The 243,793-nt window shown below is 44.7% G+C and overlaps 8 protein-coding genes, 18 long non-coding RNA genes and 2 other non-coding genes across 48 annotated transcripts; 14 read left to right on the top strand and 14 right to left on the bottom strand.

The window, feature by feature from the left end:
- Window positions 1-517: 517 nt before the first annotated feature.
- LOC148644737 (NADPH oxidase organizer 1-like) lies at window positions 518-5,268 on the top strand. Of its 2 annotated transcripts, XM_088612769.1 has the most exons (9): window positions 518-663; window positions 952-1,032; window positions 1,130-1,202; window positions 1,677-1,860; window positions 2,285-2,490; window positions 2,828-2,938; window positions 3,250-3,367; window positions 4,077-4,155; window positions 4,189-5,268. In XM_088612769.1, the coding sequence occupies exons 1-9, from the start codon at window positions 598-600 to the stop codon at window positions 4,729-4,731; spliced, it is 1,461 nt and encodes a 486-aa protein (XP_088468895.1). In that variant the 5' UTR covers window positions 518-597; the 3' UTR covers window positions 4,732-5,268. The 2 variants fall into 2 exon arrangements, with proteins under 2 accessions (XP_088468895.1, XP_088468894.1); XM_088612768.1 differs by having other exon boundaries at window positions 4,077-5,268.
- Window positions 1,428-4,077, bottom strand: LOC148644738 (uncharacterized). The gene is made up of 3 exons (XR_015928458.1): window positions 3,506-4,077; window positions 2,685-2,883; window positions 1,428-2,591 (listed from the first exon to the last, which is right to left on the bottom strand). It is a non-coding gene; the product is annotated as an uncharacterized LOC148644738 (long non-coding RNA).
- Window positions 5,269-10,081: 4,813 nt separating the features above from the next.
- Window positions 10,082-26,277, bottom strand: tbl3 (transducin beta like 3). Its single transcript, XM_088612526.1, has 23 exons — window positions 26,094-26,277; window positions 25,930-25,981; window positions 25,550-25,645; window positions 25,416-25,463; window positions 24,921-25,062; window positions 24,631-24,715; window positions 24,042-24,212; window positions 23,263-23,338; window positions 22,894-22,990; window positions 22,492-22,706; window positions 21,867-22,008; window positions 20,837-20,895; window positions 19,908-20,014; window positions 19,555-19,693; window positions 17,347-17,577; window positions 16,904-16,974; window positions 16,326-16,482; window positions 16,003-16,061; window positions 14,539-14,642; window positions 13,444-13,515; window positions 12,740-12,898; window positions 12,127-12,217; window positions 10,082-11,630 (listed from the first exon to the last, which is right to left on the bottom strand). Exons 1-23 carry the CDS (start codon window positions 26,123-26,125, stop codon window positions 11,108-11,110), a joined length of 2,928 nt encoding a protein of 975 aa, XP_088468652.1. The 5' UTR covers window positions 26,126-26,277; the 3' UTR covers window positions 10,082-11,107.
- A 1,414-nt stretch (window positions 26,278-27,691) lies between these two features.
- rnf151 (ring finger protein 151) lies at window positions 27,692-30,708 on the top strand. Of its 2 annotated transcripts, none has more exons than XM_088612481.1 (4): window positions 27,692-28,046; window positions 28,917-29,062; window positions 29,207-29,303; window positions 29,742-30,708. In XM_088612481.1, exons 1-4 carry the CDS (start codon window positions 27,996-27,998, stop codon window positions 30,171-30,173), a joined length of 726 nt encoding a protein of 241 aa, XP_088468607.1. In that variant the 5' UTR covers window positions 27,692-27,995; the 3' UTR covers window positions 30,174-30,708. The 2 variants fall into 2 exon arrangements, with proteins under 2 accessions (XP_088468607.1, XP_088468608.1); XM_088612482.1 differs by lacking the exon at window positions 27,692-28,046 and adding an exon at window positions 28,686-28,795.
- Window positions 30,709-30,848: 140 nt separating this feature from the next.
- On the bottom strand, window positions 30,849-34,452 carry LOC148644731 (uncharacterized). 3 transcript variants are annotated; one of them, XR_015928338.1, is made up of 4 exons: window positions 34,321-34,452; window positions 33,245-33,604; window positions 32,960-33,073; window positions 30,849-32,070 (listed from the first exon to the last, which is right to left on the bottom strand). It is a non-coding gene; the product is annotated as an uncharacterized LOC148644731 (long non-coding RNA). The 3 variants fall into 3 exon arrangements; XR_015928337.1 differs by having other exon boundaries at window positions 33,473-33,604; window positions 34,321-34,451; XR_015928336.1 differs by having other exon boundaries at window positions 32,960-33,604.
- LOC148644733 (uncharacterized) lies at window positions 32,151-32,953 on the bottom strand. The gene is made up of 2 exons (XR_015928339.1): window positions 32,615-32,953; window positions 32,151-32,401 (listed from the first exon to the last, which is right to left on the bottom strand). It is a non-coding gene; the product is annotated as an uncharacterized LOC148644733 (long non-coding RNA).
- Window positions 32,152-32,278, bottom strand: LOC148644734 (small nucleolar RNA ACA64). The gene has a single exon (XR_015928613.1). It is a non-coding gene; the product is annotated as a small nucleolar RNA ACA64 (small nucleolar RNA).
- On the bottom strand, window positions 33,156-33,283 carry LOC148644732 (small nucleolar RNA ACA64). The gene has a single exon (XR_015928614.1). It is a non-coding gene; the product is annotated as a small nucleolar RNA ACA64 (small nucleolar RNA).
- Window positions 34,453-35,583: 1,131 nt separating the features above from the next.
- rps2 (ribosomal protein S2) lies at window positions 35,584-38,442 on the top strand. The gene is made up of 7 exons (XM_088612479.1): window positions 35,584-35,721; window positions 36,151-36,240; window positions 36,600-36,707; window positions 36,951-37,124; window positions 37,346-37,505; window positions 38,006-38,097; window positions 38,323-38,442. The coding sequence occupies exons 1-7, from the start codon at window positions 35,587-35,589 to the stop codon at window positions 38,401-38,403; spliced, it is 840 nt and encodes a 279-aa protein (XP_088468605.1). The 5' UTR covers window positions 35,584-35,586; the 3' UTR covers window positions 38,404-38,442.
- Window positions 38,443-39,187: 745 nt separating this feature from the next.
- On the bottom strand, window positions 39,188-42,377 carry ndufb10 (NADH:ubiquinone oxidoreductase subunit B10). Its single transcript, XM_088612712.1, has 4 exons — window positions 42,125-42,377; window positions 41,166-41,304; window positions 40,161-40,300; window positions 39,188-39,383 (listed from the first exon to the last, which is right to left on the bottom strand). The coding sequence occupies exons 1-4, from the start codon at window positions 42,270-42,272 to the stop codon at window positions 39,286-39,288; spliced, it is 525 nt and encodes a 174-aa protein (XP_088468838.1). The 5' UTR covers window positions 42,273-42,377; the 3' UTR covers window positions 39,188-39,285.
- A 199-nt stretch (window positions 42,378-42,576) lies between these two features.
- Window positions 42,577-52,284, top strand: LOC148644728 (large ribosomal subunit protein uL3-like). 3 transcript variants are annotated; one of them, XM_088612720.1, is made up of 10 exons: window positions 42,577-42,634; window positions 45,263-45,455; window positions 45,838-46,006; window positions 46,620-46,755; window positions 48,730-48,916; window positions 49,621-49,781; window positions 50,649-50,750; window positions 50,856-50,951; window positions 51,385-51,504; window positions 52,077-52,284. In XM_088612720.1, exons 1-10 carry the CDS (start codon window positions 42,602-42,604, stop codon window positions 52,140-52,142), a joined length of 1,263 nt encoding a protein of 420 aa, XP_088468846.1. In that variant the 5' UTR covers window positions 42,577-42,601; the 3' UTR covers window positions 52,143-52,284. The 3 variants fall into 3 exon arrangements, with proteins under 3 accessions (XP_088468846.1, XP_088468849.1, XP_088468848.1); XM_088612722.1 differs by lacking the exon at window positions 42,577-42,634 and adding an exon at window positions 44,127-44,270; XM_088612723.1 differs by lacking the exons at window positions 51,385-51,504; window positions 52,077-52,284 and adding an exon at window positions 51,056-51,190.
- Window positions 48,280-78,044, bottom strand: tex2l (testis expressed 2, like). Of its 11 annotated transcripts, XR_015928440.1 has the most exons (14): window positions 77,066-78,042; window positions 66,120-67,565; window positions 62,839-63,039; window positions 61,930-62,269; window positions 60,406-60,638; window positions 58,766-58,915; window positions 57,584-57,683; window positions 56,609-56,741; window positions 55,789-55,926; window positions 55,106-55,318; window positions 54,284-54,404; window positions 52,043-53,636; window positions 50,368-50,421; window positions 48,280-48,977 (listed from the first exon to the last, which is right to left on the bottom strand). XR_015928440.1 is itself a non-coding variant. In XM_088612715.1 (13 exons), exons 3-13 carry the CDS (start codon window positions 67,485-67,487, stop codon window positions 53,502-53,504), a joined length of 3,132 nt encoding a protein of 1,043 aa, XP_088468841.1. In that variant the 5' UTR covers window positions 67,488-67,565; window positions 68,224-68,250; window positions 77,066-78,042; the 3' UTR covers window positions 48,280-53,501. The 11 variants fall into 11 exon arrangements, 5 of the variants coding, with proteins under 5 accessions (XP_088468841.1, XP_088468843.1, XP_088468844.1 ...); XR_015928437.1 differs by having other exon boundaries at window positions 49,469-53,636; XR_015928438.1 differs by having other exon boundaries at window positions 49,529-53,636.
- LOC148644726 (uncharacterized) lies at window positions 70,853-82,341 on the top strand. The gene is made up of 2 exons (XR_015928446.1): window positions 70,853-71,127; window positions 79,850-82,341. It is a non-coding gene; the product is annotated as an uncharacterized LOC148644726 (long non-coding RNA).
- Window positions 82,342-83,374: 1,033 nt separating this feature from the next.
- msrb1b (methionine sulfoxide reductase B1b) lies at window positions 83,375-108,812 on the top strand. The gene is made up of 5 exons (XM_088612724.1): window positions 83,375-83,544; window positions 84,133-84,275; window positions 84,563-84,677; window positions 85,159-89,854; window positions 108,145-108,812. The coding sequence occupies exons 1-4, from the start codon at window positions 83,490-83,492 to the stop codon at window positions 85,188-85,190; spliced, it is 345 nt and encodes a 114-aa protein (XP_088468850.1). The 5' UTR covers window positions 83,375-83,489; the 3' UTR covers window positions 85,191-89,854; window positions 108,145-108,812.
- LOC148644725 (uncharacterized) lies at window positions 102,312-105,669 on the bottom strand. The gene is made up of 2 exons (XR_015928444.1): window positions 105,549-105,669; window positions 102,312-102,841 (listed from the first exon to the last, which is right to left on the bottom strand). It is a non-coding gene; the product is annotated as an uncharacterized LOC148644725 (long non-coding RNA).
- A 4,238-nt stretch (window positions 108,813-113,050) lies between the features above and the next one.
- Window positions 113,051-121,345, top strand: LOC148644723 (uncharacterized). The gene is made up of 5 exons (XR_015928443.1): window positions 113,051-113,176; window positions 118,085-118,188; window positions 118,482-118,549; window positions 119,671-119,772; window positions 121,244-121,345. It is a non-coding gene; the product is annotated as an uncharacterized LOC148644723 (long non-coding RNA).
- Window positions 121,346-122,439: 1,094 nt separating this feature from the next.
- LOC148644722 (uncharacterized) lies at window positions 122,440-125,813 on the bottom strand. Its single transcript, XR_015928442.1, has 2 exons — window positions 125,679-125,813; window positions 122,440-122,969 (listed from the first exon to the last, which is right to left on the bottom strand). It is a non-coding gene; the product is annotated as an uncharacterized LOC148644722 (long non-coding RNA).
- Window positions 125,814-126,237: 424 nt separating this feature from the next.
- LOC148644721 (uncharacterized) lies at window positions 126,238-128,994 on the top strand. Its single transcript, XR_015928445.1, has 2 exons — window positions 126,238-127,765; window positions 128,327-128,994. It is a non-coding gene; the product is annotated as an uncharacterized LOC148644721 (long non-coding RNA).
- A 7,827-nt stretch (window positions 128,995-136,821) lies between these two features.
- LOC148644720 (uncharacterized) lies at window positions 136,822-139,962 on the top strand. The gene is made up of 3 exons (XR_015928333.1): window positions 136,822-137,166; window positions 138,288-138,389; window positions 139,861-139,962. It is a non-coding gene; the product is annotated as an uncharacterized LOC148644720 (long non-coding RNA).
- A 1,094-nt stretch (window positions 139,963-141,056) lies between these two features.
- LOC148644719 (uncharacterized) lies at window positions 141,057-144,429 on the bottom strand. The gene is made up of 2 exons (XR_015928332.1): window positions 144,298-144,429; window positions 141,057-141,586 (listed from the first exon to the last, which is right to left on the bottom strand). It is a non-coding gene; the product is annotated as an uncharacterized LOC148644719 (long non-coding RNA).
- Window positions 144,430-144,438: 9 nt separating this feature from the next.
- Window positions 144,439-147,614, top strand: LOC148644718 (uncharacterized). Its single transcript, XR_015928334.1, has 2 exons — window positions 144,439-146,385; window positions 146,947-147,614. It is a non-coding gene; the product is annotated as an uncharacterized LOC148644718 (long non-coding RNA).
- A 7,836-nt stretch (window positions 147,615-155,450) lies between these two features.
- LOC148644717 (uncharacterized) lies at window positions 155,451-158,591 on the top strand. Its single transcript, XR_015928341.1, has 3 exons — window positions 155,451-155,795; window positions 156,917-157,018; window positions 158,490-158,591. It is a non-coding gene; the product is annotated as an uncharacterized LOC148644717 (long non-coding RNA).
- Window positions 158,592-159,685: 1,094 nt separating this feature from the next.
- LOC148644716 (uncharacterized) lies at window positions 159,686-163,060 on the bottom strand. The gene is made up of 2 exons (XR_015928340.1): window positions 162,927-163,060; window positions 159,686-160,215 (listed from the first exon to the last, which is right to left on the bottom strand). It is a non-coding gene; the product is annotated as an uncharacterized LOC148644716 (long non-coding RNA).
- Window positions 163,061-163,239: 179 nt separating this feature from the next.
- On the top strand, window positions 163,240-166,292 carry LOC148644715 (uncharacterized). The gene is made up of 2 exons (XR_015928342.1): window positions 163,240-165,063; window positions 165,625-166,292. It is a non-coding gene; the product is annotated as an uncharacterized LOC148644715 (long non-coding RNA).
- Window positions 166,293-174,188: 7,896 nt separating this feature from the next.
- Window positions 174,189-177,329, top strand: LOC148644714 (uncharacterized). Its single transcript, XR_015928589.1, has 3 exons — window positions 174,189-174,533; window positions 175,655-175,756; window positions 177,228-177,329. It is a non-coding gene; the product is annotated as an uncharacterized LOC148644714 (long non-coding RNA).
- Window positions 177,330-178,423: 1,094 nt separating this feature from the next.
- On the bottom strand, window positions 178,424-181,796 carry LOC148644713 (uncharacterized). Its single transcript, XR_015928588.1, has 2 exons — window positions 181,665-181,796; window positions 178,424-178,953 (listed from the first exon to the last, which is right to left on the bottom strand). It is a non-coding gene; the product is annotated as an uncharacterized LOC148644713 (long non-coding RNA).
- A 9-nt stretch (window positions 181,797-181,805) lies between these two features.
- LOC148644711 (uncharacterized) lies at window positions 181,806-226,255 on the top strand. Of its 3 annotated transcripts, XR_015928585.1 has the most exons (15): window positions 181,806-183,313; window positions 194,557-194,691; window positions 194,901-195,004; window positions 206,410-206,527; window positions 208,119-208,250; window positions 208,365-208,784; window positions 213,226-213,354; window positions 214,107-214,271; window positions 214,682-214,769; window positions 215,005-217,609; window positions 218,274-218,629; window positions 218,716-218,818; window positions 218,914-223,119; window positions 223,800-223,974; window positions 224,627-226,255. It is a non-coding gene; the product is annotated as an uncharacterized LOC148644711 (long non-coding RNA). The 3 variants fall into 3 exon arrangements; XR_015928586.1 differs by lacking the exons at window positions 181,806-183,313; window positions 194,557-194,691; window positions 194,901-195,004; window positions 206,410-206,527 and adding an exon at window positions 207,774-207,876; XR_015928587.1 differs by lacking the exons at window positions 181,806-183,313; window positions 194,557-194,691; window positions 194,901-195,004; ... (2 more) ...; window positions 208,365-208,784; window positions 213,226-213,354 and adding an exon at window positions 213,369-213,445.
- LOC148644712 (uncharacterized) lies at window positions 202,352-206,845 on the bottom strand. 3 transcript variants are annotated; one of them, XR_015928584.1, is made up of 6 exons: window positions 206,806-206,845; window positions 206,470-206,520; window positions 205,187-205,313; window positions 204,513-204,573; window positions 204,184-204,276; window positions 202,352-202,562 (listed from the first exon to the last, which is right to left on the bottom strand). It is a non-coding gene; the product is annotated as an uncharacterized LOC148644712 (long non-coding RNA). The 3 variants fall into 3 exon arrangements; XR_015928582.1 differs by lacking the exons at window positions 206,470-206,520; window positions 206,806-206,845 and adding an exon at window positions 205,440-205,530; XR_015928583.1 differs by lacking the exons at window positions 202,352-202,562; window positions 206,470-206,520; window positions 206,806-206,845 and adding exons at window positions 203,257-203,507; window positions 205,440-205,530.
- Window positions 226,256-243,793: the final 17,538 nt, after the last annotated feature.

Raw genomic sequence — 243,793 nt, 5'->3', positions numbered from 1 at the left:
TTGCCCCGTAGTAATGTTTTTATATTTTGTTTTTATATTAATTTGTATATTAATGTTTTATAACTATATATCAATGTTAGTTTGACCTGCTGGGGTTCCTGTCGAAGACGATCATATGAAACACTGTCCAGCAGCAAGAAGACTTGAGTAAATCTTAATACAGGCAGTAATTATAGCTGAAACACAGCTGCAAATACCAGTTATTATTGAATTTTTCCCAATGGGAATAAACTAAAATTCGCCTCAAAAGTAACACCTAAATGAAGCAGGACAATGACCAATGATCAGATCTTCGTTGCTGTAAATCCGCAAATTAAATTATGACCTATCAATGACACTTCAACAGTCACTTATAATTTTTTTTTACTGTTAGAAAATAGTCGTCAATCCCTTTGTTGTCCGGTAGAAAAGAATCAAATCTTTCAAACCCATTATGCAAGAGTGGAATTCTGAGAGAAGGAAGGCCAGTGTGTTTTTTTTTCTTTCGACAGGGAAGTTAAAAGACACACTTCCACGCCTCCCCCCGTCTAGTCTGCCCGCGTCCATATATACCTGAACTCAGATCCTCTGGCGAGACGCGTCTCTGCCCGAGCAGCCATGAGTGTCCCGCGCTACCCCGTTGACGTGAGACTTATCGGAGTAATGCACAAGAACGGGAGTAATGTAAGGAGAAAATCTTGAAATTATTGCTTAATATATTAAATATAATATATTCATTTAATATATTAAATCACTGCAGTGATTTTCTCTTGTGGGCTTTATGGTTTATTCTGCATTGACGGATGTAATCGTGGCATATACAAAAACAAACATTTTAGCACTTATATTAGCTCTACTGTTGAAATTCTATTCATAAACAGCCTGGATAGGTTATTTCCACGATATTTTAAAAATACACGATGCAAAAATACAAAGCTTTATAGTTTTCTCTTCTTTCTTGCTCTTTTTCAGATGTTCATGACTTCGGTGTTTTGGTCAGATCAGAGTGACATCGTTGTGTACCGGTCGTTCGGGGAATTCAGAAAACTGCATGTAAGGCAAACACTTTGTGTAAATGAAAATGGCACAGTTTCTATGTGTTTAAGCCAATGTGTGTGTTCTAAAAAACTTCTACCTTCTGCACCAATAGAAACAACTTAAAAAGAAGTTTCCTCCAGAAAACATGATTCGCAAGTCGGACAGTGTACTTCCCAAATTCAAAGGTATGTTAGGGTGTGATACTGGACGAGATCAAACCTTTCCGAATTAATCTAAAATAACGTTAAAATAAGGCTTTAGACTGACAGTCTGATTGGGAAAATGGTTAAAGTCTTCCAGGTCTAGAAGTTATTTCTAAAACCTGATTAAGTCACCAAATATAAGTTTTCCAAATAAATCGCCTAAAATGCATTGTGTGTCCATTTGTATATGGTGATTGAACACAGAAGTGGAACAAACAGCATTTATTGCACTTTAAATGATTCCAAGTATAATTAGTCAGATTACAAACATACCAGAAATTCTGGTCCATATTTGTCCTTTAAAGGATTAATGACATCAGTTGAATGAATGACAGAGCACATGAAGAAAGAATACACCCAGATGTTACTGGCATTGCCAGATTTTTTTTTACTTTTCCTGTTTATTTTTCTCGGTCAAAAACACTGGAGCATGTTTCCTTTCGTCCTTTTTCCCAGCGAGACACTTGAAGACCTTGTTCCAGGCGAAGGGTCCCGGCCGGTCCGTGATCCGGCTCAAGTGCGTGGAGAAGTACTGCGGGGAGCTTCTCAGATGCGATCCCGAGATCTCGCAGAGCGCCGAAGTGATCAGGTTCTTCCTGCCGCAGAGCCAGGACCTGCAGCCGGAGTTTCCCAAGAACAGGTAATCCGGTCCGCAGCCCCAGCGCTCTGGGGTTAAATTCCCATTTGATCCCTCTTCGGGAAAACCCTGTGGATCTTGTTGGATAGCAGTGCAGCGAGGGCGAGCGCCGGGGAGAGGAAGAGCACGCTGGGACATTGCAGGGAGAGGAAGAGCATGCTGGTACATTGCAGGGAGAGGAAGAGCATGCTGGTACATTGCAGGGAGAGGAAGAGCACGCTGGGACATTGCAGGGAGAGGAAGAGCACGCTGGGACATTGCAGGGAGAGGAAGAGCACGTTGGGACATTGCAGGGAGAGGAAGAGCACGCTGGGACATTGCAGGGAGAGGAAGGGATGATGTTTGCAGAGCGCGCAGCAGGACAGTGGCTATTCCAGCTCTGAAGCCCCGGCGCTGCCTGATGCATCTGTCCTGTCCCCCGGAGCAGCTTTGTGATCATGCCCCCGGAGGACCCGGAGGACAGCCCGAGGGCTGGCGTGGACGGCAAGCGCATGAGCGAGGGCAACGTGACCCACCCCTTCGTCACGGAGACGTACCAGTGCGTGGCCCCCTACGAGACCAAGGACACCAAGAACCAGCCCTTCCGGGTGGCCGTGGATGAGGTGGTGGACGTGCTCATCAAGGACCCCGCGGGTGAGTGTGGGCGGGACAGCTGCCATCTCTTCTAGTTGCGGGGGGCGGGTTCTCACCATTTCAGGGGGGTGGGGTTAGGGTAAGGGTTAGGGTTCGGTTGCCTAGGAAACGAAGTGTGTGTATTTCAGCCAGAACTGACTGGGTACCGAAAAGAGAAATGACTGTCCTGCACTTTTGGGTTCTTTTTGACTTACCTGTTGGGTTTGGGAGTAGCTCTTTCTGCACTGCAGAAGGGCCTTTTCTCTGGCCATCACGGTGTGAAGTCGGGGCTCGCTGCCCGAGCGCCCCGCGCTGTGGCAGGGGGCTGGTCGGTCTCACGCTGTCCCGCTGTCCGCAGGCTGGTGGCTGGTGGAGAACGAGGACAAGCAGCTGGCTTGGTTCCCGGCGCCCTACCTGAGGAGGAACGAGGACGAGGCAGAGGAGGAGCTGCTGGACGCACATGAGGAAGGTGAGCAGAGAGGGTTCATTGGCCACAGTGGCGGGGCCATACTGGGAACCCCCAGGACCCCCCGAGTGAGCATCATCCCCACCTCCCCAGTAAAATATAAACAGTCACGGGAGAACCAGCACTTCATGAAGTGAGGACAGTTCATCTGAATACACTGACATCTGAAATATTTTTGGGACATTTTGTACTGAGCTAGCTTTCCTAAAAAAGACACCTACAGAGTCCTGCTGCAGGAATCTCCCCACTGTTTAACAGCAGTAAACACAGCGACAGACACAGTGACGCAGTCTCTCTCTCCCTCACGCGTGCAGGTGGGCTGTACTGCGCAGTACGAACATTTGAAGCCAAAAACGCAGACGAGCTATCGGTGAACATCGGCTCCGTGGTGCAGGTGATACAGACCTCGGACGACGGCTGGTGGCTGAGCAGGTACTGCTCGATGACACGACTGGGAATGAGGCCAACCGGAAGGCTCACACTTGCAATGTGGAACATGTACCCTGTGAGCTCGCAGGGGTCAGCGAGTGTCAGTAATGCATGGAATACAAAAACAAGTGTCTTTCTTACCTGAGACAATTGGGCCATAACAATAAGGGAGGGGTTTTGAGATGTGTGTGTGAGAAGTTCCTTTAGCCCCCATTTCCTGTCTGTTAAAGTTGACTCTGAATGTTGTTCGAGAAGCTTTTCGTCAACGGCCGTCCTCCCGCACAGCGTGTGGAGCAAAAGTGCTCTCTCAGCTCGTAGAAACTATGCAGATCAAATTACAGAAGAGCGCAAAAGAGGAAGCCAGTCGTGTCGGCCAAGACTTTGCGCGAAAAACAGAATCTTTGTAAACCTAAAACTAAGAGCGAGACAAGACAGTTGATAGGGCAGGTAGAAGGCCTGTTGCAAAGCAACACTGATTGTAGGCAGGTATTATGTTTATACTGTATATATATAGTTTTATATTATATAGCAAAAACCAAAAAGAAAGCATGCACGGAAGAAAAAAGCTGAGTGAGACCTCCAGAACCTGAGTAGGCGGGTCGGGTTGTTTTGAGAGCAGTGGTACTTCCGATTCTTGTAGCTCCTGCTTTTCTCCTCATTTGTGCGAACTACAGCTGTGGCTGACCGTGTCGTTCCTCCGTTTCCTTGGCAGCTACAAGGGCAGAGCTGGTTACGTCCCATCCATGTACCTGCAGCCCTACAGGAGCCCCCCGCTGGGGTTCCGGAGCCTGCAGAGGGAGCTGTGCGTCTCGGCGCTCAATCTGGCGCCGGCGCACAGGCAGGGGCTCAGCCGGTCCCAGGAGCTCCTGCGGCCGGCCCAGTCCGCGGCCGCGGTGCCTCCGATGGGGACAGCGGACAGGAAGAAGTGGTGCTCTCTGGACGTGCTGTCTGACCCCAGGCCCGGCCCTGTCCCCACCATCACCGTGGAGGCGGAGCGGGAAGAGCCGGGGAGCCGGAAGGACAGCCTGAGCGGGGAAAGCGAGCTCGGCTGCAGCAGCGAGTCCTTCTCCTCGAGCAGCGAGTTCCTGGGGGCCAGCCTGTCGGACGCGCCGGGGCCGCTGGGCCGGAGCCGCACTCCCCAAGCCCTGGTGGCGGACCGGCAGAGTCCCGACAGCGGCGCCCCCGAGCAGAGCCTCTCCTTAAGCAGCTCCGAGCCCAACCTCTACAAGCCTCCCTCCGCCCCCAGGGTGCCCCCCCGGCCGAAAGCGCAGGAGATCCTCACTCGTTGCACCACCATTACCTGCAAAGCCGCGCTGGCGTCCAAGTGCCGCCTGTCCCCGGAGACGGAGGAGATTCAGACTCGCTAGGTGGGGATCAGGCGCCCCTCCTGGCGGTCTAATCCGGTCTCCTCACTGCCTTGTTTGTCCCCGAGCCGATGAAGGTTTCTTTTTGTTTACACGTCCATTAAAAACGCAGTGTATGATTCTGTGGCATGTGTTTCTCGAAAACAAATCCAGGAACGTTGCAGCATAAAAATTGCAAGGAAGAGTAGTAGAATTGTATCTACTTAACATCCCCTCTTGTGTGGGTTCCAGGGCAGGTCTGGGTATCTTGTGCTAAGAAAGTTCTCGATCTAGTTCTTGGGAAAGGGACTTTAGTTATATCTGTTTTAATGGCTGTGTCCTCATTTCAGAATCCCTTATTCTCTCTTCCTAATTCTTAGAAGTATCCATACTGTATATTCCATACTGGAAAAAGCTACTGTGCCTTGTATGCATAATGTTTTTTTTATCTTTGGTTGGGTGTCATTTTAATACTATCATTAAATAGAATGTTCATATCGCATAAGTATTGAATTGTTCTTTGGAAAACTGAAAAATAAAGATCTTCTGAGTATAAAATTACATGGTGCACCCCTTTTTTTGTCTGCATAGTCTCTCACTGAAGAGCCAGTCTCAAAATATTCACATTGCTTTTCACAATCAGCTCTGCATCCTGCAATGCAGCTGCATCTAAGGAGTGGAAAGATGACAGGACACAATAGATCTTGCTTAGATTCTAAAACACCATTTATTAAACGGCTGTGCATGACTGTTCATGCTCCCAGTGGCTGCTGTTTAAAACATCAACACATTTACAATCAGACTGCTTTTACAATGGCTTAGAACAAGGCTCCACATAGTGCACATCAATCAGCAACACGACTAGCCTGGATTTCCGTCACACTGGGGCCCTATGTTCAATTCTGGACCTCTGTGTGGAGTCTGTATGTTCTCCTCATGTTTGCATGGGTTTCATCCAGGTGCAAAACACATACTTGCAAGCCAACAGGCTTTTGGGAACATTTGGGGGAAATTGGGCCTGGGGTGAGTGTGTGTGTCCGTGTGTGCCCTCTGACGGACTGGCGTCCTGTCCAGGGTGTACCCCGGATTTCTTGATCCCACCTGCTGCTTGTTGGATAGGATCCGGCTCTCCTGCCAACGGGAGCGGGAAGGAGGGGTGAGAATGTGGACGGATGAGCGGCCCCACGCAACACAGGCCGAGGAATGTCTGAAAGCTGGAATGGGATCGAGCAAGGATAGAAGTATTTACAACAACCGTAGTCAAAATCTTTAAAAAAGGATATCAAAAGGATAAGGAAGTGAACAGCAAGCAAGCAATCCGTTGATTTTACTGTGGTGACAACATTCTGGAAATACACAGGCAGCTGTGCATAGCTTAACCTCTCAGTTGAAAGAGACATCTAGCAGACAGGAGAATTTAAAAATGGACCATCGTCATCTGGACCGTGTCGGCAAAAAATCGGATAGATCCACAGTAATTGGACCACTTTTCAATTTTGAAGAAAATCTGTTGTTCATGCCTTTCCCCCGCGACACTGTGCTGGACAAGCGGTAACGACACGGATGGACGGATTATTGTAATTATACGTTACGTTCCCAAACAGATTTAAACATTTCCTGCATGGGCAATCAAAAAGTGTCGCCGTTCTCATAAGGAAGTTGCATACGTGCGAAGGTTATGGGAATCACAATTACTGGTCCCACGTGACAGAGAGTTTAGCACGTCAAACAATGCAAACAGCTCAGGTTAAAGCTGTGGAATAGCCAAATGTTAACTATCTTGTTAAGAATCTAGCAACTTTATAAAAAAAACAAGAATATGAAAGAACATGCTTGTCGCTAATTACAATGTGTAAAATACTACAGTAACGTTTTGGACAAGTTACAGATGTTTACGATTAATAAACTTAAAGAACGAGCGCAAACTAATTCTGGCAGGGAAAACTGTCAGGACAGAGCTTTACAGGACCAATGAGTAGAACTAAGAAATAATAATAATAATAATAATAATAATAATAATAATAATAATAATAATAATAATAGAGCATATTAATAATGAGTGTGGTATCTGTTCCTATAAGTTTTTTTTCTGGGCACAAGAGAAATGTTCTGTAAGTGAATCCCGCGATTAAAACTGGATGGATGGAAGTCATTTTTGTGTTTTAAGGTTAAGAAAATCATTAAGGTTCCGGGACAAGGAGGTCCGGAAAAAGTTTAGATTTTGCAGATTAGACCTCTACTTAGCAGACCGATTATCATCATTAAGCAAAATAACAAAAATATTTGTTCCTTATGTAACGGCATGTAATGCATCCAGAATAAAAGAAATGTCAAAGAAATCAGAAAATCTGCGAGGAAAAACCCTTACAGTTTGCATCTACAGATACTAATTAGCTATGTTCAATTGTTCCATTGCACACATTTATAAAATTGTTGAAAGAACAGATGGGGAGAGGGCATTACTGAGTTGGACATAACGAGGTAGTCCCTTTGTATTGAGAAATGAGACAGCACAACTGTTGTGACAAAACTCTTATCTGTCTAAACGAGCGTGTGGCACCGAACTGCACAGTGACCCACGGCGGCCCTACAGACTGAAGCCGGGTAGAGGACCCCCAGTCCCCCGTGCCTTGGGGAAGGCAGTCATTCGTCAGACAAAAACCAAGCAGCAAAAGACAAAGTACAAATTACATCCACCCCCCTTTCCCTCGCAGGATCTCCACAAAAGTATTTTTCTTCTAAACAAAGCGAGTTTCCTTCTGTCCCATTTTAGCTGGTGGTTAAACACGTACAAAATCAAGCTGAGTGACAACCTAGCAGATAAGAAGCATGTTTTCGTGTTCGTGTTTCGTGTTGAAGATCTTCAACGAGATAAATCGCAAAGCAAAAATGTAAGGAATTTGTCCAATGAAAAAAAATCAAGCTTAACCTACTTTCTTCTGTCTTAAACTCGTTAGTCACTGTCTTCCTGTTATACCTCCAGAAACTGCAATAACAGCTAAATTCTAAAATATTGAAGGACAACAAAGAAAACTAGAATCAGAGCAACTTGATTTTTTTAGGAAATAATATACTAACCACTTCGAATAAAAAGATGAAACAGGATATTCCCTGCAAAGGTTTCTCATCATTTCCTTTCTATATAATCATTACCTAAAGAATACATTACATCATACTGGCCCCACTCATTTTTTAGCCCTTGAGTTGAAACTTCCATCATAACATTTCTGGAAGCTGAAGTTCACAGAGGAAGGACTTGTAGAACCTGCTGTCCAACCTGCATGTGTGAGCAATTTAAACTCTGGCTGCATGTCTGCAGTTACTCGAGTGCTTCAAAACAAACTGGTTGAGCTGGTTATCTGTGTGCAGGAAAAAAAAATCCTTTTCCAAATGTACCTTCTTTTTCACCATGCGATAGTGCACCTGCAAAAATGGCACATTTTCACCTCAATTTTCTGCTATAGTAAGTTATCCTGTGCGGCTCACATCTGGTTTGATTCTGCCATATGTCTGCGTCTTGGGGCATGTAGTGTGAAGGGCAACCAGCTTTGTATTCATATTTAAGACAAAAAAGACATAACTGAGTAACATCAAGGTGATCTCAATTCCACAATTCAATGCTTTTATCATTAATGATCAAAATGCAGGTCTCCGGTTCAATTTTTGTCATTTAAATGAAGGTTAGATCTGAAATGCAAAAATACAAAATGATTAGACAGGGAATGGTCTAGTTATCCCCAAATAAACACCGCAAGTTTATTCACAAAGGATCAGATTTCAGATGATACCAGAGGGTAATTAAAGTCATAATTGTTCTCATAGACATCAAGCTTATAAACTGTCATTGCAAGCTGAGAGCAGTTCAACTGGACACACAAATAATTATTGTTAATATGCTAAAGCATATTAGGATTTTTACTCCTGGTTCTTAATAGACTCAGTCCAGTAGTATTTATCGATCACCAATTTGTAAAGGTTTGGAAAGATTAAAATGATGTTAAATTCATTCAGAGACCATTTGAGAACCAAAATCCCTCAGTAGCCTTTAGACCTTAAATGACAAGTTTTCATAAATAAATGGATTAATGGCTTAAGTGATCAGTTCAATTCAAGCTACTTCATCATCCCCAAGGGAGAATTTGCTTTTGAGTCCAACACAAAACAATATTAAGAAAAAAGAAACATCACTTCAGTGCAATAATATTAAAGAAAAAAATAATTTTATATTATTTAAGAATGAGGAGGGGAAGAATGATTTGCAAAGTCTAGTACTATTACCACCCCTACACTGCTGGGAGCACTGTAAATTCACAGAGGAGGAGGTTTGCCACATAGCCCATGATGCTGAACGCTGTGCTGGTGGAGTGCAAAGTCTCACAGTGATCCCACCTCCATCACTGCAAACCATGCATCCCTCTGGGTGGGAGGAGGAATGACTTGCAAAGCACCTGCATATTTAGTCGGGAGAAACAGATTCCAGAAATGTGCTGAACTGAATTAGACTCTAGCGATGACTCCTGTACCGCCAGAGGAGAATACATGCACATGTGTTCCTCTGACATGCCCAACAGGAGATCTGTTTGGCGCTGTCAAGTCAAGGCAAGCCAAGGGAGTTGCTGTTTTGCCTGAGATCTGAGAAGACCTTGGCTGACTAATACCTAACCTGCACACATATAGCACCGGCAGCTGTGTCACTGCTTGGGGAATTCCAGTTATAGTCAGCTAGTAACATGTCCATGTTTGATACCCCCGATTCTTTCAATTGTGTAACCCCCAGCTTTTAAGAGCTGCTTGTGGTCTACATTCCAGAATGCAGGACACTGACTCCTCTTGCATTGCTCCTGTCCTGTGTCTTAGTAATTATGCACACATGATCATGTCTTCTCTTTCTGGAAGCAGGGTTCCTAAAATTAACAACACATTTGGGAAAAATAATTTGAAAAAGTCATAAGTCCTGTGTAGTGTGCAATTGCTATTTAAAGTAATAAACGATTTCTCAAAAGCACCTTCACCCATTTATTCATTTTAAAAATGTAACCACTCAGACATGTAACCAAAATGGATTTCTTTCAGAAAAGAATCTTTCCTGCGGCGGCTTGGGAGTCATGCTAACTCACTCCTCAGCCACTGGGCCAGGTTTCCAGATATCCAGAAGGGTTTTTGTCCCAGATAGTCCTGAAAGCCAACTCTGGGATCCTCCCCAAGACATTAAACACACTTTCAGCTACAACAGGCAATAGTTTCATATCACAGAAATATCCAAGAACAACCACCTGGAAAACATACATTCTCCTTCATTCTTTTCAAATAAAAATCAAATGCACGAACATACATATATACAGTACACACACACCAAAAAAACTTCCCAAGACAATTAAGGATTCCAATACAAGGTTTTATTACAACATGAGATTTAGCCTATGGAGAATGAATTTGTAATTTTTTTAATTTCTGATCTCCGATTACTTATACTTGCATCAGTTTGGAATTGATAGCTACAAATGAATTTGGTGTCCCACTTCATCTTTGAACACCCACCTTGCAGCAAGAGAACACCTTATTGAGCTCAGCAGCACCGTGCAACAGAGGTAGTCTACACTGGTGGATTGACGCTGTACTTGTAATACAAGCTCATGGGTGCCCAGCAAGTCAAAACAAGCTTAAAACATAGGAAAATTCAAGTCTGGTGCAAAAGTGCACCACATAGTGGGGGCATTGCAGCCACGCAGTCACTAATAAAACAGGAAACAGGAAACATTCTAGTTTCACCAGTCCCAAAGAATGATCTGGAAAAGCAGTGATTTGTATTATCATACAGTTTTCACACATTCCAAGTAAAATACCAATTATGTAATTAAAGCCCTAGGAATAGTAAAAATTAAAACAAACAGATGAAATGTCTGAGGTACCCCCAGCAGGAAGCTACTGAAAAACAAATGGTCATTGAAACGTAAAAACCTCAGGACTTGACTATATTTTTTCGGCACCTGTAAACGTTTGGAATAAGAATGTGTTCAGTACTATTACAACTGGTCATCAGGGCTAAACGTCTAGTATACGATTTAATCCAGTACGTTCAGGGACTAAAGCTAGATTCATCCGAATCCTTCTGCACCTGAGCTGTTTGTGTCATCATGACCAACGGTTTTTAGTGAGCCAATCTCTCACAAGGTATAGGACAGCAGAATGTCTGAACTGGATTAACTCTGAGCCCACTTACATGTATAATGTTAATCACCACATGAACAACATCCTGGTGTTTTAGACACATCAGGATTAAAAAAAAACAGAGCTTTTCAAGAAACGGAACCGGATCTGAAGAGGGCGAGAGATCTGGAAACGGGCCGCGCTGAGGGAGCCCTGGGGTGACCTGGGGGTCAGTCCCTGCCGCTTGACCAGGTCACCTCCTCCGTCTGGAGGCCCTGGTCTGACGAGGGGCTGGCCGAGTGTCCACCTCACCGGTCTTGCACTTCCTGGGTCTCCTGTCCCTCCTCACACGCTGCTGCTCTTCCTCCCCCTCCTCCTCCTCCTCACTGGCAGGGGATGGCTGGACATTCTCTTTCTGCTCTTCCTCCTTCTCCTCCTCTTCCTCCTCACTGTCCTCTGGCTGGCGTGCGCCATCAGCACCTCCCACCCTTGCTTTGTTAGCGGCGCTGACGTCACTGTCGTCATCTTCCATCTCCTCGGGGTCCTCCTCTTCTTCCTCCTGGGCGTCCTTTGCGCCTCGAGAGACGCCGACAGTCCCCATGCTGGCTTTCTTGGCAGAGCCGACGCCGTGGTCAACTGAGGCACCATCCTCTTCCTCTCCCATGGTGTCCTCAGTGCCCTCCTCCTCTTCCATCACCGCCTGGCTGTAGCTTGGCTGCTTGTCGACAACGAAGAGAGGAAGGCCTCCGTCCATCTCCTCGTCCTGCACTGCCACGCTGCAGTCAGAGAGGAGACCCCGACACACAGGGTGAAAACTAATCAGAAAACTGTCCTCTACTACAGCGACAGAAACAAAATCATTCCGCTATGAGAGACGCAGAGGCTCGGAGAAATAAAAGCACACACAACAAACAATTCATGCTTTGCTGGCTTCCTTCAGCAGAATAATGAAATCACTGATGAAGAATAATAAACCCTTACCAAAAAAATGTAAAAAAAAGTAGTCTTGTGGCAGTTTAGGAGAAATCTGTTCCAATTTCTTGGAACATCTTCCTCAATCACAAACCCTAAAAAAAGCTTTTGCTTTCTGGTCTGGATTTCTTCTCACCACAGTAAAACTCCAGAACCCGAATCAATGTTAATTCATGGGGCTACTTCCCGGTATTTCATTCTGACAGTAGAGCAGAAGAAAACCGGGACCTCTGGAAAGGGGGGGGGATCGAGAGAAGAGAGCGTGAGGGGATGAGAGGGAGAGACGATACCCCGCCTCACCTGTCCTGGCCGGTCACACGCATGTGCTGCCACATGTAGTCCAAAAACATGGAGGCCTGAAGCAGACGCCCAATCCTCTGGAAGTGCCGCTCTGCGAGCAAACGATCACAGCACGGTTACAACCTGCTCACAGCTCTGGGGCGCTGCCATGGGTGAGCCGCAGCACACTGGTCAGCACACACAATCACAGCTCACGAGCTGCCAGGCACCTTACTGACACCTCCTCTGTCAAGAAGAAAACCCTGCAGGTGACCGTAAACACTGCCTTTCAGCACTGCTCGCTGGATCACTGGAACACTGTTGTGCACTACAATGATGTACCAAAAGGTACACATGAACAAACAACAGACAAGTCATCAACAGACAAGTTTTAAAGCCCGTCACATGTGAGACACTGACGAGGACTGCAGGAACAATCTGAGGACACGAGAAGGGCTACAAACAAGAGGAGACATTCGGTCCATCAAGTCCGTTTGGTAGTTAGTAGTTAATTGATCCATGGATCTCATCCACCCTCTTGTTGAAAGAAGACAGGCTTTCAACATGTCTGTTGTTATAGTTTTGAATAAAAGGTTTATGTGGGCAGGGTTTCCTCAGTCTCGGCGGGGCCTACCTGTGTAGGGCAGGAGTCCCTCCAGTGCGCTGCGGAGCCCCTTGCACTGCAGGAGCTGCTCGGGGCTCAGGTGTCTCAGCAGCGCCTGGATCACCGCCTGGGCCTCCTGGCAGTTCCGGGCGTTGGTGTTCCATACCACGCAGTAGCCCAGCAGGGCCTCTGCGAGAGGGAACAGACATGAGTGCCACGCTCAGGGAGGTCACTGCCATCGCCAGGCAGTCGTCTCAGAACCACTGCACCTCCTTGAGCAAACACCACGAATGCCTGAGCCCAATACTCCTCTGAAAGTGGACTCATTCCAGCTGAGATTACACACACACGGAAATATGGATAAAGTACGGCGAGAACCGGACATTTGGTTAAATAACTCATAAAAACATTCCAGAGGATTAACAGCATACCTATCTATTTCAGCTATAAAAAGATCTTGCTTTTTTCTCCGCAATGTACCTTATTTCATTGGCAGTGTTATGTAAGAGTTCTCTAGTACTTAGGCTGTTCCCAAGAGGAAGAGCGATCTAAAAAAACATCAGAGCTGTCTTTTATTAAATATTTTTTAAAGAAAACAAAAAGATGAAATATCCTGGTGTTGCAACAGTGAAGCGATGAATTCTGCAAGAAGACACAGGCGCTTGCGATGCGGCAGACTGTGTCCAAACTCTGCTTCCGTTGTTCGAAAAAGGGTCTCCCTGCAGGTCTCGTACCTTTCTGGTCCTGACGCAGCTTCAGCACGGTTCTGTCCAGCTGCTCTTGTCCCTCTTCCTCTCCACGAATCTCTGCAGAGAGCAGCCAAGACAATAAGCATCACTGCAGGGCTTCCACCTCCTGTGACCTGACCGGGTGAGCAGCTTTCCTCTCACACAGAGCTGCAGACACGGTGCCGTGATCCCAATCTGCTCGTGCAGGAACTGTGATAACAAGCTGAGAACTTATCACTCCTCTCCCCCATTTTCGTTTTTTTATTTCTTGTATTATCATGCTATAATCAGAATCTTAAATTAATAACAGTATATATACACCTGGGCAACGCGAGGCAGCCATTCTGTGCCAGCAGAGCCAAACTCACTGCACAGCAGATCAGGGGGAGGAAGAGGAAACTGCTTCACCATTGGAATTGAACTCATTACGTCAGTAAATTAATGGGTTTAGGGAGGCCAGCTTGTACTAGTCCAGAGTGCAATGGAGGCAGGCCATGAGGGTGAATGCCCCCTACCCTTTTGAACAATGCCATAGGATCTCTGATGACTGAGAAGGCTCAACTGAAGGATGGCACCCCCTGCAGGAGTCTCTCTCTGCTTGTGTGTGTTCTTTCACTAATGAGCCCTGACAAAGCCATGGGTTTTAACATGCTGCTGGTTTTCGTGACTGCAGGTGGGCTCTTACTGACCTGAAGTACACCTTCACAAACCTATATTTCCGCATGCTGAGGTTTCTAAATTCAAGTGGCATGCTTGCTCTGAGCACACACAGGGCGTAGGTGGAAGTTTGCTTTCAGAGCACCTGCTGTCACAGGCCATTTCTCTGAGAGACCTCCCGGGCTGTGCAGGCATCTGACCCTGGGTTTAGAGCTGTCACGGGCCTCATTAAGTTCACAATCAAGATCAGACCACAACAGAAGCAGTTTTATGGGGGTAAAACAGGTGCGTTTTCAATTATGCTTACCTTGCGCTGATGAAGAGAGAATAAAGAAACACTCCTATTTAGAAACTGATCCCAGAACAGCGAAAGTGGTCATTGATTCCACAGCCCGTGTTTGAGGAACGGAACCTTGAGCTCGACATTCGGAGACGATATCGTACCTTTAATGACACGCAGCACAGTGTGGGGCTGATTGAGAGAGATGGCCAAGCCCAGGGCTCGTAGGTATTTCTTCTCGTGGAGCAAGTTGGAGAGCTCCTGCTGTCTGTAACACAAGCAAGAGTTCATTCCCTGAACACCCTGCACCCTACACAGTTCATTTCCCCTGCCCTCCAGCACTGACAAAGGGCTCCCAGAGCAGACAGCCAAGGTCCCTTCGGTACCGGCAAACAACTGAGTTTATTTTAAGCTATGAAACTGCATGTTGAGAACAATAAAGGCTTCAGGCAAAAAAATGCAATATTCCTCTTGGCAGCACCTTCTGAAGGATTAATCTGAGTGGGCCTGTGCCTCGGTGCCTGGGAGATCGCAGGTGTACGCAGTGTCAACATCTGAAGGGGATTCAGAGGGAAATGTCAGATAACTAGAGGCCAGTCTGGCAGGATAGGACGGTGGTGGCAGACTGGCTGGTATGACTCATTTATGAGTGCACAGGCAGTAACACAGCGGCACTCACGCAGATTGAAATAAAGAAAATCTTCATTCTAACCCTTAGATGCTGTTTTTTTCCACTTTCCAAGTTTCCTAAGTGCCTGCCACCTTCTATCTCATTTTAGCAAACTACAGCCATGCTGTGAACTGAGGTAGGAATACCCCTCCTCTCACAGGAACTCCCAGGACTGGCTAGGGCTCTTCGAGTCATGGGTTACTTTTAATAACTTTAAACCTTTTAATAAACTTTTTTGACGACCTTGAAAAAATCTCTGCTCTCTTTTGCCCTTTAAAAGAAGCACCAATCAATTCAGTTTCCCAGTGAAAAAAAATAGAAAACCCTGCGGATTGCTAGACAAGGCAAACAGCGTTTCACTTGAATACCTGTCCAGATAACTTTGCTGAGAAAATATTTGTTTGGACAACTCTTTCAGCTGCAGGTGAAATTAAACTGGCAAGCATAAAGAAACTGCGCTTGACCAAACTGTGAAAAATAAGCTTTGGCTCATTTTAAACATCTGCTTAATATTGCTTTTCAACAATATTACGTTGTTTGCAATAATCACAACTTCAATGTTCGGAATCATTAAGAGTTAACAATAAATTGTCCTAGTTTCCAAGGGCAACGAACTTCCCTGAACTGGGACCTACTGATGACTGAATGAGTGCTGATCACTGTGTAACAGGGATGTTGGCAGCTACAGTTAAACCCTGAGTCCTGGACAAGGGGTTTCCTAGGAAAACAAGGGGCCTCAGTTTGTGGAATGTCAGAAACCTTTCCATAAATGAGAAAAGATGATTATGGTCCTAAACAGTAAAAACTTTCAAAGCACATTTCATTCATTCATTCACTTTGTGTGTCTTCTTGGGTGTACTCTGGAAACTGGCCTTTCTCGTTACAAACTGAAAGTGCTTTCAAACCTTAGTGAACACCTCTGTGAACATGTGGTGCGGTCAGTACAAGCAGGACTTACTTCAATATCTGATCCTCCTGCTTGGCCTGCTCCTCTTCTAGTTCAGCGTCTGTGACGTCCTGCAGACAGGGAGTAAAAGACACATGAGGATGTGACACAAGAGGGACCATGGACAGAAGACCATGAAATGCAGGAGCAGTACATGCTGACTGAAGTGTGTCAATCAGATTAGACCTACACCTTATGCTTACCAAAACCATTGTTTTAATTAGTGGAGGACCTGTAAGCACTAAATGCCAAACTGTCATTTTGGAGAGCAGAGCAACGCTGTGCTTCCTGTTCCCAGTTTCAGGAGCGCTGGAGCAGCCCGGAGCAGCACTGACCTTCCAGATCGTGATGCAGGAGTCGGCCGAGCCCGTCACCATCAGGTCATCCTTCCGGCTGCTGTGGAGACCCCACACCTTGTCCTGGTGGGCTTCCAACGTCTTGACGCACTCGTTGGTCTTGATGGTCCAGAGCTTCACGAGCCCGTCAGAGCCGCTGGAGGGGAGACGAGCAGCGAAGGTGAGGCTCAGCAGCACCTGGGCCGCCAGCTTTCCGTTACCCCCTCCCACCGCCCTGACAGTGCTTGCGCAGCTGGCAGCTCTCTGGATCGCAGTCCCTGCCTGCGCAGGTGCCGAAAGCCTGCGTGCCTTACTGACAGGCCTCAGTGGGGCATGACAACATCTCGGTTTCCAAACAAAAACAATTCATGCCGACACGGGACTCAGTGCTGCTGTGACCCAAGAGCTTGTGGTACAGCTGCTCGTTGGAAAAAAAAGCACATCAACTAAACCAAATATCAGACCATTTGCACCAGCATCACACTATAAGCAAACTGATTTGTTGCTGGGACATTTACCATCATAAGTCAATAGCAACCTTGCTGTATGTTAATCATTTATCTACGTGTTGCAGCTACCTTGACAGCAGTTGTGTTCCACGGTTCACGAAGATGACCTTCAACACTGAGGCGTCGTGACCTTCAAACGTCTGCAACACAGAAACAGCCATTAGCGCAGCCTCAGGCCTCCCCATCTCCCCTGGCTCGGTCTCGTACCCTCATCCTAATGTTCCCACTCTGTCTCACCACTAAGTGACCAGCGCCAGAGACTCTGATAACATCAGGAAACAGGGAAGGGCACAAAGGAGAAGCTATTCACAGCACCTGGCTCTTTGGATGCTACATCTAAATGGTTTAAGGATCTGACTCCCCCTTTTTTACAAAGAAGCCAGGGAGTCAGTTTCCACAACACAGCGGGGCAGCCTTCCCGGACTCCCACAGCCCTGTATTTTACAACATGCTTCTGGGTCAACTGAAAGAAAAAAGGCTGGAGCTGGCGGAGGTGGCCTGGAAGAGCTTACCTTGAGGCAGCTGAAGTCCTGCAGGCCCCAGAGCTTGACGGAGCCGTCTGCGGAGGAGGTGGCCAGGACCTGGTCCACAGGCGAGAACTGCACACACCACACCCCTCTGCGGTGGCCGCGGAACACCCCCAGCAGGGACAGGTCCGCCAGGGCCCACAGCTTGGTCGTGCGGTCTTGGGAGCCCGAGGCCAGCAGCTTGTCATTGGGGGAGACTGCAACACTGTTCACATCCTGCACACGAGCAGAGAGAGGAGGGCTCAGACACTCTGAGCAACAGGCGGCTCACTCTCTGCCCCTCGACAGAATGTCGCAAGGCCGCTTCACTTCTGATTTATCATACGATCTACCGTGTTCTTTTGTGCCACAGTCCTTAATAAGCACATGAACACCTTATACTTTAATGCTTATGGCCAACCATGCTGCTTTCAGATGACTATGGGGTAACTCAGCAGCATCAGAGACGGCCTGTGAAGGAACCTCTTCATCAGTTTTTAGGAGAGCAGCTCTTCCAAGCCACTGACGGGAGTTCACTGGACCAGACTGTGAAGTGAAGGAAAGACATCAAGACCAGGCTGTAGAAAGGTCTAGAGAGACTTTGCTATGTCTGTCAGGTCTATTGCATTATTCTCTTATACATCTCCACATCTGTCTCCCTGAAGGCTTCAGCTCTTTGGAACAGTTTATTGATGGTGCCTTGCCCCCCCAGACAGATGAATCATTCCAACATCAGGTTTCTGCATGACTGACTTTTTCTTATCTGCATTATACAAACAGCTCGCATGATTGTTCCAATACCGCAATGATTGAAATTATTGATATCAGCCCTCAGCATCCTCATTCCTTGCCTGTTGAATGTTAAAGGAAGTGTGTGCAGGTATGTCTCTCTTCACTTGCAAGGATTCTGCAGACACAATAAACACTTTGTTATCCAGTTACAATGGGGTTTTTCAAAAGCAGGATAATGGAAATAACCAGTAAAAGAGCACATACACGTGTATCCTAAATGTTTCCTATATTTCAAAAAAACATTTTACCATGAAACTCACCATGCACAGCAAATCTTCAGGAAAGCTGAGTGATACAAAACTAAGGGAGGCAGCTTGCCCTACAGTAACTGAGAATTTTAATGTAGTATAAAAATATTTCACATTACACTAAAGGAGGTAAGGGCAGTGCTAGGTGTACACCCATTTATGGAAAACATATGCAATGCACTACTTTAACACAGCATGTCTTTTTGCATTTCCTTATTCTCAAATTTATTTAGTTTCTGACGCTGTAGCAAACTGCAATGACTCAGCCTTCAATTCAGCAAACAACAACAGTGTATCCTCTCGTGATCTCTCCTCTGCTTTGCCATCGTTCCACTCTGCGTGGCTTTCATCTTTCTGCTCTACAGATAATAGTCTCCTCTTTCCTTTCTTTGTTGGTACAATTCTTTCTTGGTAGTTTCAGCAGTGATCATAAAACTGGTCAAAAGCCACAAGACACCTGACTGGGAATAAACAACAGATATTGAATGGAATAGAACAAGACATGTCTGGAGGTGTCCCAAGATTTCACCGGTGAGTGAAAAACGGATTATGCTGGTTTACTAGTCACTTTCTAAAGAATTCCAGATGTTCAAAAACAAGGAGAACTTCGAGCTCAAGAAAGCTATCCCAAAATGAAGCTTGAGTTAATGTAAGAGCATGTGTTGGCTCTTCTGGGACAAAGGCCACACAGAGGGGAATGGATCTCCTGTGCAGGCTTTTCGTAGCTCTGCAGTATTGCAAGTCATGTCAAATACAAAAAGGCTTTCCTGTGCACTGAATCAAGATTTCATATCTAAGTTGGTCTGGAAAGGAGACTTCACACACTTGCACAGGATGCCTGGTGCTTGCCACCAAGTTTTCTGGTTCATGCCCAGGTGTTGCCGCTGAGTCACTGTGTTTCCCTGAATAAGTCACTGGTCTTCCCTGGGATCTGTCCTTTGGGTCAGACACAAAGCCACTGTCCTGCTGTGAGTGACCTCTTAACCCTTAGCTCACCTCCTAGTCTCTGGAAGTCCCACTAGCTAAAAGCGTGAGGTAAAGACCCAAAGGTTAATGATCAAACTTTCAAATAACAAAAGTCTGACACACTGAGACAGGCAAAGGCAGAGGCTTATGTGAGGCTCTCCTCCCCAGGAGGTGTGCTGGCTACTGGGAAGTAACGTCACTCTCTCACCTTGTCGTGCCCCTTCTCTGTGACTCGTGCGGTCAGGGCCTCCACTCCACCACCTTCCTTAGACCGCAGGGATTCTGGGAGCTCCCACACCTTGACCGTGTAGTCCTGAGAGCCAGACGCCACAAAGCTCTCCTTCATCCTGCAGGGTTAGGGGCACAGGTGACGTAGTTATTACAACCCTGGCAAACACTTTTGCGCTAACAGTGCACTTAATAAGATAAGCTCTACCAAAGAGTTGGCACTGTCTACAAGACTTCCAAAAGTGATTTTCCCTGGCTTCACAAAGACTGATCGTAGCAGTTTAGAAACAAAACATAAGTTTAGAACACAATTATGAAGGTACACTTCCCCACCTTGAGCAGGAGATACTCCCCACGGCGTTGACGTGCCCAAGGCCTTGTGCCACACAGCACACCTGCCCCGTCGCCGGGCTCAGCCGCCACACCCTGATGGAGTTGTCCTGCAGGGAAACAGAAGACACACCTCACAGGTTTCACAGGAAGAGTGCATGCAGAATCATGGTCTCCAACAAAAAATCATTTCCAATCTTTTCTTGTTTTACTTAACTAAAGTACCTTTTCTTAAAGTAACAGTCAAACAGAAATGGAGACTTCTTGAAGGGAGCCAGGTAAACAGCTTCAACAACATGAGTAACTTGTTCCAGACTCCCACAACCCTCTGATTAATGAAGAGCCTGCTGTTCTCAATACTGAACAGTAATTCTACATGATTGAATGTAAAGCCTGTGTAAGTAAAGCAGGACTACTTTCAGAACCATCCATCCATTTTCGAACCGCTTTATTGAGCACAGTGTTGCAGGGGAGCCAGAGCCTATCCTGGCAAGCAATGGGCGCAAGGCGGGGTACAACCCGGGTGGGACACTAGTCGCACAGCACACACAGACACACACTCACACCAGGACCAGTTGTCGCAGAAGCCAATGAACTGACCAGTATGTCTTTAGATTGTGGGAGAGAACTGGTGCACTCAGAGGAGACCCACGTGCATGAGGAGAACATGCAAACTCCACACAGATAGTAGCCCAGGTCTGGAATTGAACCCAGGGCACCAGCGCTGTAAGGCAGCAATGCTGACCACTGCGCCACCCGTACTTTCAGAGCCTCAGTTACAACAGGCCTTGAAAACAAACTGATGAAAAGAAGGAGAGAGGCGCCGGGGCACAGCCTCACTCTCACCCAGCACCTCTTAAACAGTGACACTCTCTTTCTTTCTTTTTTGTTTATAATAAAAAATCTTATTTAGGTTCTGGTCCAACACTTACCTTTGCACAACTCGCAAACATGCAACCTTTTCGGAACACGTCCAACGACAACACAGTGTCTAAAAAATAAAGATACACAGGTGTTCGTAAACATCCAAATGACTGAAATTTCTTTTGCTCCACCTGAACATTGTGCTTGGGTACTAATAGCTATTCTGACAAGTTTAGTTGGTCCAGGATTTTAAATTAAGGGGCCTTCAGCCCTGGTTCATTCGAACCCTGATTCCGTCACAGAGCTTACTTGCATTCTGCCCTCCAGATGAGTCACGAAGATTAAAACCTAATTTAGCGGACTAAATCAAATGTCCACTTTCTTGCCTTTGGACAGTGCTTACTAAATGACCAGCTGTTGTGCTGATGTTAATTATTAATAGAAATCATCTATTTAAATAGAACCCTTCATGACACCACCTCAATACCAAGCCAAGACAAAGGCAAAACCAACAGAGAAACATATAACTTATAAATTAAAGATTAGTCAAATTCACAATGCAGTGACCTCAACATACACACCCGCAGAATCAAAAAATGCTCCCACCACACACACAAACACAGCTGTACCAGTTAAAATGAACTCTGTGGAATTTCTGAACCTTTCTCACAAATCACTCCTTCACCAAACTCATACACACACTCCCTGCAGATCATATCACAACCAGAATACTGTATCATATATCATGTATGCAGGAGATAAGGCCCAGCAGTGACAGACAGCGCTCTAGACTGATGAACAGGCCATTATTCAGAGGAAATTTCAGCCACCAGACATGAAGTCATAATTCAAAATCAAGGCTGCCACCTAATGTACAGAAATGTAGCAACCCTAAACCGGTAAGGAAAAAGAGCACGGGTATTCAGGACTGAACAACATCAAAATGCCTCTTTCAATGTGTTTGCTCCATTTTTTTATTACTAATTTTATCATTTGTAATTTCAAATAAAATCATGTTAAGCAGTCTGTGTGTTTTGCATTGAAATATACAGCCGTTCCTGATCTACATATAGTGTCCGTTCTGGACCTGTGACTGACCTGTGTGTCCGTACAAGATCTGGCAGCTGGAAGAGGCCAGCTCAAACACCTTCAGCTGAGGGCTGTTTGTTGCCACAACGATGTGAGAGTCCTCTGGGCCCAGGAACTTTACATCCAGAATATCATCACTGTATCCCACAAACTGCCACAGTGGAGGGAAAGGGAGAGACGAGAGTGAGAGGAGGATAAATGTGAAACATTTCATCTGTAAAGTGGGCTGCAAAGGTTACGTGTTCAAACTCTGAACGCATCGGTAATAACATCAGGAGCCTCCGTAAAACTGAACAAATGAGTCTTAAGTGTCGAAGTCTTGCTCTCACTGTTACAGCATTATTCTGCTGGTAGAAGGATGGACTTATTGTAAAAAAATAAAAAAAACACAGAAGAGGTAATAATGCATAAGACTGTGCAAAGATACAGAATGTGATCATTGGTGGCTGTCAAGGGCTTTCTAAATTTGCCACATGTTCTGCAGTGCAGTGGGCCTTCTGGTGGAAGTGCAGTGCTGTCTGTCACGCAGGTGGTGGACGAACTGGGCCCCCTTCTTCACGTGTAGTGTTTTGGGGTATCCTTGGGGATGGCACAGTGAGATGTGATGTGCCATCCCAGCCCCAGCGAGACACACCTGCTGCTGCAGAGTCAGAGATGGCAGGTCGTACAGCAGGAAGTTGTGCTCAGCGGTCACCGCAGCGACGCGGGAGGAAGAGGGCAGCGGATGGCAGCAGGTGAAGCTGTGCTCGTCACCATCATCGCTTTCTGCCTTCCCCGTCGGGTGCCCGGTGGGCAGCGTCTGGGTGAAGATGCAGCGGCCAGAGCTCGCCTCCCACACCCGCAACACGCCTGCAAAGAATGAGCAACAGTCACACAGAGACGCGGCACCGACGTCCTCGCGTGTGGGAGAGCAACTGTACCTGCAGTTCCTACACAGGAACCCCCACAAAGCCATGGGCAGCACAGAGTGGAGTCACGTTAAGTCAGAAGAACCGTGAATGTCCTGAAACTAGACAAAGCTGACCACAGTCCTCACCTCTGCTTCCTGCAGTAATGAAGTGCAGCCCTTCATTCTTGACCCCTATCCTGGAGACATCAGCTCCCTGGGGCAGCAACACCACGGCCTCCACTGCCTGGCAGGGACACACACATGGACACAGATGTACCTCACCTAATACAGGATGACTCAAAAGCATATGGAATTATCCTAGCACGCTTGAGCAGCTGCATCACTGTTTTTAGCCAAAGTCTACAGCACTGTGCATGCTTTGCTAAAGCATTCCAGATGCTTTATACTAAAACTATGAAGAAAACTCCATGCACCAAGAAATATGACAGTAGGATAGAAACAGGACAATTCTGTCCGTGCAAAGGCACCAGGACGTGTGCAGGAACACCGCCTCACCTCAAACACCGGCACAGTTCTAGTGGGAGTCTTGGATTTCAGGTCCCAGACCGTGCAGATCTTGTCACGCCCCGAGCTGTGGGTACACATTGATCAATGAAACAACCTTCCTCCGAGACAAGGCAACGAACAGGAAAACAAGAAAGAAGGCGGAGCGCTGGCCAACCAAGACAAGAGGATTTTAGGCAGGAAGGAACACATTGCCCGGCTCTCCCGTTCAACATGAACATGAAAATCAAGATGACAGAATGTGTTTTGTCTCACCTGCAATATCATGACCATGTCTGGTCACCACCTTACAAAAAAGATACTGATGTTCCTGAGCAGGCCTCTCTAGCCCTTGGAAAACCCCAGTCCAGCATGCTCCAGAGGTAACATTTAACTGGCAGATTTATAAAAGCTTGCAACAATTCAACTGAGATCAATTAAACAGGTGATTTGCTATATATTTTCGGCACTTCAGATATTAAGATACACTAGCTATTTTATTTGAGACCAACATCCGGGACCCTTCAGCTCTAAGATCCTTTTTAAGTAAATGTTCCTAACCGTTAAGGATTGGTGAATGACACTGAGACTAATTCAGCTGAGGATCTCTAGATGTACTGTTAAAAATTAATTTTACTTCAGCGACTAATTCACTGATAACCCTAGAACAAGATGGACTGAATGGCCGCCTCTCATTTGTTTCCTGCCTTGTGTCTTCATGTTTCCCACTGCTGCAGAACCAAAGCACCAGTAAAGTAATGAAGCAGCAGGAGGGACAGCCAGGGAGGTACCTGACGAGTGTGCTGCCGTCAGGGGTGAAGGCGAGCGAGGTCACTGCACTGTAGTGGCTCTCCAGCACACACAGGCACTGGCTGGTGCGCAGGTCCCACACGCGGATCCTACAGTCCATGGAGGAGGAGAAGAGCTGCAGAAGAGCGCTGTCAGGGTGGAACTGCACCAGGCTGGGGGAAGGCATGGGGAAACACAGCTGGTCAGCGACCTGACCCAACACTTCTTCCCAAAGGATGAAGCGACGGCATAGCCTCAACTCATCCCACTTCACAAAGACCGGTCGCAGGTACTGCTGTGACTTCCGAAAAAAGAAAGCTAAACTAAGTTTCATCAAAACTGTCAGTCATTGTATGCAAGTCGTCAGGTCGTGCTTTTCACCACCAAATTCACACATTTCACTAAACAACGTCGCCCACCCTTCAGGTTCTAACACTGCAGCACTTTGACAAACTATTTTGAGCCACATGTACATCAAATACATCCAGCAGAAAAGAAAATGGGAATGTTAGCGATAAATTTCATAGGGCTGTCAGAAGCAAGCTGAGCCTGCTGTGGAAAACGAAAAAGGAATGAAAGCAAAGGCCTTACTGTACGACTCCAGGAGAACCCTTGAGGTTGTGGGTGCAGTACTGCTTCACCACGTCCCACAGTTTGATGGTGCCATCACAGCCCCCTGGCAACAGACAAACAGGCACACCATGTCAGAACACCTGCGATCTGCGGACAGGCCGGCAGTGCCATCCGCCTGATTCAGAGAGCACGACAACACACCAGGAGACAGAAAGAGAGAGAGCTCAGAGCAAGTTGTGCATTCTGACACTCTGCTGGAAGAAGGCCCCGTGCCAGTTCAAGCTCAGCTCAGCCGCGCAGTGCCGTACCTGTGGCCAGGAGTGTGGACGTGGGGTCGAAGGTCATGCTGGCCACAGGGCTGGTGTGGATGGCCCTCCAGGTGCGCACGCAGCGGCTCTCCCTCCAGTCCCACTGCTTCAGCAGCAGAGCGCGGCTCGCCGTCACAAGCACCTGCAACACAGGGCCACTCAACACAGAGAACAGCACCTCCAGCCCTCCCTGCAGGGCACGTTCACCGAGAGCAGACTCTCATGATACATCACATCTTCTTACATTATTCACAGGATGAGACAGATGGAAAACAACATTTCTTCAGTTGCTCCGTCACTCTTACTGAAATACCTGTTTCTTAAAAACATGTCAACACAAGGCCTTGTGAGTTGCTCAACAGGTAAAGGTGCTCGTGATCATCAGTAATTCTTTTCTGGATGTGCAGTGTAACAGTTATAAACACCATACTCATTTTTAAAGGCTGAAAAGTGTTCCAGATACCAGTAATCAGTAAGTTTCACTCTGTACCATACCTCGTCATCAGGGCTTAAGGTGAAAGAAGTAATGTCTTCCTGGTCATCCTGTGAAAACAGTATATATATTTATTTACAGAAGAAAAAGTCTTAAAAACAAGAACAGGAAACAACAGCTGCAACAGAGCTCCTACCTGCTCAATTCTCTGGGTGACTTTCCCTGTGGCAATCTCCAGGACATTAACTCTTGTCCCACAGGTGCAAAAAATGTAATTCTCATCGGTACTGATCTGGATCAAAAAGAATCAGCAACAGACAGCATAAGCCTGTGAAAATGCAGTTTACTTTCATCGTTCTCATAAGGATCGAGCAACACTGAACGCCGATTAAAACATCTGTGAGTAGGGCAAGACACGCCGCAAGGTTTTTGGACCAGGAAAGAAAATGTGCACGTCTGTAACTGCTAGTTTACGAAGATCTCATTTTACAGGACCTGGTTTTTGATTAACACAGTATCGCGCCAGAAGAAAACACGTTTGCGCACCACCTTCTCCCAATCTCCATGCAAACCTACCTGCACTTTGCCTCCTTTATAAAACGGTTCGATTTTGTCCAAAACAGCATAGCTACGACAGAAAAAAAAGAAAAAAATAATAGTTTTAAAGTTGTGAAGCTCGTTAGTCTATCAGTTTAACTTTTTCCGCGCTGACTCTCAAGGTCTCACTTTAACACACTTACTTGGTTTTAAGTTGTAAGGTGCTGGTAGCCATTGTCCTCAGCTCTCATGGGAATGATCTTAAATGCAGCACTGGGGTGATTTTGATCACTTCTGGAACTCCGAATGCCAGGTTTACTCAGTGCCTGCCATGTGTTTCCACACAACGCCACTGCCGTAATCCGCCCGTCGCATAGATTGCACGTCATCACTGGCGCGGAGTCAAGCAGGGGAAGAATTTGACATGTGCTTTCAAAGTGACCTGCGTCTTGCACTCACAGGGGTATGCAGATTGACCGTTATGAATCAAAAGAAGTAACATCCCATTAAATTCAACAAGGACTTATTTCTTAATCTAAAAAATAATGAAAATGACCCCATGATCACTGTTTCATTTTCCTCCATTGTACAAGAAACTATAATCTGAATGGCATACAGCTCCTTTCTATCGCAGTAAAATAAAATATTTGAGTGTAATTTTCAGAAGCCTGTTTCATATTTACTGGGGTAGTGATGATAGTAGATTCATATGTGTATTTAATTCACTAACATTTTCTTCCTAAAGTTCAGGTGGCAATCTGTGGAATAATAAAAATAATCGTTATTGTTAATTATAATAGTATTGTAAGGCGAGGATAGACACAGGAAGCCAGACTCTTTTTAACTGAGAACACGGCGCTTTATTAATCGGACGTGCGATCAGCACAGCAACCACAACAGAGGGAGAGAGAGGCAAACACGTTATAACACACTGGGGTCAATTCGGGGACAGTTACACAGGTGGAGTGTGGTAATTGGGTACACGTGTAAAAGTGGTGGAAAACCAGGGAAACTATTTGCATGAGTCCGGGCGATCTCGCGACTGTGTACACCAGTTCCGCCACTGGTCAGCCGCACTGGTCAGTGGCTCTCCTACTGCCCGTCCTGGCCACCACTACTCCAGTCCTGCCCTTCGGCATTATTATTATAATAATAATTGCTTACACTTATATAGCTGGACACTCCACTCAAAGCGCTTTACAGGTAATGGGGATCACCAGCCCCACCTGGATGATGCGACGGCAGCCATAGTGCACCAGAACACTCACCACACACTAGCTCTCAGTGGGGAGGAGAGCAGAGTAATGTAGCCAATTCATAGAGGGGAATTATTAGGAGGCCATGATGGGGTAAAGGCCAGGGGGGAAATTTGGCCAGGACACCGGGGTACACCCCTACTCTTTTCGAGAAGCACCCTGGGATTTTTAATGACCACAGAGAGTCAGGACCTCGGTTTTACGTCTCATCCGAAGGACGGCGCCTGTTTACAGTATAGTGTCCCCGTCACTATACTGGAGCATTAGGACCCACATGGACTGCAGGGTGAGCGCCCCCTGCTGGCCCCACTAACACCTCTTCCAGCAGCAACCTTAGCTTGTCCCAGGAGGTCTCCCATCCAGGTACTGGCCAGGCTCACACCTGCTTAGCTTCAGTGGGTTGCCAGTTGTGAGTTGCAGGGTGATATGGCTGCTGGTAGTAGCTGCTGCAGTGATGTTAGTAGTTGTTATCAGTAGTAGGATCAGCTGCAGTATTATTAGCAGTAGGAGCAGTATTGGTACACTCCGGACTGGGCTCTGGATTTAGAATCGCCTGTTCACCTATTCATCATCATCATCATCGTCATCATCATCTTTATTTTATACAGCGAAATCCGATGCGTCCGGCCGCCGCAGTGGGAGACCGAGATCTTGGGGTCACTGTTGGCACATTCAACACCCACACGACCCCGACACGCTGAATAGCCACGACAGGTGACAATGAAATGTGTTTTTTCATTGAAACGTCTGGTCGGTTCTGGGGGGTGCTAGCGCTGGCTATTGGTCGGGGGGTCGCTTTTATTGAACCCGGACCGCACGGACTCCGGCTGCGAGCGCTGGGTCGGTTTAATGGCCAAGGGAGGAGCCGAGCTGAGCTTCATCACCAGGACAGAAAGCATGGTGAGTTCGCTCGTCTCTGTGTCTTTGCCTCGTCGTCATTGTCATCGCTAGAGTGCAGCTGTTGTTTTTCGTAGAAGCGGTGGCTTGCCGTTACAGTGTAAAAACGTAGGAAAATAACAATGGATTATTATTATTAATAATAATTAAACGACCTCTTTTTCACAGCATATGACATCGTTTTCAATTTTTAATAAGCGCGAATCGGTGCGTGATTACAAGACGACAAAATCAATGAGTGGGCCTTTGAGACGTGTGAACTGATTTCTGGCTAAAAACGAATTATAATCGGTAATAGCTGAGACAGATGTTTAAGTAGGAGATGGAAATGGGAAAGAGTTTTATCCACTGGTGCGGCGTGTCCCTAAGAGGTCAGGCGAGCGTCGGGCCATTGCATAGTCACGTGACCAGCGAGCCGGCGTTCCAGAACCGGACAGAACCGCGCGCGGCCGTTCTCGCGCTGCGCCCGGGGTCCGCGCGAGGCGCATTGTGCCGCAGCGCCAGTGCTGACCAGCGCAATAGCTCGTGTTCAGGAAGGGCCTCTTCCCAAACAGGGCAGATAAAAGCGAGCCCTGTTTCCAGAGCGTACAAGACAAAGCTGTATGCATCCTTTAAACTGACACACCAACAGTATCAGGGAAAGAAATGACATTTAAAAGCTGCTTTGGTTGCAGCGTAATGACATGTACCCACGTCTGTTATTTAATAACACGTTTTCTGCATGTCTAGGATTATAATAAATTTCCCTCATGGTATGGTTCTTAAAATACATTTAAAAAATTTTCCTTCATACCACATTTCCATAAGAACCCAGCAGCCCGGTCACTCTCTGCAGGGTGTGTCTGAACGCTACGCCTGTCCCATGTTTTACAGAGCGGGGGCTACGATGTCGAGCAGTTCGTCGAGACCCCAGACCCCGACCTGGTCTGCACCATCTGCCGCGGGGTCCTGCGCTGTCCGGTCAGAGTGGCGTGTAACCACGTGTTCTGCAAGAGCTGCATCCTGCAGTGGCTGAAGAGGTAAGACGTCCAGCTGGACAGCGGTCACACAGCAAAAGCCACGCTTCACACGCCGCTGGCCGAGACCGGCCGCCAACCTGCTCTGACCGCAGTTTCACTATCTGACCGCCCCCTGGTAGCCGGGTGTAACCGTGTCCTCTGCAGGCAGGAGAGCTGTCCGTGCTGCAGGAAGCCGGTCACCGCCAGCATGATGTTCGTGATGTACAAGCTGAGCAAGTCCATCAGCCGCTTGAGAGTGAAGGTAAGGAGCTACAGCTGAGAACCTCCTGCTTTACTCCAGCCTCCCCTGTCAGACACCCTGACCTCACGGGTCAGACGTGACACTCCGAGCGTCTCCAGCGTCATCCGTGAGCCACAGACTCGAGGACACTGTCTGTCCTGTGGTGAAGGGCACTTTCAACTGCATGCAGGAGGGCAGGAGGGCAGGAGGCACGTCTTTACATGAATGGTTGTAGGGGTCAGGAACAAGTCGCCCAGCTAGGAAGCAGGGGGATGAGACACCACCGCTAGTCTTTGAGATCAGATTTTTGAATTTTGATTTTAACAAGGCACCTCAGGGTAAACAAGGCGTTCGGACCAGAATTCTGCGCCGAACCGTATGACCCAAATCAAAGCCGCTGTTCTGTAGCCCGAGCGCTCGGCTCTGCCCTCGGTCACCCCGCTGTCTCTCCGCCCGCAGTGTGGCAACGAGGCCAGCGGCTGCGCGGCCACCTTCCCCCTGGCGGACCAGCACTGCCACCGCTCCAGCTGCCCCTTCGAGCCGGCTGCCTGCCCGCACGAGGGCTGCGGCGCCCAGCTCCCGCGCCGCGACCTGCCGGCCCACGCCCTGCGCTGTCGGCACCGGCAGGAGCCCTGCCCGCTGGGCTGCGGCGAGGTGCTGTCGCGCCAGAGCCAGGCCGGGCACAACTGCTACCAGCAGCTGCGGCGGGCGTGCGCGGCCCAGCGCCAGGCGCACCGCGCCATCGTGGCCACGCTGCAGAGGAAGATGAGGAAGATGCAGAGCACCATGGAGCAGATGAAGAGGCAGGTGGCCCTGATCTGCGAGAGCCTGGAGGTCGCGGACGACGGCGAGGAGCCCGCAGGAGAGGGCAGCAGCAGCGCCGGCTCTTAGGACTCGCCGCCGGGCTCGCTGGGGGAAATGCCTCTTCTGGGCGGTGTGGTCGCTTAGCGACCAGCATCGCTGCCCCGCAGCTACGGGGGCCTGCGCTCAGTTCCAGGCCTGGGGTGCTGTCTGTATGCTCTCCCTTTATTCAAATGGGCTTCCTGCCACAGCCTACACTCAGGTTAACTGGCTCTGGGGTGAGTGTGCTTGTGTCTGTGTGTGCCCGGCGATGGAGTGGCATCCCGTGCTGGTTGAACCTTGTGCCTGCCATCTGCAGAGATGGGGTCGGGCTCTCCTGCCACCCTGCACTGGAAGAAGCAGTCAGAAAATGGATGGGCGGATTTTTCTTACTGAACTGGGGGGATTAGTGGGCGTGAGACTAGAGACTATGGCTCTTAGAGATGATCAGAAATCACCCAATTGCCAGTCAGGGGACAGCTACTTCCTTCTGAGTTTAGAAATCAGATCGAGACACTGTACACGAGATTTACTTTGGTGCCGTCTAAGGAAACAAGATTTAAGACTTGAGCCTTGAGTGCCGACTCAGTCGCAGGTCAAAACCCCTCCTACACAGTTGACCACAAGACAAGGTCAGGGTTCGAGTCACCCACCGAGGACTGCTGTAAGAATCCCACCTGTCTTCCTCTGCAGAACCCTTCACACAGTCACAAAGTTCAATCAATATACGTTTTAAAACAAGTTTTATTGGTACAAATCACAGTATTACATAAAATCCCAAAATGAAACAGTATCCTTATATTAATCCCTCCTTAGATTATCATCATTCAGCAGGATTAAATTATAATTAGAATTGTGATTAAATGTTTACATCATTGTTTCTGGAATTTTTTTAATGAAAAAGACCCATGAAGAATAGCATTTGAGTGCACAAATTAACACGCAAAATATCAAGATAAAGTGCTTGAAGATGTGAATATTAAATAGAAAAAATATAAATAACACCAATGAATGTTTTCAATGTGGATTTACTCTGTACCATGCGTGAATTAAAGAATGGTTTTGCAAGGTAATAAATGGTTTTTAAACACACTTCTGTGTGTACTTGTCATCAAGTCACCCTGAGTCAAAGCTGCGATAATGTTCTACTGGGATCACTGTATTGCAAGTGTGCTGCATCTCTGACCACGATCTTGGCCTGATGTCTCCAATCAAAGCCCTGGGGGCCATGATGTCTCTAGGTCTTCATCCATACTTCGCTCTTAACAAGCAAAATCATCTGGTTTCCCATCTGGGTGGAAAGCAACAGGATTTGTCGGGAGCAAGGTCTGGCTACGGAGTGGATCAGGCAGTGCTCAGGAATCACAGTTCCTCTTGGCCCCCTGCCCTTGGTGGTCTCGGAGGAAGGAAGGACTGTTGGGAAGAACTGCACCTCTTACTCAGGGAGACCACACCCTCCCCAGAAGCAGCTCGTTTGCCTGGTGACTAGTCGAACAGGCGCAGGTCCCCCCAACCCCCCCCAGTGTGGCACTTCTGATCTTGCCACCCACAGGGGACAGCAGGACCCCCATTTTCAGAGACTCCTGTCAGGTCCCAGCTTGTCAGGAACAGCACAGAACGTGCGGGCTCGCCCGACACAGTCCAGCAGGTGGGCTTGGGCTGCACCTTGCACGGAAACTGTCTCGCCTTTTAAAGCGCTTGGACTTCAGCTTCGCCTGCAAATACTGGGAAATAAGACCCTCTGTAAGATCACAGGTCACCTCTGACCCACTCCCTGCCTTCTTCAGCAAATTCCCAAGCGATGGTGCTCCTCTGCTTCTCCTGGACCGCTGTCAGGGAGTGAGAAAAGCCTGGTTCCAACACAGCCCGACAGCTCCTCGTCAGAACACGTGTGGGGGTTCCCCGTTGTCACAAAGGACAGAGAAGATGCTGTGGCAGAACGCAGCCCCTACAGTTCAGAAAACAACTACAATTACACGGTTACCAGCCTTTGGCCTTACTAAAGCTCTCCCACCTCCATGCTGGGCGTCACTGTAGGCACATGGGTTTATTTGTCCCGCTACAAAAGCGGGCAAAAAGCTTTATGTACCACCTTCCTGTCGGCACAGTAATCTTACCTGTGACAACTGATACATCACAGGTAATTTTCAGTCTGTGCCAAAAGCTGAAACCTCACTCATGGAAAAACAGCCTGCATTAAAAAGGGCTTAGAAACTTGGGCCTGTTACAGATCTATACCCCTCCCCACGCCTTCACCTGAACTACCAGGCTTGTGAATTCTTTCTTAATTGCACTTGAATGGCGTTTTCTGCCCCAAGTGCTCTGCACATCACAGAGGATCTACTGCATCCATCAGGGAAGAGCAGCACCTGCCTGGGTGACAAGTGGCTCCACTGCACTGCAGATCAGGTGGAGAGGAGAGAAAGTGCCTCACCGACCGAGTTCATGCAGAAGTTAAGAAAGGCCAGACTGCACAAACCCAGAGAGGAAACGAGGGCTCACAACCCTGCTCTTACAAACAATGCACCGGGATCACTAATGGTCAAGCAGTCAGGAACGTGGCTTAACATCCCCTCTGAATAACAGCACAGTGTCTCGTGTCACCATACCAGGGCAGTAAAGGAACAAGTAAAGGTTTATTCCAGGCTGAAAAGAAGAGTGACATTCTGACTGTGAAGCCCTCATCGGGTGTGTTGCCTGGCTCTTTTGTTGTCAGCATGGAATAAACCTTTACAGCTCGTGCATGCTGACACAGCTCCCTACGGGATTTGATACTGGGGCAGGGACTGGGAATTCTGACCCACAGCGCAGCCTGCTGGTCTACCAACACCACTTACAGCATCAGCCCCATTTCTCCCAGGCTTCCCTTCCCAGAAACCGCCGAGAGCGACACAGCTGTAACCGGTTTTCTTCTGTCAGCGACGGAGACAACGAGCCTGGGCCGTTTCCATCTGCCAACAAAGGTAAAGCGAAAACGGTCACACTCAAACCTTCGGCTTTCTGTGGGGCTTCCTCTCTCACTTTGCAGCAAACGTCTGTAGGCACATGGGTTTAATTGCACCACCACATCAGCAGGCAATGAGCTTAAATGTGCCACCTCCCTGTGTGCACAGTTATCTTACCCAGGACGACGGACACGTCCCGGATAATTTTCCGACTGTGCCAAAGTCCAAACTAGTCAAAAGTTTTCTTGAATAAGGGCCTTTGTAACTCGTTTCTAAACATGAACATCCCCCTCATCACGATGTGCCAACGAGAAAAGAAAAAGGCTCAGGTCGGACATTGGTCAGACATTTTTAACACGGCGGGTTTATTCATTAGCAGGCTGCATCATGCACAGCTTCACTTGCCTCGATTACTGGCAGAGGGGAACAGGCCCGTCCCGATCTGCGGCCTGAGCGTATCGGGACACTCCAATCCCTCTCAAGAGGATAAGACGACCGCTTCTTGCGCTTAGACATTTAGCTGCGAACCGTTCGTCTCTGCAAATGAAAAGAGCAACATAACGACAAAGCGGGTAAGTAAAAACAGCGGAAGCGGTTTCATTTCGGTCACCCCCTGCAGAAACAATCATGAAACACTTTCCCTCCGTCTGTTAAATTAGCCAAAAGACAAAACAACAGTGAAAACCAACGACTACAGTAAACCGATGCACTCAATGATTAAGCTTCATTCAAAAGGATCATCAGTCCCTTCACCCCACCACCACGTGGCGATACAGGAACAGAACCAACCTCCATCTTTTAATCCGTGATTTGTGTACCATGCGCACGTAAATGTCTAAATATTTAACGGTCTCGTGTAAGAGTAATTTGTAACCTATCAGAGATGCGCGCAAAAGCCAGTTTTCCTCTAACAAATATTTCTTTGAATTTGCAATCAGGAACACGAAGACTTACGATTTAAGCGCATTTTAACCTCAAATACGGCCTCCCTGTCAGAAAGCGACACTGTATTGACCGAATAATAATAGACCTTTTTCATAAGAATGTAATATTGCAGCAGAACTAAAAAAATAAAAAGAACTAAAACTGATTCACCCACAATTGCCCCGTATTGCAATCAAATGACTTAAAGGACAAATTTCAATGTACATACACACCGTCTTAAAAAAACACGTGCTCTATAAGAAATCCAGGTACAGCGGACAAGGACGAAGAAATTAGAAACTCCAAACGGTGAAGATGACAAACCTTACCCACTGAAAACAACCTGTCCTCCTTCCTTTTCTTAACTGACCGATCTGGCTACCAGTTCACCTCCGCATGGTCCGGGCGGAAGTGGAGCTGTTCCCTCCCCGAAACGTGAATGGACATAACTCCCCATTGGCTGCGGCGCGAGAAGAATGAGTTATACAGGGTCCCGGGGCGCCCGAACTCTCGCGAGCCCCGGACTGCCATATAACGCCCGTGAGCCCAGCGCCCTTCCTTCTTCCTGTTACAGATATCACGTAAGTAGAGTTATCAGCTAGCGGTGCTGGCGAATTCCCCTTTTAATCCTTCACAAATCTCTCACATCCTTGTGTCTATGGCATATACGTTTATAAATCTGTAATAGTTATACGATAATAGGCCGCATTATGCGAATATTGCCGGTATTTGCTCGATAGAGCAGGCTTGACTCTGGAGTAGCCCCTGTGTGCGGTACCAGCCGGCTCCCAGCTGCACAGGCCGCGGTGGCTCGGGTGTCCACACGACCCGTTGCGCTATTTCATGGCAGGTTCAGTTTTCCCTTTCCGGGGTTCGTGTGTGCTGTGAAGGCTACTGCAGGGCTGCGCTGGATCGTGTGGGGATGGTACACATACTCCTTGCAGACCGTAGTGGTTAGTGGTCAAAGGTTAGGCTGCCCCCGAGTAAGTGTCCAGCTTCAGTCTTTTGTAAAACACTTTTTGTAAGACAGTTTGTAACGCTGTCACCGTGGATATGTTACCTAAAGAGTTAAAGCTTGAATTCCCCGTGGAGAAAAGGGGAGATCATTTGAGCTGATCTTTCTGCGTTTTTCAGCGGTTGAGAAATTGCGAGATTAATTTGGTTAGCAAGCTTTACTTTCGAGTCGTGTTATGCGAGTTTCCCCTTTGGCCTGTACCAGCCGTGGGCTGTCAGCGGAGTGTCCAGCATAAATAAGGGCTCGTGTGTGTCCCGTGCTGTTCCTTTGGGGCAGCAGGAGTTGGCATCACTGGTGAGACGAGACCAGCCTCCTGGTCGCTATGCTGTTGGATAATTCATTGATTAGGAGTCTGTTTGACAAGGTGCCGGTGATCCAATACAGGTGGAAACGTGTGCAGGAGATACTGTACCTGGCTGCGTGTTCGGAGATGCGGCTTTTTACATTTTAAACCTTTTCCAAGCATCTTTGACTAACGAGCAGTTTCTTTCCTGACTTACTGAAATCAACACAGCTGTCCTGTTGTTCGGCATCTTTCCGTGTGCGGCCTTGACGGTCATTCTGCTCTTCTCCACAGCAAATGGCGGACGACGCCGGTGGTAGAGGAGGTTTTCGCGGGGGCTTTGGCACTGGGGGCCGGGGGCGCGGCCGGGGTCGTGGCCGGGGCCGTGGAAGAGGTCGGGGCGCCAGGGGTGGCAAGGCCGACGACAAGGAGGTGAGTACAGAGGGGTACCCCACTTCTGTTGCTCCTGGGTTCTGGGCCACTGTCTGTAAAACATTATGAAGTCCAGGACGAAGTTCAGTTACTTAGAATGGGCTTGTTAGTGTTCATTGTGTTTTGAAGGGTGTAAAGTGTAAACTGATTGAATACATTGGAAACTGCACTGGATCTGTGCTGATCGGCAGTCTGAACCAGTTTTAGTGGTTCTGCCCTGAATCTGCATGATAGAAAATCACTCCTGCAGGTCACTTTACAAGAGGAATGTGGTTTTTACTTAAGGTTTCCTAATTAAAACTTGATATGCTAATGTAGTACTTCAATGTGTCTGAGATGAAGCTTTCCATGCAGAGGTGGCATGGTAAGTGTGTGGCCTGTGTGAGGTGCTCTGCCCTGCTAGTGTCTAAGTTGCCACTGTTTCTCCAGTGGGTGCCCGTGACCAAGCTCGGTCGTCTTGTCAAGGATATGAAGATCAAATCCCTGGAGGAGATCTATCTGTACTCCCTTCCCATCAAGGTAAAGCCAGTCTGCTCTGATGCTGAACTCTGCTTAATTCTTTACTGTAAACTGGTGTTTGGTGTGGGTGAGTTTCAGGGGTTTGGGTTACCCCTTTCAGCATTTTAGTCTTGGGGTGATCTTGATTATTCCCCAATTGAAAAAAACAATCAAGTGTCTAGCCCACTTCCTAGGTGTGCATTATGCTAAGCTCTACACTCCCCCTGTCTCCACTGTTCAGTTGGAAAAGTACCGTTTTCTTTGGAAGGACTCTTAACTGATAAGTCTACTTTGGCCTGTCTAGTGTATTTCCAAACCCTGTAGGTGGCAACTAGTTAAATTTGCATTCTTGTTCCTAATGATTGGATTTGTGGTCTCAGGAGTCGGAGATCATTGACTTTTTCCTGGGGTCCTCGCTGAAGGATGAGGTACTGAAAATCATGCCTGTCCAGAAGCAGACAAGAGCTGGTCAGCGAACCAGGTTCAAGGTATGTGGCTCGTGTACATCCAGCCTTTTCTGTGGGTTAGGCAGCAGGTTCCAGGCAGTAGTAAAGGATGCAGTGCCTCTAGTTTTCCACAAAGTTATGTTCTGATCTGTAAGTATGATTTTGAGTTCTGTGGAGTCTATTTTTTTCTAATGTTTCTGCAGAGCTAGTTTTCAGGATTGATGCTGTCGAGGCCAGAAGCAAGAGTATGTAAAATGTATGTTTTCTCTTTCCCCCCCTTAACAGGCCTTTGTTGCTATTGGGGACTACAATGGCCACGTTGGACTGGGAGTGAAATGCTCCAAGGAAGTGGCAACAGCTATCCGCGGTGCCATCATCCTGGCCAAGCTGTCCATTGTCCCTGTAAGGAGAGGCTACTGGGGTAACAAGATCGGAAAGCCCCACACTGTCCCTTGCAAGGTTGGTGTCCCTGGTCCTTAAGCATTTTCTTGTGGGGGGGGGGGGAGGGGGAGCGCATGGGTTCCCTGTTCATTCTGGTGACACTTGGCAATTCCTGCGCTTTAGGCACCAGATAGTGAAGCAGGGAATGAACCCACAGTCCCCTCCCCCTGGTATGCTGACACATGGCGTGCGCTGTGTGCGTTGCCCGTCTGCTCAGTGCTCTTGTTGGGGTTGCCTAGGTGACTGGCCGCTGCGGCTCTGTCCTGGTGCGCCTCATCCCGGCGCCTCGCGGCACTGGCATCGTGTCCGCCCCTGTGCCGAAGAAGCTGCTCATGATGGCCGGCATTGATGACTGCTACACCTCCGCCCGGGGATGCACAGCCACACTGGGCAACTTCGGTGAGTTTGTCAGCACGCCATGCAGACGCCTGAATCCCGTCTCAACATTCACAAAGGTTTTATAGGCACTGGAGGCTGTATCCGAAACTAGTCTGAAACCTTCTACACTAGAAATCTTCCCTTGGTGGATTAAAATGTTGCAGTTGAATTTTGCACAACTTCCTGGCTATTCAAGAAATTGTGGGGGGATTCCCCTGGAGGCTACGTTCTCTTTTAGAGAGCTGGTTTAAGTTCAGCCTTGCTTTTTGGGGTTGAGCAAGATCAATTGTGATGGTGATCTTCACTAAGGAAACTGTTCTCTCAGCTCTGCTCAGTTTTACCTTCTCTGTGGTATTATGGGCATTAATTGGGAGATAAAGTAAATGAGTAATGCACGGCAGATTAACCCCTCCTGTGGTTTTTTCTGTTCCTTATTCTGTGCTCAACATGTTAGATTTTATTATCTCCTTTCCGTCCAGTGATCTGACGATCAATAACTTGGCATTTTGTCTCTTCTGCAGCCAAGGCCACATTCGACGCCATCTCCAAGACCTACAGCTACCTGACTCCTGACCTCTGGAAGGAGACTGTGTTCACCAAGTCCCCATACCAGGTGAGCTCACCTCATTGGGTTGTCATCTCTTTGGTACCGAACTGAAACGGATGTAAAAACGTTGCTCAAGATAAACCTAACCAGCTTTGAAATAACGACATGAGCTTTGTGTTCAGTGGAAAGACCCCACGCTGGTAGGGTTACAAATGCATGGGGGGGTACAAAAGCTAGCTTGTAACTTCTAAAAGCTTTCCTGTTTTAATGTTTTTTTTCCTCCCTTTTCAGGAATTTACTGATCATCTGGCCAAGACCCATACCAGAGTGTCTGTGCAGAGAGCCCAGTCTACTGTTCCAGCATCCTCCTAAACTGTTTCTTTTTTAAGAAAAATAAAAACATCCCAAGTATCAATGTGTCTGTTTTCAAATACTTTTCTTTGGGCCAGCCATGCTATTCTCGGGCAGGATCATTGTTGTGCTGAGAAGGGGAAAGGAAGGAACGGGGCAAGGTTCTGCCTTGTAAAACTTGGTTTTCAATAGCACCTTGAAAAAATAACCTGGATCGGAACTGAAAGAAATTAAAGCAGGTCAACATACACTGACATCTCCATCCAGGGCCTGGATAGAACCAATTTAGCTTGTCCTAGAGATTTGTTTCTATATAGACAAATTCCTCTGTGATCCATTGAACACTTAAAAGGATTCAATTTAAGAAATTCCTTGGTGATAAATTGAACAGATTCCTTGGTGATCATAGTTAATTAAACAGATTACTTACATTTGGTTGGGCATTCTTACAGGTGTTGATCTTCAGGAACAAGTGGCTTCTCTGGGTCTGTATGACCTCCAACATCCCCTATTGTGCTACTGTAGGAATGTTGAGCTATTCAGTGTTTCATGTAGTGATGCAGTTCATTGAACTTAATTGACTATAGATACTGACCTACCTTGTAATTCTAAATTAAGTCTAAGGGGGTGGGTGGGGCATCTGCCAACTGTAACAGTTGTCAGGACAGTCAGGAACACTGCAGTTCTACATTATGCAATGCTTTCCACTAGTGTGTAGCAAATCATAAATTAATCAGGGCTATGTTTGCAAACTTTCCTATGAAACCATTTCTAGCAAGAAAAGATACTTAAGTAGAAACCCAAGTCCAGTTTTTACAACCATTTTATTTTACAGGTTAACACATAGTGGAGGTGATGCAGTAGGAGAGGCTTCAGCCGACAGCTGTCCACTGCTGTCTGGTCTCAGACTTCAGTTGCTTGTTTCCGACGCTCCTCAATCATCTTGTGTTTCTGCTTCATCAGGCATTTCCGAGCATTGCCGTAGGCACCCAGGTCCCCATCTTAATCACACAGAACAGAACAGCATCAGGCAGAAGAAATCTGAACTCAAGCAGGCTGCTTCTGCTATTGCAGCTCGGAAGGCATTGCACATCTCAAACCTGGCCAAACGAAGGAACCAAGCTTCCAGAACCTAAAATATAACCCAGCCAAACCAAACAGACAAGGAACAGAGCAGTCTCAGGGCCTGTACTCCTACACTCAGAATTTAATGCTCTTGTAAGGCTGTTTTTATGTTTGAAAAAGTATGCTGAAGTGCTTCTACGTGTAAATGAAGGTATAATCAAATAAAACTAAAAACAGCTTAAAGAGCAGCTATTAATGTAGCGACCTGTATCCTCTGTTCTGGATCACGTCTGCAGAGATAAGGAAGGGTACCAGCGGTATCGAGGCTCTGCCGCGACCCTGAACTGGAAGAGAACAGGTGGATTTTTTTAGAGCAAGGGTGTTAGTGTCAGCCTGTGGCACAGCCCACCACTGGTAAGAAGTGGAACCAAAGCCGGTCTTTGTAATCTGGGGGTATGGGGACAAGCCTTAGGAACATGAAGATAGCTGGTAGCCTCACCATGAGAAATGAACGCCCATAGGCACCAACTCCAAATTCTAACACGAACTGCAAGAAAGAGCTGACTTGGAACTTTTTACACTGAAATCTAGAAGGACTCAAATGGCTTGCTTCTGTTATTTTAAAATACCTAGGGATGGTGCCATGAGAGGCACATATAGCTATGCCTGGAGCTCGGTGACACGGAGCAGGCCGAGACGCCGTTGGCACTCACATCGGGACTGGAAGGCATTGGCCACCTCTGTGAACTGCTGCAGCTGCTTGGCGCAGTTCTGCCGGTAGCTCTTCCCCTCCCACTGCTGGCAGGCGGACAGCCTCTCCTGCATCACCTTCACGATCTCCTCATCCACCATACTGCGCAGAGCAGAGAGAAGCAGCGGCGATTCAGATCAAGCGCAGGCTGTAGGCCAAACCACCGCTGTCTAAACACACACTGAGGGACAGGCACCACTAAGTGCCTGAAGACCAAACACACACACGGGAAAACTGGGAAGGATTGGAGGGCATGTTACTGTGAAAACCTCTGCCTTTGCATACTTCACATCAGGCTTGCTACTCACTCATCTACCACTCTCTCTTTAGCTATTTTACGGCTTAAACAGCGTTCGGGTGTTTAGATTAGGCACCTGTAAAATCCCTGAAAGGAACTCCACTAACTATCAAACTAGTCATCTTAATCAGCTGGAACAGCCACACAGAGGAAGAGCCCCACTGGGAGTCAGCTTGCTTCTGCTCGGCTGGGGTACAAGGGATGGGAGACAGAGGGCTCAGTTATTTATTTTCCGTTCAGAGGAACTGTAACAGTAGCCCAATTTACTGCGTGAGATAACAGGATCTCTTCATATTTCTGCATGGCGGCCTCCCTCACCCTTCAACAGGGATGACTAGGTCAAGCTCACAGCTAAGCTAGGTTGCAGTATTTCCCAATGGCAAAACACACAACAATGTTACAGGTAAAGGGTCATTCCATGCTGAAACACTGTTTCTTTTCAGTTCCTGTTCCTCTGCAGACTACACATGCTGATGCAGCTCCCTACATTAGTACTACACTACATGCAACAGATACAACGGAGTCAGGTCTGGGCACTTCCTCTGATGAATACAAAACATTACTGACTGATGCGCGTTTCCCACAAGATGAAACAACACAAGGCTTAGGCAAGAGGACACCCAGAATCACTCAGGCCCCCATTTAAAACCGACAGCTGTAGGTACATACCAGTCTCTCTTCCACTGCATGTCCGCTTCGTAGTAGCACAGGTAGTCTCCCTGCTGGCATTCGGTCATGTCCGGGACCCGGCGGTACTGCCGGTGGTAATAATAGAATGTCTGCCTCGTGTGCAGGTGATCCATCCATTCTGCAAGGACACGGCAGCAGAGCTCAGTGTTGCAGGGCTGCCATGCCCACTCAGCCCCCTGCTCTTCACAGGACAGGCAACCACAACCTCAGGTGCTTCAACACTCCACAGGGCTCTACATGGACTGGTGTCAGAGCTCCGGTGTGCTCCCCTGCTCCTCAGTTATAAAATGTTGTACTTTTAAATGGAGAAGGCTTAGCACAGGTGTTCGAGGTCTCCTTTAAGCACCAGCACCTGTAGGCTGGAGAGGCTGTTGAACTAATCCTAGCTCTCCTCTAAAGCGAAATCATACAGACACTGACCCTCCAGGACCAGGTCTGGGGACCTCAGGGTTACTACAACGCTAATATACACCTTTTCACCGCAGTCTGTGGCAGTACAGAATCGTTAGTTGTGAGATACTAAGATTTAGTAACACATCCAGGTCTATAGCCTCTAGGATCACGGCTTGGAATTTAAACAGGCGTCCTGTATCTTAATAAATCGTAGCGTGCTGGAGGTTGTGGAGAAGCCTAGCACGTTTAGCTGGCGTGAAAGTAACGTGCAAGCGTCAGTCTGTTAGCTAGTCAGGATGCATTGTCCGCGCTGTATACGAAATATCATCCCCTTCCGCCGACACTGTACTGGTGTAGCTAATACTATACTGGTGTAGCTGACACTATACTGGTTTAGCGAATACTATACAGTAAAAATAAAGACAGAAGCGAACAAAATGAGATCACATGCACACCCGCTGCACGGTCCCAAGACCTCAACTTCAGCTTCTGGATAACATGACGACGTTTAAACAAGCGACAGATCGACCTTCGTGGTCTTTTACCTCTTAAAACGGTGATCGGCTTGTCAACGGCGTAGTAGAATATCTTCATCGCATAGTCCAAAGGGTTTGGAAGAATCGTCTGTTTGTTCACTACCGGGGTCCGTCGAGGCGGCTGGGGGTACACATCTTTATCCCAGTCATCCGGCATTTTTCTTTTATTATTTGGAGCAAATTTTAAAAAACAAACTAGAATCCTCCTCCTCGACCTCAACCCCTCTCACCACACGCAACAGAGGCTGCGCGACTCCACTACCCGACCAACATGGCGGAATAAAGGTCAAAGACGCCGAGAGTAATCCCAGTGTGAAAAAGCGCATATTACAGAGCATAAGTGTGAATTAATACATATGATTTCGATTTACAGTAAAATATATATTTTTATATGTCACTAGCGTTTTCGCAAATTCCCACGGGTCAAAGGTCAAAGGTGTTGTGAGCGACGATGTAATACTTTTACTCAGCGCCAGGTGGACCCAGATGCCTCTCAGAGATTGTCTCTGTTTTTTTAAGGTGAATTTCCCTGGAGTTGGTAGTTCGTGTACTTTTTAAAAAATAATCGCTTGATAGGCGTAATCAGTATGTGTACAAACGAAATGGGTTTTTAGGGCAAGAATACTGCGTGTCGAGGTTACATAAACTTTATGCATGTGGTGCTAAATTTGTTTGAAGATGTTAACCAGAACCTACGGTGTTAATTATGCAACAGCGATTAGCCTGCATAGCTAAATAATCCTGGTGTTAATTACGGTACATTAGAAATATTATTTAATTATATTAATAAATATTATTTATTAGTCCCAGGGGCAAGTACATTTGTTACACATATTGGGACCGATTGTTTTTTCCTCCTTGAAAACTATACTGAGCAAACGTAGCTCTTATAACTGAAATTCACGAAGTTCTACCGGGAAAATTAAAAAAATATATTTTCATAGCAGATGCATTGTAGTGTACGATTTTACTGTCATGCATGACAGTAATTATTCTGATTAATGTGTCTCACTAACGTGGCTGCACTGAAAGTCACAGGTTATTTCTGTTCACCTACAATGTCCACCATGTTGTTCCCTCCCACTATCACAACAACATGTAGATTAAAAAAAATACTTTAAAAATACCCTCACTGCCACGACACTCAGTGGGACTAACTGGCTTAAAAGTGACGAATGTAAATACTTTTTTTGATTAAGATGCTCATGATCAAGAATTCTGGGTGAAGTCAGGTGATTTTAAGAGCCACTGCTAAGCCATTGAATTGGCAAGTGCTTTGTAGACGTTTGCTCCAGAATGTGCCTCTCCTCTGCCCTGGCCTGGCTGAGAACGCTGACTGACAGGAACCCACTGTCGCTCTCTTCAGGAAAGAGCCTGAACACGTCACTCACACAGGGCTCTGCCAGTGCGCAGGATTTGGCCACACAGCCGTGAGCAGAGGAGCTCAGAGGAAATGGCCGCTATTTCCAGGCTGTGAACAACCTGCGCAATTGTTTAGCATGAAAGTCCTATATGCTGTCTGACCATATCAACCCACATGAAAAAAAATAAAGGTTTTACAATTTCAAGTTCAGTTAGTTATGGACAAAATACCAGTGTAATAAGTTTAGTGAACATGTCAGTTCTAATTTTGCATGGCTACATTTTCTGGGCGAGTATTGTCTTAAAGTGTTGCATACTCTTAGGGCGCAAGGGTACAGTGTAAATGCCTTGTACCTGCACAATGTAAAATAGGTTTCATTAGCAAAAGCTTGTTAAGGTAAGCTATCAATTCTGGGATTTTTTCTGAAAGGAATAAAGACAATCTGATTAAAAAATCTTTAATGAATTCCAGCTACTGCATGAAGTAATTGAAAATATTACAACAAGCCCATTTCCTGAAAAAGGGTGTTCCTGTTGTTTCCCCTCTAACAGCGTCAGACACCTCTCTGACTGCCTCAGCCTTTTGAGTTCGTTTAGTCAGAATCACCTGACTGCTGTCTGTGTGCTGTTATAGTCTGGCAGCCTTCCCTCCAGATTGAAATCGATACTGCACCGGACTGGGCCAGCAACTAAATTTGAGTCTTTAGATTGAGCAACATCTTGAGTATGAGCTTAAATCAGCACTTGATCTCTGTCTCTTTGGTCCCCGCTGTCGACGCTGTGCAGAGCCATGGTCAGTACCCTGCCTGTGTTGTTCTAAAACAGAGACTTTATCCCTGTGTTGTGAGTGTCTGATTCCCTTGTGGAACGTAGATGTTTTCTGTGGACTAACTCTCTGCCTGGTGTGTTTTCCCACCTGGACCGCGTTGATCAGTGTGTGGGACACAGGACTGCTCGTTCAACTATGTTGTGCCAGCAGACATGTTGTAGGAGAATAATGGCGTCTCAGGTTTTAACATGCTGTTATTGCAGAGGACTGTTTGGTTTCTAACTCACCCATTTAAAACTCCATTTAGTTTTATGGCCAAGATATACTTTCTGTGTAGTTTCTAAGATGCTTGTGACCTTTTTTAATACATACCAAACTTTGTGCACTGTTGCCAATAAAACACAGCGTGATTCACTGGGATACAAATGCAGCTCTGCTGTCTGCTTTATAGGGGTTTGACACTCAGTGGCTATATAAAAAATAAGCTTTATTGACATGACAAATTTATATAAATGGCCAATGCAATAAAATCTGATAAAATAAAAAATATACTATATGATAAAATATGCTATACTATATAATCAACACAAATAGCAGACAACTTGCAAAGATTGTACATATGTAGTGCAAAGAATTACAGAGCTCTCACCCTGGTCACTGTGTCTCTGTCCTCTTCCAGGAGTGGACTGGTCACTGTGCTGAGGGATGTCAGGGACAAACTGTTTTGAAAACTACTACTGTATATAAGTGTAAGCAATTATTGAGTCTTGAAAGGGCTGGCATGCCCAGCATACTGTGGTCACTTGGCACTTTCCTTTAATTGATGCAAAAGGAAGCCAGATGATCTATTGGACCCGTTTTAAGCATTAGTTTAGGCAGAGTTTAATTCACCCGTGCTGCGTCTTGTGCTACCCAGGTAGGGGGTGTGGTCCTTGCATTACTTCTGGAGCAGGCTGTTGCTGAAATGCTTCTGGACTCAGTTGTTGGTCTTCAGTGTTTTTGCTTGATGCGTGCAGTCTCACCGCAAGTTCTCCGCGCCACGCCATGGGCACCTGGGCTTTCTGCCCCACAAGAGGAGCAGGCGCCACAGGGGCAAAGTGCGCAGCTGGCCCAGGGATGACCCCAGCAAGCCCGTCCACCTCACCGCCTTCCTGGGCTACAAGGCGGGGATGACCCACACCCTGAGAGAGGTGCACCGCCCGGGGCTCAGTACGTACTGGGGTGACAAGGGGGGTGCACGCGGGGTCCCCTGTGCCAAAGCCAAGTCTGTGTGTGGCTCTGCGTTCATGACGCTATTTCCCAGCATTATTTTTGCCATTGCTGTTACAATATGGGTCAATCGGTCTCCTGGTCAGCTACATGAGTGCAGATATAAAGAAAACATCTATTTAGTCAGGAATCAACGCTAACAGTGCCACTCTTCTTAAGTAATTTTGAAAACAACAGGAGTAAGGTGTCAAGAATGGAGGAGGCCCGGCTCAGAGTTTCCACCTGGTTCCTAGAGGATTAATCCTTCAGCGATGCAGTCAGGAGTGGATGAGCGAGGAGCAGGAGTGAGCGAAAAGCCCTGATCAGGTCTTGCTCTCCCCAGAGGTGTCCAAGAGGGAGGAGGTGGAAGCGGTGACCATCATCGAGACGCCCCCTGTGGTGGTGGTGGGGATTGTGGGATACATTGAGACACCACGCGGGCTGCGCTGTTTCAAGACGGTTTTTGCAGAGCACCTCAGTGACGAATGCAAACGCCGGTTCTACAGGAACTGGTAGGTGAGGAAACTGGAAGGAATTTGTTTTTGGGAAATGGGGGGTGGGGAATTGGTATGGAGGAGAAACTGAGCTTTGTACCGCATCTTTATCAGTTTTAATTGTAGATTGCTACCCTTCTAAAATAACATTCAGTTCAAACTTGGGTCAGCTCAGCAGCAGACTGTGACCAGAACTCAAATCAAATGGTGGCACATGATTGGCACAGTGCCAGCTGGGATGGTGTTGGGATTAGTCAGGTGGGGGCTCAGCAGCGACCCCTGGAATTCACCAGGACCCTGCAGGATTGCAGTGACATCAGCCAGGGCTGTCCACTGAACTTCCTGTACATCATGATGTGTCAGATGGTGATTGGTTCGATGGGTGGGCGGGTCAACAGAACTTGTCCACATCCTCTCCCAGAGCAGGTACAGGGGATCACAGTCCCTTATGAGGTGTGACGCGATGAGTCAAGACATCGAGGCACAACTGGTGACTCGCAATCGGGTGTCCATACAATCAAAAAACAAGTGTCAATACTGAGTTTATATTAAATAAGAAAAAGGCTGCAGTTTCATAAGATTTAAAATTATCTTGATGATCTTTTCTTTCTAAACCCAAGATGTCTTCCAGGTACAAGAGTAAAAAGAAGGCCTTCAGCAAGTTTTCCAAGAAGTGGCAGGATGAGGCTGGCAAGAAGCAGCTGGAGAAGGATTTTGACGCCATGAAGAAATTCTGCAAAGTGATTCGGGTCATCGTGCACACTCAGGTAGAGCTATGACTTCCCAGAACCCCTCTGCAATGAGCAGGTAGCAGCCACAGCAGTGTCTGCAGTCCTGACCAAAACCCCATTTTCATTTCTTCCAGTGACGTTTCAGAAGTGATTGCATATTGGAAGTTTTTTTAAAATCATTGTTATACATAAGTGGCCATAAATCCACGATTCGTTGATCTGACGTGAATAAATACTTCAAGAGTGTTATTTTGAATGTTCACAGGAACTGTTTTTTATGGATGTGACCTATTGTTTGATAGGTTTGTTGCAGATGAATTAGAACCCTTCCATCTTATAATGAAAGCTGCTGCAGTGCTAATGGCAGCGAGCTCTATCCTGACCATGGGTATGCAGTTTAAAATAGCAGTTTAAAAATAATCCCCATCAATTTATGTGCTGCCATCTGAGCCAAAATTCATTCAGAAATCAGCCTGGGGAGCATTTACAGCTTAATAAAAGTCCTCTGCACACTACATTAAAATAAAATCTTTCTGGTGTCAAGCTGCTGGCTTGGGAGAAGCAGTGGACTACTAATTAACACTGTTTATGTGCTGGAATTTTCAAAATAATACAAACATGTAAGATAATTACAAAGGGTGCTTAATCGTAGCCCTGAGCAAATGTTGATTTTAGTGTGAGTCATAAAAGCACCACTGAAGCACATAATGCAGAATTATTTTTGGTTCAGATGTAATAAGCCAGAAGAAGCAAAACTGAAACAGAATACTATATAAGAGTGTATCTGTTTCACCTTCAAGATGTGATTTATAATGCTATTCTGATTATATCTGTTATTCATTTATTATCTCCCTAGATTTGTTGTAATGGTGTCTTTTTCTGCTTGTTGTTGCATTGCAAATGCCACTTTATTTTAAAGAATAAATAAGTAAAGTAAAAGCAAAAGAATAAGTAAGTTAGGTGGCCTGGCAATTAGTCCTGTTGCCTCACAGATCTTGAGGCCTGGGTTTGATCTCTGACAGGGGTGCTTGGGTGTGGAGCTTGCATGTTCTCCCCAGGTCCATTTACTGTTTCTCTGATGCATCGGTTTCCTCTGGGATTCAAAGACATGATGTCCAGGTGTCTTTGGTGTTTTCACCCCTGTTATCTGTGGTTTTAGGGTTGTGTGGGTGCCCTAGGTGTAGCCCGCCTCATGCTTTTGGTATACTAGGCATAAGTGGCTTTCTTACTGAAAAGGAATTGACAAGTTAAAAAGATTAAGGACAAAGGAAGGAAACAAGGATCACAATTCCAGACCTGGGTCAGTTCTCTAGTCATTTCTGAGGTTAATCTGCCATGGCTGTGTTTGTTAACATGGATAACATGGAATGGATGATCTTGGGAACTCCTGGGCTTGTACAGAAAAAGATGAACTGATAGAGACAGTGTTTTTGAAACTAAGTAGTGGTGTGTTTTAAAATTCAACATATTTTTTGGCCTTCAGAATTATACAAATAACAGGAAACAGCTGTGCCACTGTGTCCCTTTAACAAACATGGAAAAGGTAATACACTTAGAATATGAAGTGAACAAGTGATAGGTTTATTCCCTGCTGAAAAGAGAAGAAAGAAAACACATTGTTTCGGCTGTGGAGCCTTCTTCAGGTGTGAGTAAGACAGGCAGTATTGCTGATTCAGCTTGGTTCTGTGTGCAGGGAGAGGAGCACCGGGCTGCTGGTGTGTGTGTGTGTCGATGTGTGTGAGTTTATGTGTATGTTGATGTGTGTGTGTCTGTGTGTGTTGATACTGTATGTGTTGATGTGTGTCTGTGAGTTGGTGTGTGTGTCTGTCTGAGTTAATGTGTGTTGACATGTGTGTGTGTTGACGTGTGTGTGTGCTGATGTGTGTTGATGTGTGTGTGTGAGGTAATGTGTGTGTTTGTGTGAGTTAATGTGTGTTGACATGTGTGAGGTGATGTGTGTGTCTGTGTGAGTTAATGTGTGTTGACGTGTGTGTGTGCTCATGTGTGCAGATGCGCCTCCTGCCTCTGGCCCAGAAGAAGGCCCATGTGATGGAGGTGCAGCTGAATGGCGGTTCGGTGTTGGAGAAGGTGGACTGGGCCCGCGAGCGCCTGGAGAAGACCGTCCCCGTCTCCGCCGTCTTCACGCAGAACGAGATGATTGACGTCATCGGAGTCACCAAGGGCCACGGTTTTAAAGGTCTCAGCACAGCCTAGGGCACTGGTCTCATACCGGCCAGGGAGAGATCTGCGCTGCTTTCCTGTCGTGGGCGAGAAATACGTGAGAGGGCTGCCCAGGGCCTCCAGCCCTGAATCTGACTTCATACACTGTTCTCTGTCCTTTTTCAAAACACATTTACATGCATTAACGGAAAGTTTCCTTACATGTCTTTTTTAATTGCAAATTGCCAGTTATTTTCATTACTTCACATGCAATTTAGAACATTTGTTTCTACTGTTCCAACTGGGAGAGCTGACTCCCAGTTGATGTGTGGGCTGACTCTTTTGAAATGCCCACCTTCAAGCCACACCCCTTCTCACACATCACAAGCAGCTCCGCCCCCTGCAGGGGGATTAGCTCTGATTGGAGGAGAGGTGTGTCCCTCCCTGACAGCACCGCAAGCCTGCAAGCTTCCAGGAAGCTGAGGGGGTCGCTGTGTCGCTGAGACACGAGGCGGGGCTCAGCCAGTTATGCAGTACCCTTTTGGTAATCCCAGTCACTGTCAGCTTGTGACATGACCCGGGCTCAAACCTGCAATTGTAGAACGCACTCTGCATTCAGTTGAGCACCTTCCCCTGTTGAGCCACTCACGGGCCCCCCTTGCTTGTTCCTGATCTTCTCTCCGTTCTGTTTTGGGATCCTGAGCTGTGATCCCATGCCCTGCACTCTTTGCTCTTTGGTAGGGGTGACGAGCCGCTGGCACACCAAGAAGCTGCCCAGGAAGACGCACAAGGGTCTGCGGAAGGTCGCGTGTATTGGAGCCTGGCACCCTGCCCGCGTGGCATACTCCATTGCCCGTGCCGGGCAGAAGGGCTACCACCACCGCACTGAGATCAACAAGAAGGTGTGAGGAGCTGAGATGGCTGGGGAGAGACACTGTGTTTAGACCATCCCCAGAGAGCAGCAATAAGCCTCCAGCACAACTGTCTGGTGTAAATACTGCAATGTCTAAGACATCAGACACTGTTCTACTTCTTACACTCAATGCTTTCCCTTCTTTATACAGAAACACAATTTAATGAAAGTTTATTACAGTCTGCTGAAGGAAAGCAGGATTGACTGGTCAAAGATAACACTCAATCCTCATGGAGCTGTGTTGTGCAGTTCAATGGAAATAATGACACTCAAATTTCTCCTGAGAAATAGATGTGTTTGAGGATTTTAATTAAGTATTAGGTATAGTGAGATTTGGGTTGAGCTGCTAAGCTAAGTGGGTTTGCTCCAGGTGCTCTGGTTTCCTCCCACAGTCCAGAAAAGACTTACTGGCAGGTTAATTGGTTTCTGGCAAGACTGGCCTTGCTGTGACTGTGTGTGTTTGTGTCTGTAAGTGTGCCCTGCATTTCTCTAGCTGCTCTTTGGGAAAGGCTGTGGCTCTGCAGCATCTCTGAATGGGAAGAAGAGGCTAGAAAACAGATGGATGTATAGATTACCTCGAGCCGTGATCCAGAATCTGATAAGCCTGGCATCTTCTTGTGCAAAGTGAGCTGTAGTAATAACACAGTTGGAATGATCAAATAAAACTCTAGTGGAGGAGTTTATTTTACCAGCTTTAGATTTTCTTTTGTAAGGGGAGTGATTCATAAGCTCAATCTGATATAACACCATCTGAGAACCAGCAGATGAAGGTGCCAGAGGAAGAGATCAGGTTCTGGGGGACAAGAGATGAACAAGAGTACAGCAGCTGTTCTGTTGTGTTTTATTCCCAATGCAGATCTACCGCATCGGGCAGGGAGCTCACATCAAGGACGGCAAAGCGATCAGGAGCAACGCCTCCACCAGCTACGACACCACTGAGAAGAGCATCACGCCTATGGTACTGTACCCTTCCTGACACCACTGGCTGGCCTGTCCCGGCTCTGCTGTCTGCTCGCCTGGCTCTCCTCTACGGCTGTGCTAACTCTCGTCTCCTGTGCCCCAGGGGGGGTTTCCCCATTATGGCGAGGTGAACAGTGACTTCATCATGCTGAAGGGCTGTGTGGTGGGCACCAGGAAGCGCGTCCTCACCCTCAGGAAGGTAAGGTAACCCCTTCCCCCATCCCTCCAGCAGGTGAGAGTCACCTTCATTATTACCTCTCATTTTTTTTCTTCTACTTTTTGTTCCAACTTTTTTTGTTTCAGTTGAGCTTCTTTGTTGGGGTTTACCTTTTCATGCAGTAATTGAATGTCCCTCTTGAGGACAAAGACGTGATCAAAGTGTCACTGGCCAGCCTCTGGACTATGGCCTGTGTAGGCAGTAATCTCAACAAGTCAAGGTCCATAGTACTGCTGATGTGAGGAAGCATAGTAACCAGTGACCACCCTATCACAATGTCCATAAAGCAGTGACAGTAACCAGTGACCACCCTATCACAATGTCCATAAGGCAGTGACAATGACCAGTGACCACCCTATCACAATGTCCATAAGGCAGTGACAGTGACCAGTGACCAGTGTGTCTGTGGTTGCAGTCCCTGTTGGTGCACACCAGCCGCAAGGCCTTGGAGCCCATCGAGCTCAAGTTCATCGACACCACGTCCAAATTCGGCTACGGGCACTTCCAGACAGCGCAGGAGAAGAGAGCCTTCATGGTATGTGAGGGGAGAGCGCGAAGCTGGGGTGCCTCCTTCCAAATACAGAGAGCGAGCAGTGCTGCTCTCTTTACACTTGAAAACGTACACAGCTGAAATAACTGATATTTATTTTGACATATCATTGATTAGACATCACTTATATCTACTAGCCAACACGGAAAAGCAGTTAAAAAGGTACAAAAATGGTAGAATATGTCAATGGAAGCATTGTATTTTAATCCAGTGATGTTATGTTAAAATTGCAGAATATTGTATAATTCATGCATTACGTATAAACATCATGGTAACTATATTAATCATAATTTAGAATATTGTGCATAATTGGAGATTAAAGGCATGTCATACACTGACAAGCTGAAGGAACTGAACCTGTTTAGTCTTGAACAGGGAAACCTGATACAACCACTCACAATCCTCAAAGATATTGAGAAAGTCAATCTAGTGGACATCTTCAGAATCTATAGTGAAACACAAACCAGAGGAAACAAATAGAAAACAGTCTATAAATGTGTGAACCAGGAATGGTTTGACATACCTCTGTATGTTTGTCTCTCTCTCTTCTGCTAAAGGGACCCCTGAAGAAAGATCTGCTGAAGAAACTTCCCGTGCCACAAGAGGAGGAGGAGGGGATGTAGAGGATCAGGGAGGAGCTAGGAGCGACTAATCTCAGGCGAACTTGAAATCAAGACTCCCATCCCAGAATGTGTATAAAGTATTCCTCCTGAGCCTTTATGCTTTTGAGAACTGTAATACAACACAAATATCTTAAGCAAAACAGTAATGCAATCAGTGTCTCCTTTATTCTTTAATAGTAAAACACAAAATACAATCAGAGTCATGATTGTTCAGGTACCTAAAAAAACAAATGTGGTTGGCCTTGAGCTATGACTGAGCTGGCTGTTCCAGGAGCATGAGAGATTACAAAAGAGCAGGGATGAAAGAAACACCCTCTCTCCCACAGCAGATGAGCACAACTGCCAGTACAGAAGTTCAATGTGCTCCTCCTTTATATCTGGCAAATTCATTGAAAAGATGCTGTAAATGCAAAGCAAGAACTTTACAACATAACCAGTGAGCAAAAATACATTGCCTGGCATCCCAAGATGCAATGCTTTGCCTGTGGTTTTCAGTTCCTGTAGTATTGGTTCAATGCAGGAGAAAGTAAGAGAAATTAAAGCCTTTGAAGTTACCAAGACATAAAAGGAGTCTATTGATACTTACAAGATTTTCCCTGGACAGTTTTAGTGCAACAGATCCATCTCTACAATCCATCTCCATCTCCAGTTGTCACTTGCTTTCCATGCTCTTGATAAGGGGAACATTTCACACTTTTCTGTTAAAATGCATGAGTATCATACAGTAGATGCAAAAATAACCATGCAGCCCAATATCCTTATTGCACTCATACAGGACTGTGTCACCTGTGAAGGTGATCTTTTGCCGATTTTGGAGGAGAGCTTGTCGAAGCTATTTCCAGGACGTTGAGCCCTCTGCCCTTACAGCAGTGCTCTCTAGGTTTCAGTAGCTGCGCAGGTCTGTGTATTTCACTAAAGGGAAAAGTGCATGTACATCATCTGTTACCTGGGCCAGAGTAACTGTCTCATCACTGTTGACCTTGTTGAGCAGCTGACAAACAAGAGAGTGTAAAGGTTGCAGGAAGAAATGAGGGCCCATTTTTTAAAAATTAGTTCAGGTAAATTCTTGATCCTGGAAACTCATCCGGCTTATTCTCCACAAGAGAGGCATATCCATGTGCTTACCCATGTTCCCTACAAGATGTCTAAGCAGCAGATTCCATATACAATGGTATTATGTTTCACCTGCAAACCAAATTTCTCACACACACTCAGACACCATATCAGGGCTGTTAGAGGTTAGAGGGAAAGGGGCTCCTAGTTCACATCAGGAACAGTTTCATTTGGGAACTTAGACCTCCTTTCCCTAAACTGGCCTCTGCGGATCCTGGTGTGTGTGCAACGCTCCAGAAGGGGGCACTATTCTTCAGCGTTGGCAATTTCTGCTCTTGTCATCTCCTCTGGCTGGGCTGGCTGAGAACCGGGAGGGTAGGCAAGGCCAGAGTGCATAAGGGGAAGGTAGAGGTCATCCATGTTTGGCATCACGAGAACTTTCTGGAAGGAGAAACATCTCTCTTTCAGTCAGGAGAAGAATGAAGCAGCAGACAACAGCAACCTTCCTCAACCCCTACTCCTCCACAGGGAGCTGATTCTCCAGTCAAGCTCTTCATTGCCTAACTGAACTAACTACTTGCTCTTAATTGAGCCAGATGAACTCTTGTCCTGAGTCTAAAGGAGGAAATGATGCAATCATTGTAAACCCAACTTCAACGTCTAAAATCTGACAGACCACAACCCTTGCACAAAGGAATATTTAATAAAGCAAGAAAAATGCAGCCTGCCTTTCAAACTTGCAAGGAACAGGAGATTGTCTGATAGTCTAGAAGTTTTTCAAACAGTTCCAGATGTACATCAGTGAAAGATAAGTGAATTCATACCTAAACTCCAGGTGGTGACATTCAGCCTTCACTGTAATTTAAGACATTCTAGTTACCAATTTAAGGACAAAACATTTTACGGGGGTGCTGCCTAAGATTAGATTTGGACTTTTTTTAATAAGTTTCCAATGAAAATTAATTTTAGGTCCATAAACTGAAGCTTAATTTTATTGGAACAGGCAAAGTGCATTTGAACTATGCGCACAGCTCAGCATGAGGTGAAGGGGTGAAACAAAACCACAGTTTGCCAGAAGGTGAGCGGACCTGGAACTCGTGCTGCAGTTTCCTCTCGATCCACTCGGTGACGTGAGTGAAGGTCACCTCCCTCTCGCCCAGCTTGGGCCTCACCCTTAGGTCCAGTCGTGGGGGAACACAAAAACTGTACCTGAGGGTAAAAGCACAAACAGTGAGACACATCCCAGTCAGAGCTGAAACACTTCTGGGGGAAATATCTGTGATTCTCTGATGTGATGGTTCACCAAAGTCAACTTGCCTTTCCCTTAGGTCAATTCCAAAACAGCAATCTTTCCTTCAGAGCAGACAGAGCAGAGTTAATTTGCATTGGAGCATCTTCTAAAGCAAGCTTCTGTCCCTCAGCTCTATCCCTTACCCTGATGATAATAATCAATGGAAGCAAAGAAGGGACTGTGATCCTGGTCCTGGAGGGCCTGGGTGAGTGTCTACAGGTTCTTAATAACCTCAGTCAGCTCATTACTGGTTAGACTGGACCAGTTTATCAGCTTCTCCCAGCTCTTCAGGTGCTGCTGCTTAAGAGACATAGAAAACCTGTGGAGGCCCAAAGATCAGGGACCCCAGCTGTAAAGCCTTATCAATAACAATATAACAAATATTGGAACATAACAATAGAGAAAATTCAAAGCACTTGTGAATCAGAAAAAGAAAAATATTTTTTTTCTCTGTATGTGTGTGAAGACATAAAAGGAGTAATAGATGAATGAAAGTTTCCAGCAGTTAAAGACAATCAGGAGAAAGAAGCAACAGGCTCTGCCTGGGATATGGGGAAGATATGTCAGGTGGGAGAGGCATGGCTCTGGTCAGGTGGGAGGAGCATGGCTCTGGTCATACCATATTCGGTCAGTAGGAGGCGGAGGTATATTGACAGCGAGGAGCCCAGAGAGCTCCTGGACCTCCACAGTGAGCAGCAGGGGCGTGTTGGACACCTCCTCGATCTTCTTCTTGATGTACTCATTCTCTGTGGCCTTCTGGAAGTATTTCGACTTGGCAATTTTATCCACAAAACGCAGGATTTTCCTGCTGGTGCTACCGCCGGCAACGTGGCTGAAGGACAAAAAAAAAAACCAGGCCAGGAGAGAAACTGTTGCACTCAGTCAGCATGTTAAGAAAAAGCAGATTCATGCACTTCCTGGCACACAATCATCTAAGCATTTAGCAGGCTGAGTTTGTCAGGTAATTAAAGTATATGTTGTAGCAGCCTGATAGCACTAAAAGACTGTAAAGAAAGGTGCTGTTAACAATGGTCAGATTCAATCCAATAGTTTGAATTATTATGTACAATAATATTTTGTTAAATATGTTCGTTGACTAGAAAAACAATATGCTGAGAGAGAAAAGGGAGACTAAGATAGAGGGAAAGCACTACAGAATGAGAGAGTAGAGGGAATAAGAATTGTCTGAGCTACAGCGAACATAAAAGCAGGATTCAGTTGTATCTGGATTCAGAGCAGGTAATGGAGGAACTGGGAGAGTGGCGGTAGTGAGCAAGGCAGAGAGTGAGAGGTGCCTTTTACCCCTCAGCACCAGGGGGAGTGGCCCTCTCTCCCAGAATGCCCTGTGGTTCAGAAGGCAGGACTTCCTCTTCATCAGATGAGCCTGCGCTGGAAGACTCCTCATCACTGTCAGCTAAAACACACAACCTGGGTCTGGACCTGCAGACAGTAACACACATGCTGACTGTCAATTCCTGCACAAGTACGCACACTGATTGTCAAAGATAGAGCAAATATCAAACATAAATACCCCTAAGGTCCTGCCCAGCAACGGGTGTGCATGCATTTAGCATTTCTATTCAATGTGATGGGGACACACACCCCGTGCTATAAAATTCACTCTGGGAGTGCATAATTACAGAGCTTAACATTGAGTGACAAAACACACACTCAGATACCAGCCCATCTAATGCCCTAAATTAAATTAAAGAGCTCTTTTTTGCACCCATGGCTCAGGTTACACGGAGGTCAGGTTGGGCTTAAACAAGGCCAGTAGCTCCATCAGTAAATCATTACAGGAGGGCATTAGCAGTTTTTGGAGTAAGGTTAAGTAGACGTCTGTAGCAGATTAGTGAAACTGCTGGTCCTGTCAGTCCAAGGCCTCAGAGCAGGAAGAAAATGTTTTGCCTAGAAAGAAAAAAGCCTTCCCACAAAAGATAAAAAATGCAAATAAACTAGTCCGATTTCACAGTAAACCAGTTCTGAATCTCTGGTGTTTAATCATTAGAATCCCCAAGGAGAGGGGTTTTTACCAGGGTCTGGATGTATATTGTGTCCTCAACAAGTAAGTCCTGGGGATACAGGGATAGCAACAAAGAACAGAAGTTGCATTGTGACCTACCCCTCTCTGCTGGGCTCCAGCACACTGTCCAGCTCGCCCCCTATCTCCTTGCCCAGTTTGCACAGGTTCATCTTGGTCTCCAGGGTCATCTGTAGACAGCCTGTGTACATGATTTCCAGCTCCAGCCACAGCCCTGCGCCAGGATCAGCAAGACCACAGCATACAGATTCATGCACAGAGACTGCTACAGTGTACAGATTCACACACAGAAACTGGTACAATGTACAGATTCACACACAGAGACTGTTACAGTGTACAGATTCCCGCACAGAGACTGGAACACTGCTGAACTCACAAAGCTTTAAAGAATGGAATGACAGGGTGCAATAACCTTTCCTGACCACTCAATAATTGAAATAGCTTTAATAAAGTCATCTTCGAGACTGTATTCAATTAAGAAGCACGATTAGCTATTTTTTTAACAACATTGAGTAGGTTTCATACAAATATGAAATTTGGCTTTTATGTTTGGTATGATCTGTAGTACATCTGTTAATTATTACAGCTTGATGAAATGAACTCAGAGATCCATGTACACTTCAGCACACTTTAACCATTTCTTAATGGAGAAAGAGAACTGATTCTATAACAGCTTCTGCATATCAATTTCACCAACAAATAAGAAATAATGCAGTTTCTAAAATGGTCTTGCTGGGGTGTGCAGTTCCACCGCTTCAACAGGTTGCCAGTAGGGGGCGCACACGGTAGCAATGCCATAGGCAGCCACATTATCTCTGCTGCTGCGTTATCCTCAACAAGTCTCAGCAGAGCACACACACATAGCAGAAAGAGGAATTGAAGAGAGATGCTTCATAAAATGCCCCTGACAGAGGATTACAAAAGGATAAAAAGGTCTCATCTGAAGTGAGCAGAATCACTATGTCGCCATGCTGTTGCCTTGAAGCTATGATTTTTTAAATTTAATTTTATTCTTTTTTCCCATCTTCTCCCCTGCAGTGCAGTTCCCTGTCTCACCTCTGTAGTTGACCGAGGGCTTGGAAGTGCTGATCACCTGAGGCATAGAGCTCCCCATGTCCAGCTCTGTGAGAGTCAGCTCGTTCATGAAGTAAGGCAACTGCAAGCAGACACAAGCAGAGATCAGACAGTGGAGATCCCCTTCTTAGGTATGAGTTTCAGTCTGTCGGATCAGGGTCATTCCTGGCAATGGAAATTCATCAACGTTTTCTGTTGGGGCTTATCTGGCAGCTGTCCATGTGAAGGTTAAGCAATGAACATCACAAAATCAAATGTATCTTTTTGCAATCTTCATTACAAAATTGTACATTGCTTTAGCCAATTAACCAGTTTATTAATTAATTGGCTTTATGGAGCATTTAATTAATGGGTAAACAGAAGAGAAAATCTACCACTAGAAGAACCAGAAATGATTCCTAAACAGCTCTGAAATGCCATTGTTGAATGAAATGCCTCAGAATGACATCTGGTTTTGCGTTAAGGGGAAACCCCTCCCAAGAATTTAGATTAATGTCTCAGAGAGGACTGAGGCAGCGTGACAGTTTGGTTAGGACAGTGGCCCCAGCCAGTGATCCCAAAGGGAACTCCAGATATGATCCTGCCATGCCAGCTGTCAGGAAGCATTGTTGCACAGAGACAACCAAGGCACCTTGTTAAACAGACTGTCAGATTACTATAAAACTGACAGGGTTTGTAGAACCACACTATACATTTCTGCTTGTGACCTTGAGCAGAAGTGTATCTGCACTAACTTTACTCACTCGGAACAGCAACAGCCTGCACAGTGTGAAGAGACGTCCTGCAATTTACAGACGTCCCATTTCCTGTCTTCACATGCAACAGGCTTCCCCAGCTCAGAGACTGCTGATAATCTGAAGCCAGTATCCGACTGCTAATCTTAACACCATCCTTTTCTGGATTTTGTCATAGATGGTTTATTAATTGTAATTTCAATTCTTAACTTATTTAATTATGCTATTAAAGAGCTGGGTGTACCAAAGACATTGAATGAAATGCATTGAATCTATCTACCTTATACCTGTTTTACATGTTAGACATCCTCTTTCATTTAGCCAATGGTGCAGAACATACTGGCTGTAGCTTCCTATTTATGCAGAGCTCTTCAGCTGAAACCCTGCTGAAGCCTACTGACTACCTGTTCAGAGTACCAAGTCAGCTTACCCGGATCTTACTCAACTTCTTCTGGATCCTGTACGCCACTTGGTCTGCCCAGTATTTCTCTCGCAGGAAGTCCCAAAAGATGCGACCAATCAGGGCATTGATCCAAGCTGCCTGACCCTCTGTGCTGCCCCCATGTGGTTCACAGAGGAGCTGTGAGACGAGAGATGACGAGAGCAGGTGGGAACGATCCCATCACACTACAGCTAGCCTTTGTGCTTTAGAATGTAACGATGGTCGCTGAAAGTGTAAAATAAGATGGATTTTTTTCTCGCGCGTTTATGCACCTGGATCAAACAGCCGGAAGAGGAATACCACGATTCATCACATAGCCGTTCAGAGCTGGCATTAGTTCATACTGCTGCTGATCATACTGGCAATGGTAGAATTTTACAAGCAAAGAGAACAGCGTGTCTCTTCTTAGAGTGATTACCAAACGCTTTAATTTAATGCCTCATCACAGAAAGCCAGCTGCCCATCTCATTCACACTTCCGCACGCTGGCAGGGTCGCCACACACTTTACTGGAGGTTGGCCAGTGTCAACACTTCTCATGTTCTGCTCAGCTGGTGCAGAACACTTCTTTCCACCTTTCCTGTTAAATTTCAGACTGTTGCAGAAGAGTAATAAAACAGACTTCGACATTTTGCAGCAGCTGTGTAGCTATTTCACTGAAACAGCAAGCAAATGCACTGAAATGACAATTAGTTTTCCACCTCTGCCACCCTTGTTGTGGGAAATGCTCTGTAATATGTGACCAATCTGAGTGCTATGCACACATTTTGTGTCTGAGAGCTTATGAAATTTTATTTCAATGGCACACATCCAGAGCTGCAACATCATGGAACAGCAAGACAACAATCATGAGCACATGCATTAGTTACAGCACCAGGATATTCAGGATTACAGAGACACAGCCAGAGATGATGCTTTCTGTGTGTGTTTAGGAGGGTCTGTCCTGTGTGTGCTTGTTCTCCAACTGTTAGCCTGTTCGTGTGGAGTGCTGGGTTAATGCCTAGCCAGTAAATTAAAGTGCAGTATTAAAGCACGAAAAATGTCAACATTCCTGTGACTGTGTTAAGATGATTAATTCAGCAGCAGATGAAGGATATCCATTGCAGAGTGAATGGGGCTGTTTACTCTCTAGATGATCAAAGGCAGTATGGGAAGCTGTTGAGATTTACGAGCTAATCATTCTTAGTTACTTCTCAATGCAGAACGGCCTACCGCCTAGTGAGGGCTTGCAGGGCTAGTTCTGGATTGATCAACCACTAGTCTCCTGTATGACGATTTGATTAACATGCTTGTGGACTAATTTACTGCAGCCGTTTTGTACTCCAGTTCTGTCATAGGCCTCCATAGGAGGTGTCCACCTGGACACTGGCCATCCTATAACATTTTGTAATAACTTTGTAAATACAGACAGTAGATGCAAACGGAAAATAACTTATATGAGTATTACTGTATTGTTTTCCCAATGAAGCACTGAGGCTCTAACACCTTGCTCTCCAGTGTGAAATGTCATCATGCCAACCTGCTAGGTACCTTCTCTTATGCAGTCTCACACCTCCATGATCTGGCTTGGGGTGAGTTAGCTTGCAGGTCTAGGCTGCCGGTTCTGCTGCTGAAGGCCCCCACACTCACCTTCCTCCTGGCAGTGGGGCTGCTGGCAGCACTGTGGCAGGGGCTGGGCAGGGCGCTGGTGCTCTCTGGCATGATGAAGCGCGCCATGTAGGTGCTGTAGTCCAGCAGGATCTTCTCGCGCACGCTGCCTGCCAGGTCCCTCAGCCGGAACAGAGAAGAGATGTCTTCAGTGCTCCCCCTGCTGGAGCCTCCACTGCACAGCACCCGGCTAGAGGGGCTGGAGGCTCGCATGGCTGACAGACCAGGGACAAGAAGGAGGGAGAGAGAACTCTCAGCGCTTAGGACAACAGCATGGCCTTCTGTGACTACTGGTAGCTACTGGTATGGTTGCACATTAGTCAACACACCACACAGAAAATACATTTAGTTTTAAACTCTGTTCAGGATTTGTCTTAAATTGCAAAGCAAATGAAAAAAAGTAATAATTACAACTAAAACAGTTCTCAGAGAAGAGACGCAGCTGATGACACAACCCTCCTGTTTTACACAGGTTCAAGCTACCTCAGCAGAGAAGACTCAAGAGCAGAAACATTGTGTTTCTTCTTTCTACTTTTCACGGATGGGGTTAAAGGGGAACTGCAACACTATTTTTATATTTTGGGGTTAGAAAGAATCAGCATTGATGAGTACAATTCAAGCCACAATAAAAGTAAAATGTAACTTGTAAAACCTCCACAATTACATCACAATATTTCCAGGTATGCGCAGTCCCATATTCTGAGATTCAGAGTGAGGCAACAAAACCTCCGGTGAGGTGACGCAGCCTGATGACTTTGTAAACAAGCAGGCTTGTGAATACCTCACTTTTCATCCAATAGAAATTTTGCTCCCAACCTCGTGGCAGTTTCTCCAACAACTACTACTGACTGAACTCAGCCTGCAGATGCACATCCTTAACAACTAACTGCGGTGCCTCAGAACTCAATGCAACTCTGCATTAGGGACTTTTTGTGCAGACCATCATGTTTTTTTTTCACTACCACATATTTATTGTTTTCTACATTGTATTTATTGTTCTCTTGTTACTTTTTATGATGTACCATTTGTAATGTACTGTCTACATTGTCTGGTGTCGTCTTCTGTACTGTGTGAGTCCCGGGAGATCAGCACGATTAAGAATTCCAATGAATTCCACTTTAAGTGTACATATGGCAATAAACTCCTCTACTACTCTACTACTCTCCTCGCTCATACATTGCATTACATTAGTCATTACAGTGACTAGTGAGCAGGAAGGGACAAATTTACAACACAACTCTAGCAAACTCTCGCTATCCCCTGTGGCGAGACCAGCAGTGTGTGACAACATAGGAACTACACAGTACTCTCACAAAGTTCACAATTTTAGGTTTTTGGAACATTTTTCTATGCTGTCAATGAGTCTGTTACTAAATTGTAATAACCGGTCTGAGAATTTGGGGCTCCAGTTCCCCTTTAAACTTTACTCGTCCTTTTTCTGACATTTATCAGATATTCTGATAGAAAGTCTGGAGACAAGGCGGAACACTGAAGAGCTCCTCTCACCAAACTTGGAACCACACTTGGTAGGAGTGTCCTGGTCTTCGGTGAACCTCTTGGAAGCAGACAGGAAGTTCTGGAACCACACCTCCTTCTCTCGCCCCGTCCTGCCAAAGAGGTAGAGTGTGGTGGTGGGGCCGGGCGGTGCAGCAGGGTGCTCCAGGGTGCTGGTGGCCCCCTCGCCTCTCCTGACACCGTCAGCCAGCGTGTCCACCCTCTGCTCTTCGGACAGCCCCTCAGGCTGGCTGTCTTCAGTGCCCTCTTCTGCCCGTCCCAGGACAATGCAGATGGGATACTTTTTGTTCCACATTCTCTTGCGGGCCAGAGCCGTTGGCACAAGGAACACCTGTTGTTAGAGCACAGCAAAAACCTGAAAACCATTCTGCATTCCGCCAGTCCAGACACAGGCTGTCTTACAGCAAATGGGCTGTGTTGTCCCAAGGAGAATCTAGTCAGTGTGCTGTGCATATGCATTCTTTCACAGCGTGACTGGCAAAACTGCCACATATTTAAAGGTGGAATCAGTGTCCTGTCCTTAAGAGCCATTAAGCCTTCAGTTTTAATTTCTCCAAAATAATTAATTGAACTAGTTTCCTAACTGAAGGAAATCTTTAATCTTTTCAAGGTCAAAAGCAGCTGTTTCATTAACGATGTCTATAAACTGTACTTTTCTGCATCCCTTGAGAACCGGCGATCTACTTTCCTAAATTACAGGAAATCGCTAGGGCCTGCGATGACTTCTTATATTTTCCAGATAATATCTCAGGCTAGATATCTTGCTAGTTTCTCCGTCACAAGCTCCTCATTTATACACCTGAAGTAAACCCCTGTCCCCTGCTCGGCTCTTTCCGTTCCCCTTGGCCAGCTCCTTCACTCTCTGGCCATGAGCGCAGGTGTGTCGCGCGCCGGGCTTACCTGACTGTGTGCCAGCCGAAAGCAGCGGGCGCTGACAAAGATGACGTCGTGTGGGGGCTCATCAAAGGTTGCGCGGCGTGGGATGTTGCTCCTGGGGTAGGCCAGTCGGAGTGTGCTCCCCTCCAGTGTGACGAACACCGAGTGGGTCAGTGAGGGGTGGTATGTCTCTGGGTCATAGACGTACATTTCATTCATCCAGCCCTGCAACACAGCAGCCACAGTTGTCAGTGCCTCAAGCCAGTTCACCCTTGTAAGATCACAGAGTCAAGTACACTGGCTTTAATCCCGAAAAGAAGAATAACAGAACAGGGGAAGACAAGGAAAGTAACAGAGGAGAGAAGGTCATTTTGTGGATTTACAGTATATATATTAACTATTGATCTGAGGATCTCACACAGCTGTGTCTTGAAAGAAGTGACAGTATTGACTTCAACAACATGATTGTGCAGCTTGTTCCACTCCCCCACCACCCTTGACCTCATGACCTCCACTTTAAGTGTACTTCACCATAGCTCTTATTTATAGCTCTTTTTTGTGTTTCACTTTTCATTAAGAAGATATTATAAATATATAATATAATCTGTATAATATACAATCTATAAAATAATCCATTGGGTTGATTTTGTTCAGTGCCTTTGAGGATTTTGAGTACCTGAATCAGGTAAGCTCATAGTCTTCTCAGTTAAGATTAAAAATGTTATTAATGTATCTGGGCACTTCACGACCACAATATAATTTACTGCAGTAAAATCATACACCTGCCATTGTCTAGTACAGTAAAGCTGAATGCACTTTGAAAACACAAGACCACAATACAGCATTGTTCAGCCAAGTTAAATGAGTGTTAGTAATGCTTATTGCATAACACTATGTACTGTACAATAAGAGACAATCTTCAATAAACTCTATCATAAACTCTATGAAGACAGGTTTTGGTCTAGCCTGTGGCCTGTGTCCTATCCAGGAAACAAATTTCTGCATCACCTACAAATTGCAGAAAAGGCGAACTGCCCTAGGAGTTATCCTATTTGTCTCCCAGAGCATGGATGTGTGTGGGTTGTGAGTGCATTCTCGTTACTCTCTAGAATGCCTCAATGAAACAGCAACCATGCTGTTTACAATCCATTTTGTGTGAGTTAGATAACCCTCTCTAAGACGTCATTAAAATGATCCAAGATGAGCAGGAAAAATTGGCTTCAGTGAATTATTAATATGGTGAATTTACAAACAACACGAAGGCTAGGAGTTATTGTGTTTAATGGTGCAGCATCTGACAAAATCGTCCCCAACAGATGTTAGTTTAAAGACAAGACAGAGCATGCTTGACATGAATACATCTCCATTCAGAACATTATAAACAAAATATTTATGCAGTTGGAAAATACCCTCTCCACTCCTTTATCATTAAATGAACTCCCATGCTCATAAAATTTCTGTATGATAGACAAATTACAATTCCTGGCAATGGCACAGAACACTCCCAGTGTCTTTCTTTCCTTTTTCAGTTACTAGCTCTGTAGCTCTATAACACACCACATTCTCATTGGGGAAATGTGCACCTGATTTCTTGTTACATTATAAAAAAGGAAAAACGACACATTAAAACTGATGAGGCTGCTGCAGTCCACAATAAGGGAATATTCCCTATTCTGAAGTCAGAGAGACAGCTGTTTCTGCCCACTCCCACTTTGAGGAGCTCGGTTTCCCCAATGCAGACAGACTCCCGGTCCTGGATCACTGAGCATATTGACTAATTGAGCTCATAAGTAAACATCTGCATGCCCGCAGGAGGGATTCAGCGCCATTCTGAATGTTTGCTGGACTGTTGTCAAAACCAACTGGCGGCTGCTGAGGGCGGCAGGCTGGCAGTGTGACTCGGGGAGAGGTCTGGGCAGAGCAGTGGTTTCGGGGCAGGGGAGCAAGGCAAGCGCCAGGCGACAGAGCAGGACATCAGAATGGAGAGGTCTTGTCCCACCAGTTCGCTCTCTCTCTGGAGCTGCGGTGCTCTTTCTTGCCCTTCATAACCCCCTTCCTCCTGAGAAACTAGCAGAAATCAAAACCTGCTCCTGGGGACCCCATTCTGCTGTCTTCTAAAGGAATGTTTGGAAGTCACTGCCCAGTCAACCTCAGGTCTTTGGAGGACCGAATGATATTCAAGTTGTTGTTCCAATTGATCTCGAACTGAATCAATTTTACAGATGATTTGCTTAATCATAAATTGTCATAAATCTTAAATGATCATTTGGTTTTTAATGGCTCTCTGAGACCAGGGTTGGAGAGCTCAGCACTGTACCACTCATTAAAGGCTGAGTCTTAAATCTGCTAAAACCTCTTTGCAGTGAGACTGAATGACCTCCTGCTCAGATGAGTCCTCCAGACTCGTAGCTATATTACAGTGTTTCGGCAACAGTGGTGGAATGCCGTAGATACATTATCACTTTTGTTCTGCTTGTGCTGTCTGTAGATAGATATAGGGACATAATGTGATTATATAAAATGAAATCTGATTTGATATGTGTAATGGAATCTGACAGAGAACAGCTTTTAAGGTTTTTTCTCTGCAAATATCTAACCACACATTTTTTTTAAAGAACAAATGAACGTACATGTTAATGGTTACCTCTGTGCTGAATTTAAACTCTGTTTCTAAATTAAGGGTAAGACTGACAGCCAGCTGACAGGCTCTTAATGTAAGCCTGATGTCATAGAGTTAATTTGAACTGTATCTCTTCTTTACAATTAAAAGCTCCTGATGAGGCTGGAAATGAACACTGGTGCCTTCTGCTCAGATTGGTTTAATACCACACCTGGGGCACTGGAGGAGAACTGTTTGCAGAGTGATGAACAGTAATAGAAGCTTTAGTCTGTAATAAGAAGCCAAAAACAAGCCATTAATTGCAGTCATCACACAGCAAGCTTCTGGGTTATACAGGCAGTTACGGAGAAAAAAAGGATTTAATTACAGAGACAAGCTACAGTACCCTTTGAGCCTCAAGCTCTGCAGTCACACAAGCAGGAAATCCTTCCCTGCTAAGACTGTAGCTCTCAGAGAGGCACCTGATAGCTGTGGTTAACAATATAATTGACAGCACAGTCAGATCTGCAGAGCAAGTCTGGTTTTTGGACTTCAGTGGGGTCGCTTAAGAGTAGTTTTTAATGGGAGGCCTTGCACAGAAGGAACTGCCTATCACACTTGAGTTTCCCATATCACATTTTGCTCTCCACTCTGTATCACCATGATTTTCAATGATGTAATTTTGAATTTCAGGCACTCAGCTTACCTTCATGACCTCGGGGTCACTGCCCTCCCTGGCGAGGCTCGCCGACGGCCGGCTGTCGGCTGCCGGGGGAACGATCCTGGAGGATGGCAGGGGTGTCCTGGGCGCCAGGAGAAGGATGAGCAGCAAGCCCAGCATGAATCCGCAGGCCAGGCCCAGAGCCAGGCCGGACAGGTAAGGAGGCAGAGGCAGGACGAAGTAGCTGTAGGCCAGCGCAGCCACAGAGAACAGGCACTTGCCTGGAACTGGCGGACAGGGCTGCAGAGAGACCTGCTCCCCAGGAAGTCCCTGGGCCAGCTCTGCATCAAGTGTCCCAGGGGTGCCAGCAGCGGGCTCGATCTCCACCACCTGCATGATGTCTCTGAAGGTACAAATCTCGTACCTGCTGCCCTGGCTGCTCACTTTGCACTGCGGCTCGGGGGATGCGCACAGCTTCTGCTGACTCCTCTGGGGGTTCCTCACGGGGGTGCTGCAGACACACAGCCTGTCGCACTCTCCTTTCCGGGGGTTCCTGCCGGCTGTCCCCGCATCCCCGCCCACCCCCCACTCCCCGTTCGCCTGACCTCCCCAGCAGCCACCTCCGGAGGACCCCGGAGAATCGGTGAGCCCCGATTTCTGCTTGGGGCTGCCGGAGTTCTCGTCCCCCATGATCTTGCTCAGCATGCTGAGGGGGTCCTGGATGGCCTCCGAGAACTTGCGCTTGGTGTCCTCCAGCCGGGCCTCCACCTCGGGCACCTTGAAGAACGCCGCTTTGCCCTCGGAGGGCGAGGCGCTGCCGGGGGAAGGTGGAGCGGTTTTGGAGTCGCCATTGCGCCCGCGGGGCTGGGTGAGCTGGCGCCAGAGGTGCAGGTTGAGCCTGGAGTCGGACTTGGACTGGGTGACCTCGGGCTCGCTGCGGGAGATCTCCGTGGAGATGGACTTGACCAGGCTGAGCAGCGGCCGGGGCTTCAGGGACGCGGTCTCCTTGGGCTCGATCTCGGTGGACAGGGACTTGACCAGGCTCATGAAAGGCCTCGGGGAGGGCTGCTGGGAGAAGAAGCTGGGGGCCAAAATGGAGAACTCGCCGCAGGAGCCGGGGGAGGATGGGGAACAGGACACGGAGAAAGCTGCTGAGCCCAGGAAGTCTTCTGCCGGCTGCCCCGCGTCGGGGCGGGTCAGGTCCCTTGAGAAAGCCACTGCTGGGCCCTCTTCATCTCGGTCCAGGGTGAAGATCAGCTCACTGTCCCCTTGGCCACCCCACTCCTCCTCCGTGCACGCTGCCGTGAGCTGGATCACGACACCTGGGGGCTCCGGCACAGGGGGGCAGTGGGGGGGCTGGCTGGACCCACGTGGAGCCCCCAGGCCTGGCTCGTCTCCTGCTGGCTCCGCCATTGCTTATCTCGGCACTCCCGACCGCCAACACCTGGGCAAGGCCAGAGCATTCCAGGATCAGGATCTCACGTTTAAGGTCTGCAGGGCAAAAACACGGGGCAACTAAAACTGCGCTCCATCATGAGTAACAGGGGGCTGAGCTACTGTATGCAGAAGCATGATTCAGTAGTGTTTTCATGATGAAACTGCTTGTCTGGGTTTGTGACAGAACGTCAGCCCCAGCTGCTTCATTGCTATCGATTGAGCTCTTTCCTCACCATGAGGATGAATATGTGTAAAATTGAATGAACAGCTGTGACGAACGCCTTGTTTTCAAATGTATATTATTATTACATTCCCAGTGAAACCAGCTGAAAAGTAGGACAGTGCAGATGCTTTAATCTAAAACGTTCCGTTAGAAACTCCTAATCTCCGATGAAAATCCATGCTCAATCCTCAAAACAGCCTGTGTGTGTCAGAGCTTCTCAATGTGTGTGCATTCATAGGTGTTCTTTAAGAGTTATACTTATTGTTTTTTAATTGTAGCAATAAAAAATTTAATTTATGCAGTGTCTTTCAAAGCAGCATTAAGAAAGAATCTCTGGGGCCTGCGACCTTCATCTATAATTAATTTCTTAATGAACAGTATAAAGCTCAGATACGATTTATTTCATGAATGATAAAGACACATTCATGTATGTACCTACAAGCACTGCCAAATTCTACAAAGCCCCTGATCATCAAACATGTTACTCACATCTCACAGAGGTATGCATCCACACATCTGAACAGTGCCCAGAGGGAAGAGGGACGAAGGAAAGTGGAACCAAATGACAACACAGGGAGAACATGTAAACATCTTGTGAAGGCAAAACGTGAAAAATGTAAGATTACACTTTACTCACATTGGTGCTGGTTATACAGCTCTTTCAAATACAATAACAATCTATGGCATATACGCATGGTTTCACATGCAATTTGTCCTATTATCTATAGTTTATGTGCAGCAGGGATGGCATTTATAGTGTTAAGAAGCAAACCATCCTGTATGATCCTAACAGAGGCCCACCTACACAGCACACGTACATAGTCTTCGCCTTTTCTTCCAAGAGATTTGCACTGAGTTTGACATGAATTGACCCTGCAGAGAAAATGATATTGTGCACCACTCTGTGCTCACTTTCTGTGGACATTAGCAGTCAGTGCAGGGGATCAGGGAGATACTGCTCAGCCCATCTTATTATCTAGTGTGCTGACAGATTAAAACAAAAAGTCCACAGAGTTATTAGAGCTCGACTGCTGTTTTTCCCCTGAGCTCCTGAGCCGAACACTTCGAAGATCAAAGGAAAATATCTCTCTAGGCTTTTAACCTTCTCAGCACATTCATCTGCCAAATGGATGGATTTCCATGTAGGTCTCATTAACATCCCACTGCAGCATCTGTCAGTGACTCTGCAGTGAGATTTCTGTTTCCTCCTTAACCTCTTATAGATCCATAAGAGAAACAAAGATAAAATATGCACTGCAGAAAGGTCTAAAAAGCTCATTTTGTAGCACTATGGAAAAAGAAAGAACGAATAGATAATGCACAATAACTGAAATATGTTTTATTGGTTTGATCACTCTTTTTTCTTTGGTCTACCAAAACGACAAAAGATACCATGTGCTGCTGATATATTGGTTATGCATTATTTTCTAGTGCTTGTAAATGTATTGTCTCAGCTGTTCACAGTGATCATATCTCAGGGAACCACAGAAGGATTATAGGCCATATCTCCTAGTCATTCAGCTTGACTTCCATCGACAACATGATGAAATTCCCAATTCCTTCCCTGAGCATTAAAGCAGAGCTCTGGCACTTGTTTTTCTTATATATTACTGATAATGTATTGTCTACTGTACCCTAGAGAAACATTCAAGAAAGGACTATTATGAAAATTCCTTTCAGTTCAAGTCAATTACTATGTTTTAAAATGAGCTAAATGACTCACAGTTACTATGGCTGGTCTCTTCTGTGAACAAATAAAGGATGGTTCAAAAACTACTTTCAGGGCAGCTGCCAGATTTGCTCTACAGTCCAATAAAAGCCCCTGTGATCACTGTCAGGGCTGTTTGGCAAGAAGCTCTTGCACGCAGAACAGCATGCATGACAGGAATAAAATACCACCCTCTCTCACACCCCACATGCACACACAGCAGTGCACACTCAAAGACACACATATTCCCACATAAAAATATGCACATACGCTCACCTAAACACAGGCACAAACCAATCCCAACATCATGGAAACAGACAAACGTGCAAAGATATTTGCTAGTATGCACACAGACACAAATACAAAAAAAGGTTGTTTCTGCTGCTATAAACCCTCTTGTGGCATGTCCCATAATCTGAATCTGGTCACTGTATGAAGCTTAGCACTGAATATTATAATAAACTGCTCAGTAAGAATTCTAAATCTCCTGTTATTATTTGTTCATTTGGATGGTCTGATGCAGTTCCGTAGATCTATACTGACATAAGCACGATATACCCAGTATCCTGGCAGAATAAAATCTGCACTTATCTGAGATATTGGTGGGAGTGTGACATTGACTTGTTCATTAAATATTTCACTAGTCTGAAATACGACTAGTGAAAAAAGTAGGCTTGGAAAAGTCAGAGGATCTGCCTTCCCAACGCAAAGCTGTGTCAGTCTTCTGTGTAAAAAATTGGTTTGAACATCATGGGTGCTGTTTTCAAAAAGCTGTTGAGTAGAGAATAGGAATTGCCCCGCTGTCAGCAGTATCATGTATATAGCTGACCCTTACATGAATGAAAACAGGACATAAAGAAAGGGTTTCAGAAATCAAATAAAGCTTTATTCCCTGCTTACAGGCTGGATAGCTGGAGGCTGCGCTGTTGTGCTTCCTATGGTCATATACGGGTTTTTCTCACGAACTCGTATTGAGCATTATTTGTCGTATTGTAGACGTATGTATTCCGGTAGTATTCCGCAGTCCCGCAGTATTCCGGTTAGTGCGCAATTACGCATCGATGAGGTTTTCAAAAAGAGAATTAGCTCACTGATAGTTTTATGTAGAGTTTTATTGTGAAAATTTTCACAAGTCGAGGTCTTTAAAATTCGTTTGGTTTGAAGGCTTTATGTGTTTCCCTTGCGAAGATATGGATATAAGACTATTTGTGTGTGGTAAAAAATGGCGTAAAAACGGCAGGCAAAGTCAAGGCTGTGAAAACATTCACAATGTACTTTATACACAAAACAAGCGTTTTCGTAACTCCTGAAGCTCTTGTGAAAACGCTACAGGCGTGCCAAAATCGTTTCCGAACTTCAAGCTGACTTTACCGCGGTAGAACAGGACGAGGTGCAGGTGTTAGCTGAAGACATTCTCTCCCGTCTCCACTGGGTCAAAAGACGAGACTCGCCTGAAAGTTCGTCTGGCCCGCTTGCAAATAGAGGCGCAGGAAAAAGCCCAGGCACGCCAGGCAGAATCTGAGTTGCGCCTTGCGATTCGTAAAATAGGGATTGAGGCGGACAAAGAAGTTAAATTTCGACAGCTTGAGTTAGAAACAGAACTGAATGCTCCTGCTGCGCAGCCGATCCACTCCAAGGCCTCTATCATGTTTGCTGTGCAAGATCCACTCTCGACCACCTTTGATGTAAGTAAGCAGATTGTTTTAGTTACTTTATTCAGGGAATCGAAAGTCGCCAAATCACTTCGCTGGCCTAAAGAGATCTGGTCACTGCTATTACAGTGTAGACTAGTGGGCAAAGGTCAGGAAGTTTGTTCTACACTTTTTTTAGAGGAAATTTTGAATTATGACATTGTGAAAGCTGTTATTTTACGTGCTTACGAACTAGTTCCTGAGGCGTATAGATGGAGATTTAGAAACCACAAGAAAGTGCCAAGCCAAACGTTTAATTCGCTAGAGAAGGGCATTCTCTTTGACAAGTGGCGGGCAAAGTTAACGGTTTTAACTCATTACGTGAGTTAGTTTTGCTGGAGGAATTTAAAAATTGTTTGTTTGTCACAAGCAGACTGCTAGCAGAAGAATTTGTCCTTACCACAAAAATGTTTTTACGTCTGCATGGGTGGAAAAGGCTTCGCTTACGCCTAGTACACAATCTCGACTTAACTAGTACACCACGTCCTAAAGAGGAGCGTGAATGTTTCTATTGTCATAAGAGGTCATGTAATATCAGATTGTGTGGTACTGAAACGTAAACAGCAGCAGCAACATCCTAAGAGTGCTGGGTTTAAGACCTTTCCCGTTCTGCTATTCCTTTGTCTACCGAAAAAAATCTCATCGACCCTAGTTATAAACCATTGCTTATGAATGGATTTGTTTCGCTAACGGGTAAGCAAAAACATTAGCAACCAACTCAAATACTAAGGGATACAGGTGGAGCCCAGTGGTTAATTGTTGCGGACGCAGTCTTTCTGTGGTTCCAGTGCATAAGTTCAAGCCATCGAAATTAGTTTTAAGAAAGTGCCTTTACGTCGTGTTCATCTGCAATGCGACCTAGTTAAGGGGTTTGTTAAAGGTGGGGTATGCCCTTTGTTACCCGTCAAATGCATACATTGTATTTGAGGAAATGACCTGGCAGGGGGTAGAGTATAGCCTATATTTTTTCCCCTCGCTTTAACAAACATTAGATGTTTGTTTGTATGGGTGGGGGTGTTACGTTCCCGTGTGTCAATTGCAACGAACTTCCCGAGTTAGTAGTTGCGATTTAGTTAGTACGGTATTTTATGGAGATCATCTCAAGCTCTGAGTTCAATTGCAGCGAAAAAACGTGCGGAACAAAGTTGGAGTTCATCTGAACTTGTGCCTAATCCGGTTCCCTGGGCTCGGCGTTGTTGTACTTATTAGCCCGAACTGCAGGGGACTGTGCATCGGAACATTTCAGTTCATCTGATTAGTAGGTTAATACGTAGGCCACGTTAATATAAAGTTATTACTTTGTATGTTTCTTGTTTATATTTAAACTAAATTTCCTGACAAATTAATGTTAGTTTTTAATTTAAGAATTGCATTTAGGCTATAATTCACCTGATGAGAGTACGTAGTTATTAATGAGATACTCAATTGCAATTAGTCACGAAACAAATGAGAAGCGCCACAGCCCTCTGCTTTGAATTCTGCTCCTCTTTAATCTATTCAGATTTCTTTTTTATTGCTTTAACTGTCTGCATCCCTTCCCTTTTCTTCCCCTGGTTGGTGGTGGTAATCACTGCAGAGTTTGATCAAACATCAATTCCCTTGTTAAAGATGAGGTACAGGCTATATATAATATTGGATTATTGGAGTACAATTTCATATTAATTATCCCTTTGAAGATTTGAAATAATTCTTGACTGACTGGCTGTCAAGTACTTCTCAGGACTAAATACAATTGTATGTATGTATTCAGTTTTTTAACAGATATGTAGTTAATAAAATTGCCAAGACAGGTTGTAGAAATAATATAATTTATAATGTAAAGTGATTACCTGTAGTCCTAGTATTTAAAGCAAGAGACTTTCTTTGCTAGAATAATGTCTAACAAATTTCCTACAATAATGTAGGACAGAGGGTATCGAGCATGGCCCTTTTAGGCTGCTGTTGAGTAGATTTCCTGTCTCTTTTAATCATCGTCTTCATCCAGAAAAGAGCTAAATTGGGTTAATTATGCAAATAATCAAGTTTAATTTAGAGCTAGAGTGAAAACTAAACCTCTGAAGTAGACAGAAGACAGTTACTTCATATTGTTTGATAATCGCACAGCAGTACCTATGGGATAGGGAAATATTGTCCTATAATTACACTCGAAACAGGTGACATTTTCGGACGACAGGCCAAGGGAGCCCATTTAAAAATGGAGCTTGGCTGACCCCATTCAGAAATACCGAGCCAGGCTTCTGCTCCTACACCTTTTGTTCCCCCCCAGATCCCCAAACACCAAACAGTGCGCTCCTTCATTTCTAGCAGGCTCTGAAAGTGCTGTTTTCGTTTTTGTCCTGGGAAGCTGATCGGCGAGGAGGACTGATGTGACTCCCCAGAGGCCCGTCCTCTCCACAGTGTGTGCACCTGCAGGCACGCTCGCACACACGCGGGTTTCAGGTCCCCATTCCTGTGCCATTCATTTAGCTAGAGCGCTTTTCAAAACAACAAAGGGACGAATGCTGGCATCTGAGGTTGATAAAGTCATAAAGACATTGAACATTGCCTGTTGAGCTCTATTCTGTATTCTCTCTGGGGTTTCAGCACAAACTGTAGAAAAACAAAAATGAAAATGATAACAACTTGAGGCTTGTTTGCCAAAACCCTGCTCTGCTCCTTAACCACACTCCTCTAACCCAGAGTGGGGAGAGGTGGGAACCAGCTGTGACTGCTGGGAAACAGCCTCTAGCAAATGCAAAAGGAACTGGTGTTTCTCACTTCTTGTTCTCTTCATATCAAGGCAGTGTCCAGTAGTCACATCAATCATCCTGAGCATCTCTTTCACATCTGCAATAATAGAATAATACACCCTGCAGAATAAACACTGTCTTCAGGAATAACATCAGCAGAGACATGCTGCCTGTTGATTATCAGTCCTCTAAAACTCTTCATGGCCACCTGCTTGTCTCCCTCTAATAAATCTGATTTCATTCTGATAATCACACAGTTACATAATTCCCCATTACATCACAAATGTGGTTCATGCTGACTTATGTAAAAGGGAATTAAATGAATTGTTTTAGAAGAAAAAAGATGTGAACAAAATATGTGCCAGTTTGTATCTGTATTTGGGACATTGTTTTCATATCTGACTAAGATTATCCTGGGATAAGGACTTTTGAGAGTAACAGCTTGTGATAATTTTATAAGGGGATATTACATTTGCTAGTGACAATACATTTTCCTCTCTCTAATAAGCAATACCGGGCTGTCCCCATAGCAAAGAGAGTCAGCGTGATGTCAGGGCCTTTTCTTAAAATGTAAAAAAAAGAAAGTTTAGCATTTGGAAAGTCTGTTTAGAAAATATTGATTGTTGACCATTTTTCTTCGACAGGCGCGCGGCTTAGCAAAAAAAGCTAAATTGGGCCAAATGTCATTTTCAAGGAAACAACAAAAGAACTCCTTTCCTGCATTTCACATGCATCCTGAAGCACGGCAAATGCATCACAAATTGTCTAGGTGTTGTTCAGACCCTAACCCTAGCTCGGGCTCTTGCGGAACATATCAAAAACAGAACGTTCATTAAGTGTGCCCCATAAGGTTAGCAAATGACCAAATTCCTAAGAAACGCTAAAAGTAGCAGCATTATAATAGTGTTAATGTATTTAGTGTGAAGCTCTTTAAAAGTGTTCAGTATTTCTTATTTTGTAACCTTCTGCTGAAATAGCCCATGAACCAAGCACGTTTTGTGCCCTGAACACGTTGGGATCCTAAATAACACTGAAGTTTAGCTAAACGTATCACTTTGTCTGTTTTAATGGTGGCAGTATGTGGATTAAAAGTTAAAGCGAGACAGAGCTGCGGAGGAGGTTAGATTTAACAAGCTCCGTTAATTCCTCAAGACAAGCAGTTTGCTTTCAGGGCCGCAGCCAAGTCACCTTGTGGTTCTTCTGGGTCACTTGGATTTGGACAACAAGCCAGAGCCTGACCCATCCCTGTCATTGCTGGCATCCTGGTTCAAAGTCTCGCAGTAAGGAGCATCCCCCAGGCAAACTGTCCGCACCTCCTGTACAGGGGGTGTACAGACCCCTGACTGATCTGATTCAGTCTTGTTCAGTCAGTAAGACACGTGCCAGTGGGTGGATTCTTTTCCAACCCTTCAGTAAGTAAGAGCGTCATGGGTATTGCATTGCTTATTTTAAAAACCAAACATTTCTCTGACTTTAACTTCCTCACTGAGCAATGGAGTTCTAACAAAAGTTTGGAGGGGATGAAGGCAGCCAAACAAATTAAGCTCAGCTGCCACAACTTGACAACTAATCCTGATGTACTGTAATTACCTCTCTTTCCCAGATATACCACACAGCTGCCTCTCCTCTTCCTCGCTCACTTTTGCATCCCTCTTCCAGCCCATTTCCACTTACAGCTACCCCTTGGTTGCCTTTTCACCGAGCTTGGAGGTCCTAGCCTGCTCGTTTTATGGCAGGGAGGATTGCTCTCAGCCAGCCAGTTATGCCAAGTGTCCTCAAACTTAATAAATGTTTAGACTTCCACACAATCTTTGGCTTCCTTGTAAATCTGCAGTTAAAAAGATGTTTATGTAAACCATAACACTGTTATATTGTACATCTAGGACCATTGCAATTTTCACAATTAATCAAATGTATCTGTCCTAATTGATTCTGGCACAGCCTACTACAGAAAACCATGACCACTTTGTGCTTTACAATCATTTTGCTACTCCTCTTAATCTACACTAGACAAGCAATCTAGATGATTTGGACAAGTATGTTTCATGGCCTAATCTCATCTCTGCCTCCTTCTGCCAGTGTTGACCTAGACTTCGGTGTCTTTAGGGCAGAGTGCAGGCCAGGCTATTAGACTCTGCCATCACTACAGATTAACAGCCTGTGTATCTCTCTCTTGTGCTTTTGCTTTTGAAGCCTGCTAAAATAATCTGGGCAGATGATTTCCCACAACATGACTATCTTAATTTGACTAGCTAACTGCTAGATTTGTACTGTGTAGTTTTGCCTGAAATGTATATAAAAAAAACTAGAAACAACATTCCAACTGTTTATAGTATCTGCAAGGCTTTCCATGTATTTATATGTTCTTCATACAGTACAAAACATTTTTCCTTTGTCAGTCACTCTCACAATGATGTTTGATTGCTTTGACCCCATGCAATTTTGTGGATTTTGTGGTCACATCATGGGAGATATATTCTGAAGGCTTTTGTTTCAGAAGTAGGAAGTGCCACTCAGTCAAGCATTATCAGAAAGTGCTGGTAAGACAGGAGCAGCACTAGATGCTACCCAACAAATACAGTGAGGTAAGACGACTACACTCTAGGTAGGACGCCAGTCCATAACAACACAAGCACTCAGGGACAATTTTAGTGACACCAGTAAATACAGCCTGCTTTATTTAGAGTTTGTCCAGAACTCTCTGCTCTGGAATTGTGACACCTGCCGGGTATTAAGTGACCTTCTGTTTCAAGGTTCCCTGCCATTGCATCGGACAAATGTGATCTTGAGGAGATTGAAAAGCTGGCACCTTTAACGCTCTTTTTCAGTGCTTGTTGGTGCAAGGAGATATGATTTTGAAGAGCCTGACAGGCTGAAAGAGCAAATCACATTCCTGTATAAATATACTATATGAGAATGGGTGCATGGTTTATACACAACGAATCATTCATGCACTCATTTTACTAAAGTGGTATAGAAGAGGACGAAAGACAGGCTTGAATTGCCCGTTACTGACTGTGAACTCTCTTGGGGTAAATCTAGGGGCAAATAAAAAAATCGTAAAATATACATCTCCGACTTTCCTGCTCCATAGATAATAGCAATAGGATGGATCTTATCTCTTACCCGAGAGGGGTCTGCGCACGTTAAACCCATTCTACACACTCGCTGCCCTGTGTGTAGACAACGCGTGGGGAACTCACCTGTGCAAAACCATCAAGACCACACCAGTGCACGCGGCTCCCCCGATTTCTCTCTCTCCCTCTGACTGCGCTGCGGGGTGCCGAGGGGGTGCCAGGTTTTGGGAAAGCCTGCCCGCGTACACTTTGCTGTTGTTGTTCGGCGGAGCCCCCAGATGTTCACTGTAGTCCAGATGCGCGGCCGCGTGCTGCAGGTGAGCGTGTCCGAGAGCTACAGCCCGTCAGGCACGCGCTAAGCTCTGCAGCGGAACGGCTCTGGACGTCCAAATTCGATAAAAAAAAACCCAGATAAAAAAAAAAAAACATTAATTAGGAAATGGATGAATCGTAATAAAATGAACGAACTTATACTGAACTTCCGCCACCGCAATCTTGTTTCTCTCTTCCCTTTTTTGCGAAAACGAAGCCGTAACAGTAGCTTTGCTTGTGTAACCTGTGCTCTGCTGCAGCTCTAGGCACTGCGGGGATTCCTGTTACTACGAAGTGCCCAATGCAATACACCTTTCCAGGGTCGCTGCAACTGCCTATGCACCGTGGCAAGAACTGACCGCCCGCGCTGCCGGTCTCTGGCAATGCGACGCTTGAAATAGCTGAGGAGGGAGCGAGGCTGCGTGTCATACAGACAGCAGCACGCTGCGCTGTCCCGATTTCACACGCCGGCTGCGCATCTCGCTCTGCTCGGCAGCCCACAACCCATCCGCGAGAAAGAAAAAAAACTCCTCACAGGCGATGGGAATCAGACAGCACCACAATCCTCCTCCGCTCACTATATACTCTCCCTGTCTTCCACTCTGTCCCGCCTCCCCCCCATCCAATAGAAATGCTTCTACGTGCGACCTCCGTGCCTCTCCAACTGGGATTTACAGCAGGCGGAGGCGGGTGTGTGGTTGAGTGCCTTCTAATCCGGATTAAATGTTGATAACCTGCCCCGTGCAATCCCCTTTCTCTCTACATAGCCCTCTGCTGAGTCCCACTCCCTCAGTACCCTCTCCACCCACACACTGACATGCAGTGCTCTGTGCGCCTTGTGTACAGCAAAGCCTTCCTCCCAGTCCAACTGTGTGATTCCGCCTCTTCGAACTGCACTTGGCTACTGGTTAATGCATGTTCTGGAAATCATTAATCTGTTGCTACTATACATTAAATGACCCATGGGTATCTATTAAGAGAAGAAAACTACAAATAAATAAGTTGAATTTCTTTATGGACTGGATTTGAGCTCGGGAGAGAGGAAGGGGTTGGTTTATTACGTTTCATTGACTGATTTGATGGTGAAAAGGAAGATTTTATGCCAAGCTGCACAGTGCCTGTTACATTTTTCTTCTATGTCTGTACTGCTTTGCTGAAGAGCCACGCAGTATGAAGCAAGCTCTGAGGTCCTGTGGGAGTGACACCTGTTCCCCATTGTGGTAGAAGGCCAGGAGAGACCCGGCTCTGTGCCGGTGACAGACGTGCTCCAGAATTGTCCTCCTAGCATAGAACATGTGTGCTAGATCCAGCTGAAGCACTAGCAACACCACCTACCCCATCTATCAGGAAGCACAGAACAGGAGCCATACAGAGCACAGACCCCTCCCTGCCCCTCTTGAGAGGCAGCAGTCAGTGAAGAGACCCTCTTCCAGACAGGCAAGAAGGACATGTGGAGCAGTTGTCAGGCTTTCAGACTTGACACCTGGAAGGTTGTTGGATCAAATCCAAGCTAAAACACTGGTGTTAACTGGTGTTATCCATAACATGAGTGAAGACCTCACCCTCATTATTCTAGTAAAAAACCCAGCTCTATACATGAGAACAAAAGTAAAATGCTTTGGATGCAAGTATCACCCAAATAAAGAATAGTACTCTTTAAATAAATATCAGATCACTGTCATTTGTCTATTGAGAAGTATGTGTAGCCTAATCACCCTGCAGTAGCATGAACATAAATTGCTTGCTGCAGTAATTGCAGTATAGAAACCTTGCTATTGCACCTAATGTAAATGACATTACAAACAAGCATTTAGCAAAGGTTTGCTTAGTTATGGGTCACAGCTCATTTAGCAAATAGGAACAATTTAAACTGAGGCTGTTGACTGATCTGATTATTGATCTGAATCTGAAGATCTGAATGATCTCAACACCTGAAGAAGGCTCCACGGCCAAAACATTGGATTTTCTTTCCTCTTTTTTTCAGCATGGAATAAACCTATTACTTGTTCGATTGATCTGAATAGTTGTGAGAGATTAAAATTAACACATTTACTGTGTTAAGGAAAGAAACAAGTTTGTTTTCCACTGGAGGTGTTAATATAGTACATTGTATATTGAACAATTGTGACATCTGACACAGAACCACTTGTCACTGTATCAATTCAAACTGTGTTTTGAATAGGATTTTTGGTGACTGGGGACAGTGTGCTGTAAGAGCTGCCCTATTTTGAAGATGTTAAGCTGGTGTCCTATCTCCTTGACCATAAATTATGCTCTGACTCAGGCTGTATGAGTAGGGTGTTATACCCTAGACTTGTACATCTGGCTTCCCTGAAGTTCCTCTTAATTTAATTAAAGAGGTCATTTCTGACATCAACTGGGGGTTGAAGTGAGCTCCTTCTATTCTATAGCTGAAGTGCTTTGGGGATGCAGACTTCTATATAAATGTGAGGAATTATTATTGTTGCTGTAACACCATTCTGTGACTGAGTATTTCATATGCAAGTATTACATTCTCCCTTGATGAGCTGCAGATCCACTTAGCTCTTCAGGCTTGACAGAGAGTGGACTGGTCCACAGAGGCAATCTCTCTCACAGGAGCCGAGCACAGCTCTTGTACGAAGTCCTCCTCACTGATGAAAAAAAAACATCCAGCACCTCCTCCTGCCACTGCTGATGCCCTGAGACGGAAACTGGGTGTGGACAAACATTCCAGCTCCCCAGTGCTCCTCAGAAGAGCCCAGAGAAGGACATCTGACAACTGAGTCACCTGCCAGGTTCTTCTGAACTTCTGATTCTGCTGCTAATAGACTGGTTACAGCTGTAGTCTGCCTGTTCTTCAGCTACTGCTACTACTACCAGTTAAAGCAAGAATATTGGTATCATCATCATAATAATAATAGTTTTAAATTAAATAAACTTTAAGACTCTGTTTCAATAGGAAAAAGTCATATGTACAATGAATGCAAACAGAACCTCAGTTCTCTGATTTAACATGTTACCAGTATTGTTTTTTTTCTTTCTGGAACTGTGGCTGATCCCAGCAGTCCACATGCTTCTGGAGCAATGATTGATTCCTGGACCATGTCCAGGATTCTCCCGGCTGCAGTGCCCGGCCTGGGGAACTTGGGTTGGGCACAGGGTCATTCCCTGGCAACCGTGACCCCTGGCACGTTCTGGGCACCTGGGAGCCTACAGTGTTGTAAGGTAGACCTGAGTCTCTTTTCTGATCAATAATACCCGTTCTGCACAGGTACTCGGTGTCAAACAGCAGAGGTGTGTGTGACTTCTTTACAATGTTTTCCTTTATGGAACAGAGGGAGAAAAGTCTTTCACCCTTGTGCTGGAATGGAGTTTGAAGAAGCAAAACTGAACCGATCAAGAACTGCCATTTACAAGCTGCCAGGCTGTCACAAAAGAGATTCTGCCTCTTTAACAAATCGTTAAACACTACAGCCTAGAGTTTTTTTCTGTTTTCACAAATCATATTTTAGTCAAAATGTGATCTTTTAGTATGTGGGAAGTGTAGGAAGAACCGGGTGTGGTAGTTTAAAAGAGCAGCACTTGTTCAGGTCTATGGTGTCGATCCACACTGGGCGTTAGACAAACAGAGACAACAAGTAAGAAGTACCCCCGAGAAAGCTTAGTGACCTTTCACTCTCGCTTCCTGCAGCTGGAAAGCAGGGAAGAGACTGGGGATATTTAGGGTTGATTGCAGGATGGGAGTGATTAATTAGCGATGCTTCGTTTATTGCTGCGATGAAACATGCTGCCGCAGCACAATTCTCTCCAGGAGCAGGCAGATAATTCTGCCCTACTCAGCACTTCCTTGGCAACACAATTCCTGGGCCCCACACACAGCCCCACTTCAGGACAAAAGGAAGAGCGCTGTGCATGGGACACCTCCTCTGACAGGAGCCAGCTGGGCACTGCTGTCCCTTTTCGGACAGAGGGAAGCACAGACTGGGTCTTTCTGGCAATGGGGAGCAGTCCATTGGCCAACAAGGTGAGAAGAACTCACCCATCTTGATGATGCTTATATCAGTATTTGCTGCAGTTAGGGAGGATTTAATAAATATGAGTGGACATTTTAGTCAAATTTTAAATGACCCTTACAACATTTATCTTGCTGTAGCTGTTAGGCACAGCCGTTTTTATCTTCTTTTTCAAATATTTCACACATCATTGTTTAGACTAGTATCACAGACTGAATTTGTTTTTTGCTTATCAAGCATGATTTTTAGATGCAGCCTGGTTGAGATCAGAAAAGGGGACTTCCACGAGGGAAGAGGAACAAGGTTAAACAGGTTAAACCCCAGACAAGCTCGTGGGGGCAGCGAGAAGAGAAAACTCACTGATTCCCAGGTGGTGTCTAGTGTCTGTTCAACTGAATAAGTACTGGTTGTATAGCAGACATTTTACCGCAGAAATGTTCTAACATGATCTGCTTGCAGAGTTAACAAATAAGCAGTATTTGTTGGCAAAACTGTCTAGAAGTAGAGAGCAATATTTCTTTTTAATAAAAATAGAAATATTGCTCTGAATACATTATAAAATGTTTGGTCGCCTGGTTCTGAATCCCAAAACATGGTATTACGCATACCTGGAAATTTGGTCTAAATTAGTGATGTAAATTGGAAAGATTTACAAGTTACTGTGCACATTAACTTTCATTGTGGTTTAAAAGGCACTCATCAATGCTGATTATTTTTTAACCACAAAATATAAAAATGTTGTTGCAGTTTCCCTTTAAGAAGGACTATGTATGTTAGAAATATGTAGTAAGAAAAATATCTAACCATCTTTTTGGTATCACATTTCTGAGTGGCTGGTCTTTTTTGTCTAAACTGGAGTTGACTACTGCTTCTAATAGAAGTTATTAAACGTGATTAAATGTTATCCAGGAAAACAGAAAAAAGAATGTCTCAAGTTGAACTTGTTTCAGTGATTTTGGGAGTTAACTTCAAAAAGAGGGGACACATTTTTTTATTGTTTTTCTGGGCAGGATTATTTAGCACAGATTGGCAAACACATACAGTACTGTGTATCTCCTGTGCCGTCTTTCAAAATTAAACTTAAATTAAAACATCTATTATGAGTTTGTCTAATGATTTAAACTTGAAAAACTTATGAAAGCAAAAGCAGTTAGTAGAACATTTACATCAAATAACTTATAGTATTATTATTATTATTATTATTATTATTATTATTATTATTATTATTATTAATAATAATTATTTGAGAGGGTCATTTTCTGTTCCTCAGGCTGTGACAAGAGATCCCAAACTAGGCTGCATCTCTAATGAGTTTTCTCCCTTCTACCCCATTAGGATTGATAGCTGTTGTGCTTTTGTCAGGTGTGAGAATTCTGGGATTTAATTTGTTAATTTTAGGAAGAATGTGTATATGATTCTTGAGCGTTTCGTGCAGTGCAGCAGAAAGTGCATCTCTGTGCTTCTCCCTGCTGGTGGTAGGAGCACAGCCTGTCCTCTCTCTTAGCCAGGTTTGCCTTTGTTGTCCAGTCTGTGAGCTCTGAGCCTGTCAGGGTCTGTTTCTGCTTGTTGTCTCCCTCCTGGCCCATATATATTGACTACTAAGGGCCCCGGAGTATCCCGATTTGTGCTGTGTTTGTGTGTCCCAGGGGGTGAGGCAGACTTATTTGGTTTGTGCAGCAGTTTGGTAGATTCTGATCCAAGATGTTTTAGCAGGGCTGTTCTGAAGCTGAGGCAGTGAGAGACTGGAGAGAGAGCTGTCTAAGACCTCAACGCAAACCACATCTATCAGCTAACATCTTCTACAGTTAAACTTAAGAACACCATCACGGAGAGCATACTAACCATGTCACCGAGACACCTTAGGGATTTGATTGACAAGCCTGAGATGGGACACAAACCTCTAAAGAAAAACAAAAACGTGATGTTACTGTACCAGCAGGTGGTGATCTCTGGTGCAACATTTTCAAAACCAGCGCACGAGTAATTGCATCACATAAACCGTGCCTTTACAAACGAAAGGAGCTACGACCTTCACCAAGAAGCTATAGCCTTTTGGCAGAAGTGATGGATCATTGCCATCTAGCGTCAGTGATTGTGTCATACGCTACAGGAGAAGCCCCCCGTCACGTGATCTGAGTCTGGCCACCTGATCCTGCGGGCTGGTAGACGCTTGCAAACAAGACGCTCGAAAGTTACGTTTCAGCTGAAATCAGAGAGTTACGGCAACTTTTTAGTTTTGCAAAATGTCTTTTTGCTCTTTCCTAGGAGACGAGATTTATAAAGATCACTTCAAGCCGGGTAAGCGGGTGCATTTTTAAGTATTTTTATCTCAAGTTTGGTCGGTAATGTGATATAACTAGTGCCCAGTACGTTTCGTAACAGTGTCAGTGGGTTTAACAGACGAAAAATGAGCAGCAACAAGAAGACAGAATCAAACTTCTTTTATGCCACATCCATAAGGATAGCTATTAATAATATGCTGCGAATAACGTAACTGAATATAAACCGATATTAGACCTTCGGTCGGTATGCAGGTGAAGCGATTATTTGCAAGAGAGATCTCTCTTGCTGTTTTCGAAATTTTTCGTCTTTTATTTTTTGGGGGGACATTTTAAGAACAGTGCAAACAAGGTAGCCCCCAAAAAGATGTACACGATTTTTTCCACCAATCGTTGTCTCCAAAACTTGTAAAAAAATATTAGATTATATTAATAAGTTAAAGTGACGATACGTTCAGCTAGTTAAGGGGACGGACCGCCGTGTTTCTCACAGTGCGGTTCAAAGACAACCCCGCAGCATACAAAACCGGCTGTGGTGTCGAGTGTCTTAACGCCTGCTCCGCGTTTCGTGCTTTTAATCAGCTGTAATGACTGCTCCTTTCTCAAGGTATCTACCTGTGTGCGAAATGTGGCCACAAGCTGTTTTCTAGCAGGTCCAAGTACGAGCACTCATCCCCTTGGCCCGCCTTCACCGAGACCCTTCAGGAGGACAGCGTGTCCAAGTTCGTAGAGAGGCCGGGCGCTCTAAAGGTGAGAGCTTCCTCATCCCACCTGCGAGACATCCAGGCGAAATGCTTAGCTTGTTCGCTTTAGTCCACACGAAAGAGGTTTTTTTCTGAGAAAAAAAAATCAAATAATAACCCTATCAGATAGTTTTGCATTATTTCAACAATGTAAAAAGGATAACGTCGGAACCTGATTTTATGCTGCAGCAATATTGTTGCGTTTCCCCAGAACAGATTTGCTCTTTGGCAGTGGAGAGGGTGGGACTGCTGGGGCTGTGTTCCCCCGCTGACCGCAGTGGCTCTGTGTTCTAGGTGTCTTGTGGGAAGTGTGGGAATGGACTGGGCCATGAGTTCCTGAACGATGGGCCCAAGGATGGGCTGTCCCGCTTCTGAATCTTCAGCAGCTCACTCAAATTTGTCCCCAAAGGTATGTACTGTCCGGACCTGGCAGCTGGTGGACAAGTCCCTCTAGAAACAGAGGGGTGTCCTCGATTGGTCATGCGGTCAGCTCGGTCATGATGGTAGTCGTGCAGAGCATGTGAGCCACGCCTTCATCCCCACCCACTCGCTTCCAAGTTACACAGCGCTGGGAAACCTTAACATGCGCACGGAAGAACCGTGTTCCTGTTTCAACTCTGGGGGGGTTTTATGTACAACAGGCCTTTGCTGAAAATCTGTACCAGTGTCAAAAGTGACTATTGATAAGATCAACATGGCAGCCTGCTTTGGAATGAGAAGTGAATCGTGATCCAGGAAGCACGAGGGGAAACTATGTGGAATGGCATTTCTTTACACAAAGGGTTGTGGGAGTATGGAACAAGTTGCCCCAGCCTTGTTTTTACCCTTCAAGACACAGCTACAGAAGGTGGCCCCACTCCTGCACTGACTTGTGCTCTTTTGTTTTCCAGACAAGATGGATGGAGCAGGGAAGGGGCAGTAAGAGTGGGCTGTGGTACCAGGACAAGCAGTGGTCTTCAGGAGAGGGCTGAGAGGCCCCTGTGCTTTGCTAGGGTCTGAGCAGATCATGAAGTGCTCTGGAAAAAGCCCATGTGGGACTTCCAGGGCACAGATGGGTAAATGACCATGCCAGACAACAAGAACTGGGCTCCTGCTTTATTTTTCCACAAGGACACACACACATTTGTTTTTAATTTGTTTTCTTGACTCCCACTCTCTTTTCTGCAAACAGCTCTGCCTAAAGGAAAGCTCATCATGGGGTGAAAGAAGACTCAGAACATAAATCTCCTGAGCTTGACGTCTAAAAGAAGGTGCTGTTTGGTTTCTTGAAAAAATTCATAGACGTGATCAAGGACAGTGGTGTAGCTGACAGTTTCATGGCTAGAGAAGCCCTCTAACAGTGACACGATTCACAGAATTTCGTGTTATACCTACACATATAATGAGTTTACAAATTATCATCTGGAAAGCCACCCTCTTTGAGCTGGCTATATCCTCCATTACCGAATACCATCGCTTTATCTTTGTGTAGAATTGGCAAACTTTATAAACTTTTCAATATTTACTACATTCTCAGAAAAAAACATTAAGAGCAGCTTTATAGTTGCCTTAATTATTTTTTAACAGTGTTTCTATTATTTATCAATTAATTTACCAGTATTGGTGATTTTCGTAACTATTATTTGTTTTATAACACACAAAAACAGTTTTGTTAATTTCCACTCAAGCCCTGATCCTGCGATGATGGCTTCGAAATCCAGTCCACACGTTTATTTGTACCAGAATTTTAGGGTTGAAATGATATTTCCAGAAAAATATTTCAAATATCTCTTAAAAACTGTGTTTTACTTCAGCTCATTTCAGGTGCTTTCCAGTGTTAATGAACAGAAACATGCTGCGGGATGTAACATTGCTGAGTTATAAAATACACATTTACAACACTTGTTACAACAACAAATATGTGAACATGTTCATGTACATGTCAACATTCTTTAAGACAAAACAATACTGTCCTTAAAATAAATAAAGTTTGTCCACAGACATGATTTAAACCTGCTCTTCCTTGTGGTGATTACCATGTGCAACTGTAACATTAAGAGTATTGGGCAATAAAATTACTTTTTTTGTTGTTTTCCCTTTCCCTTATAATACAGTTACTACTAGCTATACTTTACCACAAATCCTCTAGCCCCTTCCCTAATTTGTAAGTTACTGTGTCTTTTGTCTTAAATGATCACAGTTTACACACCTATTTCTCTTCGATGCTCCTTACATATGTCATCCCCACTCATGGATCTCAGCATGCAGTGTATACTGTATTGTCTGCATCCTGTGTATCTAAACCGTTTTTTCCTGTTATTGAAGGTATTTTCTATCATTGTATTGGATCTTTCCTTATTTCTATGTTCTTTACCAGAAATCCAGACACCTTCAATCAGAATTGATTGTATCTTTATTTGTACAGTTTAACACAATTTCATACATTCTGAAAAGTAATTACAAATAAAAACTCTGAAAAAGAATCTGTATCTTAAAAGCAATACATTATGTATTTTTATAAATAGTGTTTTTGAAATCTGTTGTATGAGATGAGGGCAATTATTGTCAGGGATTGTAAGTCATTTTGCAAATTCATAATTTCTTAGTTAATAAGTAATGTTTTTTACAGCTCTGAAACCCTTTTTAGCAAATGAGTTTTTGTGTCTTAGAATGCTCTCACGCACTAGCAGCTTTTCTGGACCCCTTGCAGTTTTGCCTGCCAGAACAACAGATCAGTGGATGATGCCGTCAACCTAGCACTGCATACAGCTTTGGACCACCTGGACACTAAGAACTCATATGTGAGAATGTTGGTTCTGGACTACAGTTCAGCATTCAATTCCATCATACCAAGTCAACTGGTGACAAAGCTAAGGGGACTAGGACTATGCAACTCTTTCTGCAACTGGCTGCTGGACCTCTGAGAGAACACAGGTGGTGCAGAGAGGTAATAAAACATCAACACCACTCACCCTGAGCACTGCCACCCCTCAAGGCTGCTGTCTGAGTCCAAGGTTGTACTCCCTATTCAGTCACGACTGCACAGCAAGACACCACACAACAGCATCATTAAATTTGCGGATAACACCGCTATAATAGGCCTGATCGGCGATCATGACGAGTCCACTTACAGGGATGAAGTCGTACAGCTGCTTAGGTGGTGTTATAGCAATAACCTGGACTTGAACATGAGTAAAACAAAAGAGCTAATAGTGGACTTTCGGAGACAGAGGCTGCACACTCAATATTGATGGAACGGAAGTGGAAACAGTCACCAACTTGAGGTCTTTGGGAATTCACATCTCTAAAGATCTAACCTGGACTGTGAACACTGACTCTATCATGAAGAAGGCTCAGCAGCGCCTTTATTTCTTGAGGTGCCTCAAGAATGGTCAATATGGCCCAGAAGATCATCGGCTGCGATCACCGAGATTAAACAGCTCTATGAGGATCACTGCCGTTGTAGAAATCTGGCCATCACAGAGGACAGTCGCCACCCGGGCCATGAGCTCTTCACCCCACTGCCATCAGGTAAGAGATACAAGAGCTTATAGACACCCTCTTCATTAGCTTCTACCCACAAGCAGTGTGATTGGTGAACACATTTGGCCATGCCCTTTGGACCACACTTACACCATCTACCTCATTGTAATTTCATTTATTGCAAAAATTGTTTACATGTATGCATTACTTGTTTATTTGCATATTGTCTTGATACTCTATGAGCTGGATCAGGTAATCTGCAGCCTGTTTTCTGCCAGCCCTCCTCAGAAGGGAAATCAGATGGCTGGAGACCCTGAGCTGGATATTTGAGGATCTCTGAAGTGAGCTACAGTAGCATGAATAGGTGTGTCTGTGAGGGAAAGGTGGTGGATTTCTCTTCTACAGCAGCTCAGGCTCACTCGTATTACAGTTCCCACACACGGGGATACTGAAGAGGGGAAAAAAATGTTGTCTCCCAGCTGTCTTGACGCAGTTTGAATATTATGAACAGCAGATTTCTGCAGGATCCGATAGATTTTCAAAAGGATTTGAGCCAGGACTTTGATAATCTCACAAGGACATTTACTTTCTTATTCATAAGCAGCTTCAGTGTAGCTCTGGACTTAAGTTTTTGTTATTGTCCTGCTGAATGGAGAATTTTTCCCAGTGTAAGGTCTAAAGTTTGTTGTTGTTTTTAATCTCTTTACAAGCTAATTCTTTCATCCTCTGGTACTGGAAGAGGTCTGATTGAGCCATGTTGTTAAATGGTGTTTTGTATTATGGTACTGTGCTGTTGTTGCATTGTATTATTTTCATGTATTTTCTATGTTTATGAGCCCTTGATGTACAAAATGAATCTCCTTTGGGGCAGTAAAGTCGAATTCAATTTAATTTTCTCATGATGAGCATGACAGTCATCAAAATTTATTTTAGTGCTGGATTTTTTTGCGTTGCACTGAATATTCTGAAGTTTAATTTACTCCTTCTGAAAAACTACATTGATCTAACTGGAGAAGATGTGCATACGATTTATTGTGACTCACAAAAGTGCGTATCGGAAAGACTAACATCACAAGACGTACTCTAGTTCCTTTCAGGAGTTCTCTTTGTGTGGTACACAGGCAGGCTAACTGTGATTGGTTAACAGATGTGCAGGTAAAATCATTTTAATTTTTGTTTGTTTGGACCTTAAAATCATTTTACTTTTCAAATCATGCTAGTTAGAATAAAATATTAAATTAATCAGAGTGAATTCACTACATTAAATGAGTTAACATTTATTGCAGAATTATTATGTACAGATCCTCAATATTCTGATAAAGGCTTTTCATTGCTTATTGATAGATTATATCAATCTACTTATCAGTAGAGTATTTGTAAATGAATTAGTAGTTACTGACCTCTGCAAAGCTCATGAGCATATATATATATATGTTATTCAAAAGTAAACATCTTATCTTTAATAACTTGTGTATTACATGTTTATAAAGAATTACATTACCTAAACTGCAAAATTTCTTGTCTACCTTATTGCCCTTTACAGCTTGTAATGTATTCAAATGGAGTGATACAGTTACTGTCAGCTTTTTAATACATTTTGACAGCTTTTTTAATACTATATTGAAGTGTCTGTGATTTTTTAATAGAAATAGAATGGATTAATTAATTTTCTGTTTGATAAGGTTTTTTTTTTAATTTGGCTGGGAAAGAAAATGCAACACATAATATACCAGACAGTAGACATTTGTACACTATTTTGTTATTTGATGCATGTTTGCTGTTCAAAATGCAATGAGGCTTTACAAAGTTCAGATCTCGTGTCATATGTCATACAAAATTTCACACCACAGTTGTAGATTTTGTGGTCATATTCCCAGTATATTAGTGGCTGGAGAATTTTTGTATAGAATCGTATGCCTTCTGTTTTTTTGTGAGTGCTTTAACTGTTTCTCAATATAAATAAGCCCAATGATTAACTGCTTCAGGATGGAAACTACTACCGATGAAACCAGCGGTATAAGCAAGCAAAAAGAGATGGGTCCCTCTAAAGCACAGAGGCCATCAGGAGGGCAGAAACTGGAGCAGCTACCTGCCGTCGTGGGACCTCCTGCAGATTGGGAACGGGTAAGGCAATTCGACACGAGCCCACTCCTCTTCCCACTGCTTACACCCCTATAACAAATAGTTTCAGGGTATTCAAGTACAGGATAAAGAGATTACAGGTGTTCCCAATTGGCTGAGGATACAACTCTCTCTCTGAGAAAGCACACAGAGGTGGACAAAGCAATTAAATGCGTTTACAAGTCATTTCCTCTGTATCTGGTCTTTCTTTACATATCAGAAAAGTGAACTGGTGGCTGTTGGAAAGTGTCTGCTCCGTACGTAATATACATGTAAAAGATGTGATTAAATATCTTGGTATTAAGATTTTCAAAAAGGTGATTTTGTGATTTGATGTTCTCTACCTTAGTAAAATAATAAAAAAAACTTTATTCATGGTTGTTATTTGTCAAACACGGGCAGAAGGAGGCCTAAATGCTACAGGGTTTAGAGCATCTAATACTGATACCGACAGAGTATTATTTACAAAATTAAGCAAAGTAGGTGGTGTATGTTTCCCTAATTTAATCATTCAGGAACTAGCGGGTATAGACTTTTTACTTGAATGTCATTTGGATGCTGGAAACCCCCCTGAAACTTGCCAGCTTCCATGAAGAAGTTCTCCTCACGTGGTCTCTTATAGATAAACATACCTCCCATAGATACATCATCTAGAATACAGAGAAAAAATAAACCTGTGCTTTGAAAACTGGGTTTAAAATAGTATAAGCGGGGTCAACAAATTAACTGGTGTGGATGATGAAATGTAGAATCAAGCAGATTTTATGAATAGATATAATGTTTGATAAGTCTGATAACAATCCGTCGTAACCAGAGCTACTCCTAGAGAGGTATTGATGCTTTTAAGAAACTAACAGTATATCATCAGAAACTATGGAAGAATTTACAACCTTTATTAGACTACAAGGAAAACAATTTAGTTATACTTGTACTAATAAATACTTCAGATCCCTGTCGCAATCTCACAATATCTTGTCAAACTATTTTGGAGCACCTCTTTGGGGAAAGTGAGTGGAATCAAACATAACTGTTGTCAAACAGAGTTTGTATGAATAATAAGGTTAAGGCGTCAGTACAAAATTGAACATTGAATCGACCCGGTAAAGATACACAGTGTGCATAGATTTAAAAGTAATATAGATGATAATTGTCTTTCTCAAAGCAGCCCAGAAACCTTACGTTTGTTTTTGTTTTGTTCTGTTGTTAAAACACTCTGAACAGATCGGCAAAATGGTGTAAAGAAGGCTTCTAATTCTGACATTTCCTGTAGACAAATTGATATTATTTTACTGCTCAATACTGCTGAACCGAATCTAAAATATAATGTATCATTGGCTTAATCATTATACTTGCTCGTTATTAGATGTATAAATAACCTAAGGATGAGAAATAATCGAAAATTGAATAATTAGACCGTATGTCGTAGTAGCAGATTGTACTTCTCGCCTAACTGATGTGGTCGAGCAACACCACAATCGCCATACAATCCGTCCGTTCTCATGCTCTGACTTTCAGGTTGGGCAGTGGAATGGATTCCAGGGCAAACTCGTTCTTGTTTGATTATCCGTGTGAAATCTCGCCCAATATAACGGGTAAGCTCATGCACTGAAATGATGCGCTTCCAAATTAAAGCGACACGCATTTGAATAATTCAAAATACACACGAGGGAACGTCTCCAAACCATGTCTAAGCATCACAACATGAAAGCTGTGCGTACCTTATCTTTATTTGCCTGTATAATGTACTCCAGTGATCTGTAACGTAGTCTTGCGTGCATCGTAAAGGACCCGGACTTCCGGCTACGGAAAACCCGGAGTGGATCGGCCTTCCACTGGATCCGGACTTCCGGCTACGCAAAACCCGGAGCGGATCAGCCTTCCACTGGATCCGGACTGCCGGCTACGGAAAACCCGGAGTGGATCAGCCTTTCCACCGGATCCGGACTTCCGGCTACGGAAAACCCGGAGTGGATCGGCCTTCCACTGGATCCGGACTTCCGGCTACGGAAAACCCGGAGTGGATCGGCCTTCCACTGGATCCGGACTGCCGGCTACGCAAAACCCGGAGTGGATCAGCCTTCCACTGGATCCGGACTGCCGGCTACAGAAAACCCGGAGCGGATCAGCCTTCCACTGGATCCGGACTGCCGGCTACGGAAAACCCGGAGTGGATCGGCCTTCCACTGGATCCGGACTGCCGGCTACGGAAAACACGGAGTGGATCGGCCTTCCACTGGATCCGGACTGCCGGCTACGGAAAACCCGGAGTGGATCGGCCTTCCACTGGATCCGGACTGTGAGCAGCTTTTGTCCAATCGGCGCTGAGATTTCAGCAGGAGGCGGGAGACAGGCCTTTTGTCCAGTCACACAGCTTCAGTCCCGGGACTTTTCCGAATTCCGGCGGGCGGTGACACTTCCGAGAAATGTCCACTGGGTGGCGACAGAGATACACGAGTCCACGGAGCTTAGTCTCAAAGCGCTATCGGAAAGACTTGAAATCGGAAAGAAATACATTTGTTACATTTTAATCCCATTGAAAAGGAAGATGAAAATATCGTTTGTAATTTAAAACATTATTATACTTGCGCAACATAATTATTAAGGGAATGGTGTGAGAGGAGACCGTGTTTGAACAGTTTAAGACGGATGTAAAGACATTTTATTTCAGAATGTCTTTCTGAAATGTGTCTGTTTCTGTGTTGTAAGAACGTTGAAGCATGGACGGGCCTTATCTGCATTTACCTTGTTGAATCTTTTTTTCCATAAAATGTTCATGTATTATTGCATGTACCCTGACAATACGACTGCTACGTTACGTTTTCTTGTAGTTTTTGGTCTCATAAAGAATACAAAAGACGCCATTCCGGAAGGTGTAGTGGGTTTATTAAAAGCAAATCAAAGTGTTAATAGGACTGACCTCCTTTTGGGTCCTACAACTGATTTATTCTTGGATGGCGTGGAAATAAAGGATAAGAAGTGTAACAATACTCATATTAGAAATCTTTGTAAACCCCATCTTATCCCTTCTTGTTTGTCTTTTTGGAATGCAATGTTTGAAAATATAAACTGGAAGTTAGTTTGGACAATTCCTGATAGATTTTGTATTACAAATAAAGTTAAAGAGATATCGTTTAAAATCATTCATAAGTTTTATCCAGTGAAATTAGTACTCTTTAAATTTAAGCATGAGCAGGATGATCTGTGTGTTTTTTGTCGGGCGGAAAAGGAATCTTTGGTGCATTTATTTGTTAGGTGTAGGTTTGTGAAGTTGTTTTGGACGGATTTACAGAGTTTTGTTTGCAGGCAGTTAAAGGTGTTTTTTAGATTGAATGATTTTGACATTTTATTGTACTGTTTAGTAGAAAATTTGGAAAAAGAGCATTTATTTATAGTCAATTTATTAATCATTCTTGGTAAATTTTACATCCATAAATCCAAATGGTCTAATAATACTCCCCTTTTTAGTTCTTTTGAGGTGGAGCTGAAACGCTATTTAAATTATATTAAAAATGTGAGAAATAATAAATTCGGTTTATTTATTATTAATAAATAAACGGCGGTTAACTGTTTATTTTTCTGTTTGTGTTTGTCCTCTTGTACCTAATTTGATCCTCTGATTGTATTTGTATTTGTAAATGCTTTACAAATTTAATAAAAAATTCTTTAAAAAAAAAGAATACAAAAGACGCGAGTCGATTACGTCAAAATGTTGTCGCACACAGAGCTTATGGGTAATGTAGTCTCTGTAGTTCACTGGGCTGTCCTGCCCATGTGTTTCGCTGATTTGATTGAACATTAGAATTAATTATATTGTAACGCACAATATTAATACAATTTCAGCGTATTGATCGTGTCTTGTATTTCTATGTCTCTCTTATGTGTTCCCTTGAGTGTATGTTTTCTTTTATTTCACGTGTCTGCAGCGCTGGTTTATCGACCCGGCACATAAAGCAAACCCACTGTCCTCGTGTTCCTTAGCTCCCGTCTTGTTTGCAAACTTTTCTTCTGTGTTTATTTTACTTTGTCAATAAAACGTGGTTGCCGTGGCAACGGAGCTGTAAAAGTTGTTGCGATCAAGGGGTAAGCAAGTACCCCAGGAAACCGGACCTTAAAGATAAGTAGACCTTATCTTTATTGGCTTGTATAATGTACCCCGGTGATCTGTGATGTACTCTTGTGTGCATTGAATAGCATTTTTACTATTTGTTAAAGCAGAGAAAACACAAGGAGGTCGAATTAATCAGCAACGTGAGGTGACTCGTCAGTAAACAAACTCTCCAGCGACGTCTGGATTTCAATAACTCTCTGCCCTGCAATACGGTTTTCCAGGAGTCCGCAGTGCTTAACAAGCAGAGAGCGGAACCACAGCATCCTGGGCCGCGGCTACACACCGACCTCGGGCGACGGACCAGCTGTCGCGCTAAACACGCATCAGATCCGGTTTCGTCGCAGTTAAGTGACGTCAAATGAGCGGCACAGGGCTTGTCCAATCACCGCCGTTGGCTGGAAAAGGCGGGATTTCCTTTTAGTTTTTGTGAGTGACACCGCTTCTAGCCAATCACCACGGACTTCCCTGTTCTTCCACGGAATTACCGCCCTCAAGTTGAGTGACTCGGCTCAGAACCAATCAGCGCTGAGATTTTGGCAGGAGGCGGGGCAGGTACGGCTTTCGTCCAATCACAATTACAATTCCGGGACTTTACCTAATACGGAGGGCGGTGACACTTCCGAGAAATGTCCACTGGGCGGCAACAGAGATACACGAGTCTATGGCGGTGAGTCTCAAAGCGCTGTCGAAGACTTGTTGTGCAGATATTGAATTTCTTTTTCAGAAGTGTAAATATATTATACTATGTACCCCTGATGACATTATTGATTTGCTATATATACTCTTGTTTTGTGTCGTATTTATTTTTATTGCTACATGAGTTAAAAAGAACTGCACTTCTGAGAAATGTCCACTGGGCGGCGACAGAGATACACGAGTCTATGGCGGCGAATCTTAAAGCGCCTCCTTACAGATAATAATAATAATAATAATAAACTTTATTTTATATAGCGCCTTTAAAGGTGGCTTCTCAAAGCGCTTTACAGGATGACAATAACAATAAATAAGAAGACTACAACAATAAATAAGAAAATTTCACAAGACAGGACACAATTATAATTACAACAATACAACAATAACAATAGAGGAGACCGTGGAAGATGGTATTAAGAAGAGCAGAGGGGTGAAGAATGGAAGCAGTTAAGTAAAGGCTTTTCTGAAAAGGAGGGTTTTGAGTCTGGATTTGAAGGAGTTTAGAGAAGGTGACTCTCTAATATCCTTGGGCAAGGAGTTCCAGAGCTTGGGGGCATAGCAGGAGAAGGCCCTGTCGCCCATACAATGTAGACGGGCTTGGGGGACAGTAAGGAGGGCAGAATTTGAAGAGCGGAGGTTGCGAGGTGGGGAGTAGGGCGATAAAAGTTCAGACAGGTATTGAGGTGCCAAGCCATGTAAAGCCTTGTAGGTGAGCATGAGGATTTTAAAGTCTACGCGGAATTTGACCGGAAGCCAGTGCAAGGACTCCAGGATAGGAGTAATGTGAACACTTGCACTAGATCTGGTCAGGATTCTGGCTGCTGAATTTTGGACATACTGCAGCTTGTTCAGAGTAGATTTAGATACCCCAGGGAGCAGAGCATTGCAGTAGTCAATTCGAGAGAATACAAATATGTTGATCAGCTTTTCAGCCACAGTTAATGATAGCATAGGGCGTAGTCTTGCGATATTTCTAAGGTGAAAAAAAGATGTTTTGACAGTATGCTGTACATGTGGGTCGAATGTTAAGCCAGAATCGAATATAACCCCAAGGTTTTTCAATTTTGATTGGAGCTCAAGTACAGAGCCATCTACAGACAGGGTTACAGGACTGGCTTTACGAAGTTGATGGGGGGTACCAATAAGCATGACTTCAGTCTTGTCACAGTTAAGATGAAGGAAGTTTTGAGTCATCCAAATTTTTATGTCAGAGATGCAATTAGATAGAATAGAGACAGCCACATTAGTGTCGGGTTTGGTATGGATGTATATTTGAGTATCGTCAGCGTAAAAATGAAAGCTGAGGCCATGTGATCTTAAAAGCTGACCAAGTGGGAACATGTAAATGCTGAAGAGCAAGGGGCCCAGTATTGAGCCCTGAGGGACACCAGACTTGACAAGACCAATTTCAGACCTGTACCCATTGAGAGAGACAAAGTGACAGCGATCAGTGAGGTAAGACTTAAACCATTTGAGGACAGTGTCAGAGACTCCAAACACAGTCTCGAGACGAGAAAGCAAGATGTTGTGGTCAACAGTGTCAAAGGCAGCACTGAGATCAAGAAGGATGAGTATGGAAAGAGAACCAGAATCAGAAGCTATTAGGAGATCGTTGGTGACTTTGACTAGGGCGGTTTCTGTGCTGTGAAGTTGACGGAAGCCAGATTGGAGGGGTTCGAAAAGGTTGTTTGTCATGAGGTGGTTATGTAACTGAAGTGTGACAGCACGTTCTAGAATTTTAGAGAGAAAGGGTAAGTTGGAGATGGGGCGAAAGTTGTTAAGATTGTCGAGAGCCATGTTAGGCTTCTTTGGCACTGGGGTAATAGCAGCAGTTTTGAGGACCGTTGGTACAATGCCGGTGCTCAAGGATTCATGTATTATATTGAGGACAATGGGACAGAGAGAAGAGAAACAGGACTGGAATAAAGTGGTGGGAATGGGATCTAAAACAGATGTGGTGGGTTGTGCAGAGATTGAAAATCAAAACAGATGGTAACTGTGACTTTTGTGACAGCAACTCTGAAAGCTAATGTAAAGAAGGAAACTAATATTGACATTACTTTTAAAGAAGTAAAATCATGCTACATTTAAACCCATTGAAAGTAATATGAAAATATCGTTTGTATTTAAAAAAAATGATACTTCCACGATATAATAATTAACGAAATGCTGTGAGAGGAGACCCATGTTTGAACACTTTAAAACGGATGTAAATGCGTTTGTACAGACAATTTGAAACATGTACGGACCTTATCTGCTTTTGTTTACTATTAAACAAGATTACTTGTTTAATCTTTTTGCATAACATGTACATGTATTATTGTATGTACCCCTGACTATACTCTATGTTATATGTATTCTTGTTTTTATGGCATGTATTGTTGTTATAATTAAAAAGAAAAAAGACGCGAATCGATTACGTCAAAAGGAAGTCGCCCACAGGGCTTGTGGGAAATGTAGTCTCTCTAGTGCTCTATAGCGCACTACAGAACACGTGCGCAGCCCACGCGTTCCGCAGATTTGATTGAGCATCAGAATTTTTTTTTATTAAACTTGTAAATAATTTACAAATACAAATTCAATCAGAGGATCAAATTAGGTATAAGTAAACAAACACAAACAGAAAAATAAACAATTAACCGCCAGAGGTAATAGGTAAGTTATATGATTAACTTGTATTTTTTACATATATCCTATGTTTTCCGTGCTTTATTATTTCTCACATTTTTAATAGAATTTAAATTAATTATACAATTTCAGCGTATTTGTCGTGTCGCGGATTTCTATGTTTGTCTTACAAGACGGACTCGGCAGGAGCTGTTTCTGAAGCTGCTCTGGGAAGAGACGAGCAAATCTTCAGATTCTTTGTAAATGAGACATCATGACAGCTGTGCCGACCTGCTCTTTATTGACCTGTTGAACCTGTTTGTGTAAAGAGCGGGACTCTTGTGTACCCCTGATTGTGTTATGTGTACTCTAGTGTGTTTGCAGCGCTCGTCCTGCCTGGTTTATCAACTCGACACAGAAACAAAACCCACTGCCGTCGTGTCTGTGGGTTTCTGAGCTCTCTTGTCTTGTTTGCAAACTTTTCTCCGGTGTTTATTTTACTTTGTTAAATAAAACGTGGTTGCCGGGGCAACGGAGCTGCAGTAGTTGTTGCCGGAGCGGGTCTGACCTCCAGCAGGTCAACAGGCGGCTTTTTTAATCTAATCTGCGAGAAAAACAGAAACTTAAGAAACTTGAGTCTAAAAAGCGCTGGCTGGAGTATTTTGTGGAAGAAACGGTGACTCGCAGGCTGTGGGACAGGACTATCAGGGACACATCAGTGCTGGACACCAGCCTCACACCGCTGGGCTCACTGCACCATGAGCGAGTCCGTTGGCGCCTCCTCCTGCTGGGGTGTGTTACTGCAGGAGTGAGGAGTCTCCGGTCTCCGGTCGCGTCATGATCTGCAAGTGGAGGTGAGAGACGGCGGCGCAGTGGGTGGCAGCGCTGGGAGCCTGGATTTAGTTCCTGTGGTGCTGTCTGTGTGGAGTTTGCATGCTCTGCCTGTGTTCTCATGGGTCTGGTTTCCTGGGCTGCTGTCTGTGTGGAGTCTGCATGCTCTGCCTGTGTTTTCATGGGTCCTGTTCCTGGGGTGCTGTCTGTGTGGATACCTGGTGAAGAGACGCAGTGAGTGTTTGTGTGGCCAGCTGCGTCAACTTCAATAAAACTGGCCTTTTGGTTTGTTTGAGTGCTGACTTGCTATGGTGTATTTTTTCTCTCTGTGAACAACACGTCCTACGGCCAACACTACCCACACAGGAGGTGTGTGCGTGACAGCTCCTCAGCTGCAGCAGGAGTCCACGTGTGCACAGATTTCTTGTTGGGGTTTGTTGTTTGAAGTTTCTGTTTCGATGTAGGAAGCAATTGTGCCATCACGTGGTCCAAGTTATAGCACGGGACGAGAGCTCCCGAAGAGCGCCTGCCTCCTGCCCGATTCGACGTCTAAAATCATCACAGAACGGTGAGGAGCCTCTGACACAGCCCCCAGTACTGGGTGTGCAGAAAGAATCCTATTGTACAGTTTTGGTGTGAAATGGCCTCCAGTTCTTGTAACATGATGGGTTTCTCTGGACTGCAGTCCCAGTGCACTCCGCTTTGGATTTGCAGTGGTGTTTTCTACAATGGAAAACCCTTTGTTTGTACAGAATGGAAATGGCAGTCTGCATGTTTTAATAATATAATGTGATCATGTACTACAGCTTAAACACTGAGCCAGGTGACGTTTGATTCTAAAAGATTTCTCTATCATTTCAGCGGCGCCTTGTCTGCGGCAGCTCCTCCTCTCTTCCCTCTCCAGAGGTGGGTTAGTGCTCTCAGGTCATCTTCTCTCACACAGCTGCGGGGCAGAAACGCTACTTCCACTGGGCAGAGAGCAGACGGGCAGTGGGAAGGGCAGCCCTGTGTTTGGGGATCAGGGCTGTCCCTGCTGAGGGATGCTTTCAGAGCCAAAGCAACTGGCTGGGTTATGAACTTTATGGTGTGATCCAAATAAGACATAAAAAGACAGAGAATGAGAAAGAAATAGTATTGCATGTATCTGATCAAAATAGTCTCTTTCAGACAAAACAAATATTGAACAAAAACTTAGTTGCAACACACTGCACTACACTTTCTTCTAGGCTGACATTACCGATAGTTTGTGCTGTCTTCCTTTCAGTCTGCAGGGTGTGCATCTTTTTCCTCAGCTTCCTACACGAGGAATCAGTTTCTCCTGCCCTGGTTTCACTCCTTTATATCTCACAATCTTCTGCAGCTCCTGGAGACTGACGACATGTTTGCTGTTTCTGAAAAATTGCTGACTGGCTCATCAGCACAATTGCTGATTCAAAATCCTTTACTCACATGTTGCCTTAGCCTCTGTATCACAGAGATGTGTGCTTTTCTGGGTTGGGTAGATCGATAGTGTGCTTTTGCTCAGTTGCTCTGCTCAATGCGTGGTCTTTTAACTCCGGCTGGGTACGAGCACCTCACTCTCCACACGGCTTTCCAAGGCTCTGTCATCGTGTGTGAGGATGTTGTGTAGCTCGTGAAACAGTTCCCCCATTTGAGCCCTGGATTTACTGGGTACTTGAATACCTGAATCTTGCCGTCAGTCCTGATCACCTTGTTCTTGTTCTGCAAGGACAAGGCACCTCCCCGGCACTGAACACAAACTGATACTGGCGGGTTGATTGTGTTGTGGAAAAATGGGCTGTGGTGTGAGTTTGTGTCTGTGTGCCCTGTGGGGGTGAGGTGTCCCCTGCAGCGCGAACAAACATGCAGACTCCACACAGACAGCACCCCTGGAATCAAACCCAGGGCCCCGGTGCTATGAGGCAGCGATGCTAACCACTGTGCCGCAGTGTTGCCCCCTTTGAAAATGTCTGACTTCCGTTTAATTTGAGGTCACAAGCTTATAAATGGTCTCACAACGTTTGTCTCATCTCAGGTTTCTCTGACCAGTCCCAAGGACCTGTAGTCACTGACAGCTTCTGCAGTCTGACGGTTCATTTCAGTAGGCTGGAGGGATGGCGCAATTATCCTCAAATCAGTGAGTATTGTTTTGCTCTTGTAACATGAAACATCAAAGAGAAGTCAACAGACTATTCCGTGAAACTGTTCAGACTGGCCCGTGGTGATTTTCTGGGTCCTTTAGTAAGCTGACCGGGACTGTGTCATCGACACACTTTGTGAGAAGCCAGTCTGTGTGTTTGCTCTTGTGATCATTCGTGAACGAATGTAAGAGAGTGTAAGAGAGGGAGAAGATTCGGCCCTGGAGTGATCCAGTTTTCTATTTAACAACCTCAAACTGCAGGAGAGAAATGCTTCATTTCTAAGATGGAAATATAATCAGAAAGTATAATTAGCCATTTGTGTATATCATGTCAAAAAACGTTTTATATATAAAATGAATTTAGTAGAGACATTTGCTTAATAAGGCAGTAGAATAAATGTTGTGATGCTGGTGTGATGGTGCTCTCCAACAAACTGATACAAATGGACAGAGAGACAAAGTGAGAAAGAAAATGTATACATAACAGACATATATGCAGAATACAATACAGTGCTATAAAGTACAGTACCCTAGAGTGAAGATGGAAATCATTCATTCTGGCGCAGAAGAAGTGAATCTGCTCTCAATGGTTTTCCTGTACAAATGGAACACGTTGTGAATTCTACATAATTCACAGGAAACAAAATAAACAACTCATTCACTCCCCTGCTGTCCGTGACCCAGAGCTCAGTAATCATTTCGCTACTGCAGATCATGCAGTTTTTAATGCTTTTCATTTTAACATCCTACTTGTTAATATTTCCTCTTAGATGAGAATATTCTCTTCGGTGTGTCTTTACAACTCTTCTCTTATTGCTCCTCTTGTCAGTAATCCGGTGTGAAAGCTCTCTCTGTCGGAATCAATGTCTTACCTCTCCGTCTTGTGTTTCAGGTCTCCTCTGGCTGCCGACCCTGCCGTCGGGACAGAACACATCCCGCACTGACCACACTGCTGGGTTTACTGTACGTGACAATAAAGAGCTTGAGCAACACATCTAATGTGATCTCTGCACGCTTCCCGAGGAGCAGAGATGATAAGGTCTGTGTCCGTTCCCGAGTCTTTGCGAGAGGCCTGTTTAGTCCGTCACTGAGATGATTTTAGATGCCTGTGAGTCGTGCCCACTGAAAAATGAAATAGTGCAGCACAATGAGACTTCAAGCAAAGATTTCATTAGCCCCTTCTGTGAATTGGTGTCTCGCAAGAGATCTTCCATCTCTTTGAAAGTTTCACAGCTTTGACCTCTAGATTAGAAATGACACCAATTGCACATGGGTCCAGCAACGTTCTATATAGTGCACATCACCATCGGGATGAAAAACAAAAATCCCCAGTGGGAGTCCACTCTTTCCCTGCTACGCAAATTGCTTTTCGTTAGGTGAGGTCGCAAGTTCTTATTGGAGAATGTTGTACAGTTTCTTAATGCAATAGGGCGAGTAAGACTGAAGTTCCCCCCGTGTTGGCCGATCAGTGGAACGAAACTGAAAAAAGCTCCTTGAAACTGTGATTCATACACTTGTACACTGGCTCAGCATGGTGCTCACCTTGGGTGTCTGCTGAAATTTGATTTTTTTTCAGGAGCACTGTGACCCACAGCTCAATAATCATTTCAGCTACTGAAGATCATTCAGTTTTTAATGCTTTTCATTTTAACATCCTACTTGTTAGTATTTCCTCTTAGGTGAGAATACTCTGGTACTTTTCTGGGTCTTAGTTGAGTGAGCTTTATTAGAATAATTGAACAATACTTTCACCTCTACATGACACTCATAGATTTTTCAAGGGTTAAATATGGGAGCTACGTTTCTTACATGTTTCCTTTTGTAAGTTGATTCACAAAGCTTTCACCGCCTCCACTCCAGTGAATCACTTTGTTTAGCAAGTGATCAGGTGGAACAGTTTAATTTCTTCCTGCAAATAATGCCTTTTCCTTTTTCATCCCATTCAAGTCTCCGTCCTAGTTAAAGTCATTGTGATGTAGAACGGCAGTGGTCCAGTTGAAAGGTTCAAGGTTTCACTGTGTTTTAGAGTGCAGATAAAGAAGATAATAGGAGAGGAAACTGGAAAAGCTGTGACTCTCTCATTCAATTCAATTCAATTTATTTTCATATAGCGCCTTTCACAACAAGGTTGCCCCAGGGCGCTTAACAATGCAGGTAAATATACATTTTGTGAATACAGAACTGAAGACAATGGAGGAAAGGAACCAAAGACTCCTCAGTAAGGAGAATAAAATCCTCTAGGGGTCCAAGGTCAACTGGCTGCCCAACCCCTTTGGGCATGCTAACATTATATCATTAAAAAAAAAGAAAGAAATGAATGCGGGTATTAATCCATCCATCCATCACGTCGTCTGTATGTCAGTACCCCATGCAGGTCTCTGCAGACCAGCAGAATCCTCCTAAACGACAGCTGTATCCATGATGCCCCTCTTGGATCCATGGCACTGATGCAGCATTCAACTCACATGGTGCCCAGCCCAGGACAGACAGGCCTCTGAAACTATGCTGTGTACAGTATTTCTCCTCTGCAGCATCCCTGCGAGGCAGGACAGGTGCCTGACCTCTGAGAGCCTTGTAAGTAAGTAGAAGGAGTTTGAAGTCCGCCCTGTACCTGAGAGGAAGCCAATGAAGAGAGAGAAGTATGGGGTTTATGTGGTCATTCTTTCTGCTCCAAGTAACAATTCTAGCTGCTGCATTCTGTAAGTATTCAAACTCTTTGCTGTGACAAATCTAACGTACTTTAGGCAGACAAAACGACCTTAAAAAGCCACATGATTTTTAAGTAGTCTGTCTGAGTGTAGTAACAGTGGTTCACATTATTTCAGAACGTATACTCCCGTCTCTGTAACGTTCCTCAGTCAGCTAGTGAACATTCTGTATTTACACCACGAATGCACTACTTTGTCTCGCGCGCGGTCACACTGGCCGTCCACAGGCACGGACAGGAGCAGGGAACACGAGGCCGCTCTGTAGTGCCCCTGTGGCTCTCCAGCAGAGGGGAGCACTTTGCTCAACAGCCCTGAGCCGAAGGACCCAGTGATAAAGCTGAAAATCTGGCAAGTCCCCCAGTCTCCCTGGGGCGCTGAAGAGGATTTCATCTGATGCTGAGGTTCCTGTAACTCAACACAAAATTGAACACGGCGAGTTATGAGTTTGTGAAGAAGTGACAGCGGAACAATGTCAAACAGGAAGTTAACCTACAGGAAAGAATGAATTGAATCTTTGATATTCAAGCACGCAGTGTGACGTCCACTGTCTATTCAAATCTTCTCTGCAAGTTTTACAATTCTTTTTCATACACCGTCTCCTGGTTATTGTTTTGTGAGTGCTTGAACTGTTTCTCAGTAGAAATAAGACCGATAACTCACTGCTTCAGGATGCACACTATCGTCGATGAAACCTGTGGTGTAAGCAAGCGAAAAGAGACAGATCCTTCTAAAACACAGAGGCCATCGGGAGGGCAGAAACACTCTGCAACAGGTAGGAGCTGTGGAGCCGTGATTCCCCCGAGCCAGAGCCCTCGTCCTCCCTCGACAGCGAACTGAGCTCCAGCGACTGGAGCAGCTACCTGCTGTCGTGGGACCTCCTGCAGATTGGGAACGGGTAAGGCAATTCGACACGAGCCCACTCCTCTTCCCACTGCTTACACCCCTATAACAAATAGTTTCAGGGTATTCAAGTACAGGATAAAGAGATTACAGGTGTTCCCAATTGGCTGAGGATACAACTCTCTCTCTGAGAAAGCACACAGAGGTGGACAAAGCAATTAAATGCGTTTACAAGTCATTTCCTCTGTATCTGGTCTTTCTTTACATATCAGAAAAGTGAACTGGTGGCTGTTGGAAAGTGTCTGCTCCGTACGTAATATACATGTAAAAGATGTGATTAAATATCTTGGTATTAAGATTTTCAAAAAGGTGATTTTGTGATTTGATGTTCTCTACCTTAGTAAAATAATAAAAAAAACTTTATTCATGGTTGTTATTTCTCAAACACGGGCAGAAGGAGGCCTAAATGCTACAGGGTTTAGAGCATCTAATACCGATACCGACAGAGTATTATTTACAAAATTAAGCAAAGTAGGTGGTGTATGTTTCCCTAATTTAATCATTCAGGAACTAGCGGGTATAGACTTTTTACTTGAATGTTATTTGGATGCTGGAAACCCCCCTGAAACTTGCCAGCTTCCATGAAGAAGTTCTCCTCACGTGGTCTCTTATAGATAAACATACCTCCCATAGATACATCATCTAGAATACAGAGAAAAAATAAACCTGTGCTTTGAAAACTGGGTTTAAAATAGTATAAGCGGGGTCAACAAATTAACTGGTGTGGATGATGAAATGTAGAATCAAGCAGATTTTATGAATAGATATAATGTTTGTGATAAGTCTGATAACAATCCGTCGTAACCAGAGCTACTCCTAGAGAGGTATTGATGGTTTTAAGAAACTTAACAGTATACCATCAGAAACTATGGAAGAATTTACAACCTTTATTAGACTACAAGGAAAACAATTTAGTTATACTTGTACTAATAAATACTTCAGATCCCTGTCGCAATCTCACAATATCTTGTCAAACTATTTTTGAGCACTTTGGGGAAAGTGAGTGGAATCAAACATGACTATTGTCAAACAGATTTTGTATGAATAATAAGGTTAAGGCGTCAGTACAAAATTGTACATTGAATCGACCCGGTAAAGATACACATTGTGCATAGATTTAAAAGTAATATAGATGATAATTGTCTTTCTCAAAGCAGCCCAGAAACCTTACGTTTGTTTTTGTTTTGTTCTGTTGTTAAAACACTCTGAACAGATCGGCAAAATGGTGTAAAGAAGGCTTCTAATTCTGACATTTCCTGTAGACAAATTGATATTATTTTACTGCTCAATACTGCTGAACCGAATCTAAAATATAATGTATCATTGGCTTAATCATTATACTTGCTCGTTATTAGATGTATAAATAGCCTAAAGATGAGAAATAATCGAAAATTGAATAATTAGACCGTATGTCGTAGTAGCAGATTGTACTTCTCGCCTAACTGATGTGGTCGAGCAACACCACAATCGCCATACAATCCGTCCGTTCTCATGCTCTGACTTTCAGGTTGGGCAGTGGAATGGATTCCAGGGCAAACTCGTTCTTGTTTGATTATCCGTGTGAAATCTCGCCCAATATAACGGGTAAACTCATGCACTGAAATGACGCGCTTCCAAATTGAAGCGACACGCATTTGAATAATTCAAAATACACACGAGGGAACGTCTCCAAACCATGTCTAAGTATCACAACATGAAAGCTGTGCGTACCTTATCTTTATTTGCCTGTGTAATGTACTCCGGTGATCTGTAACGTAGTCTGGCGTGCATCGTAAAGGATCCGGACTTCCGGCTACGGAAAACCCGGAGTGGATCAGCCTTCCACTGGATCCGGACTGCCGGGTACGGAAAACCCGGAGTGGATCGGCCTTCCACTGGATCCGGACTGCCGGCTACGGAAAACCCGGAGTGGATCAGCCTTCCACTGGATCCGGACTGCCGGCTACGGAAAACCCGGAGTGGATCGGCCTTCCACTGGATCCGGACTGCCGGCTACGGAAAACCCGGAGTGGATCGGCCTTCTACTGGATCCGGACTGCCGGCTAAGGAAAACCCGGAGTGGATCGGCCTTCCACTGGATCCGGACTGTGAGCAGCTTTTGTCCAATCGGCGCTGAGATTTCAGCAGGAGGCGGGAGACAGGCTCTTGTCCAGTCACACAGCTTCAGTCCCGGGACTTTTCCGAATTCCGGCGGGCGGTGACACTTCCGAGAAATGTCCACTGGGTGGCGACAGAGATACACGAGTCCACGGAGCTGAGTCTCAAAGCGCTATCGGAAAGACTTGAAATCGGAAAGAAATACATTTGTTACATTTTAATCCCATTGAAAAGGAAGATGAAAATATCGTTTGTATTTTTAAACATTATTATACTTGCGCAACATAATTATTAAGGGAATGGTGTGAGAGGAGACCGTGTTTGAACAGTTTAAGACGGATGTAAAGACATTTTATTTCAGAATGTCTTTCTGAAATGTGTCTGTTTCTGTGTTGTAAGAACGTTGAAGCATGGACGGGCCTTATCTGCATTTACCTTGTTGAATCTTTTTTTCCATAAAATGTACATGTATTATTGCATGTATCCTGACAATACGACTGCTACGTTACGTTTTCTTGTAGTTTTTGGTCTCATAAAAAATACAAAAGTATGAGTCGATGACGTCAAAATGGTGTCGCCCACAGGGCTTATGGGTAATGTAGTCTCTGTAGTTTACTGGGCTGCCCTGCCCATGTGTTTCGCTGATTTCATTGAACATTAGAATGAATTATATTAATACAATTTCAGCGTATTTATCGTGTCTTGTATTTCTTTGTCTCTCTTATGTGTTCCCTTGTGTGTATGTTTTCTTGTATTTCACGTGTCTGCAGCGCTGGTTAATCGACCCGGCACATAAAGCAAACCCACTGTCCTCGTGTTTCTTAGCTCCCGTCTTGTTTGCAAACTTTTCTCCTGTGTTTATTTTACTTTGTCAATAAAACGTGGTTGCCGGGAAAACGGTGCTGCAGAAGTTGGTGCGAGCTGACCTCTAGGAGGTAAACAGTCGGCTTTTGTAATCTAATCAGCGAGCAAAGCAGAAACGTTAGTCTAAAAAGCGCTGGCTGGAGTATTTTGTGGACATTATGCAGAAGAAAAGGAAGAAACGGTGAGTCGCAGGCTGTCGGTAAATATCAGCGCTGGACACCAGCCTCACACCGCTGGGCTCACTGCACCATGAGCGAGTCCGTCGGCGCCTCTTCCTGCTGGGGTGTGTTGCTGCAGGAGTGAGGAGTCTCCGGTCTCCGGTCGCGTCATGATCTGCAAGTGGAGGTGAGAGACGGCGGCGCAGTGGGTGGTAGCGCTGGGAGCCTGGATTTAGTTCCTGGGGTGCTGTCTGTGTGGAGTTTGCATGCTCTGCTCATGTTCTCGTGGCTCCAGTTTTCTGGGGTGCTGTGTGTGTGGAGTTTGCATGCTCTCCTTATGTTCTCGTGGGTCTAGTTCCTGGGGTGCAAAATTCTGTTTATTTCACAAGACGGACCCGGGCAGCAGCATGTGTCTGCAGCGCTCATCCTGCCTGCATGTTTGCAAACTTTTCTCCTGTGTTTATTTTACTTTGTTAAATAAAACGTGGTTGCTGGGGAAACGGTGCTGCAGAAGTTGTTTCGATCTGACCTCCGGGAGGGAGACAGCTGGCAAAGCCGAAACTTTAGTCTAAACGGCGCTGGCTGGAGTATTTTGTGGACATTTCGCAGAAGAAAAGGAAGAAGCGGTGAGTCGCAGGCTGTAGGACAGGACTGTCGGGGAAATGTAAGCGCTGGGCTGAGCGAGTCCGTCGGCGCCTCCTCCTGCAGGAGTGAGGAGTCTCCGGTCTCCGGTCGCGTCCTGATCTGCATGTGGAGGTGAAAGGCTGAGAGACGGCGCACATGCTCTGCACATGTTCTCATGTGTCTGGTTTCCTGGAGTGCTGTCTGTGTGGAGTTTGCATGCTCTGCTCATGTTCTCAAGGGTTTCCTGCCGCTTCTGCAGTCCAGTGTTGGTGAGTCTGTCGGGTTGATTGTGTTGTGGTGTGAGTGTGCCCTAAAGGGGGTTTTAATAGTATGGGGTTTGTGTGTTCACTTGTATGCAGACCACTGGAGAGACCGGTTGTTTTTTGCCAGGCAGACTAATGGCTGCATATTCAATTCCAGCTACTGATGTTGCCAAACCAGCAAGTGGGACAGTGTTTGAAAACCCTTTCAATGAAAGGTTTGTAGAACAGTGTTGCTATTGTTCTGTTTAATTCGAGGTCACCGAGCTTATAAATGGTCTCACAACGTTTGTCTCTTTTCAGGTTTCTCCGACCCGGAGAGTGAACAAAGAAGTGATAAGGGCCCATAACACCTAAGCTCGGCACTCTCACACTCTTCAGCCACACGAGCTTCCTCCTGGTAAAATACTGGGCAAGCCCCTTTCTGACAGGGACAGTGGAAAACCCCCTGAGGGAGATGGGCTGAGGGGAGGAATAAAACCATCTGAGCCGGAACGGAGCGGGCTCCCGATTCCCACCAGACCTGGGAGACGACACAGGCAGCACAAGGGAAGCTGCGGAGCGCGAGTTCGCGGAGGCAAGGACCGATTGACGACCACGGGAGACAGTGGCATCGGAACAGAGGTACTGTACAGAGACTTTTAATACCTGAAGGCAAGGAGCGAGAAACCGGCCCGGCTAGCCGCTCCAAACTGAGGGGAATGGAATACAGTTCGCGGGAGGATTTCTAGTGGAACCTGAACGGAGTCTGGGGAAATGGGACCGGCCTCTCGTTCACTGGGGCCATCAAAGACTTTACAGGTACGAAGAAGAATCGTTCGAGTGGCCACTCTTCGGTACTTGACAGAAAAGACTGCCGTCCCTCTGGATTCATTATGATCCTTGGAAGGACCTTTTGTTGCTGCTGTTTTCGTTGTGTCTTTGGCTGATGGTGAATGTGGATAGAAAATAAAAAGGTCACTTATACGATACACATGCTTGTCGCTGGTCTGTGTGGGCATTGGTGGATCTGGGAGATCAACAGAACCTGTGGTAATGGAGAGGGGCCCTAGCACCCTGTTTGCATTGCTAGGTGCCGTAGTCATATATGAGGCAGGAAATAATTCTTGTTTGAGGGGTCACCTCACTGTGACACGAACGTGTTGGGAAGACGCGCCAGTTCTGACGTTAGTGCGACGGGTCTGTAGGCATTAAGGCAGGTTCTTGTGTCCTTTTTTGGAACAGGAACAATAACAGAAGATTTGAAGCAGTCTGGCACTGTGCACTGGGACAATGATTGCTTAAAAACGTCTGTAAAGATTGGAGCGAGTTGGCCAGCACAGGGCTGTAGTGTGGCTGGAGATACACAGTCAGGTCCTGCTGCCTTTTTACAGTTTTGCTTTTTGAATAGCCTTAACACATCCTGTTCTTTGCTTCACAGGGCATTCTCAAGACTTGTAAACGGCGTCAAGTCTTCGTGAGAGATTGAGTGTGAGTGGGTGTGGCACTCCAGTTGAGTGGGGGACAATAGCTCATCCCCAGGATGTGAATTATTTGGAGGAGTTGCGAGACTGCCATGGACAAGGTCGTTGGAGATCCTTTGTGTTTCAGACCTGCTGTAAAATGTGTTATCTGGTAGAGAGTGATCAAGATGTATCTGAGGGGATTTTCTTTTGGAATTGGTAACAGTTTGGAGACCTTTCCAGACAGATAAACAGTCTTTGTTAGCAAACAGTTGTTCTAGCTGTGGACAGGAGGGGAATCAAAAGGTAGAGAACACTATTTTTAGAGAAATGGCCCTAAAGGAACAAAGCATAGTGTAGGATGCCACTAGCTTAAGTCTTAACAGCACTGCATGAGAGGAGACGCCAGTGTCTATTTGTTCTGAGGGGTCCTCAGAAAGGTCAAAAGGTTGCAAACAGATAGGAGACTGGTTATATGCCTGAAGCTTAGCTAGAGGAACATAACATTGCTGGAATGCTGAGAGGGGAGGTTATCAGAGCCTAATGTTATTGCGAAAAATGGCAACTAGGTATAGAAGATCTGATGAATGTCTGTCCTGTGAATTGTTAAGGGTTTCATGTAATTGTGTGTCCAAGTAGTCCGGACTGCTGTGCTATGTGTTGTTTGTCTTGTGAATTTTCTGTTTTACACCTATTGTATCCATAGTGGTACGGGCCAAATCCTATTTAAAGGGTGTTGCGAGCACTGGGGTTTGTTGGGAGTGGTAAGTTAGGAGTCTGGAAATGAGAGCAAGGTGCGAGTGGATATGATAAAAAGATTGTTCCTTTATTTTGTTTCTGATACCTGGTGAAGAGACGCAGTGAGTGTTTGTGTGGCCAGCTGCGTCAACTTCAATAAAACTGGCCTTTTGGTTTGTTTGAGTGCTGACTTGCTATGGTGTATTTTTTCTCTCTGTGAACAACACGTCCTACGGCCAACACTACCCACACAGGAGGTGTGTGCGTGACAGCTCCTCAGCTGCAGCAGGAGTCCAAGTGTGCACAGATTTCTTGTTGGGGTTTGTTGTTTGAAGTTTCTGTTTGTATGTAGGAAGCAATTGTGCCAACACGTGGTCCGAGTTATAGCACGGGACGAGAGCTCCCGAAGAGCGCCTGCCTCCTGCCCGATTCGACGTCTAAAATCATCACAGAACGAGAGGAGCCAACAGGAATGCAAGTCTCTTCTGGTGAGGAGCCTCCGACACAGCCCCCAGTACTGGGTGTGCAGAAAGAATCCTGTTCTACAGTTGTGGTGCGAAATGGCCTCCAGTCCTTGTCAAATGCTGGGTTTCTCTGGACTGCAGTCCCCTCCGCATTTGGATGATTGTGATTGGTGTTGCTGCAGCTGTGCTGTCCTGAGACTGACTGGTGTCAAGACCAGCTGTACTCTGGGATCAGCAGGGCCTAGTGGTGGTATGAATTGTGGCCTCTGTTTCTCAGGTGTAACAAGTGTTTGATTACTCTGTTCTGTATGTTTACCAATAGTGGGTACTGGCCTAATTCAGCCCTGCACTCGCCGTTAGCTGTTTTTCTCTGCGCAAGGAGGAGTTTCTACAGAGTGTACTCCTGGTCTGTGAGGGGACCCCACACTTCACTGCCGTATAGGGCAATGGGTTGGATTACACTTTCAGATATTTGGAGCCAAATTCTTGTTGGTGGGTTGACATTGAAGAGCCTCCTTCTTATTGCGTAGAAAGCCCTGAGTGCCTTCTCCCTCAGTGCCTTCACTGCCAGGTCAAAACTCCCAGAAGAGCTGATGGTGAGACCGAGATATGTGTAGCTGGATGTGTGCTCCAATGTGTTGTTGTTCAGTGTGAATTTGTACCCGTTTCCCTGAGGTCTGGCTTTCTCCTGGAAAACCATAACTCTGGTCTTGTCCAGATTGACTGGCAGTGCCCAGGTGTGACAGTCCTGCTCCAGCAGTGCCAGGCTCTGCTGTTCTGGGTCCAGATGGGCTGGCAGTGCCAGGCTCTGCTGTTCTGGGTCCAGATTGACTGGCAGTGCCCAGGTGTGACAGTCCTGCTCCAGCAGTGCCAGGCTCTGCTGTTCTGGGTCCAGATGGGCTGGCAGTGCCCAGGTGTGACAGTACTGCCCCAGCAGTGCCAGGCTCTGCTGTTCTGGGTCCAGTTTGGCTGGCAGTGCCCAGATGTGACAGTCCTGCTCCAGCAGTGCCAGGCTCTGCTGTTCTGGGTCCAGATGGACTGGCAGTGCCCAGGTCTGACAGTGCTGCTCCAGCAGTGCCAGGCTCTGCTGTTCTGGGTCCAGATGGGCTGGCAGTGACCAGGTCTGACAGTGCTGCTCCAGTAGTGCCAGGCTCTGCTGTTCTGGGTCCAGATGGGCCATCAGAGCCCAGGTGTGAATGTGATGGGATGTGTGGCGGTTTGGTAGGAAGCCAGTCTGACTCTAATGCAGGACATTGTGCTCAGTAAGGAGGGCCGGTTATCAGATATTCAAGACTGAAGCCCCGGTACCTGTTGGGGTCGAGTCTGTCTCCATTCTTACAGACGGGCGTGATCAGTCCTTGATTCCAGGCCTCAGGGAAACAGCCGGCCGTCAGGACGAGGTTGAGGAGTTTGAGCAGGCTTTGCTGCAGGTCTGAGCTCCAGTTGGGTCAAGCGTTGTTGACTGTGTCTTGGCTACAGGCCTTTTGTGGTCTGAGAGTTGTCTGTTTGTGTATGTGCCTATCTTCTTTAGGGTGTGCATGTAGTGTCTAACCATCTCACAGTATCTGAGGCGCAGCTCAGAGTGGTGTGGTGTTGTTTTAGTTCTGGTAGTTCTCTTCAGTTGTTTCTGCACTCTGTATCAAACCATTTGATATTGTTTCTGAGTGTGTTTCATATGAATGTAGTCATTTTGATTTTAAGGCTAGTTTCTCAAAAACATGGTTTAAATTTATGAACGATTTGTTGGTTTGATACAGAGCGTTTTGAAATGTAAGGGATCAAGTAATGGGTTTATTTACTGCTGAAAAGAGAAGAAAGAAAAAAAAGAAATGAGACAATTGTAATGAGTTTATAACAACAGTAATTAGATTCCTGCAAGCACTCTTTTCATTGTCCAACAACTGAAAGCTTTTAGGTATAAAGGAAGGGTCCTCTAATATTTGATGTGTGAGATTGTCGTTCTATTGGAGATGTTAGTGAGTCTGAGGATTTGTGTTAATATGACAATATGACAATACAATACAATGCTACTACTATTAATAATACAGCATGGCAAGACTTCTTTCAGTCATTTCCCACCCCTCCACCTCAGTGAATCACACATGTTAAACTTCCATCTCGTGTTCCAGATCAGACATGAGCAATCCTATATTACAAATACTTACCACCAGACAATTTAACCAGACAATAATTTAAGCAATTATTAATTCAACAGAAGCAGCAGGACGCGTAAAGTGCCCCTCTGATGGCCGGTCCGTGGAATTAAACTGGAAAATTTCTTGGAAATGATTATTCTTACAATAATGTGCCAATGGCGCCGCTTGGTGGTCATTCAGCAAAATTTCACCGAAAGTTTGTTTAATTAAAATACCGTTAGTAATGTTCGTATTAATACGTTATTTTAATTTTAAATATATTTAAGCATTTTCAACAGCAAAGAATGCAAAGAATACATTGCATTGCAAACAAGAGTAATGAATGAATGAATGAATGTATTGTACATGGATACAAAATACAAAATAAATACAATAAACCCAAAATTAAAATATTTTTTTTTTTTTTTTTTTTTTAAAGAATTTTTTATTAAACTTGTAAATAATTTACAAATACAAATACAATCAGAGGATCAAATTAGGTATAAGCAAACAAACACAAACAGAAAAGTAAACAATTAACCGCCAGAGGTAATAGGTAAGTTATATGATTAACTTGTATTTTTTACATATATCATATGTTTTCCGTGCTTTATTATTTCTCACATTTTTAATAGAATTTAAATAATGTTTCAGCTCCACCTCAAAAGAACTAAAAAGGGGAGTATTATTAGACCATTTGGATTTATGGATGTGAAATTTACCAAGAATGATTAATAAATTGACTATAAATAAATGCTCTTTTTCCAAATTTTCTACTAAACAGTACAATAAAATGTCAAAATCCTTCAATCTAAAAAACACCTTTAACTTCCTGCAAACAAAACTCTGTAAATCCGTCCAAAACAACTTCACAAACCTACACCTAACAAATAAATGCACCAAAGATTCCTTTTCCGCCCGACAAAAAACACACAGATCATCCTGCTCATGCTTAAATTTAAAAAGTACTAATTTCACTGGATAAAACTTATGAATGATTTTAAACGATATCTCTTTAACTTTATTGGTAATACAAAATCTATCAGGAATTGTCCAAACTAACTTCCAGTTTATATTTTCAAACATTGCATTCCAAAAAGACAAACAAGAAGGGATAAGATGGGGTTTACAAAGATTTCTAATATGAGTATTGTTACACTTCTTATCCTTTATTTCCACGCCATCCAAGAATAAATCAGTTGTAGGACCCAAAAGAACGTCAGTCCTATTAACACTTTGACTGGCTTTTAATAAGCACACTACACCTTCCGGAATGGCATCAAAAACTATTGCATATTCCTTTGGAGTAACAGGAAACTGAAATCTCTCCAGGAATTCAGGATAAGTAAGCAATCTACCATCTTCATTCAACAGTTGAGCTACTAAATAAATTTTGTTATTAAACCAATTATGTAAAAATAAACTTTTATTTTTAAACTTAATGTCTTTATTATTCCAAATATAATATGTGTGTGGTGAGAAGTTGTGTTTGTATAATAAAGTCCAGTATAATAATACTTGCTTATGAAAATTAGATAACTTAACTGGGATTTTCTTTATCTCAAAGTTACATTTTAACAAAAAGTCAAGATTCCCAACATTCTGAAAAATTATGTTTGGAATAAAATTCCAAATACTATTTTTATTATTAATAAATTTCCTAATCCAATTTATTTTAAAAGTTATATTTGACATATAAAAGTCTATAACATTCAAACCACCTTGGTTTTTTGGTTTACTCAGAAGGTGTTTCCTAATATAATGAGGTTTATTCTTCCAAATAAAGTTGTATAATAGTTTATCAAACTCATCAATAAGATGCGAAGGTACATTCAGTGAAAGCGAGGCGTATACAAAGCGAGATATACCTTCTGCTTTCGACAGTAGAACCCGACCCAAAATTAAAATAACATTCAAAAGCCGCGAGTCGATGACGTCAGAAGGAAGTCGCCCACAGGGCGTATGGGTAATGTAGTTTCTGTAGTTCTCTGGCCCGCACTGCCCACGTGTTTCGGTGATTTGATTGAACATCAGAATTAATTATATTGTACCATTTCAGCGTGTTTATCGTGTCATGGATTTCCATGACTGTCTTGTGGGTTCTCTTGTGTGTCATGTTTATTTTAGTGGGTGGCAGTGCTGGGGCCCTGAACTGTAATCATTCGTGTTACTCATCATCATTGTTACTGTGACCCTCCTGGGAGGAGTGGACCTTTGTAAGATTCCTGTCCTGGCAAGCAGCAGGTGACAGTTTGCTGTCCGACTCAATTACACCTCCGCTACCTCATTTCACCTCTTTCACCAGCCTGTAAAGGGGGTTGTGATAGTATGGGGTCTTTCTCTTTAACAACCTCAAACCGCAGGAAAGAAATGCTTCATTTATAAGATTGAAATATAACCAGAAAGTATAAAAATAGCTATTTGTGTGTATCATGTCAGAAATATTTGTTTTTATTTTAAAAGAATTTAGAAGAGAAATATGATTAATAAGGCAGTAGAATCCATTTAAAATGTCATTTTCCTGTTTAGGTTGGAAAGTTTAATTTGATCAAGTCCACTTGAGTGCCTAAGCAACTGTTTGGGTAGTTTGGCTGGTGTGGTGGTGCTCTCCAAATACCTGATCCAAACGGACAGAGAGACAAAGTGAGAAAGAAAAGGTGTAAATAACAGACATATCATATGCAGAATACAGTAATGTGCTGTTCAGCACAGTGACCTAGAGTGAAGATGGAAATCAGTCATTCTAGTGCTCCCAATGGTTTTCCATTACAAACGGACCAGGGCTTCCTGAGACACAGGCAGTTGGAGTTATACAGAGTTAGAGGTTGTTTTCACGGCACCAGCCGACTAAAGCAGAGACCTCCTTCCACTCCAGAATTTTTTTTTTATTTGGGTGGGATCATCTGGAGTCTTGATTCCTTTCACGGAGTCAGCAGTAGATACACAGCTGTTAGCATAGGAGGAGTACAGAAGAGGTGACAGCAGTGCTGGGGACCCTGGTATCTCTTCCACTGAGGACCCTCTGGCACAACCAGAGGTGTGAAATTGAAATTGTTTGGAAGGAATGGGAAGCTAAAGGCAGAGTCACAATCTCTGATTCATGTAATCAAAACAGTAAGTTCTTTCCTCAGGCAGCTTCGTTAGAACATTTTAAATAGATGTAAAAGTGTATTTACAGACTATATCAGCCCTTATCTTTATTAACCTGGTTTAATCTTTTTTTCAGAAGTGTAAATATATTATACTATGTACCCCTGATGGTATTATTGATGTGCTATAAATATACTCTTGTTTGTATTGTATCTATTTTTATTGCTACCATAAAAAGTTAAAAAGAACTGCACTTTCGAGAAATGTCCACTGGGCGGCGACAGAGATACACGAGTCTATGGCGGCGAGTCCAATAGCGCCTCTGTACAGATCCTCGTTGTGCAGAGATTGAAAATCAATACAGATGATAACTGTGACGTTTGTGACAGCAACTCTGAAAGATAACGTAAAGAAGGAAACTAATATTGACATTACTTTTAAAGAAGTTAAATAATACTACATTTTAAACCTATTGAAAGTAATATGAAAATATCGTTTGTATTTAAAAAAATATGATACTTCATAATAATTAACGAAATGCTGTGAGAGGAGACCCATGTTTAAACACTTTAAAACGGATGTAAATGCGTCTGTACAGACAATTTGAAACATGTACGGACCTCATCTGCTTTTGTTTACTATTAAACAAGATTACTTGTTTAATCTTTTTCCATAACATGTACATGTATTATCGTATGTACCCCTGACTATACTCTGTGTTATATGTATTCTTGTTTTTATGGCATGTATTGTTGTTATAATTAAAAATAAAAAGACGCGAATCGATTACGTCAAAAGGAAGTCGCCACAGGGCTTGTGGGAAATGTAGTCTTTATAGTGTTCTGGACTGCGCTCCGCACGTGTTCCGCAGATTTGATTGAGCATCAGAATTAATTATACAATGTCAGTGTATTTACCGTGTCGCGGATTTCTATGTCTGTCTTACAAGACGGACTCGGCAGGAGCTGTTCCTTGCTCTCCGGAGTGAAGCTGCTCTGGGAAGAGACGAGCAAATCTTCAGATTCTTTGTAAATGAGACATCATGACAGCTGTGCCGACCTGCTCTTTATTGACCTGTTGAACCTGTTTGTGTAAAAAGCAGGAGTCTTGTGTACCCCTGATTGTGTTATGTGTACTCTAGTGTGTTTGCAGCGCTCGTCCTGCCTGGTTTATCCACTCGACACAGAAACAAAACCCACTGCCGTCGTGTCTGTGGGTTTCTGAGCTCTCTTGTCTTGTTTGCAAACTTTTCTCCGGTGTTTATTTTACTTTGTTAAATAAAACGTGGTTGCCGGGGCAACGGAGCTGCAGTAGTTGTTGCCGGAGCGGGTCTGACCTCCAGCAGGTCAACAGGCGGCTTTTTTAATCTAATCTGCGAGAAAAACAGAAACTTAAGAAACTTGAGTCTAAAAAGCGCTGGCTGGAGTATTTTGTGGAAGAAACGGTGACTCGCAGGCTGTGGGACAGGACTATCAGGGACACATCAGCGCTGGACACCAGCCTCACACCGCTGGGCTCACTGCACCATGAGCGAGTCCGTCGGCGCCTCCTCCTGCTGGGGTGTGTTACCTGGGCTGCTGTCTGTGTGGAGTCTGCATGCTCTGCCCCTGTTCTCATGGGTCTGGTTCCTGGGGTGCTGTCTGTGTGGAGTCTGCATGCTCTGCCCCTGTTCTCATGGGTCCTGTTCCTGGGGTGCTGTCTGTGTGGAGTCTGCATGCTCTGCCCCTGTTCTCATGGGTCTGGTTTCCTGGGGTGCTGTCTGTGTGAAGTCTGCATGCTCTGCCCCTGTTCTCATGGGTCTGGTTTCCTGGGGTGCTGTCTGTATGGAGTCTGCATGCCCTGCCCCTGTTCTCATGGGTTCAGTTTCCTGGGGTGCTGTCTGTGTGGAGTCTGCATGCTCTGCCCCTGTTCTCATGGATCCTGTTCCTGGGGTGCTGTCTGTCTGGAGTCTGCATGCTCTGCCCCTGTTCTCATGGGTCCTGTTCATGGGGTGCTGTCTGTGTGGAGTCTGCATGCTCTGCCCCTGTTCTCATGGGTCCTGTTCCTGGGGTGCTGTCTGTGTGGAGTCTGCATGCTCTGCCCCTGTTCTCATGGGTCTGGTTTCCTGGGGTGCTGTCGGTGTGGATACCTGGTGAAGAGACGCAGTGAGTGTTTGTGTGGCCAGCTGCGTCAACTTCAATAAAACTGGCCTTTTGGTTTGTTTTAGTGCTGACTTGCTATGGTGTATTTTTTCTCTCTGTGAACAACACGTCCTACGGCCAACACTACCCACGCAGGAGGTGTGTGCGTGACAGCTCCTCAGCTGCAGCAGGAGTCCAAGTGTGCACAGATTTCTTGTTGGGTTTTGTTGTTTGAAGTTTCTGTTTGTATGTAGGAAGCAATTGTGCCATCGCGTGGTCCGAGTTATAGCACGGGACGAGAGCTCCCGAAGAGCGCCTGCCTCCTGCCCGATTCAACGTCTAAAATCATCACAGAACGGTGAGGAGCCTCTGACACAGCCCCCAGTACTGGGTGTGCAGAAAGAATCCTATTGTACAGTTTTGGTGTGAAATGGCCTCCAGTTCTTGTAACATGATGGGTTTCTCTGGACTGCAGTCCCAGTGCACTCCGCTTTGGATTTGCAGTGGTGTTTTCTACAATGGAAAACCCTTTGTTTGTACAGAATGGAAATGGCAGTCTGCATGTTTTAATAATATAATGTGATCATGTACTACAGCTTAAACACTGAGCCAGGTGACGTTTGATTCTAAAAGATTTCTCTATCATTTCAGCGGCGCCTTGTCTGCGGCAGCCCGGCAGCTCCTCCTCCCTTCCAGCTGAGACTCTTCCCTCTCCAGAGGTGGGTTAGTGCTCTCAGGTCATCTTCTCTCACACAGCTGCGGGGCAGAAACGCTACTTCCACTGGGCAGAGAGCAGACGGGCAGTGGGAAGGGCAGCCCTGTGTTTGGGGATCAGGGCTGTCCCTGCTGAGGGATGCTTTCAGAGCCAAAGCAACTGGCTGGGTTATGAACTTTATGGTGTGATCCAAATAAGACATAAAAAGACAGAGAATGAGAAAGAAATAGTATTGCATGTATCTAATCAAAATAGTCTCTTTCAGACAAAACAAATATTGAACAAAAACTTAGTTGCAACACACTGCACTACACTTTCTTCTAGGCTGACATTACCGATAGTTTGTGCTGTCTTCCTTTCAGTCTGCAGGGTGTGCATCGTTTTCCTCAGCTTCCTACACGAGGAATCAGTTTCTCCTGCCCTGGTTTCACTCCTTTATATCTCACAATCTTCTGCAGCTCCAGGAGGCTGACGACATGTTTGCTGTTTCTGAAAAATTGCTGACTGGCTCATCAGCACAATTGCTGATTCAAAATCCTTTACTCACATGTTGCCTTAGCCTCTGTATCACAGAGATGTGTGCTTTTCTGGGTTGGATAGATCGATAGTGTGCTTTTGCTCAGTTGCTCTGCTCAATGCGTGGTCTTTTAACTCCGGCTGGGTACGAGCACCTCACTCTCCACACGGCTTTCCAAGGCTCTGTCATCGTGTGTGAGGATATTGTGTAGCTCGTGAAACAGTTCCCCCATTTGAGCCCTGGATTTACTGGGTACTTGAATACCTGAATCTTGCCGTCAGTCCTGATCACCTTGTTTTTGTTCTGCAAGGACAAGGCACCTCCCCAGCACTGAACACAAACTGATACTGGCGGGTTGATTGTGTTGTGGAAAAATCGGGCTGTGGTGTGAGTTTGCGTCTGTGGGGGTGAGGTGTCCCCTGCAGCGCAAACAAACATGCAGACTCCACACAGACAGCACCCCTGGAATCAAACCCAGGGCCCCGGTGCTATGAGGCAGCGATGCTAACCACTGTGCCGCAGTGTTGCCCCCTTTGAAAATGTCTGACTTCCGTTTAATTTGAGGTCACAAGCTTATAAATGGTCTCACAACGTTTGTCTCATCTCAGGTTTCTCTGACCAGGCCCAAGGACCTGTAGTCACTGACAGCTTCTGCAGTCTGACGGTTCATTTCAGTAGGCTGGAGGGATGGCGCAATTATCCTCAAATCAGTGAGTATTGTTTTAATAATAATTAATAATTGCTTACACTTATATAGCGCTTTTCTGGACACTCCACTCAAAGCGCTTTACAGGTAATGGGGACTCCCCTCCACCACCACCAGTGTGTAGCATCCACCTGGATGATGCGACGGCAGCCATAGTGCGCCAGAACGCTCACCACACATCAGCTATCAGTGGGGAGGAGAGCAGAGTGATGTAGCCAATTCATAGAGGGGGATTATTAGGAGGCCATGATTGGTAAGGGCCAATTGGAAATTTGGCCAGGACACCGGGGTTACACCCCTACTCTTTTCGAGAAGCGCCCTGGGATTTTTAATGACCACAGAGAGTCAGGACCTCGGTTTTACATCTCATCCGAAGGACGGCGCCTGTTTACAGTATAGTGTCCCCATCACTATACTGGGGCATTAGGACCCACACAGACCGCAGGGTGAGCGCCCCCTGCTGGCCCCACTAACACCTCTTCCAGCAGCAACCTTAGTTTTTCCCAGGAGGTCTCCCATCCAGGTACTGACCAGGCTCACACCTGCTTAGCTTCAGTGGGTTGCCAGTTGTGAGTTGCAGGGTGATATGGTTTTGCTCTTGTAACATGAAACATCAAAGAGAAGTCAACAGACTATTCCGTGAAACTGTTCAGACTGGCCCGTGGTGATTTTCTGGGTCCTTTAGTAAGCTGACCGGGACTGTGTCATCGACACACTTTGTGAGAAGCCAGTCTATGTGTTTGCTCTTGTGATCATTCGTGAACGAATGTAAGAGAGTGTAAGAGAGGGAGAAGATTCGGCCCTGGAGTGATCCAGTTTTCTATTTAACAACCTCAAACTGCAGGAGAGAAATGCTTCATTTCTAAGATGGAAATATAATCAGAAAGTATAATTAGCCATTTGTGTATATCATGTCAAAAAATGTTTTATATATAAAAAGAATTTAGTAGAGACATTTGCTTAATAAGGCAGTAGAATAAATGTTGTGATGCTGGTGTGATGGTGCTCTCCAACAAACTGATACAAATGGACAGAGAGACAAAGTGAGAAAGAAAATGTATACATAACAGACATATATGCAGAATACAATACAGAGCTGTAAAGTACAGTACCCTAGAGTGAAGATGGAAATCATTCATTCTGGCGCAGAAGAAGTGAATCTGCTCTCAATGGTTTTCCTGTACAAATGGAACACGTTGTGAATTCTACATAATTCACAGGAAACAAAATAAACAACTCATTCACTCCCCTGCTGTCCGTGACCCAGAGCTCAGTAATCATTTCACTACTGAAGATCATGCAGTTTTTAATGCTTTTCATTTTAACATCCTACTTGTTAATATTTCCTCTTAGATGAGAATATTCTCTTCGGCGTGTCTTTACAACTCTTCTCTTATTGCTCCTCTTGTCAGTAATCTGGTGTGAAAGCTCTCTCTGTCGGAATCAATGTCTTACCTCTCCGTCTTGTGTTTCAGGTCTCCTCTGGCTGCTGACCCTGCCGTCAGGACAGAACACATCCCGCACTGACCACACTGCTGGGTTTACTGTATGTGACAATAAAGAGCTTGAGCAACACATCTAATGTGATCTCTGCACGCTTCCCGAGGAGCAGAGATGATAAGGTCTGTGTCTGTTCCCGAGTCTTTGCGAGAGGCCTGTTTAGTCTGTCACTGAGATGATTTTAGATGCCTGTGAGTCGTGCCCACTGAAAAATGAAATAGTGCAGCACAATGAGACTTCAAGCAAAGATCTCATTAGCCCCTTCTGTGAATTGGTGTCTCGCAAGAGATCTTCCATCTCTTTGAAAGTTTCACAGCTTTGACCTCTAGATTAGAAATGACACCAATTGCACATGGGTCCAGCAACGTTCTATATAGTGCACATCACCATCGGGATGAAAAACAAAAATCCCCAGTGGGAGTCCACTCTTTCCCTGCTACGCAAATTGCTTTTCGTTAGGTGAGGTCGCAAGTTCTTATTGGAGAATGTTGTACAGTTTCTTAATGCAATAGGGCGAGTAAGACTGAAGTTCCCCCGTGTTGGCCGATCAGTGGAACGAAACTGAAAAAAGCTCCTTGAAACTGTGATTCATACACTTATACACTGGCTCAGCATGGTGCTCACCTGCTGTCCTTGGGTGTCTGCTGAAATTTGATTTTTTTTCAGGAGCACTGTGACCCAGAGCTCAATAATCATTTCAGCTACTGAAGATCATTCACTTTTTAATGCTTTTCATTTTAGCATCCTACTTGTTAGTATTTCCTCTTAGGTGAGAATACTCTGGTACTTTTCTGGGTCTTAGTTGAGTGAGCTTTATTAGAATAATTGAACAATACTTTCACCTCCACATAACACTCATAGATTTTTCAAGGGTTAAATATGGGAGCCACGTTTCTTACATGTATCCTTTTGTAAGTTGATTCACAAAGCTTTCACCGCCTCCACTCCAGTGAATCACTTTGTTTAGCAAGTGATCAGGTGGAACAGTTTAATTTCTTCATGCAAATAATGCCTTTTCCTTTTTCATCCCATTCAAGTCTCCGTCCTAGTTAAAGTCATTTTGATGTAGAACGGCAGTGGTCCAGTTGAAAGGTTCAAGGTTTCACTGTGTTTTAGAGTGCAGATAAAGAAGATAAAAGGAGAGGAAACTGGAAAAGCCGTGACTCTGTCATTCCATTCAATTCAATTTATTTTCATATAGCGCCTTTCACAACAAGGTTGCCCCAAGGCGCTGAACAATGCAGGTAAATATACATTTTGTGAATACAGAACTGAAGACAATGGAGGAAAGGAACCAAAGACTCCTCAGTAAGGAGAATAAAATCCTCTAGGGGTCCAAGGTCAACTGGCTGCCCAACCCCTTTGGGCATGCTAACATTATATCATTAAAAAAAAAGAAAGAAATGAATGCGGGTATTAATCCATCCATCCATCACGTCGTCTGTATGTCAGTACCCCATGCAGGTCTCTGCAGACCAGCAGAATCCTCCTAAACGACAGTTGTATCCATGATGCCCCTCTTGGATCCATGGCACTGATGCAGCATTCAACTCACATGGTGCCCAGCCCAGGACAGACAGGCCTCTGAAACTATGCTGTGTACAGTATTTCTCCTCTGCAGCATCCCTGCGAGGCAGGACAGGTGCCTGACCTCTGAGAGCCTTGTAAGTAAGTAGAAGGAGTTTGAAGTCCGCCCTGTACCTGAGAGGAAGCCAATGAAGAGAGAGAAGTATGGGGGTTATGTGGTCATTCTTTCTGCTCCAAGTAACAATTCTAGCTGCTGCATTCTGTAAGTATTCAAACTCTTTGCTGTGACAAATCTAACGTACTTTAGGCAGACAAAACAACCTTAAAAAGCCACATGATTTTTAAGTAGTCTGTCTGTGTGTAGTAACAGTGGTTCACATTATTTCAGAACGTATACTCCCGTCTCTGTAACTTTCCTCAGTCAGCTAGTGAACATTCTGTATTTACACCACGAATGCACTACTTTGTCTCGCGCGCGGTCACACTGGCCGTCCACAGGCACGGGCAGGAGCAGGGAACACGAGGCCGCTCTGTAGTGCCCCTGTGGCTCTCCAGCAGAGGGGAGCACTTTGCTCAACAGCCCTGAGCCGAAGCACCCAGTGATAAAGCTGAAAATCTGGCAAGTCCCCCAGTCTCACTGGGGCGCTGAAGAGGATTTCATCTGATGCTGAGGTTCCTGTAACTCAACACAAAATTGAACACGGCGAGTTATGAGTTTGTGAAGAAGTGACAGCGGAACAATGTCAAACAGGAAGTTAACCTACAGGAAAGAATGAATTGAATCTCTGATATTCAAGCACGCAGTGTGACGTCTACTGTCTATTCAAATCTACTCTGCAAGTCTTACAATTCTTTTTCATACACCGTCTCCTGGTTATTGTTTTGTGAGTGCTTGAACTGTTTCTCAGTAGAAATAAGACCGATAACTCACTGCTTCAGGATGCACACTATCGTCGATGAAACCTGTGGTGTAAGCAAGCGAAAAGAGACAGATCCTTCTAAAACACAGGCCATCGGCAGGGCAGAAACACTCTGCAACAGGTAGGAGCTGTGGAGCCATGATTCCCCCGAGCCAGAGCCCTCGTCCTCCCTCGACAGCGAACTGAGCTCCAGCGACTGGAGCAGCTACCTGCTGTCGTGGGACCTCCTGCAGATTGGGAACGGGTAAGGCAATTCGACACGAGCCCACTCCTCTTCCCACTGCTTACACCCCTATAACAAATAGTTTCAGGGTATTCAAGTACAGGATAAAGAGATTACAGGTGTTCCCAATTGGCTGAGGATACAACTCTCTCTCTGAGAAAGCACACAGAGGTGGACAAAGCAATTAAATGCGTTTACAAGTCATTTCCTCTGTATCTGGTCTTTCTTTACATATCAGAAAAGTGAACTGGTGGCTGTTGGAAAGTGTCTGCTCCGTACGTAATATACATGTAAAAGATGTGATTAAATATCTTGGTATTAAGATTTTCAAAAAGGTGATTTTGTGATTTGATGTTCTCTACCTTAGTAAAATTAAAAAAAAAAAACTTTATTCATGGTTGTTATTTCTCAAACACGGGCAGAAGGAGGCCTAAATGCTACAGGGTTTAGAGCATCTAATACCGATACCGACAGAGTACTATTTACAAAATTAAGCAAAGTAGGTGGTGTATGTTTCCCTAATTTAATCATTCAGGAACTAGCGGGTATAGACTTTTTACTTGAATGTCATTTGGATGCTGGAAACCCCCCTGAAACTTGCCAGCTTCCATGAAGAAGTTCTCCTCACGTGGTCTCTTATAGATAAACATACCTCCCATAGATACATCATCTAGAATACAGAGAAAAAATAAACCTGTGCTTTGAAAACTGGGTTTAAAATAGTATAAGCGGGGTCAACAAATTAACTGGTGTGGATGATGAAATGTAGAATCAAGCAGATTTTATGAATAGATATAATGTTTGTGATACGTCTGATAACAATCCGTCGTAACCAGAGCTACTCCTAGAGAGGTATTGATGCTTTTAAGAAACTAACAGTATACCATCAGAAACTATGGAAGAATTTACAACCTTTATTAGACTACAAGGAAAACAATTTAGTTATACTTGTACTAATAAATACTTCAGATCCTTCTCGCAATCTCACAATATCTTGTCAAACTATTTTGGAGCACCTCTTTGGGGAAAGTGAGTGGAATCAAACATGACTATTGTCAAACAGATTTTGTATGAATAATAAGGTTAAGGCGTCAGTACAAAATTGTACATTGAATCGACCCGATAAAGATACACAGTGTGCATAGATTTAAAAGTAATATAGATGATAATTGTCTTTCTCAAAGCAGCCCAGAAACCTTACGTTTGTTTTTGTTTTGTTCTGTTGTTAAAACACTCTGAACAGATCGGCAAAATGGTGTAAAGAAGGCTTCTAATTCTGACATTTCCTGTAGACAAATTGATGTTATTTTACTGCTCAATACTGCTGAACCGAATCTAAAATATAATGTATCATTGGCTTAGTCATTATACTTGCTCGTTATTAGATGTATAAATAGCCTAAAGATGAGAAATAATCGAAAATTGAATAATTAGACCGTATGTCGTAGTAGCAGATTGTACTTCTCGCCTAATTGATGTGGTCGAGCAACACCACAATCGCCATACAATCCGTCCGTTCTCATGCTCTGACTTTCAGGTTGGGCAGTGGAATGGATTCCAGGGCAAACTCGTTCCTGTTTGATTATCCGTGTGAAATCTCGCCCAATATAACGGGTAAGCTCATGCACTGAAATTATGCGCTTCCAAATTGAAGCGACACGCATTTGAATAATTCAAAATACACACGAGGGAACATCTCCAAACCATGTCTAAGTATCACAACATGAAAGCTGTGCGTACCTTATCTTTATTTGCCTGTGTAATGTACTCCGGTGATCTGTAACGTAGTCTTGCGTGCATCGTAAAGGATCCGGACTTCCGGCTACGGAAAACCCGGAGTGGATCGGCCTTTCCACCGGACCCGGACTTCCGGCTACGGAAAACCCGGAGTGGATCGGCCTTTCCACCGGACCCGGACTTCCGGCTACGGAAAACCCGGAGTGGATCGGCCTTCCACCGGATCCGGACTGCCGGCTACGGAAAACCCGGAGTGGATCGGCCTTCCACTGGATCCGGACTGCCGGCTACGGAAAACCCGGAGTGGATCGGCCTTCCACTGGATCCGGACTGCCGGCTACGGAAAACCCGGAGTGGATCGGCCTTCCACTGGATCCGGACTGCCGGCTACGGAAAACCCGGAGTGGATTGGCCTTCCACTGGATCCGGACTGTGAGCAGCTTTTGTCCAATCGGCGCTGAGATTTCAGCAGGAGGCGGGAGACAGGCTCTTGTCCAGTCACACAGCTTCAGTCCCGGGACTTTTCCGAATTCCGGCGGGCGGTGACACTTCCGAGAAATGTCCACTGGGTGGCGACAGAGATACACGAGTCCACGGAGCTGAGTCTCAAAGCGCTATCGGAAAGACTTGAAATCGGAAAGAAATACATTTGTTACATTTTAATCCCATTGAAAAGGAAGATGAAAATATCGTTTGTATTTTTAAACATTATTATACTTGCGCAACATAATTATTAAGGGAATGGTGTGAGAGGAGACCGTGTTTGAACAGTTTAAGACGGATGTAAAGACATTTTATTTCAGAATGTCTTTCTGAAATGTGTCTGTTTCTGTGTTGTAAGAACGTTGAAGCATGGACGGGCCTTATCTGCATTTACCTTGTTGAATCTTTTTTTCCATAAAATGTACATGTATTATTGCATGTATCCTGACAATACGACTGCTACGTTACGTTTTCTTGTAGTTTTTGGTCTCATAAAAAATACAAAAGTATGAGTCGATGACGTCAAAATGGTGTCGCCCACAGGGCTTATGGGTAATGTAGTCTCTGTAGTTTACTGGGCTGCCCTGCCCATGTGTTTCGCTGATTTCATTGAACATTAGAATGAATTATATTAATACAATTTCAGCGTATTTATCGTGTCTTGTATTTCTTTGTCTCTCTTATGTGTTCCCTTGTGTGTATGTTTTCTTGTATTTCACGTGTCTGCAGCGCTGGTTAATCGACCCGGCACATAAAGCAAACCCACTGTCCTCGTGTTTCTTAGCTCCCGTCTTGTTTGCAAACTTTTCTCCTGTGTTTATTTTACTTTGTCAATAAAACGTGGTTGCCGGGGAAACGGTGCTGCAGAAGTTGGTGCGAGCTGACCTCTAGGAGGTAAACAGTCGGCTTTTGTAATCTAATCAGCGAGCAAAGCAGAAACGTTAGTCTAAAAAGCGCTGGCTGGAGTATTTTGTGGACATTATGCAGAAGAAAAGGAAGAAACGGTGAGTCGCAGGCTGTCGGTAAATATCAGCGCTGGACACCAGCCTCACACCGCTGGGCTCACTGCACCATGAGCGAGTCCGTCGGCGCCTCTTCCTGCTGGGGTGTGTTGCTGCAGGAGTGAGGAGTCTCCGGTCTCCGGTCGCGTCATGATCTGCAAGTGGAGGTGAGAGACGGCGGCGCAGTGGGTGGTAGCGCTGGGAGCCTGGATTTAGTTCCTGGGGTGCTGTCTGTGTGGAGTTTGCATGCTCTGCTCATGTTCTCGTGGCTCCAGTTTTCTGGGGTGCTGTGTGTGTGGAGTTTGCATGCTCTCCTTATGTTCTCGTGGGTCTAGTTCCTGGGGTGCAAAATTCTGTTTATTTCACAAGACGGACCCGGGCAGCAGCATGTGTCTGCAGCGCTCATCCTGCCTGCATGTTTGCAAACTTTTCTCCTGTGTTTATTTTACTTTGTTAAATAAAACGTGGTTGCTGGGGAAACGGTGCTGCAGAAGTTGTTTCGATCTGACCTCCGGGAGGGAGACAGCTGGCAAAGCCGAAACTTTAGTCTAAACGGCGCTGGCTGGAGTATTTTGTGGACATTTCGCAGAAGAAAAGGAAGAAGCGGTGAGTCGCAGGCTGTAGGACAGGACTGTCGGGGAAATGTAAGCGCTGGGCTGAGCGAGTCCGTCGGCGCCTCCTCCTGCAGGAGTGAGGAGTCTCCGGTCTCCGGTCGCGTCCTGATCTGCATGTGGAGGTGAAAGGCTGAGAGACGGCGCACATGCTCTGCACATGTTCTCATGTGTCTGGTTTCCTGGAGTGCTGTCTGTGTGGAGTTTGCATGCTCTGCTCATGTTCTCAAGGGTTTCCTGCCGCTTCTGCAGTCCAGTGTTGGTGAGTCTGTCGGGTTGATTGTGTTGTGGTGTGAGTGTGCCCTAAAGGGGGTTTTAATAGTATGGGGTTTGTGTGTTCACTTGTATGCAGACCACTGGAGAGACCGGTTGTTTTTTGCCAGGCAGACTAATGGCTGCATATTCAATTCCAGCTACTGATGTTGCCAAACCAGCAAGTGGGACAGTGTTTGAAAACCCTTTCAATGAAAGGTTTGTAGAACAGTGTTGCTATTGTTCTGTTTAATTCGAGGTCACCGAGCTTATAAATGGTCTCACAACGTTTGTCTCTTTTCAGGTTTCTCCGACCCGGAGAGTGAACAAAGAAGTGATAAGGGCCCATAACACCTAAGCTCGGCACTCTCACACTCTTCAGCCACACGAGCTTCCTCCTGGTAAAATACTGGGCAAGCCCCTTTCTGACAGGGACAGTGGAAAACCCCCTGAGGGAGATGGGCTGAGGGGAGGAATAAAACCATCTGAGCCGGAACGGAGCGGGCTCCCGATTCCCACCAGACCTGGGAGACGACACAGGCAGCACAAGGGAAGCTGCGGAGCGCGAGTTCGCGGAGGCAAGGACCGATTGACGACCACGGGAGACAGTGGCATCGGAACAGAGGTACTGTACAGAGACTTTTAATACCTGAAGGCAAGGAGCGAGAAACCGGCCCGGCTAGCCGCTCCAAACTGAGGGGAATGGAATACAGTTCGCGGGAGGATTTCTAGTGGAACCTGAACGGAGTCTGGGGAAATGGGACCGGCCTCTCGTTCACTGGGGCCATCAAAGACTTTACAGGTACGAAGAAGAATCGTTCGAGTGGCCACTCTTCGGTACTTGACAGAAAAGACTGCCGTCCCTCTGGATTCATTATGATCCTTGGAAGGACCTTTTGTTGCTGCTGTTTTCGTTGTGTCTTTGGCTGATGGTGAATGTGGATAGAAAATAAAAAGGTCACTTATACGATACACATGCTTGTCGCTGGTCTGTGTGGGCATTGGTGGATCTGGGAGATCAACAGAACCTGTGGTAATGGAGAGGGGCCCTAGCACCCTGTTTGCATTGCTAGGTGCCGTAGTCATATATGAGGCAGGAAATAATTCTTGTTTGAGGGGTCACCTCACTGTGACACGAACGTGTTGGGAAGACGCGCCAGTTCTGACGTTAGTGCGACGGGTCTGTAGGCATTAAGGCAGGTTCTTGTGTCCTTTTTTGGAACAGGAACAATAACAGAAGATTTGAAGCAGTCTGGCACTGTGCACTGGGACAATGATTGCTTAAAAACGTCTGTAAAGATTGGAGCGAGTTGGCCAGCACAGGGCTGTAGTGTGGCTGGAGATACACAGTCAGGTCCTGCTGCCTTTTTACAGTTTTGCTTTTTGAATAGCCTTAACACATCCTGTTCTTTGCTTCACAGGGCATTCTCAAGACTTGTAAACGGCGTCAAGTCTTCGTGAGAGATTGAGTGTGAGTGGGTGTGGCACTCCAGTTGAGTGGGGGACAATAGCTCATCCCCAGGATGTGAATTATTTGGAGGAGTTGCGAGACTGCCATGGACAAGGTCGTTGGAGATCCTTTGTGTTTCAGACCTGCTGTAAAATGTGTTATCTGGTAGAGAGTGATCAAGATGTATCTGAGGGGATTTTCTTTTGGAATTGGTAACAGTTTGGAGACCTTTCCAGACAGATAAACAGTCTTTGTTAGCAAACAGTTGTTCTAGCTGTGGACAGGAGGGGAATCAAAAGGTAGAGAACACTATTTTTAGAGAAATGGCCCTAAAGGAACAAAGCATAGTGTAGGATGCCACTAGCTTAAGTCTTAACAGCACTGCATGAGAGGAGACGCCAGTGTCTATTTGTTCTGAGGGGTCCTCAGAAAGGTCAAAAGGTTGCAAACAGATAGGAGACTGGTTATATGCCTGAAGCTTAGCTAGAGGAACATAACATTGCTGGAATGCTGAGAGGGGAGGTTATCAGAGCCTAATGTTATTGCGAAAAATGGCAACTAGGTATAGAAGATCTGATGAATGTCTGTCCTGTGAATTGTTAAGGGTTTCATGTAATTGTGTGTCCAAGTAGTCCGGACTGCTGTGCTATGTGTTGTTTGTCTTGTGAATTTTCTGTTTTACACCTATTGTATCCATAGTGGTACGGGCCAAATCCTATTTAAAGGGTGTTGCGAGCACTGGGGTTTGTTGGGAGTGGTAAGTTAGGAGTCTGGAAATGAGAGCAAGGTGCGAGTGGATATGATAAAAAGATTGTTCCTTTATTTTGTTTCTGATACCTGGTGAAGAGACGCAGTGAGTGTTTGTGTGGCCAGCTGCGTCAACTTCAATAAAACTGGCCTTTTGGTTTGTTTGAGTGCTGACTTGCTATGGTGTATTTTTTCTCTCTGTGAACAACACGTCCTACGGCCAACACTACCCACACAGGAGGTGTGTGCGTGACAGCTCCTCAGCTGCAGCAGGAGTCCAAGTGTGCACAGATTTCTTGTTGGGGTTTGTTGTTTGAAGTTTCTGTTTCGATGTAGGAAGCAATTGTGCCAACACGTGGTCCGAGTTATAGCACGGGACGAGAGCTCCCGAAGAGCGCCTGCCTCCTGCCCGATTCGACGTCTAAAATCATCACAGAACGAGAGGAGCCAACAGGAATGCAAGTCTCTTCTGGTGAGGAGCCTCCGACACAGCCCCCAGTACTGGGTGTGCAGAAAGAATCCTGTTCTACAGTTGTGGTGCGAAATGGCCTCCAGTCCTTGTCAAATGCTGGGTTTCTCTGGACTGCAGTCCCCTCCGCATTTGGATGATTGTGATTGGTGTTGCTGCAGCTGTGCTGTCCTGAGACTGACTGGTGTCAAGACCAGCTGTACTCTGGGATCAGCAGGGCCTAGTGGTGGTATGAATTGTGGCCTCTGTTTCTCAGGTGTAACAAGTGTTTGATTACTCTGTTCTGTATGTTTACCAATAGTGGGTACTGGCCTAATTCAGCCCTGCACTCGCCGTTAGCTGTTTTTCTCTGCGCAAGGAGGAGTTTCTACAGAGTGTACTCCTGGTCTGTGAGGGGACCCCACACTTCACTGCCGTATAGGGCAATGGGTTGGATTACACTTTCAGATATTTGGAGCCAAATTCTTGTTGGTGGGTTGACATTGAAGAGCCTCCTTCTTATTGCGTAGAAAGCCCTGAGTGCCTTCTCCCTCAGTGCCTTCACTGCCAGGTCAAAACTCCCAGAAGAGCTGATGGTGAGACCGAGATATGTGTAGCTGGATGTGTGCTCCAATGTGTTGTTGTTCAGTGTGAATTTGTACCCGTTTCCCTGAGGTCTGGCTTTCTCCTGGAAAACCATAACTCTGGTCTTGTCCAGATTGACTGGCAGTGCCCAGGTGTGACAGTCCTGCTCCAGCAGTGCCAGGCTCTGCTGTTCTGGGTCCAGATGGGCTGGCAGTGCCAGGCTCTGCTGTTCTGGGTCCAGATGGGCTGGCAGTGCCCAGGTGTGACAGTACTGCCCCAGCAGTGCCAGGCTCTGCTGTTCTGGGTCCAGTTTGGCTGGCAGTGCCCAGATGTGACAGTCCTGCTCCAGCAGTGCCAGGCTCTGCTGTTCTGGGTCCAGATGGACTGGCAGTGCCCAGGTCTGACAGTGCTGCTCCAGCAGTGCCAGGCTCTGCTGTTCTGGGTCCAGATGGGCTGGCAGTGACCAGGTCTGACAGTGCTGCTCCAGTAGTGCCAGGCTCTGCTGTTCTGGGTCCAGATGGGCCATCAGAGCCCAGGTGTGAATGTGATGGGATGTGTGGCGGTTTGGTAGGAAGCCAGTCTGACTCTAATGCAGGACATTGTGCTCAGTAAGGAGGGCCGGTTATCAGATATTCAAGACTGAAGCCCCGGTACCTGTTGGGGTCGAGTCTGTCTCCATTCTTACAGACGGGCGTGATCAGTCCTTGATTCCAGGCCTCAGGGAAACAGCCGGCCGTCAGGACGAGGTTGAGGAGTTTGAGCAGGCTTTGCTGCAGGTCTGAGCTCCAGTTGGGTCAAGCGTTGTTGACTGTGTCTTGGCTACAGGCCTTTTGTGGTCTGAGAGTTGTCTGTTTGTGTATGTGCCTATCTTCTTTAGGGTGTGCATGTAGTGTCTAACCATCTCACAGTATCTGAGGCGCAGCTCAGAGTGGTGTGGTGTTGTTTTAGTTCTGGTAGTTCTCTTCAGTTGTTTCTGCACTCTGTATCAAACCATTTGATATTGTTACTGAGTGTGTTTCATATGAATGTAGTCATTTTGATTTTAAGGCTAGTTTCTCAAAAACATGGTTTAAATTTATGAACGATTTGTTGGTTTGATACAGAGCGTTTTGAAATGTAAGGGATCAAGTAATGGGTTTATTTACTGCTGAAAAGAGAAGAAAGAAAAAAAAGAAATGAGACAATTGTAATGAGTTTATAACAACAGTAATTAGATTCCTGCAAGCACTCTTTTCATTGTCCAACAACTGAAAGCTTTTAGGTATAAAGGAAGGGTCCTCTAATATTTGATGTGTGAGATTGTCGTTCTATTGGAGATGTTAGTGAGTCTGAGGATTTGTGTTAATATGACAATATGACAATACAATACAATGCTACTACTATTAATAATACAGCATGGCAAGACTTCTTTCAGTCATTTCCCACCCCTCCACCTCAGTGAATCACACATGTTAAACTTCCATCTCGTGTTCCAGATCAGACATGAGCAATCCTATATTACAAATACTTACCACCAGACAATTTAACCAGACAATAATTTAAGCAATTATTAATTCAACAGAAGCAGCAGGACGCGTAAAGTGCCCCTCTGATGGCCGGTCCGTGGAATTAAACTGGAAAATTTCTTGGAAATGATTATTCTTACAATAATGTGCCAATGGCGCCGCTTGGTGGTCATTCAGCAAAATTTCACCGAAAGTTTGTTTAATTAAAATACCGTTAGTAATGTTCGTATTAATACGTTATTTTAATTTTAAATATATTTAAGCATTTTCAACAGCAAAGAATGCAAAGAATACATTGCATTGCAAACAAGAGTAATGAATGAATGAATGAATGTATTGTACATGGATACAAAATACAAAATAAATACAATAAACCCAAAATTAAAATAACATTCAAAAGCCGCGAGTCGATGACGTCAGAAGGAAGTCGCCCACAGGGCGTATGGGTAATGTAGTTTCTGTAGTTCTCTGGCCCGCACTGCCCACGTGTTTCGGTGATTTGATTGAACATCAGAATTAATTATATTGTACCATTTCAGCGTGTTTATCGTGTCATGGATTTCCATGACTGTCTTGTGGGTTCTCTTGTGTGTCATGTTTATTTTAGTGGGTGGCAGTGCTGGGGCCCTGAACTGTAATCATTCGTGTTACTCATCATCATTGTTACTGTGACCCTCCTGGGAGGAGTGGACCTTTGTAAGATTCCTGTCCTGGCAAGCAGCAGGTGACAGTTTGCTGTCCGACTCAATTACACCTCCGCTACCTCATTTCACCTCTTTCACCAGCCTGTAAAGGGGGTTGTGATAGTATGGGGTCTTTCTCTTTAACAACCTCAAACCGCAGGAAAGAAATGCTTCATTTATAAGATTGAAATATAACCAGAAAGTATAAAAATAGCTATTTGTGTGTATCATGTCAGAAATATTTGTTTTTATTTTAAAAGAATTTAGAAGAGAAATATGATTAATAAGGCAGTAGAATCCATTTAAAATGTCATTTTCCTGTTTAGGTTGGAAAGTTTAATTTGATCAAGTCCACTTGAGTGCCTAAGCAACTGTTTGGGTAGTTTGGCTGGTGTGGTGGTGCTCTCCAAATACCTGATCCAAACGGACAGAGAGACAAAGTGAGAAAGAAAAGGTGTAAATAACAGACATATCATATGCAGAATACAGTAATGTGCTGTTCAGCACAGTGACCTAGAGTGAAGATGGAAATCAGTCATTCTAGTGCTCCCAATGGTTTTCCATTACAAACGGACCAGGGCTTCCTGAGACACAGGCAGTTGGAGTTATACAGAGTTAGAGGTTGTTTTCACGGCACCAGCCGACTAAAGCAGAGACCTCCTTCCACTCCAGAATTTTTTTTTTATTTGGGTGGGATCATCTGGAGTCTTGATTCCTTTCACGGAGTCAGCAGTAGATACACAGCTGTTAGCATAGGAGGAGTACAGAAGAGGTGACAGCAGTGCTGGGGACCCTGGTATCTCTTCCACTGAGGACCCTCTGGCACAACCAGAGGTGTGAAATTGAAATTGTTTGGAAGGAATGGGAAGCTAAAGGCAGAGTCACAATCTCTGATTCATGTAATCAAAACAGTAAGTTCTTTCCTCAGGCAGCTTCGTTAGAACATTTTAAATAGATGTAAAAGTGTATTTACAGACTATATCAGCCCTTATCTTTATTAACCTGGTTTAATCTTTTTTTCAGAAGTGTAAATATATTATACTATGTACCCCTGATGGTATTATTGATGTGCTATAAATATACTCTTGTTTGTATTGTATCTATTTTTATTGCTACCATAAAAAGTTAAAAAGAACTGCACTTTCGAGAAATGTCCACTGGGCGGCGACAGAGATACACGAGTCTATGGCGGCGAGTCCAATAGCGCCTCTGTACAGATCCTCGTTGTGCAGAGATTGAAAATCAATACAGATGATAACTGTGACGTTTGTGACAGCAACTCTGAAAGATAACGTAAAGAAGGAAACTAATATTGACATTACTTTTAAAGAAGTTAAATAATACTACATTTTAAACCTATTGAAAGTAATATGAAAATATCGTTTGTATTTAAAAAAATATGATACTTCATAATAATTAACGAAATGCTGTGAGAGGAGACCCATGTTTAAACACTTTAAAACGGATGTAAATGCGTCTGTACAGACAATTTGAAACATGTACGGACCTCATCTGCTTTTGTTTACTATTAAACAAGATTACTTGTTTAATCTTTTTCCATAACATGTACATGTATTATCGTATGTACCCCTGACTATACTCTGTGTTATATGTATTCTTGTTTTTATGGCATGTATTGTTGTTATAATTAAAAATAAAAAGACGCGAATCGATTACGTCAAAAGGAAGTCGCCACAGGGCTTGTGGGAAATGTAGTCTTTATAGTGTTCTGGACTGCGCTCCGCACGTGTTCCGCAGATTTGATTGAGCATCAGAATTAATTATACAATGTCAGTGTATTTACCGTGTCGCGGATTTCTATGTCTGTCTTACAAGACGGACTCGGCAGGAGCTGTTCCTTGCTCTCCGGAGTGAAGCTGCTCTGGGAAGAGACGAGCAAATCTTCAGATTCTTTGTAAATGAGACATCATGACAGCTGTGCCGACCTGCTCTTTATTGACCTGTTGAACCTGTTTGTGTAAAAAGCAGGAGTCTTGTGTACCCCTGATTGTGTTATGTGTACTCTAGTGTGTTTGCAGCGCTCGTCCTGCCTGGTTTATCCACTCGACACAGAAACAAAACCCACTGCCGTCGTGTCTGTGGGTTTCTGAGCTCTCTTGTCTTGTTTGCAAACTTTTCTCCGGTGTTTATTTTACTTTGTTAAATAAAACGTGGTTGCCGGGGCAACGGAGCTGCAGTAGCTGTTGCCGGAGCGGGACTGACCTCCAGCAGGTCAACAGGCGGCTTTTTTAATCTAATCTGCGAGAAAAACAGAAACTTAAGAAACTTTAGTCTAAAAAGCGCTGGCTGGAGTATTTTGTGGAAGAAACGGTGACTCGCAGGCTGTGGGACAGGACTATCAGGGACACATCAGCGCTGGACACCAGCCTCACACCGCTGGGCTCACTGCACCATGAGCGAGTCCGTCGGCGCCTCCTCCTGCTGGGGTGTGTTACCTGGGCTGCTGTCTGTGTGGAGTCTGCATGCTCTGCCCCTGTTCTCATGGGTCTGGTTCCTGGGGTGCTGTCTGTGTGGAGTCTGCATGCTCTGCCCCTGTTCTCATGGGTCCTGTTCCTGGGGTGCTGTCTGTGTGGAGTCTGCATGCTCTGCCCCTGTTCTCATGGGTCTGGTTTCCTGGGGTGCTGTCTGTGTGAAGTCTGCATGCTCTGCCCCTGTTCTCATGGGTCTGGTTTCCTGGGGTGCTGTCTGTATGGAGTCTGCATGCCCTGCCCCTGTTCTCATGGGTTCAGTTTCCTGGGGTGCTGTCTGTGTGGAGTCTGCATGCTCTGCCCCTGTTCTCATGGATCCTGTTCCTGGGGTGCTGTCTGTCTGGAGTCTGCATGCTCTGCCCCTGTTCTCATGGGTCCTGTTCATGGGGTGCTGTCTGTGTGGAGTCTGCATGCTCTGCCCCTGTTCTCATGGGTCCTGTTCCTGGGGTGCTGTCTGTGTGGAGTCTGCATGCTCTGCCCCTGTTCTCATGGGTCTGGTTTCCTGGGGTGCTGTCGGTGTGGATACCTGGTGAAGAGACGCAGTGAGTGTTTGTGTGGCCAGCTGCGTCAACTTCAATAAAACTGGCCTTTTGGTTTGTTTGAGTGCTGACTTGCTATGGTGTATTTTTTCTCTCTGTGAACAACACGTCCTACGGCCAACACTACCCACGCAGGAGGTGTGTGCGTGACAGCTCCTCAGCTGCAGCAGGAGTCCAAGTGTGCACAGATTTCTTGTTGGGTTTTGTTGTTTGAAGTTTCTGTTTGTATGTAGGAAGCAATTGTGCCATCGCGTGGTCCGAGTTATAGCACGGGACGAGAGCTCCCGAAGAGCGCCTGCCTCCTGCCCGATTCAACGTCTAAAATCATCACAGAACGGTGAGGAGCCTCTGACACAGCCCCCAGTACTGGGTGTGCAGAAAGAATCCTATTGTACAGTTTTGGTGTGAAATGGCCTCCAGTTCTTGTAACATGATGGGTTTCTCTGGACTGCAGTCCCAGTGCACTCCGCTTTGGATTTGCAGTGGTGTTTTCTACAATGGAAAACCCTTTGTTTGTACAGAATGGAAATGGCAGTCTGCATGTTTTAATAATATAATGTGATCATGTACTACAGCTTAAACACTGAGCCAGGTGACGTTTGATTCTAAAAGATTTCTCTATCATTTCAGCGGCGCCTTGTCTGCGGCAGCCCGGCAGCTCCTCCTCCCTTCCAGCTGAGACTCTTCCCTCTCCAGAGGTGGGTTAGTGCTCTCAGGTCATCTTCTCTCACACAGCTGCGGGGCAGAAACGCTACTTCCACTGGGCAGAGAGCAGACGGGCAGTGGGAAGGGCAGCCCTGTGTTTGGGGATCAGGGCTGTCCCTGCTGAGGGATGCTTTCAGAGCCAAAGCAACTGGCTGGGTTATGAACTTTATGGTGTGATCCAAATAAGACATAAAAAGACAGAGAATGAGAAAGAAATAGTATTGCATGTATCTAATCAAAATAGTCTCTTTCAGACAAAACAAATATTGAACAAAAACTTAGTTGCAACACACTGCACTACACTTTCTTCTAGGCTGACATTACCGATAGTTTGTGCTGTCTTCCTTTCAGTCTGCAGGGTGTGCATCGTTTTCCTCAGCTTCCTACACGAGGAATCAGTTTCTCCTGCCCTGGTTTCACTCCTTTATATCTCACAATCTTCTGCAGCTCCAGGAGGCTGACGACATGTTTGCTGTTTCTGAAAAATTGCTGACTGGCTCATCAGCACAATTGCTGATTCAAAATCCTTTACTCACATGTTGCCTTAGCCTCTGTATCACAGAGATGTGTGCTTTTCTGGGTTGGATAGATCGATAGTGTGCTTTTGCTCAGTTGCTCTGCTCAATGCGTGGTCTTTTAACTCCGGCTGGGTACGAGCACCTCACTCTCCACACGGCTTTCCAAGGCTCTGTCATCGTGTGTGAGGATATTGTGTAGCTCGTGAAACAGTTCCCCCATTTGAGCCCTGGATTTACTGGGTACTTGAATACCTGAATCTTGCCGTCAGTCCTGATCACCTTGTTTTTGTTCTGCAAGGACAAGGCACCTCCCCAGCACTGAACACAAACTGATACTGGCGGGTTGATTGTGTTGTGGAAAAATCGGGCTGTGGTGTGAGTTTGCGTCTGTGGGGGTGAGGTGTCCCCTGCAGCGCAAACAAACATGCAGACTCCACACAGACAGCACCCCTGGAATCAAACCCAGGGCCCCGGTGCTATGAGGCAGCGATGCTAACCACTGTGCCGCAGTGTTGCCCCCTTTGAAAATGTCTGACTTCCGTTTAATTTGAGGTCACAAGCTTATAAATGGTCTCACAACGTTTGTCTCATCTCAGGTTTCTCTGACCAGGCCCAAGGACCTGTAGTCACTGACAGCTTCTGCAGTCTGACGGTTCATTTCAGTAGGCTGGAGGGATGGCGCAATTATCCTCAAATCAGTGAGTATTGTTTTAATAATAATTAATAATTGCTTACACTTATATAGCGCTTTTCTGGACACTCCACTCAAAGCGCTTTACAGGTAATGGGGACTCCCCTCCACCACCACCAGTGTGTAGCATCCACCTGGATGATGCGACGGCAGCCATAGTGCGCCAGAACGCTCACCACACATCAGCTATCAGTGGGGAGGAGAGCAGAGTGATGTAGCCAATTCATAGAGGGGGATTATTAGGAGGCCATGATTGGTAAGGGCCAATTGGAAATTTGGCCAGGACACCGGGGTTACACCCCTACTCTTTTCGAGAAGCGCCCTGGGATTTTTAATGACCACAGAGAGTCAGGACCTCGGTTTTACATCTCATCCGAAGGACGGCGCCTGTTTACAGTATAGTGTCCCCATCACTATACTGGGGCATTAGGACCCACACAGACCGCAGGGTGAGCGCCCCCTGCTGGCCCCACTAACACCTCTTCCAGCAGCAACCTTAGTTTTTCCCAGGAGGTCTCCCATCCAGGTACTGACCAGGCTCACACCTGCTTAGCTTCAGTGGGTTGCCAGTTGTGAGTTGCAGGGTGATATGGTTTTGCTCTTGTAACATGAAACATCAAAGAGAAGTCAACAGACTATTCCGTGAAACTGTTCAGACTGGCCCGTGGTGATTTTCTGGGTCCTTTAGTAAGCTGACCGGGACTGTGTCATCGACACACTTTGTGAGAAGCCAGTCTATGTGTTTGCTCTTGTGATCATTCGTGAACGAATGTAAGAGAGTGTAAGAGAGGGAGAAGATTCGGCCCTGGAGTGATCCAGTTTTCTATTTAACAACCTCAAACTGCAGGAGAGAAATGCTTCATTTCTAAGATGGAAATATAATCAGAAAGTATAATTAGCCATTTGTGTATATCATGTCAAAAAATGTTTTATATATAAAAAGAATTTAGTAGAGACATTTGCTTAATAAGGCAGTAGAATAAATGTTGTGATGCTGGTGTGATGGTGCTCTCCAACAAACTGATACAAATGGACAGAGAGACAAAGTGAGAAAGAAAATGTATACATAACAGACATATATGCAGAATACAATACAGAGCTGTAAAGTACAGTACCCTAGAGTGAAGATGGAAATCATTCATTCTGGCGCAGAAGAAGTGAATCTGCTCTCAATGGTTTTCCTGTACAAATGGAACACGTTGTGAATTCTACATAATTCACAGGAAACAAAATAAACAACTCATTCACTCCCCTGCTGTCCGTGACCCAGAGCTCAGTAATCATTTCACTACTGAAGATCATGCAGTTTTTAATGCTTTTCATTTTAACATCCTACTTGTTAATATTTCCTCTTAGATGAGAATATTCTCTTCGGCGTGTCTTTACAACTCTTCTCTTATTGCTCCTCTTGTCAGTAATCTGGTGTGAAAGCTCTCTCTGTCGGAATCAATGTCTTACCTCTCCGTCTTGTGTTTCAGGTCTCCTCTGGCTGCTGACCCTGCCGTCAGGACAGAACACATCCCGCACTGACCACACTGCTGGGTTTACTGTATGTGACAATAAAGAGCTTGAGCAACACATCTAATGTGATCTCTGCACGCTTCCCGAGGAGCAGAGATGATAAGGTCTGTGTCTGTTCCCGAGTCTTTGCGAGAGGCCTGTTTAGTCTGTCACTGAGATGATTTTAGATGCCTGTGAGTCGTGCCCACTGAAAAATGAAATAGTGCAGCACAATGAGACTTCAAGCAAAGATCTCATTAGCCCCTTCTGTGAATTGGTGTCTCGCAAGAGATCTTCCATCTCTTTGAAAGTTTCACAGCTTTGACCTCTAGATTAGAAATGACACCAATTGCACATGGGTCCAGCAACGTTCTATATAGTGCACATCACCATCGGGATGAAAAACAAAAATCCCCAGTGGGAGTCCACTCTTTCCCTGCTACGCAAATTGCTTTTCGTTAGGTGAGGTCGCAAGTTCTTATTGGAGAATGTTGTACAGTTTCTTAATGCAATAGGGCGAGTAAGACTGAAGTTCCCCCGTGTTGGCCGATCAGTGGAACGAAACTGAAAAAAGCTCCTTGAAACTGTGATTCATACACTTATACACTGGCTCAGCATGGTGCTCACCTGCTGTCCTTGGGTGTCTGCTGAAATTTGATTTTTTTTCAGGAGCACTGTGACCCAGAGCTCAATAATCATTTCAGCTACTGAAGATCATTCACTTTTTAATGCTTTTCATTTTAGCATCCTACTTGTTAGTATTTCCTCTTAGGTGAGAATACTCTGGTACTTTTCTGGGTCTTAGTTGAGTGAGCTTTATTAGAATAATTGAACAATACTTTCACCTCCACATAACACTCATAGATTTTTCAAGGGTTAAATATGGGAGCCACGTTTCTTACATGTATCCTTTTGTAAGTTGATTCACAAAGCTTTCACCGCCTCCACTCCAGTGAATCACTTTGTTTAGCAAGTGATCAGGTGGAACAGTTTAATTTCTTCATGCAAATAATGCCTTTTCCTTTTTCATCCCATTCAAGTCTCCGTCCTAGTTAAAGTCATTTTGATGTAGAACGGCAGTGGTCCAGTTGAAAGGTTCAAGGTTTCACTGTGTTTTAGAGTGCAGATAAAGAAGATAAAAGGAGAGGAAACTGGAAAAGCCGTGACTCTGTCATTCCATTCAATTCAATTTATTTTCATATAGCGCCTTTCACAACAAGGTTGCCCCAAGGCGCTGAACAATGCAGGTAAATATACATTTTGTGAATACAGAACTGAAGACAATGGAGGAAAGGAACCAAAGACTCCTCAGTAAGGAGAATAAAATCCTCTAGGGGTCCAAGGTCAACTGGCTGCCCAACCCCTTTGGGCATGCTAACATTATATCATTAAAAAAAAAGAAAGAAATGAATGCGGGTATTAATCCATCCATCCATCACGTCGTCTGTATGTCAGTACCCCATGCAGGTCTCTGCAGACCAGCAGAATCCTCCTAAACGACAGTTGTATCCATGATGCCCCTCTTGGATCCATGGCACTGATGCAGCATTCAACTCACATGGTGCCCAGCCCAGGACAGACAGGCCTCTGAAACTATGCTGTGTACAGTATTTCTCCTCTGCAGCATCCCTGCGAGGCAGGACAGGTGCCTGACCTCTGAGAGCCTTGTAAGTAAGTAGAAGGAGTTTGAAGTCCGCCCTGTACCTGAGAGGAAGCCAATGAAGAGAGAGAAGTATGGGGGTTATGTGGTCATTCTTTCTGCTCCAAGTAACAATTCTAGCTGCTGCATTCTGTAAGTATTCAAACTCTTTGCTGTGACAAATCTAACGTACTTTAGGCAGACAAAACAACCTTAAAAAGCCACATGATTTTTAAGTAGTCTGTCTGTGTGTAGTAACAGTGGTTCACATTATTTCAGAACGTATACTCCCGTCTCTGTAACTTTCCTCAGTCAGCTAGTGAACATTCTGTATTTACACCACGAATGCACTACTTTGTCTCGCGCGCGGTCACACTGGCCGTCCACAGGCACGGGCAGGAGCAGGGAACACGAGGCCGCTCTGTAGTGCCCCTGTGGCTCTCCAGCAGAGGGGAGCACTTTGCTCAACAGCCCTGAGCCGAAGCACCCAGTGATAAAGCTGAAAATCTGGCAAGTCCCCCAGTCTCACTGGGGCGCTGAAGAGGATTTCATCTGATGCTGAGGTTCCTGTAACTCAACACAAAATTGAACACGGCGAGTTATGAGTTTGTGAAGAAGTGACAGCGGAACAATGTCAAACAGGAAGTTAACCTACAGGAAAGAATGAATTGAATCTCTGATATTCAAGCACGCAGTGTGACGTCTACTGTCTATTCAAATCTACTCTGCAAGTCTTACAATTCTTTTTCATACACCGTCTCCTGGTTATTGTTTTGTGAGTGCTTGAACTGTTTCTCAGTAGAAATAAGACCGATAACTCACTGCTTCAGGATGCACACTATCGTCGATGAAACCTGTGGTGTAAGCAAGCGAAAAGAGACAGATCCTTCTAAAACACAGAGGCCATCGGCAGGGCAGAAACACTCTGCAACAGGTAGGAGCTGTGGAGCCATGATTCCCCCGAGCCAGAGCCCTCGTCCTCCCTCGACAGCGAACTGAGCTCCAGCGACTGGAGCAGCTACCTGCTGTCGTGGGACCTCCTGCAGATTGGGAACGGGTAAGGCAATTCGACACGAGCCCACTCCTCTTCCCACTGCTTACACCCCTATAACAAATAGTTTCAGGGTATTCAAGTACAGGATAAAGAGATTACAGGTGTTCCCAATTGGCTGAGGATACAACTCTCTCTCTGAGAAAGCACACAGAGGTGGACAAAGCAATTAAATGCGTTTACAAGTCATTTCCTCTGTATCTGGTCTTTCTTTACATATCAGAAAAGTGAACTGGTGGCTGTTGGAAAGTGTCTGCTCCGTACGTAATATACATGTAAAAGATGTGATTAAATATCTTGGTATTAAGATTTTCAAAAAGGTGATTTTGTGATTTGATGTTCTCTACCTTAGTAAAATTAAAAAAAAAAAACTTTATTCATGGTTGTTATTTCTCAAACACGGGCAGAAGGAGGCCTAAATGCTACAGGGTTTAGAGCATCTAATACCGATACCGACAGAGTACTATTTACAAAATTAAGCAAAGTAGGTGGTGTATGTTTCCCTAATTTAATCATTCAGGAACTAGCGGGTATAGACTTTTTACTTGAATGTCATTTGGATGCTGGAAACCCCCCTGAAACTTGCCAGCTTCCATGAAGAAGTTCTCCTCACGTGGTCTCTTATAGATAAACATACCTCCCATAGATACATCATCTAGAATACAGAGAAAAAATAAACCTGTGCTTTGAAAACTGGGTTTAAAATAGTATAAGCGGGGTCAACAAATTAACTGGTGTGGATGATGAAATGTAGAATCAAGCAGATTTTATGAATAGATATAATGTTTGTGATACGTCTGATAACAATCCGTCGTAACCAGAGCTACTCCTAGAGAGGTATTGATGCTTTTAAGAAACTAACAGTATACCATCAGAAACTATGGAAGAATTTACAACCTTTATTAGACTACAAGGAAAACAATTTAGTTATACTTGTACTAATAAATACTTCAGATCCTTCTCGCAATCTCACAATATCTTGTCAAACTATTTTGGAGCACCTCTTTGGGGAAAGTGAGTGGAATCAAACATGACTATTGTCAAACAGATTTTGTATGAATAATAAGGTTAAGGCGTCAGTACAAAATTGTACATTGAATCGACCCGATAAAGATACACAGTGTGCATAGATTTAAAAGTAATATAGATGATAATTGTCTTTCTCAAAGCAGCCCAGAAACCTTACGTTTGTTTTTGTTTTGTTCTGTTGTTAAAACACTCTGAACAGATCGGCAAAATGGTGTAAAGAAGGCTTCTAATTCTGACATTTCCTGTAGACAAATTGATGTTATTTTACTGCTCAATACTGCTGAACCGAATCTAAAATATAATGTATCATTGGCTTAGTCATTATACTTGCTCGTTATTAGATGTATAAATAGCCTAAAGATGAGAAATAATCGAAAATTGAATAATTAGACCGTATGTCGTAGTAGCAGATTGTACTTCTCGCCTAATTGATGTGGTCGAGCAACACCACAATCGCCATACAATCCGTCCGTTCTCATGCTCTGACTTTCAGGTTGGGCAGTGGAATGGATTCCAGGGCAAACTCGTTCCTGTTTGATTATCCGTGTGAAATCTCGCCCAATATAACGGGTAAGCTCATGCACTGAAATTATGCGCTTCCAAATTGAAGCGACACGCATTTGAATAATTCAAAATACACACGAGGGAACATCTCCAAACCATGTCTAAGTATCACAACATGAAAGCTGTGCGTACCTTATCTTTATTTGCCTGTGTAATGTACTCCGGTGATCTGTAACGTAGTCTTGCGTGCATCGTAAAGGATCCGGACTTCCGGCTACGGAAAACCCGGAGTGGATCGGCCTTTCCACCGGACCCGGACTTCCGGCTACGGAAAACCCGGAGTGGATCGGCCTTTCCACCGGACCCGGACTTCCGGCTACGGAAAACCCGGAGTGGATCGGCCTTTCCACCGGACCCGGACTTCCGGCTACGGAAAACCCGGAGTGGATCGGCCTTCCACCGGATCCGGACTGCCGGCTACGGAAAACCCGGAGTGGATCGGCCTTCCACTGGATCCGGACTGCCGGCTACGGAAAACCCGGAGTGGATCGGCCTTCCACTGGATCCGGACTGCCGGCTACGGAAAACCCGGAGTGGATCGGCCTTCCACTGGATCCGGACTGTGAGCAGCTTTTGTCCAATCGGCGCTGAGATTTCAGCAGGAGGCGGGAGACAGGCTCTTGTCCAGTCACACAGCTTCAGTCCCGGGACTTTTCCGAATTCCGGCGGGCGGTGACACTTCCGAGAAATGTCCACTGGGTGGCGACAGAGATACACGAGTCCACGGAGCTGAGTCTCAAAGCGCTATCGGAAAGACTTGAAATCGGAAAGAAATACATTTGTTACATTTTAATCCCATTGAAAAGGAAGATGAAAATATCGTTTGTATTTTTAAACATTATTATACTTGCGCAACATAATTATTAAGGGAATGGTGTGAGAGGAGACCGTGTTTGAACAGTTTAAGACGGATGTAAAGACATTTTATTTCAGAATGTCTTTCTGAAATGTGTCTGTTTCTGTGTTGTAAGAACGTTGAAGCATGGACGGGCCTTATCTGCATTTACCTTGTTGAATCTTTTTTTCCATAAAATGTACATGTATTATTGCATGTATCCTGACAATACGACTGCTACGTTACGTTTTCTTGTAGTTTTTGGTCTCATAAAAAATACAAAAGTATGAGTCGATGACGTCAAAATGGTGTCGCCCACAGGGCTTATGGGTAATGTAGTCTCTGTAGTTTACTGGGCTGCCCTGCCCATGTGTTTCGCTGATTTCATTGAACATTAGAATGAATTATATTAATACAATTTCAGCGTATTTATCGTGTCTTGTATTTCTTTGTCTCTCTTATGTGTTCCCTTGTGTGTATGTTTTCTTGTATTTCACGTGTCTGCAGCGCTGGTTAATCGACCCGGCACATAAAGCAAACCCACTGTCCTCGTGTTTCTTAGCTCCCGTCTTGTTTGCAAACTTTTCTCCTGTGTTTATTTTACTTTGTCAATAAAACGTGGTTGCCGGGGAAACGGTGCTGCAGAAGTTGGTGCGAGCTGACCTCTAGGAGGTAAACAGTCGGCTTTTGTAATCTAATCAGCGAGCAAAGCAGAAACGTTAGTCTAAAAAGCGCTGGCTGGAGTATTTTGTGGACATTATGCAGAAGAAAAGGAAGAAACGGTGAGTCGCAGGCTGTCGGTAAATATCAGCGCTGGACACCAGCCTCACACCGCTGGGCTCACTGCACCATGAGCGAGTCCGTCGGCGCCTCTTCCTGCTGGGGTGTGTTGCTGCAGGAGTGAGGAGTCTCCGGTCTCCGGTCGCGTCATGATCTGCAAGTGGAGGTGAGAGACGGCGGCGCAGTGGGTGGTAGCGCTGGGAGCCTGGATTTAGTTCCTGGGGTGCTGTCTGTGTGGAGTTTGCATGCTCTGCTCATGTTCTCGTGGCTCCAGTTTTCTGGGGTGCTGTGTGTGTGGAGTTTGCATGCTCTCCTTATGTTCTCGTGGGTCTAGTTCCTGGGGTGCAAAATTCTGTTTATTTCACAAGACGGACCCGGGCAGCAGCATGTGTCTGCAGCGCTCATCCTGCCTGCATGTTTGCAAACTTTTCTCCTGTGTTTATTTTACTTTGTTAAATAAAACGTGGTTGCTGGGGAAACGGTGCTGCAGAAGTTGTTTCGATCTGACCTCCGGGAGGGAGACAGCTGGCAAAGCCGAAACTTTAGTCTAAACGGCGCTGGCTGGAGTATTTTGTGGACATTTCGCAGAAGAAAAGGAAGAAGCGGTGAGTCGCAGGCTGTAGGACAGGACTGTCGGGGAAATGTAAGCGCTGGGCTGAGCGAGTCCGTCGGCGCCTCCTCCTGCAGGAGTGAGGAGTCTCCGGTCTCCGGTCGCGTCCTGATCTGCATGTGGAGGTGAAAGGCTGAGAGACGGCGCACATGCTCTGCACATGTTCTCATGTGTCTGGTTTCCTGGAGTGCTGTCTGTGTGGAGTTTGCATGCTCTGCTCATGTTCTCAAGGGTTTCCTGCCGCTTCTGCAGTCCAGTGTTGGTGAGTCTGTCGGGTTGATTGTGTTGTGGTGTGAGTGTGCCCTAAAGGGGGTTTTAATAGTATGGGGTTTGTGTGTTCACTTGTATGCAGACCACTGGAGAGACCGGTTGTTTTTTGCCAGGCAGACTAATGGCTGCATATTCAATTCCAGCTACTGATGTTGCCAAACCAGCAAGTGGGACAGTGTTTGAAAACCCTTTCAATGAAAGGTTTGTAGAACAGTGTTGCTATTGTTCTGTTTAATTCGAGGTCACCGAGCTTATAAATGGTCTCACAACGTTTGTCTCTTTTCAGGTTTCTCCGACCCGGAGAGTGAACAAAGAAGTGATAAGGGCCCATAACACCTAAGCTCGGCACTCTCACACTCTTCAGCCACACGAGCTTCCTCCTGGTAAAATACTGGGCAAGCCCCTTTCTGACAGGGACAGTGGAAAACCCCCTGAGGGAGATGGGCTGAGGGGAGGAATAAAACCATCTGAGCCGGAACGGAGCGGGCTCCCGATTCCCACCAGACCTGGGAGACGACACAGGCAGCACAAGGGAAGCTGCGGAGCGCGAGTTCGCGGAGGCAAGGACCGATTGACGACCACGGGAGACAGTGGCATCGGAACAGAGGTACTGTACAGAGACTTTTAATACCTGAAGGCAAGGAGCGAGAAACCGGCCCGGCTAGCCGCTCCAAACTGAGGGGAATGGAATACAGTTCGCGGGAGGATTTCTAGTGGAACCTGAACGGAGTCTGGGGAAATGGGACCGGCCTCTCGTTCACTGGGGCCATCAAAGACTTTACAGGTACGAAGAAGAATCGTTCGAGTGGCCACTCTTCGGTACTTGACAGAAAAGACTGCCGTCCCTCTGGATTCATTATGATCCTTGGAAGGACCTTTTGTTGCTGCTGTTTTCGTTGTGTCTTTGGCTGATGGTGAATGTGGATAGAAAATAAAAAGGTCACTTATACGATACACATGCTTGTCGCTGGTCTGTGTGGGCATTGGTGGATCTGGGAGATCAACAGAACCTGTGGTAATGGAGAGGGGCCCTAGCACCCTGTTTGCATTGCTAGGTGCCGTAGTCATATATGAGGCAGGAAATAATTCTTGTTTGAGGGGTCACCTCACTGTGACACGAACGTGTTGGGAAGACGCGCCAGTTCTGACGTTAGTGCGACGGGTCTGTAGGCATTAAGGCAGGTTCTTGTGTCCTTTTTTGGAACAGGAACAATAACAGAAGATTTGAAGCAGTCTGGCACTGTGCACTGGGACAATGATTGCTTAAAAACGTCTGTAAAGATTGGAGCGAGTTGGCCAGCACAGGGCTGTAGTGTGGCTGGAGATACACAGTCAGGTCCTGCTGCCTTTTTACAGTTTTGCTTTTTGAATAGCCTTAACACATCCTGTTCTTTGCTTCACAGGGCATTCTCAAGACTTGTAAACGGCGTCAAGTCTTCGTGAGAGATTGAGTGTGAGTGGGTGTGGCACTCCAGTTGAGTGGGGGACAATAGCTCATCCCCAGGATGTGAATTATTTGGAGGAGTTGCGAGACTGCCATGGACAAGGTCGTTGGAGATCCTTTGTGTTTCAGACCTGCTGTAAAATGTGTTATCTGGTAGAGAGTGATCAAGATGTATCTGAGGGGATTTTCTTTTGGAATTGGTAACAGTTTGGAGACCTTTCCAGACAGATAAACAGTCTTTGTTAGCAAACAGTTGTTCTAGCTGTGGACAGGAGGGGAATCAAAAGGTAGAGAACACTATTTTTAGAGAAATGGCCCTAAAGGAACAAAGCATAGTGTAGGATGCCACTAGCTTAAGTCTTAACAGCACTGCATGAGAGGAGACGCCAGTGTCTATTTGTTCTGAGGGGTCCTCAGAAAGGTCAAAAGGTTGCAAACAGATAGGAGACTGGTTATATGCCTGAAGCTTAGCTAGAGGAACATAACATTGCTGGAATGCTGAGAGGGGAGGTTATCAGAGCCTAATGTTATTGCGAAAAATGGCAACTAGGTATAGAAGATCTGATGAATGTCTGTCCTGTGAATTGTTAAGGGTTTCATGTAATTGTGTGTCCAAGTAGTCCGGACTGCTGTGCTATGTGTTGTTTGTCTTGTGAATTTTCTGTTTTACACCTATTGTATCCATAGTGGTACGGGCCAAATCCTATTTAAAGGGTGTTGCGAGCACTGGGGTTTGTTGGGAGTGGTAAGTTAGGAGTCTGGAAATGAGAGCAAGGTGCGAGTGGATATGATAAAAAGATTGTTCCTTTATTTTGTTTCTGATACCTGGTGAAGAGACGCAGTGAGTGTTTGTGTGGCCAGCTGCGTCAACTTCAATAAAACTGGCCTTTTGGTTTGTTTGAGTGCTGACTTGCTATGGTGTATTTTTTCTCTCTGTGAACAACACGTCCTACGGCCAACACTACCCACACAGGAGGTGTGTGCGTGACAGCTCCTCAGCTGCAGCAGGAGTCCAAGTGTGCACAGATTTCTTGTTGGGGTTTGTTGTTTGAAGTTTCTGTTTCGATGTAGGAAGCAATTGTGCCAACACGTGGTCCGAGTTATAGCACGGGACGAGAGCTCCCGAAGAGCGCCTGCCTCCTGCCCGATTCGACGTCTAAAATCATCACAGAACGAGAGGAGCCAACAGGAATGCAAGTCTCTTCTGGTGAGGAGCCTCCGACACAGCCCCCAGTACTGGGTGTGCAGAAAGAATCCTGTTCTACAGTTGTGGTGCGAAATGGCCTCCAGTCCTTGTCAAATGCTGGGTTTCTCTGGACTGCAGTCCCCTCCGCATTTGGATGATTGTGATTGGTGTTGCTGCAGCTGTGCTGTCCTGAGACTGACTGGTGTCAAGACCAGCTGTACTCTGGGATCAGCAGGGCCTAGTGGTGGTATGAATTGTGGCCTCTGTTTCTCAGGTGTAACAAGTGTTTGATTACTCTGTTCTGTATGTTTACCAATAGTGGGTACTGGCCTAATTCAGCCCTGCACTCGCCGTTAGCTGTTTTTCTCTGCGCAAGGAGGAGTTTCTACAGAGTGTACTCCTGGTCTGTGAGGGGACCCCACACTTCACTGCCGTATAGGGCAATGGGTTGGATTACACTTTCAGATATTTGGAGCCAAATTCTTGTTGGTGGGTTGACATTGAAGAGCCTCCTTCTTATTGCGTAGAAAGCCCTGAGTGCCTTCTCCCTCAGTGCCTTCACTGCCAGGTCAAAACTCCCAGAAGAGCTGATGGTGAGACCGAGATATGTGTAGCTGGATGTGTGCTCCAATGTGTTGTTGTTCAGTGTGAATTTGTACCCGTTTCCCTGAGGTCTGGCTTTCTCCTGGAAAACCATAACTCTGGTCTTGTCCAGATTGACTGGCAGTGCCCAGGTGTGACAGTCCTGCTCCAGCAGTGCCAGGCTCTGCTGTTCTGGGTCCAGATGGGCTGGCAGTGCCAGGCTCTGCTGTTCTGGGTCCAGATTGACTGGCAGTGCCCAGGTCTGACAGTCCTGCTCCAGCAGTGCCAGGCTCTGCTGTTCTGGGTCCAGATGGGCTGGCAGTGCCCAGGTGTGACAGTACTGCCCCAGCAGTGCCAGGCTCTGCTGTTCTGGGTCCAGTTTGGCTGGCAGTGCCCAGATGTGACAGTCCTGCTCCAGCAGTGCCAGGCTCTGCTGTTCTGGGTCCAGATGGACTGGCAGTGCCCAGGTCTGACAGTGCTGCTCCAGCAGTGCCAGGCTCTGCTGTTCTGGGTCCAGATGGGCTGGCAGTGACCAGGTCTGACAGTGCTGCTCCAGTAGTGCCAGGCTCTGCTGTTCTGGGTCCAGATGGGCCATCAGAGCCCAGGTGTGAATGTGATGGGATGTGTGGCGGTTTGGTAGGAAGCCAGTCTGACTCTAATGCAGGACATTGTGCTCAGTAAGGAGGGCCGGTTATCAGATATTCAAGACTGAAGCCCCGGTACCTGTTGGGGTCGAGTCTGTCTCCATTCTTACAGACGGGCGTGATCAGTCCTTGATTCCAGGCCTCAGGGAAACAGCCGGCCGTCAGGACGAGGTTGAGGAGTTTGAGCAGGCTTTGCTGCAGGTCTGAGCTCCAGTTGGGTCAAGCGTTGTTGACTGTGTCTTGGCTACAGGCCTTTTGTGGTCTGAGAGTTGTCTGTTTGTGTATGTGCCTATCTTCTTTAGGGTGTGCATGTAGTGTCTAACCATCTCACAGTATCTGAGGCGCAGCTCAGAGTGGTGTGGTGTTGTTTTAGTTCTGGTAGTTCTCTTCAGTTGTTTCTGCACTCTGTATCAAACCATTTGATATTGTTACTGAGTGTGTTTCATATGAATGTAGTCATTTTGATTTTAAGGCTAGTTTCTCAAAAACATGGTTTAAATTTATGAACGATTTGTTGGTTTGATACAGAGCGTTTTGAAATGTAAGGGATCAAGTAATGGGTTTATTTACTGCTGAAAAGAGAAGAAAGAAAAAAAAGAAATGAGACAATTGTAATGAGTTTATAACAACAGTAATTAGATTCCTGCAAGCACTCTTTTCATTGTCCAACAACTGAAAGCTTTTAGGTATAAAGGAAGGGTCCTCTAATATTTGATGTGTGAGATTGTCGTTCTATTGGAGATGTTAGTGAGTCTGAGGATTTGTGTTAATATGACAATATGACAATACAATACAATGCTACTACTATTAATAATACAGCATGGCAAGACTTCTTTCAGTCATTTCCCACCCCTCCACCTCAGTGAATCACACATGTTAAACTTCCATCTCGTGTTCCAGATCAGACATGAGCAATCCTATATTACAAATACTTACCACCAGACAATTTAACCAGACAATAATTTAAGCAATTATTAATTCAACAGAAGCAGCAGGACGCGTAAAGTGCCCCTCTGATGGCCGGTCCGTGGAATTAAACTGGAAAATTTCTTGGAAATGATTATTCTTACAATAATGTGCCAATGGCGCCGCTTGGTGGTCATTCAGCAAAATTTCACCGAAAGTTTGTTTAATTAAAATACCGTTAGTAATGTTCGTATTAATACGTTATTTTAATTTTAAATATATTTAAGCATTTTCAACAGCAAAGAATGCAAAGAATACATTGCATTGCAAACAAGAGTAATGAATGAATGAATGAATGTATTGTACATGGATACAAAATACAAAATAAATACAATAAACCCAAAATTAAAATAACATTCAAAAGCCGCGAGTCGATGACGTCAGAAGGAAGTCGCCCACAGGGCGTATGGGTAATGTAGTTTCTGTAGTTCTCTGGCCCGCACTGCCCACGTGTTTCGGTGATTTGATTGAACATCAGAATTAATTATATTGTACCATTTCAGCGTGTTTATCGTGTCATGGATTTCCATGACTGTCTTGTGGGTTCTCTTGTGTGTCATGTTTATTTTAGTGGGTGGCAGTGCTGGGGCCCTGAACTGTAATCATTCGTGTTACTCATCATCATTGTTACTGTGACCCTCCTGGGAGGAGTGGACCTTTGTAAGATTCCTGTCCTGGCAAGCAGCAGGTGACAGTTTGCTGTCCGACTCAATTACACCTCCGCTACCTCATTTCACCTCTTTCACCAGCCTGTAAAGGGGGTTGTGATAGTATGGGGTCTTTCTCTTTAACAACCTCAAACCGCAGGAAAGAAATGCTTCATTTATAAGATTGAAATATAACCAGAAAGTATAAAAATAGCTATTTGTGTGTATCATGTCAGAAATATTTGTTTTTATTTTAAAAGAATTTAGAAGAGAAATATGATTAATAAGGCAGTAGAATCCATTTAAAATGTCATTTTCCTGTTTAGGTTGGAAAGTTTAATTTGATCAAGTCCACTTGAGTGCCTAAGCAACTGTTTGGGTAGTTTGGCTGGTGTGGTGGTGCTCTCCAAATACCTGATCCAAACGGACAGAGAGACAAAGTGAGAAAGAAAAGGTGTAAATAACAGACATATCATATGCAGAATACAGTAATGTGCTGTTCAGCACAGTGACCTAGAGTGAAGATGGAAATCAGTCATTCTAGTGCTCCCAATGGTTTTCCATTACAAACGGACCAGGGCTTCCTGAGACACAGGCAGTTGGAGTTATACAGAGTTAGAGGTTGTTTTCACGGCACCAGCCGACTAAAGCAGAGACCTCCTTCCACTCCAGAATTTTTTTTTTATTTGGGTGGGATCATCTGGAGTCTTGATTCCTTTCACGGAGTCAGCAGTAGATACACAGCTGTTAGCATAGGAGGAGTACAGAAGAGGTGACAGCAGTGCTGGGGACCCTGGTATCTCTTCCACTGAGGACCCTCTGGCACAACCAGAGGTGTGAAATTGAAATTGTTTGGAAGGAATGGGAAGCTAAAGGCAGAGTCACAATCTCTGATTCATGTAATCAAAACAGTAAGTTCTTTCCTCAGGCAGCTTCGTTAGAACATTTTAAATAGATGTAAAAGTGTATTTACAGACTATATCAGCCCTTATCTTTATTAACCTGGTTTAATCTTTTTTTCAGAAGTGTAAATATATTATACTATGTACCCCTGATGGTATTATTGATGTGCTATAAATATACTCTTGTTTGTATTGTATCTATTTTTATTGCTACCATAAAAAGTTAAAAAGAACTGCACTTTCGAGAAATGTCCACTGGGCGGCGACAGAGATACACGAGTCTATGGCGGCGAGTCCAATAGCGCCTCTGTACAGATCCTCGTTGTGCAGAGATTGAAAATCAATACAGATGATAACTGTGACGTTTGTGACAGCAACTCTGAAAGATAACGTAAAGAAGGAAACTAATATTGACATTACTTTTAAAGAAGTTAAATAATACTACATTTTAAACCTATTGAAAGTAATATGAAAATATCGTTTGTATTTAAAAAAATATGATACTTCATAATAATTAACGAAATGCTGTGAGAGGAGACCCATGTTTAAACACTTTAAAACGGATGTAAATGCGTCTGTACAGACAATTTGAAACATGTACGGACCTCATCTGCTTTTGTTTACTATTAAACAAGATTACTTGTTTAATCTTTTTCCATAACATGTACATGTATTATCGTATGTACCCCTGACTATACTCTGTGTTATATGTATTCTTGTTTTTATGGCATGTATTGTTGTTATAATTAAAAATAAAAAGACGCGAATCGATTACGTCAAAAGGAAGTCGCCACAGGGCTTGTGGGAAATGTAGTCTTTATAGTGTTCTGGACTGCGCTCCGCACGTGTTCCGCAGATTTGATTGAGCATCAGAATTAATTATACAATGTCAGTGTATTTACCGTGTCGCGGATTTCTATGTCTGTCTTACAAGACGGACTCGGCAGGAGCTGTTCCTTGCTCTCCGGAGTGAAGCTGCTCTGGGAAGAGACGAGCAAATCTTCAGATTCTTTGTAAATGAGACATCATGACAGCTGTGCCGACCTGCTCTTTATTGACCTGTTGAACCTGTTTGTGTAAAAAGCAGGAGTCTTGTGTACCCCTGATTGTGTTATGTGTACTCTAGTGTGTTTGCAGCGCTCGTCCTGCCTGGTTTATCCACTCGACACAGAAACAAAACCCACTGCCGTCGTGTCTGTGGGTTTCTGAGCTCTCTTGTCTTGTTTGCAAACTTTTCTCCGGTGTTTATTTTACTTTGTTAAATAAAACGTGGTTGCCGGGGCAACGGAGCTGCAGTAGCTGTTGCCGGAGCGGGACTGACCTCCAGCAGGTCAACAGGCGGCTTTTTTAATCTAATCTGCGAGAAAAACAGAAACTTAAGAAACTTTAGTCTAAAAAGCGCTGGCTGGAGTATTTTGTGGAAGAAACGGTGACTCGCAGGCTGTGGGACAGGACTATCAGGGACACATCAGCGCTGGACACCAGCCTCACACCGCTGGGCTCACTGCACCATGAGCGAGTCCGTCGGCGCCTCCTCCTGCTGGGGTGTGTTACCTGGGCTGCTGTCTGTGTGGAGTCTGCATGCTCTGCCCCTGTTCTCATGGGTCTGGTTCCTGGGGTGCTGTCTGTGTGGAGTCTGCATGCTCTGCCCCTGTTCTCATGGGTCCTGTTCCTGGGGTGCTGTCTGTGTGGAGTCTGCATGCTCTGCCCCTGTTCTCATGGGTCTGGTTTCCTGGGGTGCTGTCTGTGTGAAGTCTGCATGCTCTGCCCCTGTTCTCATGGGTCTGGTTTCCTGGGGTGCTGTCTGTATGGAGTCTGCATGCCCTGCCCCTGTTCTCATGGGTTCAGTTTCCTGGGGTGCTGTCTGTGTGGAGTCTGCATGCTCTGCCCCTGTTCTCATGGATCCTGTTCCTGGGGTGCTGTCTGTCTGGAGTCTGCATGCTCTGCCCCTGTTCTCATGGGTCCTGTTCATGGGGTGCTGTCTGTGTGGAGTCTGCATGCTCTGCCCCTGTTCTCATGGGTCCTGTTCCTGGGGTGCTGTCGGTGTGGATACCTGGTGAAGAGACGCAGTGAGTGTTTGTGTGGCCAGCTGCGTCAACTTCAATAAAACTGGCCTTTTGGTTTGTTTGAGTGCTGACTTGCTATGGTGTATTTTTTCTCTCTGTGAACAACACGTCCTACGGCCAACACTACCCACGCAGGAGGTGTGTGCGTGACAGCTCCTCAGCTGCAGCAGGAGTCCAAGTGTGCACAGATTTCTTGTTGGGTTTTGTTGTTTGAAGTTTCTGTTTGTATGTAGGAAGCAATTGTGCCATCGCGTGGTCCGAGTTATAGCACGGGACGAGAGCTCCCGAAGAGCGCCTGCCTCCTGCCCGATTCAACGTCTAAAATCATCACAGAACGGTGAGGAGCCTCTGACACAGCCCCCAGTACTGGGTGTGCAGAAAGAATCCTATTGTACAGTTTTGGTGTGAAATGGCCTCCAGTTCTTGTAACATGATGGGTTTCTCTGGACTGCAGTCCCAGTGCACTCCGCTTTGGATTTGCAGTGGTGTTTTCTACAATGGAAAACCCTTTGTTTGTACAGAATGGAAATGGCAGTCTGCATGTTTTAATAATATAATGTGATCATGTACTACAGCTTAAACACTGAGCCAGGTGACGTTTGATTCTAAAAGATTTCTCTATCATTTCAGCGGCGCCTTGTCTGCGGCAGCCCGGCAGCTCCTCCTCCCTTCCAGCTGAGACTCTTCCCTCTCCAGAGGTGGGTTAGTGCTCTCAGGTCATCTTCTCTCACACAGCTGCGGGGCAGAAACGCTACTTCCACTGGGCAGAGAGCAGACGGGCAGTGGGAAGGGCAGCCCTGTGTTTGGGGATCAGGGCTGTCCCTGCTGAGGGATGCTTTCAGAGCCAAAGCAACTGGCTGGGTTATGAACTTTATGGTGTGATCCAAATAAGACATAAAAAGACAGAGAATGAGAAAGAAATAGTATTGCATGTATCTAATCAAAATAGTCTCTTTCAGACAAAACAAATATTGAACAAAAACTTAGTTGCAACACACTGCACTACACTTTCTTCTAGGCTGACATTACCGATAGTTTGTGCTGTCTTCCTTTCAGTCTGCAGGGTGTGCATCGTTTTCCTCAGCTTCCTACACGAGGAATCAGTTTCTCCTGCCCTGGTTTCACTCCTTTATATCTCACAATCTTCTGCAGCTCCAGGAGGCTGACGACATGTTTGCTGTTTCTGAAAAATTGCTGACTGGCTCATCAGCACAATTGCTGATTCAAAATCCTTTACTCACATGTTGCCTTAGCCTCTGTATCACAGAGATGTGTGCTTTTCTGGGTTGGATAGATCGATAGTGTGCTTTTGCTCAGTTGCTCTGCTCAATGCGTGGTCTTTTAACTCCGGCTGGGTACGAGCACCTCACTCTCCACACGGCTTTCCAAGGCTCTGTCATCGTGTGTGAGGATATTGTGTAGCTCGTGAAACAGTTCCCCCATTTGAGCCCTGGATTTACTGGGTACTTGAATACCTGAATCTTGCCGTCAGTCCTGATCACCTTGTTTTTGTTCTGCAAGGACAAGGCACCTCCCCAGCACTGAACACAAACTGATACTGGCGGGTTGATTGTGTTGTGGAAAAATCGGGCTGTGGTGTGAGTTTGCGTCTGTGGGGGTGAGGTGTCCCCTGCAGCGCAAACAAACATGCAGACTCCACACAGACAGCACCCCTGGAATCAAACCCAGGGCCCCGGTGCTATGAGGCAGCGATGCTAACCACTGTGCCGCAGTGTTGCCCCCTTTGAAAATGTCTGACTTCCGTTTAATTTGAGGTCACAAGCTTATAAATGGTCTCACAACGTTTGTCTCATCTCAGGTTTCTCTGACCAGGCCCAAGGACCTGTAGTCACTGACAGCTTCTGCAGTCTGACGGTTCATTTCAGTAGGCTGGAGGGATGGCGCAATTATCCTCAAATCAGTGAGTATTGTTTTAATAATAATTAATAATTGCTTACACTTATATAGCGCTTTTCTGGACACTCCACTCAAAGCGCTTTACAGGTAATGGGGACTCCCCTCCACCACCACCAGTGTGTAGCATCCACCTGGATGATGCGACGGCAGCCATAGTGCGCCAGAACGCTCACCACACATCAGCTATCAGTGGGGAGGAGAGCAGAGTGATGTAGCCAATTCATAGAGGGGGATTATTAGGAGGCCATGATTGGTAAGGGCCAATTGGAAATTTGGCCAGGACACCGGGGTTACACCCCTACTCTTTTCGAGAAGCGCCCTGGGATTTTTAATGACCACAGAGAGTCAGGACCTCGGTTTTACATCTCATCCGAAGGACGGCGCCTGTTTACAGTATAGTGTCCCCATCACTATACTGGGGCATTAGGACCCACACAGACCGCAGGGTGAGCGCCCCCTGCTGGCCCCACTAACACCTCTTCCAGCAGCAACCTTAGTTTTTCCCAGGAGGTCTCCCATCCAGGTACTGACCAGGCTCACACCTGCTTAGCTTCAGTGGGTTGCCAGTTGTGAGTTGCAGGGTGATATGGTTTTGCTCTTGTAACATGAAACATCAAAGAGAAGTCAACAGACTATTCCGTGAAACTGTTCAGACTGGCCCGTGGTGATTTTCTGGGTCCTTTAGTAAGCTGACCGGGACTGTGTCATCGACACACTTTGTGAGAAGCCAGTCTATGTGTTTGCTCTTGTGATCATTCGTGAACGAATGTAAGAGAGTGTAAGAGAGGGAGAAGATTCGGCCCTGGAGTGATCCAGTTTTCTATTTAACAACCTCAAACTGCAGGAGAGAAATGCTTCATTTCTAAGATGGAAATATAATCAGAAAGTATAATTAGCCATTTGTGTATATCATGTCAAAAAATGTTTTATATATAAAAAGAATTTAGTAGAGACATTTGCTTAATAAGGCAGTAGAATAAATGTTGTGATGCTGGTGTGATGGTGCTCTCCAACAAACTGATACAAATGGACAGAGAGACAAAGTGAGAAAGAAAATGTATACATAACAGACATATATGCAGAATACAATACAGAGCTGTAAAGTACAGTACCCTAGAGTGAAGATGGAAATCATTCATTCTGGCGCAGAAGAAGTGAATCTGCTCTCAATGGTTTTCCTGTACAAATGGAACACGTTGTGAATTCTACATAATTCACAGGAAACAAAATAAACAACTCATTCACTCCCCTGCTGTCCGTGACCCAGAGCTCAGTAATCATTTCACTACTGAAGATCATGCAGTTTTTAATGCTTTTCATTTTAACATCCTACTTGTTAATATTTCCTCTTAGATGAGAATATTCTCTTCGGCGTGTCTTTACAACTCTTCTCTTATTGCTCCTCTTGTCAGTAATCTGGTGTGAAAGCTCTCTCTGTCGGAATCAATGTCTTACCTCTCCGTCTTGTGTTTCAGGTCTCCTCTGGCTGCTGACCCTGCCGTCAGGACAGAACACATCCCGCACTGACCACACTGCTGGGTTTACTGTATGTGACAATAAAGAGCTTGAGCAACACATCTAATGTGATCTCTGCACGCTTCCCGAGGAGCAGAGATGATAAGGTCTGTGTCTGTTCCCGAGTCTTTGCGAGAGGCCTGTTTAGTCTGTCACTGAGATGATTTTAGATGCCTGTGAGTCGTGCCCACTGAAAAATGAAATAGTGCAGCACAATGAGACTTCAAGCAAAGATCTCATTAGCCCCTTCTGTGAATTGGTGTCTCGCAAGAGATCTTCCATCTCTTTGAAAGTTTCACAGCTTTGACCTCTAGATTAGAAATGACACCAATTGCACATGGGTCCAGCAACGTTCTATATAGTGCACATCACCATCGGGATGAAAAACAAAAATCCCCAGTGGGAGTCCACTCTTTCCCTGCTACGCAAATTGCTTTTCGTTAGGTGAGGTCGCAAGTTCTTATTGGAGAATGTTGTACAGTTTCTTAATGCAATAGGGCGAGTAAGACTGAAGTTCCCCCGTGTTGGCCGATCAGTGGAACGAAACTGAAAAAAGCTCCTTGAAACTGTGATTCATACACTTATACACTGGCTCAGCATGGTGCTCACCTGCTGTCCTTGGGTGTCTGCTGAAATTTGATTTTTTTTCAGGAGCACTGTGACCCAGAGCTCAATAATCATTTCAGCTACTGAAGATCATTCACTTTTTAATGCTTTTCATTTTAGCATCCTACTTGTTAGTATTTCCTCTTAGGTGAGAATACTCTGGTACTTTTCTGGGTCTTAGTTGAGTGAGCTTTATTAGAATAATTGAACAATACTTTCACCTCCACATAACACTCATAGATTTTTCAAGGGTTAAATATGGGAGCCACGTTTCTTACATGTATCCTTTTGTAAGTTGATTCACAAAGCTTTCACCGCCTCCACTCCAGTGAATCACTTTGTTTAGCAAGTGATCAGGTGGAACAGTTTAATTTCTTCATGCAAATAATGCCTTTTCCTTTTTCATCCCATTCAAGTCTCCGTCCTAGTTAAAGTCATTTTGATGTAGAACGGCAGTGGTCCAGTTGAAAGGTTCAAGGTTTCACTGTGTTTTAGAGTGCAGATAAAGAAGATAAAAGGAGAGGAAACTGGAAAAGCCGTGACTCTGTCATTCCATTCAATTCAATTTATTTTCATATAGCGCCTTTCACAACAAGGTTGCCCCAAGGCGCTGAACAATGCAGGTAAATATACATTTTGTGAATACAGAACTGAAGACAATGGAGGAAAGGAACCAAAGACTCCTCAGTAAGGAGAATAAAATCCTCTAGGGGTCCAAGGTCAACTGGCTGCCCAACCCCTTTGGGCATGCTAACATTATATCATTAAAAAAAAAGAAAGAAATGAATGCGGGTATTAATCCATCCATCCATCACGTCGTCTGTATGTCAGTACCCCATGCAGGTCTCTGCAGACCAGCAGAATCCTCCTAAACGACAGTTGTATCCATGATGCCCCTCTTGGATCCATGGCACTGATGCAGCATTCAACTCACATGGTGCCCAGCCCAGGACAGACAGGCCTCTGAAACTATGCTGTGTACAGTATTTCTCCTCTGCAGCATCCCTGCGAGGCAGGACAGGTGCCTGACCTCTGAGAGCCTTGTAAGTAAGTAGAAGGAGTTTGAAGTCCGCCCTGTACCTGAGAGGAAGCCAATGAAGAGAGAGAAGTATGGGGGTTATGTGGTCATTCTTTCTGCTCCAAGTAACAATTCTAGCTGCTGCATTCTGTAAGTATTCAAACTCTTTGCTGTGACAAATCTAACGTACTTTAGGCAGACAAAACAACCTTAAAAAGCCACATGATTTTTAAGTAGTCTGTCTGTGTGTAGTAACAGTGGTTCACATTATTTCAGAACGTATACTCCCGTCTCTGTAACTTTCCTCAGTCAGCTAGTGAACATTCTGTATTTACACCACGAATGCACTACTTTGTCTCGCGCGCGGTCACACTGGCCGTCCACAGGCACGGGCAGGAGCAGGGAACACGAGGCCGCTCTGTAGTGCCCCTGTGGCTCTCCAGCAGAGGGGAGCACTTTGCTCAACAGCCCTGAGCCGAAGCACCCAGTGATAAAGCTGAAAATCTGGCAAGTCCCCCAGTCTCACTGGGGCGCTGAAGAGGATTTCATCTGATGCTGAGGTTCCTGTAACTCAACACAAAATTGAACACGGCGAGTTATGAGTTTGTGAAGAAGTGACAGCGGAACAATGTCAAACAGGAAGTTAACCTACAGGAAAGAATGAATTGAATCTCTGATATTCAAGCACGCAGTGTGACGTCTACTGTCTATTCAAATCTACTCTGCAAGTCTTACAATTCTTTTTCATACACCGTCTCCTGGTTATTGTTTTGTGAGTGCTTGAACTGTTTCTCAGTAGAAATAAGACCGATAACTCACTGCTTCAGGATGCACACTATCGTCGATGAAACCTGTGGTGTAAGCAAGCGAAAAGAGACAGATCCTTCTAAAACACAGAGGCCATCGGCAGGGCAGAAACACTCTGCAACAGGTAGGAGCTGTGGAGCCATGATTCCCCCGAGCCAGAGCCCTCGTCCTCCCTCGACAGCGAACTGAGCTCCAGCGACTGGAGCAGCTACCTGCTGTCGTGGGACCTCCTGCAGATTGGGAACGGGTAAGGCAATTCGACACGAGCCCACTCCTCTTCCCACTGCTTACACCCCTATAACAAATAGTTTCAGGGTATTCAAGTACAGGATAAAGAGATTACAGGTGTTCCCAATTGGCTGAGGATACAACTCTCTCTCTGAGAAAGCACACAGAGGTGGACAAAGCAATTAAATGCGTTTACAAGTCATTTCCTCTGTATCTGGTCTTTCTTTACATATCAGAAAAGTGAACTGGTGGCTGTTGGAAAGTGTCTGCTCCGTACGTAATATACATGTAAAAGATGTGATTAAATATCTTGGTATTAAGATTTTCAAAAAGGTGATTTTGTGATTTGATGTTCTCTACCTTAGTAAAATTAAAAAAAAAAAACTTTATTCATGGTTGTTATTTCTCAAACACGGGCAGAAGGAGGCCTAAATGCTACAGGGTTTAGAGCATCTAATACCGATACCGACAGAGTACTATTTACAAAATTAAGCAAAGTAGGTGGTGTATGTTTCCCTAATTTAATCATTCAGGAACTAGCGGGTATAGACTTTTTACTTGAATGTCATTTGGATGCTGGAAACCCCCCTGAAACTTGCCAGCTTCCATGAAGAAGTTCTCCTCACGTGGTCTCTTATAGATAAACATACCTCCCATAGATACATCATCTAGAATACAGAGAAAAAATAAACCTGTGCTTTGAAAACTGGGTTTAAAATAGTATAAGCGGGGTCAACAAATTAACTGGTGTGGATGATGAAATGTAGAATCAAGCAGATTTTATGAATAGATATAATGTTTGTGATACGTCTGATAACAATCCGTCGTAACCAGAGCTACTCCTAGAGAGGTATTGATGCTTTTAAGAAACTAACAGTATACCATCAGAAACTATGGAAGAATTTACAACCTTTATTAGACTACAAGGAAAACAATTTAGTTATACTTGTACTAATAAATACTTCAGATCCTTCTCGCAATCTCACAATATCTTGTCAAACTATTTTGGAGCACCTCTTTGGGGAAAGTGAGTGGAATCAAACATGACTATTGTCAAACAGATTTTGTATGAATAATAAGGTTAAGGCGTCAGTACAAAATTGTACATTGAATCGACCCGATAAAGATACACAGTGTGCATAGATTTAAAAGTAATATAGATGATAATTGTCTTTCTCAAAGCAGCCCAGAAACCTTACGTTTGTTTTTGTTTTGTTCTGTTGTTAAAACACTCTGAACAGATCGGCAAAATGGTGTAAAGAAGGCTTCTAATTCTGACATTTCCTGTAGACAAATTGATGTTATTTTACTGCTCAATACTGCTGAACCGAATCTAAAATATAATGTATCATTGGCTTAATCATTATACTTGCTCGTTATTAGATGTATAAATAGCCTAAAGATGAGAAATAATCGAAAATTGAATAATTAGACCGTATGTCGTAGTAGCAGATTGTACTTCTCGCCTAATTGATGTGGTCGAGCAACACCACAATCGCCATACAATCCGTCCGTTCTCATGCTCTGACTTTCAGGTTGGGCAGTGGAATGGATTCCAGGGCAAACTCGTTCCTGTTTGATTATCCGTGTGAAATCTCGCCCAATATAACGGGTAAGCTCATGCACTGAAATTATGCGCTTCCAAATTGAAGCGACACGCATTTGAATAATTCAAAATACACACGAGGGAACATCTCCAAACCATGTCTAAGTATCACAACATGAAAGCTGTGCGTACCTTATCTTTATTTGCCTGTGTAATGTACTCCGGTGATCTGTAACGTAGTCTTGCGTGCATCGTAAAGGATCCGGACTTCCGGCTACGGAAAACCCGGAGTGGATCGGCCTTTCCACCGGACCCGGACTTCCGGCTACGGAAAACCCGGAGTGGATCGGCCTTTCCACCGGACCCGGACTTCCGGCTACGGAAAACCCGGAGTGGATCGGCCTTCCACCGGATCCGGACTGCCGGCTACGGAAAACCCGGAGTGGATCGGCCTTCCACTGGATCCGGACTGCCGGCTACGGAAAACCCGGAGTGGATCGGCCTTCCACTGGATCCGGACTGCCGGCTACGGAAAACCCGGAGTGGATCGGCCTTCCACTGGATCCGGACTGCCGGCTACGGAAAACCCGGAGTGGATCGGCCTTCCACTGGATCCGGACTGCCGGCTACGGAAAACCCGGAGTGGATCGGCCTTCCACTGGATCCGGACTGTGAGCAGCTTTTGTCCAATCGGCGCTGAGATTTCAGCAGGAGGCGGGAGACAGGCTCTTGTCCAGTCACACAGCTTCAGTCCCGGGACTTTTCCGAATTCCGGCGGGCGGTGACACTTCCGAGAAATGTCCACTGGGTGGCGACAGAGATACACGAGTCCACGGAGCTGAGTCTCAAAGCGCTATCGGAAAGACTTGAAATCGGAAAGAAATACATTTGTTACATTTTAATCCCATTGAAAAGGAAGATGAAAATATCGTTTGTATTTTTAAACATTATTATACTTGCGCAACATAATTATTAAGGGAATGGTGTGAGAGGAGACCGTGTTTGAACAGTTTAAGACGGATGTAAAGACATTTTATTTCAGAATGTCTTTCTGAAATGTGTCTGTTTCTGTGTTGTAAGAACGTTGAAGCATGGACGGGCCTTATCTGCATTTACCTTGTTGAATCTTTTTTTCCATAAAATGTACATGTATTATTGCATGTATCCTGACAATACGACTGCTACGTTACGTTTTCTTGTAGTTTTTGGTCTCATAAAAAATACAAAAGTATGAGTCGATGACGTCAAAATGGTGTCGCCCACAGGGCTTATGGGTAATGTAGTCTCTGTAGTTTACTGGGCTGCCCTGCCCATGTGTTTCGCTGATTTCATTGAACATTAGAATGAATTATATTAATACAATTTCAGCGTATTTATCGTGTCTTGTATTTCTTTGTCTCTCTTATGTGTTCCCTTGTGTGTATGTTTTCTTGTATTTCACGTGTCTGCAGCGCTGGTTAATCGACCCGGCACATAAAGCAAACCCACTGTCCTCGTGTTTCTTAGCTCCCGTCTTGTTTGCAAACTTTTCTCCTGTGTTTATTTTACTTTGTCAATAAAACGTGGTTGCCGGGGAAACGGTGCTGCAGAAGTTGGTGCGAGCTGACCTCTAGGAGGTAAACAGTCGGCTTTTGTAATCTAATCAGCGAGCAAAGCAGAAACGTTAGTCTAAAAAGCGCTGGCTGGAGTATTTTGTGGACATTATGCAGAAGAAAAGGAAGAAACGGTGAGTCGCAGGCTGTCGGTAAATATCAGCGCTGGACACCAGCCTCACACCGCTGGGCTCACTGCACCATGAGCGAGTCCGTCGGCGCCTCTTCCTGCTGGGGTGTGTTGCTGCAGGAGTGAGGAGTCTCCGGTCTCCGGTCGCGTCATGATCTGCAAGTGGAGGTGAGAGACGGCGGCGCAGTGGGTGGTAGCGCTGGGAGCCTGGATTTAGTTCCTGGGGTGCTGTCTGTGTGGAGTTTGCATGCTCTGCTCATGTTCTCGTGGCTCCAGTTTTCTGGGGTGCTGTGTGTGTGGAGTTTGCATGCTCTCCTTATGTTCTCGTGGGTCTAGTTCCTGGGGTGCAAAATTCTGTTTATTTCACAAGACGGACCCGGGCAGCAGCATGTGTCTGCAGCGCTCATCCTGCCTGCATGTTTGCAAACTTTTCTCCTGTGTTTATTTTACTTTGTTAAATAAAACGTGGTTGCTGGGGAAACGGTGCTGCAGAAGTTGTTTCGATCTGACCTCCGGGAGGGAGACAGCTGGCAAAGCCGAAACTTTAGTCTAAACGGCGCTGGCTGGAGTATTTTGTGGACATTTCGCAGAAGAAAAGGAAGAAGCGGTGAGTCGCAGGCTGTAGGACAGGACTGTCGGGGAAATGTAAGCGCTGGGCTGAGCGAGTCCGTCGGCGCCTCCTCCTGCAGGAGTGAGGAGTCTCCGGTCTCCGGTCGCGTCCTGATCTGCATGTGGAGGTGAAAGGCTGAGAGACGGCGCACATGCTCTGCACATGTTCTCATGTGTCTGGTTTCCTGGAGTGCTGTCTGTGTGGAGTTTGCATGCTCTGCTCATGTTCTCAAGGGTTTCCTGCCGCTTCTGCAGTCCAGTGTTGGTGAGTCTGTCGGGTTGATTGTGTTGTGGTGTGAGTGTGCCCTAAAGGGGGTTTTAATAGTATGGGGTTTGTGTGTTCACTTGTATGCAGACCACTGGAGAGACCGGTTGTTTTTTGCCAGGCAGACTAATGGCTGCATATTCAATTCCAGCTACTGATGTTGCCAAACCAGCAAGTGGGACAGTGTTTGAAAACCCTTTCAATGAAAGGTTTGTAGAACAGTGTTGCTATTGTTCTGTTTAATTCGAGGTCACCGAGCTTATAAATGGTCTCACAACGTTTGTCTCTTTTCAGGTTTCTCCGACCCGGAGAGTGAACAAAGAAGTGATAAGGGCCCATAACACCTAAGCTCGGCACTCTCACACTCTTCAGCCACACGAGCTTCCTCCTGGTAAAATACTGGGCAAGCCCCTTTCTGACAGGGACAGTGGAAAACCCCCTGAGGGAGATGGGCTGAGGGGAGGAATAAAACCATCTGAGCCGGAACGGAGCGGGCTCCCGATTCCCACCAGACCTGGGAGACGACACAGGCAGCACAAGGGAAGCTGCGGAGCGCGAGTTCGCGGAGGCAAGGACCGATTGACGACCACGGGAGACAGTGGCATCGGAACAGAGGTACTGTACAGAGACTTTTAATACCTGAAGGCAAGGAGCGAGAAACCGGCCCGGCTAGCCGCTCCAAACTGAGGGGAATGGAATACAGTTCGCGGGAGGATTTCTAGTGGAACCTGAACGGAGTCTGGGGAAATGGGACCGGCCTCTCGTTCACTGGGGCCATCAAAGACTTTACAGGTACGAAGAAGAATCGTTCGAGTGGCCACTCTTCGGTACTTGACAGAAAAGACTGCCGTCCCTCTGGATTCATTATGATCCTTGGAAGGACCTTTTGTTGCTGCTGTTTTCGTTGTGTCTTTGGCTGATGGTGAATGTGGATAGAAAATAAAAAGGTCACTTATACGATACACATGCTTGTCGCTGGTCTGTGTGGGCATTGGTGGATCTGGGAGATCAACAGAACCTGTGGTAATGGAGAGGGGCCCTAGCACCCTGTTTGCATTGCTAGGTGCCGTAGTCATATATGAGGCAGGAAATAATTCTTGTTTGAGGGGTCACCTCACTGTGACACGAACGTGTTGGGAAGACGCGCCAGTTCTGACGTTAGTGCGACGGGTCTGTAGGCATTAAGGCAGGTTCTTGTGTCCTTTTTTGGAACAGGAACAATAACAGAAGATTTGAAGCAGTCTGGCACTGTGCACTGGGACAATGATTGCTTAAAAACGTCTGTAAAGATTGGAGCGAGTTGGCCAGCACAGGGCTGTAGTGTGGCTGGAGATACACAGTCAGGTCCTGCTGCCTTTTTACAGTTTTGCTTTTTGAATAGCCTTAACACATCCTGTTCTTTGCTTCACAGGGCATTCTCAAGACTTGTAAACGGCGTCAAGTCTTCGTGAGAGATTGAGTGTGAGTGGGTGTGGCACTCCAGTTGAGTGGGGGACAATAGCTCATCCCCAGGATGTGAATTATTTGGAGGAGTTGCGAGACTGCCATGGACAAGGTCGTTGGAGATCCTTTGTGTTTCAGACCTGCTGTAAAATGTGTTATCTGGTAGAGAGTGATCAAGATGTATCTGAGGGGATTTTCTTTTGGAATTGGTAACAGTTTGGAGACCTTTCCAGACAGATAAACAGTCTTTGTTAGCAAACAGTTGTTCTAGCTGTGGACAGGAGGGGAATCAAAAGGTAGAGAACACTATTTTTAGAGAAATGGCCCTAAAGGAACAAAGCATAGTGTAGGATGCCACTAGCTTAAGTCTTAACAGCACTGCATGAGAGGAGACGCCAGTGTCTATTTGTTCTGAGGGGTCCTCAGAAAGGTCAAAAGGTTGCAAACAGATAGGAGACTGGTTATATGCCTGAAGCTTAGCTAGAGGAACATAACATTGCTGGAATGCTGAGAGGGGAGGTTATCAGAGCCTAATGTTATTGCGAAAAATGGCAACTAGGTATAGAAGATCTGATGAATGTCTGTCCTGTGAATTGTTAAGGGTTTCATGTAATTGTGTGTCCAAGTAGTCCGGACTGCTGTGCTATGTGTTGTTTGTCTTGTGAATTTTCTGTTTTACACCTATTGTATCCATAGTGGTACGGGCCAAATCCTATTTAAAGGGTGTTGCGAGCACTGGGGTTTGTTGGGAGTGGTAAGTTAGGAGTCTGGAAATGAGAGCAAGGTGCGAGTGGATATGATAAAAAGATTGTTCCTTTATTTTGTTTCTGATACCTGGTGAAGAGACGCAGTGAGTGTTTGTGTGGCCAGCTGCGTCAACTTCAATAAAACTGGCCTTTTGGTTTGTTTGAGTGCTGACTTGCTATGGTGTATTTTTTCTCTCTGTGAACAACACGTCCTACGGCCAACACTACCCACACAGGAGGTGTGTGCGTGACAGCTCCTCAGCTGCAGCAGGAGTCCAAGTGTGCACAGATTTCTTGTTGGGGTTTGTTGTTTGAAGTTTCTGTTTGTATGTAGGAAGCAATTGTGCCAACACGTGGTCCGAGTTATAGCACGGGACGAGAGCTCCCGAAGAGCGCCTGCCTCCTGCCCGATTCGACGTCTAAAATCATCACAGAACGAGAGGAGCCAACAGGAATGCAAGTCTCTTCTGGTGAGGAGCCTCCGACACAGCCCCCAGTACTGGGTGTGCAGAAAGAATCCTGTTCTACAGTTGTGGTGCGAAATGGCCTCCAGTCCTTGTCAAATGCTGGGTTTCTCTGGACTGCAGTCCCCTCCGCATTTGGATGATTGTGATTGGTGTTGCTGCAGCTGTGCTGTCCTGAGACTGACTGGTGTCAAGACCAGCTGTACTCTGGGATCAGCAGGGCCTAGTGGTGGTATGAATTGTGGCCTCTGTTTCTCAGGTGTAACAAGTGTTTGATTACTCTGTTCTGTATGTTTACCAATAGTGGGTACTGGCCTAATTCAGCCCTGCACTCGCCGTTAGCTGTTTTTCTCTGCGCAAGGAGGAGTTTCTACAGAGTGTACTCCTGGTCTGTGAGGGGACCCCACACTTCACTGCCGTATAGGGCAATGGGTTGGATTACACTTTCAGATATTTGGAGCCAAATTCTTGTTGGTGGGTTGACATTGAAGAGCCTCCTTCTTATTGCGTAGAAAGCCCTGAGTGCCTTCTCCCTCAGTGCCTTCACTGCCAGGTCAAAACTCCCAGAAGAGCTGATGGTGAGACCGAGATATGTGTAGCTGGATGTGTGCTCCAATGTGTTGTTGTTCAGTGTGAATTTGTACCCGTTTCCCTGAGGTCTGGCTTTCTCCTGGAAAACCATAACTCTGGTCTTGTCCAGATTGACTGGCAGTGCCCAGGTGTGACAGTCCTGCTCCAGCAGTGCCAGGCTCTGCTGTTCTGGGTCCAGATGGGCTGGCAGTGCCAGGCTCTGCTGTTCTGGGTCCAGATTGACTGGCAGTGCCCAGGTGTGACAGTCCTGCTCCAGCAGTGCCAGGCTCTGCTGTTCTGGGTCCAGATGGGCTGGCAGTGCCCAGGTGTGACAGTACTGCCCCAGCAGTGCCAGGCTCTGCTGTTCTGGGTCCAGTTTGGCTGGCAGTGCCCAGATGTGACAGTCCTGCTCCAGCAGTGCCAGGCTCTGCTGTTCTGGGTCCAGATGGACTGGCAGTGCCCAGGTCTGACAGTGCTGCTCCAGCAGTGCCAGGCTCTGCTGTTCTGGGTCCAGATGGGCTGGCAGTGACCAGGTCTGACAGTGCTGCTCCAGTAGTGCCAGGCTCTGCTGTTCTGGGTCCAGATGGGCCATCAGAGCCCAGGTGTGAATGTGATGGGATGTGTGGCGGTTTGGTAGGAAGCCAGTCTGACTCTAATGCAGGACATTGTGCTCAGTAAGGAGGGCCGGTTATCAGATATTCAAGACTGAAGCCCCGGTACCTGTTGGGGTCGAGTCTGTCTCCATTCTTACAGACGGGCGTGATCAGTCCTTGATTCCAGGCCTCAGGGAAACAGCCGGCCGTCAGGACGAGGTTGAGGAGTTTGAGCAGGCTTTGCTGCAGGTCTGAGCTCCAGTTGGGTCAAGCGTTGTTGACTGTGTCTTGGCTACAGGCCTTTTGTGGTCTGAGAGTTGTCTGTTTGTGTATGTGCCTATCTTCTTTAGGGTGTGCATGTAGTGTCTAACCATCTCACAGTATCTGAGGCGCAGCTCAGAGTGGTGTGGTGTTGTTTTAGTTCTGGTAGTTCTCTTCAGTTGTTTCTGCACTCTGTATCAAACCATTTGATATTGTTTCTGAGTGTGTTTCATATGAATGTAGTCATTTTGATTTTAAGGCTAGTTTCTCAAAAACATGGTTTAAATTTATGAACGATTTGTTGGTTTGATACAGAGCGTTTTGAAATGTAAGGGATCAAGTAATGGGTTTATTTACTGCTGAAAAGAGAAGAAAGAAAAAAAAGAAATGAGACAATTGTAATGAGTTTATAACAACAGTAATTAGATTCCTGCAAGCACTCTTTTCATTGTCCAACAACTGAAAGCTTTTAGGTATAAAGGAAGGGTCCTCTAATATTTGATGTGTGAGATTGTCGTTCTATTGGAGATGTTAGTGAGTCTGAGGATTTGTGTTAATATGACAATATGACAATACAATACAATGCTACTACTATTAATAATACAGCATGGCAAGACTTCTTTCAGTCATTTCCCACCCCTCCACCTCAGTGAATCACACATGTTAAACTTCCATCTCGTGTTCCAGATCAGACATGAGCAATCCTATATTACAAATACTTACCACCAGACAATTTAACCAGACAATAATTTAAGCAATTATTAATTCAACAGAAGCAGCAGGACGCGTAAAGTGCCCCTCTGATGGCCGGTCCGTGGAATTAAACTGGAAAATTTCTTGGAAATGATTATTCTTACAATAATGTGCCAATGGCGCCGCTTGGTGGTCATTCAGCAAAATTTCACCGAAAGTTTGTTTAATTAAAATACCGTTAGTAATGTTCGTATTAATACGTTATTTTAATTTTAAATATATTTAAGCATTTTCAACAGCAAAGAATGCAAAGAATACATTGCATTGCAAACAAGAGTAATGAATGAATGAATGAATGTATTGTACATGGATACAAAATACAAAATAAATACAATAAACCCAAAATTAAAATAACATTCAAAAGGCGCGAGTCGATGACGTCAGAAGGAAGTCGCCCACAGGGCGTATGGGTAATGTAGTTTCTGTAGTTCTCTGGCCCGCACTGCCCACGTGTTTCGGTGATTTGATTGAACATCAGAATTAATTATATTGTACCATTTCAGCGTGTTTATCGTGTCATGGATTTCCATGACTGTCTTGTGGGTTCTCTTGTGTGTCATGTTTATTTTAGTGGGTGGCAGTGCTGGGGCCCTGAACTGTAATCATTCGTGTTACTCATCATCATTGTTACTGTGACCCTCCTGGGAGGAGTGGACCTTTGTAAGATTCCTGTCCTGGCAAGCAGCAGGTGACAGTTTGCTGTCCGACTCAATTACACCTCCGCTACCTCATTTCACCTCTTTCACCAGCCTGTAAAGGGGGTTGTGATAGTATGGGGTCTTTCTCTTTAACAACCTCAAACCGCAGGAAAGAAATGCTTCATTTATAAGATTGAAATATAACCAGAAAGTATAAAAATAGCTATTTGTGTGTATCATGTCAGAAATATTTGTTTTTATTTTAAAAGAATTTAGAAGAGAAATATGATTAATAAGGCAGTAGAATCCATTTAAAATGTCATTTTCCTGTTTAGGTTGGAAAGTTTAATTTGATCAAGTCCACTTGAGTGCCTAAGCAACTGTTTGGGTAGTTTGGCTGGTGTGGTGGTGCTCTCCAAATACCTGATCCAAACGGACAGAGAGACAAAGTGAGAAAGAAAAGGTGTAAATAACAGACATATCATATGCAGAATACAGTAATGTGCTGTTCAGCACAGTGACCTAGAGTGAAGATGGAAATCAGTCATTCTAGTGCTCCCAATGGTTTTCCATTACAAACGGACCAGGGCTTCCTGAGACACAGGCAGTTGGAGTTATACAGAGTTAGAGGTTGTTTTCACGGCACCAGCCGACTAAAGCAGAGACCTCCTTCCACTCCAGAATTTTTTTTTTATTTGGGTGGGATCATCTGGAGTCTTGATTCCTTTCACGGAGTCAGCAGTAGATACACAGCTGTTAGCATAGGAGGAGTACAGAAGAGGTGACAGCAGTGCTGGGGACCCTGGTATCTCTTCCACTGAGGACCCTCTGGCACAACCAGAGGTGTGAAATTGAAATTGTTTGGAAGGAATGGGAAGCTAAAGGCAGAGTCACAATCTCTGATTCATGTAATCAAAACAGTAAGTTCTTTCCTCAGGCAGCTTCGTTAGAACATTTTAAATAGATGTAAAAGTGTATTTACAGACTATATCAGCCCTTATCTTTATTAACCTGGTTTAATCTTTTTTTCAGAAGTGTAAATATATTATACTATGTACCCCTGATGGTATTATTGATGTGCTATAAATATACTCTTGTTTGTATTGTATCTATTTTTATTGCTACCATAAAAAGTTAAAAAGAACTGCACTTTCGAGAAATGTCCACTGGGCGGCGACAGAGATACACGAGTCTATGGCGGCGAGTCCAATAGCGCCTCTGTACAGATCCTCGTTGTGCAGAGATTGAAAATCAATACAGATGATAACTGTGACGTTTGTGACAGCAACTCTGAAAGATAACGTAAAGAAGGAAACTAATATTGACATTACTTTTAAAGAAGTTAAATAATACTACATTTTAAACCTATTGAAAGTAATATGAAAATATCGTTTGTATTTAAAAAAATATGATACTTCATAATAATTAACGAAATGCTGTGAGAGGAGACCCATGTTTAAACACTTTAAAACGGATGTAAATGCGTCTGTACAGACAATTTGAAACATGTACGGACCTCATCTGCTTTTGTTTACTATTAAACAAGATTACTTGTTTAATCTTTTTCCATAACATGTACATGTATTATCGTATGTACCCCTGACTATACTCTGTGTTATATGTATTCTTGTTTTTATGGCATGTATTGTTGTTATAATTAAAAATAAAAAGACGCGAATCGATTACGTCAAAAGGAAGTCGCCACAGGGCTTGTGGGAAATGTAGTCTTTATAGTGTTCTGGACTGCGCTCCGCACGTGTTCCGCAGATTTGATTGAGCATCAGAATTAATTATACAATGTCAGTGTATTTACCGTGTCGCGGATTTCTATGTCTGTCTTACAAGACGGACTCGGCAGGAGCTGTTCCTTGCTCTCCGGAGTGAAGCTGCTCTGGGAAGAGACGAGCAAATCTTCAGATTCTTTGTAAATGAGACATCATGACAGCTGTGCCGACCTGCTCTTTATTGACCTGTTGAACCTGTTTGTGTAAAAAGCAGGAGTCTTGTGTACCCCTGATTGTGTTATGTGTACTCTAGTGTGTTTGCAGCGCTCGTCCTGCCTGGTTTATCCACTCGACACAGAAACAAAACCCACTGCCGTCGTGTCTGTGGGTTTCTGAGCTCTCTTGTCTTGTTTGCAAACTTTTCTCCGGTGTTTATTTTACTTTGTTAAATAAAACGTGGTTGCCGGGGCAACGGAGCTGCAGTAGCTGTTGCCGGAGCGGGACTGACCTCCAGCAGGTCAACAGGCGGCTTTTTTAATCTAATCTGCGACAAAAACAGAAACTTAAGAAACTTTAGTCTAAAAAGCGCTGGCTGGAGTATTTTGTGGAAGAAACGGTGACTCGCAGGCTGTGGGACAGGACTATCAGGGACACATCAGCGCTGGACACCAGCCTCACACCGCTGGGCTCACTGCACCATGAGCGAGTCCGTCGGCGCCTCCTCCTGCTGGGGTGTGTTACCTGGGCTGCTGTCTGTGTGGAGTCTGCATGCTCTGCCCCTGTTCTCATGGGTCTGGTTCCTGGGGTGCTGTCTGTGTGGAGTCTGCATGCTCTGCCCCTGTTCTCATGGGTCCTGTTCCTGGGGTGCTGTCTGTGTGGAGTCTGCATGCTCTGCCCCTGTTCTCATGGGTCTGGTTTCCTGGGGTGCTGTCTGTGTGAAGTCTGCATGCTCTGCCCCTGTTCTCATGGGTCTGGTTTCCTGGGGTGCTGTCTGTATGGAGTCTGCATGCCCTGCCCCTGTTCTCATGGGTTCAGTTTCCTGGGGTGCTGTCTGTGTGGAGTCTGCATGCTCTGCCCCTGTTCTCATGGATCCTGTTCCTGGGGTGCTGTCTGTCTGGAGTCTGCATGCTCTGCCCCTGTTCTCATGGGTCCTGTTCATGGGGTGCTGTCTGTGTGGAGTCTGCATGCTCTGCCCCTGTTCTCATGGGTCCTGTTCCTGGGGTGCTGTCTGTGTGGAGTCTGCATGCTCTGCCCCTGTTCTCATGGGTCTGGTTTCCTGGGGTGCTGTCGGTGTGGATACCTGGTGAAGAGACGCAGTGAGTGTTTGTGTGGCCAGCTGCGTCAACTTCAATAAAACTGGCCTTTTGGTTTGTTTGAGTGCTGACTTGCTATGGTGTATTTTTTCTCTCTGTGAACAACACGTCCTACGGCCAACACTACCCACGCAGGAGGTGTGTGCGTGACAGCTCCTCAGCTGCAGCAGGAGTCCAAGTGTGCACAGATTTCTTGTTGGGTTTTGTTGTTTGAAGTTTCTGTTTGTATGTAGGAAGCAATTGTGCCATCGCGTGGTCCGAGTTATAGCACGGGACGAGAGCTCCCGAAGAGCGCCTGCCTCCTGCCCGATTCAACGTCTAAAATCATCACAGAACGGTGAGGAGCCTCTGACACAGCCCCCAGTACTGGGTGTGCAGAAAGAATCCTATTGTACAGTTTTGGTGTGAAATGGCCTCCAGTTCTTGTAACATGATGGGTTTCTCTGGACTGCAGTCCCAGTGCACTCCGCTTTGGATTTGCAGTGGTGTTTTCTACAATGGAAAACCCTTTGTTTGTACAGAATGGAAATGGCAGTCTGCATGTTTTAATAATATAATGTGATCATGTACTACAGCTTAAACACTGAGCCAGGTGACGTTTGATTCTAAAAGATTTCTCTATCATTTCAGCGGCGCCTTGTCTGCGGCAGCCCGGCAGCTCCTCCTCCCTTCCAGCTGAGACTCTTCCCTCTCCAGAGGTGGGTTAGTGCTCTCAGGTCATCTTCTCTCACACAGCTGCGGGGCAGAAACGCTACTTCCACTGGGCAGAGAGCAGACGGGCAGTGGGAAGGGCAGCCCTGTGTTTGGGGATCAGGGCTGTCCCTGCTGAGGGATGCTTTCAGAGCCAAAGCAACTGGCTGGGTTATGAACTTTATGGTGTGATCCAAATAAGACATAAAAAGACAGAGAATGAGAAAGAAATAGTATTGCATGTATCTAATCAAAATAGTCTCTTTCAGACAAAACAAATATTGAACAAAAACTTAGTTGCAACACACTGCACTACACTTTCTTCTAGGCTGACATTACCGATAGTTTGTGCTGTCTTCCTTTCAGTCTGCAGGGTGTGCATCGTTTTCCTCAGCTTCCTACACGAGGAATCAGTTTCTCCTGCCCTGGTTTCACTCCTTTATATCTCACAATCTTCTGCAGCTCCAGGAGGCTGACGACATGTTTGCTATTTCTGAAAAATTGCTGACTGGCTCATCAGCACAATTGCTGATTCAAAATCCTTTACTCACATGTTGCCTTAGCCTCTGTATCACAGAGATGTGTGCTTTTCTGGGTTGGATAGATCGATAGTGTGCTTTTGCTCAGTTGCTCTGCTCAATGCGTGGTCTTTTAACTCCGGCTGGGTACGAGCACCTCACTCTCCACACGGCTTTCCAAGGCTCTGTCATCGTGTGTGAGGATATTGTGTAGCTCGTGAAACAGTTCCCCCATTTGAGCCCTGGATTTACTGGGTACTTGAATACCTGAATCTTGCCGTCAGTCCTGATCACCTTGTTTTTGTTCTGCAAGGACAAGGCACCTCCCCAGCACTGAACACAAACTGATACTGGCGGGTTGATTGTGTTGTGGAAAAATCGGGCTGTGGTGTGAGTTTGCGTCTGTGGGGGTGAGGTGTCCCCTGCAGCGCAAACAAACATGCAGACTCCACACAGACAGCACCCCTGGAATCAAACCCAGGGCCCCGGTGCTATGAGGCAGCGATGCTAACCACTGTGCCGCAGTGTTGCCCCCTTTGAAAATGTCTGACTTCCGTTTAATTTGAGGTCACAAGCTTATAAATGGTCTCACAACGTTTGTCTCATCTCAGGTTTCTCTGACCAGGCCCAAGGACCTGTAGTCACTGACAGCTTCTGCAGTCTGACGGTTCATTTCAGTAGGCTGGAGGGATGGCGCAATTATCCTCAAATCAGTGAGTATTGTTTTAATAATAATTAATAATTGCTTACACTTATATAGCGCTTTTCTGGACACTCCACTCAAAGCGCTTTACAGGTAATGGGGACTCCCCTCCACCACCACCAGTGTGTAGCATCCACCTGGATGATGCGACGGCAGCCATAGTGCGCCAGAACGCTCACCACACATCAGCTATCAGTGGGGAGGAGAGCAGAGTGATGTAGCCAATTCATAGAGGGGGATTATTAGGAGGCCATGATTGGTAAGGGCCAATTGGAAATTTGGCCAGGACACCGGGGTTACACCCCTACTCTTTTCGAGAAGCGCCCTGGGATTTTTAATGACCACAGAGAGTCAGGACCTCGGTTTTACATCTCATCCGAAGGACGGCGCCTGTTTACAGTATAGTGTCCCCATCACTATACTGGGGCATTAGGACCCACACAGACCGCAGGGTGAGCGCCCCCTGCTGGCCCCACTAACACCTCTTCCAGCAGCAACCTTAGTTTTTCCCAGGAGGTCTCCCATCCAGGTACTGACCAGGCTCACACCTGCTTAGCTTCAGTGGGTTGCCAGTTGTGAGTTGCAGGGTGATATGGTTTTGCTCTTGTAACATGAAACATCAAAGAGAAGTCAACAGACTATTCCGTGAAACTGTTCAGACTGGCCCGTGGTGATTTTCTGGGTCCTTTAGTAAGCTGACCGGGACTGTGTCATCGACACACTTTGTGAGAAGCCAGTCTATGTGTTTGCTCTTGTGATCATTCGTGAACGAATGTAAGAGAGTGTAAGAGAGGGAGAAGATTCGGCCCTGGAGTGATCCAGTTTTCTATTTAACAACCTCAAACTGCAGGAGAGAAATGCTTCATTTCTAAGATGGAAATATAATCAGAAAGTATAATTAGCCATTTGTGTATATCATGTCAAAAAATGTTTTATATATAAAAAGAATTTAGTAGAGACATTTGCTTAATAAGGCAGTAGAATAAATGTTGTGATGCTGGTGTGATGGTGCTCTCCAACAAACTGATACAAATGGACAGAGAGACAAAGTGAGAAAGAAAATGTATACATAACAGACATATATGCAGAATACAATACAGAGCTGTAAAGTACAGTACCCTAGAGTGAAGATGGAAATCATTCATTCTGGCGCAGAAGAAGTGAATCTGCTCTCAATGGTTTTCCTGTACAAATGGAACACGTTGTGAATTCTACATAATTCACAGGAAACAAAATAAACAACTCATTCACTCCCCTGCTGTCCGTGACCCAGAGCTCAGTAATCATTTCACTACTGAAGATCATGCAGTTTTTAATGCTTTTCATTTTAACATCCTACTTGTTAATATTTCCTCTTAGATGAGAATATTCTCTTCGGCGTGTCTTTACAACTCTTCTCTTATTGCTCCTCTTGTCAGTAATCTGGTGTGAAAGCTCTCTCTGTCGGAATCAATGTCTTACCTCTCCGTCTTGTGTTTCAGGTCTCCTCTGGCTGCTGACCCTGCCGTCAGGACAGAACACATCCCGCACTGACCACACTGCTGGGTTTACTGTATGTGACAATAAAGAGCTTGAGCAACACATCTAATGTGATCTCTGCACGCTTCCCGAGGAGCAGAGATGATAAGGTCTGTGTCTGTTCCCGAGTCTTTGCGAGAGGCCTGTTTAGTCTGTCACTGAGATGATTTTAGATGCCTGTGAGTCGTGCCCACTGAAAAATGAAATAGTGCAGCACAATGAGACTTCAAGCAAAGATCTCATTAGCCCCTTCTGTGAATTGGTGTCTCGCAAGAGATCTTCCATCTCTTTGAAAGTTTCACAGCTTTGACCTCTAGATTAGAAATGACACCAATTGCACATGGGTCCAGCAACGTTCTATATAGTGCACATCACCATCGGGATGAAAAACAAAAATCCCCAGTGGGAGTCCACTCTTTCCCTGCTACGCAAATTGCTTTTCGTTAGGTGAGGTCGCAAGTTCTTATTGGAGAATGTTGTACAGTTTCTTAATGCAATAGGGCGAGTAAGACTGAAGTTCCCCCGTGTTGGCCGATCAGTGGAACGAAACTGAAAAAAGCTCCTTGAAACTGTGATTCATACACTTATACACTGGCTCAGCATGGTGCTCACCTGCTGTCCTTGGGTGTCTGCTGAAATTTGATTTTTTTTCAGGAGCACTGTGACCCAGAGCTCAATAATCATTTCAGCTACTGAAGATCATTCACTTTTTAATGCTTTTCATTTTAGCATCCTACTTGTTAGTATTTCCTCTTAGGTGAGAATACTCTGGTACTTTTCTGGGTCTTAGTTGAGTGAGCTTTATTAGAATAATTGAACAATACTTTCACCTCCACATAACACTCATAGATTTTTCAAGGGTTAAATATGGGAGCCACGTTTCTTACATGTATCCTTTTGTAAGTTGATTCACAAAGCTTTCACCGCCTCCACTCCAGTGAATCACTTTGTTTAGCAAGTGATCAGGTGGAACAGTTTAATTTCTTCATGCAAATAATGCCTTTTCCTTTTTCATCCCATTCAAGTCTCCGTCCTAGTTAAAGTCATTTTGATGTAGAACGGCAGTGGTCCAGTTGAAAGGTTCAAGGTTTCACTGTGTTTTAGAGTGCAGATAAAGAAGATAAAAGGAGAGGAAACTGGAAAAGCCGTGACTCTGTCATTCCATTCAATTCAATTTATTTTCATATAGCGCCTTTCACAACAAGGTTGCCCCAAGGCGCTGAACAATGCAGGTAAATATACATTTTGTGAATACAGAACTGAAGACAATGGAGGAAAGGAACCAAAGACTCCTCAGTAAGGAGAATAAAATCCTCTAGGGGTCCAAGGTCAACTGGCTGCCCAACCCCTTTGGGCATGCTAACATTATATCATTAAAAAAAAAGAAAGAAATGAATGCGGGTATTAATCCATCCATCCATCACGTCGTCTGTATGTCAGTACCCCATGCAGGTCTCTGCAGACCAGCAGAATCCTCCTAAACGACAGTTGTATCCATGATGCCCCTCTTGGATCCATGGCACTGATGCAGCATTCAACTCACATGGTGCCCAGCCCAGGACAGACAGGCCTCTGAAACTATGCTGTGTACAGTATTTCTCCTCTGCAGCATCCCTGCGAGGCAGGACAGGTGCCTGACCTCTGAGAGCCTTGTAAGTAAGTAGAAGGAGTTTGAAGTCCGCCCTGTACCTGAGAGGAAGCCAATGAAGAGAGAGAAGTATGGGGGTTATGTGGTCATTCTTTCTGCTCCAAGTAACAATTCTAGCTGCTGCATTCTGTAAGTATTCAAACTCTTTGCTGTGACAAATCTAACGTACTTTAGGCAGACAAAACAACCTTAAAAAGCCACATGATTTTTAAGTAGTCTGTCTGTGTGTAGTAACAGTGGTTCACATTATTTCAGAACGTATACTCCCGTCTCTGTAACTTTCCTCAGTCAGCTAGTGAACATTCTGTATTTACACCACGAATGCACTACTTTGTCTCGCGCGCGGTCACACTGGCCGTCCACAGGCACGGGCAGGAGCAGGGAACACGAGGCCGCTCTGTAGTGCCCCTGTGGCTCTCCAGCAGAGGGGAGCACTTTGCTCAACAGCCCTGAGCCGAAGCACCCAGTGATAAAGCTGAAAATCTGGCAAGTCCCCCAGTCTCACTGGGGCGCTGAAGAGGATTTCATCTGATGCTGAGGTTCCTGTAACTCAACACAAAATTGAACACGGCGAGTTATGAGTTTGTGAAGAAGTGACAGCGGAACAATGTCAAACAGGAAGTTAACCTACAGGAAAGAATGAATTGAATCTCTGATATTCAAGCACGCAGTGTGACGTCTACTGTCTATTCAAATCTACTCTGCAAGTCTTACAATTCTTTTTCATACACCGTCTCCTGGTTATTGTTTTGTGAGTGCTTGAACTGTTTCTCAGTAGAAATAAGACCGATAACTCACTGCTTCAGGATGCACACTATCGTCGATGAAACCTGTGGTGTAAGCAAGCGAAAAGAGACAGATCCTTCTAAAACACAGAGGCCATCGGCAGGGCAGAAACACTCTGCAACAGGTAGGAGCTGTGGAGCCATGATTCCCCCGAGCCAGAGCCCTCGTCCTCCCTCGACAGCGAACTGAGCTCCAGCGACTGGAGCAGCTACCTGCTGTCGTGGGACCTCCTGCAGATTGGGAACGGGTAAGGCAATTCGACACGAGCCCACTCCTCTTCCCACTGCTTACACCCCTATAACAAATAGTTTCAGGGTATTCAAGTACAGGATAAAGAGATTACAGGTGTTCCCAATTGGCTGAGGATACAACTCTCTCTCTGAGAAAGCACACAGAGGTGGACAAAGCAATTAAATGCGTTTACAAGTCATTTCCTCTGTATCTGGTCTTTCTTTACATATCAGAAAAGTGAACTGGTGGCTGTTGGAAAGTGTCTGCTCCGTACGTAATATACATGTAAAAGATGTGATTAAATATCTTGGTATTAAGATTTTCAAAAAGGTGATTTTGTGATTTGATGTTCTCTACCTTAGTAAAATTAAAAAAAAAAAACTTTATTCATGGTTGTTATTTCTCAAACACGGGCAGAAGGAGGCCTAAATGCTACAGGGTTTAGAGCATCTAATACCGATACCGACAGAGTACTATTTACAAAATTAAGCAAAGTAGGTGGTGTATGTTTCCCTAATTTAATCATTCAGGAACTAGCGGGTATAGACTTTTTACTTGAATGTCATTTGGATGCTGGAAACCCCCCTGAAACTTGCCAGCTTCCATGAAGAAGTTCTCCTCACGTGGTCTCTTATAGATAAACATACCTCCCATAGATACATCATCTAGAATACAGAGAAAAAATAAACCTGTGCTTTGAAAACTGGGTTTAAAATAGTATAAGCGGGGTCAACAAATTAACTGGTGTGGATGATGAAATGTAGAATCAAGCAGATTTTATGAATAGATATAATGTTTGTGATACGTCTGATAACAATCCGTCGTAACCAGAGCTACTCCTAGAGAGGTATTGATGCTTTTAAGAAACTAACAGTATACCATCAGAAACTATGGAAGAATTTACAACCTTTATTAGACTACAAGGAAAACAATTTAGTTATACTTGTACTAATAAATACTTCAGATCCTTCTCGCAATCTCACAATATCTTGTCAAACTATTTTGGAGCACCTCTTTGGGGAAAGTGAGTGGAATCAAACATGACTATTGTCAAACAGATTTTGTATGAATAATAAGGTTAAGGCGTCAGTACAAAATTGTACATTGAATCGACCCGATAAAGATACACAGTGTGCATAGATTTAAAAGTAATATAGATGATAATTGTCTTTCTCAAAGCAGCCCAGAAACCTTACGTTTGTTTTTGTTTTGTTCTGTTGTTAAAACACTCTGAACAGATCGGCAAAATGGTGTAAAGAAGGCTTCTAATTCTGACATTTCCTGTAGACAAATTGATGTTATTTTACTGCTCAATACTGCTGAACCGAATCTAAAATATAATGTATCATTGGCTTAGTCATTATACTTGCTCGTTATTAGATGTATAAATAGCCTAAAGATGAGAAATAATCGAAAATTGAATAATTAGACCGTATGTCGTAGTAGCAGATTGTACTTCTCGCCTAATTGATGTGGTCGAGCAACACCACAATCGCCATACAATCCGTCCGTTCTCATGCTCTGACTTTCAGGTTGGGCAGTGGAATGGATTCCAGGGCAAACTCGTTCCTGTTTGATTATCCGTGTGAAATCTCGCCCAATATAACGGGTAAGCTCATGCACTGAAATTATGCGCTTCCAAATTGAAGCGACACGCATTTGAATAATTCAAAATACACACGAGGGAACATCTCCAAACCATGTCTAAGTATCACAACATGAAAGCTGTGCGTACCTTATCTTTATTTGCCTGTGTAATGTACTCCGGTGATCTGTAACGTAGTCTTGCGTGCATCGTAAAGGATCCGGACTTCCGGCTACGGAAAACCCGGAGTGGATCGGCCTTTCCACCGGACCCGGACTTCCGGCTACGGAAAACCCGGAGTGGATCGGCCTTTCCACCGGACCCGGACTTCCGGCTACGGAAAACCCGGAGTGGATCGGCCTTTCCACCGGACCCGGACTTCCGGCTACGGAAAACCCGGAGTGGATCGGCCTTCCACCGGATCCGGACTGCCGGCTACGGAAAACCCGGAGTGGATCGGCCTTCCACTGGATCCGGACTGCCGGCTACGGAAAACCCGGAGTGGATCGGCCTTCCACTGGATCCGGACTGCCGGCTACGGAAAACCCGGAGTGGATCGGCCTTCCACTGGATCCGGACTGTGAGCAGCTTTTGTCCAATCGGCGCTGAGATTTCAGCAGGAGGCGGGAGACAGGCTCTTGTCCAGTCACACAGCTTCAGTCCCGGGACTTTTCCGAATTCCGGCGGGCGGTGACACTTCCGAGAAATGTCCACTGGGTGGCGACAGAGATACACGAGTCCACGGAGCTGAGTCTCAAAGCGCTATCGGAAAGACTTGAAATCGGAAAGAAATACATTTGTTACATTTTAATCCCATTGAAAAGGAAGATGAAAATATCGTTTGTATTTTTAAACATTATTATACTTGCGCAACATAATTATTAAGGGAATGGTGTGAGAGGAGACCGTGTTTGAACAGTTTAAGACGGATGTAAAGACATTTTATTTCAGAATGTCTTTCTGAAATGTGTCTGTTTCTGTGTTGTAAGAACGTTGAAGCATGGACGGGCCTTATCTGCATTTACCTTGTTGAATCTTTTTTTCCATAAAATGTACATGTATTATTGCATGTATCCTGACAATACGACTGCTACGTTACGTTTTCTTGTAGTTTTTGGTCTCATAAAAAATACAAAAGTATGAGTCGATGACGTCAAAATGGTGTCGCCCACAGGGCTTATGGGTAATGTAGTCTCTGTAGTTTACTGGGCTGCCCTGCCCATGTGTTTCGCTGATTTCATTGAACATTAGAATGAATTATATTAATACAATTTCAGCGTATTTATCGTGTCTTGTATTTCTTTGTCTCTCTTATGTGTTCCCTTGTGTGTATGTTTTCTTGTATTTCACGTGTCTGCAGCGCTGGTTAATCGACCCGGCACATAAAGCAAACCCACTGTCCTCGTGTTTCTTAGCTCCCGTCTTGTTTGCAAACTTTTCTCCTGTGTTTATTTTACTTTGTCAATAAAACGTGGTTGCCGGGGAAACGGTGCTGCAGAAGTTGGTGCGAGCTGACCTCTAGGAGGTAAACAGTCGGCTTTTGTAATCTAATCAGCGAGCAAAGCAGAAACGTTAGTCTAAAAAGCGCTGGCTGGAGTATTTTGTGGACATTATGCAGAAGAAAAGGAAGAAACGGTGAGTCGCAGGCTGTCGGTAAATATCAGCGCTGGACACCAGCCTCACACCGCTGGGCTCACTGCACCATGAGCGAGTCCGTCGGCGCCTCTTCCTGCTGGGGTGTGTTGCTGCAGGAGTGAGGAGTCTCCGGTCTCCGGTCGCGTCATGATCTGCAAGTGGAGGTGAGAGACGGCGGCGCAGTGGGTGGTAGCGCTGGGAGCCTGGATTTAGTTCCTGGGGTGCTGTCTGTGTGGAGTTTGCATGCTCTGCTCATGTTCTCGTGGCTCCAGTTTTCTGGGGTGCTGTGTGTGTGGAGTTTGCATGCTCTCCTTATGTTCTCGTGGGTCTAGTTCCTGGGGTGCAAAATTCTGTTTATTTCACAAGACGGACCCGGGCAGCAGCATGTGTCTGCAGCGCTCATCCTGCCTGCATGTTTGCAAACTTTTCTCCTGTGTTTATTTTACTTTGTTAAATAAAACGTGGTTGCTGGGGAAACGGTGCTGCAGAAGTTGTTTCGATCTGACCTCCGGGAGGGAGACAGCTGGCAAAGCCGAAACTTTAGTCTAAACGGCGCTGGCTGGAGTATTTTGTGGACATTTCGCAGAAGAAAAGGAAGAAGCGGTGAGTCGCAGGCTGTAGGACAGGACTGTCGGGGAAATGTAAGCGCTGGGCTGAGCGAGTCCGTCGGCGCCTCCTCCTGCAGGAGTGAGGAGTCTCCGGTCTCCGGTCGCGTCCTGATCTGCATGTGGAGGTGAAAGGCTGAGAGACGGCGCACATGCTCTGCACATGTTCTCATGTGTCTGGTTTCCTGGAGTGCTGTCTGTGTGGAGTTTGCATGCTCTGCTCATGTTCTCAAGGGTTTCCTGCCGCTTCTGCAGTCCAGTGTTGGTGAGTCTGTCGGGTTGATTGTGTTGTGGTGTGAGTGTGCCCTAAAGGGGGTTTTAATAGTATGGGGTTTGTGTGTTCACTTGTATGCAGACCACTGGAGAGACCGGTTGTTTTTTGCCAGGCAGACTAATGGCTGCATATTCAATTCCAGCTACTGATGTTGCCAAACCAGCAAGTGGGACAGTGTTTGAAAACCCTTTCAATGAAAGGTTTGTAGAACAGTGTTGCTATTGTTCTGTTTAATTCGAGGTCACCGAGCTTATAAATGGTCTCACAACGTTTGTCTCTTTTCAGGTTTCTCCGACCCGGAGAGTGAACAAAGAAGTGATAAGGGCCCATAACACCTAAGCTCGGCACTCTCACACTCTTCAGCCACACGAGCTTCCTCCTGGTAAAATACTGGGCAAGCCCCTTTCTGACAGGGACAGTGGAAAACCCCCTGAGGGAGATGGGCTGAGGGGAGGAATAAAACCATCTGAGCCGGAACGGAGCGGGCTCCCGATTCCCACCAGACCTGGGAGACGACACAGGCAGCACAAGGGAAGCTGCGGAGCGCGAGTTCGCGGAGGCAAGGACCGATTGACGACCACGGGAGACAGTGGCATCGGAACAGAGGTACTGTACAGAGACTTTTAATACCTGAAGGCAAGGAGCGAGAAACCGGCCCGGCTAGCCGCTCCAAACTGAGGGGAATGGAATACAGTTCGCGGGAGGATTTCTAGTGGAACCTGAACGGAGTCTGGGGAAATGGGACCGGCCTCTCGTTCACTGGGGCCATCAAAGACTTTACAGGTACGAAGAAGAATCGTTCGAGTGGCCACTCTTCGGTACTTGACAGAAAAGACTGCCGTCCCTCTGGATTCATTATGATCCTTGGAAGGACCTTTTGTTGCTGCTGTTTTCGTTGTGTCTTTGGCTGATGGTGAATGTGGATAGAAAATAAAAAGGTCACTTATACGATACACATGCTTGTCGCTGGTCTGTGTGGGCATTGGTGGATCTGGGAGATCAACAGAACCTGTGGTAATGGAGAGGGGCCCTAGCACCCTGTTTGCATTGCTAGGTGCCGTAGTCATATATGAGGCAGGAAATAATTCTTGTTTGAGGGGTCACCTCACTGTGACACGAACGTGTTGGGAAGACGCGCCAGTTCTGACGTTAGTGCGACGGGTCTGTAGGCATTAAGGCAGGTTCTTGTGTCCTTTTTTGGAACAGGAACAATAACAGAAGATTTGAAGCAGTCTGGCACTGTGCACTGGGACAATGATTGCTTAAAAACGTCTGTAAAGATTGGAGCGAGTTGGCCAGCACAGGGCTGTAGTGTGGCTGGAGATACACAGTCAGGTCCTGCTGCCTTTTTACAGTTTTGCTTTTTGAATAGCCTTAACACATCCTGTTCTTTGCTTCACAGGGCATTCTCAAGACTTGTAAACGGCGTCAAGTCTTCGTGAGAGATTGAGTGTGAGTGGGTGTGGCACTCCAGTTGAGTGGGGGACAATAGCTCATCCCCAGGATGTGAATTATTTGGAGGAGTTGCGAGACTGCCATGGACAAGGTCGTTGGAGATCCTTTGTGTTTCAGACCTGCTGTAAAATGTGTTATCTGGTAGAGAGTGATCAAGATGTATCTGAGGGGATTTTCTTTTGGAATTGGTAACAGTTTGGAGACCTTTCCAGACAGATAAACAGTCTTTGTTAGCAAACAGTTGTTCTAGCTGTGGACAGGAGGGGAATCAAAAGGTAGAGAACACTATTTTTAGAGAAATGGCCCTAAAGGAACAAAGCATAGTGTAGGATGCCACTAGCTTAAGTCTTAACAGCACTGCATGAGAGGAGACGCCAGTGTCTATTTGTTCTGAGGGGTCCTCAGAAAGGTCAAAAGGTTGCAAACAGATAGGAGACTGGTTATATGCCTGAAGCTTAGCTAGAGGAACATAACATTGCTGGAATGCTGAGAGGGGAGGTTATCAGAGCCTAATGTTATTGCGAAAAATGGCAACTAGGTATAGAAGATCTGATGAATGTCTGTCCTGTGAATTGTTAAGGGTTTCATGTAATTGTGTGTCCAAGTAGTCCGGACTGCTGTGCTATGTGTTGTTTGTCTTGTGAATTTTCTGTTTTACACCTATTGTATCCATAGTGGTACGGGCCAAATCCTATTTAAAGGGTGTTGCGAGCACTGGGGTTTGTTGGGAGTGGTAAGTTAGGAGTCTGGAAATGAGAGCAAGGTGCGAGTGGATATGATAAAAAGATTGTTCCTTTATTTTGTTTCTGATACCTGGTGAAGAGACGCAGTGAGTGTTTGTGTGGCCAGCTGCGTCAACTTCAATAAAACTGGCCTTTTGGTTTGTTTGAGTGCTGACTTGCTATGGTGTATTTTTTCTCTCTGTGAACAACACGTCCTACGGCCAACACTACCCACACAGGAGGTGTGTGCGTGACAGCTCCTCAGCTGCAGCAGGAGTCCAAGTGTGCACAGATTTCTTGTTGGGGTTTGTTGTTTGAAGTTTCTGTTTGTATGTAGGAAGCAATTGTGCCAACACGTGGTCCGAGTTATAGCACGGGACGAGAGCTCCCGAAGAGCGCCTGCCTCCTGCCCGATTCGACGTCTAAAATCATCACAGAACGAGAGGAGCCAACAGGAATGCAAGTCTCTTCTGGTGAGGAGCCTCCGACACAGCCCCCAGTACTGGGTGTGCAGAAAGAATCCTGTTCTACAGTTGTGGTGCGAAATGGCCTCCAGTCCTTGTCAAATGCTGGGTTTCTCTGGACTGCAGTCCCCTCCGCATTTGGATGATTGTGATTGGTGTTGCTGCAGCTGTGCTGTCCTGAGACTGACTGGTGTCAAGACCAGCTGTACTCTGGGATCAGCAGGGCCTAGTGGTGGTATGAATTGTGGCCTCTGTTTCTCAGGTGTAACAAGTGTTTGATTACTCTGTTCTGTATGTTTACCAATAGTGGGTACTGGCCTAATTCAGCCCTGCACTCGCCGTTAGCTGTTTTTCTCTGCGCAAGGAGGAGTTTCTACAGAGTGTACTCCTGGTCTGTGAGGGGACCCCACACTTCACTGCCGTATAGGGCAATGGGTTGGATTACACTTTCAGATATTTGGAGCCAAATTCTTGTTGGTGGGTTGACATTGAAGAGCCTCCTTCTTATTGCGTAGAAAGCCCTGAGTGCCTTCTCCCTCAGTGCCTTCACTGCCAGGTCAAAACTCCCAGAAGAGCTGATGGTGAGACCGAGATATGTGTAGCTGGATGTGTGCTCCAATGTGTTGTTGTTCAGTGTGAATTTGTACCCGTTTCCCTGAGGTCTGGCTTTCTCCTGGAAAACCATAACTCTGGTCTTGTCCAGATTGACTGGCAGTGCCCAGGTGTGACAGTCCTGCTCCAGCAGTGCCAGGCTCTGCTGTTCTGGGTCCAGATGGGCTGGCAGTGCCAGGCTCTGCTGTTCTGGGTCCAGATTGACTGGCAGTGCCCAGGTCTGACAGTCCTGCTCCAGCAGTGCCAGGCTCTGCTGTTCTGGGTCCAGATGGGCTGGCAGTGCCCAGGTGTGACAGTACTGCCCCAGCAGTGCCAGGCTCTGCTGTTCTGGGTCCAGTTTGGCTGGCAGTGCCCAGATGTGACAGTCCTGCTCCAGCAGTGCCAGGCTCTGCTGTTCTGGGTCCAGATGGACTGGCAGTGCCCAGGTCTGACAGTGCTGCTCCAGCAGTGCCAGGCTCTGCTGTTCTGGGTCCAGATGGGCTGGCAGTGACCAGGTCTGACAGTGCTGCTCCAGTAGTGCCAGGCTCTGCTGTTCTGGGTCCAGATGGGCCATCAGAGCCCAGGTGTGAATGTGATGGGATGTGTGGCGGTTTGGTAGGAAGCCAGTCTGACTCTAATGCAGGACATTGTGCTCAGTAAGGAGGGCCGGTTATCAGATATTCAAGACTGAAGCCCCGGTACCTGTTGGGGTCGAGTCTGTCTCCATTCTTACAGACGGGCGTGATCAGTCCTTGATTCCAGGCCTCAGGGAAACAGCCGGCCGTCAGGACGAGGTTGAGGAGTTTGAGCAGGCTTTGCTGCAGGTCTGAGCTCCAGTTGGGTCAAGCGTTGTTGACTGTGTCTTGGCTACAGGCCTTTTGTGGTCTGAGAGTTGTCTGTTTGTGTATGTGCCTATCTTCTTTAGGGTGTGCATGTAGTGTCTAACCATCTCACAGTATCTGAGGCGCAGCTCAGAGTGGTGTGGTGTTGTTTTAGTTCTGGTAGTTCTCTTCAGTTGTTTCTGCACTCTGTATCAAACCATTTGATATTGTTACTGAGTGTGTTTCATATGAATGTAGTCATTTTGATTTTAAGGCTAGTTTCTCAAAAACATGGTTTAAATTTATGAACGATTTGTTGGTTTGATACAGAGCGTTTTGAAATGTAAGGGATCAAGTAATGGGTTTATTTACTGCTGAAAAGAGAAGAAAGAAAAAAAAGAAATGAGACAATTGTAATGAGTTTATAACAACAGTAATTAGATTCCTGCAAGCACTCTTTTCATTGTCCAACAACTGAAAGCTTTTAGGTATAAAGGAAGGGTCCTCTAATATTTGATGTGTGAGATTGTCGTTCTATTGGAGATGTTAGTGAGTCTGAGGATTTGTGTTAATATGACAATATGACAATACAATACAATGCTACTACTATTAATAATACAGCATGGCAAGACTTCTTTCAGTCATTTCCCACCCCTCCACCTCAGTGAATCACACATGTTAAACTTCCATCTCGTGTTCCAGATCAGACATGAGCAATCCTATATTACAAATACTTACCACCAGACAATTTAACCAGACAATAATTTAAGCAATTATTAATTCAACAGAAGCAGCAGGACGCGTAAAGTGCCCCTCTGATGGCCGGTCCGTGGAATTAAACTGGAAAATTTCTTGGAAATGATTATTCTTACAATAATGTGCCAATGGCGCCGCTTGGTGGTCATTCAGCAAAATTTCACCGAAAGTTTGTTTAATTAAAATACCGTTAGTAATGTTCGTATTAATACGTTATTTTAATTTTAAATATATTTAAGCATTTTCAACAGCAAAGAATGCAAAGAATACATTGCATTGCAAACAAGAGTAATGAATGAATGAATGAATGTATTGTACATGGATACAAAATACAAAATAAATACAATAAACCCAAAATTAAAATAACATTCAAAAGGCGCGAGTCGATGACGTCAGAAGGAAGTCGCCCACAGGGCGTATGGGTAATGTAGTTTCTGTAGTTCTCTGGCCCGCACTGCCCACGTGTTTCGGTGATTTGATTGAACATCAGAATTAATTATATTGTACCATTTCAGCGTGTTTATCGTGTCATGGATTTCCATGACTGTCTTGTGGGTTCTCTTGTGTGTCATGTTTATTTTAGTGGGTGGCAGTGCTGGGGCCCTGAACTGTAATCATTCGTGTTACTCATCATCATTGTTACTGTGACCCTCCTGGGAGGAGTGGACCTTTGTAAGATTCCTGTCCTGGCAAGCAGCAGGTGACAGTTTGCTGTCTGACTCAATTACACCTCCGCTACCTCATTTCACCTCTTTCACCAGCCTGTAAAGGGGGTTGTGATAGTATGGGGTCTTTCTCTTTAACAACCTCAAACCGCAGGAAAGAAATGCTTCATTTATAAGATTGAAATATAACCAGAAAGTATAAAAATAGCTATTTGTGTGTATCATGTCAGAAATATTTGTTTTTATTTTAAAAGAATTTAGAAGAGAAATATGATTAATAAGGCAGCAGAATCCATTTAAACTGTCATTTTCCTGTTTAGGTTGGAAAGTTTAATTTGATCAAGTCCACTTGAGTGCCTAAGCAACTGTTTGGGTAGTTTGGCTGGTGTGGTGGTGCTCTCCAAATACCTGATCCAAACGGACAGAGAGACAAAGTGAGAAAGAAAAGGTGTAAATAACAGACATATCATATGCAGAATACAGTAATGTGCTGTTCAGCACAGTGACCTAGAGTGAAGATGGAAATCAGTCATTCTAGTGCTCCCAATGGTTTTCCATTACAAACGGACCAGGGCTTCCTGAGACACAGGCAGTTGGAGTTATACAGAGTTAGAGGTTGTTTTCACGGCACCAGCCGACTAAAGCAGAGACCTCCTTCCACTCCAGAATTTTTTTTTTATTTGGGTGGGATCATCTGGAGTCTTGATTCCTTTCACGGAGTCAGCAGTAGATACACAGCTGTTAGCATAGGAGGAGTACAGAAGAGGTGACAGCAGTGCTGGGGACCCTGGTATCTCTTCCACTGAGGACCCTCTGGCACAACCAGAGGTGTGAAATTGAAATTGTTTGGAAGGAATGGGAAGCTAAAGGCAGAGTCACAATCTCTGATTCATGTAATCAAAACAGTAAGTTCTTTCCTCAGGCAGCTTCGTTAAAACATTTTAAATAGATGTAAAAGTGTATTTACAGACTATATCAGCCCTTATCTTTATTAACCTGGTTTAATCTTTTTTTCAGAAGTGTAAATATATTATACTATGTACCCCTGATGGTATTATTGATGTGCTATAAATATACTCTTGTTTGTATTGTATCTATTTTTATTGCTACCATAAAAAGTTAAAAAGAACTGCACTTTCGAGAAATGTCCACTGGGCGGCGACAGAGATACACGAGTCTATGGCGGCGAGTCCAATAGCGCCTCTGTACAGATCCTCGTTGTGCAGAGATTGAAAATCAATACAGATGATAACTGTGACGTTTGTGACAGCAACTCTGAAAGATAACGTAAAGAAGGAAACTAATATTGACATTACTTTTAAAGAAGTTAAATAATACTACATTTTAAACCTATTGAAAGTAATGTGAAAATATCGTTTGTATTTAAAAAAATATGATACTTCATAATAATTAACGAAATGCTGTGAGAGGAGACCCATGTTTAAACACTTTAAAACGGATGTAAATGCGTCTGTACAGACAATTTGAAACATGTACGGACCTCATCTGCTTTTGTTTACTATTAAACAAGATTACTTGTTTAATCTTTTTCCATAACATGTACATGTATTATCGTATGTACCCCTGACTATACTCTGTGTTATATGTATTCTTGTTTTTATGGCATGTATTGTTGTTATAATTAAAAATAAAAAGACGCGAATCGATTACGTCAAAAGGAAGTCGCCACAGGGCTTGTGGGAAATGTAGTCTTTATAGTGTTCTGGACTGCGCTCCGCACGTGTTCCGCAGATTTGATTGAGCATCAGAATTAATTATACAATGTCAGTTTATTTACCGTGTCGCGGATTTCTATGTCTGTCTTACAAGACGGACTCGGCAGGAGCTGTTCCTTGCTCTCCGGAGTGAAGCTGCTCTGGGAAGAGACGAGCAAATCTTCAGACTCTTTGTAAATGAGACATCATGACAGCTGTGCCGACCTGCTCTTTATTGACCTGTTGAACCTGTTTGTGTAAAGAGCAGGAGTCTTGTGTACCCCTGATTGTGTTATGTGTACTCTAGTGTGTTTGCAGCGCTCGTCCTGCCTGGTTTATCCACTCGACACAGAAACAAAACCCACTGCCGTCGTGTCTGTGGGTTTCTGAGCTCTCTTGTCTTGTTTGCAAACTTTTCTCCGGTGTTTATTTTACTTTGTTAAATAAAACGTGGTTGCCGGGGCAACGGAGGTGCAGTAGTTGTTGCCGGAGCGGGTCTGACCTCCAGCAGGTCAACAGGCGGCTTTTTTAATCTAATCTGCGAGAAAAACAGAAACTTAAGAAACTTGAGTCTAAAAAGCGCTGGCTGGAGTATTTTGTGGAAGAAACGGTGACTCGCAGGCTGTGGGACAGGACTATCAGGGACACATCAGCGCTGGACACCAGCCTCACACCGCTGGGCTCACTGCACCATGAGCGAGTCCGTCGGCGCCTCCTCCTGCTGGGGTGTGTTACCTGGGCTGCTGTCTGTGTGGAGTCTGCATGCTCTGCCCCTGTTCTCATGGGTCTGGGGTGCTGTGTGTGTGGAGTCTGCATGCTCTGCCCCTGTTCTCATGGGTCTGGTTTCCTGGGGTGCTGTCTGTGTGGAGTCTGCATGCTCTGCCCCTGTTCTCATGGGTCCTGTTCCTGGGGTGCTGTCTGTGTGGAGTCTGCATGCTCTGCCCCTGTTCTCATGGGTCTGGTTTCCTGGGGTGCTGTCTGTGTGAAGTCTGCATGCTCTGCCCCTGTTCTCATGGGTCTGGTTTCCTGGGGTGCTGTCTGTATGGAGTCTGCATGCCCTGCCCCTGTTCTCATGGGTTCAGTTTCCTGGGGTGCTGTCTGTGTGGAGTCTGCATGCTCTGCCCCTGTTCTCATGGGTCTGGTGTCCTGGGGTGCTGTGTGTGTGGAGTCTGCATGCTCTGCCCCTGTTCTCATGGGTCTGGTTTCCTGGGGTGCTGTCTGTATGGAGTCTGCATACTCTGCCCCTGTTCTCATGGGTCTGGTTCCTGGGGTGCTGTCTGTGTGGAGTCTGCATGCTCTGCCCCTGTTCTCATGGGTCCTGTTCCTGGGGTGCTGTCTGTGTGGAGTCTGCATGCTCTGCCCCTGTTCTCATGGGTCTGGCTTCCTGGGGTGCTGTCTGTGTGAAGTCTACATGCTCTGCCCCTGTTCTCATGGGTCTGGTTTCCTGGGGTGCTGTCTGTATGGAGTCTGCATGCCCTGCCCCTGTTCTCATGGGTTCAGTTTCCTGGGGTGCTGTCTGTGTGGAGTCTGCATGCTCTGCCCCTGTTCTCATGGGTCCTGTTCCTGGGGTGCTGTCTGTCTGGAGTCTGCATGCTCTGCCCCTGTTCTCATGGGTCCTGTTCCTGGGGTGCTGTCTGTGTGGAGTCTGCATGCTCTGCCCCTGTTGTCATGGGTCCTGTTCCTGGGGTGCTGTCTGTGTGGAGTCTGCATGCTCTGCCCCTGTTCTCATGGGTCTGGTTTCCTGGGGTGCTGTCTGTGTGGAGTCTGCATGCTCTTCCCCTGTTCTCATGGGTTCGGTTTCCTGGGGTACTGTCTGTGTGGAGTCTGCATGCTCTGCCCCTGTTCTCATGGGTCTGGTTTCCTGGGGTGGATTCTGCATGCTCTGCCCCTGTTCTCATGGGTCTGATGTCCCGGGGTACTGTCTGTGTGGAGTCTGCATGCTCTGCCCCTGTTCTCATTGGTCTGGTTTCCTGGGGTGCTGTCTGTGTGGAATCTGCATGCTCTGCCCCTGTTCTCAGGGGTCTGGTCTCCTGGGGTGCTGTCTGTGTGGAGTCTGCATGCTCTGCCCCAGTTCTCATGGGTCTGTTGTCCCGGGGTGCTGTCTGTGTGGAGTCTGCATGCTCTGCCCCTGTTCTCATGGGTCTGGTGTCCCGGGGTACTGTCTGTGTGGAGTCTACATGCTCTGCCCCTGTTCTCATTGGTCTGGTTTTCTGGGGTGCTGTCTGTGTGGCGTCTGCATGCTTTGCCCCGTAATCATGGGTCTGGTGTCCTGGGGTGCTGTCTGTTTGGAGTCTGCATGCTATGCCCCTGTTCTCATGGGTTCAGTTTCCTGGGGTACTGTCTGTGTGGAGTTTGCATGCTCTGCCCCGGTAATCATGGGTCTGGTGTCCTGGGGTGCTGTCTGTGTGGAGTCTGCATGCTCTGCCCCTGTAATCATGGGTCTGGTGTCCTGGGGTTCTGTCTGTGTGGAGTCTGCATGCTCTGCCCCTGTTCTCATGGGTCTGGTTTCCTGGGGTGCTGTGTGTGTGGAGTCTGTATGCTCTGCTCCTTTTCTCATGGGTCCTGTTCCTGGGGTGCTGTCTGTGTGGAGTCTGCTTTCTCTGCCCCTGTTCTCATGGGTTCAGTTTCCTGGGGTGCTGTCTGTGTGGAGTCTGCATGCTCTGCCCCCTGTTCTCATGGGTCTGGTTTCCTGGGGTGGAGTCTGCATGCTCTGCCCCTGTTCTCATTGGTCTGGTTTCCTGGGGTGCTGTCTGTGTGAAATCTGCAGGCTCTGCCCCTGTTATCATGGGTCTGGTGTCCTGGGGTGCTGTCTGTGTGGAGTCTGCATGCTCTGCCTCTGTTCGCATGGGACTGGTGTGCTGGGGTGCTGTCTGTGTGGAGTCTGCATGCTCTGCCTGTGTTCTCATGGGTCTGGTTCCTGGGGTGCTGTCTGTGTGCAGTCTGCATGCTCTGCCCCTGTTCTCATGGGTCTGGTGTCCTGGGGTGCTGTCTGTGTGGAGTCTGCATGCTCTGCCCCTGTTCTCATGGGTTTTTTTCCTGGGGTGCTGTCTGTATGGAGTCTGCATACTCTGCCCCTGTTCTCATGGGTCTTGTTCCTGGGGTGCTGTCTGTTTGGAGTTGATTAAAACAGTGACCTCCTTCCTCTACAGATTTTTTTTTTATTCCGGTGGGATCATCTGCAGACTTGATTCCTTTCACAGCAGTAGATACACAGTTGTTAGCATAGGAGGAGTACAGAAGAGGTGACAGCAGTGCTGGGGACCCTGGTATCTCTTCCACTGAGGACCCTCTGGCACAACCAGAGGTGTGAAATTGCCTCCATTCTTTGTAAAATTAAAGGTTTCTCTGGACTGCAGTCCCCTCCCGCTTCGCTTTGGATATGCTGTGCTGTTCTCTACAACAGAAGACCCTTTGTTTGGAAGGAATGGGAAGCTAAAAGCAGAGTCACAATCTCTGATGCATCTAATCAAAACAGTAAGTTCTTTAAAACAACTAAAAAAAACTGTCATAAAGTAAAAACGAATTTGCAAGTCAAGGTGCACCACTTAAACCCCCAGGAAAACAAAATCCCCACCTGATCGTATCCCAGTTGAGGAGAAAGCCAGGGCTGCAATGCCAACCAGTCCGTCACTCCAGGTGTCCCGACACACGAGTAAAAACCTTTCCTGTTCATCACCTGTCAGGTTTCAAGTCAGGAGGATGGGCGTCTCCAGGCCGGTCTCTGCAGCTGAGGCTCTGAGGAGCTCCTGACAGACATTAGTGGAGCTTCGCTTTCAACACCACTGTGGTCAGTAAAGGTTTAATATTCTTAAACACTGAGAGCTGGAGTTTCCCTGAATGTTATCTGATCACAGCAGCCATGTTTCATTCACACCAGAACTCACAACACACACTAACAGTGCAAGTTAACGTGACCGTAAAAATACGCATTGTATTACATAATATATTTGTAAAGCAGCCCGAAGGTGCTGATTTCACAGGCATCTGTCTGATGTACTGTAGAGTGGGCCTGCTGGACGATGGATGGACAAGTCGCCCCTTCCTGCAGATGCCGTACTTTGACACCAGAGGAGTGAAAACATTTGTTGAAAAGTCATTTTCAGATGCGTTGTGTTTTCTTGAGAGAGGGAGTCTTCATTATCCCCGAGGTGGATGTGTTTCACGGCAGCAGGCAATATATAGAAAAGCACACAAACTAACAACACACAGGCACATGCCCAAGAGTCATCTGTTGAGATCACACACTGTATTATTATTATTGAGAGACAGACTCACTGTTCCTCAGGCTGGGACAGGAGATCACACACTGTATTATTATTGAGAGACGGGCTCACTCTCTGTTCCTCAGGCTGGGACAGTAGATCACACACTGGATTATTATTATTGAGAGACAGGCTCACTGTCTGTTCCTCAGGCTGGGACAGGAGATCACACACTGTATTATTATTATTATTATTATTATTATTATTATTATTATTATTATTATTATTATTGAGAGACAGGCTCACTGTCTGTTCCTCAGGCTGGGACAGGAGATCACACACTGTATTATTATTAGTGAGAGACAGGCTCACTGTCTGTTCCTCAGGCTGGGACAGGAGATCACACACTGTATTATTATTAGTGAGAGACAGGCTCACTGTCTGTTCCTCAGGCTGGGACAGGAGATCACACACTGTATTATTATTAGTGAGAGACAGGCTCACTGTTCCTTAGGCTGGGACAGGAGATCACACACTGTATTATTATTATTGAGAGACAGGCTGACTGTCTGTTCCTCAGGCTGGGACAGGAGATCACACACTGTATTATTATTATTGAGAGACAGGCTCACTGTCTGTTCCTCAGGCTGGGACAGGAGATCACACACTGTATTATTATTATTATTGAGAGACAGGCTCACTGTCTGTTCCTCAGGCTGAGACAGGAGATCACACACTGTATTATTATTATTGAGAGACAGGCTCACTGTCTGTTCCTCAGGCTGGGACAGGAGATCACACACTGTATTATTATTATTGAGAGACAGGCTCACTGTCTGTTCCTCAGGCTGGGACAGGAGATCACGCACTGTATTATTATTATTGAGAGACAGGCTCACTGTCTGTTCCTCAGGCTGGGACAGGAGATCACACACTGTATTATTATTATTATTGAGAGACAGGCTCACTGTCTGTTCCTCAGGCTGAGACAGGAGATCACACACTGTATTATTATTGAGAGACAGGCTCACTGTTCCTCAGGCTGGGACAGGAGATCACACATTGGATTATTATTATTATTGAGAGACAGGCTCACTGTTCCTCAGGCTGGGGACAGGAGATCACACACTGTATTATTATTATTGAGAGACAGGCTCACTGTCTGTTCCTCAGGCTGGGGACAGGAGACCACACACTGTATTATTATTATTATTGAGAGACAGGCTCACTGTTCCTCAGGCTGGGACAGGAGATCACACACTGTATTATTTCTCTCCCAGCAGGACTCGACATTGTTCTGATTCTGACAGGTTTGCGATATGATCTGTTTTATTGGTGAATAATGTTCGTCTTGTTCCAGAATATTTCTCACCGTGCGGCAGAAAGTGTATCTCTCTTTCCTTTTTTTCTTTCGGCAATGGGAGCACAGCCTGTCCTCTCTGGACATTCGGGTCTTTGTCAGCCAGTTGCTCTGGCCTGATTGTGTCTCTGAACCTGTACTTGACAGGGTCTGTATCTCTTTGCTGTTTCTTAGCCTGGTCAAATATCCAGCTAGTGTTTATTGTGTGGATCGTCTGTTTAGGATTCTGTAGCATTCCAGTTTGGAGGATGTTTTTACTCTTTTGGATGGAGTATCTACAGGCTGTTTGTCCCATTTAGTGTAATCTTGCTCACTGAGGGGATCCCACACTTCACTGCAGTATAGGGTAAAGGGTTCGATTGCACTTTTGAATATTCAGAGCCAATTGTATTTGGGGGACTGATGTTGTAGAGCCTCTTTTTACTGCCATGGAAAGCCCTGTGTGCCTTCTCCTTCAGTGACTTCACTGCCAGGAAAACTCCCAGATGAACTGATTGTCTGTTAGAAGTATGTGTTTCAAAGTGTTGTTGTTCACTGTGAAGTTGTAACTGTTTTCCTGAGATCTGGATCTGTTCTGGGAACCAATGACTCTGGTCTCACGCAGAAGGGCTATCAGTGTCCAGGTCTGACAGTCCTGCTCCAGCAGTGCCAGGCTCTGCTGTTCTGGGTCCAGATGGGCTGGCAGTACCCAGGTGTGACAGTCCTGCTCCAGCAGTGCCAGGCTGTTCTGGGTCCAGATGGGCTGGCAGTGCCCAGGTGTGACAGTCCTGCTCCAGTAGTGCCAGGCTCTGCTGTTCTGGGTCCAGATTGACTGGCAGTGCCCAGGTGTGACAGTCCTGCTCCAGCAGTGCCAGGCTCTGCTGTTCTGGGTCCAGATGGGCTGGCAGTGCCCAGGTGTGACAGTGCTGCTCCAGCGGTGCCAGGCTCTGCTGTTCTGGGTCCAGATGGGCCATCGGAGCCTAGGTGTGAATGTTATGGGATGTGTGGCGGTTTGGTAGGAAGCCAGTCGGACTCTAATGCAGGACATTGTGCTCAGTAAGGAGGGCCAGTTATCAGATATTCAAGATACGACAGAGTTCCTTCCCCAGATTACTGTTCACACTGAAGCCTCGGTACCTGTTGGGGTCGAGTCTGTCTCCATTCTTACAGACAGGCGTGATCAGTCCTTGATTCCCGGCCTCAGGGAAACAGCCGGCCGTCAGGACAAGGTTGAGGAGTTTGAGCAGGCTTTGCTGCAGGTCTGAGCTGCAGTTGGGTCAGGTGTTGTTGACTGTGTCTTGGCCACAGTTCTTTCATGGTCTGAGAGTTGTCTGTTTGTGTATGTGCTTATCTTCTTTAGGGTGTGCATGTAGTGTCCAACCATCTCACAGTATCTGAGGCGCAGTTCAGAGTGGTGTGGTGTTGTTTTAGTTCTGGTAGTTCTCTTCAGTTGTTTCTGCACTCTGTATCAAACCATTTGATATTGTTTCTGAGTGTGTTTCATATGAATGTAGTCATTTTGATTTTAAGGCTAGTTTCTCAAAAACATGGTTTAAATTTATGAACGATTTGTTGGTTTGATACAGAGCGTTTTGAAATGTAAGGGATCAAGTAATGGGTTTATTCCCTGCTATAAAGAGACGAAAGAAAACAATGTTTTGGCTGTGGAGCCTTCTTTGAGTTTTGAAATGTAGTTTATTTTGTTTGAAGTTTGTCTTTAGGGCTCTTTGGCATTCGTGGCTGTTTGGAGTCCATCTACGCCTGGTGCAGGTCATGCAGCTGGCTGGGCTGTGTCAGTGTGTCCCTGTGCTGCTGTGTTCTCTTGATCCGAGTGGGGCCTGACAGTGAAGGCACTCTTACAGCACAGTCCACCACACTGATGCCCAGAGCTGAGCTGAGCTGACAGTGAACTTACTTGGAGTAGTTTTGTTTGCACCAGGTGGCAAAATCTTCTCTAGTTGGCCCATGACCCTACACATCTGCCTGCAAGAAACTAATAACAGTTGTCTGCAAATGTGTCTTACTTGACTGGTAATAACGTACAAATTGTTTACTGAACAAAGAGAAAGGAAGATAATATAGATCCTCGGGAAGCATTTGTGCAAGAATGCAGCTTGAGACGAAGTATGGTTGACTCTTAGGCCCTGAGTTCTGTCTGTAAGGAAATCAGCAACCCAACTGACAAGATTAAGAGCAGCACCAAAATTAGACAGTGTGGTTGCCAGTAAATATGGTTGCAATACTATGATTTAATTATCTACTTTATAATTTAATTCATCTTTAGTGTCCTGAAGCTAATTTGTTGTTTTCATCAAAACCTTAAACATAAAACATACATGACAATAATAAAATACAACAATGGTACATTACCATTATGCATAATATCATAAGATTAAAATTAAATCAGACAATTAGCTTGTAAAAAGTTCATAACAGTAATTGGATTCCTGCAAGCAATATTTTAATTGTTCAACATCTGAAAGCTTTTAGGTATAAAAGAAGGATCTTCTAATATTTGTTGTGTGAGATTAAAATGTCGCTCTGTTGTATATTTTGAGAATATTGCAAATACCACCAGACAATGTAACATTTTCTCATAATTCATCCATCATGAAACTTAAAATAGTTTTCAAATCCACAGTGCACAGGCTTCATTTTCCATAATTCATCACATCTTCCCGTAAAGAAAAGCGCGATATAAGTGAAAGCAATTATAATGAATTCAATAGAAGCAGTAGGAGAAGTGCCCCCTCTGTTGGCCGATCCGTGGAATTAAACTGGAAAAATACATTTTGCTTCTTAGAGAAATAGTGCAATGGCGCCACCTTGTGGCCATTAAGCAAAATTTCACCTTCAAAACTTTTTAAATTGAAAATACCGTTAACAGAATGTAAGTTTAATAGTTTTTAGTTCTTAAATTTTATTTATTAATAGTTCATTTTAAAAAATATGTAAGCATTATCGAACACAATACAAACAAGAGTACAGATAACATTTCAAGACAAAAGCATCACAGGGGTACATATTATAAAATAAATACAAATTATAAAAAGGTGAAACAAATTGAAGTCTGCACCGCTTTCATATTTTTACAATTTGAAACAGTCTGCAGATTCTCCTTTACATCCATATTAAAATGCTCAAACATAGGATTTTTCCCAGACTATTTCATTTTGTGTACATGATAATGTGCCATTCTAATAAAGTTACAAACGATATTTTTGTATCGTTTTCGATGGGGCTGAGATTGAACATGCCATCTATTTCTTCAAAGCAAATATAAATATTGGTCTATTTTTTAATATAATTTGCAACTTAGTCCAGAAAGGTTTTACCATGGGACATAACCAAAATAAATATAGAAAAGTTACTAATGTCACAATAAAACACATTTATCACTTATCTCAATTTTAAATCGCTGGACAACAAGGGTCTCAACTGGGTAAGTATGATTAATTATTTTGTATGAAACCTCCTTAACCTTATTAGTTATACAATATTTATTCGGCAGCATCCACATTTGCTTTTCCAATCAACCCATTTTACAAATGAGGAATTCCAATATACTGTAACAGCAAGGATATTGTCATCTTGCAACAGAGATCTTAATTTATTACATCCACAAATATTCATATAATTGTTTAGTCTCCAAGTAACGCTCCTAGATTTTTTTCAAGACTAACTATGAGCTGGACTTTAGTTTGTAAAAATACTCTTCACCTAATTGTTAGAATTGAGGAGAAGCTTACGGGGATCTTTAAAACTTATAAACATGTAGCCCGTTAACTATGTTGAATTACAAAGTGTCTATTTCTGCTCATCATAAGCGTCTGCAATTTAATTTTCAGCAGAGTGTATTTGATGAAAAATGTAATCAAACAAAAACGGATTTGCAGCTCACAGTGCAGCTCTTAAAACACTCTTCACACTTTAAAAGCGTCAGAATCGAGGAGAAGCTCACAGGTGTACTTAAAACTTATACACATGTAGCCTGTCAACTATATTGAATTAACAGGATCTCTGGAACATCAGCATGTCATGCGATTGAGTTTATCTGGGAGAAGGATCTGGCTGAACAGCGGAATAGGGTCTGGAAAGATGTACTGTACACAGTGTCTATTTCTGTACATCATCAACTTAAGCAATTTAATTTTCTGCACAGAGTGCATTTGATGTGTGGGAAACAGTCTAATGCAGCCATCTGTAACAGACTTGTGCTTGTGTTGGAAAGAGGAGAGCTGTCTGTTTTTCATGTAGGATTTGGAAATGCTCCCGGTTAGTGCAATATCGGTTTATGGTATTAAAAACTTTCAAGTTTAAATGCAGTGGTCACCTCTTAGGATCCCAAGAGCTTTTGATCTCTTTAACTAGTTTCCAGGAAATTCAAGAAAAGATAATTACCTGAATTTGTGCAAAAAGTGGAAAAATATAAGGAAGAAGGAATATGGGATAAATTAAACTTTAACATCCACTTAGTGATTCATTGTCTCGTGTGGCTGGTATAAGAGACGCACTGAAATTGATTGCAAAAAGGATTTGTAAGTTGGTGATGAAACAGTACCAATTATTTTTCAAGTACATACATTTCTGAATTATGTGTAGTAAGATGCTACATATGTTCTATCAGTCGGTGGTAGCGAGTGCCATTTTCTACGCAGTGGTGTGCTGGGGCTCTGGGATTAGAGCAGTGGATTCTAAAAGGCTGAACAAGCTCATCAGAAGAGCAAGCTCTGTCATTGGGTCTGACCTGGACCCCTTGGAGGTAGTGGCTGAGAGGAGAATGATGTCCAAAATGGAGGCCATCATGGACAACTTCTCCCATCCCCTCTATGACAGGCTTGCAGAAATGAAGAGCACGTTCAGCAATAGACTGATTCATCCACGGTGCAACAGGGAGGGCTACAGGAGGTCGTTCTTGCCTTCTGCCATAAGACTGTACAACACATCCACCTTGCGTCTGGGCAGAGGCAACATTGACAGTGATCTGTTCTCTTTCTTTTTCCCCGTTTACAACGTTTTTTTGTGCAATATATGCCAGGGACCTGTGCATTACATCTATATTTATATTCAGATGTGTGATACGATTTTTCTGTGTACTGTTCTAGTTTGTTCTTTCTGTGTCTGGACTGTGAGTAACTCTTGTATTGTATGTATTGTACTATTATTATGTAATTCGTTACACTGTGGCTGTGTTAAGCTGCTGTTGCACTGCAATTTCCCTCACGGGATCAATAAAGTATCTATCTAAAGCCATCTGAGGTTCTCCTGAGGAACACGATTGTGCTGTTCCATTACTGTCCTCAGTGTCATATTTATTTTTTTATTGTTCTTCTACACACTTCAGGACTAATTCTGGTTGTACATAGTGCATGATTTAAAGTCCAGAACCTTGTTCATTGGTTGTGCTCTTTTGCATGTGAAACCTGCCTACTTGTGTCCATCTTTAATGAAACAAGAAGGCACAGCCAGGTCTTGACTTAGTTTTTATTGTGCTGATTTGTAGCCTCAGTCCTGCAGAACTAAGTAGAACAGTACAGGGGGAGAGCTGCTCCTTTCGGAATAACCTTCCCACGATTTTACAGTGGCACAAGTAGGCAAACTTGTTTGAACAGGAAAAATTGTCTTTTTGGGTGGTGCAGGCAGGCCATGATGGTGATTATCCAAGTTACTCTTGGAAATACTATGATGCCTTTTTTCAGACCTTTTGAATGCCTGTTTGTGCCAAAATGCTTTCCCACTGGTGTGTAGTCCTGATGGTCCCAGGAGGTCAGTGAGCATAGTACCTTCTGTTCCAGAGATGATACCTTCAAGTTTAAAGACAAAACTGCAGTTAAAACTCTTATCTAACTTTCACACTCTTTATAATTCAATTGGACTTGTAAACATATTGTTCTTGTAACCTTGTATAACACACCTTAAGACTGAGTACCACCTACAGTGGTAGCATGTTTATTGGTTTTAAACATGTCTAGGGGATCAAGGCTGAGGAGAAGGAAGAGTTGAGGGGTGGATAAACACCAGATAAACTGGGAGTGTTTGTTACAGATTTCACAGGAATTTTACTGCATTACCTCCAAACAACAAGGCAAAAATGTCCTACAATATTCTGTCATCTTACTAGTTATAGATCCTTCAGCATGAGCTAATGCCTTCTGGTTTTACCATGGTATAGCAGGATGTGTGAATGAAGCATCCAGCTGTATTTTCATGGCTTTGCTCTAAAACCACAGCTACTGCCCAGGGTTCTCAGTAAAGTCTCACCCCAGTCACTTTGAGCAGAAGTGAAGCCTCTGGAACCTCAAATTTTGGACAATCACTTCAATTTTTTTAAATCAGTTTCTGCATAGTCCAAGTCTAGCAATTATAATTTGGACCTTATTAACAACAGTAATTTCTTTAGCCAGTCCTAGTGCTCATTAAGAGATTTGTCTTATGGTTGAGTAGGCAGTGAGGATCATGATAGCTCACTCAATACTCTTCTTCCACTGTTCATTCTGGTTTACTTGTGAGTCTGTTGGTTGAGACCTGCTAATTTTATTGGATGGTTTACATTGACGTAAGAATGAAATGTGCCTGCACTAGAGGAGCCCTGGGGTCCTAGAGGATGAAGGCTGCCTCCCAACGTAGATTGGAAACTCAGGCAAGAGAACCAGCAGAAAATAGGCCAGAGCTCCAGGGCAAAGGCCAGGAACCATAGTGCAGACTGGAGTGCAGGTTTGGAACTGGGAGCTGTAGTGCAGAGTGAAGGCCTGGAGAAAGAGGAAACTGGAACAGGAGATGCAGTGTAGAGTGATATTGCCAAGTTAAAATTGAACCCAGGCTTGAATATGTGAGGAACTCTGTTGTACCTTAATTTTTACAGTCATCCACTTTTGTATATTTTGTTTGCTTTTTACATAAGCTATCGCACATAATATTTTTAATTAAGCTTTAATGCAAACACTCTTTAATTGTATGTTTAAAAATTCACAATATGTATAAATACATTACTTCTCTCTGAAAAAAGGTAACCTACTTACATCTAGCATTTTCAAATTTCATGGTGCAAAACCTACCGCTATCAGAAAACAACTTAAACTTGATAGGTTAGTCTAGTCATGAACATTCTGAGCAAAACCATTTCTCCTGTATTTTAAGGAAGGTTGTGTGGGACTGGGCAAAAGAGAACAGTGGAAGGTACATTTTAATATGTAAATGGAGTTGAGTATTTTTTCCCCAACTGCTTTCTCATACTTTTTTGTACTCTGAAGACAAACATTTGAGGTAAAGCAGTTGCCACATTGTCAACGATTGGTTGAGCTCTGTGGGCTTTGCCCTAGCTTTTGAAATCACTTCCACAAAAAAAATCACTTTTCTTCCGCCCAATAGGTACAAGAGATCTAAATTAAACTGCAGTAGTTAAACTGGGTCTCAATTCCTCCTTACTGATGTCAGCCTTCATTGAGGTGCACATGTGAAGCTGCTACAGATCCAGAAGACAATATTGATCTTGTGGGTAGCTGCGTCAGCATGCGTAGGCTGCAAAGGAACAAGTAATAGGTTTATTCCATGCTGAAAAAAAGAAGAAAGAGAACAACGTTTCGGCCGTGGAGCCTTCTTCAGGTGTGACCAATATTGATCTTGGCCACCTTGTGGATTTTGTAAAGAGTAGTGAGATTCTGCTAAGGTCAGACTGGAAAGGCAATGGAAAAGCTTCATTTCTAAAACAGTCAGTTAACTATATAAATAAAAAACATTTAACCAATGATAGTTACCATTTTAAAGGACTGATGGCTTGTTTCAGCATAGGCAGACAGTTAAACTCCAGATTATATCCTGGAAAGACATGGGTGTGAACTTCTACTTGTGACACTTAATCTCATCTGGCACTGCCACCACATGCTGGTTGTAGTTGCAGGTAGTAGGTATGTATTACTAGTACCACAGAAGCTAAAAAATCATGTTTTAAACTAGTAAGTGCTTGAGGAGGAAGCTATCCACATTTTTTGGATGTAAAGGAACAAGAAAGAGTTAATTGCAAAGTGAACAATAGATTGGTTTCCACTGCTGAGCCTTAAAACCGGAAGATAATTTTAATATTGCCTATAGAGCACTATTCCAGTAGGAATGTGTCCAGCGTTCACCTCCACTTCCCCCCCAGTTTAATTGCAGTACTGAGCCCTTGGATTAACACTTGCAGTGTTACATGTTGCACTCAAGTAAGATGGTAAGATTTATAACTTTTATAAACCTAGAATAGTACACTTGCCTATGGGAAAAAAAGACAATAGTAACAGATTAAAAAACTACACCATTGATGAATCAATCACTTAAAATGCCATTATAGTTCAAAACTTGGCATAAACTAGTATGTGTTGTAAACAGTATTACACAGTTATAACCTGTGCAGTTGAATCTGTGATTCAGGGAAACTAGTACATTTACTCACCTTTTCCATGCTCTACACGAGATGCAAGTGTTACTAAAGAACAGTGTGCACCAGGAAGAAAGCTCTGCATCACGTTTTGCAAAAATGACAGAAGCACTGAAGATGAACCACCTCCCAGGGTTTGATGCTGTACATGAGGTAAGGAAAAGGGATACTATTGATAGGCCATTTGAAGTTTAGTAGTCAAAGCCATAGTCTATCCTTCTCAAGGGTAGAGGTACACAGCTTTTATGTAATCACATAAGCATATTACCCAGCCCTTTATTGAAAGAACCAAAGGCGTCTGCCTCCGTGATGTGGCTAAGCACTGTTTGGGACTCCCACAATGGCAGGAGTACAGCACCTCCTGTTCTCAGGATCACACTTCACAGGGGTCCACGGGTCCTCCTTCCCAAACCCTGGTTCATTCCAGCTGGGAAATGAAGGACAAGGACAGCAGCTCTGGTTAACACTGCTCATTAGGTGCCAATTCTTTAAAAAAAACATGGAAAACCTGAAGAGTAAGTTTGTCGGGCCAAGACGGGGTATCTATGCTCTATAGCAGTAGTTCCAAGTCTTGGTGACCTGCACACCTTTGGGACTTTATTTAACTTACAATATATTACTTTAAATCTCCAACATGAGTAAGAACAGGGAACAAACCAAAGTCAATGAAGGGTTTGATTGTGTAACTAAGGGCTGAGCTGGAACAAGGTCACCAGGAACAGGATTGGGAACCACTTCTCTAGAGTTAAGAGCCACTGGAATTGTTTCCCAAGATTCAGAAAAAGTTATTTTTAATAAACTGGGAAACCCTCACTTTGGTGGGCAGGTGGAAAGTGTCATAGCTTAACAGAAGGATTCCACATGAAGGAAAATGGACACTGCTAGAGTGTACCTACCCAGCTCACAGTACCTTACCTTTCCATCAGGAACAGGCACTCAAGTCAGTTTACTAGAACCAGCCAAGTGAACGAATCTAAGAGCCCCCACTCATTAAAAAAGTCAACTAGAGAAAAACAGCACTTGACAAAGAGGCTTGTCCCAAAAACAGCCAGATGTCACCACTTTATAAATGCTGAATGAACACAGGAGCAGTGACTTTTTACACCTTAAGCTGGGCTGGCACCTCCACAAGAAACCTGAGTAAAACCAGTTTTCCAAGCAACAAAAAAAGCCAAAATCAATTGGAAACAAAAAGAAGGCTTCACAGTTGAAATGTGTTTTCTTTCTTCTCTTTTCAGCATGGAATATGCATATTACTTGTTCCTTTGCAGACTGCGCATGCTGATGCAGGTACCCACCTACAATATCAATAGTCCACCAGAAATGGCTTCATGCAGCTCAGCTGCTTTCTACCAGGTAATCAAGAAAAGTATACTAGTTATATTTTACCTATGAAATATAATTATACTATTATAGGAATGCAAACTAAATGGTCATAATCAAGTGTTTGATAAAACAACCTTGTAAACACTCATTTAAATCAATATTTAGCAACAATACAAACACTTGCTGCTCCAGTCCAGGAGTGGTAGTCCCCTTTAACCCCAGAAAGTGAAAAGCCAACTAGTTCAGCCCTGTAAACTTAAAGCAAATCTCAAGAACATATTCTACCCCACAGAGCAGCCTGTACTCACCCCTGTTCTGAACCACTGAATGGAAACAGGAGCAAAGGGAGTAATCTGTTTTATACCCTGAGCAGGGCTGGCACCTCCCCCTTGGAATGTAGCAAAAACAGAGAATGGTAAAGCATCCACAGGTGACAGTCGTAGTGGCTGTGAAACAGGTTTAACCCACAGTTAAAAGGGGTGTTCCTTAATGTCTTTTTATAGGACCATACATGTGAATAAGGATTTAATTGTACTTGTGTATATAACAAATAAACTGAACTGAATAAAAAAACAGCCTTGTAAACACACACATATGTAGGAGAGATGAATTTCTAGTCATCTGCAGATATAAATGTGAAATTTAAGAGCCCAACCATTACTTATTGTACTCCCACCATGTTCATTTGTCATATAAATTAACTTTTTTAATTAGTTTTTTTTTCCTCAGGAGTGTAGGAGTGTTATTTTTTTCTGTGTGATTAGTGATGGTTTTGACCAAATAAAATTTTATGTTAAGTTAATATCAAGGTTGCAGTTATGTTTTGTTACACAACCAAACATGTTGTGTTTATATATGTGATATACAGTGTGGATATATATACACTTTGAACATTTGAAATTATATTAAGGACATTTTAAGGATCTTGAATAATTTGCAGTTTGGCTTCAAGTCACTTTTCACCATTTATGAGTGAAATTTGAAGGGATAAAAAGGTGGTTTAATCACTAAGAAACTGCAACTAATTGAATAACAGGAGCAGGGTGCTATTTAACAAGTGTTCTTGGTAGTCATTTGGAAATTAATTTGGCTTTGGGATGAGAGATCAATAGGTTAGCTGGCTAATGCTTGTTTGGTCGTTGGAAGCAGGTGTGTGTTGTATTAGGAGCGGTGGGGGTTTGGTAGTGGCCCTTTGAGGAGCCGTTGGGATTGGCCCCTGGTGAATTAGCTACAGCCGTGAGGTCATCATGAGGCTTATAACAAGGCAGCCCAGGCGGGTGGGTGTCTGGCTCTCTTTGTCTCTTACTACAGCAGGTTAAAGAGAGGCTTTATGTTATTAGAGTGGTGGTTGTTAGTTTTTAATGTCATTATTATATAAGGTAAATTATTTTGCTATGCTTTTTTTAACCAGGAGTTGTTGAAGAATTGTAAAGCTTTTGCAAAGATGTGTTTTTAAAAACTTTAAGAAGTGTCAATATTTGAGAGTATGGAGTGAAGTTAAGATTAGTGTGAAGTCTCTATTTGCTTTTGGTTTAGACAATTTTTAGTTTTCCCCAACACTTATACATTTTGTTTTAGTGTATGAAACTCTTGTTGGTAAATACTGTGATCTCTTCTCTAGAGCTCAAACCGGCAACAGGAAAGGTTTTATATCCTGACTTGACAGTTTCACTGGGACATCAGGGAAGACCCTTCTCTGTCCAACATGCTGGTGTTCCAGTCTCTGCTGGACTGTAGAAAACTGGAGATGCAGGTCAGTGTGGGGTGAGCTCTTAAGGCTGGGAGAAGTCTGTATGGCACTTGTTCTGGTCCCCTCTCTGTGGCAGTGGGGTGGCCATCAGTGTTTTGCTGCCCTTGTCTCCTTCAGGTGCTGTTCTGAGAGGCAGATGGTGACAATGAGCACATTCACTTGAGAGAGGATGCTGGTGGAGTTTCCAGATGAGATTTTGTTGGAACGGTGTGTGGAAACTGCACAGACCAGCTTTTTATAAGGCTGTTCAGCAGTGGTTCTGATTGTCTGTGAGTTAAACTACACTGCAGTACTCGGAGCTTCTCAATCCCTGGCCATCTCAATGCACAGTATGGAGACATCGCTTGGAGAATTGTTCAGAGGAAGCTCACTGGCTGGCTAAAAGGATACCCACTGTGTGACCTGTTGATGCCCACCTGTGGATATTGAAGTCTTGTGGTTTTAACAGTGGAAGGTGAAGAGGTGCTGCAAGCAATCCTTGAATATTCTGGATGCCCATGAATTTTGAGCAGTTGTAAAGGTAGTGTCTAGGAGGAGGTGAGTTTCACTCTTGTATCCTGTTTTTTTATTTATTTATTTTTACCCTTAAGAATTGGCTTAGTGTTAATTTTGGAAGACTTCTGGTGATTTTTCTATCATGTTTGAGTGTTGGTTTAATTTGAGGTGTAGGTTTTCTTATCTTCTGGGTGCTGTCCTATATACTGACATGTATAGTACTAAACTGGTACTGGGAGTAAAAATTCTTACTGTTTCAAAGTGAAGAGGATCAAATCTAAATTTCTACTTCAGGTTCTGCTGTTGGAAGGGTTGACCAGGCCTTTGCTCCCAGAGGGATGACCTTTATTTGCCAGGAATGTGCAGATGTGGCACACTGTAGACTGGGTGCTTTCTCTTCAGTGAAGATCTGCTTGAGGAGTTCTTAGTTACTAAACCAAGACAACAGCTGTTAGGGGACCCTGTCAGAGCTGCTCAGTGAGTTCTCTACCACCCAGGAGTAGAGACCGGGGTGACTGTGTGTGGGGCAGCTCTGGGCTTGACATTGCTTGATCCTCCTTCAAAGGTAGGAGTGGCTTTCTGTTCTGACTGCCACTCTGCACACCAGCCTTGGGGTGGCTGTTTCTAGGAGCACCTGAGCCACCTGGCTGGTTGAGCTATAACTGACTGTTCCAGGCAGGAGGGGTCCCTGATTTTACAGCCTTTGTTTAGTTGTAGTTGCTGGGGTTCTTGGTTTTCTAACTTAAATGAAGTGGTAAATTAGGAATGGAAGTCCAATACTGAAAGTGTTGTGCAAGCACAGGGAAAGATCTGGCTAAATTATTTTGCTAAGGGTACCAGTGAAAAATAGAGATTCACAGTATGTGAGATTTATTTCATGGGTGCACACATGTAAATAAATCTAACATTGACTGAAATTCTGAACTGAATTAAATTAAAAAATGGGGAAACCTATGCTCCAGTCTAGTGTAAGGTGGACTTCCTGATTTAGCCCAGTGAGGCTGTATTTTTCCCCATTATCTGCACTAAAAGCCATGCTGTCAGAGGTTTAGTGCAGAAAGGGGAGGTATGAGTTTCTAGGTGATTGAAGTGGTATGTATTCTCTTGTGAGAAGGGAGAGAGAGCAGTATGGAAACTTACTTGTGCTGGAGGACTTCATTGTTTGTGCTCCTGTTTAAACTGGTTTTATACTGCATATTTTTCCCTTGGCTCCTGTGTATTGACCTGTGACCATACAAGATACTATGGTAGTAAACTATTTCTATTTTTACACCTCTTGGAACACTTGAATGACTTGATTAGGGAATGTTAAGCTTAGTTTTACCAATGGCTTGTTCTGCATATGTACAAGCTGTAATCTCCCTAATGGTATAGAGCATGCTGTAGCTGGAAGGCTGAAATCAACTTTAAGTGTTAAAACTCAAACCGTCCCCCTCTTATGGAACTCCAGTCAAGGCTGCTGCTGTTGGTACTGAAGATGGTTAGTGTTTGGTTTTGTACTGCTGTGGAACCTAATTATTTTTTTGGAGGTGGGGGGGGACTTTCTGCTCTTTTTGTAGTAGATGCAAACTTACTGCACCTCTTTCGTTGTGTGTTGAGGCATTTTCTTAAAGCATTGTCCACCACTATTTGTCTGGGTATACAACTTTGAAATGTCTGTCAATTCTCTGTACTGTAAACTTGTTACTGTTTTTATGTAGAAGTACTGGTAGTTTTATTTAGGTGTGCATTAGATGTACTTGTATGTACCCTATGTCCAGATGGGGAAAAATATCTTCCATTAACTATTTTTCCCCTTTACTTTAGGAATGTTAGTCTTCTGTAAATTGACCTAAAGATCTGAGTACTTGTGTGGCACGGGAAAGCAAGTTGAAGAATTCTAATCTCTTGCCTCAGAAGCTTGCAAGCTAATGTCAAGGAAGAGAAGCAAGGGCATCTATGTCCTGGGTGAGCAGGACAAGGATTTGTTTTTTTTTTTTCTTTCAGCCAGTAAGGATCCAGCATTGAGGGTTAGGATCCGTGATCCATCAGGATTGGGGTGGAGTCGAGTTGGATGCACTGAATTTGATTCATTGTTTTTTGTTGTTGTTTGGTGCTACATGTTTATTCTAGTGAGCTGTTGACAACCATTAATGAATATTGCAAAAGGATCCAGTTTCCCTGGACGTCTGCCGTGTCAAAGGAAGAATGTTGAGGAAGCGGAAGGCTGTGTCTATTTCAACTATTGCCTGAATCCCTGACCTTGGCTGCTCTGTGATGGGCAGTTTGCAGAAAATAGTGGTCAGTAATCAAGTCAGCCAGGGTCTTTAATGCTGATCCAATTATTGCTCTTAACTCAAGTGCACTCTTGTGGCCAAGGTAAAGGTGAGTTTGAAGGTATGTAGAGGGGAGGTGTAGGTCAAGATCTTTTAGTGTGGATTGTTAATTGATTTTAGTACAATGATCAGTGTTCCCCAATCCCTGGCAAAATTAATCCACAGTGTGGAGAAACAAGATTGGTGAATCCTGTTCAGAGGGAGCTCACTGGCTGGCTAAAAGGATACCAGCTTTGTGACCTGTTGTCCATTTGTGAGTATGGAAGTCCTGTGCTTTGAACAGTGGGGAAAGTGAAGAGGTGTAAGCTGTCCTCAAGTTTCCTGGATGCCCATGGATCTTGGAGGAGATGGAAGGGTAGTGTCTAGAAAGACACTGTGCCTGGAGACAAGGTGGGTTTCACTCACCCAACCCCCCCTCTTGGATATCTTCTGGTGGCAAATGACATGGTTTTTAATGTGTTAAACCTTTTTGGCTTTCTTTCTGGGTTTGTTCCCTGCTTGGTTGAAGCTCTCCTACACCGTCATGCACTGAACTGGCTGCCATTCTGACTCAAAGACTGAATTACTGCATTGTGTGGGATTTTATTTCATGGGTGCACACATGTAAGTAAATCACATTGGATACACTGCAGTACAACCGTGACTTGGCACACTGCAGACTCCTTACTGGTTGAGGCTCTGAGGAGATGGCATGTCAGCCAGGTTCTCTTGATGGGTGTTGGCACAGGAACTGCTCTCTTCAAGGGAGAGGAACTGCACTGGATCTTTTCCTTGTGGAAAGAGCCCTGGACTGGGGGGTTTTCTCTGCTCTCTACATTGTTTCCCTGTTAGCTTGTCCTGGGCAGGTGCTATACTGAACATTTTGCAAGTTCAGCGCGATCCTGGATTTGGGGTTGAGCTTCCTTAGTATTTCTGAAAAGTGCTGAGGACTTGGACTAAATCCTTCTCTCCATTTCAGGATCTCTGCTGTCAGAAGGGATGAGCAGGCCTTGGGTCCAGAAGGACTTAGTGTGACAACATGCAGGGGTGTCAGTTGTACTTATCTGTGATGGAGTCTAAGAGTGGAATCTGTTACTCTGTACCCATATAGTGGTAGGAGATGTGAGCTTAAGGCGAATGGACACCTCCTGCTTGAATCTTTTGGTTTTACATGCATTGTATCAGTTTAAAACTGGTTTGAATCAATGGGTAGTGCTGTGCTTGCTCCAAATAAGGAATTTTTCAGACTTAAGACCTCTGCCTTAAAGTCTCTTGCTCAGCAGTTTCCATGCTAGTTCCTGGGACCATAAAGTGCTGCATGTAATTAAGTCATATGGAAAGAATTGTCTGTACTGGTTAATATTTCTGCTTTACTTCAAGTATGTTTCAGATATCATACCTTTCTCTAGTCTTCCCAAGCTGAACACATGGTTAAGTAATTTTGTTCCTCCAGTCTTGTCTTATTTTAAATAAAGGTTAATTTCCTTTTTAGTTTGAGATAACTAATGGATTAATAGTGGTGGGAAAGTTCTCTATGGTTGATTGTAGTCCATTAATTATCCAAATCTCATCTGAATTATAGATGAGGTGGTAAGTGCTAGTTTAGTCATTGGAAGCAGTTGTGTTGATTTGGAAACAGTGGAGGTGGGACACTGAGCACAGGTTGGGTTTGGCTCCTGTTAATCGCCCTGAGGAGTTTTATAAGGCAGCCCTGGAGCCAGTGTGTTCCCAGCTGCAGCAGGTGAAGACGCTCCTGTGATTTGTGGTGGTTTTTTACTTTTAAAATGTTAGTATTACTGTGGTAGGTAAGAGTAATAGCTTCTTTTGAGGTTTTAATTTTTCTAGATGTTTTTTTTTCAAGCCAGTGTAATCAGATTTACTGTAGCCCTGAGCTTTATTGGATGAAAATAATTTTGTTTTAGTGATCATTGATCCTTTTATGTGGTGAATTAACTAATTGTATGGATAAAGCTGAGGTGATGCATCTGCTCAATTTTTTTTTATCGGCTTAAATTGTTAGGACTCACAGACTGTAAACCAATCATCCCACTGCCTGAAATTCCTGACCCTAACCTATAACCTGCACCTTCAATGCTGACCTGATCATTGATCCTAACCCAATCAGTGCACCCATGTGGCCAAGGTAAAGGTGAGCTGCAAGTCAAACTTTTTGTGCATTTGGTCAGCAGTGATGTGCTTCCCGGTCCCTGGCCAGCTGTATGCACAGTGTGGAGTGACAGGCCTGGAGAATCCTGTTTCGAGGAAGCTCACTGGCTGGCCGAAAAGATGCTAGCTGCGTGACCTGTTGATGTCCTACCGTGAGTATAAAGTGCAGAACTTTAAAACGGGAGAGCGAAGACATGCTGCAAGCCCATGTATCTTGGAGCAGTTGCACTACCCAGAGCAGAGGTGAGTTTCACTCTTCTCCTGTCTTCCCTAATCCAAACCAAATTTGATGCTCTAACCATTTAGTATTGGTGAGTGAGCTTCTCTTTAGGATATCTTTCATGTTGCTTAGTCCAAATTGATCAAACAACCCCTTCACTTGTAAGAATTTTACAATGGAGGAAAAGGTACTTTTGGTGTAGGCTTAGTGTTAAACTCTTGAACCTCATTGCAACATGCTATCCACTTGGAAATGAGGTGTAATTTTGGATTTGTCTTGTCTCTTTTGGGTGATGTTTGCTCCTTGATTGGGTGAGGCACTGACGTGCACTTGACTGGCTGTCATTATGGCTCTCAAAGACTAAATTAGTGCTTTGTATGTGATTTATTTCATGGGTGCACACATGCAAATAAATCACTTTGGTTCAATTGTGACCTGATGAATCGGACTCCTTACTGGTTACAACTCTGAGGAGACAGCATGTCAGCCAGGTTCTCTTGATGGGTGTTTGCACAGGAACTGCACTTGCTCCCCTGTGGCATGACAGTGGACTGGGGGGTTTCCTTTTTCTGCAGGGTGTTGTCCTGTTGGTTTGACTTGGACCCTGTTGGTAGTGAAAATGCGGACTTGACTGTTTCCAAGAAAGGAAGAGGACTTGGGTTAAATCCTTCTCTCCATTTCAAGCTCTCTGCTGCCAGTAGGGATGAGAAGGCTTGTGCTCCTGAGGGAAGACCTTTCATCACCAGGAGTGGAGCGCAGATGGGGCCGGTCTCTTTCTATGAAGGTCTACTGGAGGAGTGGGGAGCTTGTTCCAAGTCTGAATGTCATTGATAACATCAGAGGATTCAGGTTTGACTACAATGTGTACACTAGCTACATGGGGAACATTTTCATTGGGTACAGTACATACACCTGGGTTCACGTACAATTGTGTAGACTGTTGTATGGGGTATATTTATGTGTACTGGGCAGATGGCTTTTGGCATGGGACATAGTGTTGTATGACAAACTCTTGGCTACTTCTAGTTTGTACTTGAAGTTGAAAGACCCTGTAATCAGGGTCAGAGATGCAGGACAATCTGAAAGCCAAGCATTCTTTAGTTTACTGCATGGAAAATTGAATATTTTGAGAATCTTTGATTTTGCAACTAATTTTAACTGTAGCAATCCATTGGGCATCTTCAGTATTCAAGCCAGTGTTGTGATGCAAGATAGTGATGTTGAAATACTTTTTTTACACTGTGTATTCCAATGAGCAGGTGACAGCTGTCAGACTGAGAACGGGGGAGTAGGAAGCATTACTGCTGGTGAACTTGGGCTGCGCCGAGTGAACAATGTGAGCTGAAGGTAAGCAAAGGAGAGATTCAGGTCAGTGTGAGGAGAGCTTTTAAAGTTGGGAGCAGCCTACACAGCACAACCTGGTCCCCTCTGTGTGGAGGATGGGAGTGGTTAGTTCTGTTTCTTTTACAGTTGGTGCACGTGGCAGTGGTTGAAGACAAGATGCTCCTAGTCTCAAGAGAAGTGTCTTGGTCTCTGGAATGTTTCTGTGATTTAGGGTGGAATGCTGTGATTTGCTCCCCAGTCCCTGTCCACCTGAATGCAAAGAGTGCTGATGGACGCTTCCATTGAATAGTATTGGCCGTCCGAAAGGATATCGGGAGTGTTCTGTGAGTATTAAACACGTGGGAAGGTTGTGCAGAACATTGTCTAATCATTGGTGAGTTTTGGCATTTTGCACCTTGTGACTGGTTCTCTACACTTTCCCAAATCAAAGATGACTGAAATATCAAACTATAGTGTTTGATTAAAAGCATCTTTATATGGAGTCAGGTGTGAGTGTCTTGCTAGCAAATTCCAAATGCAATGCCTTTTCACTTTTGTACTAGGCTTAGTTTTGGGATTCACTGGGCAAGTTTAGCTTCCTGTTGAACTGTGGGTTTCTTTATTGTAGGCTTTTGTTTTGATGTTTCTTGCTTAAGCAGTTGTAGCACCAGCAGCCTCCTCCTCTTGGAGACTCCTTGGTGATGTTTTCAAACAACAGTGAAATACCATGTCTGAGACCCAGTCAGATCAGTGAGTTCCTTACCACTCAAGAGTAGATTGGGGAGGTTGTGTGGGGCAGCTGTGGGCTTGACACCACTTGAGCAGCTTTCTTTTCCGACTGGTGCTCTACACATCAGCCTTTTGATGGTTGTTCCCAGGAGCAGCTGAGCCACCTGGCTGATTGAGCCAAAGTTGACTTTGTTCAAGGTAAGAGGGGACTCTGATGTAGCCTGGAGCTGCTGGGGTTCTTTGTTTTTTTTTTTTTTAGCCTTAATGATAGTGTCACTGTAGCATAAGTACTGGTTAATCAGGGGACGGAAGTCAAATACTGAAAGTGTTGTGCAAGCACTGGGGAGGATTTGGCAAAATTGTTTATGGTATGACTGGGAAATTAGAGAATTGTCAGTATGTAAGATTTATTTCATGGGTGCACACATGTAACTAAATCTTACATTGAAATTTTAGAAGTGAATTAAGTAAATTAAAGGGGGAACTAAGAGTATGGTGTCTTCCTGATTACCCAGTGAGACTATTCTGTGAATGTCCAGCACAGTCCTGTCAGAGGTTTAGTGCACAAAGGGGAGTGAGTTTCCAGCTGATTAGAAGTGGTTGTGTACTGTGCCTTGTGAGGGAGAGAGCTACATGAAGACTGTTGGACTTTCTTATACTGGATGTGTACTTTAACCATGAGCACAAACCTGTTATTGGTGTAAAACTGGCTGTGAAACTTGGTTAAGTGGTTCTGCTGATCTTCTAGAAAGCTTTTTTTCAAGGTGTTTCTAGTCATTGAGGAATATGAGGCTTAGTTTGACCATGGGTTAATCGGTATGTGTTCAAAGTATTCTCTCCATGATGGTCAAGTGTGTGATGCAGCTCAAAGACCTCAATCCACGTGGTGCCCTATCAATCAGTTTCGAGTACTATGTACTCTTGTTTCAATTGTTTAATTTGTTTAAGCTCTAAAGCCTTTTCACCTTGGTTAAGGCTGTAGCGGTTTGGTACTGAAGATGGATAGTGTTTTGATCTCATACTGCTGTGGATCCTTGCTGTTTTTGAATTTTTGTTACTTTTGCAAAATCAGAAGTGGCTCGTCTCAAATTGAGTTTAAGGCAAAAATTCTGCTACACTAGGTATGCATTTTTAGGGTCTCTTTAAAAATTGAATTTCAATTACTATTTTATTTGGATATGCAGCTTTGCATAATCAGTTCTGTTTTTCGGTAGTGGTGGTTGGATTTTAATGATGGGTAAGTTGTGCTTGAATGTGCAGCACATCTACGTGGTGAACTACTTTAAATGGATTTGGTAACAATCATGTATCTTGGTTATAAGGCTCAGTTGGTTAAGCTAGAGGTTTTTAATTGAGTCTCAAATTTTCTACTTTTTTGCTTTTGCAACCGATTTGACTAGTTTTCATTTCTGGTTTCAGCCAGTATCCAAGCTAATCTCAAGGAAGTGAAGCAACAGCATCTAAGTCCAGGGTGAGAACTGTCCTGGAGTATTGCAACAAGATCCAGAACTGTCAATGTTAGTGGTGTCTGTGTCCATGATGCCATGCTGCATGATGGTCCAGCTCAGAAGAGAGGAGGCTAGCTTTGTCCTGAGTAAGGTGAGGTGATCCACCTGCTTCAAGTTCTCATCTACAGAAAGTCCCGAGCCTCTGAATAAGGTGGAAAGAGTGGTGGGTAAACCAATCATCCTACTGCCTGACGACGTGCTTGGGCTGTAACCCTCATCTTCGGTGTGGATATGTTATTTGCTCTCACTCTAATCGGTGCACTCTTGAGGCCTAGGTATAGGTGGGTTTGAAGGTAAGTAGAGGAGGTGCAAGTGTAGCCGTTTTTCCTGAGATGGGTCAGCAGTGATGCAGATCTGTGCATTTGATTATAGTTCAATCAGTGCTCTGCAGTTCCTGGCCAGCTGAATGCACAGTGCAGTGACAGCCTTGGAGGACCCTGCTCAGAGGAAGCTCACTGGATACCAGCTGTGTGACTGGTTGATGCCCATTGGAAAGCAATGAAGTCTGTGGTTTGAACAGTAGAAAGTGAAGAGGTGCTGCAAGCAGTCCTTGAAATTCCTGGATGCACATGGATCTTGGAGCAGGTGCAAGGGTGGTGTAATAGAGGACATGTCCCTGGAGCAGAGGTGAGTTTCACTTTTCCGGTCTAACCTTATCCATTTCAAACTTGATGCTATATAACCTTTTAGTATTTGCTTGTTAGAACTGTTTACTGAAGCTGAAAAGTTTCTTCTGGAGCAGGCTACATGTTAAGCTCTTGGATCTCTTCTGGTGTATAACGTCACGCTTTAACATGCTGAACTGTTTCTAGAGGTGAACCTTTTTTGGGCTTTCTTCTGGGTAATTTTTCCTCCCTGTTTGGTTGAGGCATTTGTATACTAATGTGCACTTGACTGGGTCTGTAAGGCAATTACTGCTTTGCATCGGATTTATTTCATGGGTGCACACATGTAAATTGGTTTTGATGCACAGCAGTACAATAGTGATTTGGCACACCAACAGCCTCCTCCGTAGACTCCTTGCTGGTTACAGCATATCAGCCAGGTACTCGCGATGTGTTGGCACAGGAACTGCTCTCCTCACAGGGGAGGAACTGCACTGGATCCCTCCCCTGTGGCAAGAGCCCTTGACTGGGGGTTTTCTCTTCACTCTCTGCAGGGTGTTTTTCCTGTTTTATCTTGGACAGATGCTGCACCATAAACATTTTGGACGTTTAGTACAAAACTGGAGCTGGGAGTAATTGTTCTTACTGTTTCTAAGTGCAGAGGATCATAACAATCTGTCTACTAGGTTATCTGCTGCCAGAAGGGTTGACCAGGCTTTTGCTCCCAGATGGATGACCTCTCATCACCAGAAGTGGAGTAAACTGAGTAATCTAATTATCCCACTGCCTGATTAGTTTACTCCTAACCCATCTTGCATTTTTAGTATAATCATGTTCTGCTTAATTGGTTATCCTTATCTTTTTGGCTTCGATGTAAATGACTGTGGGGGGGGGGGGGGGTCTGATTTTTTTTTCTTTTTTCCCACAGGATGCAGTTTTCCCATAGCTATCTTGGTGGAGAGCAAGGAGTGCTACTGCTTGGGAAGTGGACTTGGACTCCTCTCCATGAACAAGGGGAGTTGTAAGTAGAGGGGAGATGCAGGTCAGTGTGAGGGGCACTTTTAAAACTGCATCTGCATGGTGGTAGTGTGGAGGAGGAAAATGGACAGTCCTGTTTTGTCCTTGCAGTTGGTGCACTGAGAGGCAGCTGTCAGATGAGGACTGTCACTGGAAAAAGGATGCTTTTGAAGTTTTCAGCTCCTGGTCTCAAGAGAAGAGTGTTGGTATCTTGGTCAGTTATGTTCACAGAACCGCCTCTCTCAATGAGGCTAGACCACAGTGGTGCTGAGTGGTATGATTGACTCTGGAATATTGTTTGTGATTTAGAGTGGAATGCCCCAGTCCCTGCCCACCTGAATGCAGACAGTGCTGATGACGTCTTGTTTGGAGATGAGCTTCCATGGAACAGACTTGGCTGTCTGAATGGATATTGGGAGTGTGACCTGTGAGTATTGAAGTCCTGCAGGTTGAACACTAGAAAGCAAGGAGGGGTTTTAAGCTGCCCTTGGTGAATCTGCTGGGCACCTGTGGATGTTGGAACACATGCAAAGGTACAGTAGTCATGCAGGACACTGTCCCTACTGCAGCGGTGAGTTGTGGGCTTTTGCATCTTGTCTTTGATTTGGGAAAGTGTAGAGTTCAAGTTTCATTATACTTATATACAGGTATATGGTATAACAAAATGCTATTTGGCTAGCTCTTGGATGTTAAGCAGTACAAAACAATACTTTTGTATAAGAAAATAGGCAATGTGCAAGATCATACTTCAACTATGTGAAATAAAGGATAAAACATTTTATGGAGAGTGAGCTTCTTGGCAACTGAGGTAGATTTCAATGTGTGCGTTTTAGATTTGATTGAGGGTTCAGCTCATGGGTGAGAGGCTGGAAGTTTAATAGTTGTGTAGTGCGTGGGTAAAAACTGTCTGGGCCCAAATACTCCGGTACTGGTTTCCAGATGGTAGAGGCTCAAGCAGTCTTCTTGCTAGGGTGTGTGGGGTCTTTGCTTAGAGCTTTCCTCAAGCACTCTCCATCATAAATGACTTGGATGGGAGAGTAACCCCAGTGATGGACTGGGCAGTTTTCACCACCCGCTGTAGGGCTTTGTGGTCCGCAATACTGCAGTTGCCATACTACACTGATGCAACCTGTGTGCTTTCTGTAGTGCATCTGTAAAAGTTGGTGAGAATCTGGGGACATATCTTAGCCGCCTTCAACCGTCTTGGGGAAATTCAGGCTGTGTTGCACTTTCTTAATCAGACAGGTGGACGATGGATTAAGCACACACCCCGGGGGACTTCTGTGTTCAGTGGTGCTGGAGGTGCGGTTTCCAAGCTTGACAGCTGGAGGTCTGCCTGTCAGAAAGTCCCGAATCCCATTGCAGAGGGTGGTGTCGTGACCCAGTGCATTGAGTTTCTTGACTAGTTTCTGGAATGATGGTATTAAAAGCTGAGCTGAAGTAGATGAATAGTAATCCTGTGTGTGTTTTTTTTTTTATCCAGATGTGGATAAAAAGTGTTGCTGGCTTCAAAATGAGCATAAAAGGCGTTGAGCTCATTAGGCAGGGAGGCATCATGGACAGATGGTCTGCCTTTTTGTAGTCTGTGAGGGCCTGTATACCTTGCCACATGCGCCTTGGGTCAATAGTGCTGAAGTGTTACTCCAGTTCCTGTTTGAGTGTGATTTTTGCATGTTTAATACCTTTCTTTAGATTGATACTGGCTGACTTCAGTTCTGATTTATTGCCCGATTGAATGTTGCAGACCTCTGTTCATCCATGGTTTCTGTTTAGGAAATGCTCTTATTACCTTTGTCACATAGCCAGCACATGTCTTGATGTAGCTAGTGACTGATGTATATTCCTGTATGTTGATACATACTGTGTGGATGCCTCTTTTAAAAACACCTCAGTCAGTGCCTTCAAAACAGTCCTGCAGGAGTGATTCAGCTCCTTCAGGCCACACTTTCACTGTCCTGACTGCTGGTTTCACTCACCTGTGCAGCTGTCTGTGTGTGGGGAGGAGAAATGGTGATTGTGGTCTGTTTCCACACTGGGGGAGGGGTATGGCCTTGTAAGCATTCTGAATGTTGGTGTAAACGTGGTCCAGAGTGTTTTCTCCTCTCGTTGGGAAGGAGACTTGCCGATTGGTATTTCAGGAGAATGGGGTTGAGTTTGTAAGACTAGTCACCCAAAATGATAAAGGTTGTCGGGATGTGCAGCTTCTTTGCCATTAGTCGGGGGTGGATGTAGATGGCAGTCATAAACGGTCTGAACAGTAAACTGCTACATCTGTTTTCGTGCAATATGCCAGGGACTTGTGCAATACAACTTTGTGTACTGTTTTGGTTTATTCTTTGTATGTTCTGGACTGTGAGTAACTCTACTTAGTGCACTTCTCACTGTACTGATTGTATTGTATCATTCATTACAATGCTGTTCACTTTAGCTGCTGTTGAACTGCAATTTCCCTCATGGGATCAAAATATCTACCTATAATAAGTTTTAAATTCCCTCAGCAGATAAAAGGGGTGTTATTTGATCATTAGAAATTCCAGAGTGGGTGAGCAGTGTTTCATGATGGAAGATGTTGCACCATGTGTTAATAAAAATGCAAACTCCCCCACCTCTGGATTTACCAGACTCTGTAGTTCTGTCCATGTTGAAGGCAGAAAACCCATCTAGGTGTATTGCTGAGTCTGTAATACTATGTTAGTTAAGTTTTGGTGAAAACATGAGTCAAGAGTTGTAACTGAAATTGAGAACTAGAGCTTGATTACTAAGGCTCCTGCCTCCTTTAGAACTAGGAAACGAGTCTTGCTAGCTTATACAAAATGTTTAAATGTCTTTTCAGTTTGAGGCTTAGTTTTGTGATTTCTGGTGGGCAATTTTAAGCATCCTTAAGCTTAATCCACACGATTAGTAGAGCTGTTGCTCTATTTCTTGGAAATGCTTGTCGGTCTTGGTTAAGCAGTGTCTCACTTCACTGGCTGTCTTTCTGGCTCTGAAAGCCTGAATTTATTTCATGGGTGCACTTTGAAGTAAATCTCTTTAGATGCACTGCAGCACAAGAATGACTTGGCACACCAGCAGACTCCTGGCTGGTTACAGCTCTGAGGAGATGGCATGTCAGCCAGGTTCTCTTGATGGGTGTTGGCACAGGAACGGCACTTGAACCCTCCCCTGTGGACTGGGAGGTTTCCTCTTTGCTCTCTTCAGGGTGTTTTTGTTTGTTTTCTCTTGAACAAGGTTTGCTGTGAAAATGTTGAAAGTGGAAATGCTGGCTTGACTGTTTCTAAAAGGTGCAGAGGATCAAGTCTAAATCTGCACCTGAGTTACTTACAGATGTGGTACGCTTTAGACTAGGATTGCAGCTGGGGTTCATTGTAAGGATTAAGATGCCTAAAACCAAAAGTTTAGCACTGAAAGTAATGCTGTCCGTTTTAGTGCAGAAAGGGGAGGGATGAGTTTCCAGCTGTCTGGAAGTGGATGTGTGCTGTGCTTTGTGAAAAGGGGGAGCTGCAATAATATTTATGCTTTTGTTAGAGGACTTTCTTCTTGTGGATGTTTACTTTTTTAAAACAATACTAACTGCTACATTAAGTTTTATTGTTCTGTGTATAAGTGTAGTACTGATGTATACTATACAAAATGGTGCATGGTTTTGCCCAGAGTATCTTGTACAGCAGGTCATATAAAGGAGATGTGGCTGTAAAAGTGTCAACTTGTGCAAAGTGGTTGTCAAACCTGAACTTTGAGGAGTTTCTATTCATTGGGGAATGCAAGACTTGGTTTGATCTGTATGTGTGCAGGCTGTAATCACCCTGATGGTAGAATGCATGAAGTGGCTGGAAGGTTTAAATCCATTGGTTGTGACCCATCACTAGGTTTTGAGTGCTGCTGGTGTGCTTTTGAGTTTGTTCTGAATGTTTAAGCTTTAAAACCCTTTCAGTCCAGGATGCAGCCGTTTAGTACTGAACATGGTCAGTGTTTTGGTCTCATATTCCTGTGGATCTCAAGATTATTGGGGTGCCCTGAATTTCTTTATGTAAAACCAAAAATTTTAATTTGGTTTTTAAGTCGCATTTCTACAGCCCTAGGTACACATTTTAGTGTGCTTAAAAACGCCTGAATATCAACCACTATTTAATTGGGTGTAAAACTTTGAGATTTTGACTTGTATGAAATCTGTACTGCCTTTTAATAGAACATGGTTTTATTTAAAATGAGTTTTATTTCCATGTTTGGTCTACATGAATAAAAATGTTAATGGACTTGGTCATTCCTTTTTACCTTGGTTATCCAATAATGGAATCTAAGCTTGATGGTTTTAGATAAAGGTCTTTCTCTATTTATTGCTTGTGTAACTGGTTTGAACAGTTAATTTTCATAGCCAGTCACCAATCTGTTAATGTCATGGAAGTAAAGTATGAGCCTTTTATATGCTGGGTGAGACTTTTAGATTCTTTTGGATGCCTATGGATCTTGGAGCTGTTGCAAAGGAAGTCTAGGAGGGCCTTGTTCCTGGAGCGATTGGTGAGTTTCACTTTCCAATAACTCTTTTCTCTAATCAAGTCTAAATCAAATATAAACACTTAATTTTGTCCTTGCTTGTAAGACATTTTTTAAAACTCCTTTTGGTTTGGTTAAGCTCTTGTTTATCTTCTGGCAGAGCACATTATGCTTTAATGTGCTAAACATCTAGAGTCATAGTGGTGTAGTTTTTCTTTGACTTTCTTCTGGGTAATTTTTCCTCCCTGCTTGGTTGAGGTATTTGTATACTAATGTGCACTTGACTGGCTGTCATTCTGGCTCTGAAAGATGGAATCAGTGCTTTTGTATGTGATTTTATTTCATGGGTGCACACATGTAAATAAATCACTTAAATACCGAGCAGTACAATGGTGACTTGGCACACCAGCTGCTCCCTTCAGTGATTTCTTGCTGGTTACAGCTCTGTGGAGACCACATGTCAGCCAGGTTCTCTTGATGGGTGCTTGGCACAGGACCTGCTCTTCTCCCAGGGGAGGAACTGCACTGGATCCTGTGCCAAGAACCCTTGACTAGGGGGTTTTTCTTGGCTCACTGCTGGGTGTTTTCCTGTTGGTTTGTCCTGGACAGGTGCTGCACTGTGTTCATGTTGGGAGTGGAAATGCTGGCTTGACTGTTTCTAAGAAGTGCAGAGGACCTGGTCTGAATCCTTCTCTCCATTTCAGGCTCTATGCTGCTAGAGGAGATGAGCAAGCTTGGGCTTCAGAGGGAGGTTCTTTCATCGCCCAGGAGTGGAGCACAGATGGGGCTGGTCGCGGGGGTCTTTCAGTGAAGGTCCGCTAGAGTTGTGTGCTTGTCTGAAGACTGCAAGTTAAAGGCAGCATCAGAGGATCCAGTCAGGTGAGTGAGGCAAGTTCTCATTTTGAGTACACTGGGTACATGGGGTTTCATTTGAGTACTTTGGGTATATGTTGATTTGTTTAGGTACAGTTGTGGAGATTGCATGTCAAGTTAGATAATTGAGTATATTGGTTAGGCAGCTGTTGGCATGTGCATGGGAGTTGTATAGTACAAACAACTTTTTCTTGCCTAAACGTTTTTACTTTAAATTAACATGAAAGATCCTGTTATCTGAGGAATGTGGAGGAATCTGAAACCCTGCATTTTTAATGAGGAATTGAATATTTGAGAATGTTAACAGTTTTAATTGTCTTGTCTTAAGCTAGCACACCTAGGAGGAGAAGCAAGTGGATTTATGTCCTTGATAAGTATTCAAGAACAATTTAGTTCCTCAAGGTTGAGGGAAGGGAGAGGTTTAACTGGCTGTTTTTGGGAACTTGTGTGGGAATGTTAAATGCTTTAAACAAGGTATTAGAAATGGACTTGAGTTCTGCACTCTGTTTTTACTTTATCACATTTTAGGGTGGTTTTGTTGGTTTGTCCTGAAAAGGTAGTACTGAACATTTATAGTAGTTTAGGTCAAACTGGGTGTTGGAAGTGGAAATGTAGGCTGGACTATTTCTGACTAGTGTTTTTTTTTTTTTTTCTTCAGGTTCTTTGCTGTCAGGGGGATGACCAGGCCTTTGCTGCCAAGAGAAGACCTTCACCAGGACAGGAGCCCAGATGCAGCAGACTGGGTAGCAGGTTCTGTCTGCAAATATCTTGATGAATCTGTTCCCATCCCAGAAGCCAATGGGCAAATCAGAGGATCATTAAAGCTGCTGTAGAAGTTTCTAATGACAGGCAAAAAATGAGGGGGGGGTCTTTTTTTGGGTTAATTGTGGGCTGGAAAGAGGTTCAGGTGCTTTTGATGGTCCAACAGGAGCTGTGAATCTCTGCACACCAGCCTTGTAATGGCTGTTAGGACCTTGGCTTGTAACTCAAGCACCTGAGCCACCTGGCAGGGAGGAGACAGTGACTTTTGGTGCAGGAACAGAGAAAGAGTTCCAAGTTTTGTAACTTGGTAGCTACTTTGCACATTCTTAGCCATTTTGAAAAGCGTTTGAGAGGCGAAGGTCAAGCAATGATTTATTTGCATGGGTGCACACATGTAGATAAATCTTGCCTTGGCTGTAGAGTAAAAGTGAATTAAACCTATTAAGTAGGGATGAATAAAAGGAAAACTAATCCCATCCACTCATTTAGGAAAGGTTTACCTGAGTGTGGCTCTTTTTTTGGTACCTGCACAGAAAGCTCTTGTCATGGGAGAGGATTTTTGTTTTATGTTGTGGCTTTGTAAATACTTTGCCAGAGAATGTTCTCGTGTATTGAGTGTCTTTTTGTCTGTATGGGATGTTAATAAAGTACCAATTTTTTTTTTCTTGTACCACCACCATCAACATAAGTTGCTGTTAATTATATTAAGTACATTGTGCCACTGGATCTGCTTTTTCCTGTAGTTTTTATTTGGACATTTTGCTTCCTAATTGATTGGTTTCACAATTTATTTTTTTTACTACTGGGGAGGTTCAGGTCCTACTTTTTGGGTACATTTGATGTAAGTAGAGGATGTTTATTAGCATTCTTTAGGCATCTAAGCTTTGGTATATATTTTTAGGCATTGACAATGTAAAGCACAGAATTTTAATGGTTTGGGTTTATGAAAGTTATTAGATTTTTGCCCCTGGGTGGTTTGTGCCTTGTTCAGTTGTGTAGAAATGAAAATGTACTTTATTTTCTTTGTAAAGTAGAGGTTTTTAGAATGAAGGTGTCTTTGGTTGTGATTGGCTCGGCTTTGATTTTCTTCAGTTCTCATGTTTTACTTTTGGGTTTTTTTTGTCTAGCTTTGGCTTCATTTTTTTTTGTGTGAACTTTTTTGCAATTACCTTGTCCTAACATGTTATCAACCTTTGTGTTCTTTTGTAGTATGTTTTGTCATCTTTTGTTTTTTGCTTTTGGTTGTAGTTCCCTAGTGTATTGAAGTTGTCGGGTACATTGGTTTTTGTATTAGAAACACTAGTTTAGGATGGGCAAGTGCCTTTGTTTTATATGGCTGGCTGGGGGTAGTTAAGGTTAGCCAGGGTTTCAGATGCCGAAGACCTGAGTGTTTTGGGTTTTTTGTTTGGTTGGCTTTCTCACTATTAGCCAGCCTCATTTTGTTTTTTGTTTTTTTGGCACTGCTCTAGTTCCATGTTATCCTGTTTATGTACCAGTCACTTTAAATAAATCTTTTGCACCAAAACTTGTCATGCTTTCTAAGTTCTTCACCAGAAACCCACCACCATCCAAAACCATCCTAGAAGTTACAACTTTAGACACTTGGGGTTGTAACAGGCACACTGGACAGCCTCTGTGACTAGCAGTACCATCCCCTATAGAGGGAGTTTTTACTCCTACAGTCCTGGAGGGGATTGCACCCTTGTAAGGTGTCATTTCCTCCTTGCTTGTCCCTTTATGCCTTTCTCCATGTGTAGACAAACTCATGCATCTTGGGTAGTAAGGTTTTGCTTTTTACTTTATGCACCCTGCTCAATAGTGTTAGTCCAGTCTGGAGGTAATGTTGGCACTATGGTTTATTTTTTCACTGTTTGTGGTTGCTGCTAATGTCATACTGGTACTTTTCCATCTGGGGTGGTTGACTTTTTTTTTTTACTGATGCTCTCTACAGTGCCTCCCATTAGTAACAATGGATACACTTATTTAAGAGTAAACAAGCAGTTCCAGTGCAACTGAAGTTACACCAATTAAGTCTTCCATTCCCTTCCATGTGAAAATGTCCCAAAAGCAGTTTACTTAAGCTGTCCATTATACAAGGTTTTCTGTATGTGTAGTGAATTTGGGTGCAGCTATTTGTATGTCTTAATGCATTAGTTGATGTCTTTAAAAGACCAAAAGTCTACTGGAAGTATTGCCAAGATGAATCCATTTCATACTGTAGTGATTGAGACTGCATTGCAAAGTAAGTACTATTTTTGTAACATGTTGGTGTGAAATTGTTATAGCTGCAGTAGTTGTAGATTATAGAATAGACCAAGAAAATATAATAGATTTAAGAAAGGAGTTATCAGAATTGTATGGAGTGGTGTAGAGGTTGCCATTTAGGGCAGAGACAACTGCTAGCATTGGTGGCAGTAAAATTATTTATACATTAGGTTTACAGTCTAGCAAATGTAATTGTTACACAATTTTCATCCTTTTAAACTAATTAGATTTTTGGTTAGTGAAGTCTTTTTTTTATAGAGGGCTTGTCTGTCTCTGCAATAGATCTGTTGTGGATGTTACTATAAGTGATTTCTGCCAGCAAGGAAGTATAAATCTATTTACAGTGGTTTAACCATACTGCTCACTGCACCAATGAAGATCAGATGGAATGCCATTCCTTTCCTCATCTACTTGTGCAAGAATGCAATTAACCTACCTCCATATTCTTGGACTGTGGCAGAGAACACATCTCGGAGACAGCCACAAACTGGAGAGAGAATTACATGAGAAGCCCAAATCTGGTTCTGTTCCAGTCGTCCCATGAAGTGTAATGTGTAGAAAAATAAACCGGTGACAAGTACCATGTGTAAGGAGTGTTTATTTTCATGAGCCCTGCATGAAGGAGTCCTTTGGAACCATGATGATGGCTTGGAGAGAAGCAAGAATGTGCACATTGACATTTAATAAGCAATGGTATGCATCATTCATAGGATAAATAAGTTTCACATTAGTTATCACATCATAAACTTGAGTTGGTAGTTAAAGCAACCTTTTCTTCATTTTTAGAAGAACCCAAAAAAGTGTGAAAAGGTCAGGTTGTCCAGATCCTGCCTCTTCAAGTTCAACTGCTTGTAGATGTAATTACATTTCATTAATGAAAACACAATGGTGACATACTGAGTTTATAAAATATGCCACTCCAGTATTCATATATGCCATATGAGATTGGTAGTTATCAAGGTTTTGTTGATTTATTACTCTTCTACTTTTGGTACAGTAGCTTAGCTGCTCAATGTATTCTACAAGAGTTTAGGGGTCTTTTTCTCCAATCCCAGAGGTTAGTGTGATTTGGGTCAGTCCAGTACAGAGTGTAATGACCTTTACAATTATAATCTATTTCATTAATTATATCCCAGTTTTTTCCAAGTACCATGTTAACCATAAAAATGCCAACTTTGTAGGTTTTGAATTGTAAGTGCATGGTTTAGCTAAAGAGACACCTTAATTTGTGGTTTTGTTTTTAACACTTTTTATTCTTAAAACCTTTAATAATTTATCACATTATGAAATAAATCCTCTTCATTTATATAGACCTGTTTGGAAGTGTCCACCAATTAAGTCAGTAGAAACTTTAACGTGCGAGTAGGTTATTGCAAAAAAGGTAGTAGATTACTACTGGTTAATAAATATAAAATAACAAATACTTTGCTCAACAAAAGGTTTGTAGTAGGAGCCAAGTGTATTTAATCTAAGTACCCCTTTTCTAAAATAAACTTTGTTAGAAAAAAAGATTTACAAAAGTAAGGAAATAGTACTCACCACTTACCACTCTCCTCAGCTCCTGGACTCTTGAATGAAAACAGAGGCACAGGGAGTCTGCTCTTTTATCCTCTGAGCTGGGCTGGCTCCTCCCCCTCAGAATGTACCAAGTCCAGTGAGGGGTGAAACCTTCACAACTGTATATAGTGGCTGGCTGAATTAAATCAACAGTTATACAAACTCCATATAATACATCTATTCATTTGAAGATGGATAATGAATTTCTCATTTTGGGGTTAAATAAAGTGCGACTGATTGAATCCTATGTGGGAAGCTATTCATTGATGATTATTGTTTGCACTTTTGAGCCTCTTTGTGTTTTTTGATCAAGAGATTTATACAGATGTAGGCATTCAAAGTGCATGTTTAAACCTGGTTAATATGGAATCTTAATATCGAATTTTAAAACAAAAGGGTAATTTTGGTAGCTGAGCATAAAAAAAAAACAGGAGAATAAATCTTTGAACATCATATCATCATAAATTATATTGATTTAGTAATATAAACATACTTAATGCCTAAGACTGATAGAGGTAGCTTAAATAAAAAGTACACAGAAGGATTGCACTTTACAAACATTATGCATCAAAGACTCACTTTATGTGGTTAAGTTTTGATGTGCTCTTTCTGATTATGTTAAATGTAAAACATTATTAAGATTAAAATATTATGGATTCTTTTAAAAAGCATATAAATCTTCTCTATGACTCCTTGCATTATTCCAATAAAATACATGTACTTTTTAGAATCCACTGAATGAGGTAAGATTACTTTACTAGCCATATACAATTATAAAAGAATTTGTCTTTTTCACATAAGCCAAACTTGCTGTCCATGAGGTACAGAGAGGTCTGGGGCCCATTATACAGCACCCCTGGAGCAATTGGCCTTGCTTAGGGGCCCAATGGAGAAAAAGCCCTCTGACAGCTGTGGGATTTGAACCAGCAACCTTCCAGCCACAGGTGCAAATCCTTAGCCACAGAGCCACCAAACTTTCCTCATGGGATTATGAAATGGAAATATGTAGTAAAAGAAATTAGTAATCACATGAATGGATCAAAATATTAAAGATTTATGTAACTGATTGTATAACTGTAGTCTGTTTTCTTTGAAAATGTTTATTTTGTGACTCATTCAGTCCTGATTACTTTTGGAACAGTTTGACCTGTCTGTTTCAGCAGCAGTTCCAAGTGCTCTGTTGGTGCAGTGGGTTTAGCTGTGTGGTCCTCTCACCCCCCCCCTAGGAGATCTGGGTTCAATTCCTGCTTAGGGCTCAAGGTTTTTTTTCTAATAAACAAAGTCTACTTTTTAAAAACATGAAATAGTAAATATGTATAGTATATTAAGATTTTTATATAACTATAGACTTTTATATAACTATCTAGTCAAACAAATCTTTAGGAATGAAAAACAGGTAGAGCACGCTACATTATGTGTGCTGTCGGGTGCTGGATAGCTCAATGGGTTAGAGTATAGTATTAATGAGCTCAAGGTTGTGGGTTCAATTCCTGCATGGGCCATGAAATCCCATTTTCCATGGGGTGGTGTGGTGGCTCTATGGCTAAGGATCTGAGAGTGGCTGGTAGGTTGCTGGTTAGTATCCCACAGCTGGCACAGGAATCCTATTTCATTGGGCTCCTGAGTGAGGCCCTTTACCCCAAATGCTCCAGGGGTGCTGTTCAAATGGCTGACCCTGCAGTCTGACCCCAAGCTTCTCTCCCTGTATGTGTGTCTCATACACAGGGTATGTGGAAAGACAAATTCCTAATATCATAAAAATATATATGGCCAATAAAGTGTTATTATCTATTGTCCTTTACCTCTATAGGGACACAAAAAGTTTTAAAAGTTAAAAGTCCAAAACATCAATTTGTGATATTTTTGGCTGCTTAGTTACGTGATTCCATATTAATATAATTAAGTGGTATTAATTCAATGCCATTATTTATAACAGCAAGTGGCATTTACTATGTATTCTTTGAAAAGGATAAAAATAATTTCACATGTATATAAACTATAGTGTTAGAAGCAGCATGTTTAAACTTTTGTATATCCCACTGTAATTTACCAATTTAAAGATTTTGATGCCTAAAAAGATGTATGAAGAAGGTGGAATACTGTTGTGTACATTATTTATATATTATGTTTTATTTTTACTTTCTGCCATAAAATTATATATTTGGATTTTCTCTTTGTCGATGTAAACCTGAAAGAGGCACATTATGTTCACACCCTACAGTATAATAATAAACTATTTGTATATATCCAACTAAGCAATCTTGTTTTTATTCTATCTACTTACTTTTAAGTACTTTGATATTTAACATGCTGTCATATACAGTATACAATTCAATTTCTATAACTGGCAAAGATTTGTTCCTTACCTTTGACTTGGATTTAAACTCAGGCGTTTTCTGGTGACTGTCCAAATATTCCACAAAGAAGTGCAGTCCCACAACTGAGTGTTTGTAAAAAGTTGCAGCACCCAGCAGATGCTGAACCTTTTAAGTACTCCTGCATTATAACCTGTGTCTTCTGAATGGCTGGATCTGGAGATGGGCTGGCTAATACTTGTTTAGTCATCGGAATCAGGTGTGTCGCATTATGAACAATAGGGCTTTGCTAATTGACCATTTCGAGGGCATGTGGGGATAGGTTCTTGATGAATTAGCCACACCTCTGAGTTAATGATGAGGGGTTTAATAACACAGCCTTGGAGACTAGTAGTCAGTCTGCTTCTGGCTCCTGGATGGGTAGGAGCTCCTGGCTTGCAGCTGTGTTAGCCCAAAGACTGCTATGGAAGGTGAGTGGTTTTGATGTTTGTTGGGTTTGGGTGGTAATTTGAAGAAGGTTGTAGGTTGAAGTTGTTGCCAGTTGAAGTTTTTGAAGGTGTTTAGAATATTTTTGTACTGTGAGTTTGGGAAGGGTTGTATGTGATGGGTGGAAAGGTAACATATTTAGTTGAAACTTGACTGTCTTCTAAAGACTGTCCAAATGTTCCACAAAGTAGTGCAGTCCCACAACTGTTTGTAAAAAAAATAAATAAAAAATTGTTACCCAGCAGATCCTGAACCTCTAAGTAGCCCCCACATTATCACCGGTGCATTTTGAATGGCTGGATCTGTAGATGGGCTGGCTAATACTTGTTTAGTCATTGGAAACAGGTGTGTGTCACATTATGAACAATAGGGCTTTGCAAATTGACCATTTTGAGGACATGTTGTGGTAGGTTCCTGGTGAATTAGCCACACTTCTGAGTTAATGATGAGGGTTTTAAAAACGCAGCCTTGGGTCTAGTAGTCAGTCTGTTTCTGGTTCCTGTAGGGGTAGGAGGTCTTGGCTTGCAGCTGTGTTAGCCGAAAGACTGAGAAAGGTAGGTGTTTTTTATGCTTTTTTTGGGGGGGGGGGGGTAATATTTGTGCAATGTGGGTTTGGGAAGGTTTGTGGTACTTGTTGAGTTTAATGGTACTATAATCAGTTGAAACTAGAGTTTTTTTTTTCTGGAGATATGGAAGAAAAGTTACTTTAGTTTATTTTAGTGTGTTCTGAAATCTGATGTTTATTCTTGTGAGGGTTATGTTCTTTGAATTGAAATGTTTTCAGCCATGGGTTGTGTTCTATAAGGTTCTTTGTAAATGGGTTTTCCAAAGGGTGGTAGGATTTCAAAGGATTTAAACCTGTTTGGACCTGAATTTGTTAATTTTCATTGGTTTTTGTAAGCAGTCAAGGCTATAGGACATTACATTCTTGGATGATTGTTTTCAAAAAGGTGGCAGGTAAGAGAATGTAAATTGAGTTGGCAAATAGGTAGTATTTTAGATCCGGTTCAGTGTTTAGGCAAGCGTTGAGTTGGGGAAATTGAGATATGTGTTTGTGGTGTGTAACTCCTTTTTGTTGTATGCCTAAACTGTTTTGATGGGAAGTTGACATTTGGAATAATTACACAATGGTTTTTCCTTTTTAGATGGGAGAAGGAGTTAAAGGGTTAGGGACTAATTTGGTCAAGTGTTTTGTTATGTGTGGTATTTAAAGCTTATTGAATTGTGAAGGTTGTACTGGAGGTTCAGTATGTTGCTGTTGGTGTATTTTGTGGATCTAATGTTTAAGTGACTGGAATAATGAAGGAGAGTCAATTTTGACTTTGTGGGTTTTGGAATGGTGATGGAAATAACCTGGGTGCCAATGTGAAGTTTGTGCGTTACACACGATGCTCTACTTGGGCAACTTAAAAAGATAGTATGAATACTATTGATGTGAAAGTGAGGAGGAGCTTCAGGTTGGCTGCACTGAGCTTTTTGGATAATGTTGAATGTGGTGTTTTTTTTTTTAAAGGTTAGGAGTTATCCTTTTTTTTATGCTTAAATATGAGTATTTTTAAACATGCTTAGATGTTTATGGTTGTTTTGAGCTTTCAGTTTTGTCATTTTAGCTGATTTGGAAATTAGTCTATTTTGCTTTTTTTAATATGAATGTTTTTGGTAACATTGTTTAGATTAGTACTCTGAATTTGTGGTATGCTGATTTACAGTGAGGGTGGTTGTGAATGATGAGGCCATGTTGGATTCAGAGAAGAGTTGGAGCTTCACTTATTTTCAATGGCTATAATGTTATTGGTTCTAGTGGACATTGAAGATGTTCTGTTATGATTTGGCTGAATGATATCTGAAGTAACTTTGTTTTGAACAATTGTTTTCCTGGTGGTAAGCTCTTTGGCTAATTGCACCATTCACACCTTTTTGAGTCATTGAAAGTAAAGCCCTGTATATATTTGGATGTTTAATGATACCCTTATTACACTAACAATTTATGTTGATGGTTGTTATGGTTTGTTATTAGGTGAATGTGCTGGTTATGTTCTTTTTGACTTTTGGAATTAAGTCAAAGTTTTAATTTTTAATGTGAATAGCCTGTTTTGGTTGTGTGTTATGTTGGAACTTTGCAATTTTCATGTTTTGGAATTTCTATTGCTTTGTATTGTATTTTTTTGAGAGTCATGCAATACAATGTAGAACTGAAATTGGAGCATTTATTTGCTCTACGATTGTGGAGGTAGTTTGTTTTTTCTTGATGGAAGTGTGCACAATTACATTAGTTTAGCAAGGGGTATTGTGCAGGAAGGGAGGTGTTAGTTTTGGGGGTCGGTTTGTTTCGATTTGTACAGATGCAGCCATTCAAAACGAGCTGGGTATGCTGTGGTACAACGCGGTGGGCGTGTTGCATCAAAACGCGCAATTTCGTGTCATACTGCAATTGACTGTATGCAAATTAGATTGTTAATAGTACCCGGAATCACCTTGTAAAACCACCAGGTGGAGCTCATAAAGCTTAACCTTGCATGTCCAGCATTTGAGCTGTCACCAGAAATTGCCAGTTTTGAATCCCGATCACTGCTGAGGGACAATCTTTATTCAATTAAGAATTTAAGTTGTATATTCTTTAGACTTTAAACTGTATTACAGCATGTTAATCATCCAACATTAAAAAGGGTATATTTGATGAAAGCAAGATTGCTCAGTTGGACAAAAGCACACAACCTACCTTTATCATAAATATTTTATGCATCAGTATTTACTGAAGATATTACTAATAGTATTAATGAATGTAGTTTTTTTCAGTTCTGATATTCTATTCGTGGGATGCTACTCTTGACTTCCGAGCCTGTGAGCGGGTCAGTCTGTCATGCCATCCCGACATACACTTCTGAATACTTGGCTTTCTTTGGGTTGTCTCTCCTGGCTTCCGTGATTGAATGTTGAGCTGGCTTTCCTATTCTTATTGCCGGATATCACTCCGGACATCCGTGTCTGTGAGCGGGCTCCTTGCCTGGCTCTCCTTGGGTTGTTCATTCCGATATCAGTGATAGAATGTTGAACATGTTTTGCCCAGTCTGTGTTTTTTTTTCTTGTTTTTTGCTTGGTGTTGATTTTTCACTTCCCGGTTTCCCCTTCTTTATGGTCTCCCAGGTTTAATTCTGTTGTGGTTTGTGCTTTTTTTTTTTTTTTTTTTTTGGCAAGTCTCTGGAGCTCTACCTGACCCCCCCCCTTCCTCTACCCAATAAAGTTTTAATACCCTGGAGGAGGGGGCAGCTCTCAGCCGTGGACTCCTGGAGGTTTCCCTTCTGTTAAATGAGGTTTTTCCTCCCCCAAGTGCTATGCAGCTCACTTATTTGTTTGGACGTTAGGAGCCACCCATTAAGGGTCCCGCCCCCTGCAGGGTGCTCCTACTGTCTTGTCCCTAGTTTCCTGTGCTTTGCTCTCCTTCCGGTGTCTCTCTCTCCTGGGGGCTATATATTTCTGGGTAACTTATTCTCCTTTGCTCAGCATTGATGTTTGGAAATCCTGAGACCCCGCCTAGCACCAGGTCGCTGCTCCGTCCGTGGCCTGAGGGCATAGGTGTCACGCCCAGTACACCTAGAGGGCGCTCTACTTTCCTCCTGTTCCTAGTTCCATGTGATTTATTCTTGTCTTTTTGTGTAGCCTATTTATTTCCTGCTTCTGCTCTGCTACTCACTCAGCATTGACGTTTGGATGTCCTGAAATCCACCTAGCACCAGGTTGCCCCACCTGTTGCATGTTTTAACTTTGTCCTGGGCTCCCATGCACTCTGATCTCCCTGGCTCCGAGCTCCCACCACCTCTGGTCTGGGTTTCCCTATGTGTTAATTGTTTCCCCTGTTCCATTAGGGTTTATTTTTGTTGTTTGATTTTGTCTGTTCTGCCTTTTTTTGTGTTGCTCCTCCGGAGCCCAGTCCAGCCCCCCCTTCCTCTACTCAATAAAGGTTTTTTTTTTTTTTTTTTTACCTGAAGGAGGGGGCAGTTCTCAGCCGTGAACTGCTGGAGGTTTCCTTTCAGTTAAATGAGGTTTTTCCTCTCCCCAGTGCTGTGCAGCTCACTTATTTGTATGGACGTTAGGAGCTACCCATGAAGGGGGGGGGGGTGTACTGTCACGCCCTCTGCAGGATGCTCCTACTGTCTTGTCCCTAGTTTCCTGTGCTTTGCTCTCCTTCCGTTGTCTCTCTCTCTCTCGCAGGGGCTATATATTTCTGGGTAACTTCGCTCAGCATTGATGTTCGGATATCCTGAGACCCCGCCTAGCACCAGGTCGCTGCTCCGTCCGTGGCCTGAGGGCATAGCTGTCACACCCAGTACACCTAGATGGCGCTCTACTTTCCTCCTGTTCCTAGTTCCCTGTGATTATTCTTGTCTTGTTGTGTAGCCCATTTATTTCCTGCTTCTGCTCTGCTACTCACTCAGCATTGACATTTGGATGTCCTGAAATCTGCCTAGCACCAGGTCGCCCCACATCCGCTAACTGAGAGCATAGGTTTCTATACGGCATTTCCTGAACAGCTGAGCCCAGGCTAACCCCCGTCTTGCTCCTACGCATGGGGTCTTTTTGCTCTCCTGCCATTCCATGGTTCGTCCTTTCCGACATCCGTGACAAAAGGTTTCTATATGCCAATCCAGAACTCTTTGCACTGCTGAGCCCGGGCTAACTCCCTGTTCGGCCTCTTTGCATGGGGTCTTTTTCTGCTCTCCTGCTATTTTATGGTTCTAAAAAACTTTTCTAAAAATTTAAAAAAAGATTACATTGGCATGCCTGTAGCTTTTTCACGAAACCTCCTTGAGTTACGAAAACACTGGCTGTGTGTACAAAGTACATTGTGACTGTTTTCACAGCCTTCACTGTCATTTTTAAGCCATTTTTTTACCACGCTGAATTATTCTTCTGTCCATATCTTTGGAAGGGAAGTGCAGAAAGCCTTCAAACAAATGCATTTTAAAGACCACGACTTGTGAAAGTGTTCACAGCCTCCAGGTAAAACATCAGTGAGCTAATTCTTTTTTTAAAACCTCTTTTTTAAAAAAAAGTTTTTCATTAATGCTTAATTATGCACTAACTGGAACCTGGGGGGCCGCTGTGTACACACATTCACAATGTGAGAAATACTGCTCAATACGGCTTTGTGGAAAAATTCCTATATCACCATAGGAAGCAGAACAGCGCAGCCTCCAATTACCAAGACTGTAAGCACGGGAATTTAGCTTTGTTTGATTTCTGAAACCCTTTATTTATGTCCTGTTTTCATTCAGGTAAGGGTAAACTATATACACAATACTGCTGACAGCAGGAAAATTCAAATTGTTACTCGGCAGCTTATTAGCAGCTGCACAATGCTGCAAGTAAGTGTTTTATACTTTCCAAGTCATGCTTTGTGTTGTGAAACTTTTTTTTGAAGATGACACTACAGGTAATACTGGAATAGGGGGTCTTCATGACTCAATAGCATTTACACACCAGACAGCCCCCCTCACGTTATACAACCTTGCTTTGGGTTGAGAAACTGTTTTTTTTTTTTTTTTTTTTTTTAAGAGAACACTGCAGGTAATACACTGGGATGGGGAGTGCTTCCAGTAATTTCTGGGTTTCCTGTGTCTTATTTCAGTTTCACATTGGTTCTGAAAGTTAACAGTTTTGTAAGACATACTGCGTTTTGGGAGTATTGAAACTGTTACTTGGCTTTCTTTGTGAGGGGAGTTATCCTGAGAAAAGATACTTTTCATTACTGTTTTCAAATATAGCTATTATGCTGTGCAGTGTGGGGTAGCGGTTTACTTATCAATAGTGCCTGGAATCTAAAACCATTAAAAGGGTTATGAACAACAGGAGGCCATTCACTCAATCTAGCTAATGTAATACTTAATTTTAATCTGAGGACCCTTTTCTGTTTTTTTTTTTTTTTTTTTTTTTAAAGAAGCTCAAGTTAAATGATCAAAAACAGTTGGACAGATGTTGAAGTTGACCCACAACTGGCTAAATGTCACTGAAGTCACTAGGGACTTGTGTGGAGGGGGGGGGGAGATTTTAGGACCTTATGCGGTGCTTAGAGAATAGGTGTCCAGAAATCCATAGGACGAAAGACAGAATACGAGGTTGAATGGGCAGGCTAGGTCGGGTTTCCAGTAGTTAAGTCGGTACGGTGTCCAAATCAAAAAGCTGCGAAACAGAAATGAAGACAAAGCCGGGGACAGAGCAATCGGATATCCAGTAGTCAGGTCTGTGAGGTATCCAAATCCAAAAGCTGTGAGACAAAAATGAAGACGTTGCTGAAGACAAAACGGGGTCGGTATCCAGAAGTCAGTTCAGTAAGGTAAGCGCACAAGAGAAAGGCTAAGACATCTCAACAGTGAGCGAGGGTTTAAATGGGAAAGAGGGTGTGAGCAGTGCTAATTGCTCAACTAGGGTGCAGGTGTTGATGCGGAGAGGTGCACGCGGGAGTGCGGTTCGTGACAGTACCCCCCCCCCCGCTCACGGGCGGCTCTGGATGCCGTAGACTGACGGAAGATCCTGATGAGGGACTTATCCAGGATGTCCCGTTCTGGAATCCACGATCTGTCCTTGGGACTTTATCCTTCCCAGTCTATTAGGTACTGGCACTGCCCCCAGTGCCAAGGTGGAAGTGCCATTGATGAGATGGCCGAGGTTGGGGTCTAGAGAGGGGAGACGGTGATAAGGCTTAAAAAGAGAAACGTGGAAGGTTGGGTGGATTCGAAGGGTAGGGGGGAGAGCAAGACAAAAGCTAACCGGGGTGATCCTGGAAACAACCCAGAAAGGGCCGACAAAATGGGGTCCCAACTTGACAGAGGGTTGGCGTAATGGAATGTTCTTGGTTGATAACCAGACAAGTTGTCCCCTTTGGAGCCTGGGAAAGGGTCTTCTGTGCTTGTTTTCCAGAGTTAAGAGAAGACGTATATTGACAGATGGAGGGAATATCCGAGTCAGTCGGGGCTGCTATTCAGGAGGAGTGAGGGTTGATACCCCAAGGAGCAGAGGAAGGGTGAGACGCCGGTGGAGGAGGAGTAGAGGGAGTTATGGGCGTATTCGACCCAAGGTAGCAGAGAGTTCCAGACATCCTGGGATGGGGAAACGTAAGCTCGCAGGTAGGTTAAAAGCTCCTGCCTCAGATGCTCGGTCTGGCCGTTAGCGTCGGGATGATAGCCGGTGGCGAGGGAGTCGGAGGTCCCTAGAGCCTTGCAGAAAGCTTTCCAAAAGTGGAACGTAAACTGAGGGCCTCTGCCAGAGACTATATCAGTCGGTATGCCGTGGAGTCTGAAGACCTGATGAACGAAAACGTCCGCCATCTTCTGGGCAGTGGGTAACGAGGTAAGGGGAACAAACTGGGCGGCTTTGGAAAATCTATCAACAACGACAAGAATGACAGACTTGCCTTTACTTAACAGGAGATCAGCAAGGAAATCCACGGCGACGTGAGACCAGGGATGCTTGGGGATAGGGAGAGGTTGAAGGAGACCAGCTCTTCTGAGACAAGGTGTCTTGATCGTGGCACAAGTGGAACAAGCCTTAACAGTCGGTGACATCAGTCTCGAGGGAGGACCACCAGAAGTGAGAGGAGACGGTGCGTCGAACCCCCAGATGACCGGCAACGCGAGAGTCATGGCCCCAGCGGAGAATGTCGGAGCAGACCTGGTCAGCAACGAAAAGCTTATCCGGAGGGCACTGGGGGGGGAGTACGGGCTGGTTGGACAGTGAGTGTCGTACGAGGTTCTCAATGTTGCAGCGGATGGCGTCAATCTTATGAGGAGGGATAATGGGTTTAAGGGGTTTCTCAGTCAGGAAGATCATGCAGGTAGGAAAGGGCGTCAGCCTTGACATTCTAAGAGCCAGCAGTGTAAGTGATGAGAGAGTCAAATCGAGTGAAGAACAGGGACCACCAGGCTTGTCGGGGATTGAGTCGCCTTGCCAACTGGAGGTAGGTCAGATTCTTGTGATGGGTGAGGATGGTGAAGGGATGCAGGGCCCCCTCCAGCCAGTGTCTCCACTCTTCGAGAGCGAGTTTAATGGAGAGTAGCTCCCTGTCACCCAGAGAATTCATCTCGGTGGGAGACAATCTTCGGGAGAAAGGCACAGTGGTGAAGAGCGCCCCTGTCCCCATGACGTTGGGACAGGATAGCTCTGACTCTGTGAGAGGAGGCATCAACTTCCAGGACTAAAGGCAGAGAGGGGTCAGGGTGGTGGAGGAGTGGAGCAGAGGTGAAAAGGTGATGAAAGGTGCTTCAGGAGTCCATTTTGCCATGCTTGGAGCCCTTGCGGTCAAGGAGGTAATGGGGGCTGCGACAGAACTGAAGTGGCGTTAAAAATTGGCAAAACCCAGGAAGTGCTGAATCTGCTTCAAGTTCTTGGGGGTGGGCCAGTCCCTTATGGCCCTTCTTGGCAGGGTCCATCTGAACACCAAGTGGAGAAATGTCACCTAGGAATTGCACCCTAGACACATGAAAAAGGCAGTTCTCCAACTTGCCAAATAACTTGTCCTCAATGAGGTGACCAGGGACCTCCCGGACATGGGTTGTGTGTTCGTGAAGGGTGCTGGAGAAGACCAAGATATCATCCAGGTAGACCAGGACATACCGATTTAATAATATCCCGAAAAATGTCATTTGTGAAATTCTGAAAAACAGCCGAAGTGTTGGTGAGACCTAAAGGCATGATCTGGTTTTCGTAGTGGCCGTGAGTGGTAATGAAAGCCGTCTTGCATTCGTTGCCCTCGCAGATGCGGATGAAAGTTGTAGGCACTACGTAGGTCAAATTTTGAGAAGATGGTGGCGGCCCGGACAGATTCTTTGGCTGCGGGGATAAGAGGCAGATGGTAATGGTTCTATACTGTAATTGCATTAAGCCTGCGGTAATCCACACATGGTCTTAAGGAGCCATCCTTTTTACCAACAAAAAACTTGCACAGGCAGGGGAGGCGGAGGGGTGACTAAATTCTGATTTCAGAGAGTCCTGGATGTAGGTTTCTAAGACCTTGGATTCCTGTACAGAGAGAGGGAAAATGCATCCACTGGGAAGTAAGGTACCTGGATTTTGATCGACTGGGCAGTTGTAAAGGTGATGTGGGGTGAGAGACAGTGCTTTCTGTTTACAAACTGCCAGATGAAGATTGGCGTAAGCAGGGGGTATAGTGGATGGGATATCTTGAGAGATGAGGGTGATTGGGAGTTTCTGGGGAAGTTGACAACAATGGGTTGTCACGCCCCACACTGTACCTCAAACGCCGTTCTGTCCCTGTCACACCCCACACTTTCCCTCGCAAATGACGTTACATTCTGGGAAAATCTGCTTCACAATCTCATCCCTGATTGAACTCATCACATTCTCACATGCATCAGATTCCTCAAATTCTCACTCCCTAAGCAATCATCCAATCACACCCCTTTCCTTTCAGTATTTAAACTCCCCTCACACACCTTCCCACGCTCACTACTGAGAAGCCTCTCGCAGTATTCTCCAGTGTGTTTCCTAGCCTTTTGACTGATCTCCCGTTAGAATCTTCTGCTTCCGCCTCTTGACCTCGCCTTCTGGATTTTGACTTTTGGATTGTTTTTGGATATCTCTCGTTACCAAACCCTTTGCCTCCCTAATCGACCCAGCCTTTGGATTTCGTCTTTCGGATCGTCCCTTTGCTACTCTGTGTTCTGTGGAATTCCGGTCAAGCATAAGGATCCTCCTATACTACCTATAGGTTCCCTGACATGGGTAATGCAGCGAGGGCTCCAGGCAGTGATATCATGGCAAGCCAGGAAATACGAGGATTGTGTACTTGCAACCAGGGAAAACCAAGATTAAGTGGAAGAGATGGGGAATGGATGAGGAGGAGCTGGATCTGTTCTTGGTGAGTAATACCAATATGCAGAGAGAGGGGGGATCGTATGCCATTCCACCAATCCCGGAGAGAGGGAGGAGCTGTCGATGGACTGTATGTGGATGAGAGGGGAGACTGACAGCAGGGGAATCCTTAGAGGTGGCGAGACTGGAGTCTAGAAAGTTGCCCACAGCACCTGAATCAACAAAAGCCAAGATGGGTTCCCGAGAACTGCCCCAGGAAAGAGTAGCATGGAGGGAGAGCCCGGATGTGGAAGGACTGAGAGAATGGATACTGACCTTAGCAGGGGGATGGGTGGTGCGAAGGGGTTGGACTAGAGAGGAGGCTCTGAGGTGATTGGGGCCCCACAATAAAGATAGCATCCCTCAGAGTCGGCGGCTCTGTTCTTCAGGAATAAGACTGAAGGGGGAGTAGCCAGAGTAGGAACGGGAGGGGTTTGGCTAGAGCCCTACGTTGAGGAGACCTGCAGCTCATTCCAGGGCCCGGCCAGAGAGGTAGGCTACCATAAAATCAATCCTTTCTTTATCTGTAGGAAAGCAGTTTGGACGGAGATTATAAGCCACCCAGCACTGCATCAGGTAAACCTGGCATGTTCGGATTGCCATCGAATCGGTCCAGGGTGGGAGGAGGCATGGGGTTCCGGGGTGGGTGGGAAATGACAGGCTGGGGGGCAGACCCGGAGACAAAGTTAACTAATTGTTGAACGTTAGAGCTGAGCTGGTCCAGTGCCCGAGTACTTTGCCAGCAGCGCTGAAGGAAAATTAGAGCCTGCGGGGTCCATCTTAAGGCTCACTGTTCTGTCACTGAAGTCACTAGGGACTTGCTGTAAAAAGGTGTTAGGATCCTATGCGGTGCTGAGAGAATAGGTGTCCAGAAATCCAAAGGGTGAAAGACGGAATACGAGGTGAAGACCTGAAGGACGAAGATGTCAGCCATTTCCTGAGCAGTAGGTAACGAGGTAAGGTGCACAAAGTGGGCGGCTTTGGAGAATCTATTGACGATGACCATAATGACAGACTTGCCTTGACTTGGGGGGAAGGTCAGTAATGAAGTCCATGGAGACGTGTGACCTGGGACTAGGGAGGGGTTGAAGGAGACTGGCTCTCTTGAGGCGAGGAGTCTTGGTGATGGCGCAGGTCGGACAAGCTTTAATATAGTCGGCCACATCGGTCTTGAGAGAGAGGTGTGATGAGATGTCTGGTGAATCGAGAGTCATGAAAAAAAAGTTTATCCGGGGGGCACTGGGTTGGTACAGGCTGGCTGGAGAGAGAGCGGCGCACAAGGTCCTCAATGTCACAGTGGATAGCGGAAATGATCTTATTGGAGGGAACAATGGGTTCAGGGGAATTCTCAGAATCAGGGGGGTTGTGCAGGCAGGATAGGGCGTCTGCCTCGATATTCTTAGAGCTGGGTATATAGGTAATGAAGAAGTCGAATCGGGTGAAGAATAGAGACCATCAAGCTTGATGGGGGGTTAAGTCTCCTTGCTGACTGGAGGTAAGCCAGGTTCTTGTGGTCAGTAAGGATGGTCAAGGGGTGCATAGCCCCCTCCAGCCAGTGTCTCCACTCTTCTAGAGCGAGTTTGATGGAGAGTGGTTCCCTGTCACCCAAGTCATAATTCATTTTGGCAGGAGACAGTCTCTGAGAGAAAAAGGCACAGGGATGCAGAATGCCCCTGTCCCCATGGCACTGGGATAGGATGACGCCAATTCTGTGTGCCGAGGCATCCACTTGCAAGACAAAAGGTTGAGAGGGTCAGGGTGGTGGAGAAGTGGAGCAGAGGTAAAAAGGTACTTCAAGCGGAGAAAAGCAGTCAGCTTCAGGAGTCCACTTACCCTGACTGGGACCCTTGCGAATCAAGGAGGTAATGGGCTCAGTGACAGAACTGAAGTCCCTGATGAAGCGATGATAAAAGTTGGTGAATCCCTGGAACTGTTGAATCTGCTTCAAGTTCCTAGGGGTGGGCCAGTCCTTGATGGCTTCTGTCTTGGCAGGGTCCATCTTGATACCAAGTGGAGAAATAATGTAGCCTATAAATTGTACCTTGGAGATGTGAAAAAGGCATTTCTCTGCGTTTGCATACAGTTTGTTGTCGATGAGGCGATGGAGGACCTCCTGGATGCAAGTGATGTGTTCCTGAAGAGAGCTGGAGAAGATCAAGATGTAGACCAGAACAAACTAATTGATAATGTCCCTGAAGATGTAGTTCATAAAATTCTGGAAGACCGCAGGAGCATTCGCGAGGCCGAACGGCATGACTTGATATTCATAGTGACCGTGGGTGGTAATGAAAACAGTTTTCCATTTGTTGCCCTTGCGGATGCGAATGAGGTTGTAGGCACCACGTAGATGGAGTTTAGAGAAGATGGTGGCACCCCTGATGGCTTCTATGGCTGCAGGGATAAGGGGCAGAGGGTAGTGATTCTTGATTGTAATGGCATTAAGGCTGCGGTAATCAACGCATGGTTTTAATGAGCTGTCTTTCCTTCCGACGAAAAAAAAAACTCGCACATGCAGGGGATGAGGAGGGGCGACTTGAGTGAGTCCTGTATGTAGCTTTAAAAAAAAATAAAATAAA

This window comes from Lepisosteus platostomus, chromosome 19, assembly GCF_059453375.1.
Source record: "Lepisosteus platostomus isolate fLepPlt1 chromosome 19, fLepPlt1.hap1, whole genome shotgun sequence".
NCBI lineage: Eukaryota > Metazoa > Chordata > Actinopteri > Semionotiformes > Lepisosteidae > Lepisosteus > Lepisosteus platostomus.
This window is presented reverse-complemented; position numbering and strand designations above follow the sequence as displayed.

What these genes read in the sequence shown, in the direction of transcription:
- LOC148644728 (XM_088612720.1), top strand. Translation starts at nt 42,602, where the DNA reads ATGCCTCTCAGAGATTGTCTCTGTTTTTTTAAG. An exon ending in GGTGCACCGCCCGGGGCTCA is followed by an intron (nt 45,456 to 45,837) that starts GTACGTACTGGG and finishes TGCTCTCCCCAG; the next exon opens with AGGTGTCCAAGAGGGAGGAG. An exon ending in CGCCGGTTCTACAGGAACTG is followed by an intron (nt 46,007 to 46,619) that starts GTAGGTGAGGAA and finishes GATGTCTTCCAG; the next exon opens with GTACAAGAGTAAAAAGAAGG.
- rps2 (XM_088612479.1), top strand. Translation starts at nt 35,587, where the DNA reads ATGGCGGACGACGCCGGTGGTAGAGGAGGTTTTCGCGGGGGCTTTGGC. An exon ending in AGCCACACTGGGCAACTTCG is followed by an intron (nt 37,506 to 38,005) that starts GTGAGTTTGTCA and finishes TCTCTTCTGCAG; the next exon opens with CCAAGGCCACATTCGACGCC. An exon ending in TCACCAAGTCCCCATACCAG is followed by an intron (nt 38,098 to 38,322) that starts GTGAGCTCACCT and finishes CTCCCTTTTCAG; the next exon opens with GAATTTACTGATCATCTGGC.
- tbl3 (XM_088612526.1), bottom strand. Translation starts at nt 26,125, where the DNA reads ATGGCTACCAGCACCTTACAACTTAAAACCAA. An exon ending in CATTACTGCAGGAAGCAGAG is followed by an intron (nt 22,707 to 22,893) that starts GTGAGGACTGTG and finishes CATTCTTTGCAG; the next exon opens with GCGTGTTGCGGGTGTGGGAG. An exon ending in CTCTGACTCTGCAGCAGCAG is followed by an intron (nt 22,009 to 22,491) that starts GTGTGTCTCGCT and finishes CCACTGTGGCAG; the next exon opens with TTTGTGGGATACAGTGATGA.
- tex2l (XM_088612715.1), bottom strand. Translation starts at nt 67,487, where the DNA reads ATGGCGGAGCCAGCAGGAGACGAGCCAGGCCTGGGGGCTCCACGTGGG. An exon ending in CCTCCTACTGACCGAATATG is followed by an intron (nt 54,405 to 55,105) that starts GTATGACCAGAG and finishes TTTTACCCTCAG; the next exon opens with GTACAGTTTTTGTGTTCCCC. An exon ending in AACTGCAGCACGAGTTCCAG is followed by an intron (nt 53,637 to 54,283) that starts GTCCGCTCACCT and finishes TTCTCCTTCCAG; the next exon opens with AAAGTTCTCGTGATGCCAAA.
- LOC148644737 (XM_088612768.1), top strand. Translation starts at nt 598, where the DNA reads ATGAGTGTCCCGCGCTACCCCGTTGACGTGAGACTTATCGGAGTAATG. An exon ending in TGTACTTCCCAAATTCAAAG is followed by an intron (nt 1,203 to 1,676) that starts GTATGTTAGGGT and finishes CCTTTTTCCCAG; the next exon opens with CGAGACACTTGAAGACCTTG. An exon ending in GACGGCTGGTGGCTGAGCAG is followed by an intron (nt 3,368 to 4,076) that starts GTACTGCTCGAT and finishes TTTCCTTGGCAG; the next exon opens with CTACAAGGGCAGAGCTGGTT.
- rnf151 (XM_088612481.1), top strand. Translation starts at nt 27,996, where the DNA reads ATGGCCAAGGGAGGAGCCGAGCTGAGCTTCATCACCAGGACAGAAAGC. An exon ending in TCACCAGGACAGAAAGCATG is followed by an intron (nt 28,047 to 28,916) that starts GTGAGTTCGCTC and finishes CATGTTTTACAG; the next exon opens with AGCGGGGGCTACGATGTCGA. An exon ending in ATCCTGCAGTGGCTGAAGAG is followed by an intron (nt 29,063 to 29,206) that starts GTAAGACGTCCA and finishes TGTCCTCTGCAG; the next exon opens with GCAGGAGAGCTGTCCGTGCT.
- ndufb10 (XM_088612712.1), bottom strand. Translation starts at nt 42,272, where the DNA reads ATGCCGGATGACTGGGATAAAGATGTGTACCCCCAGCCGCCTCGACGG. An exon ending in GCCGATCACCGTTTTAAGAG is followed by an intron (nt 41,305 to 42,124) that starts GTAAAAGACCAC and finishes GTGTCCTTGCAG; the next exon opens with AATGGATGGATCACCTGCAC. An exon ending in CAATGCCTTCCAGTCCCGAT is followed by an intron (nt 39,384 to 40,160) that starts GTGAGTGCCAAC and finishes TGTGTGATTAAG; the next exon opens with ATGGGGACCTGGGTGCCTAC.